Source organism: Chaetodon auriga, chromosome 16, assembly GCF_051107435.1.
Source record: "Chaetodon auriga isolate fChaAug3 chromosome 16, fChaAug3.hap1, whole genome shotgun sequence".
Taxonomy (NCBI): domain Eukaryota; kingdom Metazoa; phylum Chordata; class Actinopteri; order Chaetodontiformes; family Chaetodontidae; genus Chaetodon; species Chaetodon auriga.
Window position 1 is genome coordinate 22,073,740 of NC_135089.1, and position 288,358 is coordinate 22,362,097.

At 40.8% G+C, this 288,358-nt stretch overlaps 8 protein-coding genes and 2 long non-coding RNA genes across 15 annotated transcripts; 2 read left to right on the top strand and 8 right to left on the bottom strand.

Moving 5' to 3' along the window:
- Nucleotides 1-273: 273 nt before the first annotated feature.
- LOC143334054 (syntaxin-binding protein 4) lies at nt 274-75,202 on the top strand. 5 transcript variants are annotated; one of them, XM_076752563.1, is made up of 21 exons: nt 274-424; nt 30,823-30,896; nt 35,875-35,970; nt 41,244-41,313; nt 41,425-41,499; nt 46,233-46,312; nt 47,991-48,114; nt 48,928-49,069; nt 56,940-57,046; nt 57,224-57,365; nt 58,108-58,180; nt 62,337-62,425; nt 65,381-65,477; nt 66,737-66,864; nt 67,007-67,099; nt 67,959-68,024; nt 68,161-68,373; nt 71,928-72,044; nt 73,178-73,227; nt 73,345-73,475; nt 74,051-75,202. In XM_076752563.1, exons 1-21 carry the CDS (start codon nt 360-362, stop codon nt 74,107-74,109), a joined length of 2,091 nt encoding a protein of 696 aa, XP_076608678.1. In that variant the 5' UTR covers nt 274-359; the 3' UTR covers nt 74,110-75,202. The 5 variants fall into 5 exon arrangements, with proteins under 5 accessions (XP_076608678.1, XP_076608681.1, XP_076608676.1 ...); XM_076752566.1 differs by lacking the exon at nt 274-424 and adding an exon at nt 1,594-1,703; XM_076752561.1 differs by lacking the exon at nt 274-424 and adding an exon at nt 22,913-23,014.
- Nucleotide 75,203: 1 nt separating this feature from the next.
- On the bottom strand, nt 75,204-85,981 carry rrn3 (RRN3 homolog, RNA polymerase I transcription factor). The gene is made up of 17 exons (XM_076752567.1): nt 85,646-85,981; nt 85,502-85,558; nt 85,334-85,423; nt 84,679-84,808; nt 84,362-84,421; nt 84,028-84,091; nt 82,366-82,435; nt 81,933-82,031; nt 81,407-81,502; nt 79,415-79,538; nt 79,097-79,227; nt 78,824-78,954; nt 78,520-78,707; nt 78,279-78,387; nt 77,582-77,734; nt 77,247-77,331; nt 75,204-76,985 (listed from the first exon to the last, which is right to left on the bottom strand). The coding sequence occupies exons 1-17, from the start codon at nt 85,739-85,741 to the stop codon at nt 76,836-76,838; spliced, it is 1,833 nt and encodes a 610-aa protein (XP_076608682.1). The 5' UTR covers nt 85,742-85,981; the 3' UTR covers nt 75,204-76,835.
- Nucleotides 85,982-96,127: 10,146 nt separating this feature from the next.
- Nucleotides 96,128-98,867, bottom strand: LOC143334161 (transmembrane protein 238). The gene is made up of 2 exons (XM_076752723.1): nt 97,133-98,867; nt 96,128-96,190 (listed from the first exon to the last, which is right to left on the bottom strand). Exon 1 carries the CDS (start codon nt 97,656-97,658, stop codon nt 97,146-97,148), a length of 513 nt encoding a protein of 170 aa, XP_076608838.1. The 5' UTR covers nt 97,659-98,867; the 3' UTR covers nt 96,128-96,190; nt 97,133-97,145.
- A 55-nt stretch (nt 98,868-98,922) lies between these two features.
- LOC143333568 (uncharacterized) lies at nt 98,923-102,691 on the bottom strand. Its single transcript, XR_013078283.1, has 3 exons — nt 102,640-102,691; nt 102,030-102,258; nt 98,923-99,058 (listed from the first exon to the last, which is right to left on the bottom strand). It is a non-coding gene; the product is annotated as an uncharacterized LOC143333568 (long non-coding RNA).
- A 1,084-nt stretch (nt 102,692-103,775) lies between these two features.
- Nucleotides 103,776-121,389, bottom strand: gspt1l (G1 to S phase transition 1, like). Its single transcript, XM_076752579.1, has 14 exons — nt 120,964-121,389; nt 119,908-119,952; nt 114,953-115,195; nt 114,648-114,681; nt 114,456-114,533; nt 114,033-114,213; nt 111,276-111,430; nt 110,211-110,351; nt 110,018-110,111; nt 109,193-109,273; nt 108,497-108,670; nt 106,140-106,229; nt 105,616-105,784; nt 103,776-104,457 (listed from the first exon to the last, which is right to left on the bottom strand). Exons 1-14 carry the CDS (start codon nt 121,154-121,156, stop codon nt 104,405-104,407), a joined length of 1,731 nt encoding a protein of 576 aa, XP_076608694.1. The 5' UTR covers nt 121,157-121,389; the 3' UTR covers nt 103,776-104,404.
- A 3,690-nt stretch (nt 121,390-125,079) lies between these two features.
- pdxdc1 (pyridoxal-dependent decarboxylase domain containing 1) lies at nt 125,080-154,380 on the bottom strand. 2 transcript variants are annotated; one of them, XM_076752848.1, is made up of 23 exons: nt 154,205-154,380; nt 153,101-153,213; nt 152,707-152,775; nt 151,558-151,641; nt 150,898-151,047; nt 150,335-150,524; nt 149,840-149,908; nt 149,668-149,746; nt 149,461-149,545; nt 149,296-149,344; nt 148,408-148,509; nt 147,806-147,931; nt 147,587-147,637; nt 140,357-140,417; nt 139,398-139,468; nt 137,517-137,622; nt 137,214-137,388; nt 135,129-135,247; nt 134,892-135,013; nt 132,256-132,348; nt 131,155-131,251; nt 128,481-128,579; nt 125,080-127,356 (listed from the first exon to the last, which is right to left on the bottom strand). In XM_076752848.1, the coding sequence occupies exons 2-23, from the start codon at nt 153,175-153,177 to the stop codon at nt 127,070-127,072; spliced, it is 2,361 nt and encodes a 786-aa protein (XP_076608963.1). In that variant the 5' UTR covers nt 153,178-153,213; nt 154,205-154,380; the 3' UTR covers nt 125,080-127,069. The 2 variants fall into 2 exon arrangements, with proteins under 2 accessions (XP_076608963.1, XP_076608962.1); XM_076752847.1 differs by having other exon boundaries at nt 150,898-151,044; nt 154,205-154,260.
- A 3,444-nt stretch (nt 154,381-157,824) lies between these two features.
- Nucleotides 157,825-180,709, bottom strand: LOC143333966 (mitochondrial adenyl nucleotide antiporter SLC25A23-like). Its single transcript, XM_076752396.1, has 10 exons — nt 180,005-180,709; nt 171,507-171,630; nt 171,266-171,353; nt 170,027-170,138; nt 169,549-169,707; nt 168,421-168,573; nt 168,040-168,153; nt 167,133-167,300; nt 164,225-164,375; nt 157,825-164,107 (listed from the first exon to the last, which is right to left on the bottom strand). The coding sequence occupies exons 1-10, from the start codon at nt 180,194-180,196 to the stop codon at nt 163,923-163,925; spliced, it is 1,446 nt and encodes a 481-aa protein (XP_076608511.1). The 5' UTR covers nt 180,197-180,709; the 3' UTR covers nt 157,825-163,922.
- Nucleotides 180,710-182,987: 2,278 nt separating this feature from the next.
- Nucleotides 182,988-194,678, top strand: gps1 (G protein pathway suppressor 1). Its single transcript, XM_076753262.1, has 14 exons — nt 182,988-183,146; nt 186,483-186,575; nt 187,896-188,077; nt 189,279-189,443; nt 189,847-189,982; nt 190,172-190,249; nt 190,535-190,595; nt 190,882-190,967; nt 191,170-191,264; nt 191,367-191,472; nt 191,600-191,680; nt 193,624-193,761; nt 193,889-194,023; nt 194,237-194,678. The coding sequence occupies exons 1-14, from the start codon at nt 183,114-183,116 to the stop codon at nt 194,309-194,311; spliced, it is 1,464 nt and encodes a 487-aa protein (XP_076609377.1). The 5' UTR covers nt 182,988-183,113; the 3' UTR covers nt 194,312-194,678.
- Nucleotides 194,679-197,413: 2,735 nt separating this feature from the next.
- On the bottom strand, nt 197,414-206,191 carry LOC143334421 (fructose-bisphosphate aldolase A-like). Its single transcript, XM_076753218.1, has 8 exons — nt 206,093-206,191; nt 204,291-204,407; nt 203,095-203,361; nt 201,543-201,703; nt 201,177-201,260; nt 200,064-200,238; nt 199,785-199,984; nt 197,414-198,857 (listed from the first exon to the last, which is right to left on the bottom strand). Exons 2-8 carry the CDS (start codon nt 204,400-204,402, stop codon nt 198,759-198,761), a joined length of 1,098 nt encoding a protein of 365 aa, XP_076609333.1. The 5' UTR covers nt 204,403-204,407; nt 206,093-206,191; the 3' UTR covers nt 197,414-198,758.
- Nucleotides 206,192-280,908: 74,717 nt separating this feature from the next.
- LOC143334525 (uncharacterized) lies at nt 280,909-285,352 on the bottom strand. The gene is made up of 4 exons (XR_013078338.1): nt 285,254-285,352; nt 284,700-284,738; nt 284,455-284,547; nt 280,909-282,762 (listed from the first exon to the last, which is right to left on the bottom strand). It is a non-coding gene; the product is annotated as an uncharacterized LOC143334525 (long non-coding RNA).
- Nucleotides 285,353-288,358: the final 3,006 nt, after the last annotated feature.

Below are 288,358 nucleotides of genomic sequence, written 5' to 3' on the forward strand. Positions count from 1 at the left end.
GGGGCTTCGTCTGCTGCACGGACAGTAGCGTCTGTCAGGACTGCGGTGCGGCATTGAAATTTTGTCAAACAGATGGCTTAAGGTCAGTCAGCAGGAAAGAGCCCACGTGTCGGTCAGATTAGAATTGGGCCGACAGAGCCTCCCGTTACCGGCGAGCAGTGTCCGTCTCATTGATCTGCAGGGGAATGAATGCTGACACATCCACGCAGTCAGCGAAGGCACCAGACTCAGCCTCACAGCGCGAGGCCAGCAGAAGAGCGGGCAGAGTTATGTGTTTGTGGGACGACGGCACTTTGTTTCTACTGTGACACCTGACAGCAGCAGCGTGGGGCTGAACACCTGGACCACATTTGGATAATATGTCTCTGCTGAAGCAGCGGGGGAGAGAACTTGAGCGTTTCGACGGACTGTCGCTCATTTACTGGTACGTGAACAGAGACCAAGTTCGTATCAACACCGGCGCGCGCGTCCGCTCTGGAGAGGGAATGAATTAGACAACGCCATTTGTTGTTGTTTTTGTTTCCTTAAACTTTACTGAAAACGCCCCAAATCAATACCCCCGCCCCCTGATAAATTCGGCACATAGAATGAAAAAGACGCGGGTATTTTCATTAAACCTGGCTCCTAACACCTGCCTCAGAGCGGCGAGCACGTGGAATCATCACTCTTTTGCTTGGCTTTCATTTAAAATTAAGTTTCCTTCTATCAGACAGTGTGTGTCGTATTCACCAGATGACCTCTATGATTGATGATATACAGCAACATCAGCCTCACGCTGTGTCGCCTGTAGTCTAACTTTTCTTTTTTTGAAAATGGTCATATTTTTAGATGCAATTCATTTACATCAGATAAAGAATGTGCACACTTTGTGCATGTGCGCGACTGTGTAGTCTGTGTGTGTGTGTGTGTGTGTCGGGTGACATAAGGTTTATAGTTGAGGTGATTTTGCCTTTTTTATTTCAGCCACTGGGCACATGGAGTTAGTGTTATGATGTTACCTCTGTGCTAATGTTGGCAAAACCTTTACTGCTACAGTGATTGTAGCACCTTTTCCCCATTTCAGTAAATACTCAGGGAATAATAGGACAATTAAAGTTAAATTCAATTCAGTCATACTGACCTTGACAAAATTAAGCAACATAATGCTCTGACACTGGCTGGTTTATTATTGTTATTCATTTGCTGATATGCCATATAGGATTACATGACACAATATTTATAGCCCACCAGGACATACAGTCAGTAACGCTACAGCTAGACCAGTCACTTCTCTCCCAGAAACACAATGGTTTCCAATTAAATAAAGATGAAATGTGAGTGATCCCATGGGAAAGTAGGGCAGTTTGGGAGGGCGAATTCATTTTGTTCTTGTTTCCTGTCCTGAGGGGAGGAGTCAGTCAGCTAAATGTAGGTGCTGAGTGGACTGTTGGTGCTGGCTCAGCAGGGAGCGCTTAAAGGCAAGCTGAAGGGAGGTGTTCTAATACAGCTGGGTGCCCCCCTCTCTGGATGACAGCTGTCTGTTCCTCTCCCACAAGCAGAACCACCCTTAAAGTTTCCCTCATGATTCTCTCCTCCCAGAAGTTACCCGAGCTCTGGGACTACTTTCTGATTTACGTCTCAGGAGCCCTAGAGTTTAATCCTGACAGCCAAGACGTAGACCTGGGACTGTTTCCACTCAGGATGAACCCCACCATTAAGACCAGGTAGGTGTGACACAGGCAGAGCCGGTGGTGTGGAGGGATGCTTGATAATCTGCTAAGAAAGTCAGGTCAGTGAGGTCAGTTTGTCTGGGTTGCTTGAAGTAAATTTAAATGGAGACTAATACAGAACAGGAGAATGAGAATGTGGAATGAACATTTGACTTGTAGATCAAATTCTAAATTTGAGAGAATGCACTGAATCAGCTTTGTTAAGTTTGTACCACTCACTAGATGTAAGTGTTTGTTTTTTGTAGCTTGTATTCTAGTGGTAAATAAAAAGATTGATAAATAATCATAATAATAATCACAATCTTTATACTCTTTACACAAATTGTGTACTGTGCGTCACTTTGATGATACTTCAAATGATGTGAATGAATGTCTGAAATGCCTGCCTTAAAGGATTGTGTAAATGTTGCCAAAGGGTGTGTAAGGAAGGAAGTGACAGGCTGGGAAATTATTCATGGTAATTTTGTTTAATTTCAGATTTTTTATCGATCTTTAGTTTTATTCTTATAGATTTATACATCATGCACGGTTGTGACGCTATTCCATTGACAAAATCTGTGCACAGGCAGGCAGACAGTCACCTGGCAAAGTACTCAAAACCGCTTCTTTGGTAGTTCCTGCTGCAATGGGTGTCTGTAGGATCACATTTTGCCATCATGAGACACACATACACGCACACACAAGACGGAAACAATAGCCAGCCACGCTGTTGCGGCTGGCAAAAATACAATACCTGCCTGTAGTTGCGTATCTGTCATAAGAGTCATAGTAGAATAGTTCTTGAGTTGTGTGGCTGCAGTAATGCTTTGTGTCTGTTAAAAGAACTGAAGAGTTGGAGCTTTTTTAAATGATCATTGCAGCAAGGGTTCTGTATGTGTGGTCTGTGATCCACCAGGTGATCCACCTGCAAAGTGAAAAATCTTTTTTGGGATCGAAGCCATAGAGAATGTGTAGCAGTGATCACTGTGGTGTGTGTGTGTGTGTGTGCTCAGATGTTTGTGGTCTTATTTTAGGACGGTATTCATTCAAAAACTCACTGAATACACTTTCACACCTCTTGTTTGGTCCGCTGTTGCCTTTTAGTTCTTGTCTATTTCTATACTTCTTATTACAAATGAACTAAGAGGAGTGACCATGAAGTCTTATGGGCTGACAGATAACTCATTCATTGGACAGTTTTGGTGATGTCGTCCTACATCATCAGCGCTACATACAGGCCATGCTGCACTTTACTGAACCTGGTGTGTGTTTATCTTCTCTGGTGTCACAAAGACTTCATGGAGAAATGGAGGATGACAGGCATTATTAGAGACTGGAACTGGACCTCATCTGTCATTACGATGAAGAGGTAGAAACAGTCCTCTCCACTGTAATATCATGTTGTTGTAACTCTGTAACTCTCTTTTCAAAATCTGCACTGACACACACGTGTTACCATGGTTAACAAATGATCTTGCATAGTTGTATAGATCACTGATTTAGGGATTGCTTAGGAGCTCGCATTTGGGAAAGCTGATGATCAGCAGATTTGTTCAATCATAGCTTTGCTTTTGAATTCATGCTAAATCATATACTATCATGCAGTCTTGTGGTTGGTCCGCTTTGCAAAGTTGACTTTGAACGAAATTCACTCAGCTTGATTGAATTGTCTGAAAGTACCGTAAGTATCAAAGTGGTTTAAAGGACTGTATATACAGTAAGTACTAAATGTTATTATGGTATAAGAAGAAAATCATTTATTATATTGATGGTTATCTGAAATATTAGAAAACAAATATCAGAGTCTGCCCATGATGTCACTGGGCAACTTTCTGGTACTATGTTGAACTCTTTATCAATATAATGGCAGAAAGGCTGCAGTTCATACTATGGACAGTCAGCAGGTTAATATCATTCCTGGTAGTGTCGATGTTTTCATTTCATTCCAGTTGTCCTCATTTATGGTTCTTAAGTTTAATTCCAAAACATTTGAACAGAGATGCATGGAGTATGAATCACACACTGCTGCTGCCAACTCAGATCAAACAGGATGTTAAGGCAGTGAGACAGATGGTGCTCTGCTGAATGCAAGCACTGGTCTTTTCTTTTTCTGTCTCTGTCTCTTCCACTTCAATTTCGTATTTTGCTTTTGGCTTGAGATGCAGGGGTTAGACAGAACCATCAGACCAGTATTGGCCTTTTGTTCAAGTTGAAATATCAGGCTGTCAGTCTCACTAACCTCTGATATGATGGAAGGAGGTTTCTGCTGTGACTACAGCATGTTTGTATTATTTTTTGATCAGGTGACTGATTTAATGTCATATGTGTGCTGTGTACTTTTACTCAGCAGTTTGTAACCTGAAATTTAGCTCAATGTGTCTCCGATTGAAAAGGGTTTTCTGGAACGGACCCAGAGGCAGAGGCTGGGCAAGTTGAGGCTGGCTTTATTGTTAACTGGCAGGGAGACAGATAGTGGGGATGGAGAATTGTAGAATAGCAGGTGTGTGAGGATGGACTGAATAGTCCTGCACTGGCAGGGGAGGACTGACAGGGAGCAGATGGTTTTTGGCTGGTGACTGGCTAAAGCTGGGCATGTGGGAAAGGAAGAGGTGGTGGATAAGAAGGTAGAACTGTGGCAGGAATTTGGAGACAACATTTAGAAGCAGGTCACAAGCTGGCTATTAGAAACTGAGCAGAAAAGGCAGGAAAACCCTGCTGGACAACTCACAGTGATGATTCACTGAATGACCTGACATGGAATTCCATAGGGGGTGTATTCAGGCCAAAGTCCAGGTGCAGTATGAAGCAGAGGGCCTAAACAGTGTAATGTTCAATACATCTCAGATATAACTCTGTGATGATGTCTTTTAATGGACCCTGTTGTCTCACCGTTTGCTTAATATCTGCCTAATCATCATTTACTATAGTGAGCTACAAAGTTGCTGTTGCTCAGAAAGTAGAGCAGGTAGTCCAATACTGTAGGGTTCATGGTTCTCTGTTGAAGGCTATTTACTTTCGCTTATGGTTTCATGTACAGAAACAAATGAAAACTAATGGCTACATGCAGGCAGTGACACTTTTACACGTCAAAAACTCTATAACATTCTTTGCAGATGTCAGCAGTAATGTAATGAACTGAACTGATGGACTGAATAAAATAAGAAGTAAAAGGACTAAAACATACAGACATACAAGTAGAATAAAAAGTGAGGGATGACTCAAAAGGCTTTATACTATCAAAACTACTAGTATTTCATTCCTCCTAATTTTTTTCTGAAACACTGTTTTTGGCAGTTACTCATTGGAAAATGAAAAATATATTATTAACAATAAAATAGACAAGACGTAGTAGGAAAGGTTAAAAGCATTACCACTTTGAACTGAGTGAAGGGTATTCAGTGAGGTCTTTTCTACTGAATGAGTTTCCCACCCACATAAAAAAATATCATTTGTGTGATTTCATTAGAGAGGATTCATATTCTTCATTAAATATTTTGGAATGAAAATATTCTACCTTACACACAGATCTAGAACAGTGACAGTCTCTCTCTAAAGCGTTGGTCTAAACTTCACAGATAGCACATTGTTTGTTTGGCTTGGTGTCCTTGACTTGATTTTTATTGTGAAAGTGACCACAGGCTGTGACAGCAGTGGCAGGTGTGACTGGATGAAATCTGACAGGTTATTTAGTCGACTCCTGTCCTGTGGAATTCAGGCCTCTGGTGGCAGCAAACATCACTTTATTTCTGCTGTGACAGAGGAAAACAACATGCTCTCATTAAGTCACCTGGCCTTAGCATCTTTCACCTCCTCATGTGGGACACATTTGCATGATGTACATATGTCCTTTGTTCCTTTCCTGTTAATTCATGGTCAGTGAATTGCATAATACAGTCTGACAGTCCAGTTGAGAACAAAATGTCCTATTTTATTTACCTTACTTTTATTCACTGTACTTATCACTGCCGCTTTTAATTCCTGTCTCTGAAAGTGAACAGATAAATTCTCGAGAGGCTGCTGAAAGGCATTCTGAGACACATAGGAAATCACAGAAGCAGTAGATAAGACAGGTCAGTTACAACTCTTACTCAAGGTTGAGTGAGAGATGAGGGATCGACTGACAGAAACTCTCCATGGTTAAACAACAGCAGTGTTAATGGGAAGAAGAGAATCTGTCGAGCAGCTGAAAGAAAACAGAAGAAAACTTGGCTCCCAGTTCACTGTAATACATTCAAAGAGGCCATGTCTGTCTATGACAAAGCTACACGTCTGACAAGAAAGGATTACTTTTCCAAGATTATTACAGAGAATTCTGGGAACTGGGAAAAATTATTCTCTAGTATTGACCAGCTGCTCAGCACCACCCCCACCCATCCACAGCTCTCTACATCAAACTGTGAGGAACTTGTCCACCTCCTGTGTTGACCCTGTACTTGCAGCATTTCTAATATGAGTGTTTAACAGTGTTTCAAGTCATTGTGCTAACAGGCAGTCACAAGTGCCTTCAAATAGCTGTTGTAAAACCTTTACCAAAGAAACCCAGCCTAGATGGTAATGCACTCACCAACTACAGGCTGATATCCAAGGGTTAGGTTATTTACTCCTTTCTTCATGAAAATAATATCCTGGAGGATATGATGCACCCCCTGGATTTAATCTATCCCAGATTTAAGCTCCAAGTTCAACATGAACAAGACCTTTTTCTGAGAGACCAGGGGTTGTATTCACAGAACAACCTAAGGCTAAAAGTAGCTCCTACACCTTCCTGTCCTCGCAGTTACGCTTCTACCAATTCAGAGCCTCCTATCCTCAGTCAGACTGGATTAGGATCATTGACAAACTGTTATCTTCAAGTCTGTCCAGGTTCTCAGTGGGGTACAAGTCTGGGCTTTGGCCGGGCCACTTTGGGACATTAAAGCCACTTGGCTGGGTACTTTGGGTATTCATGCTGAAAGGTGAGTCTTTGTCCTGGTTTTAAGTAGTGTGCTTGCAAGTGCTTTATTTCTTTAGGGATGTCTCTGTATTTAGCTTCATTCATTGTTTGTTCAAGCCTGATAATCCTCCTTGTTGTGGTGGCATGATCCAAGTGATCAGCAGTGTCTGGTTTTCTAAGTATGCTTTGCAATCAGGCCAAAAAGCGGCTGTGGCGCAGGAGGTAGAGCGGGTTGTCCACTAATCACAGGGTAGGTGGTTCCATCCCAAGGTCCTCCTGTCTATGTGTTGAAGTGTCCTTGAAAGACATTGCACCCCAAGACCTGCACCTTACATCAGACTGTGAGAATGGTTGACTGGGAGGAAACTTGTAAAGCGGTTATGATAAAAGCACTATATGAAAGCAGCTGGTTTGATAAACCTTTTCCCGGTTCTCTCATTTGAATGCTCCATGAAGGTCTACTGGTTCTCCCATCTCTGTAGAGAAACTCTGTTTCTGTTTGAATGATCGCACCACTTAATTGAAAATAATATGAAGTTTATGTTAATGGAAGAAGCTGATCATTTATTGTATTTATTCTAACAATGGTTCACTTTGTATGATGTGTAAGGTTCGTCAGACAAGCCACTGTGGTCTTGATCATCATCTTCATTCACTCAGCTTCATACTGTGTTCATGTTAGCAGATTTGTGGTTGGGGATGAGAGTTACTGTGTTTTGGTTTTAAGGTAGGGTGACTTACATAAAACAATATATATAGCAGCATCCAACTCATCTACACTTGTCTTAATCCTGCCTACAAAGCTCTGATTGATTGATTTGGGGAAATTCAGCTGTCAATGAGCACAGCAACAGACTTAAATGACATCTTACGGATTTCTCCAGAACTTTGAATATTCTCACTCACCCTCACAGGTGTTAGGAAGCACTGTTGAAATTGTCAAAATAAAAAAAGTATACAGGGTACAGAAAAGGAAAGAGATAATAAAATAATAATAAATAATCGAGTATTTACTTTGCCTCCTGTCGTCTGAGGTCGTGATCACTTCATGGATTCTAAACATGTTTTGTTTCTACAATACAAAACCTTGACAGCGACTTTTCTGGAAGCGGGGCTGTAATTTGAATATTGATCTTAAGAAAATCTGAAATACTCTGTGAGTTGAAATGCCTTCCATGTAAATAAAGCAGCGTGGCAGTTTAGAAAGAAACTCTCAAATTATACTCTCCACGATGACAGAGCCAGATCCATGTAATGGAAACTTTGTCATCTGGCCTTTCTTGCGAGGATTCCTGCAGACATATGTGGGTGGCCCTAAATTTATGGAAATGCTTACATGGACTGCATGTGAGTGGACATCGCTGAATTCGCTGACTACTTTTTGGCATTTTACTGTATCCCTCTAAACTCCTTCTGGAGTTGTCTCTTACATTTTGCAGACTCTTAATAGACACTGTGAGAATGAGCTACATTCTTCGTTGTCAGGTAAAATCAATGTGCAGTAATGGGATACCAATTCACCCCATTCCCTCTGGTGATGATCGATTTGCTGGGAATGACTTCTTGGGTTTGATTTTCTCTCCACAGAAGATGTGGATCCCGAAGCAGACTGCTGACTTGATTTGCCTCCAGGGAAGTTTGATTGTTGCTGAATTTTTCTTCTTCCCCTCAACCTATCGGTGTTTGCTTACCAAGCTGAGTGGTCTGTTGTGTCTATATAGGAGTGTCAAAGGTGTCAGACACCTGTCCTGTTCTCTTTCTTCTTTTCAAATGAGAGAATGTAAGTGGGCTGCTGCTATGGGCCCTAACAGTTGTAATTAGCTGAGATGAGCTCCATGCCTTTCCTTCAATTGAAGGCTAATTAAGTAATTAAGAAAGCTCTCACTCATGGATTTCAATGTCCATTTTTCCCTGTTTCAGCTTAGAATTGAGTCAGTTTGTATTTAGTTTTATGTATCCTCTTTTCAAAAGCTTTGAAGCTGACAGTATTGGAATGATACAGTGCTTGCAGGGTAAAATATTTTAGAATTTTACCCTTTAAGTGTCACTTTTCTTTAAGAAAAAATCCTATCCAGATTAGTTTAGAAGCAGATGTTGCTTATATGATTTTTTCACAGTGAGTTCTTGTTGATGTTGATGTTCTTTGGGAAAATAAGATGTGCAGATGAGATGATGTCACCCAGAGATAATTTTTACAGATGTGTTCACAAAGTGGTGAACCTCGCTCCATCGTTGCCTGTGAACGACTGAGCATTTCCAGGATGCTCCTTTCATACCCAATCATGATACTATCACCTTCTACCGATGAACCAGTTTACCTGTGGAATGTTCCAAACAGGTGTTTTTGGAGCATTCCACAACTTTCCCAGTCTTTAGTTGAAATGTGTTGCATTGCATTACCACCTTTTACTTTGGTGACAGCTTCGGCATTTCTGGCATTGTGTCAATCAGCTTCATCACCTGTAATGGTTTTCAATTTTCAGATGTTGCTCATCAAAAGGTAATTAATGAAATTCCTTGCCTTCTTAATGTGTTTGATAACAGTCGTGTTGTGCAGCGGTTACAGAGAGTATTATGGCAAAAGTCACCTAAGTAAGGAAAGAGACAGTTTATCAGTACTTTAAGACATGAAAGTCAGACAGTCCAAGAAACACAAGGTATGGACATTAGAACGGAGAAGACGAACAGATGGTATCTGCATGTATGTTTCCCACTTTGAAACATTGAGGAGGAGGTGTGTTGGTGATGGTGGTGATGGGGTACTTTGCTAATGACACTCTTGGCGATTTATTCATAATTCAAGGCACGTTTAACCGGTATGGCTACCACAGCCATACCACAACAGGGACATGTCATCTCATCTGGTTTGTGTGTAACGGGACCATCATTTGTTCTTCAACAATGACCAAAAACACACCTCCAGGCTATGCAAGACCTAATTGACCAAAGGACAGTGATGGAGTGCTGTACCATCAACCAATGTTGACCCAACTGAGACGGTTTGGAAGACCATTCCAGTTGCTTCGTTTACCCTTTTTTCCCATGTGTTCTTTCATTGTTCTGATGTCTTCAACAGTAATCTACAATGTTGTACATTGTCAAAATATAGAAAAAGTAGCTTGGACTGGCAACATACGAAACATACTTCTGATGAAAGAACATTCAGAATCAGTGTTGCACGTTGTGTTTCCATTCTCTTTTATTTCTTCTTCTTCATCTTATGGATTTATGGTTAATCTGGATTAGGCTGCACTTCGGCGTATGTCTATTTCCAAAAGTGTCATCTGGTTACAGGGTTGAATTTGCATATTGTTGTATGCACTGAAATGCATTTCAATGGGGATGAGTTCACTCACTGACAGTGGTAGACAAAGTATTCTGCTCCTTTTCTTAAATAGAATATCACACTGAAAATACTCCACTACAAGTAAAAGTCCTGCATTCAAAACCTCACTTAGGTAAATGTATATATTGTGAGCAAAATGTGAAGTTTTTCTATAATATTTGATGTTTCTGAATGAATGCTTTTGCTGCATTCATGCGCATGTTGCATTTTGCCACTGTTGATGTTTAAGGCTGAGCTAATTTAATCTAATTTCTGCACTGATGGGTAGTTTAATCTACATCAATGCATCATATTCCATAAGATCTTCATGTATTTGTAATGTCCTGTGGGAACCACCTATCTCTAAAAAGTCAACTTTCATGATCGTAGAAAAACGTACCTCAAATTTGTACTTAATTATTGTACTTGAGTAAATGTACTTAGTTACATTCCACCACAGCTCATTGATGACATGCTGAAGTGCATATGAATGTTGATGCGCTTAATGCATTTGAACTACAGTGCGACCACTAAAACTAGAAGAAAAAAGTGAACAAACTACGTAGTTGTAGACTATGAGTCTGTGAACTGAACTACTGTGAATACAGTACTGGCATATCATGAGGTTTTTTGTTGACATGATGTATTTACAGATCCAGCAGTTACAAAGAAACATTACAGTTCATTTGGAGTCCATTGCTGTGAGCCCAGTGTTCACACTTTGTTTCGCTCCATTTTGGTCTCCACCAGCTGCCTGCTGTGGCTGAAGAAAACACTATGAGAGCAGTGAAAGTGGATCAGTGTGGATGATATCTAGCAGTGTGAAAGGACTTGATGGACGACTTATACACCATCTGATTCTGGTTACATTGCCTTGTGCAAACATACATATGTGTTTAGTATGTCTGTCTGTATCTGTTGCCATTAAATCTCAATTTCCTTGTTTATCACATTGCTCCTACTTTACCTCTGATCCGCTTACATGGCAGTAAAAAAAAAATGTGCAGGTACTCACAGGAAATTAAATGGAGCAAGCACAATCTCTAATGCATGTTGTCTCTTCTCAACCTGCATCTGTCTAGCTTGTTTATACATTTTCATCATCAAAATAGTTATTCCTCTAAACATCTGTTTGGAGGAAAATGTCTTGTTTTAATTCAAAATAACAAGATAACATAGGTAATAATCATTTTTGTAGGAGAAAAGCAGAAATAAGTTGGTCCTCAGTCAGTGCTAGAAAGGTCAAGAGTACATGATATTTAAAATGGTTAATGTGAATACAATGATTTTGTCCTTCCTGACTGTACTTTAGAGGTTTCTACTTCAAAAGCCAACATGTACCCAACTTAAAACAAAATAAATCCACTTAGAAAATGAAGAGAGGCAGGGAAAACACTGCAAAAATAATCCCAGACGAACCTCTCGTTATCAGCTGTACAGGCACGCAGCAATGGAGCTTTTTTATCCTTGAAATATGCAAACGCAAAAAGAGACTTGGTAATACTTTTAATTAGTATTTCAGAGCACGGAGAAGCCTTTGATACTCTTTTCTTGTTTTTCCACGCTTCCCTACTGAAGGCCGAAGAGGCCACTGGTTTGATTATGTTTGTTTCTCAAGATCGCAGAATAATTATTTCATGATGCTGATGATTTTGTTGCCTAAACTTAACTGAAATCATGATCTTTCAATAACCTTCACCAAAATAAAAAGTGAAAGTGGTAGAAAGAAAAGAGCTTCAGTAAGAGAGCACAACTGTTAATGCACTAATTAGTAAAGGCACCCATATGAATGAAACGTGCTTGACACTAGACTTGATTTTGTGTATTACTTTATGTTGCTTTATATAGAGAGCCAGCGTTGGCTCCACAGGAGGCAGTGCCCTCACCCCACCCCACTGTTTGCTCCATCATCAGTGTAAGTTTAGCAATGACTTGGTGAATGGAAATCTATTGGAAAACTTCTAGAACATACAGGATACAGTGAGATTATTTGGATATCTTGTCAGTTTGCTGTGACCTTGTCACGTGTCACCTGATGTGTGTTTTTGAGTAAAACTTTTGTTTTTAGTTAGATTATTTGGAAAGAGATGAGGATGCACAATTTTAGATTTTTTTTTTTTTTTTTTAATTGGCTGTGGGGAGCATACCACCGAATGCTTTGACTTTCATTGTGTATGACTACTTTATCACTTGCCAGTGATTTGCTACCTCCCTTCTATAAGCCTCATGCACCTTTGGATATATTTGTTCTAGCGCTGATGCCATAGAGAGCCAAAGTGAAGCTTGCAGGCTGTGTTCCAGAAATAAGTAAACCTCATTCAGAAATTGATATTTGGAGTCATGCTAATTACTAAAATTCCACTTTAGAACACAAACATGAGGATGATACATGTTTTCACTAGCTAATATTGTGGTTTACTTAATATCTCTGTTTTCAGTTGCATTTAACATACACCATTTCACACAAGCCTCCTCATGGGAGGAGGACAGTGGAGTGGCAACAGCTAATTCAGACATGGCTGTAACAACAGCAGGACAGAGATACCTGAAAAGCAGAGACCTTGTTTAGACAGTAGAGATCATAGCGACAGATTCTGCACGACTCTTCTATTATTGGAAGAGTAAAGGCCACACTTTTGAAGAGGTGTTCAGAACCGCAATCCCTTTTAGATTGAGTGTTCTATACCAATGCAATATCTCAAAAGTTCTAAACTGTTAAGGTAGAGCCTTATGGCAAGTTCATGAAACACATGAAACAGCATTAAATGTTTTGGAATGTTTTTTCAGTAGCTATCTTAATTGAGTATATAAAACAGGAAATGTGTACAGTATTTGAAAGTCTCCTTCTGTAAATCCCATGGCCTAGAAAATTAAAGAGTGCAGATGGATCTGGATGAAGGAGAGACCAAGAGTTAAGATGGTGTAGTTTGTGCACAGGCACTCTGCTGAAATGGTAGCTGTAGTTTTCTGTTGTTTAACTTTGTTAAAATCACAGGGTTTAAATATATTTTTAGGTTTGGACACAAAATCACAACTCAAAAATCAAGAAAGGGACAAGAGACCAAGTAGACAGACATAGAAGGTGGTATATACTCAGTAAAAAGGCAGACAGGAGTCAGGACACCAGGCAGACAAAGGCAGAAGTCCGAGTACAGGCAGAAGATTACGCATGCGGGCAACAGGCAGAGGGGTGAAGTGGCTGGAGTAAAGTGAGGATGATAAGACGATCTGACAGGGACCAGGTGGAAATGGGAAATGGCAGAAACAGCAGTTATAGCAGGTCAGGAGGGAGTGGCAGGGTGTGTGTGATGAATGACTTTTTAAATGGTTCAGAGAATCACCTATTGCTCCTCAGTGCATTCTGCATTGTATATCACATGGCCTCAAGTCTTGTCAAGGCTTCTACCATCATGAATCAGAGGTGGAATAATGTTCCTTTCTTGGGATATTTACATCACAGACCTCAAATAGTCCCTTAAGACCCTCACATTGATATTTAATCACATTTACTTGCTCTTTTGATTGATCCAGCTTCTAACTAAATCTTTGTGGTTTGGAGTTTACTTTTACATCTACATTCCCATTCATTCACATAACAGCCGTATTTTTAATGTCAGCTGATCGTTACAGCCATGTCACAGCTGTTAAGTTACTGCTGATGCCAACGCAACTTGCTGTCATTGCCTCACATTAAATGTTTTCCACTGGCAAACCAATGGGAAGCTTTCATAGTGAAGAAGAAAACCACAGTGTATTTGACACTAAATAGAACTGCATTAGTGGTGCTATCCAGGTCTACACAACCAGACATAGATATGTTCTGCAAACCAGCACACTCCAACACTTCCTCACCCTTGTTCCAGACTGGCAAACGTTTTGCTGAGCTGTGAGCAACTCTTTCTCCCACAGCACATCAAAAAAAATAAAGAAGTACATTCAGCACATTTTAATGAGAAACATTAAATATTAACATAGCTGTGTTTGTTAAAGCAACTCCAAAAGGTACCTTAACATACTTGTCCAGCTGAGGTTCTCCTAGGAACCCAGATGTCTGGGTCTTTCTGGACCTGTTGAGATGTCTGCTGTTCACTGAGCCTGCAGCTTCTTTTCCTGTCTATAGAGGGCAGCCTTGTAACTGGAAACACTTGACAGTGATCTCTGTAGTTTTAGTGTGTCCTTTGTAATGCTCTCAGTTACACACACACACAATCACGCACGCATGCACACACACAGCCATGCTCACACAAGAGTTATAAGTTTGCGTACGTGTGTGAGCATGTGTCTCTCTGTGATTGGGTCTGGGCCTGTTTGATTTCTCAGTGTGGATTGGATAATCCCATAATCTGATAACGACCCACTGTGCAGATTTAGTGATTAAAGTTCTGAGGCAAATGGTTGTTGCCATGGCTGCCAAATAGAAGAAGAAAATTATTCTGTGTGTGACAAGCACTTGTGTGTTTCTGTGTGTGTGTCTTGGGGAGGAAGACATATATGCTGTTAATACACAGCAGAGTGCTGTAATGTGCATATGCAATCTGAACGTATATCATTGAAATGTGTTTATTGGTTGAAGAGAGAGACTCGTTGTGGGCATGTTTGATCCTATCAATCATTTAAAGGATAATACAGTGATTTCCTTTCTTTCAGTTCACTGTTCATTCATTTCATCACATGATGAAAATCGTGTAGCAGAGACTTGGAAGGTGCTTAAAATAGGCCAGTCATAGCTGAGTTACCAGTATTTTGGATTGTCAAAGTTATTTATTCTTCATGATAATAGGCTATGCTTGGGAGTAGATTGTTAGTTTGTTCAAGGATACTGCAACATGCCAGCTTTAAGGGCCATTTCATACAGAAAAACAATCAAATTCACAGTGTGCCGTTCATGATACCCATGTTAGCTAAGTGAATCTTCTGAGTTTAAAGTATTAATCAGTAAGAATGTCATTATATGAATCCCCTTTTTACTGACATTTATGGTCAGTATTTCCTCCCATTAGCCGTTCAGTTCATTTGCACTCCGCGTTTGCTTTCCCTGCATGCCATTCAAATGAATGCACAGCGGATTCACAGAGTAGCTGCTCATGGCATGATGCTGCCACCACATATGTCATTTCCAACAGATCTCTGGAGCCTGAATCACTGTTGGCATATTGCTGTAGGCAGTTAATTCAAATGCATTTGGACCATTTTTATCCTTTGTTTTTTCAGGGAAGTTTTGTTGATATCCAAGCTCTCTTTTGCACGAACACTGAGTCCCGACGTCCTGTGCTTGGGCACCTTCTGACTTTACAAAGTAGGCAGCAGAAAAATCTACCAAATAAATGAAACAGATCAAAATGTATTAGGTGATTCACTACATTTTAAAAGCAGTGATGCATCCCCTGGGAGAACCGAGAACACTTCCAGGCTCTGTAAATGTCCTGTTTTGTCTCAGTAAATCTGTAAGGAACATTTAGGGAAAAGACACATATCTCTGAATGACAATTAACAGCCTGCTGAAACCAACAATATTCTGGATTACATGTTTGAAAAAGGAAACAGACTCAGATTTAAAATTACTGTATATTCACATGCTGTGTGTTTTCAGTCAGAATTGTCATTATCATTTCTCACTGGTGTATACATCTATTAAAGCATAATCATATCATATCAATCATAGCAGCCCTTGACAGTATGCAATCAAATAGTTTTTTTTCCACTATACGAATACAATACTAAATATGTCATACATTGCATTCCATACATTATATATACAAACCCACAGAGACTTATCACCATCTCTGCAGAGCTTTTAGCGTCTTTTAGCCCGTTGTTTCATTTTTTTGGCAGCAAACTGCTCTCATCTGCCTCAGCAGCAACAGGCAGTTGTTTCCAGTGAGAAGCTCTGGTGAAACCACTGCATATACCTGCTCAGCACCAAACAGCACAAGGACAAGGTAGAGACTAGCTAGTGAACACAGCTGAGCATTTAGCAGCTAAAGAGCCATATTATTTCTCAGGCAAAGGGAGGACTTGGAAGGATAGTGAATATTGGACAAACACCATTCTGAGTGAATCCTAATGTTGTTGTGCATGCTGTGTGCGACAGTCTCACAGTCGACACACTCACCATAACAGCGGGTGATAAATATGAATGTTATGTTTTTATCTGACCAAAAAGTGACCAAAAAAAAAAAAAAAAGAATTCAATGAATACAGCTTTAAATAATTACTTTTTATTGGATTGTAACACAAAACAAAGGTGACGCTTAATCAACAAGAATGTGATTGAAGAATAATCACTTGTTATGCACATCTGCCTCAAAATTCAAGAATTCAAGAAGAATACAAGTATTTTAAGACCCTGGCAGCCCAAAGCACATTACCAAAAACCAAAATTCTCAACCTCAACAGTGTGTGGATATGTGACAACACCCAGCGGCCTTCAGCTTTTTGGTTCAGGTCTAAAGCACCCTTCAGTTCTTCAAAGCATCTTTGTGAGACGCTTTGAAGGACTGCTAAGCTTCTCTAGGTATTAGATTTTTTAAAATGCAGGATTTCATATGTTATGTAATGCAGCGACTGATCAAAGTAAACACAAGTCACCCAAATCAAATGCTTATTGAAAGAATTTAGGTGGCTTACCCCAAACATTGGATTGCCATTTGAAAAACACACAAACACACCACACCACCGAATATATAATATGAAATATGGATAGCAGACAAAACATGCTGCTGATGAATGTAAGGCTTAAGGTCATGTCCCTCTGAAAAGCTGAAAGATGATCAGCGGAAAAAAAACTGCCTTATATGCAACAGCAAATCTTCCATGATTTTCTCACAGTTTTGCTTTTGTTGCATTGAGGAAACAGAAAGTGTAATAATTCTATTTACATCTATGATGAATACTAATAATGTCATACAAGTGTTCCCCTTATCACAGCTGCAGACAACTGTTCCATCATTTTCTTTGTTTCTTCATTGCAAGCAAGACTTCTGTAAAATCTTTCTGACTTTAAAAGGCCGTAATGTATGTCAGGCAGCGTGTTCCTTGCTACAGAACGGTCACCGCCTGCCAGAGCTGGTAGAGTTACCCTGGAGACTGTCACAGTGACGAGCTTTAAACCTGTGTTAAACTGGGTCAGCGTGTGTTGACCAACCTTCTGTCGACATAGAGCCAGATGTATGAATGATGCATATTCATAAAAACATGCATGTGACACTTACCACACATAAACTGGCATCTCTAAAGGAGAATGCAACGAGACGCTGTGCCCTTCTTGCATACATCAGGGCATGACACACACACACACACATCAGTCTACAGTCATCTGTAAAATGTCAAACAGCTACATTTGTGAACTTAATTTTACATAATCACTTATAGAAGTGATGAATTTGATCGGTCATATTCAGAGCTTTCCTCTGTCTTAATGATCTTTTCATTCTATCCTTTGCTGTGAAGCACTTTGTAATGTCTTTTTCACTAAAACAAAATGAATAATTGATTGTCTTTCTCATGTTTAAAAGGAATGATGGAGATATCACCACTGGTCATAGTTTATAAGTAGACCTACTTAGCCATAACTGTGTGTTATACTCAACATAATGACAGCTTTCCTGTCTCTGTTGGAAAACCTCAGATTAAAACTGTAAAACTGCACTTCCTCTTTTTCTTTCATTTTTTTTTGTCATTGACAGATCTAATGAGTGAGCATTTGGCATCTCAGCATCCATTTGTGGATTCATAGGCTTGTGCTCATGCACATACATCCACAATGATTGAGATTTTTGAAACAGAACTAAGCATATGTATGACTATAAATCTGAAGACAGTATTATATATACTATTTCAGTTTCCGTGCATACACATAGTTTGTTGTTTTCTGCTTCTGTAGAGATTTATGCCAGTGGCCTCTGGGTTTTGAATGATGTCTTTAGGCTTGACTTGACAAAATGATAAAAGACGTCCAACTCAACTTTGACTTTAACACTAATGACTTATGACTTTGCTTGGTCTTTGAGACTTTTGGCCTGGAATGACTTGATATCCTCCCCAAAAATGATATAAGAACTTGATGAAAAATGACACAGATGAAAAATAGCCTTTTGCCTAACACCGGCACATGTACAGCATTGTCTACATTATCCCCTTTAAATTAACCAATGCATAAATGAAAAGTGTGCAACAAATCAAGTCCTTAGTTTCCTGATAGTGGATACTGATTCATGGATACTAAACATTGAGTGTAAAGACACAACAGCAACATCTTTTGGCACAGAAATGACAAATGATTGAGTTAGTTGAGCTGTAGTGATTTACAGCAAGTCAACAGCATGTCAGGCTCTCTGTGTGTCAATGAGCTGCTGTGCGAGTGATGGTCTTCTATCATTCATTCTGTCCTGCTGCTGTTATTTCACAGAAGGATTGGCATGTTAGTGTGGAAGTATTACAATATGATGAAATTTTGTTGGAAAATCTGTCATTACACACACACACACACACACACACACACACACACACACACACACATGCAAAACCAGTCCATCATGTTAAATTACTTTGCACCCTTGATGTGTGTGGGCAGTAATCACTAGTGGTGCTGCACAAAACCTGAGGATATGGAATTCAACCAAATATGCTGAACGGACATGATTCATTCATGATTCATTCGTTATTCTCAAACTTCCATCCCATATTCTCAAGTGGCCATCCGGTTCTGCTAATAATTTTCTTGCTGGGGTACATGTAGGGACATTTTTGTCATGTACAGTACGTGGCCAGCATTACCAAATGAGATGACAGCAGTGACAACTAGTTGGCCACCATAGAAGTCATGTGTCAGCCAGGCTTACATCTGTGCTCCCAAAGCCTGTGTCTGGAGTCAGGACAAGACGGCTGGGTTAGGTAAGAGGCTGGACAGCCTCCAGCTTCTTCCAATCTTAACAACTGGGTAAACATCAGAAACCTTGGCTGCAGAGGGTGTGTAGGTTGCAGATTGGTGTGTAGATGGAAACAGTGCTAAAATAAGTTCAGTGGCACTATTGTGATTGTAAGTAATGGTTCATCTCACTGGAGAACATAGAGATCTTAGAGACAGAGATCCATGTAGGTTTTATCTAAAACACAAGTTATAGACTCATACAAATGTCATCCCTCTCAGTCTTCCCTTATGACCCACCAGCAGTGTGTAGTGGTGTCTTTATCTGCAGAGACCCCATCCTCTGTATTTTCTTATCCTCTTCTTCTTTTGTGGTCAGGACGTTTCTCAGCTGCAGTCTTTGGACAGTTGTTGTGTAGACCCCAGCCAATAAGAGCACAGAGGTGAGGTCAGGACTTTGTACAATGGCAGCGACCAGGTGCCAGACCATAAACAGCATGCAACCTAGAGGAAGCTACAAAAGTGGCTGACAGTGGCAAACAAATGCAAATCTAGTGAGGTGAAAGACCACACTTCATCCGGAAAAGAGTGGATCTGTGGCTTTCATCAGCTTGAAGGAGAGCATGTGGATGAGGATGGGTCTGTGTTATGTTGGACAAGAGGTGCTAGCATTTAGCTTAGCTAGCTTGCTAAAATATTGGCTTTTCCTTTGCAACAAATATACCATTCCTACAATAATAGCTTGCAGTGTTCGTGCCGGCAGTGATGCTGTTGAGCCAGAGAGGAGGGGACAATTTTGAATGCTGTCTTTACAGACAGTAATCAACGATTCCTGTATAGTACACCTTAAAAAAGGAGTTAAAAATCATGCTGAAAAGCAGTGTGGAAGTGATTTACTGAACCAGATTCAACAACTGACTGAAGAAAACAATCACATGAGTCCATGTCATGATTCTGCAGCATGACACTGGGATTTGAAAGTGAGGCGTGTCCCACCCTGGTCTGTCCTACCACCCCTACCACTGTCCTAAAATCAGCACCAGGTAACCACTTGCTTTAATATATCAGCGCAACAAGGATTAAGTTAACTAGTTCCTACATTAACTGACTCCTGTTAGGCAGTCAGAATCAGATACCTGGTTGAAACACTGTGAACATCCCTGCATTATATCAGTGAAAACACTAAAGGCTGTGATTCTGAGAGATGCTACTGACAAGAGATACAACTGGAAGACGAGGGTGATTATGAAAATGGATGCAGAGATGGTATAAATATAGTTAGATTTAGGGGAAAATATTTACATAAGATGACAGTGGGAGAGACGGATAAAAAAAAATGGGAGAATCCCAGAAAAAACAGGAGGTTTGACAGGTCTTCATATGTGTATATCCTCTATTTTCCCAATAGCAAACCATGTTTAAAATGTATTGGTTATTGTATTAGTTAATACATTTAAACCAGCTTCTTCTTCTTTTTAATGAAAGAAGTAAAGATCTGGAAATAAGGACCTCAAACTGCGTGTCCGTCTTTGTTCATCATGGTGTGTCCTTTCATTGATGAGATGGAGGATGACGGGGCTTTGTTGTGCAGGGTCTTCAGAGAGGGGATTGCATTTATTTGTAGATTACTAAGGGAACACATTGTCAATAGCGCATGCCGCAACAAAGCAGTCAGTCCCACAGACTGTGTGCACTGCACTTCGCTTTTTTGCCGATAGCACATTTCTGTGCACAGTTAAGAGATGCAGAGAATATTGACAAAGCATTGATTTCCTGCTCCGTATGACTGGTGTTCCTGTCTTTAAACAGACCACTCGATGTGATCATCACCTTTTCTGGCCACAGAGGAATTCTTACCATTAAAGAGGTCTTTAATGGAATCACAGCTAACATAAGGCATTAATTGTAGGAAATATTTTTGAGTGTTAGTGTTGGAGGTGATAATTGAAATTTCCCCTCGCGGGACAAATAAAGGAATATTGATTGATTGAACCCCTTTTACTTAACTTTTGTACCTTTTCTAAACCTTATCGGGGCTCTGGACTGCACCCATGTGCGTATAAAGCGTCTGTTTGATCCGCACGAGACAGACTTAGTCAATAGTAAATCAGAATCTGAATCAGCTTTATTGGCAAAGTATGTGTGGACATACAAGGATTTTGACTCTGGTTTAAACATTGCATTCAATCAGTGTACTAGCTGGGGAAAAAACATACAGCTCAATGAGTATGGAGTATGGAGGGACGGTCCCACTGAGATAATGCTCTTGACGGCCACTACTGTAGAATAGATTGCGCTATACAATAAGCTGGGGACCTGGGTTCTGTTCCAACCATTCAGTAGATTTGACAGTGATTTAAACATCTTTTCACAGACTAGGCCTAATTCCACAGTTTTCTTCAGTTTGAAATGTAGTTACCCACATCCCTCTTTTTAAATGACGTTTTCTTATGCAGATTTTATTCCAACCTGGCATGCTCCATTTTCCTTTCTTTCAGATGAGTGTGGCACTTCCACTTGCATCTCTCTCCAGTTGTTGGATTTCCAGTTCCAGTTTTCTCATCCTAAGTTTTTTTGTATTTGGATGATGATACATCCAGTGCATCCAGTGTCTGAGGAGGTAGTGCTTGTTCATCGTCTACATTTTCTGCATTCCATAGCAACAGAAAGTTTCATTATTGTTTGGAGTGGCCTTGGCCTTGTGTTGTATTCATTCGTTAATATTCACTTTTATCAACTGTGGTCCCAGTCTGAGATGGTCCTAGAAGGTCTCAGGGTCCTGCAGTCAGTAACTGTAGGAAAAGAACACATTATGAGCACTTCACCACACAAGTGGCTTAGTGTATCATTTTTTCATTGCTTACCTCTGGCATCATTGAACATATAGACATCCTTCTCATCCTCCTCCCTTGTAGGTAGCCCTTCACCCTAAAACAATAAATCGAACTCTGTGGACCGCTTAACATTGACAGTAAAACAGTGCTTTAAACTTTCTCATACTCCCAGGGACCTGCACGTTGTCTGGTGGCTCCAACAGACACAGAATTTGCCATCACTATGAAACAAAACATGTTAGAATGAAGGCTTTGGTCAAGAATATGCAAATAGATATAACAGCATTTCCTGTAGTCACTCCTTGTATCAGGTGGCAGGAATTCAGATGCTGTTCCCCCAGTGTTTAATAAATATTTTTTTGGAGTCTTGTAGTACTTTGTGTTTGTCAGTTTTGTGTTTTTCACGCATATTTTTTCAGTCAGCTAAATTACAAACACACATACACATAACGAAAATTGTTCAGAAGGCACCCGTCTGCCATCATAGTTGACTGGCCCACTGGAGTGACCTGGAGAAGAAACACCACATTTGAAGGTGTCTTACCCTCTGAACAGTTGACCTTAACTACGTCCATCTCCGCATCTTCAACATCTGAAGTCCAGTGGATTGATTTGTTCTGTCTTTAAAGTTGCGCTAATCAGTAATTCATAATAACAACGGATCAAATGACTGTGTTCTCATAGTGATGAACACCCAGAGAATTCTCACCAGCTCTGTGGAGCTTTTTAGCCTCTTTTAGCTCATTGTTTTGGTTTCCAGCTAACAAATTAATTGTTCTATGGCCAGAAACACGATGAATGCTAACATCACATCATTTTCACCTGATCATTAAAAACTGTCGGCTTCACAGGGTGATTTTAATGTTGATTTTAAATGTTGTTCTGCTGCCCCCAAGTGGCTATAAAAAGACAGAAAATCTTCAGTTAATGCAGCTTTAAAGGCGTGACTTGAATATGGTGCCACACACAGGTGTCACTTAAACAGCTGTAAGTTCCTGTAACCAAAGCAAACAAGTAAGAATATAGTGTCAAATATGAACTAGTAGGCTCTAATGTGTGTGTATAGTTTTGAAATGTTAGAAATGTTGTGTAATGCGTGCTGGCTCTGTGCAGTAATTGAGTAGCCCTATTATAAAGGCCTATATTTAGCACATTGTTGTGCCATATGGATTTGTGTGTATTATCCCTTTGCCATAAGCTTATCATCTCCTCATCAATTGGCACCCTTCATGCAGTGTGTGCGTGGCGGCTGCAGTGCATCATGACGGAATAAGCAGAGCCAATGTTAACAACAAGAATCAGATATCCAGGCCTTTCCACTAAAACAGACATGTTCCAAAGGTTCAGAGTGCCTCTAGGTTTTGCAAGGTATGTTTTCAACTGTTTCACAGTCCGATAAACCATCAGATATTTCTTGTGCCTGCATGCCAGGGATTATGAGGTGAAGCTGAGGTGATGTGGTATTCTAGGAACTTTTCACATATATTTAGCTTTGGTAGTACAAATGTTGGTAACTCGTGTTTGTACCAAATGAATCTTTAGTCTGCATGGACCCACACATGCATCCAGAGGAGATGTATGTGTGCTCAGGCTGATATTGTTTTTGCATTAAAGTTGCCAGTACGTGCTATTTCATATGAATATTCAATCATTTTAAAAATTCTTTTTTTTCAGTGCTTTTTACTTTTACTAAAACATTTTGCTGACTTTATTGTATTAGATTGATGAATAAGAATATGTGTGTGTTTATCTTGTCAGGGCTGCTAATGTTTGACTTCATCTTGGGGTGACTTTTGTTCCCAATCTGCACCAATCAGAGAGTAATGTTAGAAGCTATATTCATAGAATCTGGGATTATGGTATGTAACCAGTGTTACTTGGTTTGGCTGTTGCTGTAGCAGAAAGGCTTTGACCTTTCCGTGCTCACCTGTTCATCTCTGTTGCTGTTACAGTGTTTTGGTGTGAGAATTGTTTGGGCAGTGGGAGACTGAAGGTGAAAGTGTGTGTCACAGCAGAAGTATGGAAGCTGGCAACACCGTTTTACTGGAAAAACTTTTTGACCATCATGCACAGTAACACTAAATTCTTCTGAATCCCAGCCTGATTAAATTCCTGACATTTTAGTCACACTTTTCTACCTTAACAGACAAAGCACTTTACAACTTCCATCTTAATCCACAGATTTGAAGGAACCACCACGAATCAAGAGAGGAACATAATTGCAAGACTGAGCCAAATTTAGCTTAATAAAACCATCTTCATCACCTACCACTGTGGTAGTTCTTCAGTTATTTTTTATTTCATACGGGAACAACTTGCTCATGTAGTTCTGAAAAATGATCAGTAGATTGATTGACAATGACACTTAATCGTTAGTTGCAGCCTGGACAAGCAGCAATAAAACACAGATGCTCTGAAGCTTGAATGAAAAATGACAATGCTAAGTAATGGATGTCCACTGAGGATTAAACTGTTGTTTCTAAATGGAGAGCCGGGTATTTATGCATTAATGTGTTTGAAGGCATCCAAGCCCCTCCTGCTCTGTTACAATCTTCTTTGGCGGCACAGTTGTTAGTGCACTGGGTGGCAGAGGAAATATTTGATTATATTTAAACATTTTATATATTCTATAATGTCATCTATATCCAGAATTGTGTGTTATTTTTTTTAATAAGCTCTAGATGGTAAGTGTTCCAAAGGAATTCCAACAATGTCACCTAGATAAATCTTTCCAAATTGGTGAAATATTCCTCATACTTACTGTAACTGGTGAAAACAGGACTAGTCTAATAATCAATAATCAATAGCAGTAATTTCCGGGAATAGTCAGGCTTTGCTGAGACTATCTCTTCCCGTTCAACTTCCTGTTTCTAGCAACAAATAAAGCCTCGCTGAGGTGGAACAGGCAGAGGAAGATGACAGAAAATGTGACAAACCTCTCCAGATTCATCCCCAGCCTCCCTGCTGTCTGTGGCCCTTTTCACTTTTTGGCGACTTTGGTTATGTAAGAGATTAAATCAGTGGGTGAAGGTGGAGATGTTTGGAGCGGACAGTCTGCTGAACTGGAATTAGAGGCAGCCTGTGTAGACGCTCCAGCATGTGGCTGAAGGCTGAGGGCTGAAGGCTGGGGAAGCTCCGTCCGTTCGTCCTACCTGAGAAGCGGCTCCATGTCAACATGCCAACCTTTTCAGTCATGTATAAAGGAGCAGTGATCATCAGCAGGTAAGGCGGAGAAACGGGGTGTGTGTGTGTGTGGAACGTGTGTGTGATCGGGACCCCGCTGGACGCTGCTGCCTGCTTACTCTTGACAGGTGTTGAGTGGATGTTGTAGCGGCGGTGTTTACTGCTTCTATTCAGAACAAGTGAAATGTAAAGGTTTGTGTATGTAAGGAAAAAACAGCGTCTAATGAAAGGATGTGTCGGTAAAGCCGTAAACGTGGTGCTGCTGTAAGGGTCTTTGCGGTGGTCCGCGGAGTGTGCATGCGCTCCTGTGGATGTTGACAGGGACACGCAGGTAGACGACCCGGGCTCAAGCTTTTCCGCGTGTCTGTGAGCGTGTTTTGTTCCTGCTGTTATTTTGGGGATCATCCACAGAACAGTACAGACCTGTCTCCATCTGTCGTCTGTCTTCGCTCGTGCGCCGCGCGCGCACAGTCGCGGTTGTGTTTGGGAGGCTGCGTTTGACAGTGTTCTTTGAAAAAGTTCGTCTAACGGTGCACAGGTGAAGGAGTGTCAGGTGGAAGAAAACGGATGGACTCCGTATGAATCCACATGAGACGTCAGGGCAACAGCAAGCTCCCCGCGCACCCCCACATTCACTGATCTGTTGACCAAAAACAACATAAGCTGAGGACTTCTTGGCTCGTCGCCTTTCTTCTCTTCTCTCCTCCTGTTGTGGCTTAAACGTGTTTAATCAAGCTGCATTATTCAAGTTTGAGGGTTCATCTGTAAAACTGTGTTAAAATGTCTGTCAACACCAAATATTTGTCTGACATTGTGGTCAGGATTTGTAATTATCAGAGCAACAACTAATGATTCTTTTCATCATTGATTAACCTGCTGTTGATTTTTTCGATGAGTCCTTTGGTCTGCAGGTCTAAAACAGTAGATATTAGACCAACAATCCAATGCTTAATAGCAGGGAGAAGTACAGCCAATGCTCACCTTTGAGATGCTCGAACATTCAAATGTTAATGTCAAATGTCAAAAATAATTAATGATGAGCCAGAGTCACCAGAGTCACCACAGCATTCAGTCATTTAAAGTGTACTGTTTGTGTGCCAGAAATGTCCTGTTGTAGTTTTGGAGGCATTTGGAATCTTGAGCCCATGACAATATTCTCGGCCCTCATGTCACAGTAAGTGGTGGCCAGGTATTATGTGATGATAGCCCATCATCATCACAACTTGTAGCTGGAACTTGAAGGAAATTCAGAGTGTTAGCCAGCCAGAACAACAACTTTTAAAAAGGAATTAAGGAGGAAATCTTGGCTCATCTTTGTGTTTACAACTCGAGTGCCAAATGATCCTGATTAAATGGAATGACTATAGTGGATGATCTCCTTAGACAGGACTAGAACCACAGGATGAGGGCATAAAGCCTCTCATTTGGCTAAAGCAAATATATTTTTTTTTGTAGTTCATAATAGTGTAGTACATTTTTTCGCTTTGTTACAAAAGTTCCGACAATCAAACAGTGAGACTCATGTTCAGTGCAATAGAAGATGGCTCAGTGCATTTTGCTACCTGCTTTGTATAAAATAGTAAAATACATAACAAAGTAAATAAAAAAATGAGCTACTTGGAAATTTAGACTGTGGTGCTGTAGATCAGTGTGAGGATGAGGATCGCTTGATTGTTTTCATCTTGTGCTCTGCCTCACAAGAATGCACATTCATGTCAACAGATGTGATGTATACAGTCCGTTTCTACTGGCTGGCAGTAGTTGTGCGGTTGATGGTGGTGTTAATGACCTATTTAAGGCAATTCTGCTGCTGGCTGTGGTTTCATTTGAAGTTCAGTTAGCCTCATTGTTTCCTTGACAGCAGTGGGAGTGTCAGGTTGCCACTGATGAACTCCCTGCAGATGAAATATTAATAATGGTCCTAGTTGTTCAGGTGGCAACCAGACAGGGAACTCTAAGTTGCACGACTGAGGAGATATCGGTCCATATTTCCAAAATATGACCACGATAATCTCTTAAATTTACCAACTAAGTGTTGCTCATAATGTTGACAGATTAACAACAGACCTCAATGTGCACTGGTTTATCTTGTTAATCTCCAGTGTTTTACACCACCTTTTGTAGTGGTGTTCAGTGTGAGCAAATGGGTGTTCTTAAATTGCTGCTGGAGCTGGTGTTGAATGGATTAGAAGAGGGAAAATTGGGCAAAACCAGAGTGGGCAGTTCTTGTGCTGCACTGTTGTGTAATACTACAATAATTTCTGCCAACCTCATCTCCAAGAGATTACCCACAGCACACTGTGTGCGGGCTGACCAAGACACTTACTTTTAATGACTGAACTTTGTTGTTTTATTCCAATTTAGCTGTGGCTCATTCCCTGAGGCTTAGTTTATACACCAGTGTCCAGAAAAATAAAGCAGAAATGACTTTTGCAATTCATCGTATCAGACTATGTATCAATATTAAGTTCACATCTAAACGTCTTAAAATGTGCAAATCTGTAAACTATCCCTAAAATGAACTTTTTAATTAGAATGGTGTCCCTATCAGCAGGGTGACATTGTTTGTCAGTGCCTGCCAAACTTGTTACAAACTAGCCTTAGAAAATAAGATTCCTAGAGTTTTTAGTTCTGTTTTCTGAAGGTAAATTTGCACTGGTTAATATTCTAAATGAACTCTGGATCAAATGTCTAAGTGTTATGTTAAAAGTGTCACTCATAGTGACAAGCTGACAGAGTCTCTGTGGTCCATTTAGCTCTGCACAGCTCTTTTCCTATTGTAGCTAATTTTTTGTTTTCCATCATGCACCCATCTCTCACCATCATCATCATCCCCACCATCCATCAGCTGTTTTCAGAGAAGAAGCTCTGATAAACCCTCTGTGCACTACCTGCACAGCATCAAACAACACATAGACAAAGTGAGTGACTAGCTGGTGAACAGTAGAGCGTTTAGCAGCTAAAGAGGTAGATGTAGACAGACACAAACACTTCCAGTGAGCGAGAATGTTGGCAACTCAAGGTTTAGCAGCTAGAAGTACTTTGTTAATGTTAGGGAAAGACTTTAGCTGTGGTTAAAAGAAACCAACACTGACTGTCGGTAGGAGACATGATATGAATCACACTGTCCTCCTCCTCCTGGAGTATCTGGAGATCGGGTCTCTTAGGACCTACAGCTCAGGTCAATATGGACATTTTTGTCACCTATGTTTGTCCTCTGAGCTCCCTCTTTTCAACGACTCCTCGTACCTGAATCACAAAATAGGTTATTTGTCAATTTTGATTATCTAGTAACTTTAGTTTAAAGGGGAACTGTGATGTTCCACATCTAAGTGTGTTTCCAGGTGTTGGGCAGTACTACTGTGAAAAAGTAGGCCAAAGCCTTCAGTGTCTCCAGAAGGAGCTGTGTCAAGTCAGATAAATGTCCTCATGTGATGTCACTTGAGTCAGCGTCAGTTGGGGCTGAAGAATGAAAACAATCTGAGGGTGTGGAGTTAGAAAGAAATGAGCTTACCAGACCTAAATCTCTGACTTAACTGTCAGGTGTCAAGTTGCATTATGGACAATGTAGACAACATGTTTTCACAAGGAGGAAGAAAACATATGCTACATCAATTCTTTTAAACTGTCCATTGTGAGTCTGACAATGTTATAGGAGTTCAATGCTTAATCTGTGGAGTACTGTTGTAAGACATGATTTACACTGAAGGCAGTTTAAACTACTTAGCACTGTTTAGGGCAAGATTACTGGTCCCTCGCCTGTTGCTCAACGCACTTTGTATGCCCACCCATCCATGCTGGTAATACATGCAAACATTTAATACTATATGAACAAATGAACAAGGTTGTCTTATTTTGCTTCTTTTTAAACAGAGGACAGCATCTTCATTAGCTTTTTGCAGAGAATTAGATTTTAGCTCTCCAGGTTATTGTTTTGTAACAAGGTTCTGTTATCTTAAATTGTAGCTGCTGGTCTTTTCATCTTTTCTCTCTCTGGGGTAAATGCAGACATAGCAGTAGTAGTGTTCTTGCTGTTGTACATTCGTTACAGTATAGTATGTATATGCAAGGCAGTGTTATATACCAGCTTTGTTTATATACATCAATATTATTATTATAGCCAGTATGCTCACAGACAAGATGAAGTCATATTCAGACATTGTGTACTGTCATAATCAAACTATTAGCTCGATATAGGAAATAGCAGTTTGAACACCATGTATATTAATACAACTTTTTGCACTGCTGATTTGCACCATGCATCAATGAATATGAGTAAACCACCAAAGTCAATATTATTAATTTCTGAAATATTGCGCCCAAATGTAACATATCACACAATACAAGGTCATGTACAGATATTATAGTCGATGTGTGTGAAACATGACTCATTGAAAATATTTCGCATACGTTCTATTTTACTAAGAGGTAAATGCTAGCTCAATGCTCGCACAGACAAACTCCATATGATCCAGATTCTTTCAAGAATAAAAAAATAAAAAAAGGCTGCTCTATGCTCTATCTCTGGATTCTGTTCAGTCAGTGAAAGATTTGAACACGAGCATATTCAGATGTGCTAAATGAACGTATGTAGAGGTGACATCTGTCAAAAAGAAGTCATTGCATCTGCTGCTCCCTCACAGTTTTAAAGATAGATGTCTCATTCTTGGATGGATTGGTGTCTGAGGCAGTAGCAGCAGACACACACCAACACAACCTGTTCAACTCAGCTACAAACGGAATATTTTTTCCGGCAAGGTTTCTGCGTTTGGATGCTATAAAAATGTTAAAAAGGTACATGGAGGAGTCACATACTTTGAATATTTCTTGTCTTGCATCCGGAGGTGTCTACTTGCACCTCTCAGGAATTGGTGGCAGTGTCAGTAAAACAGTAGTCTCACCAGAAAGATTTACTGTATTTGTACACAAATTACAGGGACTGTTTCACATTTTATTGCACACTAGCATGCCAGAAAGAGTCATGAGAGCTGAAACTGCTGTCACTCAGCTGCAGTATGCTGGTTTCACATGTTGGACTGGTCTGAGTTGCACAAGTCTGATAACAGCTGTGCCCCAGTTTCATCTCACATGCTAATGGTATCCACTGTATCCTATACGCTAATCTTTGTAGTCTACTGCTTGCAATTAGTCTACAAAAAAATGAATGCACTAAACTGGTTTATAGCAACTGGAAATGATTCAGTACTTGATACAATAGTTTTTTCTTTGTTTTCTGAGTTCTTCCTGCAGCTGTCTGTCCTACATCTGTAATTACTTTTCATTTTTGGCACCTGTATGCATTTCCTCTGTTTCATTTAGGGAAAATAGCTTCCATTAACACCCAGAAATCAGGTTTTGTTAATGTGCGCACTGACTGTTTTGTGTTTACTTTTGCAGTGCAAACACACTGCAGATTCAAAACGTAGTCAGAATTCAGAATGTAGCCTTGATTTGGTAGACAGCCTTTGTTTTGCTCTTGAACTAGTCCAACATACAGTAGATGAGGCAGCTGAACAAACATAAAACACAAAACCAGACAAAAGAGCCAAATCTGGCTTTTTGGGAAAACACAGGTTTGTGGAACTTCACAGGCTCCTGCGTTACAAATTACAAATGAAAATAATATGACTAACATCAGCTTATTATATTCTTTGTTCATATAACGGTCACTTGTATTTATCAGTGCATGGCAGACACTGTTGATTAAAAATGAATGTCTGCAGCGCTTGTCAAGGTGCACTCTTTGTTTTTGTCTGGTCTGTGAGCGTGATCTGTCAAGTGTCTCCAGTGTGAAGCGCTCTGAGAGGCTGTTTGTTCTTCACAAAGTCAGACTCCACTCAAACACTCCTTCACATTGAGTAGTCATAGTCTGACCGTGTGCCTTTGCAAGTGAAGGGTTTATCTCTCAAAGTTTGTGAGGTACTTATGTTCCCCTCTCTCCTGTCACCCTCTCCCTCTTTTCTTCATCCTCCTCACCCCTCTTTCTCTAACAGGACACTAATGGGTCCATACGGAGTAGACCGAGCTGTTCATTCCATGGAGTTTACAGACTGTGAGAATGGACTGGGTAAGTTTGGATACATACTTCTGTCCTGGCATGTCTTCTCAAAGCAAACACGCACTAATGTCCACTCACCTCTCTCACTGTTTGTGATACACAATTTCTTTCAAAAAGGTTTACTGAAACACTGGACCATTAGAAAGAACAGTCAGCAAGACGTGTTGGTGTTCATCTACACACTCATCAGATGTACAATGTCACATGAACACAAATGTACATTCACTAACACACATCTTAAACCATGGAAATCCATGAATCATCCACAAACAGCTAAAACTCTTGATTTTAGCACAAAAACTGAAGATGTGATGTGATAATGTACTCCTGTCGGTCCGCATGTCATCCTCACACTAAAAATATTCTGGAATGGTTTCAGATAGGAGTAGTCATACTGTATGTGTGCACCAACAAATCTAATAAACAACTTAGATACAGGTCTTAAAATCTACTTTAAAAAGCTGGACATGTCAAGTCAGACAATGTGACAGGATCTAGAGGAATGAGGTCATAAGCGCATGATTAGAGTTGCAGCTTTTGATAAGGTGCAGCAAGTATTTCAGTAAACACAGAAGGGGATGAAGACGTGCTTTTTGTTAACATGTTCATTGCTGGAATTTTAAAAGCTTTGAAGCATTGTTAATATATTGGCCACCTGGGGGCAGCAGAACAAGATGTTAACAAAGCTGTTATATCGAACACTTAGCAAGCAGTTTGCCTATTTACACCTTTAGCAGACACAGAGAAACATAGCATTTGTAATGTTTATGTCCACCTGATGAATGTAGGTTCAATAGAGTCACTATTGGACCTACATTCATGTCCTCTTATCTCTGGTTTGGTCACCACCAACTCTGACAAACATATCTGACTCTTGAGCTCCCGAAGGCTTCAGGATGTTCACCGGCTTGTCTTTGCCTGTGTCTGTGTGTTCTTTGGGGCTGAGCAGGTTGTGTAGAGGTATCAGAGGTTTTTTCTCTGAAAACAGCTGCCTGCTGCTGCTGGAAAGTAGGTTGATGTGAGCACTGAGGACAAGAAACTTGTCTGCAATAAATGCAAAAAAAATGAGCTGAAAGAGGCTAAAAGATCTTTTTTACTATTATTATTTGCTGGCATTGCAGCTCTGACAGTTAATTTTGTTTGTTTTTAAGTTTGTTAAAGCACTTGTTAGGGATGAGGGGTGTGGCATCTCATGAAAAAATGAATCCACACCTCTAGTCTAGTATTTTAAATCAATAATTGAAATTAATTTCAAGTCCAAACCACATGCTCAGTTTAATTAAAAACATAATATTTGCAGCCGTACTCCATCAGCCTCCACTCTCTTGCAACGGAGCCTGATTTTGAATAGTTGAAATAATTTAAATCCTACTTTTAAAGGGCTTTTCTATGCAGAGTAGGTTTCCTCGTGTGTTTGCCTGGGAGGGGAAGTAGGTCATGTGGCAAAGCCCTAACCCACTTAACTCAGCTTGGTTAAGAATGCAGGGAGCTGCTGTTGTTTTTATCCTTACCTCACTTCCACACCAGCATGCTGGTGGAGCTTGTGCCTACGCAAGGACAAACAGCCCATATGCATGAATACAATTACAGTCAAACTGTACTGCTTTATATACATAGAAGCACATTTATAGTCAGAAATATTTAAACTATTGTAAAAGTATCCATGATGTTACAAAGTGTAACTCATCGGTTGTACGTTAGCTGAATTATTTCAGGGATGTGCCATTTTTTTGCCCCTAATTCAACTCCTTTAAATATATATTTATGTTAATCCCTACGTAATGCTGCTGCACATGTTGCACTTCTCCTACACACTCATTTTACAGAATTTACATTCCAATAAGCATTTGAAATATGTTTGACAGCGGAACAGCTCCACATTAAGAAAATATACCCCATCACAGCTTTCTTTTCTCGCTTTCCCTTTAAGATGTATCGTGTCATAACATCAAATTGCTCTCGATGGTTAGAGCAGTGCCTTGCATGGAGCTCACTGTCATCGGGGTGATTGTGAGGCACACTGTAAAGCGCTTTGGGTGAAAGCAATGTATAAGTGCAGTCTGTTTACCATGAAAAGAGGCATGTCAGTGTCAGTGAGGATCTGTGGTGGCTGGAAGGTTTGGACAGGATTGAAACATTTTATTTTCACCACTTTCCTCCAGCTCTGAGTCATTTTGAGGCAGAGGCAAAACTTGCAAGTATTCTACAGAATACAGTATTTGTACTGCATACACTTGCTGAGATATAAATGTCACTGATGTCAATAGAATTGGCATTAAAACTTAAGCATGACAGTTATCAAGAAAAGACAAAACACCAATCAACAAACAATTAAACATGACTAACATGAAAATGATGATTAGAAGGAGAAATTCATCCCACAACACAAGGGTTTTTAAAAACACATTGATCTGCATCAACTGCATGAACTCCTGAATATAGTGTACTAAAACAGCAAAATAGCCATGAAAGGCAAAGCATGTGGGGAAAGAGGTGGAGGAAAGGCTGAAGGTGTGTGTGTGGGGGTGTGTGTGTGGAGCCACACTACTAAAAGCAGCACACAGGTGAGAGGCAAAGCAGCTTATAGTCATCCAACTTGATCACGTGCCAGTGTACATACTGTTCTAATACATAAAGCTTAAAGACCCCCTCACTGTACATCTGAAGCCTCCATAGCTGCAGACGGAGTGTCTGTTGAGCACACTGTAGCAAACGCTCGTGCTGTCCTCCGCTGAGCACAGCACATGCTAATCTCTGCGTTAATGCAGCTGAAAGCTGCAGCACCTCAGCGTGTGGACGGGGCACAGTGTTCATAGTGAACATCATGTCCGTCACAGTCCATGTTGTCTGATTGGACTTTAAAGAAGCATTTTTTCCATCCTCTCGTGTCCGCAGACAGCACTCTGTCATTCAATGATCATGTTCGTTCTTATCCCCATGTGATCTGCAGTATTAGAAACCATTTTTAGAAGCAACTGTGTGTTTTCATCACATTGAATTTTATGATCTTTACAAGATCTTAAAGTGTTTAATCCTTGGGAAGCAAACATGCCCTTGATGCATCATGAACAGAAAATAACGATTTAGAAAACAAAATGTGACGCTGAACAGGAGGAATAGAGACATGTCTTTTGTATTTGCTCCAGCTGCTTATGCATAAGAATGATGTTTTTCTTATCTGATGATAGGCGGGGGGAGGAGAGTGCTTTGAGGCTGAACAAAAGAACAAGAGACTATTTTCCTCAGAGAAGCGTATGAAGGGAGAGAGGACTGAGTCAGGGAACTTTAAAACCCCATTCTTCCAACAGGCGGTAATTAACATTCACCACTTCGCTCCAGACCCAATTAGTGGCACCATTTTGTCTCTGTGGTAACAGGCCAACAGCAGCCTTAAGCTGAAGCAGCCCTGATCTAATGTTTAGATGAAGGAGACTTCACCAGCAGGGCTTCAGTCACTTTAGTGCAGTCGCTTCAAGTACAGTGATGGAACACGTGGGGCGGGGGGATCTGAAGTACTGTCAGAAATATAGAGGCAATCTGATTAAAGTGTGTTGTGTTCAGTGCGAGCAGGAACCAACCGTTGCCAGTTCCTGCCACTCATTTACTCTCAGCTAAATAGCACAGTGGCCACTGTAGCCACAGGAACGTATTTTAGTACGAGGTGCGACATTCTCAATCGACTGACTGCAGCTGCATGAGTGGGTTAAAAACTGGCAATTCAGTCCATTTTCCTTCATGCTGTTAAACATATCTAAATGCTCCACCAACTGTCTGGAGGGCTGGGTTTTTTTACGTGACACAAAGGGCCAGCAGGAATAGATTCTGATTTAAAGTTCAGATAGCACCACAGCTTTTTATTTAAATAATGAATGCTTCTATTCCCCACAGTGGCTGTGGTTACATTCTTTCATTTGCTCTGTGACACACAGCAGCAGTGTGCTACACACACACAAGCTGGAGGTGCTCAGTGGAATTCTCAGTTCAGTTCAGTTCAGGACTTGTTGTCACTGATTTGTTTAGTTTGCTCACTTTTTAAATGATTGCATCACTGTTTAACTGCACTTCAGTATGTACCTCAGAAAAAGAATGCATCGCTGTTACACCCCATCTGTTTAGTCGTGGTGTACTGTACATCTTATGAAGATACTCCAGTACAATCGCTGTGTTCACATCCTGTCGTTCACTGTGACAGAGAGCGATGATCATGCCTAATGTTGTCTACACCATCAACAAACTCCAAGAGCATCAGAAACTTTCACATCAACCACAAAGCCAATGCATGATGCCACTGTACCCCTTAAAGCACAGCTACAAATCCACATTAACAGTGTCCTGTAAGCATTATTACAAACTGACCAATGAAGCTAAAAATAAGTGTTGGATCAGGGAATGGATCCCTCAGTGAAAGTCTGATGCCAGTAATGCCCCTTGAAATCAAAGAATGACTGGAGAGCTGACTTATGTGACCCTCCCATTCCTCATCTGTCAGCAATATACCAATAAAAAGGCATCTGCTGACAAATGACCTTCCCCTCACTCCCCTGAGATCACAACATTTAGAATCCCATCTGTACCCAGTTATTATTATTCATTTATGTGCTGCAATTAGCATTTAGTCCATTTGGAGTTTACCCGATTTTCACTGTGGAACCTGGAAGGGTGATATGAATGAATCGAACTGAGCTCTCAGTTAATGTTACATGGTCTGTGGAATCTAAAGATTTCATTCTGTACTTGGTGGTTTTAGTGATGTAATACAAAACTCTATGGTGTGGTATTAGTGAGAAGGCACCTGGGTAGTAAGTTGAGCATTATATTATACCTTTTGTGAGGTCAGGAGCATGGAATATGAAAATCTTGAACACTTACTGTAAATTCAAATGTTGTCTTAAACATTGTTAAATCATTGGTCTGTATGATTGATTGCTGAACCACTGAAGGAAAAGAAAACTGAAAACCTTGAAAAAAATTAATCTTCTCCCAACAGGAATTAAAGTGATTGGTGGTGTGAAGGAGTTAACTGGAGAGGAGTTTGGAGTCTACGTCAAACGGATTTTACCAGGTGGCCTTGCTTCAAGTGATGGTAAGGACTGTATCCTCCCAGGGCCCTTGATGTCCTAGGCTTTCTTCTGTTACTTCAATTCAATTATCCAGACAAGTCAGAGGAGCAGAAATTACACAGAGGCATTATGCAGTGAAAATCCAAAAAGTAACACAAGAGAGACAAGAGAGACAATCCACAAAAGGAACGACATGGGAACAAACGGTGTGGATCATTAGCTCAGGCTGCTGTGTCCTGTATCACCTCCTGTCTACTCCCTCTGATCCTCAACTCAAGCTTCTGGTTAAAGTTTGGTTTGATACTTGACTCTGGTTCACCTTTTTTAAATTTTGAATTTGATCTAGGTTCAGAGTGAAAACTAAACTGAAGTTTAAAGAGATGTTTAAATTTAGTCTTTCTTAAATTTTGGCTAGGTAAAACGTTTGCCAACATAATTTAAAGTACAGAATGATTTAAGAATGAATCCTTGTTGGTGCAGCCTATGTCACTTTGATTATCTTTACACCATCATCACCATCTTTTTACCTAAAGGCATTGCAGACATCAGACAAAAAAACAAAACAGCAATGTTGTGTTGTTTGCATATTTAAAAATCTGATTTGGCTGAGAGTTCTGGCTTTCGTTTGTGTACAAAATGTAGAAACCGGGTGATAAGACGCAGCTTTGCAGTGCTCCTGTGCTAATTGTTCTGATATGTATAGAGAGATCACAAATAACCGTTATTGAACAAACTGATCAAGTGATGTGCAGAAGCCATCATGCTGCAGGGAAAGTAGATGATGTGTGATTTTCTCTCTCCCACTGTTAGAAAGTCAGACAGCAGACTGTTGAAAACATGGCCGCAGTGTGTGTGATATCAGCCAGATGATTTTGATGCCAGGATTTGGGTTCATTGTCAGTTACTGGAACCAGAAAATACAGATTTACAACGTGACAATGGACTGTTATGTTTTGTCATGGTTCATTGGTCTGCACATACATTCAGAATAGAACTTCTGCACCGTACATGTGATTGTCCTCATCCCATCCAGCAAAGGGAGTGAATATGTTGTTGAGGTCTCCTGTCCCTGTGTGAACTCACTGAGGATTTTACTTGTACTAATTTGCAAATCAGATGAAGTGTGATTCATGAATGGATTCTTGTAGGAGACATTTTTGGGAGTCTATGCAGGTTTCCTGAATCGGACATCAGACACCTGATGTGCATTGTCCTTGACCTGAAAGCCACAGAGCCTCTGTCTCCTCTTTTTCTTCTTCTGGTTCTTTGTATTTCTGCCTCATACTGTTGTGGGGCAGATGGTGAAGAAGGTGTCATCGGAAATGAAAACTTACCATGCTGTAACTGAACAGGGGCTTTAATGGTTAGTGGTGACTATCATTCACTCCTTATGACTTGAAGATATTTTTGGGTGCCACTGGAAAACTTTGGTGGTCACTGTTGAGTTGGAATATATATAAAAGATAACTATATAAGACATCTGCAGTTACTGTCTCTGGCTACATTTTTTGGTGAAATTTCTTAACATAAAGTCCTACTTAATAACTATCACTGGCTGCTTCAATTATATCCAGTCCTGGTGCCAGAGGAAGTAACTGTGTGTGCATTTGGTTTTTATGGGCAGGTCCTGACAATAAAAGTTTCTTTTTTTGACATTTTAATGCAACCATGCTATGGCAAAGTACACTAAAATCATGTATGTCACCCCACTATTAAACCTTAATTCATACACAAACAGCCAGAGGTCTGAGTCAGTAATTAGTGCTAAACAAAGTCACTGAAACAGACATAGTTTGTTATAGACAGTTGCATCAGCACCATGGACAGCACTACACTTCAACCAGGCAGGACTACGACAGCATGCAGCTCAGGGAACGTTTTATTTTACTCTCTCACATATCTATTACTCAATATTGGCGAACATACATTACTCACAAAAAGTTAATGATAATAGTAAGACTAATATGACTAATATGACTACACTTCGGTGGCTCGGGCTGGTCCTAACAAAGCTGCAGCTGGCGTTTCCCAGATGAATGGAATCTCCTCAGTAAACTGTCTTTCCACTCTTTCTTGGTCAGGTCTGTCTCAAAAGAAAGTCAAATTAAATGAGCTTTCCAGGGGTGTGACATGCTTCATTGGTGCTCAATGAACAGCTTTTAACTGCAAACGTTAAATTTGATGATGCATGAGCCCTAAGCTGTCTCCAGGGGAAACAGTACGCAGCATCACCTTTCACATAGAACTCAAGCCAGGCCTTGTTTTGGTACCATGCACTTGCAAAAGTGTGTTTCTTCCCTAAGAAGAGCTGAACTGGAAAACTATCCAGGAGTACCTGAGATGATCTAGAATTACACTGCTTAATTCTCCAAGACACACAACTGCCATCTGGTTCTGCGGTAGCTGCTGGTGGCAAAAACGGCAGTGGTGGAGGAGAGAGGAGAGGAGATGGCAGGACAGATGGCACGGTGGTACCTGCACTTGTCCCTGCTGTGATTGCTAGCTTGATGTTAATGTCAATGCTAGTTCCCGCTTGTGGTTCCAGATTCTTGTAGCGTGGCTGGAGCTGCTGAGTGACCATCCTCATTAGGTGAGGTGTTCTTGTTGCTCAACCACTTTTTTATGTCCATTTCCACACAGAAATACTATTGCTAACATTTAAACAAAGTTACATTTATGCTGGCTGAAGATGCTACGAGCACATTAGCTGTGGAACGTGATAAAGCCAAATTCAACAAGTTAACCAACAAAACAGTAAAGCAATTTAAAGATGGCAAAGCTTGCTGTTTTGAAGATATCAATCATTATTTTTATTAAATTAAAACATTTACCACAGTAATGGCGGTCTTGCATTCATGTCATTTTCTTGTCATGGCAGAATGTGACATTGATGACATAACTGGCACAGATAATGATAATAACAATAATAATGCTGATTTCTCCTCGGAGGGCTTAATTCCTGTGTGGGAGGGCCCGAGCTTTTAGGGGCCGCTCATAGTGCCAGGTCTGATTATATCACAGACTTGAAGCTGCTGTGAAACATTTAATGAAATGAAAGTTTTTAACCTTGTTAACGTGTCCATAAATAGTAAATATGAATGAATGATTAGTAAATATCCTGCTGTTCCACCTGAGAATGTCTTGAGTGATATAATAATGACTAGAACTGAAGTGAGTGTTAGACACAGTGGAAATCCTGACAGACTGATGACCTCTGGAGTGACAAAGCAAGTATTTTTGGAGTGTTGCTCATGTGAGAATGAAAACATGAATAAAACAAACCACCACAGTGTCATGACCTACTTTTTCTGTGCCATAAATGATGGATACAGGGCACAGATGAGAGGATGAAACAAAGAACTGCTTTATTTGTGACACTCTTACATTCATACAGTGTACATTCTAATTAGTGTTGAGGTTGTTCATTCAGTGTACACAAACATCAGCTCACTACTTCCACTACACCAGACCTGTTTGATTCACTTAAAACATCTGAGATGTTGGCAGCAGTCTAGATGTCTGAAAGAAGGCTGTTTTCCAGTATCACACATGCGTACAGAAGTTAAAAAGAACAACTTTAAAGAACAGGTTTTTTTTATCAGAGGCACTGTCATTTGGGCTTTGCCCTGCAGCATGTAGACAATAGATCAATGACGCGTAATCACTGATACATATCACATTCTGCCTTTAGTGGATCTGATTTTATTCTTTTTTTACACTTAGTTATTCTACTTATTCTGCGCCCTTTAAAGTCTCACCAGATAAGATCACCAGCTAAATGTTTGAAAATGCAAATGAAAAATGTAATGCGTAAAGCTGCAGAGACTAGAAGTCGGTCACACAGAGGTTTAATCCTTATCTCCAAAGTCTGATACTGCTTTCCAGAAAAGTAGAGGAGTGAGACAGGAGCTAGGAGGACGTGGAGTGTTTTTTAAAGACATTTAAGGATATTTTAAGTGACTGTAGGCCAGACTGAGAAGGAAAGTTCATCCCACCATCACAGATCCAGGAGGGGGAAAGGTCGGGACTGGGTGGAGTGATGAGCAGGTTGCTGGAGGGAACAAAGAGCTGAGGGTCGGGTCGTAGCACATGTTAGCCTTGAGGTTTTGGCTGTGTAGCAGATCTTAGAGTTGAATATATTATTGTGAAGAATTCCATCACACGACTGCATTTTATATTTTCAGCATGTGCGTAAAGTTCACAGAAATAAAGCAGCATCATCAGCAAGAATAACCAACAAACCTTATGTAAAGTAACTATAGCCTCTACACTTACACCCAACTACTGACATATCAGCACAGTATATTCAAAGATAATCATAACCTCTTGTTCACACACACACACACACACACACACACACACACACACACACACACACACACACACACACACACACACACACACACACTCGGTGCTTCTTCTATCTGCCTGGCTAAATAAATGTCCACACATTTTTACAAAACTAAACGTAAAAATGAACATTTTAGAGCATGTAGCAACAGCATTCGCGAGAATGAATATATGTAAAGTGACATTAATAGAAAAATAAGTGTATTTGAAAAAAATGGAAACCTGAGAGCTCTCATGCTCGCCTCGAGCCATGCAGGTGTGGAAAAGAATATCCCTGAACCAAGGCCGTGATATTCAGTATGCCTCTTGTGAATTTCCAGTGCCACATACTGACAAGTCTTCTTATAAAAAAAAACAAAGACAGACAGAAATCAACCAGAAAAACATAAACAAATAACCTAAAAAACCAACTACAAATGAGAAACATCTAGCTTAAGAGTCGCAATAAAGACTGTCTCCTATCCAGTCTCTTCGTACCTTCAACAATCTTCCCATAATTTTAGAGCTGAGGAACACTGCATGTTGTGGATAAAGTGTCCAGGTTCTAGAATCTAACCATCCACCACAGTGGATGTCATAGAAAAAGAGCTGGGCTGTACATATGAATGTTGCTTTGGAGACTTGACAGACCGTCTGAGCCATGTTATGTTCATCGCTCCTGTTCAGTTTTATCTACTGCTGTCAAATATCTTCCGGTGCTGATGTGTTCTGGAAGGACTCTCGACATCTCTGGCTTTGGTCCATTTGTCATGACTTATCTGACTGCTTTCTCTCTCAAAGCCACACACAAGGAATCCTCTGGTCCTGTTACCTTTGTCCATCCTTGCTGAAAAATAGAAATGTATTCCCACCATTTCTTGATTCTGTATTACAAGTTCTTGGAGCTGATACCTCCTCTGTGTGCTAAAGGACAAAAATCACTTGATATTTCTCTGACTTCTGACAGGAAACCTGATGCCAGGAGACCAGATCTTGGAGGTGAACGGGGACAGTCTAGTGGGAGTCACAAGTGAAAGGTAGTCCAGTCCAAGTCTCACTGCTGTTTCATTGTTTTAACAACATGATTGATTGCGATGATGCTCTAACGATATTATAAATGTGCTTTGGTGCCTCTGTTTATTTTACAGAGCTGTGGACGTCTTGAGAGCAGCTTCGGCCACCAATCACATGCGCCTTCTCATAGCCAGAGATGAGGAAGCAAAGTGAGTAAATGTCAGTGTATACAGTGTGAGTCAGGGAGTCCATAATGTTGAGTTTACTTTTCTCCAAACTTGAGATTGTTAACCCTCTAACCTACTGTACCACATCTGAACTGTAGGAAGTGATCTGTAAATGCAGCATCATGTGGTAACCATGGTAACATGCAGTCATATCAGGAAGGGAGAAGCAGTTCAAACAGAGGTGTGTTGTGTATTGTGTGTTGTTGGTGCATGGAGATGAACAGTAGGTGCCACTAATTCTCCAGCTGGGGGCCATTAAACCATTGCAGAAGAAGAGGAGACAACAAGATGTTGTTAAAAGAACTCTAGTCAAAGCTGAAATGATGAAGACGTGTAGAAAACAAGTCGGAAACATTTCTGTGAGTTTCATGTATTAATGTGAAGAAGGTGACAGTCTCCTCATCGCTGCTGGTTTTTTCATCTCTTCACTGGAAGCCTGAGTTTAACTCACAGCTTCCAGTATGTCATCATTTACTCACAAAGTCTTTTTCCACTGAACTTTGTCACATTTGGCTTTCATTAATACAATTTTTCCAACTCAACCAAGATTAAAAGCCTCTTTGCGATAGCTCAGCTTCTGGCTCCCCTGCAATGTTATGTTCCAAGCTGCTTCGTTTTCGTCGTGTTTCTACCTGCCCTTAAATAATCATGACATATGAAGTCCGGGTGCAGCCATGGATGAATATGCTCATAATCAATTATTTGTTTTTGAGCTCAGAAGATAAATAAACTCATCAGTGCAGCATGTCCTGCTGTCTGTCACCAGAATAAGACTCTCTTCTGATGATGCGGGATGACATCATCAAAGCTCTCCACTGGATGAGATTCCCGTCAGTCAACGCTGTTGTTTACTCAAGAAGCCAGTGTGACCACGAAGAAGACCAGAAGCAGAAACAACCATGGATCATTTTTCTTTAGCTATAATGTCTTAAGATGCTGCTGCTCTTATCTTCGTATCTTATGGATCTTATTTTATGGATATACATGTAACACATGGCAACGTTTTCATTGTGATGACAGAGGCTTGTAGTCTTAGTGTTCAACCAGCTTTCTAAATCTGACCACAACCAGTTTGGTGGGAACAAGGTCAGTGCCAGCTGTCGGCATAGCAGGCCTCATCTTCCCCTCAAATCCACTTCAGACAACATCATCCTGAATTTAAAGTTGACAAAGGTAGTCGTGGATTTGCATATTTAAACGAGCAAGACTGTTGCACACGTACGTGTCAGCCCTGATATTTCCTAAAAAATGTGGTATTTTCTGGCTGTAAACGTAATCCTCAGTGAAAAAGACTCTGACATAGGCAGGATTTACACCTCGGCTGTTAGAGAGGATATGTGTCAGAAATTAGAAGTTAATAGTGTTAATAGCTCTGTGACACAGCGAGTAGCAGCGTGTGGGTTTATTGGGTGGATCCTTGTGTGAATATGTAGAACTGCATGAATGTGAACCACTGCTGACGAGTGGCATGTTTTGATGATGAAGGTTAAAATATGAAAGTCATCTGTAGTGTAGTGTCGAGGTGATTACTACTCTTATGGAGTCAGCGGTGCGGTAGCCTTAGCCCACCCTACCCCCCCCCACCACCCCATCTGAGGAACGACAGCAGACTACAGGAAGGGAGAGAGCTTAACCAAGGGCAGCACTCCTGATGAGATGAGCCTTGTGTGTTAATCTGTGCTCTGTGCTTTAACTACCCTGCAGGCCAGAGCAAAGGAGCTGGAGGGGAGGAGAGTGGACGGCAGGGAGCAGGGGGGATTATGACTGTGAGCCCCCCCCCTCCGCCGCCCAAACAGATTTCCTCTACTTCTTTAAAAAACAAATCAAAACTAGCTTAGCACAAGCAGCATGCTTAGCAGCTGTGAGAGTCGTGGTAAATAATATAGGAAAATCAAATCGTGTTACTATTATCATAACTGCAATAAAGCCGACTCTGACATAAGGTTGACCCGCTTCAACCACATCAAAATTCATGACCACAAACAACAAAATGAAATTAGAAGGTATGAGGGAAAACTGACCCTTGATCTTCACAAATGTCCCATTGACATTTATGACACTGCTTGTTGATGCTGTTGAGCAACAGAAACACAGGAACAAGTGTTCAAGGGAGTAAAAGTTTTTGTTGTGCACTTATGTGGATAATTGAAAACATGCTAATACATATTGAACATATGTAGATTTATTTTTGCTCAAATCAAAATTGTCCTTGTGTCATAATAACTTCTCCACAAAAATGGATTTATGTGTTTGCAAAAAATCTTTCCTGGAATCAAAATGTGCTATGAAGTGCTTAGAAATGAGACTTCCACAGTTTCGAGTCACAAAGAGTTTGTACTGTATGAGGATGAATAGTGAGGATGCACAGTGAACGTCTCATGATCTCTCTGTATGTATGTGCATGCAAAAAATCTTTTCTTAAAATGTCCCATCCTACACTCAGTATTGAGACACAAAATTAAAGCCATGCACAACTTTCACATGCTAATGTTTAAGTGACAAACTGTTTCTCTTGCTGTAGTTTATAGAAGAAATATCCTTTACATATTTGCTTCCATGGCAGAATGCATAGTGCACCCTGTTGTATAACGAAGGCTGTGGTCAGATCTCATTGATGCCAGTTTGGTAAACCCATGTGTTCTGGGTATCCTGTATCACAGATTTGAAGACAGAATAGTTTGAACTGAAATGCTGGACTCTTGATATGATTCTTTGTTATTAAGTACCTCTTGGAGATAAATGGTTGGTCATGCCTGTTTAATGAGATACAGTGGAAAAAGCATTTGACATGTTTGTGAGGCCTTTAGGTCCATGGAAAACAGTCTTCCTTATTCCTGAGTGAAATGGAACTAGAGCTAGTGAAGTAGACTAGACTATACTAGAAGGTTTGGATCAAATCGCTCAGGGGTTTGATTTAATCTGCACTGTTATCAGGAGGCGGGAGAAGTGAGTGAATTAGACCTCAACCATATTTTCTTTGGAAATGTATGTAAGCTTTATCAGCTCATATCCTGACACCCACCTCGGAACAATGATAGTAGTCTACTAGCTAACAGGTCAGAGGCTGTTCTATATGATAGCCGGTGTTAGCTACTGGCCCCAAATCACATTTGATCGGACAGAATGATGTGTGAGTGTAAGATAACTCATCAAAATCTGAATATACTGCAGAAAGAAAATATCAATAATGTCTGATTGATAGCAAGAGATAGAGAGAGAAGAGAGTAGAATAGAAGAGAATAATGAAAGAGAACAGGAATTTCACATTGAGGAGAAATGTTCAATGTAAACACCACTTAGGTACCTTTAAAGTTGGAGGTGCTAATACATGTGTTACAGACACATAGAACTGTGTCATGGAATTCACAAAATGCACAAAAATGCAGGGGTGGTGGAGGGAGAATTGAATCCACCCAAGGAGCACGCACAGAATGAGTGTGACAGTTTGTCAGAACGTAACGACTGCTTCATTGTTCTGATTATTTGCCGTCATTTCATGAGTGAGGCGGCCCCTGCTGGAGGCATCTTTCACCCATTCATCTGTTGCTGCTGGTTATGAAAGACGTGCAGCCTGAGGTCATCTTTTTTTGCTGTCCAAGAACAATTTTTGTCCTTATTTACCACAGAGCCAATGTGACCGCTTATCATAATCTGCTTAGAAACACCACATTCAAGCCATCATCCACAGGGAATATCATATTGTGTTGTAGATGATAATCTACAACACAGCAACATGGTGGCAGAAACAGGACTCAGACAAACCGTTTTCTGTCAGTATATATTGTTTTCCTATGAAACTGAGTTTTATTGAAATACGCCAATATGACTATCAACTATATTTGTCTGAGTGACACCACATGCCAAGTGGCTCATATTCATACTGAATGAACCCATATTTATCTTTAAGGTACTCTTCATTTGCCTGGATTTTCTGTGCATAACCAGAAAAAGTGGTATCCAATCAACAGCAGTCTATGATATAAAAGCAGTTAACAAGAAGACAACTTGGAAGAAAGGGACATGCAAAACTTAATTTTTATATATATATATATAAGTAGAAATAGCATGTACCATAAACAAGGTGTTACAGCTGAAGTGTGACAATGATAATAACGTTTCCGTAACTTTCATGATAACAACAAAGTCTGCTGTTCATCCATATTACACACTTAAATGTGACACACATATTTACTTATTGCAGATATTATGCAAAAAAAAACCAAAACAAAAACTAGTGCTTTTTCTTAACATTAAATAAATTCACTGATTTCTACTTATTCCATTTCTTGTACTTAAAAAGTTTTCAGTACTGTACTACTGTACTACTGTCATGTGGTCAGCTGTTCCAAACTTTGTTCCCCAACATACTGAAAGGTTTTAGAAGAATGTAGATGTCTGAATTAAAAAATGAACTACTGTAAATAGAGTGATGTTTGGCCACACACAACTTGCTGCTAAATAGCTAAGCATATTAGAAATGTAACCTCAGTCATGATTTCAAATATTTTATCTCACTGTAATCAATCATGTAGCTTTTTCTTCTGTGTAGTAACCCAAACAACTATTATTCCATGAATAAACAGAATTTATTGTTCTGGTCAACTCCAGCTTCGTCTGTTCAGACATTGTCTTGATCAGTGAAACTGCTTATCACTCCATCTTTCTATCTCGTCCATGACAAACTGTTTTGTTTCTCTTTTGGTTTCCCTGAATAGGAAAGAATTTGCAGAGTTGCTGGAGAAGTATGGATCTAATGGCAGCACAGGATCAACACGCAACTCTCCCATCCAGCAGGGTAAGCATGTCCTACATAGTCCTTTGTATGCCACCATCATTTTGTTTCAACAAGCGGTAACTGTAATGTAATGTGGGCAGAGCTCCTGCTCATTTAAATGTATGTGAAATTTTATTTTTTTTGTTCACACACAAATTGTCTGCATTATGTCTGTGTACTGTTTTATGTAAAAGAAAAAAAAAAAAAAAAAAAGACGAACAAGACCTTTCAACAGAGTAGTGAGCCTAAGGGGTAGATGGAGTAAGTCTGCCTTTAAAAATGCCTTATGACAAGTGCATTTGTCCATTACACAATTGCCAACATCTGTTTCGGTCGAGAAGGAGGCAGCCAGCTGGTACAGATTTGTTAAAACATGGCTTCAGCATGTGTGCAGTCTTGTGTGCTCTGTGGGGATTGTGTTGATACATCCGAGTACATCAGCTCCAGAATGAGGAGGCATGGACGTATGGTCGTCCTGTTGATATACAGCAAAATCTGTTTTCTTTGCGGTATGGTAAAACACTAAAACTGGTAAAGTTATTGTGCTTGGCAGACACTTGAAGATGTGGAGAAACTGAAGTCCCATACACTTGGACTTGTATCTGATGACTTCAGCCTTGACTTGACAAAGTTTTGAACTCAATCTTAATTTTAACACCAATGACTCAACGCTTTACCTCCCAGCAATTAGATTTACCTTTGAAAGCGAGAACAGCAAAGAAGTAGATGTTTACCCAAGGCAGCAGCTGAGAAAAGCAGAAAAAAGCAAAAGATGGATATTTGGGCTGTTTTGATCGAATATCGGGGTTACTCAGTGCTAAAAGTCACTCAGGCTTAAGCAATGTCTAACAGGACAATACAGACTTCTATTTCAGTAGAGTATATCTGGAATGTGTGAAAAATGTATTCCCCGCCCTATTCTTCATATAGAACACGTATGAAGACACAATGAAATTTGCCTCCTAACCCTCATCTGAACAATTACATAATCTGGAAGTGTCTATCTCTCTTTTTGCCATTTTAGAAATTCTTGATTTTACACCTCCAGAGTCATAGGTGGTCCGCCTGCCTGTCTATTGATATAAACGTTTATGGAATCATGGCAACTCATCTATGAAGTCTCCTAGTAATCCAGTGATCATACCAATCCAGTTACATTGGCAAAGGTCCAGGTGATCCAATCCAGTAACATGTCATCCAAAACATTAGCTCGCTAAGCCAGGAACGTGATAATCTTCTACGTTTTCTCTGTTCTAAGATGCTGAAGTTGTTTTGGTCTCAAGATGGCTGCTGCACTCAGACATTTCAATTGACACTACACTTTAGCAGTTAGGATCTTCCATGTCATGTGCACATCCTACAGTAGCCAATGAGAGTCCACATTGAAAGGAACCTGTGGAATGTTCCAAACAGGTGTTTTTTGAGCATTCCACAACTTTTCCAGTCTTTCGTTGCCCCAGTCCCAATTTCTTTTTAAACATGTTGCTGTCATCATATTCAGAATAAGCATATATTTACAACAATCATTACATGAAATAAGTTTTCTTTGTACTGTTTTCTAGTGAGGATAAGTCAAGGATTAACAAATATTCAATATTTCTGATTTATACAGCATCTCAACTTTTTGGGAATTGGACTTGTAATTCCTCTCTTTTTGTTTTGTGTTATTATTCTGTTCTTTATTCTTGTCTTTCTGAAGGAGGCCGCTACTTGGATAGTACATCATCAGGTTCCTCATCTCGCTCCCAGAGTCCTTTGTTGTTGAGCCCAGCAGGCTCTCAGAACATGTACAACAGCAGTGGGCCTATGCTGCGCTCGCTCAGGTAAGATTTGTTTCTACAGGATTCACATCAACCATGACACTGCCCTCCTGTTTTTAAGAGACTGAGTTGGAAAAATTTGGCCTGCAAATACTTGCGCTAAACCCAGATGCACAAACTAATTATTTTGTAGATTTGCATCCTGCCTGCTCAGAGAGGGTCAACAGTGCAGATCAAATGGGGCAGCGCTGACCCATTTTCTAAAGTCTGACAAATAATGGATTTTATAGGCCTCAAACATCTTTGGTAAATTTGTACTGCAATCTCTTACTTAGTACCCAACATATACACCTCCAGTTGAGGGGTTGCCACAGTAGATCATTTTCTCATCTCACCGGAATATCAGGCCCTGCCCAACCTGGCATGGAAATCTGGTTTGTTAATGATCTGCATATCAGGCATATTTGGGCAATTAAGATTGCACTGGCTTGTACTTTCCATTGGTAGGGGAACAACCCAGGGTTCCCAGGATGTGGAGATCAAACTGCCAACTTTGTCATCAGTCATCAGTAGATGACCTGCTCTACCTCCTGAGCAACAGCCGCCCCAATACAGATATATCTGTGCTAAGTTAATATCAGCTGGTTCGTCAAACTGTGCCACAATAATGCCATGGAGGCATAAGAGAGGTTAATGTGCTCCCCAAGCCTGCAGTACACCCTGACTCCAAAAGTAACAAAAGTGGCCTGCACTCCGTTGACACACCAGGCACTGTGTACTTGACTGTACTTCGTGCCCATCTCCTTCATTCACAAATATAGAGCCCTCTGTCTTTACCTCAAAGAGCGATTTGTTTATGTGTCTGCATGTTCTCAGCCATCCAGGTGAAGGGGTGATTCAGCTCATTTCAGTGGCACGATCCAGCAGTTTGGGCATCACCATCGGAGGAGGTTCCAACAGACCCGACGGCCCTGCGGTCTTCATCCAGGAGGTGCTGTCTGGAGGAGACTGTCACCGGGTAAGAGATGAGGTTGACACACTCCCATGCACTATGGTTGATGGGGCTGATTGTGTCTGGCTTTACCTCGCTGTGTTTTGGTAGTGTTTCTGTGATTGGATGAATTTTCATGAGAACTGTAGTTTTAGCAGTAATTCTGGAATAAAACATACATTTTTAAAACTAATTTAAAAATGACTGATGGTGTCTGCTGCATCACTTAAAGCTAACAAATTATCTACAGTATGGTAACAACAGAATGAATCATATTGGTCCTTGAGGAACCTGACACATTCAGTTCAGTATGCTCACTGTGTACCATGAGCACTATGGAGGGGCCACAAGGATACCTGGATAAATGACATGATGGATGCAGTGCAGCATTGAGGGACTTCTTGTAGGGAAATTTAGTGAGCATGATGGAGGAAGGTAGAGGAGAGACAGAGGGAGGAAGAAGGCAGGTCCAGAGTGCATGAGCAGACCTCTGCAGCTTTGGCCTCAGATTAGTGTAAAATACTGCTGAGCCATGCTCAGGTCACAGCCTGCTGATCCTGTTTCTGTGGCTAGCTGTCTCAAATGGACATACAGTAAGTCTGTCACCTCCACCCACATAGTGGTATGTGTGACCGTTCGGACACGTGCTTCTTGAGTTCAAACATGCTGATGCTGATTAAGTTTAAGTCTTCGTCTTGTGTAAAATGTGTAAAAGTAGCTGAAAGTAACATTAACTGAAAGTAACTGAACGCAATAAAATAACTTGGCTAACATCACTAGCCGAGACAAGATTGAACCGCGAGATGCTTCTTATTGGTTGCAGCAGGTAAACCAACAAAGTGATCTTATAAGACACAGTATTTTGGGAAAGGATAATGCATTTTTATTCATCAATTGATTCATATGTATAATAATTCATCTTTCACATTATCCCTGAGTTTTTGTTCCTGGACAGGGACAGTTGTCATACATGTCATCATACTGTTATTTTTCTGTTTTCTTTTTTAGTTTTTATATTGTTTCCAAAGCAGAAAAGATTTGACAACAAAGACTTTTCTTAGTTTACTGTGATGAAATTAAGTGAGGTAACTGGAAATTACATATTTGTCATAATAAGGGAAATGACATATTAACTGTAGAGATTGAACCACCTGCCAAAAACATAATGTAATGCAATACCAAATATTTCCTTAACATTCATATTGACATTTTTAAACATGTTTAATTCTACAGCGCTCCAAAGGAATGAGTGGTGATTTTGGATTCACTCAATCTTTAGCTGAGAGTAACTCAGCTGTCCTGCCTCAACAATTGGACTTTTGCATTGGAGACATTACCTGACTGACAGTTGATTAAAGGATGTGGTTACTGCAGCTAATCTTGCTGTTCGTCTTGCATCACAAGGATCTGGTACTACTGCTGAAATAGTGTTAATGGGGAATTAAGTTGGCTGAGTGCTGTCAGGAGCCAACACTGCTTATTAGGCTAATAATATTAGGTTAAGAAGCACAGATGTAGTAGTAGTAGTAGTGTAGAGCTATTTTAGCTTCTCTCTACTCAGTAAAGGTGCTTTACATGGTTAAATCCGAGTCTAAAGACTTCAAATGTAACCGTTTTGAGTTGAGTTTTCAAGTGATTTAAAGGATGCTTATAATTTGTCGCGATGTAACAGTCAGTTGTGATAAAGTCCTGTCCAGTGAGAACATTTTAAGGCAGGAGATTCATCATCTAGGTCTTCTCTGCGCAGGTTTTTTTAATTGGTATCAAAGCAAATGCACCAGTGGAAAATTGCAAACTCTCAAAAATAACAAGCAAGGAGCATACTTCAAAAACTGTTGTGCATTCAGCTTAAGCAACACAAGGCATGAACACTATCAAGTGATGCCCACAGCTGCTGGATTTAAATTGCGTAATCATCATCTGAGACTGTGAATTCATAAGGAATCCTCTCAACAATAAGATGGCTAATTAGTGTAGAAGTCCTTGAGCAGTCACTCACACCAGGATCATGAGGGGTTTTGGAGTGATTACGGAGGCCCAGATTGACTGAGTTTGCAGCAGTTTTTCTGAAAATGTGATGTAATTTGAAATAAATTGTTTCCATGTATAAAAATTGCAAATCAGAGCTCAAGGTGAAGAAAGTTGGATTTTGATGAATAGGTGTTATTTCAAGAGGTTGAACAGGCTGTGTCCCAATTCCGAGGCTGGATCATACAAAGGGTGCAACTTCTAATAATACTATCAGTAATAAACAAATCAATCAATAGTGCTCAATGAAAGTACACTATGCCAATTTTCCATCCTTGCTTCCTCTAAGGCACAGAATGTAGGCAGTGTTCCTCTGTTACCCGAAGTGTCACATTGACTCACCGAAGAGATTACCATAAGGTGGCAAAAACAATACTGTCAGTTCATTAAATCCTGTTGAATATTTAGGAATTCATGCTGGATTAAAGAATGTTGAACACTGCTTGAATTTTTCTTGGCATTTGCGTTGTTTTGGTGTCAGCGCTGCTCTGTTAAAGGAGTCCCAGAGTCCCAGAGCAGACACACTACACCAAGTACGAAGGTCAGCCATCAAGCAAGGACTCTGCATAGGGCATCACCCTGCTGCTGCTGCTCCCCCATCACGCACACACATATTACAATGCAGAGGATTTTGTCTTGCATACTGGTAGATGTGCAGATGCTACAGCACCTGCAGTCCCTACTTGGTGTGGAGCACTTTGAGTTTTTTTTTTAAAGATTTATGTTTTCGGTGGAACAAATATATTTTTTTAAAGGCTCAGTAATTTTCTAAAACACCTGCTCGTTGCGCTGTGCACTGTTCTTACTCAAACAGGAGGAAATACTACATCTGTTGGTGGCTATTTTCAGTGGTGTATTAATCCACATTTACTGCTTTAGTGAGTGTTTCCATTAGCAGTACAGTGTATATTTAATAGTTTTTAGACAGCAATGGAACTTTATGGCTTAGAAGAATAAAATATATCAGCCACTGGATACACACATACACACACACACATTCGCTCATACACACACATGCTCACACAGACCACTTGTTAGCAGGATGATGTTATTTATTGATCATTAATTTTTTTTTCTGGATTGTTTTTCACTAAGACTGGCTACTGGCTAGCTTGGGGCTGAAGGATCTTGCTCAGGAGTGCACTAGTGGAAGCATATAAGGATTGAAGTGTGATAGAAAAAAGTAAAGGTTCTGTTTTTCCTGATGGCAAGTTGCTGTTAAACGTGATGGATGAGCTCTGCACACTGGCCTCTGCCTCAGGGAGTATAGGGAACACATTTGTTGACCATAAAGAGTTTGGTCTGGACCAGCTCTATATGGAAAGTGTCCTGAGACAACTTGTGATTTGGCGCTATATAAATAAGATTGAATTGAATTGAACTCGATGGAAACAAGACACCAAGAGGTCTTTGAGATGCAACAGCAAATGAATGTTTTGTTAACATGAAGGCTTTGTCAATACAATTCTCCAGTTTGTCAAATTAGGATAACATGTATCAACTAACTGATTAGATAAGAGCAAGGCGCGGTTTACTGCCCTGCTATTCAAGGATAATTCTAGTTTATTGCAACTTGGACTTTGTTTTTGTTGTTGTTTTGGCTATCAGTCGTGGAGCATAGCCCTAGTTCTTGAGGAGCATTGAAGCAGCTCTTGCAACAGTTGAATGGCATCATTACATACATGCTGCACCATCACTGGCTACTTCATATTTAATCACCACCTAGCTTTATGGCTGTAGTAACTGCTAATGACCCACAACATGCACTAAATACTTTTGTTAGCTGCTGGGCTACCAGTACTCTAGTAGTACCCTCCAATCATATTTCTACACGTGTAAATGAGTGCTTTTATAACTGAATAAATAGATAATTATGTCATACAGACACTTTGTATAAGGACAATGCTTTTATGGTTCATTTGCACAGGGGGAGTATCAAAGAAACATCTTTATTCAATATTATCACCCGTAAAGTAGAGTCAAACAGGCCAGCAGCCACTCAGGTTGTCTCCTATCTGTTAGGAAGTCGATGTCCTCACACAGAGTGAGAGGCAATCTGTATCACGATGTTGTATAATGGCTGACAATCACAACCCTACAATGATGACATTTACATTCACAAAATATTCCCTTTTTGTCCTTATTCCTTATTTAGAAAAAGCATTCCTGCTAAGCTGTTTATGTGGCTAATGAAAATGAATATTCCACTAATATTACATGCATAGTCTGATAGCATAATGACATTAATAATGACATGATTTTCATTCATTCAGCTCCTTCTTGGAAAGGTTGGCAGTGCGATATTTGCACAAATCCAAACAGCTGTTGATATTCGAGTCTTTCATCATGTTTAAAAGTCACTGTGTTTCTTCTTCCAAGTGGGCTTTTCTTTTGTTGTTGCATCTCTACCTCAACCTTGCAAATTCTTGGCTAGTTGGTTTGTTTACAGTGCATAGAGCTGACCGTAGACAGGCAAGATGCCATGTGTCACACACAGTGGTAAAAAGCTGAGATGTATTTTCCAAATACTCTGTATGTACTTCAAAGAATTCCCCTAAAACCTGATAAACATAAATGCATAGGCTGCATGGGATTATTGTCACATTTGGAATTGTAGAATATTAGTGTGCATGTGAATGTGGTCAATGATCCAGTTGACACGTTTACTGAAACAATCCTATACACCCCTCCTGTTGGCACTGACTGTAATGTTGCCTTTTTCCTTTTCTCCAGCTTTTCTGCTTCTCTCTCCCCAATCCTATCCTCCTTGCCTCTCTGTCCACCCACTCACTGTCAAGTGTGGGCAATACAACAAGGAAAGACAGAAGGAGAATGAAGGGGAGAGACAGAATATACAGGAATGTGCACTTGTATTTTTATGCTTGGAGAAAGCTGTTTCTAAGCAGATTTTTCTTGTTGCATATGTCCTGCAAGGTTTTACATCATTTGAATTCAAGATGCCAGTGAATCAGAGGACCTCAGGGCTGAGAAAATATCCACTGATCCCTGTAGAAAGTTGTTTGAGCAATGGGTTGTGCATTTTGGTACAAGATGTACAAATGTCTTGTATGATTATTGTGACTTTCTGCTCATAATAAAAGTTGGATTTTGGTAACAATTCATATGCTGGCTTGGCTTGACTCAGTTTGATTTGGTATGTCAGCCCGGCAGCAGAGATTTGCATCTCCATCACAACGGGGTTCCCTTTTGAATGTGTGTCTGTGACTGATTGTATTGAGTCAACAACATTTAAAAGCAGCACGCTCTACGGTGCTGTTTACAATTGCGCTGTGCGATGGTTGTTGGTAGTATGGATCATCCTGCTTTTTTAGGTTGTTGGTACAATTTTTTCTTGGCATCTGCTGCTTGTTGCTTTAAAAATGGAGACAGGATGATTGAGGCTACTTAAACATGTTTCTGAATCCTGCATGAATGTTGAGAAAGCCCACCTGCTGTCACTGCAGCCCACTGAGAAGCTTTCAGGCACATGTTCAGCTGACTCAGGACAAGTTGCCACATTTAAACTGGTATTGGAAACACAAAAGTGCCCAGGCAAAAGCCCTAAAAAACAAGGGCATGCCTTAATCAGAGGAACCAAGCCATGTTCCTACCAAAGACGAAGCATCAGCTTGATGCGTGTGGTGGGTCCACAGAATACAGAGGATGGAGTTGGAGAATAACTGATTCTATAGAGTGGGTGAACTATGAATTAAAGACTTTTTGGCTCGTTGCCAGGGGTTGGCAAGCTAATCACTCTCAGGATGGACTAGGCCTCTTCCACTCATGAGTAATGTTAGCTGGACAAGCTTTGATGGGCCAGATGTGGCCAGCGGGCCTCCAGTTGACTGTCACTGATTTATAAGGTCAGATGTTGTGTGTGTGACCTCATACAAAATGGTGCAATATTCACGTTTTTGTATTAGGATGACTTAAGTTATTAAGAACAATCTACATCCCGACTTCCCACATCCACATCGCTGGTTTCTCCTTGAGTTTTTAATCATTAGGAATGCAGCAAAAACACAAAATGTTTGTGTTTTTTTTCTATTTTTTCTAGTGCTCACACAGCCAATAACTAGTATAAAATGTATACCTGAGCTCTTGTATGCATGCACTTCTAAGCTTCTAAATAAACAAATCATTTTAAACTTCATAGCCATCTCTATCCACCATCAGTACTGAAAGATGCTCTCAGGGATGAGGCTGCAGTGCAGCAGGCGTGTTTGCACGAGATTTCATTTGGCCCATTTGTTTTTCACTGACCTACACACTCAAAATCCCCCATAGCAGATGGAAAATGGTACAGGGTAGTAAGATTACATGCAGCTGTGTTAGAGACAGGGCATGGTAAAGCAAACCTGTATGTCCACTCTCTGTCATTAAGTCCCTTTAACTCACTCAACACTGTACATTAATACCTGGCTCTATTACAACATATACTGACACGGACTTTCTCACCTCATGCTTTCTGCTTATGGAAGCAGGTTGTCCATTTTCTCCAAATCCCAACTCTTAATCCCCTGTGTGGCATAGGTAGCAAGGCAGCATTTCATGCACTGTGATTTCCTGTATGGGATGAGTCAGCTGGGGAATTATGCAGCCATGCATTCATCAAAACTGTCGATAGATAGATAGATAGATAGATAGATAGATAGATAGATAGATAGATAGATAGATAGATAGATCCTTTTTGACATATACTCAATTGAAAAAAGCATAAAATACAATATATTTAATGTTTGACCACAACTTCATTGAGTGCAATGTGCAATTGAGTGCTTCATTCTGTGCGTGTGTGTGTACATACATACACACAAACACACAGCGTGTTGTGGAATGGGTGGGAGAAACTCAGGATGCTAACCTGTATCTGTAAACTGTAGTATCTTGTTTTATGTCACTGCCTCCAAAGAGTCCAGCTTGATTCTTCCAATGAACCAGCCTTTGTATTTCACTTCTTGAGCTTGTTAGGGTCCCTCATTTTCCATCTAGAACATGGCAGAATAAAAGTACTGGCCACCAAAGAGTGACAGAACATCTGCCGCATGTTGCAGATGTTGAAGCCTCTGAACTTCCGCAGGAAGTATACCTGGCTCTGGCCCTTCTTGCAGAGGGCCCCTGTGTTCCCAGCCCACTCTAGCCTGTTGTATGTTCAGGAGTGACTCATCTAAATATCCTGCAGAGGATGGATACAACAGTCAGAGAAGGCTTAGCCCTGTGGAAGTCCACAGTCATCCCCTTAAAAGTTCTGCAGGTGGCATGACTCTGAATTCTGAAGTCAGAGGTGTGTAGAGTAAACAGGAAGGGCGAGAGGATGGTCCCTGTGTTGCTCATCAGACAGACCTGTCAACCCTCCCATTTTTTGTGAGATCCTCTCTTTTACCCTTCTCTCCTACTGTCCTGCAGTCTCACATAACCTTTCTAAACAAAAAATGTAAAAAAATAAATAAAATAAAGAAAAAAAATGGAAATGGATGTAACATTGATGGCATGCTTCACTGACTGTTTGATGTGTTTGCTACACTCCCATCTGGTACAGCAGGTGGCAGAATTTAGAACATTAGCTGTAACATCTATTCAGTCATTCACTCAAATGGCACCTGGCAATAAAAAAAGAAGAAGAAAGTTTCTACAAGTATCTCACCAAATGGGAGGTGGTTTATGCGTATTTAATGAAGAGCAATGTTGGTCAAAGTCACTCTTTTTGTAAAATATGCAAATATGCCACAATTTTCATATGCAAATAGATATTCACAAGGTTTGAGAGTCACTTTAACATCCCAGCACTTTACCATTAAAGGAAAACACAGCACCTGTGGGGTTATTCAGCTCAGTGTGACTAAAGATTCCTTGTCTCCTTGTTGTGCAGGATGGACGTCTGAGACCTGGAGATCAGCTCATTGCCATTAACAAGGAGTCCTTGATAGGTGTGACCCATGAGGAGGCCAAAAGCATGCTGAACAAGGTCAAATTCAGGTGAGGGCTGCATCCAGTTGCTCATTACTCACAGTGAGTGAAGTCTGTGACTCTGTGGACAGATTGTGATCAGAGTAGAAATGAGTCAGCTGTAGACACATTCAGTCCTCTTTCCTCTGCTTGTATGTCCATCACTGTGTGTACATGCTAATGTCTTCGTATTCATTGTGTCCCCAGCCAAGACAGCACAGTGGAGATAGCCTTCATCCCAGGGAAAGGACTTTTTCCAAGCAGCACATCTCTCCACAACGGGATCCAGCGAGCTGCAGGCAACAACTACAACTCTGGACGTTTAAAAGTCCACATCAGGTCACCTGAGGTCAGCTACTCTTTATATGAGACAGCAAAAACATACCACTGTACGTCAAGGCTGTGAACAATCTGTCAGGGGATTCCCAGGTCGTGTAATGTTTTTGTAATATCTTCTAGCAATAGAAACAAATAGAATAACAGCAACAGCAGTATTTCACAGTGAGCCAAAAATAATTGGGTTTGTGAAACACAACTTAGGCTCTCATATCAGCTTGGGATGGAAGACAAAAGATGATTCTGGTGAACAGAGCTGAAAGTTTAGAGGTTTTTCTCAGCCAGCAAACTGCACTGGATTAAAAAAACAAGTGTTATTCTTGCACTGTTCCATATTCAATGAATTTTGAAATGGAATTGAAAAACTAATTTAGAAGTAGCTTTAATCTTGCGATTCCATTTTACATTTTACTAAAAAATGAATAATCAAACGGAAATATCATTGTTAATTTGCCATTGAGATGATAAGTTTACGTGACGTTCATTAATGCACAGGAGGTTTGTTCTGATTTCACGATGTAAAAGTCTAAAATGATTCCTGTGACAAACTCCAGCCTCCACAGTGATCTCTGTTCTATAATGTGCTGTAGTTGATGAATGAGTATTTCCAGTAGGACACAATCACTTCAAAGGTCTCTTTGACAAATCAGACCTGTCCCGCCAAAGCAGCTTCAAAGCTTTAACTTTGGAAAACGTAAAAACTTGAGTGTTAATATAATTGTCTTCAGGGGTTTTTTGTGGTTTGTTCTTTGCAGATCTGTACAGAGGAGCCAGCCCCAGTGTCCTCATCCTCTCCTGACATCTGCCCACCAGATATTCATATTTCAGGTAGAACATCTCACCTCTCTCTTTGTCTCTCTTGTATTTATTCCTCCTTCTTATATTGTGCCTCTGCCTCTGTTTGCTGAAAATAGTCCCCAACAAATGTACTACTTTCTCTGTTTGGGGAACATTTGTCAAAAACTCCAGTGAGCAGCTGTTTTCTAGAAATTACTGGGCTATGTTTTCATGAGATTTGATAAGAGAACATACATAATAATGCAGTAGTTAGTTTCTGTATGTTTTGGTGGTTGTTCACTGCTCTTGGTTATAACACATCTCATTCCCTTCACCATCATTGTCCACCTCTCTCTCTATTAGACTGCCTGTTTGTATAATATAGTTCAACAAGCAGCTATGCCATAAAATAACCCTCCAAGTACTATTAAACACCTGCTAAAACAGAGTTTAGATTAATGTCCCTGAAGTCAGACTCATCCCAGACTGAAAAACATGTGCTCCCTTTCAGAGATTAAGGTTTAGGTTGAGAGGAGACAGTGGGATTTAATCAAAACACTGCTGTGGTGCAGCAGGGGGTCTTAGAGTTCACAGGAATACGAGGGATCATAAAAAAGTCCCATATTAATAATAGTGGGTGTAGTTTATTATTGACCTTCAGTTTTCAACACTGCTGTTTCTGTATTGGTGAGTGAATAAAGGACACAATTAACAAGCCAAAAAACCCAAAGAGTCGAGGAGAAGACGACAGCCAGAAAAGACATGACAGCTGAGTGTTGTGATGGATCAGATCAGTTCATCCTTCATCTCATCCTCAGTGTTTCTGCAAAGCGGCTGCTGTTCAACACAAATGAAACAGTCTCTACCCCAAGCCAACACAGCTCATGGATGATTAATCAGAATTAAAAGAGATTTTTCTAAATAATTAATTGATTTAGTGGAATGGAAGTATTATATCATTATTATTGAGATCATCGATCCTTTAAAGCTTTGTAGGAGGTTATCTTCATCTGCAGTGATCTGATAGAATCTAAAATATAAAACTCTTTGGTCTTTCATAGTTTTAATGTCTTCTGTGTCGGTGCACAATGTAGAAAATAATGAAAAAGAAAGTATCAGATGAGAAAGTGTGTTCAGAGGTTTGACTGGTGCTATATGTTTAGCATTAAATCCTGAGCACTTTAGCCACATATAAATGATTTACACAATGTGAGAAATGAACATTTCTCCCAACTCCTGCATCCCTCCACAGCTTTTCCAACATTTTCTCTTTCTTACTTTTTATTCTCTGAAACTGATTACAGTTTAACATCAGCATAGTCAAACGAGAACTTTTCAATATTTAGGACAAACAATGGAAGGAGGATATCTGTAATGAGCCAAAGAAATCACATTCTAATTAAAGCCACAAAGTCAATGTGCTTCTGTGATCACGAGGATGAATTTTGTTCTGTATTTCATTGCCCCGTGTTCAGTGAACACAGGAGTCTGCTATATAAAAAATTTAGAATCATGGTTTGTTTTGGTTGTCTCAAGGCAATATGTTGAGTTGAATGATGAGACTGTTGCTTTAGCAAAGACTTAACAAAAGCAATACAGAGTATTCTGTAACCTTCATAATAGACTGTTTCAGTTATGTCATTTGGCTCTTTTGAAATATAAATTTTATTTTCTGATTTGATCATCCTGGTGTGGTTGCTGTCTACTGTCTTGTGCACCCAAACAGGCTGGGCACCACGTGGTTTAGCAGAGGTGGGCAACCTTTGACCTCTGGGCTGTATAGGGCCCGTGAGACCATTTGATTCGGACTGCAGGGCAATTTGTAAATACAAGAAAGCAACTCAGATATACAAAAAAGTTAATTAAAAAAAAACCTTCCTTCAGCACAAAGGAAATCAAGAAAACAACATAAGACTAGACTAACATGTCCCTCCTAGTGGTGCCTGAACATAACGTAATAATCATATCAATGCATCATGGCGACTGTCAGGAAAACAAAGTTGATGCGGAGCTTCGTGCTTCAAGCTTCGCCAACAGAAATGGATAAAGGATTATTTTTTTTGTTGAAGTAAAAAGCAAGACAGTGTGTCTAAGTTTAAATATGTGTTACTTGAAGGATATGCACACATCACTGATTCTGAGAGGCTACTGGCAAGAGAGACAATTGGTGGGAGAGTTATGGGTGATTATGAAAATGGATCGTCTCCCCTTAGAGAGGTTAAAGAAGGGTGACAGCACTCCATTTTTCATCACAGCAGCCTTTGGTTTTTTATGTAATACTTTACCCATGTAATGAAATTAGAGTTCAAGCCAAAGTAAGATACGGTGGAGATCAAGAATGGCCATTCCACCTTATCAAAGGCTTTCTCAGTAGCAGGGGAGATAGCAGATATTGGAGAATTTTTAGACTGACTCCAGCACATTAAGTGTAACAATTGTCTAACAGTTGAGGATCTATTTTTCTGCTTGGTCGGGATGAATGATGCTTGTTAACAGTCACTGTGGAGGCATGGCTACGATGGTGTTTGGACTGTTTTAGTTCTTCATCAATAATTTCCTTTTCTAGTTAAAGTTTGAATTTTAATGACTGTGTAACAAGTGTTTTTACTGGGATCCAATCAACGCACATATAAACATCTTTCTGCTAAAGGCCGGCAGCTCTAATGTTAAGGGTCACCCATGGGTCCCAGCTGAAAGCCACCTGGCAGCCTGTCCCAATCCTATTGGTCTGGATTACCACAGTCAAGGTTATTTCCTAGGTGCTAGGTGACCACTTAGCTCCCTTCCGGGCTCTTATTGGTTAAGCCAGTTGCTAGCCATGACAGATGTCAGCAGTCTGTGGTGAGGTGAGCAGATACAAATACCGGCTTTATATGATTTTATACAAAAGAGTTACATCATTCCATGACAATAAATCATTTCTCTGTAGTTTCCAGGATTATGAGAAGACACATTAAATTTGTTTTTCCTGCTGCCGGCTCTCACCTTCAACTTCAGCCTCCTCTCTCCTTTTTACATTAGGTCATACACACTTATAGACATGGGCGCACTCATCGCCCTGACCTCTCTGACGGCCTGATCTCTCTCTTACACCACCTCTCACGCATTGCTTGACCTGTTCTATACAGCAGGGGAACTGGTCATCAGGGGTCTTCAATCCTGTTAGGGGGATAAACATAGCTGTGTCAATGTGTGAAACCCCATTTGCACACAACTATTATCACCTGGGGTCCTACTGTTGCCCCTGTCCCACACATGTTGCTGGCATCAAATTCACTTTAGCACTGTTTACAAAAATTGATAAAATAGATGAGGTTAAACGTTAAATATTTGGCTTTCTACTGTTTCCAATTGAGTCAAAAAGGATTAGCACATTGTGACATGGAAAAGCCTAATTGGTATATTTTTTTATCCTAGGATGACAAGAAATTGTATGATGTGGAGTGGTATCTGGGTGTAACCAGTGTTTAAAGTATGGCTGTTGTCACGACAGCAGGTCTGTCAATCATCACCACCCGTCAAGGGGGGGGGTTAGTGCAAATCCTTTGGGTGGTATGAGGAGGTGGTGCAGGGTAGTCTGTGAAATCAGCTCATCTAGTACAGGGGGTGTGCAGACACACACACAGACGAAAGGCTCCTGTTGCCACGGCGAACAGACTCACAAATCCGGGACAGACAAACTCATCAAATTAATATTAGGCATTGGCTGTCTGCCCTCCCCTCGCTCACTGTTTCCCCTCACTCTCATCTATATAATCATCCATCGTTCCTCCACTCCTCTCTTTTTAATCATCTGCTTTTCATCCTCCCACCCAAACACTCTCTCTCTCTCTCTCACACACACACACACACACACACACACACACACACACACACACACACACACACACCTCCCTTATCACCACAACCACTCACTTCCACCAAATCCACTGAGAATAACTGTCCATCCAGTCTGATATTAGAGATTATCCAATGATATTTCTCCTCCTGTTGTTTACTAGGCGCCTGTTGCATCACATTCTCTCTTCGTTCTGTTTAGAGGCCTGTTGTCCCTGCTTCGACATCTCATACAAAAATGTGTTTTCTACATGTATTTTTTCTATATCAGATAGTTTTCCAGTCAGTGCAAAAATCAACAATATTTTCTCCTTCCTCTTCATCATCTTCTCCTTCTCTCCACCCTCCTCCCTCCTCCTCCTTTTTTTAGGTTCAACCAGCCAGAGGTCGCCAACGGGGGCCAAACCTAAAATAACACTGGACCCCTACATACGCCTCAAATCAGACAAGTTAGACTTGGTGAGTCAAGTCCTTTGCTCAGAGAAGTAGTTTTCCAGCCAGGCTGCTACATGTATTTGTGTGAAGCGTGTGTGGACTGGGTTAAAATACATCAGACTGTGTTTACATGAAAATAGAGGATGATGGACCGAATCTGCCTCCTCCCGGAGAAATGTTTAACCCCCTGACAAAACCTGACTTGATCCCTGCCATAGATTGTGTCAAAACTTTTACATGTATTGTAGATGAAAATATAAATATAACACTTATTCAGTCCAGTGATCAGACAAACCATATTGGCATTGATTTAACACAGGTATAATGTGGGGATTTGTGTCCTCAACTAATACAACCGTAACTGAAGCTGCCACTCTTTATCATGCGTGGATATTAGCTATTAATTATATCTCTGCTCTCATAGTGCAACACAGAACATACATTTTGCATTTCCGTGTATTTTTTTGCCTAATGGCTGTAACACAAGCTGCTGTAAGTATGTTAGTCCTCTTTATTAAAGGAAAAAATGACAATGGCCTGAAATGATAAATGGAACAAACAACATACTGATGATTTAGTTATTATCAGGAGGGTAAACATGGAAGGATCACGGCGTCATTAGATGTAAAAAAGAATATGCTCAGTAAATTTAATAGCAACCTGCCATTTTGATAAAGGATTCATCCTCTGGGGACCATGAAAATCCATCCCAATACTTCATGCCAGCCTGGCAGGTGTGTGTAACTCTGCTGGATCATCCCTGGTTGAGTGTTTTGAATGATACTGGTGGAGAGCGCTGTCTAACATGCGTGAGATGTGGTGAATCCAAAGATTCACATTATTTTCCTGATAATCAAACGTTCAGAGCTCTCTTGGCCTATATGGAAAACTCCCCTTTCAGTATGTTTCTGCATTCACTTCTTTAGGTTTGTAAAGAAACTTCATGAAGCAGATTTACATTGATGATTCTTCTCATTCTGATTAACACGCTTGCAACTTTTTCCACAGTGTAGCATTTTTCCCTGTCACCCCCCGAGCTCTCTCCTCATCTAATTATTGATCTCTCTCTCGCAGCCTCTTGCTGCTTGCTCTATCACACTCGGGCTCTTCATTTGTACATTATTTTTACCCTATCAGCACATTCTCTCCCTGCTCTCCCTCTCACCCCTGCCCTCCAGCTTCACATGTCCCTGCTGATGGTCTCTGTTTCCCTCTGCCTTGTTCATTGCCTTTCCATCTCTGCCCTCTGTACAGTTTTGTTACCGTTATTCAGCTTTGATTTTAATTTTGCCCACATCCCACTCAGCCATAGGTTGACCCTAATCTACCAATTCATTAATGGGATTTAAATGTTGAATACAGGGACAATTCTCTGTTGATCTGTTGGCTCATTTGCAAAAGAGACAGAGTGAGATGGATTATGGATATTTTTAGCTTTGAGAGCTACTGTAATAGGCGAGGAAATGTCACAAAGGACAAAAAGCCATAGAAAGAAGACTGGAAAGAGAAATGAACACTTCAAAAGTTGATACGTTCTCATTAAATCAGAGTATAATATGTATAATCGTACCAAATCTTACCATTGGATCAAAGACAAAAACGCACCAAGGTGTCTGTAGTTCCCATATTGTTGGTTTATTTTGGTGGTTTAGTTAATCCTAAATCCAGATTCTGGATACCGCGACCCTCTTTTACACCTAAAAAAAAAAAAAAAGAAAAACAAACATACTTAACGAAAATTGCTTGTGAATCTGATTTTGAATGATGCTTTAAAAGTCCGCTACAGAAAATGACACATTACTACTGTTTGGGCTCTCTGAGACCAGCACTGTAAAACCTGGTTAATACAATGGATTTCCATCTGCTCTGTTTCTCTGATTGACTGACAGGACTGTGTACACAGCATTACTGTCGCTAATCCCCAGAAATTCCACTGGGACCTCTGTTATTGGAGTTTTATATGAACTCTAACTTGAGTTCTCACGCGGGATTAGAAAGAAAACATTTGAAGAAAAAAGGTCGATTTTGCAATTGTTATTCCTTTTTTTACACATTCAGCAGTAGAGGGCCAAATAATAAAGCTGTTAAAACTATTCCAACAAAACACAAGGGTGAAGGGATGAGGCTACAAACAAATCCTATGAAATGATCCAATCCAACAGTTTGTTAGTCCCACTTCCCCAACCTGTCTGTGGCTCTCAGGGTCCATTTAGGAGCTGTTCTGGGGCCTTCGATCATGTCACATGATCTTCATCAGCAATGGATGAAGTCAATTTCATTTTTTCCGAGGACTTTAGCCTCAAAGTATAATTGTATAGTTATGTTAAAAGCATTTGATGCAGTATGTTTTTGTTATAATTCATATATGTTTCATAGATATAGAACATGAAAAGGATTCTAAGGATGGTTGGGGTTGTGCTCAGTGAATTTGGATGTTTTCTTAGGATTTGTTGACTCTATCAAAATGTAGAATGTCTGTAGACTTCTCAGTTTTACACTAAAACTAAAAGAAACACACTCAGCTGCCATTTTCTAAGGTACACCTAGCTGAGGCTGATGCAGTAAATCCTCCCTTTGTGAACGTTCTCTGTTCAGTTTTGCTGTTTCACAGAGGTATGGATTCAACTGTATGACTGCATGACATTTTGGAGGCTGCTGTGTGGGCTGCTGTTGAACTGTATTGTGTTTAACTGAGAGATGTTTTGAATATTTTATCCAACCCATTTATGTCAACAACTTTTAATAGACAACCCAAACCTTGCAAATGCAATTATTTTAATGCCAAACAATTTGTGACCGAGATATTTAAAAGAGTGGTGATTTGCAAAATAACACAAACGACACAATCTGCAGAGTGCTGCAGTTTGATGACATGTGCATGCTCCTTCTGCTTAATTGATGCACCATGCTAAAAAAAAAATATGTCCCAGTGTCATCTTTATTTCTATCTCTGTCCATCTCTCTGTCTCTATCTCACAGGCTTTGTCCTTCCTTGGGTTGGATGTCACAGAAGAGAAGAGGAAGAAGTTGAGACAGAGTCTGACCACAGACCCACAAGGCACTGTGGCCTATGGAGGTAAAACACAGCTACAGAAACACACACGCTTCCACTTCTGTCAACAGCAAGGTGAAATATCTGTGTTGAAATCCTGTCAAATCACAGGCTCCGTGTGACGGCGGCATGTCAGTTATGGGTTGTGTCACTTGTGTGTGATGTCACACTGTGTAACCACAAGGGAGCCCTCTGTCTGTTTGTAGCCAGGCGGACAGTCAAATAGACAGTGCAACATGTCTATGACTGTATTCAATACTCACACCTGTAACACACTAGTATATCTATCTATCTATATATCTTTATCTATATTTCTATATCTATAGATATAGAAATATATATAAAGCATTTGAAGTTACATAAAATATCAACTAACAGCTAAAAATCAATTTATTCTGACTTTTCTCATGGTCTCAAGTCCAGACACCAGAATGATATGAAGCTTTCAATTATATGTAAATAAAATCTGGAACAGCAAAGTCATGTGTAAGTTTCTGTGGTAACAAACATGGCACCCAGTGTAAAGGTAACAGGCATGTCAGAGCCTTGAACTGTATGTTTGAGGCAGGTCAGCCTCTACTGACTAGAAGTGAAGAAACAAAACAGCTTCACAACATTCTGCCCAACAAGAAATCACATGGAAAGTATGTTTGTGCTGAGCATGGTGGAGTATCTGTACGACTGATGCCTCACGTCCACAGAATCAAAACAACAACTCCACAACTGACAAAACATCTCTGTATTTCTCTGTGTGTATCTGTGGTGGAGAGACAGACAATTAATGTAACATTGTTGATAATAGTCTCTGATAATTACTTTTTCGAAATGTCATGTTTGAACCAATTAGACCATAATGTGTTTCAATTTATTTCAACACAGCCCACAAAGCCTAATCCTGTTCGACTGTGTGTTAGAAGTGGGGTTGGGTTCGGTCACAGTGCCTCCACTCACTTGACTGACAAGCGAACACGACTTTGACACAGTTACATTTAACGATCAGCAAACAGCGTCTCTTTGATCTCTCATTTTTCCATCTGTGATGTCAAATCCAAAATCCCTCCATGCATTGTTTCTCAGATGGTTTGCTGTCACGATCACTAGTTTTCTTCATTTTGCATTAATAAAGATAACAGCAGTAGCCTTGTTTACTGACAGGCAGACAGGGCATGCAGATGGACAGGGCATTTTAGGAACACTCCCCAAATGATGTAAATGTCAAATGAGCCTGGCCTTCGTGTTATCAGTAGGAACATTTCGATCTGTGCTTGTCTGTCGACTCTCAGACTTCGTGGAGGCCACCCGGAGCATCTTCCAGGAGAACCTGGAGGAGCTGGGTTTAGGGGCGGGTCCCTTCATGTTTTCCTATCACGAAGCAGCCAGTTTGATGGACACATCGGCCTTCCACTCCCCCGTAAGCAGTTCTTACAGGTTCTCACATCCAGCACTCATTTACAGATTAAATGAAATGAAATTAGGTGTGTGACTGTGTGTGTGTGTGTGTGTGTGTGTGTGTGTGTGTGTGTGTGTATGTATGTGTGTGTGTGTCTGTGCAGACATATGAATCAGAATGCAGCTACAGCAGTGAGGAGATGGAGCAGTTTCAAACAGAGGTGAAGCAGCTGCAAACCCAGATGAAGCAGCTCAAGGTGAACACACACACTCACTCACTCACATACACACAAGCTCACACACTCACACACACACACACACACACACACACACACACACACACACACACACACACAAAGTGGTCATTGATAAAGTTTATGTGACCTGTAAACAGCTAAAATTATATCAAACAATTGGAATTTACTCAACTATTTGTTGAGCAGGATTTCCTGAGGCGTCTTAGCCTTCAGCTGAGAAACAGACTGAAAGGAGTTTGGAACATTGGAGAAACTTTGCAGATCTGAGCCAGCAGAGTGTGAAGTTTTACTTTAGCCTTCTGCACAATCAGCAAAAATGAGCTGTATGTTTGTAATATTTTCACTGTAATCCTTGACAGTTTACTCCTCGTTAATTCCATTACTCCCTACAATATTTAAGAAAGCCTTCACTGACTAAAGCCACTGAAACTGTCCTTCAGCAGTTTTCAATGATCAGCAGCAGTCATCACTAATCTCAGTGACAAATACGTTGCATTTCATAAGAAAAGCCACGCAATTTAAATTCCAAGTGGGAAAGTTGGACTCTGCCACTAACAATGAAAACTACTCTGTAGTGAAGCCATTACAGAATGCACATACGACATGTGGCATGAACAGCATCAAAATCTGAGTTTTATAAAATGATCATATTCAGCGTTAAACTCTCAACTTCTTGTCAGTCAAAAAAGCCAAATGCTTAGCATACTGACACATGTCTATGCTAACCAAATGAAAGGAAGGAAGAGTTTCCTCTGTTATTCAGTCTGGTTTCACTGAGCTACAGAAGGCTCAGACCCACTGACCTGATGACTACAGCTGTAAAAACCTCCTGGGCTTCATCTGCTGCCTCTCTTGGCAGGTGATGTTGAAGGACATGGAGCACAGCAAGAAAAACCTGGAGGAGGAGCTGCAGAAGACCTCAGAGGTGAGAGACGTGGAGACATATTGCATGCAGAAATGTAAAATGAAAGAGTCAGCTACAGGCGCCTGAATTATTATGCATCCAACTCATAGCTGTACAGGAATGTATTCACCACGGAACATTCTGTTGCACTTCACAGAAAGCATGTTTGACTGTGGAGGAAAACATGCGTCTGAAGAGCCGTCTGCAGGCAGCTGAGGCTGAGGTGGGTCAGCGGCAGGCCAGCAGTGCAGAGCAGGACTATGAGGAGGTCATCCAGCTGCTGGAGGCTGAGATCAAAGACCTGAAGAACCAGCTGGCCAGTAAGAGGCAAGCACGAGGAGGGGAGGCCACCAAAGCCAGTCTCAAGCAGGTATCTAACTATTTCTGTCTTCTGTGCGATCTCTGTCTTAGCAATCTGTTTCCATTTACACCTGATACTAGGAAACACTCTCGTTATCTTCGTTCTGCTCGTATTTTGATCAACTCTCAGTATGCAAATTAAGTAGAAGGGTTGGTGGATGGAATGTTTGCTTGACATGTAACAAGTGGAAGATCACTAAGAAGAGCTTGAACTGTCACTGTTGTGCTCCTCTATTGTGTGTTGCACATACTTTTCACCGCACAGTTGAGTTTCTTTAGGCCTACACAGCATCAGAGCTCTTTTCTGTTCAGCTTTAGCACTGGGACCATAGCGGCACATCACTCTGTGGACTGTGTCACCTTCACAGTGATGCCCTCTTCTTCCAGCAGTGCCGCTCCTGGCAGTGGTATGAGTCTAGCAGAGTGCACTATACATGGCTGAGCATCCTCCCTGAGAATGATTTTAACAGGTTCAGTCTTTAGCAGGCCACTGGTTCTGAACACAGTTCGGACATGCTCCACTCTCCTTTTTTAACTGCTTCTGGGTGACTGAGCAAACAGCTGCTGTTTCCTTGAATCACATACATGGGAAATGCATATTCTTTGCCTCTGTAGACAGTGTTCTCTCTGAACCAGCCTATACATCTGAGCTTGACATCTGCTCCTGCCATCTAAAAGGTTAAAGGTGCATTTACCATGTCAAGAGTAACAATCCATTTGTCCGGCCTTGCTGCCTCACTGACTTCCCCCAGAACCTGAAACTGTCCCATATTCTCTGTCAACTTGTCCAGTATTTTGGAACGATGTGTCTCATTGTTGCACATTTACTCTTTAGAGCAGAGCATTTCTTTTTCATCATAGTTCTGGGAGCTTTGGGACTCTTGTTGTGTCTCACGCTGTGTTTCCTTTCCTGTGTTTCTCCCTTCATCATCTCTGCCATTAACGTTCTGCACCTGTAGCTCTGGTGGGTTTGACTGGAGGTTTATTTGTTTAGCAACCTCCTCAGACTGGCGCATTTACTGGATGACTTCTGAGACATCTCCCCGTCCCTTTTGCCGTCAAACTCAGTTCTCAGCTAGCTGGTACAGAGCTCTTGTGTATGTCTCTGCTTTCTCACCAGGTTCTGTCTCCTTTCATAAAAGTATGCCCTTTCAAATATTAGATTTCATCCTGGTAAACGGCATGATAGTCTTTCTTCAGTTCCTCATAAACATGTTTTCATCTTCACCGCCCATCGCATAAATGAGCGAGCAGCCCTGGACTCCCCTGTCCTCTCTGTTTCACTTGGAGCTGTCCTGAAGCACAAAAATCTTTGCGTCCACTTCACCCATTCTTCCAGGTTGGCAAACTTAAACTTCAACATGTTAATCCATGCTGGTTCTCTTTGCCACATCTGACACCACGTAATGTATGCCTCACGTATAACAACTGAAAGAAGCTGCATTTTATGCTGAACTGCTCTACACATAGAAAACACACATAGTCCTTCCCGACTGTTCTGTGACCTCATGTACTTCAAGCTCTTGCAACGTGTGTGCCCTTGCCTTCGATGTATCATCATCATCATCACGGAAACATTAGACAGATGTATACATGATCAGACTGTGCTCTACTTGAATTATATTCCAATGCCCGCAGTGACTGTGGTTACATTTCATTTAGTTTACAATAGTGGGAGTTGGACACTTGGAATCCATCAGATAATCCTGTTTATTCCTCATGGTGAGTGGGAGGTTTGCGGTGAAAGATGTCTTTGTTAGATGTGTGTGAGTGAAAATCAGCAGATGATGTTGTCTTCATGCCTGAAACTTGTGACAGGAAACGCAAGCTGGCCAGTCACAGTTCTTGTTGTCCCCATGTGGTATCTCTGGAGGCACCGCAGCAAGGACATGTAGCCACATGTTGTGTATGAGCACAGGCTGCGTGTTATTAGCCTCTCTATTACATCATTATTACATATTACATCTATACATATATAGAGCTCCCCCTTTACCTTCTATGTCATTGCATGATTCCTAAGACAGACTTGTTAAAAATCGGTTGTGTTTGGAGGATGGCATCACTTTGAGCACCGTATCACCTGCAGCAAAAGTAGCTGTGTATGAGAACAACCTCTCTGGACTGAATGGAGTCAAGACCAGAGCCAACAGCTGTGCAGGCATGAATCCTCTGTCTGCACATGACATCGTGTGGAATTTAAAAAACATCGAGCCGAGCTTTTCCTTTCTTCTTTCTTCCCTCCATCCTCCGTCACAAGCTGGAGGCCCTGCAGCACCATCAGTGTGCCGCCTCCTTTTGGAGCCACATCTCTGTGAAACACATCAAGCTGCATTTCCAACAGCCTGCCGACTGAGCCACGGAGCTGTGCCTCTGTTCTCACCAGCAGGCTGCTTTGATGAAAGGAAGGCTTTATGTTTATTTCCTCTGGCTCTCAGGCTTACTGACTCACTACCTGTGGCTTTTCATCTCAGGTGGTAAATCCTCTGCCTGTACTCTGGCACACAGCCTCGCAGGAAACAGCTGTGAGATCAAGCAATATCCAGTGACAACGATGATGAGAGAATAACAGAAATGAGGACAGCAAGTGTTTGAAACCTCTTCACCATAGTCCTCTGAGGTCCAAAAAACAATGTGACAGCTGCTGAGTACATGATCACATGGTTAGATGAGTTTAAATACACAGTCTGATCAACCATGAACTTCTTTCAACCCCTTCTTCCTTCTTCCTTTCATTCCTTTCTTCCCTCCTTACTACATTGTTTCTCTCCTGTTAATCCTTCCTTGTCTCTGCAGACACAACATTTCTAGAGACCTTTGATTAAGACCAGATTGAAAGTTGCTCTTATAAATCTGCATATAAGTGCATTCCCATTCACCTGTTTTTATGAGAAAAGAGGGGGGGATTTTGGCATATCAATAAAAGTAGAATGTGACAAATTGCAATGGAAACAAAATGGAATAACTGATGACATTCATGAAGCATGCAACTTAAATATCACTCATCATTTCCAGTGAAGAGCTGAAGACGTCAGACTGTGCGGGGTGATGACGAGACTGTGACCTTCCTCACATTAATACATGAAACCAACAGAAACAAGCATATATCCATCATGTTTTCCACATGGATTTCAGTCGTTTGAGCTCATTGTGTCATCATCTTCTGCAGAAGTTTAATAGCACCTGACTGGAGAATTAGTCCCATCAACTGTTTATCTCCATGAACCTAATATTCACATAACAGACGTGGAGATGTAGATTTCCTTTGGTTAAAGTTTACACTACATTTGGATGGAATCCTGACTTTGATAAAGAACAGAGTGAAAGTTGCTGTTTGTAATCTGCATTCATGTAGAGGACAATACGTGAGTTTCCACCCACTGTTAAAATGCATGTTTTCAATTTGGACCTGGCTAAGGATGCTGCAAATGACAAAAAAAACAAAAAAAACATACTGATTCTTTTCCATTTCAGAAAGTGATGCCGCGTATGTCAAATGTTCCAGCGGTTATTGAGCACTCACTGACACAAATGATTGATTGGATGTGTGTGATGTGTGCTTGTCAGGAGGACGTTCAGGAGCTGAACAGGAGGCTGACAACCATCGACTGCCAGCTGAAGAAGTCAGAGCTGAGCCGGAAACAGCTTGAGATCTCCAACAAGAAACTGCTGGGCTTTGCACAGGTACAACTTTAATACACACTCACACCTCTGTCCATCTCAGGTGATATTCTATATTTTTCTTATTGTCAACAGATTGCATGCATGGAGACAGTGAGTAATGAACTTATCCTATACAGTATTGTGTGTGTATCCAAAGGCTGATATGCACTATTGCTACTAGTGGATTAATCTGCCACTGCAAATAGTCCCCAACAAATGTACTATTTGCTCCTGTTAGTTATGAGAAGGAGCAGCTCAGCAGAGAGAGACCCCCTCCTCAGCTGCAGATCTCTGAAGGCGTGTTTCAAATTCAGGATTGACAGGCCCACAGCAACGTCTGTGCCAGCAGCCTGTTTGGGAGATTCTATAATTAGAATGATTCCTTATGGTTTCCAGTGGTGTTTTATCAAAGTAATTAATTACTTAATCAGCCAGTAATACTGTTAGTAGATGGGAAATGTCTCTTTGACAATCAGCATGTGTTCTGTCACATCTCATAATCCATGTGGACTGGGACACTCATACACTGGATTCAACAGATAGCCAATGAAAATATGTGCTACCAGTCTGCCCCCCAGTGGCTGAAAGATACACTGCAGCTCTCTGTCACATTTAATGAACCAGCCAGATGTGTGGAGTTCCTTCCCTGACTCCTACAAAGTGGTGGGACTGGTTCATGTGTATGACTCATACATATGGGTTCTATTTTCCTACTCTTGCTTTGTTACCAAACAATAAGAAGTCCTGCTGTCATGAACCAGTGGACTACATGGAACAAATCTGACAGTATTAAATGAGACATTTTTACTACAGCTGCCAACAGCTTGTAATTAGAGCAGTGACACACAGAGAAATAAAGAGCTAATAGTGTGACATAAAGGTAGCAGCTAAGAACTGTGGTCTGTGATTTGTTGTAAGTCGTAAGTGAGAGCAGGCAGCATTATGCACATCACACTAATATGGTGAACACAAGATTAATCTGACATGAAGTCAGTGTTTTTGTCCTGTGAAGAAAGGCAGACTGTCTGTACATCACGCACCTCGACCTCCAGAATTTTGCTGTGTCTATTTTTACTTTCACATGAGACCTGACATCTGTATTGGTTCAGTGGTAATATGAAAACTGTTTTCTCTTGTCTTGTCTCTGTCCTCAGAACGTCCACAAAGTGCTGACAACACCCAGTCTGCTTGGAGGAGAAGGCTGGTACGAGACTCTGATCATCAACTGCTCAACATCGCATTATTAGTTACCCACAGCTTTGCAGTAAGAATCCTGCTGTAACCACTCTTCCTGTGTGTGTGTGTGTGTTATGTATATCAGGAGCAACAGGTCATCTCCAGCCACCGACAGCCCTGACACCCCGTCACCGCTTCCTGATCCTGCCTTCCAACTGGCTGTGGAGGCCAAAGAGCTGGTGGCAGGAGTCTGCACCCTCACTGCTGATGACAAAGGTGCAGCTGGCAGACTGAAATTCTCTGGAACACACACACAATTTCTCTGATAAAATATGTTTGATATTTTGTGGGGAAAAGGGAAGGATTTGGCCTGATTGGCTATTAGCCACTAACTGTCAGTACCAAATCTGCAGCTAATTTTCATGGATCACAGTGCTGGACTGAGACCAGCTGATTTTACTATCCAGAAAAAAGTCAGAATCAGGCACGTAGGTGACCTTGATATAAGAAGCATGGTGTGAAGGACACTCAGTAGCTCAATAGAATAAAATCACCATGATCAGCATACCTGAGGTTAATATCTAAATGAATGGAATTGGTGGGATGTTGTCCAGTGCATCAGTTTAGGTCACATCAGACTGTCCTTATGACACTTCAGCAGGGTGTGGATTATGATATTGACAATAAAAAGGTACATTTTTGATTTAAATATGACATTTTTACAGAGATTCTGCCCAAAGAAGCTCTTCTCCTTTTTATATGATGCAAAGTTCAGCGATGATGACAAATGATTGTTACTGTTACTATATGCGCTGAAACCTGTCTTCTGTCCTCCTATAATTGACCTGCAGCATTAGAGGGTGCACTGGAGGCAGCATCAGTCCCAGATGTCAGCCCTCATGATATGTGAGCGACAAAGAGCCAGACAGGACCGTGAGAGGACCTGGGAAGGCAGAAGAGGCTGAATGAGCAGCTGAACCCACGATGGACTACACCCCAGTCAACAGAAAGGGCAGCATCCAAACACCTTCTCAAAATAAGAACAACATTTCAATGAATTCAAATCCGTAGTTCACAGCGACAGATTGAACACAACAAAGCCAGTTTTAATGCCAAAGCTAGCTGCACACATCTAAGTAGTGTCTTCCTTTGAAATATTCCCCAGTCTTTCTGGAGGGTTCAGAGTGGGATGATGGACTCAGCCGTGACCCGAGGACTGTCATCATTCGACCATAATATATGTACAGAAGTCTCTATGAGAAGTGCTCTGCCAAATAAAACGTTTCAGTCACTCTGACGGCAGGTGGTGTTGAAGGAGCTGCATGATCGAGTCCACAACACACACATGCTGCTGTAAACCATGTTAATACTCCTCCCTGACCTCTTTTCTACCCCTCCCACCACCACCACCACCACCACCACACACACACACACACACACAATTCACTCCATGGACTGCATGTAAAGGGGGACTTGTTTGCCTATAAAGGACAATCCAGAGCTGGGTGTTCTTCCTGTGTCATAATAACTCACTGCCATCTGCCTCCGTCACACACCATCATTTGTTTGCTCTGTCACAGAAGAACTGTTGAGCAAAAAAGTAGGAAAAAAAAGCACCATTGTCCCTTTTTCCATCTTGCTAACTCTCCTTGTGCCACTATTCATGTATAAAAGGCGAAGAGTGAAGTATTCAGAGATGTTGGACTTGAGCAGTGTTTGTCATCTGTGGCTTTGTATCACTGCATGGTTCATGTTGATGTGTCTCCTGCCTCCGGGAGTGGCTTTAATGTTACTGTAGCTCCTGCTGTGTAAACTTGTGTTTGGTAGTCACAGAGTCTAGGCAGACATCAGTCATAGGCCACGAGGAACATTCATTTTATTTCTAGGGACAGCTGCAGATGCTTCCACAAACACTGACGCGCCCTGTACTTCAACCAGATTGCATCTTTGGTGTGGCCTCATATCTTTCTGTTACTGTTTTATATTAAAGGAATAACTGATGACTGGATTCAATGTGGTTTTATTGCAATTTCCTTACATTTTATTTCCACTGCTAACAGTAGCAAAACACTGTGCTACAGAGCTGATCTCAGATAAGGTGTGCTGATGACAAAATCGCTCCAGTTTGAGAGATCCACAACTGTAGTGATGTCACAGAGGAGCACAGCACACAAACAGAAAAAAACAGAGTAAACATAAATAAACTAATTACAATAGGCAGCCTAACTAAAACCAGTTGTTAGAAGGAACCGGAGAACAGTAAGAGCCAATGTTTGAAAGGATAATCTGTCTTAAAACAATACTAACTTGCACACTGAAAGCACTTTTGGTCACTTTACTGTCCATACAGGTAGCAATGTAGCTGTTCTTAAAGAAATTCCAATGAAAGTGAGTGCAAACAAAATCCATCTTTTGTTCTGTCAAAACATCTACTGAGTTTCTTCCCAAGGAGGTCTGCTTGGGAGAAACTCTTGAAGAAACAGTTTGTTAGTGTTCCTCGATTTCAACACAGCAAATAAACACAAGACAGAAAATTGGCTTTTCTAAAACAAGCTTTCATTTTTTTTAAGGTATCAATTTGATCCATCTAACTCAGACTGATGAGGTCTCATATGGAGTAAAGTGCTCTTTCGAAGTACATGTGGGCATGTGAGTATTGTTGAAGGACAGACTACATTAAATCCATTCAAGCAGCTGGTTGTGCTTTGTGTTGACAAACTTGAATTTTGAGCTGTAAAATCATAACAGGCTGCATCTTTTTTGAGACCATCACCAGCCTCCACCCTCCACATCCTCCGTGCTGAGCTGCTCGACCTGCTGCTCCTGCTTTCTGCTGGTTGTGGTGGCTTATTTTGCATATTTATGATGCATCTTGGGAAGTCATCTCATCTCTTGTATGTTTCCCACAAAGCTTGCTTCATGACTCTTACTGCAGTAGTGGTATCACTCGTGGCTGTGTGTGTCTGCTGCCTGCAGGTTCCTGCAGCACTTTCATTGGTTGCAGTCGTCCTGTCTCACACTCATCTCCAAGGTGCTTCAGCTAGAAGTGTATTCTGTGAAAATGAAGCATGTCAAGCATCTGAGACGGCTCACTGTGAGATGAAGACATGTCTCAGACCTGCTTGAGCTCATCGTGACGGATCAAACGTGCGTTCAAAGCATACGATTGTCTCAGATCTCCCAGATGTTTCTTTGAAAGTTTTTTAGTCTACAGAGTTCAGACTCTCTCGCTCACACTGTTGCTTTTGTCTCAGTTGCTATGCAGTGTTTACATGTGTCGACATGGCCCGAACTGTTATTAATGATGAAAAAGTCCGAATCAGACCGTGTAGTCCAATGCCTGCCTTAAACAAACTTTTGTATTCATGTATTCTTATATGAATAAATGCTGCCACATCAACATTGCTAACCTGAATCCTGACACGTGACAGGCTGATGTGTTCTTCAGTCTGTGTCTGAGTCCACAGATATGAAATGAAATGTGGATTATCAGGAACAGTCTGTCTGCTGAGGGAGGGAGAGGTCCCACCCTGTTTCCAGAGGGACATCTGCTCCTCAAAAGCTTCTGGCCTCAGAGCAGAGAGTGTGTATCAAAACCAGGGTGGGGTCCATGAGAACAGGACAGACCATGAGGGGCTAGAATGGTCTCTGGAAGGTGATGGGGGGTGAACCCACACTGTTCGGGCTGCGGAGGTTTGAGTCATAGGAGCTGGGTGTCATTCCCACAATGCACTCGGTCTGGGTCGTCTCCCCACACAGGAAGTCATCTTCGTCCTCCCTCGAGCCCTGACAGAACCACCACAACCACAGTTTAAGTGCAATCAGTCATTCGGTTCTGTGTTTTTTCTGATATGATCATATACGCTAACTGTACAGCACATTCTGTATGTCATATATACTGCACAGGACGTCTGAGTGTGTGTGAACAGTGAACGGTAGCCTCTGTCACCAGTGTGTGAGTGGACAGGTGAGTGCTGACTTGTGTTGCAAAGCGCTTTAAGTCAGACGAGACAAGCCATGTATTAATATAGTCCATCTACCATTTACCTGTCGGCCTGCTTTGGTGGGAAGCAGCTCTGCGTCCGCTATTTCCTCCCAGACCTGGTACAGAGGCTCAATCAGCGGACTGGACCTGTACACAAACACACAATCTTTGAGATCCTGTTGCTTGAATCCCTGCCTATTCTCCACCCCACTGAAACATGTAGCACCACCTTTACAGAATCCCCTCACAGCTTCTAAAAATATATCCATATAATTTCAGCAAAAATTTCCACTCAGCCATTGCTGAGGGGAAAATGGAGTCAAAGGACATTAGAGAGTAAAAAGGTCACCGTCTTGCCCAAAGACATTTCACTGCAGAGAATAAAGAGCCAGCGTACCTCTTGAGCAGGTAGGGATCGAAGGGGAAGAAGCTGTCCAGAGGGTTGGTGTTGGTGGTCACGCAGTCTCCCCCTGCAGAGCTGCGAACCACCGGCAGCACGTGGCGGTTGTTCCTCTCTATGATGGTGTAGCAGAACACCACCTGATACTTCCTGCAACAAAAAGCCAGCAGATGATCAGGGTGGGGAACGCTCGTAATAAGTGAGTGTGGGGGCATGTTGGTGCAGAGCTGTGGTTTCCTTCACACTGGGTTTATTCAATGATTCCATTAACTCCCTCATGCTGTCAAACTGTCCACCACTGAACTGATGGCCTAATGTAGGATTTCAACACTGGTTCCAGACTGGTCATGACTTGGATGTGTTTGTGTCATCTGGCAATTCCAAAATGACACTTCATCTGGATTCAGGTACTGAGGCGTCTATGTTAGCTTTTCAAACACTTGTACTATTTAAAATCAAGTTGGCAGTGGTGGAAAGTAACTAAGCACATTTACTCAAGTACCATACGTATTTACAGTTTTTGAGGTACCTGTGCTTTATTTGGGCCTTACACATGGACACAGATAACATGGATAACGCAGCAGCTGGTGAGAACATGGTCAGAAACCAGGAGTCACAATTACAATGACAGCCAATCAGCACAGTTCATGCCAAACGCTTGGCGCTGATGACGGAGCAGAGACAGGCCACGTACCTGGTGATGGCAGCAAACATGTTGCTGACTGAAGGCAGGCACACTTTGAGGGGGTTCAGCTGACACATCACCACCCGCTCCAGGTTCAGACTCTGCAGGTACTCCAGACCTGACCGACACATACACACAAGGACAGGGGGACTCAACTGTTACTACCTGTTACAAATCTACATTTCATTTAGGATACTGAAAAAAACAATGATTTGATAATCATCATGGATAATCAGTCAGTGATGTCTACCTTTCTTCATGTTGCCCTCCAGCATGCCTTTGTGTCTGAAGATGAGTGTGTAGAAGACGGCCTGGCAGGCGGTGTAGAAGGGCCCGTGCAGGTTGATGTCACAGCAGGCCTGCCTGTCGCTTCTGTCCTGGCTGTCAATGTAGCGATGGATCCAGGAAAGCAGCAGGTCCAGACAGGCCCGCACAGTGCTGGAGGAGGGGGGACGAGAGGGGGGGACAGTGGATTAGAACAACAACAGGTTAAACATGGTTACTGAGGAATGAAGTGCTCACTTCGGCTTTAAGCTGCCTTCGTGTGGACTCACAGCACAGGGATGAACTTGGCTCGGGCCAAGAAGCTTCCCAGGTATCCGGCAGCAGCCTGGCGGAGGACAGCAGGCTGAGAGGGGCTCTGCAGGATCTTCCACAGGTGATCCAGGAAGGCCTCAGCCAAGGCCTGGGACACAGAAAATACAATACAACACAAACAGGACTGTGGACAGACCTCATCTCAGGAGTGTATGCATCAAAGCAGACGAAATATCTAAACCTCAACTTCAAGAAAAAGAATGTATTTTGTGAGTGAGGGAAATACTGACCAGTCTGAAGCTGCAGAGGTAAAAGAGTGTGTACTGGACATGACAGGAAGCATGCGTTGGCAGAATGAGCTTGTCAAAAACAGTCAACAGATCGCGGTATAGCTCCTTAGTCCTTTCCACATGAAGAGAGCCTGACAGAGAAAACAAAGAGTGCAGAGGGTGACACACTGCAGAGCCAGAAGCACTGACTGCACAAGGAAAGGATTCTAAACACAGACAACACACTGATATGTTCTTGGATTCAAACACGTGTTGTGTGAAATTCTTTCAAGCATATGTTTACTCATTCCAAGCCTCCATAAAGAGTTATTCAGCTACCGTTCACATGGCAGACATCCTTGACATAAGCCATCAGAACAGCCATGAGAGTGTCCAGCCTCTCAGCCACTGGGTGGGCCGTCACAGCCATCATGGGGGGGTGATCTGCCGACAAGTCCTCATCCTGACACACACAAACACACACACACACACACACACACACACACACACACACACACAGAGTACTTACTTTCTTGCAGACTTTTCTGCAGACATTTCAGTCTTAACCACAGGTGTTGTGGTGCTGTGTAAAACATAAATGACCATTTTCACCTATATTCAACTGAAGACAGGACAAAGGAGATATTTAATTCTCAAACTGATCAGTTTAGTTAGTTTAGTTGGGTTTTTTTTTGTTGATAGTGGATTATATATTGGGAAATGTCTAAATTCCTTGCAACTCTGTGTTGAGAGTAGTTCTTAAACTGTAGTTTTTCATGCAGTGGTGAACATCACTGCATCCTTTCCTGTGAAAAACTGAGCATTTTTGGCATTTTGAGCATTCCATAACTTTCCCAGTCCTTTGCCTCTGGCTTTAACTTGTTTGGAACATGTTGCAGGCCTCAAATTCAGAATTTGTGCATATATTTTCTAAAAAAGTTTACCAGTATGATTACGTTTCTTGTCTTTGTACTGTACTGTCCCATCGGATATCGTTCAAAAGGGATTTGCAAATCATCGCATTGTGTTTTGATTGAAGTTTTACACAGCAGCCCAACATTTTTGGAATCAGGGTCAATTCTTCGTCTATCCCACGTCCACTGAGACGACACTTCTGCTGTCACTTCAATTGACATATTTTGAAGTTCTTACACTTGCACGGATTAGTCTTTCAGCTCATCTGTCAATTCCAGCTCATTTCCCTTCAACTGACATTTCTACTCCTTTTACAACTTTAACTTCATGTTCAACTCTTTCTGTATTTCACTCCAGAATTACACTCAACCTTTTTTCCACAAAGACACTGGTCTGTGTTGGGAAACCTATTTTGTGCATTTTATATTGAGTGGTGTGCATTCCATGTGGAATTACATACAGATTACTTCTAGGCGTATGTTGTCATCTGTATCAGAAATCAATTTCTACAAGTTACACAGAATTCATGTAGTTGTACATTGTAGTTATCTCATGATATGTTCTCTAGTCAATGAACAGCTCTCCAAAGCACCATTTTTGTAGGACACTAAAAAGAAGTTTACTGCATCAAAAGCTTCAAATAAGTCCAGAGAAACTGTGGCTGTCGTTCTTGGGTTACACTGTGGGATGTGTTGCCAGTCACACTGTTAGTGGACTGCTGTCTCCTGATAAAGCTGGTTTGGTCACTGCGGATGAAATTATGGTTTCAAACCAGGATGCCAATACTTGGAGATGACTTTTACATCAGTGCTGACAAATGATATGGAGTAACTAGACGGTTATCATTCAAAGGAAAAGCAGGTTCAGTGTCTCCAAGAAGGATCCAACAAAGGGATCCATTTGGTCCACACACTTTATCGTGAGGCCTTTGTGTAAGAGAAGAGTGAAGTTCAGAGAGTCCTAATGGAGCATTGATCTGTGGATAAATGTGGTGGCTGCAGGTTATTTTGGGGGAAATATACATTAGGTTACTATACAAGGTGTGGAAAGTCTCATTTATGGCTTGAGGTGATTGTGAATTCCTAACTGTTGTTATGAGTGGTTTCTCTACATTGCATTGAAGTTGATTTGCTAAATATGTACCAAATGTATTATTTTCTTGCATCCTTGAATCTCAGCCATTGAAGGAGTAAACGTGGGTCTTTCTGTAGTAATGTAATTGAGGGTTTGTATTATAGTATTATAGTCATCTGTCAGTGCTGAACTCTGCTGTGGTGCTCGATGCATAATGCCTGATGCCTGTCATTTTTTTATTCTTTATTTAGAAAGTACTACATCTGTGATAAGCTTTAGTGTCACGTGCTGCTGTTAAAAGACCGTAGTCCTAACCATCAGTAAACCAGCGCTGGCTGTTACCATGTCAAAGAGTCCCTCCTCAGTCCGCTCCTCTGCCCTCTGGTTTTGCATTGCATTCTCCTCTGCCTCCTCAATGTCTGACCGGGATGCACTCACCTGAAACATAACACACACACTGTTACAGACAGGAGGAGACACACAAACTGCACTATTTTCAAGTGGAAGACATCACGTATGTGTACCAATGTAACTCTGGGACAGTAGAGACTTTTCTTATGATGAAATAACATAAAACATCAAAATAGTTACTGAAATAGACCATAGAAAATACCAGAAGCACAAGAGTAAACATTTTAATCCTGAGAATGCTTCTTACACTCTCTGCTTCAAATACGAAGAACATGACGCTGTGATAACCTCACTGCAGAAAAACAGACTCTGTTTCAACGTCTTCAGAGAGAGCAGATCCACCGTCTGCAGAGTTCCTGTTATGTAAAGTTAAATATGAAACTGTGCCTTTTTCCTCACTTCTATACAGGAAAGCACTTCAGCTGTGTTGACAGTTATTTAAAGTTTAATCACTTACATCCAGTTTGAGCATCTTTCCGATGATCAACTCCAGCACGTCTCGTCGAATTGACGGAATGTACATGGTCACCCTCAGGAGGTTGTGGACATAACACTCCTGTACACAACAACAAAATATCAATCAACAGAACATTACTGTGTAAATACTGCAGAACAAAATTCACTGATCAGAACAAGTGACGTGTTCAGATCAGATTTCTCCATACTTCACTGCCTGTCTGACTGCTCTGATTAGCGGAGCACTGATTTTTGTCTGTTTCCTGATGTCACTGAAGTAATCCTGTTTTCTGGGTCGTCACATTCTTCGACTTGATGCTGTTCGAGGCTCCTGACAGTATAAACCCAGGTCACCTTCAAGTGTGACGGGGTTCAATAATCAAAACTGTCCCGTGTCTGTTTGTGATGTGAAGCCACGCTCAGCAGCATCTCACCAGCGTTCTGGAGGATTTCTGGACGAAGGGGAAGTTCTCTTGCAGAATGGGCATCAGAAAGTGACTCGTGCTGAAAGAAAAGAGCAAACCTTTACAGAACAATACAAAACACAAGGGCAGGACGTGACCATCTGATGAAAACCATACTGTCCATGCACAGTAATACATGCTGACACTGTCTTTTCAAAAATGCAAAGGCAGACAGCGTTCTCACAAAAAATGATCCATACAATACTTTCTGACAGTGATGAGTTAAAATAAATATGCAAAGTGTGTACTGGTTTTCATTAATACTCTTGTATGCAGCAGTCTACATGTCAAAGTATCTTTGGGCAAGACACTGAACGCCAAAATTGCTCCAGATGCTGCGTGTGTGTGAGCGTGTGTGTTTGGATAACGCTCATAATGAGCAGGCGGCTTAGCTGCCGTACAAATGTGTGTGTGGATGGGTGAATACAGACTTGTGTTGTAAAAGTGTGCTGTGTGGTCGTCTGACTACAAAAGCTATATAAATACAGACCATTTACTTTACGGATATGAGTGAAATGACATATTTGTTCATTTACGTGGATTTCTGTTAGCAATCACAAGCATAGCTGCTACTTTCAAATGAACTAAAGCAAATCAGTCTTAACAAGGGTGAAAACAATAATACATACGTCCATTCATTTGTACATAAGCAAACATGTGTATGCATCATCTGAAATGAAGTTCTTCTTCCTCTCCTGCCACTGTGGCAGGTCACTAAACGTTTATACTGACCATGCAATGTTTCTGTCTGCCGCTTCTGAAATCAATGTAGAACACTTCAGAATTGTGAGCAGTGAGTCAGCGGTACCAGATGGAAGAAATACGGAATCTATCATGCAAACTATTTCTAAATATATTCTAAATAATATTAATAAGAAAAACTTCTCTGTCATGCTAATTTCATTCCCTGTGTAGATAAAGTCACATGTATGTATTAATGGATTTTCTGACAAAGGATGGTATATTATTCTACCGTATGCCTCCTCCTACACAAATGGTGTTAGTTCTAGGGTGTAGAGGAGTTTCTGTCTCACCTGTCTCTTACACATATATTATACTTTGCTTAAGAGCTTTTTCCTAATAAAGATAAAACATGAGAAAAGACAATTTGCTGTTTTAGAACACATAGGGGGATATTTACTAAGCATGTGGCCAATTACCATTGGTCTCCACATTCTAGTTGATACGATTATATCAACTAAGATTGCAGATGTAAATGAGCACAGCTGCAATTCATCTCATTTCCACACAATGTTAGACAGCTCCTCATTTTATCACACAGGACTGGAGATGAAAGATAATCGGAGTTTAAATCTTAACATTAAAAGTCAGGAAAAATAAGCAGGAGAGAAACATGAAGGTGAAGTGATGTTAAAAACAATGGCGCTCTTTTGTCTTGTGGTATTGGCCCATTTTTCTGTTAAATATTATACTTGAACAAATAAATGTGCTGAAGTAAACAAACCAGATTACTGATCAGTGTATTTAAGAGAAACACATTCAAAATTCATAGCTGGTTTGTTTCAGCTTCTGCACGGAGCAAAGTATGAAGCCAAATCTTTACTTTTGGTGACTAAAAACATTAAAACCAAGACAAGAAGACAAAAACTGGCAGAATAAGAGGTGACTTACGATGGGACGTATCTGGCGATGAGCTGCAACGCCTGGTGACACTGATCAAAGTTTCTGGGAAGGTCTGAACAAATCAAAGGGGCAGTTGAGTCAATCCATTTGTATTGAACAAGAAAATTTAAGGACAAGGATGTTAATATTCACTAACACGCCCTTTGTTCTTACTGCTCTTCCCTCCCAACCTCCCCAAACCTCAGCAAGCAGCAAAGCACCACTTCCACACCGTGATCGGACAGAAAACACACTGACAGTCCTGAGCCACAGAGAATATCTAATGTTTGAAGAAATCACTTAAAACATGCAAATGCTATCTGAAATTAGAGATGAAACTTACTCTCATCTTCATCATCTGAATCTGAGATATCGACTCCTCCTTCACAGATGATCACTCTCTCTGGAAACAAACACATGTCTTTGAGTCACTGATGGCGGCATAGAGTAACTACATTATATAATCAATGTCCAGACTTTTCCTTCACATGCACACGCCCAACTGAAAACATAAAATGATGACAGTCAGGAAACAGATTAGTAACATTTCCATAACTAATATTACTTTCCTACTTTGACATCCTACTTTGGGGGAGTTTGAATTCCTTATCACTTTATTGTACTTTCTAAACTTCATATTTCAGGGCCAGGGGAACCTACTGGGAGTGAAGTGGGAGACCACCATCTTGAGGCAGGCACACAGGTAGACAGTCTGTGCTGAGACCAGGTTACTGAGGAAGGCCATGTACTCCTCCACCACAGCCTGGCTTCGGCCGACCCATGGCAGCCTCTGAAAAACACACAGCCACAGCAGAGCTTCAGTATGCCCACGGGCAGAGTCATAGTTTGTCCAGTGTTTTTGACAGAAATTGGATGTCTCATAACGAGGAAGATGTGGGCGAGTGCTTCAGAAGATGTAGCCATTGTTGCAGTTTGTCTTGAAATAGTGAATCATCCTCTCTCATGGTGAATGTGATTTCATGCTGTGATATGAATGTTCCTCGTCATATCAATCCAAAAGTGATATAAACATGTATTATTTCCATGAATGAGTCAGTAATTAATTTCCCTGAGCTCAAGGTAACATCTTCAAATGTCTGTCAGTAGCTAAATCTCACATCTCGAGAAGCTGGAATAGGCAAATGTTTGGCTTCTCCCTTTGAAATAACTTAAGAAATTCATCAATAACTAACTAACTGATCAATCCACCAAACATATTAGCTGTGAACATGGTACAGGTGTTGGTTTGTCACCCTGCTGGTGTATATGATGAGCTACAACAAGCACTCTTCAAGCTTTGGATCTCCGTACTCACCAAGACAGTATAGATGAGCTGCTCATGGTCCTTGGTCAGCTGGGTCACACAGCTCCGAAATTCTTGCAGCCAGTTGATGATCTGAGCATCCTGTCAGAGGAGAGAGCTAACTGAATAACAAAAACACAGATCTCAGGTCACCACAAACACACAGACGCTTCAATGTACCTTTATCTCAGGATCAGCCAGCTGATGCTTCAGCAGTTCATAGTCACCGGAGTCTCCCTTCAAACAGGAAGAGCAGCACTTCAATAGGCGCAACTTATTAAAGGGGCAACAGGTAAATAACTGCGACAGAACGTTCCCACTCACCTGTTTGTGTTTAGCTAACGTTTCCGCAACATTTCCTCCAAACCTGACAGTCTTAACAGGAGGAGTGTTCAAAAAGTCCCGACCGTCTATCTCCATGTTTCACTGGGAAAAGCTCGTTAACGCTTGTTCTTCGAATGTCAGCTGTCCACACGCTAAAAGACCAAGCTGTCGAGGACAAGACACGATGTTTTCATTGTTATTCGGCGAGGACATTAACAGGCGAACATTGAAGAACAATGTTAATGCTTTTTGCAAAGTTATTGCAATGTTTTGAAAATAAATGCCCGACTACGCAACACATAGGCAAGCGCATGTGTGAGTTCCATTTTCACAGAGGAAGAGAACCGCGTGTTTACGGAAGTGAATACAGATACCCGGTGTCGCATTTAAAATCTTCCCACAAACGCGATCTATACGATAACAGGTTCCGGTTGGCCTTTTGAGCATATTCGTGGTTCTGTCTGTCTGTCTAGTCTTGCCTAGTTATTGGTGATATTTAACCAGAGAGTCGTAGTATTATGACGCCAGCTCATGGCTAGTTATCATAAGCTGTTAGCATACAGTCGTTAGCAAACCAACAGTGCTAACATTCTAGCTTGTACATATATTTGCTGTTGCTTCAAGAAAAAGTCACGTAAGCTAGGGTGGTGTCACTGTAGGGCATTCGTGCATTGTACCTCATTCTCATGGCAGAAGACACTTACTTTATTAGAAACAAGACAACTACATCTGTTCACGTTAACTTTAATGTTGAGTTGGATGTTCTTTTGTTCTTTTACACTAATGTTGATGAGGCTGTTTTACAACTTTGTCGTTTGTGTTTGCACTTCGTGTTTTATATTTTGAACCACTCTCTACTTGTTTATATACTGAGTTATATTGTATTATATTGTATTATATAATATATAATATTATATATATTATATAACTATATATTGAGTTATACTTTGTTATATTTAAACAAACTGCTGTTATTCTTGTTTATATATTTTGTTACATTTTTAAACAATTGTTGTATATATTTTGTGTTTGTCTGTATGTTTAAATTGCTACTACAACAGAATAATTTCCCAAATTGGGATCAATAAAGACACAGTCTAAGTCTCTCTGCCTGCCTGATTCCAGTGCTGGAAACTTTACTAAACTATATTTAAGTACAACTTCAGATACTTTACCTCCCTTGTATGCTTCTTTCTGCTTGTACCCTGCATTTCAGGGAGGAATATAGTTTTCACTCTGCATTTGTTTAAAACTTGATACTGTGCATAATATCGACATTTTAGAATGAACATATTAACATATTATTGGTTTATAAACTATGACATATTGCTACAGATTAAACCAACTAACGGTATACGAAGAAGTTCAGACCTGCTACAACATGAAGGCATCAATAATAGTAAAGCCATAATGTCACAGCATGAAAGGGACATTCTCCATAACAAGGAATTTTACTCTTGTTTCTGGAAGTTATTTTTGCTGATGATACGTTTATTTTCAGCAGGGTTGATTTACATTGTTGTATTTATACTTTGATTGAAGTACTTACTGCACCACTGCCTGATTCAGTCAAAGTGAGAGTTACACAGTGAAATATGAAGACAAGCACATTGTCCCTGCAGGGCTGTATGAGAGGTGTCAGTTAAAGGCTGAGCATGATGAGCACGGAGTCTGCCAGCCTGGAGAGCCTGCGTGTGCTGTACCAGAGTCATGACTATATCGTGGTGAACAAGCACTGGGACATCCGTATTGACAGCAAGATGTGGTATGAGAAACACGCCGTGCGGGCACAACTTCAGCAACGCTTACCTCAGCTAGACCCTCGCACCTACTATGGATCCAGGTCAGAATCACACCAGATTGCCTCACATACATCATGCTCACCAAGAGTCATAGCCTCAAATCATTGTCTCTCTCCCTAACAGGTTCTGTCATCAGCTGGATTTCTCCACAAGTGGCGCTCTTTGCTCTTTGTGTTGCCCTCAGTAAGGCCGCTGCTGGCCGAGCATACCGCTGCTTCAAGGACCGCACTGTCACCAAGGCCTACCTCACCCTGGTCGTAACACAAGCACAGTTACACATATGTGCGCAATAGAGCTCTCATGTGTCTCAATATGGGGTGATTAAGAAGATCTGCAAGGAAATGAAATTCAGAATTTCTTCCCTAGGTATGTGGCTGGGTGGAAGAGGAGACTCAAACTTTGGAGTTGCACAACTTGCACATAGAGTTAAAAAAAAAACAAATAAATATACACATAGAGTTTGAGATGATTGATAGTGATAGAAATGAAGTGTTGACTATTTGATGATGCAGGCTTGGTATGAGTGAAATATTTACACTGCCTGCCTTCTCATTCATTCAAAAGGCAAAGTCAAAAATCTTGTTCATGCAATTTAGTCACAGAAAACAGAAAGATGTGACTTCATATCAAAAAAAGAAAAGTTTGGAATAAGTTTCTATTAATATGCAAAGTATTTTGTTTTTCTAAAACTAACCGTGGACTACAAAGCTTTCTGATCACAAACTCATGTCCATGATACATTTAATAGTACTTCATTGGATCTTTGTTTAAGTTATTAACTCAGAATGATGTTTTAGGTTTTTTTAAGTTTCAATAAATTTTGTGACTTCCTCCACTGCTACTCCTCATGATGAAAATGAGCAAAAACCAGCTCTAAACATAATAAAGGTTGATCTCTTGATTCTGCAACCTGTGACCAGAGGGTGTCTCTAGACTGAAGTGTAGAGGAAATGTTCAGTTATCTTGTTTTAAAGCAAACCAGCTCTGCTTTGTAGCACACCACATGATTCATGGCCTGAAAGTGTTGTGCCTCCACACAGAGGAGCTGCTTCTTCATGCTGCAGATTACATGACTCCAGTTTACTTCTGAAATGTATTTCTTCATCTTTAAACTGTTTAATGCCTCTGTTATATGTGAAATATTGGATTCATCAGGTGTTACATGTGCTTGTGTCCACAGATGTGTTATAAAAACAAATGTTTCATTTTTATGGAGGTAAATAAATGCAGATTGTTGAGAACTGTGTTAATGTGTCATCTCAACATGTGCTAAAGGCTTATAATTAAATGATGTGCTCACTTTCCCATTAAAACTCACTGAAATGTTTTATCTTCTGCTCTGTTTTATTCTGTTTGAAATTGTTTCATAATCTGTTTCAGTGTTTTTAACATTTTGGGGGGCTTTTTATGAAATTTTATGTTCAGCACATTGAGCTGCAGCTCAGGTATGAAGTGTTGAATATAATGAAGATTTAGTGTGAACATTTGCCCCTGTTGGTCAGAGTGGGCAACTTTTACAGTGCATATGGGCTGAAATCAAGAGTTTTCCATTGGAGAGAGAAGGACATGGGGACATTGATAATGATCGCCATATTTACCTATGAACTCTGGCTGTCAGGTGATGCTTTAGAATGGACTCAGAGAATCAGAATCAGAATCAGAATCAGAACACATGACATCATAATGTCCATTCTAAAGCAAGTGTATATATAGAGAGAGCAGCTTCATTTTACCAGAAGATTTCACAGTCTTCACATCGACAACACAGAAATCATTGAATCGAGACAAGTTCAGAGAACCAAACTGAGCGATCCTTGAGCATCAGACCTTTTCAGTAAGTACTTCAACAGCACTAACTGTCATACTTTCACATGCAGGAACACATCCAGTTAAATCTCTAACAATGCTTTAAATTTTATAAATTTATCATTACTTTTTCATGTTAAATCTTAACCTGCCAAGTAACTTGTAACTACAGCTGTTACAAAAATGTAGTATAGAAAGTAGAATTTATGCCTGTGGTGGAATAAAACTATCAAGCAGAAGAAAATGGAACAGTACCTCAAAACTGTACTGACTGTAAAAACATCACTGATATTCAGATCTCCTACTGAAGTAAAATTGCTAATACTATAATGAGAAAATACTTCATTATACAAGTAAATGTTCCAGCTGCCTTCAAGTCTTACTGAGTTAAAGTAGAGAAATGTCAAAGTAGTGTTAAAAGTAAAAGTTCTCATCATGCAGACTGGGTCCTTTCAAAGACTCACATTATGACAAAATTATAATTTTGGAGTATTATTACTGATGCATGAACATGTAAGCAGCATTTTAATGTTGGCGCTGGTCCACTTGAAGCTAAATTTAACAACTTTATATGTTGCTGAGGAGTTCAATTCATGTAAAATCCATATCTGCAAAAGTATCTGCTGCATTACTGTTTGGAACTAAATGAGTATTAAATACTCTATAATATATGATGTTACTCCCCATAAAAGTGCCAAGTGTCTAAAAATTTTTATTCAATGCTGCATGAATGCTTTAATAACTGATTTAGCTTTTGGCACTGTGGTCACCTGACCTTCGCATGAAAACACGCTCCTGACCTGTGACCTCTGTGACCCTCAGCAGAGACATTCAGACATATTATGGTTGTATACCTGTGTGTGGCATATTCAACGCGTGTGTTTTCACTCCACAGATTTCACAGCAGCTCATTCAAACACTGCTTAGAGTTTATAGGGAGGGAAAATCCTGACACCTGGTGGACAGGTGACACCATTGCAGCTTGTCGAATCATCTGTTCTGTGTGTGTTTGTGTCTCCAGAATAACGATGTACCAGTGGTGAGGCTCCCTAACGGATTCACCCAAAATCTGCGCTGTGTTGAACAACCATAAGTAACACACACATCAATGCAAAGACACACACGAGTTAACACACAGATATTGAGCTTCAGTTTGCATCGTCACACACACTCTTTGAACTGTCTGATGCGTCTGTCTGTCTCTCTTTATCTGTGTAGGAATGGAGAGCTGCTGTATGAGCTCCCACAGGTTTTCCCTCCACCTGCCTTTGCTGCTGCTCCACCCAACACCTCCAACTCAAAGTAAGTTTGCTTTGGACAGTTTGGATCAAAATGGATGTTTCTCTTTTTTTCTGACTGGCTCTTGATCTGTGGCTGTGGTCACCATCAATAAGCCAGACTCATCATCAAATCACAGTCTTCTTATATTTCATTTCCATCAGCTGCTGTTTGATTTCAGGTGTCTGTTCTTTGTCTACCAAACATGTCTGCATGAATATTATTAGAATCAGTGTCTGTTAATGGCTTTAATGCACAGCACAGACAAGGTTACATTTACACATGTCTTGTATTATTGTGCTTCTCTTAATATTTTTACAGCGGTACCATGAGCTCTCACTCTGTTCTTGTCCCATAGAAAGAGAAAGAGTGAAAACCAGCAGCAGGACGATTGGCCGTAAGTGAAAAAGCCGCCAAATGCCGTCATGCTCTTCATGAAGGAGCAGAGGCCAAACGTTGAGGCCGACGTCAGCAGAAGAGGGAGTGCAGCTGTGAATGCAGTCCTGGGTCAGAGAGTAAGTGTGCTGCTTCTGTATATTTGACTCACTCACTGTAACAAACTTGATCATAGTTTGGTAACAAACAAAAAAAAAAAAAAAAAAAAAAGTTTGTGTGCATATTTCTATGTCTGTGAGTGTTTTTATGTTGGTGTTTGTGTGTGTGTTGACACTGCGCTGTCAACATTTGTCCACAGTGGAAGTCTCTGTCAGAGGAGGAGCAGGCCAGATACTACTCACCAAACTGAGCGATCCTTGAGCATCAGACCTTTTCAGTAAGTACTTCAACAGCACTGACTGTCATACTTTCACATGCAGGAACACATCCAGTTAAATCTCTAACAGTGCTTTATATTTTAGAAATTAATCATTACTTTTTCATGTTAAATCTTAATCTGCCAAGTAACTTGTAACTACAGCTGTTACATAAATGTAGTATAGAAAGTAGAATTTATGCCTGTGGTGGAATAAAACCATCAAGTAGAAGAAAATGGAACAGTACCTCAAAACTGTACTGACTGTAAAAACATCACTGAAATTCAGATCTTCTACTGAAGTAAAATTGCTAATACTATAATGTGAAAATACTTCATTATACAAGTAAATGTTCCAGCTGCCTTCAAGTCTTACTGAGCATAAATGTAGAGAAATGTAAAAGTAGTGTTAAAAGTAAAAGTTCTCATCATGCAGACTGGGTCCTTTCAAAGACTCACATTATGACATAATTATAATTTTGGAGTATTATTATTGATGCATGAACATGTAAGCAGCATTTTAATGTTGGCGCTGGTCCACTTGAAGCTAAATTTAACAACTTTATATGTTGCTGAGGAGTTCAATTCATGTAAAATCCATATCTGCAAAAGTATCTGCTGCATTACTGTTTGGAACTAAATGAGTATTACTCTATAATATATGATGTTACTCCCCACAAAAGTGTCAAGTGTCTAAAAGAAGTTTTCTATCAATATGTGTGACAGGAGTCCAGTAACCAGACAACCAGACAGTTTCTTCTGGAATAGATCAGGGACAGCTAACAGCGGGACAATCGTCTCTGCTCCTGAAATGGATTTCAGAGCAGAGGTCAACCGTGCTGTGGAGGAGATGGAGTGGGGAGAGGTGGTTTCCACTCTCGAGGCAGCCATCTACGACCTGTTGGCCAACTCTCCACCTGCTCCATCGACACCTGCAGCCATGAGGTGGTAAATTCAGGAGTGGAGAAGCAGAACTGCAAGTCCTGAAGATAGGCTTTAACCAGGGTTGTGATGGTGTCTGGGATATTAAAGAAGCTGAAGGCAGTCCAGAGGAGCTCATGGGGCACAGAGCCAAAGGCGTTAGCAAGATCCAAAAAGATCACATGGAGGTAAAACACATTTAAATCTAAAACCTACAGTTCACAGGTGGATGTTACTTCACCTTAAAGATCAGCTCATCTTTCATTCACAGTTGGAACTCAGTTTTAATCAAGTCAGGACTCATTCAGCGCTGCATGAATGCTTTAATAACTGGTTTAGCTTTTGGCGCTGTGGTCACCTGACCTTCGCATGAAAACACACTCCTGACCTCTGACCTCTGTGACCCTCAGCAGAGACATTCAGACATATTATGGTTGTATACCTGTGTGTGGCATATTCAACACGTGTGTTTTCACTCCACAGATTTCACAGCAGCTCATTCAAACGCTGCTTAGAGTTTATTGGGAGGGAAAATCCTGACACCTGGTGGACAGGTGACACCATTGCAGCTTGTCTAATCACCTGTTCTGTGTGTGTTTGTGTCTTCAGAATAACAATGTACCAGTGGTGCGGCTCCCTAACGGATTCACCCAAAATCTGCGCTGTGTTGAACAACTATAAGTAACACACACATCAATGCAAAGACACACACGAGTCTGTCTGTTCTTTGTCTACCAAACATTTCTGCATGAATATTATTAGAATCAGTGTCTGTTAATGGCTTTAATGCACAGCACAGGTTTGGTTAATTCAGTTCAGTCTGCTTAAGTTAAAATAGCCTGAGTTAAGTTCTGTGTAGTTGACCTCTTTTATGGGCCCAGAACTTTTATGTATCGATTACATTTTTTTGTCTAAATGAATCTCTTTTTGTTCAAATCCACCTGGCTCCTCATGCCTGTCTGCTTGGTCCCTCACAGCCGCCAAATGTCTTCATGCTCTTCATGAAGGAGCAGAGGCCAAACATGGAGGCCGATGTCAGCAGAAGAGGGAGTGCAGCTGTGAATGCAGTCCTGGGTCAGAGAGTAAGTGTGCTGCTTCTGTATATTTGACTCACTCACTGTAACAAACTTGATCAAAGTTTGGCAAAAAAAAAAAAAAAAAAGTTTGTGTGCATGTTCATTTGTCTGTGAATGTTTTTATGTTGGTGTTTGCATGTGTGTTGACACTGTGCTGTCGTCTGTCCAGGAGGAGCATGCCAAATACTACAAGCAGGCCGAGAGAGAATGACTCCTCCACGCCTAGCAACACCCAGAGTGGACCAGCGGGGAAAACTATGTAAGTACACTGAGCTCACACATCAGTGCACTCGAGTGAATGAAACACAGTCACTGCAAAGACTCTTCATCAGCTGACACCAGATGGTCTGTTTGTTTTTGTTTACAGGACAAAAAGAGGAAAAGAGACAGGAGAAAGGCACCCAGGATATGTGTGACGGAGGCTCGACACACTCAGACCGGTGGGATGGAGCCACGTCACCTGTAGACGGTCCAGGTGCAGCTGCAACACACACAGGCTCCGGTGACCACGCCTGTGTAGTCAGCCCTGACACCTGGTTGGATGCTTCAAGAACATCATCCACCTAACTGGCCTCCCCTGCTGGCTGCCCTCAAATCAATTAATTAATTATTATATAAATACTTGATGTAAAAGTAAAAGTGTTCAGTGTGCTTCATCCTGTAAAACTCCCACTCTGTACCAGGAAAATCCACTTCCATTTCCAGCTCACTTATTTTTTCCTTTGCATGACACTGTTGCATGGTGATGTCACTGATGTGCATTTGTCACATTTAATGTGATTTTTCTTGATATGTGAACTTAAAGAAGATACTTGCGTACCTTTTCCACCTTTGAAACCGATAATATAAGTTGTTGTAAATGTATTATTCCCCCTCAAACTTGAAAGTGTCGAATGGACTTTGCTGTACTTGGTTGTAGATTCGATAACGCGGGCTAAAAGTATTGCAGTAGAGTGCAGCCACGGTCAGATGAAACAGCAGCGTAATAAAGCCAACAGGTTCCAAAGGTTAAACACTGATGCTTGTTATCAACTGAACTGGGGTGGGAACAAGGAAGCCTGCTGCCATCCACACCTCTTTTGCCACAGCAGTTTTCTTTTCATCAAAGCCCATTCAGTCTTCAGATCACATTCATTTGATGACTTTAGCATTTATATTTTGTTTTCCCTGCTGTAACATGTTAGCTGCTGCAACAATAAGTCCCAACTAACCAGTACATACATCATTCTTATCCTAATCAGTCTTTAGTAAGATAAGGTTCACAGCATAAACTTGATCCACAGCTAGTCTGATCCAAACTGCTGCTCCCACAGCAGAAGCTGCTCCTGCTTTATGAGCTACCTGAAGGGTGTGTCTACCTGTGACCTTTGGTTTCTATTTTCCTACACTCAAATAAAACTTAAGAATGCTTGAATTGTTAGATTTTCATTTGAGGCCTCAAAACAGGAACCTAAATGGTTTATAAAGTGGTGTAGACTTTTGGAATCCATGGTGCTTCAGATGCACAGACACCACTGTGGAACTACAAGCTATGACTGATATTGAATGGAGAGCTGACACAAATGGTCTCATATAACCACCAGTGCATCAATGATATACTTAATTTAACATATTTATATCAACAGTTAGGTTGTAGCTATAGTAGTAGTTAAATGAAAATCAGAGTCAAAGTCAGGGCCAATGCCAATTCATTAACTGTATTGGTATGGAATGAGTTGCCTTTCAGTAACAGTATTCTATAATTCATGTTATAGTAAACTTCGCCCTGATCCAGTCGGGGATGTCCACCTTCCACCTTCCACATCCCAGTCATTTCAGTTATTCAGCAGCTACAATGAATGTTGAATATATGAACACAACAGATGGTGGACAATATTCTCAGCAAATTACCCTTGGGAGGGAAAGACAAAAGCACAGGTTTGCCCAGATTTGAGTAATTTGTGGGATCCATGAGTTAAGTCACTTACTTGCTTACTGTGATTGAGTCATTTGCTTAAACCTGCAATTACTGACTTTTTTGGCAAAAAATGTTGTGAACAAAGCATTGACATATTGTTAACTTTTAAAGGGACAGTTCACCCCAAAATCAAAAACATTTTTTCTCTACAACATAATGGAACTAGATGGCACTAAAAGAAAAATGGCAAAAAGAAAAAAAAAAAAGAAAAAAAAAAGTATCACTTAGCTATAAACTAATTCCGACAAGCTACTGATGTCAGAGTAGAGTTAGGGGAGTAGATGCACACTTTCTTCTGTTCTTCTGCTCAATGATATGATTGGTGGGTAGTCTGTTTGAGAGAAAATAGTTCCCACGTGAAACTGCTCACGAAAAGGTCTGTGGATTATTTTGAGTAACCGGGATATAATTCCTAGAACGAGACATCCAGCAATTACACAACACATTTTTACAGTCTGTTCAGTTATCCTACAAAAGTTTAATCCAACACAACAAACTTTGGTTATCGTAAGAAATGCCATCGCACCTTTTTGGTTAGGTTTTGGTTCAGCCTATTGTTGTTTGGTGTAGGTTTAATGTTGTGGTGAAGTAAAGGTTGAGTCCCTGTGGTTATCAGCTTAATTTCATACATTGTACAAACCTATGAATTTCCCATGAGATTGCCCTCATATGTGCGGCTCGTCATCATGAATTGATACAAATCTGTTCCAAAATTTGAACTATCAAATGATCTCAAAAAGACTGATTCAAAGCCATCAGCCATACTGATTAAAACACAACATTTATTATGAAAATATACATTTGACTAAAGCATTTCATAAACTCTCAACAACTGCAAACACTATCATCATCAATTATTAATAATTCCTTGTTAAACACACAAACAGTAAAAAAAAATGTGGGCATCAAGGGGAGCCAGCTGAAGACACTGTGGAGCGGGCTCTCATCAAGTCTCTGTGGGGCAGAAAATGGATGAAACATCATTATTAAAGCTGTTTGGCTTTTGTGGTGAGCAGAAAGTCCTTTCTATGGTTTATCCGGGATGTTTACATTAATCTGTGGATGATGAGGTTTTCAAGGAAGTTTCAGGTAGGCCTGCTATTGTTTAAACTATGGCCTCGTCTTTTAGTGTGGTTAATCATTCATCCACTGATAAGGTTTTGTTCTGCCTTTGCACAGTTACTCCTTTTAGTTCCACATTTAAACTTGATCAAACTGAAAGAAAAAGAAGTTATACTGAGCCAGGAGGAGATTTTCCTCAGCTCCTGTATTTTTGAAATATACAGTTATATCGCCAGCTATATCATAGCGCCAGTAAATTTTAGACATGTTTCATAATGATCAAACACCAAGCACACAAACACAATGCAAAAACTTCACTTTGTTGATGTTTGGATCTTCACTTTCACTGATATGTAATAATAATAATAATAATAACAATAAAGCAAAAAACAGTTTTAGTTTTGATACTGTCTTCTGACAGACTTTAATTCTAGTCAAAGGCTTAACGTTGAGTGTAGTGAACGAATGGATTGATTATAGTGAGGAGGATTTTACAGTCGACAAATGGCTGCTGGTTTTCAGCCTGCCTCTCACAGTTTACGATTTTTTTTATCTCTAGATTTGACAGTGTTTAGGGTGAAAAGAAAATGAAAAATGCATGAAAGTAAAAAGTTTTGTGTTTTTTCTCTAGACTTCAGATTCTATTCCTGGCAGCTTGCTGAGGCCTTTGAATCAGCCTCTCGATCATCACTAAGAGACGTTAAAATACAGGAAAAATGCAGAAAAAGTAAAAAGCAATGATTTGATAAAATTCTAGTTAGTTACACTGTATTATAAAGTTATATTCGACTATAACATTATGAAGGCAGTAACACTGTGTGAGTGAGGCCTCACCTGTGGGCCTGTTCTATATGGGAGAAGTGTGTGCGGTGTGCTGCATCCCTGTGTCACCCCCCGCCACAGTGGAGACAGCTGTGTGTGGAATATCCTCCTGCGGGGTCATCGTTGCCATGGCAACGGCCACCTGCTCGGCGTGCGGGACCACCGGCGGCCCGCGGCCCGTGCGGTTACTGGACGGTCCTCCGTTCCTGCGGAACGAGCTCCGGATGCCGCTGGACATGCGGCCGGAGAGGCGCCGCACCGCACCGCTGATCCCGCTCAACACGCCCTTGTCTTTCTTCAGCAAACCCACATCATCTTCCAGCTCCGACGGAGGCACCTCGATGTTCCCGGAGTACCAGAACACCCACCAGATGAGGCTGAGGAAGATGATGATGGCGCCTGCGTAGATGAGCAGGTCAAAGAAAAACACGTTCACAAACACCCCGATGAGAAGGATGGCCAGCCCCAGGATGTCAAAGGCTACTGCGAGCCAGAAACAGCACACACAGCGACCCAGACCCTGGTAGACCGGCTCCATGTCAGCGTACAGCACGCGCCTCCGGAGAGACGCTGGGGTCTCTAACAGTGGCTGCTTATTTCCCGGAGCCTTTGTGCCGTGGCATTGACTCTGAGAGCGGCTGTAAGGTGAGCCAGGTGAGGCGCCTGGCCCACTCTCAGGAGGAGGGGCGTGGTGCTCGCTGGAGGAGGGGCTGAAAGCTCTACCTGACCGGCAAAGTCCTTCTTTTCCTCTTGGATTATATTATATTGACTATGATGCATTGTTATGCGCACGAGTGTTACCCAGAATGCAGTGACGTGCGGTGAGGTTCATTACTGGTGAGGCACTAAATATATGAACCCAAAACCGAAGTTTATATTTCAATTTTGACCTTATGTGAAACATTTAGTTGTTTTAAAAGCTTTTAATTATACTTTAATCAATTCCACACTGTTCAACAACACGATAGCAAGAAAAGCAAAAGAACATTTAATATAAGGTCAAATTCGAATTAATAAATTTTGTTTTGGCTGATCTCTCTTATTTAATTAAAATTGAACACTCACTATCACTATGCGTAAGAGAGCATGCAGCCATTGCGCCGATGGAGCGCAGAACTGCCACCTATCAGTGCGGCACGGTACTTTCTGCCTCACCTGGAGCATTTTCACTGCGCGCTCATGGCCGATATAAAGAGTGACAGCAATGGGCATGCGCCAACTGCCTGCGTCAGTCAGTGTGTGTGGCACAGTGCCGTCAGCAGTGAGGCACAGCTCATTGAACAGGAAATGCGTAAATTTAGCGCTTTTGAATATAGAAATGTTGAAATCATACAGAAAACAAATTTATAGAACATCCATGAGCTTAAGTCCGAATTTCCTCCTCTTAATGAATTTATAAACCACAGCAAGTTTTTTTTTTTTTTTTAAATTATATTTTAACCGCACGTCACTGCCAGACTGTCTGCCACACTTGCTCTGGCACTGTCCTTATTCTGAGTTACTGGCTTGAGAGCGAGGCAGACATACCTGAAGGAGAAACAAGGAGCGTTTCACTTCCAGTAAGCCTGGTAAATAAGTATGAGTCAAGCCAGTGACAGTGTTAAATGTGTGGACTGGGTTTCCCAAGTAATGGATCAAATAACAAGAGCAGCTGCTATTCTCTGAGATCGCAGCAAGTAAGAGAAGCTCACATGAGGCATTCATTAGATGAGATAAGATGTTTTATTTCACAGAGATAGAAGAAATAAAGATTAGAAATAAAGATAATTTGTTTGAACAAATGTGACAACAAATAGCACTGTGAGGAAACATACTACCAGGAAAAATGAGATGATACAATATAAACTATGCAGGAAATCTGAAACTCCGATGTAACACATGATGGTGTCAGGGTCAGTGTGGCCTCCAGGCTGCGAGGATCAGGGCAGGTCTGCAGTGCTGAGGGTCAACACACACACACAGCAACAACACAACACACGCGCACAGTTATTACAGGGGCTCTGGGACGGTCACAGTGTGTCACCTGTAATAAAGAGCTCATTGGCTTTGTGAAGTTGACTCAACTCCAGGCTCCTCTTTGAGGCTGTGATTAATGGTGTTGTTGAATTGATTTGCATGTCAGCCCTCACTTCACAGCTCGTCAGGCAGGTACTCGATGTGCTGTAATAGTCTGATGCTTAAACGTTATTCATCATTTGCACTCATACATTATGCATGTGTCAAAGCATTCTGAAACACGGTCCCTGTCACAGCGTTCCGACTGCACATATTTAAACATTAATTACATGTTAAATATTAATCATTATGAGAGGCGAAACGTCTTCAAGAACCACAAACACGTCCAGTTGCCTTTGGAAGCACTAAGAAGTACCATGACCTGATGAATGAGAATCTTCACAGACCCATTAATTATGTGGTTATTTATGCAATGATAGATTTTCTTCAGGCCTTTAAAACCCTCCACAATTGTTGGTCGAGGTGGAAAAAATTTGAATCACTTCATATCCTGTTTACCTTTATGCACTTTTGCTAATGTTCTGTTTAAATGCTTAACTGCATTTCATTGTACTGCTATGGTTGAATCTGGTCCAATGTAATAGAAATCCTCTTTTATTATGGAATAAAGTATTACATGCCTTCACTGTCATATTGTTTATGGTTCAGGTTGATGATGGGCTGCTGTGGTTGAAAGCAGACCACCAACACCCAGCCTTAAAAAAAACACAGAAAAACAGGCTACACATCGAGACGTGTGAACTGTCCATGTTTGCATGAGTGCGTTGTATTGACAAGCAAAGCTTTTATCAGACAGGATATTTTCTGTTGTATTTGCATAGTGCACACAGACAGATGGACATGCTGCAGGTTGGATTAGGTCAGATCTGTTCATTCGCTGGTCTTTGGCCTGGAGCCACGGCACAAAGCTGAAGTGAGTGCGTATGTGTGTTTGTAGGGGTGGAGTTTGGGAGCTCTGCAACCAGTGACCATGTTGATCTCGGAATAATCAGAGATAGATGTGTGTCGTGGCATTTCTCTGCCTCAGTAATCCTGTTCTAAATCATTTACCCACCAGTAGCCACAATGAGCAGAAAGGCTTATGGAGAAGATAACAAATAAATAAATAACAGAGAAACAACCAACGAGGACACAATGGGACAGATGGGCGTCATGGCAGCCTGTCAGAGAAAATCACTAATTCCAACTACAAAATTTGACATATTCACCAAATAAAAGAAATGAACACAGGAGATATGAGACTCCCCCCAGAATGTCTACAACACACATTTTCTTTTAAACCAGCACGCATGGTTTTCATATGTAGAGGGATTTAGAGCCTCATTCTCACAGTGAAGCACTGCCCTGCCTTCCACTAATTAGTGTTTAACACATCAAAACTTAATGAGTTTTTTATTTCATGAAGGTTACTCCACTGAGGTAAGACTGCACTTCCGTAAAGTTGGGGACCCAAAAAAGCCTGGCTGCAGCCCTCTGGATCACTTGCTTACTTGCTTTTTTTTTTTTTTTTTTTTTTTTTGCTTTTTTTTTTTTTTTGTTTTAAGCAATTAAAGATAGGTCTAGTTTTGTGCTCACTGGTGGCTGTTGCCAATCAGAGCTTTCTTAGTGGTATTAAGAAGGGGGGCGCCATCTCCTTGAGTTGGAGCTGGAAAAATGGCCACAAAAACCTGTGACAAGCTTGAATAAGAGGGACATAGCTGCATTGTTGTAAGTTGATTTACAGGAATAACAAGTCTTAAATTGACGTAACAAACAATTAACTGGCTGGGCAATTACATCACAATTTCAGTTGTGGTGGCAATTTACATTTTACATTATCTGATAGTTTTAAAGGGTTATTCTGCTATTCCTTTAGTAATACATTCAATGTTGATTAGCTCAGTTCAGACCGATAAATAAAGAAAGGATTCATTATTTCCCAAACAGAATTGGATTCCTGGCACTGAGCAGATATGTAGTGATGACAGACTGAAAGATGAAGTGGTCATTACTGAGATGAATAAATTCTTTCTTAATGATAAATGAGAATAAATGAAGCATTTAAAAACCCATTGGACTGGGGTACCCCGGTAGCTCACCTCATAGAGCACATACCATGTATTAAGTGTTTATCATATTTTATCCTTACCACAGCCTTACCTTCCCAAACCCTTTGCTGCATATCACCTGCTCTCTCTCCCCTGTATTTCTCTAGCTGTCACTACCAAACAGAGCGGAAATACCAGAAAATAATAATAATAATAGTAAACAAATTGAAGAGGGCTTCATGTTGGGAGATAAAATATTCACACGATAAAGCAGAGCAGCCAGCTAGATACATAATAGACTTTTTTTTCTGGTGGAAGGGAGATTTGATGACCTCAGTATCCCGAAAATCCTGGCTGCAGTGAAAATGGCATCAACTGATTAACCCATCAAACAGAAAAGGGCTTGACATGAACATGATGTCAGACTGCATTCAGTCAGTCTGATTATCAGGCGAGACAAATTAAAATTAAGAATACTTAAAATGAAGCTGCAGCAGAGGCTGAGAAATCCTGATTTTAAATTCCTGGTGTGGGTCAAGCTGCAAAAACACTGGATCCTACACACCCATGATGCAAGTCGATGCCATTAAGTTTATCAGGAGTCTGTCCCAAACCATGATTGTCACACAATTCTGTACTGCTGCTCTGTGCTTTCAAAACAGATGATTCATCAGTCCCAGTGTTTCCAGTATTCCTCATCAGTGGTGTCTGTGCTCCACTTGGAGCCCCTTGCCATGATTGACCTTGGTGAGTGCATGCTGCTCTAAGCTCTGTTTGAGCATGGGGATCCAGACCAAGCCAGTGACCAGGAACAACAGCCCCACAGAGAGGAGCAGAGGCCCCAGCAGGTAGGGTACATTGCCCACCTGGGTGAAGTAGAGCAGGGACCAGGTTGTACCCGATCCAAACAGCAGTGTGCCAACACCAATGGCCGCGATGGGCTTAAAGAAGAGGAGCCAGCAGGATGGAGCCCTGACGGCGGTGGGACACCCATCCTGAAGGGGGTTAAGCGGTGTGGAGGCTTCAGTGTCCTCCACCTCCTGGGAGGAAGGATCCATGGTTGATATGGTGACTGCGGTGGAGAGCATGATCACACTGGAGGACAGATTAGATGCACCACACCACAGATAACACCACAGGTCAGGATACAATTTGGACGTTAGTCTGTATTTTTCTTATTGTCCACAAATCCATGAAATCCCATGAAAAGACCCAAACCAGTAATCAATTAGTCTGTCTCTAGATACTTTGACTAAAAAAAAAACTTCTGTTAAAGCTGTAAACTAAACTAGAAAATGTGCCTGAATTCCACTTAAATTCCATTTAAACTATCACCACACACAACAGCAAATTCACCGTGAAATACAACATCTGGACTTACGATGGTCTGTGGAATAGTGTGACGTCAGTTCTGAGCTGAGAGTCACTCATTCAAGTATCAACTTATAAAACATTAAATAGTCATCTCCAACTTACCTAAAGCCTCTCTGTGTGTCTCCCTGTTGGACGGGCAGTGAAGACAGACCGACTCCTGCTGGACAACTGCTCCCATGAAAGCCACACCCACTGCACTGAGCTCACCAACCACCCAGCATCCAGCACCCAGACCCACAGCATCACACTAATCCATCTGCATGAGGATTAGTGATATTCTAATATGATACACAGTATATAGAGCAAAAGAAAATGACACTAATTTAAGGAAGTCTTAAATCTACAGATCAAAAAGAAGCAGCACAACAATCCAAAAATACTCTTATTAAAAGTCCTGTATTTACAATCCTACATGAAGTAGCAAAAGATCTGCAGGAAATGCAGCCCTGAACAGATCCATCCAGCTGTGATAATCAGCTGTGATCACCTGTATGAGCTGTAAATTGATCCCCTTTAATAAAATCTCAATTAAATCTTTGGCATGTATGAAACACACCATGATTCTTTAAATAAGGCCTCTTTAAATTCAATTATACACCAGCTGCCTTCCAACCCTTAAAGTAATCATCACTTACTGTGGCAGCAAGCCGTGTGGACGCACCACCTGCTGGTGTATTTGCTCTTCATCAATGGAACTGATCAGGCCCACATGAGTGATATGTCTAGTGATAGCAGTCTTCAGAGGCTGCACCTCTACTGTCAGCTCAGTCACTCCACACGTCCTGAACGTTGATCAGCTGAATGCACAACAGCAGGTGCTCCAAGCACAGAGCACAGAACGCAGAAAAGACATGGCCAGACCTTAGATGTGGTTATTACAGAACTCTGAGTGACCCAGATACGCAGTCATAAGGACATTTTACAGTCACAATAACCTTGTCAGCACCCTCTGGTGGACAAACCATGTTATGGTGACACTGTTTCAGAGTGATCTCAAACATATTTGGCATTTCTGAATTGACATTTGTTACCCATCAGCTTGCACATGTACAGACTGATACATATAATATAGTCTCTGTCTATTTACTGGAACAGTCCAGCTGTATTTTAGGAGTACAATTGATCACCGAGATATCTCTAAACAATGTTTAAAGGTGAAAACTGCATTTGAAAGCAACCGTTTGTCAGGAGTTTCATGTAACTGGCACAACGAGACATTGAAATGTGCTCTGCGAATGAACACACTCTGTTTTCCCAATTTATTATTTTATTGTCATAGTTGTTTGCTTTAATAACATTTGAACACGCTCAAGCACACTGCCAGAACGCAACATGAGAAACCAAAAGGTGGGTAAAAGCAAAGGGAGACATGTACACCCAAGATAAACGTTTTGGTTTCAACTGGATAAGTTCTTTCAAACAATTTCTTTTGCAATTTACTTCTGAAAATCATTTTATATATTCCAAGCAAAACCCTGGTCCACATCTGTTTACAGATATAACTTCTGCCATTTGTCATTGTCATTTATGAAAGCAAGAAAAAAAAAAAATATCTGGAAGAAAAAAAATCATGTAATGATGAGTAGACCAGAGTCGGGAGGTGGGGGAGGTGGAGGGAGGGCTAACCCTGAAATGGCATAGCTGAGCTCTCAATATGAGAAAGCTGACTCGTGTGGACTTCATCTTGGTTTGTCATTTGCTTAAAAACAGGTTTTCTTTTTCACATGAGTTTTTTTTCTGACGCTGTTCTTCGGCACGCAGAGGGGGCGTGACAGGGAGGTGCCGTCGCCGCTGACAACAGTTTGGGCGGGTTATGACCGAGCTCCGCCCGCTCCTTCTCACCAGGACTCTCAGGCAGCAGTCGTCTTCAGTCCCGCTCAGCAACCAGCTTCAGCACCTTACCGATGGCGATGGTCTTACCTGAAACACGCAAACAAAAAGAGAGCATCATATTTCTGTTCAGCTTCACTAAAACGGATGCTGAATGACGGATTCAAATCAGAATCAACTACTAATCTTTTCAAGTCCCTTATCAAATCTTATGTCCACCCTTCAACATTTCTAAGCAGCTAAAGGCTAAAACAATTCTACCAGAGAAAGTAGAAACAGGACAGTTTCTTCTGAAGCTCCGACGCTAATGCTAATTAAATGTATCCAACACATTCAATGCTAACACCTGTAGCTTCCTGTACTTCAGCTACTGACAGCAGAACACTGAAGCTCCTGGCTCATAACTATGAAGTTCATCAGATTCAAATGTTGCTCTCATATGAAGCAGCAGTCGACTGGGAAATTCTTAACGTGATCTGATGTGATCAGCTGATCATTTCTCTATAGAAGAGTCACTGCTCTGGTGGATAACAGAAACAGAGGCTACTGGCAGTCACACAGTGGTGTTACAGAATGATGCGTCTTGTCACGACATGCTTGTCTGGATAAAGACAGCAGCTGCAGAGAGCCCATTAACCAAAGAACAAACTCGTCATTGACTGTGTTTCCATGCACAAAACATAACTGTTTTTGCCCTCCTTTCGAAAAGGACAACTCCTACTCCAAGCCATTTACTTAAATAATGAAAATGAATAATCCACTAATATTCAATGCAAGACCCGATGGGCACGAGGCTGTGTGTTGTAAACTTGGGTAAAACCCCAACTGAGATGCATATTCCTAATGTGCTGTACACATGTCCAAAGAACGCTCCTCAAACTCAGTTAATACGGGCGTATCCCACGTCTTCATTGGAAAATGCTGCATTCAGAATGAGGCTTAATTTGAAAAGTCAAACCCTGATATGCTGTTTAGATGATCCGTATAAAATGAACATTTTTGAAATGCTTGGAATGAGAGTGGAAAATGAGTGTTTATGCAAACTTAATTGTAGCTGATCCTGACTTCACCTTCATTATCTAAAGTTGATTATCCGCTGCTATTTTCACCAGTGACAGCTAAAAATAAGCTGCACCCTGAATATTCATAAGAATCACTCTTTGCTAATAAGAACGAGGAACCTGAAAAGGATGATCAGAGGTTTGTTAGCGTGGGGGATTAATGAATCAGCGTCTGCAGAAGCTCTACCTTCGTCCCGTAAGGTAAACCGTCCCATCTGAGGAAAGTCTTTAAAAGTCTCGAGGCAAATGGTTCCTGCCGTGCGCAGACGGGCGATGCAGACCTGGTCCTGTTTGACGAATCGTGGTCGTGTCTTACTCTTCTCTCCTGTCTTCTTGTCTACCAGACAAATTAAGGCCTGCAGACAGGGCAAAGAGTAGCAGAATGTCAGCGCATACACAGGTATTCATCGGAAACATTCACCTGTTTCTCCATCCGTTAAACCAAAAATGTTTGTTCACGTCTTCTAACCTTTCAACAGGTCATTCCTGAACAGTTTCTATTTTTTTTTCAATATATGTTTTTGGACAGCTGGAGAGAGACAGGGGATGACATGCAGCAAAGGGCCTCGGCCCCATTTGAACCCAGGCCGCTGTGGTAAGGGCTCAGCCTCCATATGTGATGCGCTCTGCCAGGGGAGCCATCAGGGCAGCCATTTCTGAACAGCTTCAATCTGTGACTGTGTTATGTTGACAGTTAAGTTGAAATCTTACCGTAATTTGCACTTCTTCAATGCAGGTGTGAATGTGAAGGACTGCGTTGTAACCTGGACAGATGATGGATTTGTGTTCAATGATGACAATCTGTGAAGAACAGAGTCGGAGTGATGAGAACATTTAAAATAAATAACCACATGTGACGGCTGAACCAGACGCACTGCTGCTAGAAGTGACCCCAGGTGTTCATACTGTTTGTTTGTACTGCAGCCTGAACACAGTGTCAGTCTCACATCAACCTGATTCCTTTTCGATGCCAACTACAAATTCAAAAAGATTACACGATTACTACTATACCAGGAATAATCAGGCCATAATTAAAAGGAAAAAGGACACAGAGAAAGCCCATTTGAAATGTCAACGGTCATTTGAAAATGTGACCATGAAAAAAGCTGAAATGGAAACGTTCAGACTGAGAGCCTAAATTGTAAAGTTGAAACTGAAAATAGAAATAAGCAAAGGGAAACATCCAATACGCAACTCAAAATGGGTCATGGAAAGGCTAAAAGAGATACTTAAATCTGCACTTTACTATTTGGCATTTTAAATGTCCATTTGGATTTTCAAGCTGTATGTCATTGAGAAGGTGTGGTCCAAAGGCTGGAGGGAGGCTGCACAGCCGGAACAGCTGACTGCATACGAACACACTGCAGTGAAAACTGTGAAGAGGGAGCACGTACAGTGTGCAGGGGCAGAGGGAGGACCACTACTTATCAGGCAATGGCTTCAAAAATCATCTTCTTGCACTACTGTCATGTGTGTCTGCCAGAAGAAGCTGGCTAACAGTGACCAGCTAATTTAACGGTCTTAAACAGATTTACTGATGGATTAACACTCACTATTGTTTCAGCACACAAAAACACTAAACCTTTCTCACCTAGTTCAGTATTATAGTCCAGTAACTGATCTTACTTACAACAGGTTTCAGTTGACTATTCCTGGTTAGCCAACTTTTTCATATTCGACCTGCTGGTTTTCACACCCTGTGGTCAGATTTGAAGATGACAGTATGGACAACTGTAGCTTTTTCTTTAGCCAGACGATATGAAGGAGGATGATGAATCAGTTTTCTACATCACTGAACTGACCATTAACATGTGCATGTGTGATGTGAGCTTCAGCGGCTGTGGTGACGTTAGCTGTTAGCTTATCTTTTGCTCGTCCCATGTGGCCTGTGACACTAACTTAACACTACACTGCAGTGCCCTGTAGTGTGTGAGGTTCAGCTCCACGCTTTTGCTGTTGCACTGACGTGTCGTGCTCCCTGCAGACAGACATGTTTCGCCTGGTGTCACAGCTTTGGATCAGCAGTTTGCCTTCATGTTTCCGCAAGTGCTCACTGGGTCACAGCACAAGCTGGACATTACACAGCTGATTCTGTAAGCACTGGATTAATGGACACTACCAGACTCAGGACTTTTCCCTCTCACTTTATTAAAGTCTTCTATTTGATTTCACTGCGTACACTTTTTATATGATCTATAATAATCTTGTTTAATTTTGCTTATTGTATTTTGCTTGTTATTCACTCTTGTGCATTTCTGTACTCCCTGTAATTGCTGCCTGCAGCACCTGAGTTTTCCCTCAGGAATCAAAGTATTATCTTATCTTAACCACAAAAGATAAACAGACTCTACGTGACAACACAGTAACAACACACACTGGTTCTGTTTTACAGTGTGTGCTTCTACTTTGGCAGATTTGCTGCTGAAATTAGAACGTGTTAAATGCAAGAGCTTAAATAGAAATGATGAAAACTTAAATTGTAGAGATGAAACTGGAATTGGAAAAAAGAAAAGGGAATCATCTGAACTGGGCTGCTGCCAGTGGCAAAGCTCGAGCTAGGCTCGTTGCTTAGCCATGCTGAGGCATGGTTGACTGGTTTTATTATCCTTAAATTAGAAGCACAATGAAAATACAGGACTGTTAAGCCTATTTCCACTTTTAATTGAATAAAAATACAAATAATTCTACTGCCTCAACAAATTCACAGATTTTTCCAAAGACAGCAGAACAAATGAGAAACTCTACAGGCGTGTAACAGTAATAAAACCTGCAGCTGTGAGGTGGTAGCCAAATGACCCAATGTAACTTTACATTATCTCATCATCATTTTAATTGTGGCCTGACTATTCCTGGTAGCATAGCAAAATGATCTTTAATTCTTCTAATATTCTATTTGGACTTTTAATAGTAGTTATGACTAAAAATGTCCTCCACACAGTGAGACTGTATCTGAGCTAAAGAGAATCCTGACTGCTGGTGGTGGAGGTGTGTAGAATGGTTGCTGGTTAGGACGGCAGGGAAATCCAGCACACAAAACAGTCAACATCAAGCTGCTGTGTGACACTGACCTGGGCGTCGAAGGTGCGCCCTGAGTGGCAGAGGTTCTCAGCATTACACAGGATAAAGCCAGGCAGGATCTCCTCCTCCTCAATGCCCTTCAGCCGCAGCTTGAGGTTTTCACCTGGGCCAGCATCGTCCGTCTCCACATCATCTGACAGGAGACTCAACACCTCCACCACATGCTGCACGATGAGACCACAAGTAGAGAAACATGGAATAAGAAGGGGGGCGGGAATTATAAAGATGTATATACCACCGATTCCCCCCCAAAAAATTGGACACTATGTGAAATGTGAAGAAAAAAGGAACGCAATCATTTACACACAAACTGTTTACTGACAATGCTTTCAGGTGTGTTCCTGAGTCCATGTAGTAACATCCTTTAAACAATCATGTGTTCACAAAGTGGTGAACCTCTCTCCATCTTTGCTTGTGAAGGACTGAGCCTTTCCGGGATGCCCCTTTCATACCCAGTCATGATGCTATCACCTGTTCCCAATGAACCTGTTTACCTGTGGAATGTTCCAAACAGGTGTTTCTGGAGCATTCCACAACTTTCCCAGTCTTTTGATGCTCCTGTCGCAACTTGATTGAAATGTGTTTGATTTTTGCAGTTAGACTATTTATAACCAAATAGTTTCATCATTAAATTTCACTTTCTTGGTCCCAGCTGATGAAAAAAAAGGTTTTGTGGGATGTCTTACCCTGTTTGGCATCATGACCAGCTGCTGTGCTTTACTGATGGAGCCTGATTCCAGTTTGCCCAAAATCACAGTGCCCATGTCCTGATGAGACAGACAGACAGAGAGCAGAACAGAGCAGGTGAGAATGTGTTCACATCAGTTAACCAAAGACCAGATTCATCTTTTTCCTGTCGAGTGCAGCCACTCGGGAAATTCAACTCATGCTTTCAGAGTGTACAAAATGATTCAGCTTTCATGTCTGAGTCTGACAAGTGCAAGAGATGACTCCTGTCAGTCACACATAAACCAAGCTGTTCACAATGTGAATGCAAAATAAGAGTCGGGCCAGAGAGAAGACAGTTTTTGTACAAACAGATATATGACAAAATGTTTGATAATAGCAGTTACCTGTCTATCTGCATATTAAACATACACTTCTTCAGCTCTGATCACAGTTTACAGTCTAGTATGAAAACAGCAGCAGTGAGCCTGCTCAGGGAGTCAATCTTTAACAAACAGGCAGTCACTGCACTCATTTTAGAAGCTAAACCTGTGTACTGATAACGGTAATATATGTTTATCTGCAGATTCCAACACTGAGCGACACACCTGTGGGTGTATCTAGTCCCTGACACCATTACCCAGGCATTCTTAAATCCTTTCTAACTGCAGCAGTTATGTCATGTCTTCAGCTCTGTGCTTTCTGAATGCACATTTGCATTTAGACAATTCTGCAAAGTCAAAATGTGTTTGGAAATGCTTGATGGCAGGCGACTGAAATTAAATATCCTCCTAGACTTCAACGTGAACGTATAAAAGAAGCAGGGGGGAAAAACACACACTTACCTTGTATTTGTCTACGATGGGCAATCTGACAGGGCCATCGCTTGATCTGTTGAAGTTTGGCAGACTGTCCAAGTGTGGAATGAAAGGTAAACCTCTGAAATGACAAACAGATGTTTGTAAAGATGGACGAACAAGAACAATCATTTCAATCTATACAGTAACCAAACGGACAGGGAAAAGCTGAGAGACTTACGTATACCAGGAGCACATGTCAGTGGGCTCCTTCAGGTTGGCCCCTGTCAGTCCGGAGCACGGCATGAAGTGAATGTCTTTCTTCGGATTAAAGCCCACCTTCTTCAAAAATGGCACTAGTTTCTCCTTACACTCTTCATACCTAAGTGTTCAACAGCAGGAGGGACGTCAACGTCTTGAAAGAAGAATGAAAACAAATATGGCAGCAGACATTTCATGTGTATATGGAGGACATGTCCTGGTGATAAATATCATAGCTCCTCAGTCACTGTGTTGGCAATCTTCATGTCAAGATTGAGCTACATACATATGAGGGACAGAGTGGGATACCTCTCATTATACAGTCCAATAATCCTACAACCACTAACAGCTGCCTCAAACATGTCTAGAGAGTGGATCAGTACTGTATGAACAGCATCAGTCACAACATGCAGCATCATATGCAGTTTGTTCCAGTGTAGAATGGATTTCGACTGTTGTGTAACAAAGTGTACGTTGACCAGTCTGTTTGCGCTGGCTGTTAAGTTATTCTGTGAAGTCTTCTTGTTATGTTTCAGTGTTACTTGCACACTTACACACTGTGTGTATCTTTGGGCTCTAACAAATATATTGAGTGTATTTCCTTCCTTATTTCCTTCTCCCCTGCCTTTGCTGTCACATTGGGTCTAACTATACTCCCACATGCTGATCAGTGAAATTGTTTGGTGGCATCAGCAGCAATGTACAGCGAGTCCTTGTGCACACACTTGAGTTTAACAACATGGAGACCCACTCTTAGACAGGCAGCTCCATCGTGCTAAGAGGTCTAAAACTGGACGGACTGGCACTTGTTTGGGCAATGCTATTTGTTTTGGGATTTTATCAAGATATAATATTATTAATTCACTCATATCCTTGTATCTATGTCTGTGTGTTTATCATTCCAGTTGTAAAGCATTATGGTCAATGTTTGTTGTTTTAGAATGTGCTTGATAAAGAAACTTGACTTCGCAGATGTTTTTGAGATGAGCCATGAAGTTTGCGTGCTGTTACACTCCTGTTTGATCATTCCTATCCATCCACCCACCTCTCCAGGCTCCAGTTGACTGTAGGATCGTCCATTTTATTCACCAGAACTATCAGGTGCTTGACACCAGCTGTTTTGGCCAACATGGCGTGCTCCCGGGTCTGTCCACCCTTCTCAAAACCAGTTTCAAATTCGCCTTTCCTGGCAGAGATCACCTGAGGGTCAACACATTCATTTCGTAAGTCTCCAAGTGCTATGAAAACATAAAGGGTATAAAAAGGTGATTCCTTGCTTTAGCTGACTAACACGTCACAAAAAGGATCATATCTGAATAAAAGATAAAATGCTTTTAATGCTATAAAGACGTTACAAGTTACAGTTGTTTTGTGGCCCTTTGATTTTATAGCAACAGAAACAAACAGTGACAGATAGAAAAACAAAATGTACTTTTCATTCTTTTTACCACAGGAACTGAGGTAACTTTATCAACAAGGGTCCAACTGCAGACTCCCAGGCAATGGGAAGAGAGTGGTGTCTTGAGAGAAGAAACTACAAGCATTTATTTTATAGCAGGATTTCCAACACACCTGCATCTGAGATGGCTGAATGTGTGAATATCTCCTTAAGAAAAAAAGGGTGAGGTACACATATGTGAGGTGCAACCTGATAATTATATCAAGTGCAAATGTTAACCTGCTGGAGAAGTTGACTTCTTTAATTCTGAGCCAAAAAGAGTTTAAGCACAGCAGTAGTAGTCCATTCACTTTTTGACTTATTTGAAGAGGTGCACACTAGGGATTGACCAATTATCGGACTGGCCGATAATATCGGCCGATATTCGGCATTTTTTCAATAATCGGCACCGGCTGTTTTTTCCACCGATAACCGATAAAATTAATTAATGTTTTTTCAAATGCGCTCCTTTGGTTCTGATGCAGCTGTCTCTCCGCCTAAAGTCACCACTCTTGGTTGTGTAACAATGTCCCTCCTACAGCCCTCACTGATTGGCTACATGGCACAATTGAGTCAGTGACAGCCAATCAACACTGAAGCCTCTACATGCAGCGCCACAGACAAGGAAAAGCAGACGACTGCGATGACCGAAACTGTTCACAACTTCAACAAGACGTATTTCATGATGACCCACCGCTACACTGTGATTTCCGTAACCGCTTTCTAGCTGGGGCCAGACGCACAATAATAATATAGGCCCTTTCGGTTACCATTACTTTGTGGGAATAATAAATCTCCTAACGTGTCTCAGCCCGTGGGCCGGCTCCTGGTTTATCAATAAACAGCACCGGAGGTGATTATAGCCTTTAAGTTTAACAGTTCTACACGCTAACGTGTCCTTGTTTGTTTACAATCGCCTCTCACTCAGCGCTCATGCTCTCACTATACTACGGTGCAGCAACTTAACTACTGGTGTTAAATGATCATCTTTTTGCCTGTCACTCGTAAAGTCCATGGATATGAATAAGGCAGAGAGCACACGTCCAGGAGATTATTCTCAGAGTGTTTTATTTTCAATCAATAAATTTACCGCCGCGTCTACAACTCGTGTATGTAATGAAGCCTTTATTGTTTGCGTTTACAGTTGCTAAGTGCCTTATTCTTATTTATGTAATACGACATACAGTTCTAAGCACGAGTTAACATCTAGCCTACTGTTCTGAGATTCAGAATATGCCTTTATTTCTCTAAATATATATAAATAAATATAAGTGAGCAAGCCTTCAGCAAAGTCTTTGCACTTTATGAGAAGACGAGAAGCTGCCTAACAGGAGAGCACGCTGAGCAACTCTGCTTTCTGCACCACTATCTGGTGCTACTGAATTGGGAGTACTAACTCACACACAAATTTCAGAACAGTTCAGTTCAGTTTGTTTTGTTGATGTTTAAAAAATTCAGGGAGCAATGTTATTTATTTATTTATTCATTTGAGTGAGTTTTAAGAAATGCTGCAGGAAGGCCCCTGCACTTTTTGTTTTAAAAATAATTAGACTTAAAGGCATTTCAATTAAGATTTTGTGTTTGTGCTATTTTACAAACAGTTAAGGTATTTTTTTCAGTGTACACAAAACAAACAAACAGTATACTGTATTCATTCTAATCCCAGGTGTGTTACTCTGAATTTTGACACCAAAATTTTCATTTTTGCTGCAAACAAATATCGGTTCTAAATATCGGCTATCGGTTTCGCTTGATTATTAATAATCCGTACACCCCCACTTATGTAACACACCTCAAGTCTGGGGACCCTACTCTCTTCCCATTGGCTTGCTGACCCAAGGTCCCCAAGACATGACATCTGCAGTTGGACCCTCTTGACTTTATCTGCATTTTGATTGGCTATTGCCGTTTTCCTGCACCAAACTAGTTATTATATCAGCCTTTAAAAATCCACAATCCGTCAGCCTCTCATATTGATCAAACTACGTCCATTTTTGTCTCTTGGGCTGTAGAGAGAGGGTCATGCACAAGCCTGACAATGTGCAGCACCTGGAAGTGACAACTAGTTGTTGCTATCAATATCAATATTAGGGGATTTATTTTTAGGTTGTTGGTGTTAATCAGTAATGTAGCTGATCTCCTGACAAGTAAACTGAAGTCTCTGTTTCGATGTTCAAAGATGACTAATATTGCATTTTAATTTGCCTCTCTTTTCATGGTTCTTGAGATGCTATGTATGCAAACAGGATTGCACCAAGGGACACTTCTTGCGGCTACCCGAGACTACTGGGTAGACAAAGGCCTACTAGTCAAGTTTTGACCTAATATTCCACATTAAGGTAACTGGTAATTTTCTGGACTCACCAGAACAGCCAAGTCTGCCTGAGATGCACCACCGATCATGTTGGGCACAAAGCTTTTGTGGCCTGGAGCGTCAAGGATGGTAAAGTGCTTTTTGTCTGTCTCGAAGTATGCTCGGCCCACCTCCACTGTCTTGCCTTTGTCCCTCTCCTCTTGGTTGGTGTCTAAAGCCCAAGACAGATACCTAGCAGACAGAAAAGTGAAATTCAATTGTTGAATTGGCCAGTAGTTCAAATCTGTGACATACACATCAATATTAATTTCTCTGTAACATCTATGCTAATGATCTAAGCAGCTGAACATACATACAGAGATGGTTCCTGACCATATTAACAAGGTAAATAAAACTAAAAATCCAAGTATGTTTCCATGCTCTGGATTTAATAAAGTCCCAGTCAGTTGAGACACACTGGGGTGAACACTCACCAGGTTTCCCGGTTCTTTTCCTTGGCTTCTCTTTCATACTTCTCTAAGGTTCTCTTGTCTACCATGCCTGTTAGATACCTGTTGGAGAGGAAGGGAACAGCAAAGGCACAACATGTTAACAGCTGGATGTGGTGAAGGTAATTTCACTCATTAGGAAATGCAGTGAACCAAAAAGGGAAGACTGGAACTCACATGATTTGCCCGCCAATAGTCGACTTGCCAGCATCTGGACAATAAGCACACAGAGGATGTTTAGATTAGACAATGCTGTGACAGTTTTTGAGTTGCCAGACAAATGAATACAAATAATGAGCAGACTCTATTTCCTGAGGAGGCTCAGATCATTCAACGTGTACAAGACGTTGGAGATCTACCAGTCTGTTGTTGCTGCAGTGTGATGGGGGAGCAGCATCGAACCGGTGACACCAACAGACTGAACAATCATTTCATTAAAGCATCATCCTCCTGACCTACAATAGACAGATGTAAACACTGACCTACGTGTCCAATGAACACAACATTGATGTGTTCCTTCCTGGGGGCATCTGGCTGTGTAGGTGGAACCTTGGGCACTGGCGCTTCCTCTTCCTCCTCCATCATCTCCGGAGCTGTCTCCTCTGTTGTTGCTTGCACCACCGGGCCCCGATCCCTGCCTCCTGGCTCCTCCTCATTTGGTTCTGCCTCTTTCTGGTCCCACGGTTCCTCTGCGCTCATCTCTGTGTCGCCGTTCTCCATTGGAGCTGCACAGCAACGAACATAGTTGACATCATTCAGGCCCTTTTTGTTTTGACAAGCTACTTAAAACAACTCAAAGGGAGAAAAATAGACGGAGCTTAGCATTAAACATGCGAACAAAGCATAACTAGAATTACCGGCTCAGGGTTGCATGCCTCTGCCAACCACTCAAAGTTACAGTTTACATCATGTCTGCCCAGACTCATACAATATATGTAATGAAGACTTTGAGGAAGTTAATGAAAAGCTTTTAAGTTCTTTTTTCTTTTTTTTTCTTTTTTAGCAAAATGAAAGGTATCGCTACATTGACATGCATGATTTTAGTGAATCATTTCCAGTGAGAGACATACTGTCTTCACTTAGGGACTATTTTTCCAGAGGAGTCCAGAAAACTGACAGAGAGCTTCATCACATGGAGCAAAAACAATCACCTGAAGCTCAGTATCAGCAGAACCAATGAGCTTGAGGTGAACTACAATGCTTCAAATATGGATGTGGAAAGTAGCTACAAACTCTAAACAGGGATCCTTCACACACATCTTCAACTTGGCAGCACAGATTATCTCTACAATCAGCACAGTTTCAAAGTGGACCTCCAAGATTAGTGTCACCAATTCAGGATCTGACCAAATGTGAAATATGGTCACAGTCTCCCTTCAGAACTTTATGTCACAGTGAAGCTGACCTTTCACTTTTGATACATAAAATGTCATCACAAAATTATATCCTATGAGACATTAGTGCAATATTCTGACACAATTAGCATGATAATTCCTGAGTTATTTGTGAGTGTGTTTTGTGAGGTCACAGTGACCTTTGACCACCAAAATCTAATTAATTAATCCTAATGTTTAAGTGAACATTTGTGCCGAATTTTCAATAGTAAGCCATACGTTTCCAAGAAGTGGTTTCTGCAGAGTATAATGTCTCCACAGATCTGATCTGACCTTCCTCACATTAACACATCAAACAAACAAAAATGTCATATCTGTTTTTTCCCCTCCGCGCTCTTAGTTATGTCAGCTTGCTGCACACTCTTCTTCTGTAATGGTATTATGGTTTTCCAACTGGAGAATTGTTGTCACCTACTGCTTATCTTGATGAAACAATGCCTAATCATCATGGAATCAAGGAGTCATTTGCATTTTCTATTGCAGATTTTCTCAAAATTCAGTTAAAATACAGCTTGATACATCTGCTGTGATCAGCGCTTGGTTTCAAAAGGAAAGAGAAGACGCAATGGCACTCTTAATAAAGGTTGGGGTAACAGATAACCCTGAGTAAAGTTTAGGGATAAAGGAAATTCACGTCAGAAAAACTCTTCGTGTGCACTGTAAGATGTCAGTAATGTAACTCCTAAAAAGCAAAGATTACATGTTTTATCTGTGAGCACTTGACTTTAAAACACAAAACTTTAAGAATGGGTTTACACATTCTTATACATTTTTTATTCTGCTACACTGTCCTGTGATTCAAGTGACAGACATTTTCTACCATTGTCAGCTGGCAGCAACAGAACCAGCAGGCCTGCCACAATATTCAAGCTGGTCTGCTGGTTTGTCATGGAAAGTGTCCTTCACTCTTGATTGTCTAAATAAAGCAGTACAGACAACAGTGGTGTTGGACTACATTTCACAGTTCACATAAACATTCATTAGCACAAAAACGTCTGCTAAAGAACTCATGTTGTATTGTGGTTGCAACCTGTTCCAGTGAGGCTTTTCCTAATTCTGCATATGCCATGTTTATTCAATCAGGCTCCATGCTTCTGTTTGACAACAGCCTGATACACAGTACAAGTCTTCACAGGCCCCACAGTTTGTGCCCTATCCCAAAATGACCCACAATAATTGCTCATTCAGTGCCACAGCTGCTGAGGTTAGCTTTGCCTCTGTGCTGTCTGAGGCGAATCTGTTGAGGTTCTTGTTGTTTTTTCACCTTATTTTCCATCCCACACTTTCTCATCCTAATGTTACAAAGCTGCAAGTTATAAGACACATGCACACACAGCACTTCCATCATGGTCAGCGACATCTGATCATGGCAGAATCTTCTCAGATCCCCCCAGGTATTACACATACTGTTAAACAGACCCAGGACCCGTGGTAAACCTGTGAAGACCTCTAGCATACATTAAACCTTCACATAGCCATCACATGATATACCAGACAAACACAAACACCAGCAGTGTGTCATGAGAAAAGCCTCCACAGTGTAGGGAAAAGTGTTTGATCTTTCCCTCCATGAGGTGTAGGGCTACAACGGCACAGCAACGAACACTTAGCACCAAAGACGGAGACAAAATAGGAAACAATAACAGTGCTGACATAAAGCCTCCTACACAGTTCAGCCGTACTGCAGTGAATAGATCCTGGTTTGGTGTGTTTTACCAGTTCTAGTTCCCTATAAAGCTGTTTAAACCTTTTTTTTTTTATTATACACAGGCAGACACACCATCAGTGACGGTTAGCTTTTTTTTTTCCTACTGGAATTATATTATATTTATATATATATACTGGAACAGTTTGATCAGAATATAGTCCTGCCTTCTGTTTATCTCTAAGTCCAGTCAGTCTTGAATCCTGGGGAACACACACCACTTGAGAAATTGGTGCACTTGTGATTTAAAAACAATAGAAGAAAATGCAGCACATCTTCTTTGAGACAAATGTTCATGCTTTGATCAGACTGTTAGAGTAACATCTGTCCTACAACAGTTGCTTTTTTTGTGCATTTTCAAATTGTCTGAAACTTTACTAAGACTTGAGAAAAGGGAAAAAGCTGCAGTTCAGTTAGTAAGAAGGCACTGCTTCACATTAAGATCTGATGCTGGCTTGTTGAAGATGTGTATGAGATGTAGGCTGGACACTTATCACAATTTCCTCTAACGAAGCAAAAAGGGAAACATGATGTAAAAACACTTCAAAACATCCACCACATTAACCGTGTGTTCAGTCACAGATATTATGCCTCTGCTAGAGCTTTCTATGACTGCTTGTGTCAGGTCATTATTCAGATTATGTTTGGAGGGACAGCTGGAGCTCAAATTGACACACAAAAAAAAGAATGTTTATTTGAGAATTATCAATTTATTGTAGAAACAAATTGATATGTCCTTTTTAAGAATGTTTCACTTGAATGCTTTCGAGACTTGAAGAGGTGAAACGTGCAATATTTCTCAGCAAAAACATCTTGAGATTAGAGAAAGTTACCTCACAACTCCCTCAGATATATTTTGTGCCCCCTGTCGGGGTCCAGACCCCCAGGTGGGAAACTATTGCCTTCAAATTGTATTGAATTGATGTGGTAATGTTGTATATTAGTTTAGATTGTTTTAACCAAATATTTTACAGTCCCACATTTTTGTGCACTCCCTACCTTACATTACATTTATGTCTTACAACCACCATTAATCTTCAGTAAAGCAACTGGAAGTTTCCTTATTCTATCAATAAACACAGGAGCTCAGAGGCTTTTGAAAAACCTCCCACATTCACTATGATAGTAGACTTCACCATTTGAAACATTTTCTGGATTGAGCACATATGAGAATGACCAAGGCATAATTAAAGCAGGGGATAGTGATAAGACATATGAGGCTTAGAGAGGAATGCCTGCATTGGATACCAGCTGCCCATTTCAAACAGTGGTTTAGAAAAAGTATAAACTATTCATTTGCAATGTCTACTACATAAAACTAACTGATGTTTGCACACTCAACCTAAGCAAAGTGGCCATGCTTCCACTGTCTCCATCTAACCATATTTCTGTGCTTCCTTCTTCAATGTGATATTGTAGTCACTTAAGTGTAAAACAAGTACTACAGCCACTTAAAGTGTCCTGACACTTATTTGAATGCCTGCACAACTGAATGACCCAAAAGCGATGCTAGCACAGCTGTTGTATGTTTCATTAAACTTTCTGCTAAACCTTTCATCTATTAACCTTTATGAAAGGGAAAAAATACCCAGTGTACCTGCACACTGCTACTTTCTAGATCTCCCATTGCAAGAAGCACAAACATTTCATAATCACATTTCACCAGTTCACAACAACTGAATTCGAAAGGTGGGCTCACAGCAAGTCTCTGAAATGTTCCTGAAAACTTTGCAACATTGCCCCCACTAAAACAAGGCCATGTCTGTTAAGGGTGATAATGAAACAGAGTCCCAGTCAATGTGACAGAGCAAGATGCAGACAGCCTGAGACATAACAAAAGATAAACTGATGCTACACACACTATTCAGTTAGTTTGTGGTCAAACACAGAAAAGGGCACCCTGTGGCAGATGAAGATACATAAAGTCAACACTGCTAAAAGAAACACTGCTCCACAAAGGTGGATGGGAGCAGGCTGATAGCTGACGCCACATGGCCACCGTAACATCACTGGTTCACTTCTAGCTGCCAATCTTTGTTGTAGGTCATACTCTCTCTCTCTCTCCCTCATTTCCTGTCTGTCTCTGCTGTGAATGAACGAACGTGAAAATGAAAAAGAATAAAAAGTTTTAAAGACACAGAAAGGGGGAATGGAGCTTTCACGCAAACTGAAGTTTTGTAACTGGGTCTCAGTTAGTCATGATGTACGAGTTACTATAGGCTTTGTTAATCCGTTCAGTGTGGGCTTCACATGTCAGCACAATGAGGCGAGCAGTAACAGCATGTATGTGACATTCGGCACAGAGGCAATCCCGCTTATACACACACTCCATACATACCAGCACTTTCTGACACATCCATGGTGGTTATCTTTTCAACAGCAACTGCAAAAGAAATAGTGGATGAGTTAATGTTTAAGTTATTTGAAAAGAGCCTGGCTTGTTCCTCAAGCGACAGGCTGACTTCACATAGAGGAACAGTGTGGCTTTTTTCTAAACTGTGTGTGTGTGTAAAACAGAAAACGTGCATTTCCTTTATGTTCCACAGACAGAGGCCACCTTAAGTCAACGCCAGAGAAAGACAGTTTTAAACACTTTTTCATGTCCAACACCCACATATGTTGGAGCACAAATTTCCATTTGATGATATCGTTCTGGCATGGTTTACAAGGGGACAGTAGGAGAAGGTTTTGAAACCACTTATCCTATGAGGATTGCCATGCTACTACAGCTTCAGTCTCGTCCAGGTCTCTGATGTCCCTTCACGCGGTTTCCAGTGACACATTTTGCTCCAGTTTTGACCAGCTGTGCGTCAGAACATCCACGTCACACTAAACACTAACGTTCCAACTACCGTTATTTTATTTCCAATGACGAGCTTAGCTTTCATCATGAGTTACAGTTCAGCTGATACTAAATCACGCCGATGACTGCCAGCACTACTTCTTACCTGGTGTCATTTACTATTTAAAATATGCGGTTTCTCTGCTAAAACGCATTAACTAAACACTGAGCAACACAGGCGATCAATTGTGAAACCACACTAGCTACCCAAAATGCTAGCTAGCTACCGCCGGTGAGTTGTAACAAGCTAATGCCGGCTGGGTTTATGACTTTGAAGACGGCTATGACAGTGCTCACCAAGATATAGCACCACTTTGTAGCCGAACGCCTAAGTTAAAAAGGATATTTGGGTTGTAGTCAAAGTTACAAGGCGTCAGCTAACACAACTGCTAAAGCTACACCAAACAGCACAGCAGCTAGCTAGTTTGTCGCGCTTCATGGAACGCGTGTCTTTACAGTGGCTAGTAAGCTAGCAACTACCCAGCCCAGGATCCTGTTAGCAGCTACCTGAATGCTAGCTAAAGTAGCTCCCCAACGTGACTGTGAACTTACCAGCAGGATCAAGATTTTCCGACTGTGCTTTCATGGCAAAAGTCGGAACAAATTCGGCGGCGTTTACATTGGGCACAAACGGTTTAGCATTCACATTTAGGGTTGTGAATGCTGATTCAAGTTGTCCGTCGATTGTGGCCTCCACATCGTCCTCTTGTTCCCAGGAATCAGGGGCAGTGTCTCTCGGGTCCATCGTGGGTCTTGGATTTTCACTACTGTGAGATTTGAGCTACGCAGTTCTTGTTGTCCGTAAGTGTCCACCCAAATCCCGATGTTAAGGTCACCCCGTGGAGTATTTAACAGCGTCCCAACTCGAAGTGTAATCTTTCGTCCCCGATTCAGGTGGACTAAAACAGCCGGTTACTATCGTTGAGACGCCAGAGAGGATATTCGACTCAGCACTCCCAGAGACAGTCCGCGTGAGATAATGCGTCCCGTCAGTCGACGTGCTACCCGCGGTGACCTCTGGGATGTGAAGTCTGATACAAAAGTGGAAAACATTTGCCTTTTTAGACTCACAAGGGCAAGAAAACTACATTCCCCAAGGAGTAGTAACAGACAGTTTACGTCAGTAGTTTCTGACCTTTTCAGGAACCGCAGATTCGATTCAGGTTTTTGTCATAGCAAATGGAGAACGGTTTTTATTTATTATACAACTTGATTCACTCACTAATATAATATGAATTGATTTTTCGCTCGTAAAGCTCCTTGCACTCAGGCACAACATTTTAAGTCTCACATTGAATCTCTTAACATATTGTGGGATCTGCACAATTCCTCATGGGCATTTGTTAAGAAAGTTTTTTCACTAATTGTAACAACCATAATGATGTTATTAAAATATTTGCCCTATTACCCAAACCAATAAGGAACATTACCACAGTACAACAGCAACTTAGTGGGTTCATAATTTAATGAAAATGTTTGCTTTTGCAACACAAATTTTAATCACTGTTACTCATCTGCGGTCAATCCGTTTCAATTCTTTTTTCCATTTGATGGATGTGGGCATCAACTACCTCCGGGCACAAGATCTTTTCCACAGATTTGTAATAAGTCATATGAATCACTAAAGGAAATGACTCAACAATCAATCAACTCAGTGTAACACAAATATGATGGGCACCTTTTCCTATAAAGGTCCTCTGGGATAATCATGTCTGATGAAATGAATTAAACACATTCATGTACACAAAACACAAATCACATCAGAATATTTTGGAGGTTTGGAATGTGCCCTCAGCATTAAATTGCTCCAACCATTCAATTACTGGCCCAACCAGAGGAAGTGGCATATTCATAAGAACTAGTGCCTGAAGGTGTAAAACTTCCAATTCAAAAGAACACATGAAGCCAACTCTGCTTTTAGATGAGCAGTCTATCAAGAGATGATAGAGATTATTATATCATGATCAGTCTGTGTCAGATGCAAGCAACTCAATAAAAGCAACACTTCTACAATATAATGCAATCCAGGATTTACATACTTCCTGTGCATAAAAGATGTAGACAATAACAGGAACTCCTTGCAACATAATCCAATCCAATTAAAAAAGCACCCCGTCACACACTCCACAAACTAGAGTTCCCAAAATGACCAGAGATGAGCTTGTGAGCTTTGCTTCCCAAAGGTAGGATTTGTTGCATTTGAATGCACATGTGTTGCAATTACTGTGCCCAACAATCTACAGTATATATGTTATTATTATGCATATGAAAATGTAATAATTACTGCCAGTACAGAATTGAGAGTCCAGTCCCGTTCCTTGGGTTTCAAGTCCCCAACAAGTCAATATACACCCTTCAATAAACTGAACACTAATTCAAAATTTTTTAATAGATTTAATGGTAAATTTGGACATAATTAATGCTTTTTGGAAATTGTATCTATTGCTTTGAAATAAACATGAAAAAAATTGAAAGCAAACTGATCGTGATGTTTTGTACGTTGCACTGGCAGACAGAGCTTTCCCTCCTGCTCGTCTAACGTGATTGGCTGCAGTGAAGTTGATTCAGTACATTTTGTACATCTTGTACATGTTGTCAGGAAAATGAGCAGTTCATTTCAAGTCATTCCAAGTTAAAAGGCTAAGGTCCAAGTAAAAGTGTGAGTCACAGTTTTGTCGCAGATCTGTTTTGAATTAAGTCATGAGATTCAGGACTCAGTTCTGCCTCGAGTCCAAGTCATGTGACTTAAGTCCTCATTCTGGTAATCACTATTAATCCAATCATTTTTATTTGTATTGCTATGGCAGCTATTTTATCTTATTTTGGACTCTTATTAAGTTGTTGAGGCCTCAGATTGCACAAAATGTTGAATATGGCTCACCTAGAAGTACTTTTTGTTCATCAATAGCTGCTTCAAACTGGTTATATTTTAGTTTCAGGACAGTTCAGATTTTCACAGATTACTCTTTTGGGTCTGTTAGCTACATTACAAATATACTGTAGTATGACCCTTTTCCCTTCACTTGGAAAACTCTCTTACAAGGTCTTACAACACATTTTTACACACAGCATTTTTCCATACTGTGATTTTCTTTCTATAAATGTGCTTTTAGTTATTACTGCCTGACATTGTGTTTTTCTTCTTGACTTTCATTTACTGCTGTTTGTCAGATGTAGTGCATTTAAGACTGTATACTGACTAAGTGAATCACAAACATGCCAGTTGCATTGAATGACCAACTCCCAGCAGTACAGAGGAAGACTAAAAATTGGATGAAGAGGTACTTTTAGAACTATAACTGAACCACAGAAAGCAGCGGCCTGAAATTAAGACTAGAAAACTTTGAATTTAATCTGTTGAGAGACAGAATTTACACAAAACATGCCAAAGTGTTTCTGTGCTGTAAACTAATGGTAGAAAAGTTTCAAGAGAAAAGATTCTGGTTATTAAATACAATCAATAATTCAGACAGTGAAAGAGGCAAGATGGTCCAGGACATTTCATTGTATCAAATCAAAAGTTCTCATCAAACATTTTCTTGGAAGGTTATAAAGTTATTGATTTAGCTTTACATTATAATCACATAACAGAAACAATCATAAGAATTCTACTTCATTTACACCATAGAAGAAATTAAATAAAGTACAGTAGTATAATATTATCTACAGAACAAGTGCAATAAAGCTGAAATAGAGTCTTTCATAATCTTCATTTTTACTGGTTTAATTCCTCATCAAACCACTGTACTTAATCCACATTTGACAACTCTTAACAGTAAATGTTCCACCAGTACAGGGCTCAATATACTAAAGGACATCTTCGGCCAAATTTCTGTTCTGGGCTTTCATTCTTAGATATTTTCTGTTGCTTTAATGTTAAGTTTTTGCAATCAGGCACCTCCATGGGAGCAAATTCTAAACCATTCAGCCAGATTTACTGAGACTCATTCACTCCCATTCACTTCCAGAAGGCATATAAAGCAATGACAATCCCTCACTGCTGAGGAGCAATCCATCATGTTGTGTAAAGTTGCAAAAGACTAAATATCAGGTGGCAGATGTTAGCAAGTTTCTGATTAAATGTGCATTCAAGACGCACTTGAATTTCCTGCTATTCTCATGCTTTCTTTGCCAAATACAGTTTCAACACTTTCAGTGATACATTAAGGCCCCTAGACAAGGAGTGATGACAGAGAACTTCCAGGTTTGTTACATGTCACACTGTGTGAGAGTCTAATACTTGGTCTTGGTCACTTGGTCAACCCATGTCAGGCTGTACGATATCAGTGTTGAGGGCCTGTCTACGGCAGTTACAATGTCATGTTGGACTGTGTTTTCTGTGTCATTTCATGTTGTGTTCTAATTGGTTGCTTTGTAGATTTGGGTGGTGCCAGCAGTGACATGGGTTACTGTACATGGGTCTCTGGGATCTACCCTGAAATAGCAGTCGATATTGTCCCGGTGTGGTACAGACACTGAACGTTGTGAACTTCTACACAGAAATCCCTTAATAAGGTGCATATGACATAACCGTTACCTGTGCTGTCAGGGATTATTTAGACCAAAACAAATCAATGGGAAGGTAGCACATTTGGGTGGGTGGGGGAATTTCCAAGACTAGCAGAATCAACTAAATTGCCCCCCCTCCCTGAAAAAAACAAACACACATCCATTTGGCCCTTTAATATGGCACTTGGATTATGGCAGGTCTGGCAGGATGTTTTTGTCAAAGAAAAGAAATATTCCTCATAGAATAAACGCCTGTAAATCAACACTCCTCTGTGACAGAAGGCCACTTTTTGATCCAGTTGCATTATTGACAAAAATAAAAATCAACTAACATTGAAATTAAAAAGTGGACATTGCTCTGTCCCTAACTGCATGTGCAATTATAAAGGGAATTTGATTGTGATTCACAAATGTGGAATTGACATTGTACAATAGGGCCACTGTTATAAAAGAACTTAACAATTTGAGAATGAAGTCAGAAGAGTGGGAATTAATTAAAAAACAAAAAAAAAGTCAGAACATTATGAAAATAAAGTCAGAATTTTCATGAGAAAATGTAAATTTGTGATGGAATGACATAAATGGACATTTCCACTGTAGTGAAAGTGTACAGTCAGGCAGGGGTAGAAGATGGACATGTGATCAACTCGACCCAATCCAATAATCCAGCATTTTGCTGGTCTGAAATATAACAATTCATCATCACAACTTAATTCTTGACTTTTCTTGTGAAATTACAACTTCATGTCATAATAACACTTTCTCTTGTACAATTACCATTCTATTTTGCAATAGCATGGCTCTTCTCATAAAACCCAAACTTGATATATCTTTTTCCTCAGAGAACTTTATCTCAAATTAGCAGACTTTTTTCATGTAGAATTCTGACTACATTTTTGTATTAATGACAGCTTTACTGTGATATTGTGTCTTTTTCTCATGAAAACACTTGAAGATACTTTATTTTCACATCATTGTGACTTTTTTCTCAAAATGTTGACTTCATTGAAGATTTTTTTTCCCTCCAGCAGTGATTGTGGAGGAGTGCACACGTGAAGGGAGTGTTTGAAGCTCAGAAGCAGGTGACTATTATCAGTAGGTGTTTTCTTATTTAAATAGATTATGATACTCTACTCCTTCTGTACATATTCATTTTGTTATAAATAATTAGAGTTAGCAATTGGGTCATTAGATATATTTCATCTGTGGAGACTATTTACAGTGAGGAATCTAAACTTTTTCATTGCAGTGACTCTCCTTGCTTTAATATTAAGATAATATTATATAAGCTGCTTTATTTCCAGTTGAGTGAATGGAGTATTAAATGGAGACTCTGGTCCTGAACCAATCATATTTCTCTTTAAAGCTAAAGAAATTCTGTGTGCAATATGGCTACTCCTCTGCTCTCTAATCTCAAAGTCCTTAACTGGCAGAGAGATCAGTGTAAAAAGCAACATACAGCTGGGCTGGATGTCAGCACTGTTCCAGCCGACCTTCAGAGGAACAATCCTCCCCCAAAAACACTTATTCTGCTGTTCAGTGCATTCTTGTTATCCCTGTGAATACATGGCCAATCAGAGATGACATAACAGCAAAAAACCAAAAAAAAAGACTGATACACAGGCAACATACAGTGGCACATTCAGCACAGAAGAGGCAGGTGTCTCCCTTTACAGTAGGCTTAACAGACTGTAATGCCATTTCCCCCTCAACTGCTCATTTCACTAACATATATACAATAATAAAATTGTATGTATGTCAATACACCTTTCAAGGGAAGCAGCTCTTTCATGTCCTTTTTGTGAATGGATAAAAGGCATTATGAAAATTGTGGGAAAGCACATTTCTCAGAATGATCTAGCAATCTGGAGTATCATTAAAAAACACTTTATCACTAAATAACTAGAATGCACTGAACTGAGCATCACAGTGTTAGAGTATCCAGGTGTGGATTTTTACATTAACTTTGCCATCCTTCCTGTCCTGAAAAACAGACAGAGACAAACAAACCAATCTAACTCCATCGATTTTCCCTTCAAAAGTGGAAGAGTTAGATTCACAATGTTATAACGCCTTTCCTTTTAACATCTGTTAGTTAGGCTGGTACCATTTAGAGGACAGCTGGAGGACAGGTGCACAGAGTGCCATCCTATCTCTCGCTCTGCTCCACCTCATGGCCTTCAGGTTGCCTCTCCTTGGAGGCCACTTCAGCCTCCACCTGTGTGTGCACCTGCACGGAAGACTCCGGGATTTTCTCTGGTACGACATCATTTGAAGAGTGTGAGTCCTCCTCAGGTGCAGGTGGAGAGGTGGGTGGATGGATGCTACTGCTCGGAGTGGTACTCCCCTCCTTGGTTATCTCCTCAGCTTGTCCAATGGAACTGGTTTCGCTAAAGGAGTCTGAGCCCGGCCCTGAGCGCCGAAATAACCTCTGACCTGTGAGGAAAATTTAAAGACAGAAAATGCACAAGGTGTGTGAAGGTATTTCCTACTGATATGCAGAATCCTGTGAGTGTTATTGGTACAAAGAAAGTGCTGAGAAATAACTATCCACTATTTTCATGCTCTCTAAAATGAACTAACCTGAAAGAACAGAAGGGAAGCATTCTGTCATGAAGACAGAAATGGACAAGAAGAGTATGTTATTGCTCTGCCTGAAAATGAGGTTCTTTTCTTCCTTCCATTTGCTGAGGCACATGCTACATTTTGAGACTCTTAAGATGCACAAGAACACATGGTCTGTTCAAAACACCAGTTTTTTCACAAAGCAAAATTGGCAAAATCAACTAATTCCAATGGAATGGCTATAAGTAGTGCATTCAGTCTCAAGGGTGAAGTAAATCTGTGCTCAGGTTTTGCATCAAGTTTAACAGTAGAGCTGTAACACGCAAATTTGCGTTGTTGACAATAACTAACAGTCAAAACAGCAGGAAGCTAACGTTGCTTATTAGCTATGCTGCACCATTATGAACCACAGAAGAGGAATATTTTGCACTTTTATCAAATAGGAATAAATTTACAAACATCTCTTAAACTGTGTGAGCTTATTGCCCTGTTATTGACCACGCTAACGAGCTTACTGACAGTTAGCTTGCCTGGTAAATTACACTCCACAAGCAACTTTTTTCCTCCATTTCAAGTCCACTGTATAGTCATGACAAGAAAACATAGAGGGGTGTAAACTGCCAGCAGACTACAGAGAAAACAGAACCTATTAGGGACCTATTATAACTATAGGGAGCTTTTATAACTAAGGCTAGCATGTTCCAGGCTGGCTAGCGTGTTAGTCGTTAGCTTGCTAGCTATAGCACCTTGCCATACAATTAGTCACAATGCCACCAATCTTATAGACCATCTTTTGCATGAAGGCATGGCTGAATTTCTCTGATGCCACTGCCTGGTGTGAGCAGGCTATGCAGTTTTTTGATCACTGTGAAGCTGCTGTCAATGAAAGCCAACACTTCCTGCACAGAGGATGAGTCACATGAAAAGCCTTCCAGTGGCTTTAACAGAGAATAATCCCTTCCTTCTTTGATAGGCTGTTCATTTGACAATCCTACCTGGCAGTCTCTTTGACGAGGAGGTGGGAGTGTCTTGCAGGGACGGCCTGTCTGCCTGGGCCTTTGTGGAGTATGTCACCTCTGTAGAGTCCAGGGAACCTATGGACACACACACACTATTGACATATGCATTCGGGCTGTCAACAAATATTCTAAATCTGAATTTCTATATGAAATCCATACATCTGCAGGAGCTGCACTGACTGCACTGCATGACAGACAGGAGTCATAAAACCAGAGTTTCTGCTAACCAGTAATTAACTTTTTGTTTGTTTGTTTTACTGAGAAAATCTGTTGACAGTCTGACATATTTAAGTTTCTCCAGTCATAATGTCCTGTGAAACTATTTCCTGAGTCAGATGTGAAAATATTCTGGCTCTACATGCCGTTTTCACCACTTCTCTGATGTCTCGCTCCTCTCCTGACTCAGTGAATAAAGACTTTATTTCAACCAAAACAGAGGTGGTGGTAATTGTTAGAAAAGTTAAGGATGAACCAAGGAGGTTTTGGTGAGTCTTGTTTTATGATGATAAAATTACTGTTTTTGAAAAAGTGAGTCGGGTGGCTTTGACATGAGTGATTTAATGGCTGGTTCTGGTTGAACAAAAAAGATCTTACTCTTTAACAAAAACGTCTGTCTCTGTGGGGATCCTTTCTATAATGTTGTCAGATGCTTAATATAACGATCTGAGCCTGTCAGTGGCAAAAACACACAGAGGACGTACAGTGATGGTGCACAAATGCCACAGGGATTACATTACAGCCCTTTTCATGGCTGCCAGCTGCAGCGCTCTCATTCAACACTGAAAAAAATTCAAAAATTGTTGACTCCATTAGTCACTTGGACTCAGGGGAAAAAAGGGTCCATAATCAGATAATATGTGACTGGAATTCCCTCCATTTTTCTGGGACACTGAAATCTTCCAGGAGACGTGGACCAGCACCAAGACAAAACAAGAACAGTATTTCTGTCATTGTATTGGTTTTCCCTCTTCTGGAAATAATGGGCAAAAATTCAGAAAATTTGAAAGGTTCAAATGTGTGGTTTCTTAAAAGGCCATTTTGGCCAGTTTTGATGGATCTAGATTTTCATGATCCACTGTCTTTTTAGTTGCTGATCAATCAGGAAGCCGTGAAAGGATAGCAATTTGTCAGATTCCCTTTCTCGCTGGAACATTTTCTCGCTGGACAGCAGTATGACATTATCCTTTTGATAACAGCATTTGAGCTTCCCATCCTACTGAATATTGGCAATAATGATCAGTGGCTAATTATTCTGGGCATCCCTATGAGGACAACGAGACAACATTACACATACCAGGTGTAAACACAAAAAAAGGTAAAAATGTAATATAAAACACAACACAATGAGAGACAAGACAGACCAGACAAAAGACAAACAAAGCCCAACATGGACATCTTAAAAAAACAAAAACAAAGACGAGTTTTTAGCAGCTGCTTGAAACAGTCCAAAGATTCATCAAATCTGATAGATGGGGGAAGATGATGATGCAGTTGGAGTGGGGGATGGATAAAAGACAGATTAGAGGATCAGAGGGTGGAGAAGAGGAATATGCAACAAGGAAATCAGAAAATGTAACTTGGGGCAAGGTCATGCAGAGCCAAAACTTAAAGAAATACAAGCAAGATGATTCTTAAAAACAGCTTCAACACCCCCAACACAGCCAGATAACCAAGGTGCAATCAGGAAATTGTACCCAGGAGGACAGAGCTCCACTAGAGGGGACCACTCCCCAGGTTTAAGACAAGCCTCAGTAAGCAAAGGAAGTCTAGGTTAAGGGATGTAATTAGATCACTGAGGATGAAAGATTTATTGGACATAGACTGAGAAAACAGACCAATAATCACTTTATCTGACCTAGCAGTTGTAAACACAGAATGAATGGACTAGTGGTTATTAGATCTACACACAATCATAACTGGAAAAGTTTATGAGGCCAGGGAGTCAGGTGGACTCCATGCAGGTCAGGCACTAAAAGCATGACAGTGCAAAGTCAATTCAGTGTTGGTTGACTAAAGGTGTGAACTTTTATGGGAGGGATGAAGGCCATCTGGTTTAAAAAGCTGACTCCTGTTTGAAAAGGCAGCAAAACTGTCAACAAAGGGGAAACTATAACTCGCAGTAACCCTTTAGTCAGGTGTGGACTTGGTGTAGGAGACTGAACTTCAAGTCACCAAAACAAGGGATGAGGAGAGGACCAGAAATAATTATCTGCATTCTGGTGTCCAGCAAAGGCAAGATGGCATAGTTTATTATCTAGAAAACAGATCCCATTTTAATGGGGGTGTGAGTGGGGTAAAAATGACAATGAGCATTCATGTGCATTCAGTGTGTTTTAAAAGGTGGTATCTTTTATATTACATGCATATTTTAGACATGTATTTAAACATAAGCTCTTCACACTGTCCACTCATAATGTTGGGACGCTTCCAAAAAAAGACAATCACAAAGCAGTCACGTTGGATGCAATTAGAAAAACTAAAATGGTACTAATGTGACATTGGACCTTGCATTTTGGACTACCATAAAGCACCATTTGGATTCTACTGTGTTTCAAGCTCATCGGTGGGTTGAAAAGTTACACCTGATGCGACGTCAGTGCCATCTATACCCGTCCCAAAAGATAAATATACATACAGTGACACACAGTACCTGCAGCCAGGTTGAAGGTCCTGCCCTTTATGGAACTTTGAACTGGAGAGAACCAGTTTAAAACAGAGCCAACCAGAGGAAGCTGTCTCATCAGCCCCTACAACAAACAGCAACAAAGGAAGCCAAACATTTGAATGGATTTGTATAATCAGAAGTAGACCCTCACACAGATGCAACACCACACACAATCAATGAAGCAAGAGAGCAAACAAACATGTTCGTCTTACTTTACTGAGGACCATGCATTCTCTACACCTGTTCTCTAACGTCTTATATACCCAAAACTTAACCCTATCCTTATCCAATTCCAAATCCTTAACCCAAAGCACCTTTAATCCTGGAATCTAATCTCAACCCTGATCCTGATTCTAAGATCCAGTGTGTAGGATTTAGGGGATCTATTGGCAGATATGGCAGAAATAGAATATGATATTCCAAAGTATGTTTTCATTAGTGTATAATCACTGGAAAATAACAACTGCTGTTGTTTGTGGTTTTGTTACATTAGAATGAGCTCTTTATATTTACAGAGGGAGTGAGTCCTCTTCCATGGAGTCCCCCATGCTGCACTGTCATGTTTCTACAGCAGCCCAGAGATGACAAATCAAAACAGTGGCTCAGTGGCATTTTTCTCATGTTTCACAGCCAATGTCGGCTCCCTTACATGCTTGGTAAGGGAAGGGTGAGGTGAGGGCATTTCAGTTGGTTGCAATCTGCAACCTCACAGCTAGGCGTCACTAAATCCTACACACCAGTCCTTTAAGGAGTGAGGATCAGCTTCATCATTAAGAACATGACTTCAAAATTAATTCTAACAAAACAGAAGTGCAACAAATGCACACATACACACACACACAGCTGTGTTCCCATCCCTTCTGGGAACATTAAACAGACTTTCATTCATTTCCTTGAGACTCACCCTAACTTTATCTGCACCTTAATCTTACTCTAACTTTAACCCAAGTCTTCACCCTAAAATGTAACGATTTACCTTAGGGGGACTTGTCTGGTGTCCCCACAAGGAAGGCGAGTCTACACAGTCAATGAGACTGTGTAAACAGATTTATGTACCCACAACATAAGTAATGCATGCAAACACACCTCTTCGATGAGTTTCTCCTCATTGGCCTTTTGCAGCTGCAGCTCTGCCTCCAGGATGCCTTTCCTCACCACCTCTGTCATGTTCTCCAAAAGCTACGACAAGACAGAATCACTACGATTTAGAGACATAATTTACAAGACAACACAGCTGACATACCGTATATTAGAATTTGCATTCTCATATACATATACTAGAACAGATATAGTTGTGTAACAACCAAAGTTGGGTGGTAAATCCACTTAAACAAGTTGGTACAGTATGTGTGTACATTCAAGTAATTTTAATTCGGTTTTTATTTTAGTTTGTCACAATGTTACACATAGTTCAAAAGAGATGGAAATACAGATGAACAAGGACAACAAAAGTGAAGAAAGGTAAGGTAAAAAAAATAAAATAAAATAAAAATAAACTTTAAGATGTATGCCATTAGAAACGTGTTGAGGTTTGCACAACAAGTGGATTGGTGTGTGAGTCAGTCACGCTATGGTGAGAGCAAATGAAATGCTGGAGCTGGAGGACCCGCCTGCATCCTTTCAATCAGTTGTCTGGGAACAATTCAGGCTCCTGGTCAGCTACAACAGGAATGTAGAGGGAGTTGTGGATAAAGACAAGGACAGTGTGTCAGTGTTGCTCTACTGTTGAAGGGTATGTGAATCAAACAGGGGCATCACCCAGATGAAAAGAAACGTATCCTTCTGCATTTGTTTTTTTTTTCTGCTGTTCTGAACTCGCTGGATGATTCTCCAGAGTGGAGGGATGGTTTCCTGTAGCTAGTGATGTCCAGCAGTCCTCTCCAGGATTCTGTCCTCAATTCTTTACGCCTCCTCCTTGGCTTGGCAAAGCTGCCTGAGTCTAGCTGTAAACCAGGGTTTGTTGTTGTATGTGCAGAAAGTTTCAGTCGGCACAAACATGTCCTCACAAAAAGTGACATAAGATACCACAATGCCAGTGACTTCATCCAGGTCTGTAGCTGCAGCCTCAAAAACACCCCAATCAGTGCAGGCAGAGCAGGCCTGTGATTCCAGCCTCGCCTCATTGGTCCATCTCCTCACAGTCTTGACCACAGGCTTAGCAGATTTTAGTATGCGGAGAAGATGAACCAGAGAGTGATTGGAGAGCCCCAAAGCTGTGCAGGGGACAGACCGATTGGGGTCCTTTAACATGGTGTATAATAACACTCTGGACTTTGGTGCTGTCTATACTTTGGTAGTTCATGTCTGAAGTTTGTTCTGTTAAAAATGTAACTCGAGAACAATGAGCAGAGAGTCTGGGTGTTTAGACTCCAAGTTAGTTATCTGGTCAGCCAGATGTTGTAAAGCCTCAGGCCTGAGGTGGAATGTTAAGACTGTCTCAAAATAAGAAGTGTGACATCTGCACACCAACCTTTGTTTATATGGAAAGAGATTCCACCTCGCCTTGTTTCCCTTGTAGCTCTCTTACTCTGTCCACTTGATGGAGTTGGAAGCCTGTCAGATGTAGTGTGGTATCAAGGATGTGCTCACCAAGCCAGGTTTTGGTGAAGCCCAGGGCAGCAGACCCGGAGAAGTCTGTCTGCTCTGTTGAAAAGCAGCAGTTCATCCATTTTGTTGGCTAGGAAGTGGGCACTGCAAGACGTATGTACAGTTTGAAATCCCCACTGCTTAACCAGTGCCCCAGCTGGCTTCCCCTGCCAGCGTCTCCTGCAGATCCAACAAAGGACTGCTGCTGGTCGAGTGAAAAGTGGTGAAAAAGTTATGGAACGTTGAAAAGCTCTTCCCTGGTGAATGTAATTGGACAGGGAGAGCTGAAAACTGAACAAATAAAGAAAAACAGAAAAAGTAGCAGAGACTGAAAGCCGAGGCTGCCATCCGCAAGGTTTACAATTTTATAAATAACAGTTTTATTGTTAAGAAGTTATAGGATGTGCAGTGTGTTTGTCACCGTTAGCGCAGCTTCATTTGCAGATCTTCAATAAAAATGGGTCTAATCAACAAGCTATGGACATATTTTGTGCTATTTGGTCAGTGGATCAGTTTTGAATCTTGCAGTGGGAGCAAGCAGAAACAGACTCAGTGAGCTGTTAGATGAAGAGCTGTGACTGTGGTTTCTGACTGCATAGCTCCAACATGTCATCAAGGTAAACAACTGTGCAGTGCAGGGGAAAAACTGTCAAACTGTGTCTGCATGGCTTAAATACAAGCTACATCTAGAGATGACTGATTGCTCAAATGATATATTCTTTTTTTTTTTTTTAGGTTAAGCTCACAAACACCTAATCTCACAACCAAATATTTGCAATAATTGTTTGGAGGCTAGTAAAATATAATGAGGTCTAGGAAAAACGTTACACTTGTGGTGTTTTCCAAAGATTTTAGTGGCTATTTAATTACACATGAGAGCAAATAATCTAGTTTCTCTTAGGCAAAATATTCTTAACCAATGATTTTGTTCAGATGTTTTCATTATTTAAAGACGGGCTATAACTACAATGACTTACAATGACCAAGATCACTCCAATCATTCCACACAAACCACTTTGTTAGAATCAGGTGAAAAGCTGCTGACTGAATGTAAACTACCAATTTCATCTTTGATAACTCTTTTTACAACTCTCTAACAACCTTCAAGTATCCTATAAAAGAAATATAGCAGTTACCCTTCCGCTCTCCTCGATGTCCCTCCCAAGGGCAGCTATAGTATCCACCAGCTCTGAAATGTCGACATCCTCAGTGACCATGCCAACAAAGATACAGTCCTCCTCTGTCCCAAACTCAGGGCCTGGAGAGAGTGGAGGAAATGGAAAAGGTGAGAGTAACAACAAAACAGTCTTCAGAGATAAATACTGTGAATTTTTTTTTTTTCCCAGGCCTTTTACATGTGAAGAGGTACTAACCAGTGGAGAAGATGATGTCAGTGTCAAGGTCTTGCAGTTTCTTTAGCAGCTCAGTGTTAATTTTCTCCAACTCCTGCTTCCTCCTGCTCTCATCCATCCTTTCAGCCTGAGGCTCGTACCTGAACATCAAAACATCTGTCACAGTCGCATGTTTGACTTCTACTGAGCACAGAGCAAATGTTGACACTGTTGAGAGGACAGCAAATAATTGAGATGTGTAACACCTCTGGTTTCATCCATCTGTTAAAGAGATGGCCTTCTGCCATTCAGACAGCTGTTTTGCGAGTTAAATGCTTCTTATTGCTTTATTCAGTGTTCTCAGTTCTCTCACTGGCTCAATCAGTGATGAGGTTTAAAGACTGATTTTGCTGTTGAAGCCTTAATTATTAATGGCCATTGTGAAAGCATGGGAGGCTCACCACTTCACACAGTAAATCCACTGATAGATTTTCTCATCAGTTTCATTTATTTGATAAATACTTCTAAATAATTAAGCATGTTTCAGATTGTCCTACAGTACTACAATACACAAAGACAACCATTCTAACGACATCCCTTTCTGACTCACACTATGTTGAAAATTAAACTGTCACGAGGACTGTCTAGTTGTTCGTTTGTGTTGCCTGGCCTAGCTCTCTGTCCCAGCTCTCGTGCCTTTCTCCAGCCCCTGCTCACTCACCCCAGGCAATGGACTCTCCTCTGACTCTGCAGACCTTCCATCTTCGAGCTATCTTCTAGATCCCCGGATAGTCTCTGGCCAGTCATTCCCTCCCACTTCCTTGCAAGTTCCCACTTTCCTCATCAGCCCTGCATACATATACAATCACCCTCTTTCCCCCAGTCAGTTGCCGTTCCGAGAATGTTGCTTTGTTGCTCATGTTTTGCTTTCAAACCGCTGTTACCCTGTATCCTGGAATCTGTACCTGCCTGACTGCACCTCTCCCCTGCCTAACTCCAGTTTGTCTGTGGATTCTAAGTTACTCATTTTTGGACTTGCTACCCTCACCAGTAAGCCTATGGGCCTTCCCTTCACTAAGCACATCTGAAATAATCCTCTTCAGACCCCCAAAGTCCATCCTATTTTAAAGAAACATCATGGTTACTTGTCTTCAAATATCAAACCTGCAGCCAGTAATCTGGGTGTGATATTTGACAGAAACCTTTCTTTTGAAAAACTAATTACAAATGTTGTCTAGTGATGCTTCTGTCAATTTAAGAGCATTGCAAAGATCAGGTCTTTTTCTCTTGGTCTGATCTCAAGAAATCTCAATTAGCTTATTGTAATTCGGTGCTGAGCCTACAGGCTGTCTTACACCTTCAGCTGCTACAAAACACAGCTGCTGAGCTTTTAACAAATACTAGATGATGAGATGATATCAGCCTTATTTTAGCCTCTTTTTACTGGTTACCAGTCAGCATTAGAATTGATCATTGTTTAGCTCCCGCTTATATTGCTAAGTTGCTGCTCCCCTGTGAGCAAGGGAGCAGCCTCAGATCCCCGGCCAGGGTTCTGCTGGCTGTTCCTGAGTCCTGGCTCAAGACTAAAGGTGACCAGGCCTTTACAGTCAAGACCCCTCAGCTCAGGAACTCCCTGTCTGAGGATCTGAGGCTGACCAATCAGTGACATCTTTTCAATCACTTCTCAAAACTTATCCTTTAAAAAAGCCTTTTATCAATTCTAGCACACTGTCTTATTGCCAACATGTCTTCTATTTTATTAGTATTTGTCTGTATTGTTGTTTATTAGCCTCAGTCCTCATATGTCTTAATCCTATTTTATAATTTTGTAAAGCACTTTCTGAATCTGTTTTGAGCGCTGGACCAAATATGGACCAAACAATCATATTCCTTTACATCTGGAGAATGATTTGTAGGCGAGGGCATCTTTAAAGCATCACAGTGCTTCATTTATAATGGTATGTCTTTTCTGTCTTTGTTAAGCATATTATTAGAAAACATATTGTAGCTGTTGCATTGAGAAAATTAAAGAACATGTAAAAAAAATACAAGGTATAAATAGAGTCAGAGAAATCAGTCCCACCCCTCTATACAACAGCATTTCTTTTAAAGCCTATCCATTCTTACCGGACAGCACCCAGGCCAGGCCAGCTGAAATCCTCTATGTATACGAGTGAGGGTGAGTGTCGGTGGGTTTCCTCTCTAAAGTCCTGTCGGAGGCACATTGTGGAGCTCATCACAGGCATCAGCTCTGACAGCTTCTCCGCCAGGTCCTCAACGTCCTCCTGTCGGGTCCCCAGAACTGTACAGGAGGGAGAGAGTCATGGCCATGACTGTTCCTGGTGATGTTTTAACCCTCGCTGGCCATTTTTAACATATATTAAAAATATATTGAGCTGAATGCTGTGTTTGTGTGTTTGTGTGTGTTACCTGCAGCAGTCAGGAGGGGACTGAAGCGAACACATGTACCCTCATCTTCAAGATCCACCACATCTACCCCGCTGGGGGGAACAAGCTGGACAAGCTGTTCACCCAGCTGTATACAGGAAAAATGTTCAAAGTAATACCTAAGCCGTGGTCGGACCAGTGTTGAGAACACTTGAGCAAAGCTGTTTGTTTTATTGATTTGTGGAAAAAGGTTGAATTCTAACTCATTCATTGTATGTGAGAGCTTAAACTTTTATTATGGCTAAAACTGGTATTCAGATTATAATATAATCCAAATCAAATGTCAACATTTAAGCACCTGAACACCATATGAGCTACAATGTGCCTCAGTTGTTCATCTGTCACAGCTACCTGAGTAACCTCAGTGTATCTTAAGATTACAGTTAGCTTGTTGGCTGCCACATACATAAGTTAGTATCATGGATCATGATAGCTGGTAAAATCATTTGGCAACATAGCCAACTAACATATCCACAAATATTTTTCTCATGATAACGTTAGTGAGTAAGCAAGTCAAGTCCCCAAAGCTAGCTGTGACTTAGCTGCACTGCATGGATCTGGTGTTGGTTAGCAAATTTACCAGTCAGATGAATTAGCTGACGTTATCCCCTACAAAGTGACAATGATTGCATCCTGATTGTATTTTGCCAAGGAGGGTGGAATTTCTCTCAGCTGGACTTGGTTGTAGAAACTTAAAAACAATCCCTTCTCATCCAAGGGGCTTCTTCAGTTTAACTGACTGGTGGTCAGGCCAGATATTTAACCTCTGTGGGGTCATTATTAAGCTCAATGATACCACTTTGCTCGGTAATGCTCCTGGCTGTGTAATGGCAGTCATTAGAGCGGCTTTATTTAAAGTTTCAATAGTGAAATGGACCTGTCTCATCGTTTCATTCAGTATCTGGTTCTGTGTGTTCTCTATGATCATTCTAGCTATGTTTCACAGTAGAAACTGTGCAGTATGAGTCTGTGTAGTAAGCATCTCAGCTTAAACCAAAGGTGGTTACTGTAGTCTGCAATTTTCCTGGCTGTTCTTTAATACTCCTGTACCATTCTGAGGGTGTTCATCCCAAAATGCTTGGTTAGATGACTTGTATATCAGGAAAAATAACATAGGATTGCGACCTCCTCATGTCAAGATGGCAGTTTACCTACACCTGCAAGATAAGGGGTCTTTCAAGGACAACAACAAACATATTTTGGATGGGGAGGACAGACGGTTTGAAGGAGGAGTGAAGGAAGGTATTTACATAAGAATAGATTCATCCCCCAACTATACTTAATAACTCAATTGAATTAATTTACTCAAGCAATCTAGTGTATGCAGTCCAATGCAGTGAGAAAAGCACAGACTTGTAAGTCGGGGAAATTTAACAACTTAACATTTGACTTATGGCTCAACACAGGAGGACCAACTTCTTAGGTCAAAACCCCTTTATTCCCCATCTACAATGATGCTGTTTCATCACTTAGCAGGAGATTTAATAACCATTCACATGTGGCCACATGACAACTCCACTGACTGTCATTGACACTTGGCCTCAGGTGACTCCACCAAAGTGCCTTTACACAGCAAGGTGCACTAATAATCCACGTGGTATCAATGACCTTGATAATGACCCCACAGAGATTAAACAGCTGGGACACATCCACCAGTCAGAAACCTTTTGGATGACAGTAGAAACGTTTTCAAGTCAAATTGACTGACAGTAAACCCTCCTTGGCAACATAAAGACAGAATGCAATTATTTGCAAACGAATTGTGTTTCAATCTTTGTTTGTAGTGTTAGTAATAAATGTTTGCAATGAAATAGGCTCAAAAGCAGAAGGTCCAGTGCCTGTTAAAGGAGGGAAAACACTCACCCATCTGTTGAAGGCATCAAGCACCTCTTTCTCCCCAGCACAGTAACCTTCCACTGAACCACCACTGGATGCTAACAACACAGGAAAAAGGAATGGCAACTAAAGTAAAAATACAACAATACACTATGATTATTTTGTGTGTATAGTGAGATCATCTTCAAAGTATTATCTCAATAATTCCTGAACTTAATCAAAAAACATTCTTGAGATTTAGATTTGAAAATTCTGCTAATGTGAACATTTGACATAAAAAAAGATGCCGAATTTTTTGGTAGTGTCAGATTATTTATAGTATGAAGGTGATGAATGGTGGTTGGAGCTCCCCTGGGAATTTTTGCCTAGGGCCCTAGTTGACTCTAGACTTGACAATGGTCAGCACTCACCACTAACTAATCAACACTTTAAGATCTCTGCTGGTACACCCTAAAGACAGGAACCAGACCGGAAGAGATCAAGAAGGACAATCACATCTGACACCAGAGATCATCTTTAAACAGAGACAGAGGTTGCTATCTCAACTACCTGCTACCACATGACTGAAGTTCCATATTTACTGTAGGTCATGTGATGACAACTAAGCAAGTTCCAATCGCTGATGAAAACCATTAGATTTGGTTGAAAGCTTCTCATAAGTAGACCTTAGGATATCTTACTACACACATCCTTTTCCACCTTAAAACAAGTTTTGAACAGCTAGCATGAAAATAATTAAGTTCACCACTCGGGCTGTCAAAATTGGCTCAAAATGACGTTCAAATACTCTCTTTAAGAAAATGGTTCAAACCATTCACCCTCTGTTGTTGCACATTATGTCTACGAGAGGGAAAACTAATACTAATAAGGAGAGACATGCTCCTTGTATATTATTTCAACATAAACGTTTTCATAAAAGATTTACATACCCACATCTTACAGAATACATAAATAAATTTTTAGGGTCCTGGGAGTGTGACCCTTACCAGCACTCATTTCCTGGGAAAACTTGAATAGCACCACAGGAGAGCTGACTTCATCCTCCACCTGTTGGACACACAAAGATACAGATCAGGCATCTGAGACTCAGAATCATTATTAACTTACTTAAGCGATTTGCTGTATGACATGTAAAACAATTATCATCAGATGAAAGGGTGTGAAGTAAACATGGATTTAAAATTCTGATTTGTTTCCATGCTTTCTGAAGTTACTGTATGTTATGTCCATAATAACTGTAACTGAACGTCACATACAGTTACTATTTGATTTGTCAAACTGCTCTATATGGAAGTGGTGTCCTGAGTCCTTGCATCTCAGTGGTATGGAGCAGCCCAAACCAAAGCACTCTTGTTTAGATGATTTGGCTGGACAGAAGATCTGGCTACTTGACAGTGGCCAATCTGAGACTAGAATAAACACATTCTTTAAACATACTTTTTAGTGTAAACTGATCAACATGAGGCATTGGACATTTTTACTACTCCATTGCCAATGTAAAAATTTCAAAAGCAAGTCAATGAACCATGCCACCAGGTTATTGATGCATGCAGTACCTGGACATATCTGTGTTTTTGAGTGTGTCACTCAGGGTTGGTGCCTCCTGTTTAGCATTGCCTTAATATTTCTGTCAAATTGTGCTATGCCATTTAACCAGAATCAAAAACAGCAAAGAGCTGATCTCTGTGAAGTTGTGTGAAATGTGGTACATTTCTTCAGATTCTGAACCACTAAGACAGGAAATAAACCCCAAAGTGAAGCCCACCATTGATAACATCCAGGTGAAAGGTTAAGGCAAGCATCATGCCTGGGGGAGGGGGCTGAGATGATGGCTAGTGTTTCTGGGGTGTTGATGTGAGGGTCATGAATAATTCACAAGCATGTGTGGTGTTGTCAAGTTAACTGTGACATAGTTTAGCCATAATAAGTCTCAGTGCCTCAGTATGCTCCACACTAAGTGCTTGGTCACTGTCTGAAACCCCCTTCCAATGGTGGAATCATGTCCACACATCAATTTGCCAGGTGTGGGGAGGTTTGACAACAGGCAGAATTTGAACTTTTCTCAAGCTTTCTTTTTCATTCTTCACACAACTACTTTTGACACTTTTTGTGTCATGGCCAACACTCCTTCAATGCCTTTCAAGACAGACTGTATGAAAAATATGCTGTTATGCCCCTTTGAACAATTTATCGTGCTTTTTGCCCTGTCTTTGAGCGTGGCCATCTTGAACAGGTTTAAACACTGGACATGGACAGACTACACATTGTGTAACCTAGTTTGCAAGCTGAGACCTTAAAGGTATACTATGCAGGAATTACGGGTTACTGTTACTGTAACACATTCAGACTTGGCAACTTGTGTGGATCAAGATGGTGCCGCACAAGTGGCAGCTTATTACAATAGCTCTGGATGTTTTTCTTTGTCTTAGTATGTTTCTGTGTTTTTCTTGTTTTCCTTCTGTCACTAGTCTCGGTCGATCGTGCGTACATATGGATGTACAACTTGTGAGACTGGTTATTTACTTTCTTCTCATTCTTGGATTACATAAAGGAGAGCAGCAAGAGGAAAGGTGGGGGCATAGCGATGTTTGTGAACAACAGATGGTGTAACCCAGGGCACATCACTACAAAACATTGCACTGTTAGCCGTTAGCATTCAGCCATATTATCTTCCAAGGGAGTTCACGCATGTCATTGTGATAACGGTGTACATCCCCCCATCGGCCGATGCAACAGCAGCATGTGAGCTCCTGCACACTGTGGTCTCACAGCTTCAGACATCACACCCCCAGGCCCTTCTCCTCATCTCTGGTGACTTAAATCACACTTCCTGTCCTCCACTCTCCCCACCTTCACCTAGTATGTTAAATGACACACCAGATACAACACTGGACTTAGTGTATACAAATGCAAGGGATGTTTACACTTCATCACCTCTCCCCCTGCTCGGCCATTCCAATCACAACCTGGTTCATCTGCTCGCTGCATACATACCTTTGGTAAATTAACAATCACCAACCATGAGGTATGTTATAAGATGGTCAGAGGAGTCCAGTATGGTACTGAGGGACTGCTTTGACACCACTGACTGGGAAGTGTTGTGCAGTCCACATGGGAAGGACATTGAAATTTTAACAATCTGCATCACGGACTACATCAACTTCTGTACGGAAAACACTGTGCCTACCAGGCAGGTACGGTGTTTCCCAAACAGCAAACCCTGGGTGTCCCCGGGACTGAAAGCCCTACTGAATGAAAAGAAGAGGGTCTTCATATCAGGGGAAAAAGATAAGCTGAGGAGGGTGCAGAGGGAGCTGAAACAGGAGAAGGCAAAGACAGCTACAGGAGGAAGCTGGAGGAGCACCTTCAGGGGAACAATGCCAGACCGATTTGGAGGGGCCTCAAGGCCTCTCAGGCCACAGCAGTGACAGTGGGAGGGGCCCAAAATCTGGAGACTGGGAATGGGCAAATGAACTGAATCGGTTTTTCAACAGATTCGACTCTAACACAGATGTCCTGTACAGGAGGGGCCAAAGTCATCTACACCTGCTAAGAAGACTGAGGCCCTTTGAAGTATGTAGGACACTGTTAAAAACATATTATGACTCTGTGGTGGCATCTGCAGTTTTCTATGCAGTGGTCTGCTGGGGCTGTGGAGGCTCTGAGAGGGACAGGAAAAGACTTAACAATCTGGTCAGGAGAGCTGGCTCTGTCCTGGACTGCCCTCTGAACAACATCAAGGAGGTGGGTGAGAGGAAGATGTTAGCCAAGCTGACATCGATCATGGACAACCCATCCCACCCCATCCCTGCATGAAACATTGGGGGGCTTAAGCAGCTCCTTTAATAACAGAATGCTGCATCCAGTGTGTAAGAAAGAATGCTAACGCAGGTCCTTCATCCCAACAGCTGTCAGACAGTATTTCTCAAGTACAGTTTCAACATATGGCACTGGTAGGTTTTCCTCATAAGAAAATGGGCAATTTTATTTTCATGGACAGTAGCACTTTTTATGAAAATTAGTACTTTTATAATCTGTACATAATGTTCATATACACAGTATGTGTATATGTGTTCATGTACACATATACACACATCCTTTATACTATACTAGTTTTACTGTTTTAAGTCCTTTGTTTGAGTGTTATCTAATGTGAGGCAGTTGTTTTGGTTTTTATGGAAGTTTCTAATAAAAGAACAAAACAATCACATGTGATTAAGTATGGTACAGTATGGTTATTTAAAAAATGTCTTAATTGAAAAATGATTACTATATTGTGATATATACTGTTACCTTGATATAAAATTGCATAAACCATGACTGCAGATTTTAACTAATTCAGATAGTTTTCAACTAAGCAGGAAGAAGAGACAGCAATTCAGAAAAACAAGTGCCAAACAAAAACAGGGCAAACAAATGACTACTGGATAACTTGTTGCTAATCATGCTATGAGAGTCATAGCAAATGCTATTACAATTTGTTGTTCAGTAGAAAAGCAGAGCAGATGGTAAACAAAAACTGATAAAAAAACTAAAAGGAGAGTACCACTTTTTAAAAACTAATAACCACACCAGATTCAAGACTCTCTCAACACAACTGAGGTTACTCTAAGACTAAATACTGCTAAACATTAAACAGTTATTATCTTCCAACTATTCTAAGGAAGACTGTCATCTACTAGATTCCAAACAAATTCACACGTCATTTACTACACTGACAACATGAGTGACAGTCATCACAGCTGCATTTAACATCATTGGAAGTCATGGAAAACCCAGGATGAGTTGCTTTGGACTAAAAATGTGGAGAGTAATTCCAAACACCTTGGAACACCTTCATTTGTTAATGCATCAGGCTCTGTCTATCTTCCAATGGAGGGTACAGCCAACAATGAGCACAACAGATCTATTTAAATCAGTGAACAAATCAAGAGATATCGGCAGTGATTCAGAAGACTAGAACCAGGCTTTAAAGATCCAAACTTCCACTAGGTCCTAATCCCCACCAGACTGGCTACTAAGCCGATGGACCAGGGACCTAACACCTCCCTCTGTGCCTGGATCCTGGACTTTATGACTACCAGAACTCAGGTGGTTAGTTGCACTTCCAACCCTCTCATCCTCAACACAGGTGCTCTCCAAGGTTGTGTAATTAACCCCCTGCTGTATTCTCTGCACTCTGTGTGATCAGAAACAGATCCATCATTAACTCCATCATGATGACACAGTTGTGACACAAACAATGAGAAGGTCTACCAAGAAGAAGTGGGGGAGCTGTCACTATGGTGGATGGTCAACAACCTCTCACTGACTGTCAGCAAAACCAAGGAGTTGGTTGCGGATTTTGGGAGGAAGCACTAGAGGGTGAGCATATTCAGGTCCCTGGTAGACCACATCACAAAGAATCTCACATGTCCACACGTAAAGACATTTTGGCAAGAAAGACAACGCAACGCCTTTACCACCTCAGACAGCTTAAGAAATTCAATGTCTCTCTGGGAAAGACCTTCTTCTTTTCTACTGGGACTTTCTACTCTGCTGCCATGGAAAGCATCTCAACAGGGGATATCGCCAACTGGTATTTGGATTTTAAACAAAAAGAAGTAATGAGATGCAACATCACATGACACATTCATTAATTATTCATGACCCTTGTATTTCTTCCAAAAGCAACAAAACGTGAGTGTGGAGAGGCATTCCCTGAAGTACCTCAAAGAACATGCCTGAGAGGTCCACATCCTAAACAATTAGGAAGAAGTGAACAGTCCATCAGCCAATGGAGACCCAAATACTGCTGAGCTGATGTGAGTGAAGGAAAATGGTCTGGAGTGACAGGAAGAAAGAAAAGGAAGAGAAGGAAGGACAGAGGGGAAGGGGAAGGGGTGGAGTGAGGGAGACAGGCAGAGACTTGGTCCCACCTACAATAGAGAGCATGAGAGAGCCCAGAACGTCCCGCAGTGAGGCCCCGGAGATGGGGGGAATCGGCGACACCTCGCCCTGAAACCAAGGCAACCCACGCTGACTATAACTACAGCTATACACACACATACAGAAAGCACTCACACATGGACCTGCAAACTCATACATATTCATATCTGACAAGCACAGTGGTATTAAAACTCAAACTGCTGCATTTTCACAGTGAATGTGGGTGAATGAGACAAAACTGAAATTCATCCTTCTTTCACCAAGCTCCTGTGAGTTTGAGTACCACTGTGTGATGGTTTTGATCCCGTCACCCGACTGATTGTTCACTGAATCTGGATCACAGTAGTGTTAACATATAACCACAAATTCGAGCCACTTCGTTGGGATGAATTCACATCACTTTACATCTCAGTGCCTTTAATAGATGTCAGTGAACAAGCCTTTAAGCCAAGTCTGTACCCCTGAGACCGTTTCAGTATCAACACAACTGGTTTTACCATGTTCAAAGCCTCGACAAGTGAGATCTCTGTCTCTAGCACATCCTATGAACACAAATAGGTTCTGTCTTTAAACAGCTGAAGGTCATTTCTTCATACGTTCACATATACTGCCCTTAATGTCATTAGCAAAGGTCTAAACAGAGACAAAGGCATCTAGTCTCGTGGTGGTAATTAAAAATGAGCTGTGTGGGTTGTCTCCACCAGCCGTCTCAGCTACTCATATCAGGACCCTCGTCACAGTTTAATAGAAGATTATCTGTTCAATTTCAATTAACCGCTGAGATCCATGAGCCTTCAGACAAACTAATATTTACCTCCTGTAGCTGGAGTCAACTGCTGAAAAATAAGGAAATGTATCTAATCTGTGTATCTCATCGTCTGGTGATATTCTATATTTTTCTGCTTGTCAACAAATCTCATGTGCTTAGCCAAGCCAACACTAAATGTATCTACTAACAAGTCCTACGTGTGTGTGAGAGGGTCAAAGGCTGATATATCTTCTTCCTCTGTTCTATAGAGCTCCATTGCTGTTCGAAAGCTATTAAAACACATCAGTGAGCCCCACTGTTGCACAGGATGACATGTTCCTTCATTATCATAAACACTCACGCTGTAGTTTACATTGACTCAGTCCCACATACACAATACTGCTGCCCCAAATACTCACTAGAGTCCCAAATGTGGATTAATCCTGAAACTAGTCCCCAATAAATGATTGAGTAGCTTGTTAAAAACTATAGTGCTCAGCTGTTTGAAAATGAAATTATAGATTTGTGAGGTGTTTGTAAAGATTTAAATGTTTAAATCAATGGGCTTGTGGCTAAGAGCAGACAGGGTACTAAAGTCAGAAAGTATCATAACACAAACATCGTATAACACCAGAGTTATTCTTGAACTCATTCAAATTCAAGGCCTGCATAACATTCCTGTCATATTCCTGTGATTCCTTTGGAATGTGAAATAAATCTGTTAGGTTCAATAACCTTACTGTGAGCTGAGAGTTAATATAGTATTTAAAAATATTTCTTAAACAACTAATGTTTATCTGTACGGTATCAGTATTGTATTTCATGGCTTTATCCAATTTTACCTTAGTTTTAATTTATCATATCACATATTATTATATGTTCTGTTGTACCTAACCAATGGTGAGTTTTCTCATATGATATCAGTATAATATTAGAGTGGCTGTCAGTGTGTATCACAGGTGCTACTGCAGTACTCACTGATATATCCAACACTACAGGTTATTACCACCAGTTTACCACAATGAAACTAGAGGCCAAAGTCACATATCAGCATAAATCTGAGAATGATTCGTTGTGATGGCTGTTATTTCATAACATATTTTGTTACAAAGCTATACTTTGATCATCACACCTAAAAAATACATAAACTGTTTCATGAAGGTTGATCTTTTTTTAAATCCCAGATATGCAATCAATCTCTTAAAACCAGGCAGGACAGCATGTGGGCAGTGCTGTGAAAAGCTCTCTGCAACACTATCACATAGACAAAAGGGCTCCATTTTTACTGAGGCATAACCCAAAGTCAAAGGTGCACAGCGTAAGAGCACAAGGCATGATATTTTGGGATATTTTGTGGTGAGTTACAAAATGGTAACAGCACATACAATAACTGGGGTATCTCTGAGTCGGTACCGTCTTCCTGCTTCTTGTTTCCCAAAAACTCACAAAATATCTGAAGCCTAACCAGACAGCCTATTCACCTTTTGTAAAGGTAGACGATATGTTATCACTTATGGCAGGACATTAAGAGAACACGTACCGATGTTTTGATGGAAGCCAGAGTTTTTAGCTTCTGCAGGAGTTGCTGGCTCTAGAGGGGAGAGAGATGAAGGTAAAATGATGGATTTTCCATATCCAACAAAGCAAAGAATACTTTTTAACTGCCTCCATAATATGAGTTTTGTACCAAACAAACAAATAATAACATGTTGTATCTCATAGAAATTTAAACCTTTAGAGAAAGTTAAGTGATGTTTACCAGAGCAGTGGCATGTCTGATCTTTTGGACAATTCCATTGTGGCCAAGGTACTGCAGGGAGAGCCAGAGAGGCAGTGCTCGCAGCTTCGCCACCGGCTGGCTGGAGGTCAAACCTGCTGCAAGAGACTGAGACACAAAACACAGACACAGAGCAGTGAGTCGTTCAGAGAAAGACTCTCGAAGCCTTTACCATCCAAACTTATTTTTCCTTTATATCCTTATCAATCAGTGTGTATTATTTATTCTACCTGTGGTTTTTATTAACTGTGACTGTTCAATGTGTCAACAAACAAATACAATGACAGGATGGTTTCCTTTCAAACATTAAAAAGATTTTTTTTTTTTTACAATTTTACAAGAGTGATTGTGAAGATGAAACACCAGATCATGTTGAAAAACAAGGAGTATATTAAAATTTTAATATATTACTAACTTTGAAAACCAAACCATTTTCCAAACTTTTAAGACTATGTACAAACCCTGAATTAATCTTAGTGAAATTAAGAACAAATCTTAATTTGGGTAGATCAACCGGTGGCTACTGAGGAAAAGTTTAAATCAGTCCGAGTTTAACTGTAAGCAGAAAATGATATTGAGCCTACCAGTGCTGGGTCTTCATGTCTGTAGAGGGTGACGGCAGTTACAGCAGGAAGTCCCAACCACTGACCTGGTGTCAGTGTCATACTGTCACTTCTGTTGGCTGCCTGCAGGGGAAAGAACATTGTACACAGATATGCACACGTCACAAAAGAAAGTGAACATAAGATGGCATTTCCTGGGTGTCTGGCTTCTCCAAACAAAGGTGAGACGATAACAGTGGGAGGGGTGGCTCAAAAGTTGGCAGGTGTGGAGAGTGGAGGCTCACAAGCTTGCCTGTTTTTCGTTTCTAACACTTCCATCTCTCTGTTCAAGGTTTTTACACTGTGCACATGTGATAACAAATTTCTCAGACATGAAACTCAATGTATCTGTAAAAGTGGTGACTTCTGGGTTCTCTGCTACTCTCTTATAGTTTCATTCAGACATGACAGGGCCGTGACAGAAAGAGCCACAAGCTCATGTGATTTTTGGCATCTGGTAGATAGAGTGAGAGCTGTCACTGCTGAATAATGACAGGAAGGAAGATGAGTTCTGTCATCGACTGCTTCAGTGGTAAATTTTAAAACTTAATGTGAACTTTCCTCCTGGCTGGCTGTTGAGTGATCCCTTCCTGAAGCAGTTTCGATGTAAGTAATGGAGAACAAAATCCACAGTTCTTTTTTCATGTGTAAAAAACAAAACAAAACTACCAATTATAACCAACAACCCATTCAGTGTACATAGAGACATGTCATATTATTAGAAGATAGACTTGAAAACCTTTACTTTAATTATGGCCATGGTCAAGAGCAGGCCGTACATTTAATCTCACTCTGTGTATTTAACTTTCTGCTGCAGCACCCTTCAGGTTGCAGCCTTAAGTGGATGAGAATAGTTTAACATTAGATTACCATGATGGCAGAGGTGACCTGACCCAGTGCCAAGGTTGCCAGGTTGACCCTAAAGAAGACAAGACAACATAATAAATGTTAACATTACAGCAGTGAGAACAGGAACGTGAAGGACTATACTGGAGTCCTTCTAGAACACATGAGAGAGTAACAGAATTGACCCACCCCTCCACATGGAACCACATGCTGTACTGATCACACAGGTCCTTCAAACGACCCAACTTGTCTGTATGTCCTGCCCCAGGGGTACCTGGGAAAAATAAAACACAGAAAACTATTTCCTTTACAATTTTCCTTTATTACAATTTTCCAGTCGTGTAATGTACCAAATGATACATGCTCATGACTGTTTGAACTGTGAATTCCCTTCACCTGCGTTGGCGATCAATAGCAAAGGAAGTTTCCCAGCTTCTATGTCCTCTTTGATTAGTTTGTCCAACAGTGCAACGTCCTAACAATGATAAACAGGAAATGAGACAAAATGAATTCCTTTTAACTATCTTGAAGTGGGTTTGGAAAGTGTATTTCATTTGGATTCTCCTACCATTTGGTGTTGGGATCCAAAGATGGTATTGCATGGGACCGTGCACAGGCTAGAGAGTGGCAGGCCAAGCTAATGAGACAGAAACAGATATTAAAATCACTTTATATTATGTACGCAGTTGAATAAAACACAACAAAATCTGTGTGACTATGTAATGCCGAATACTGATATCAGTCAGACACTTCATCTGGCCATATACAGCACGTACACTAATTAAAGTCATAGATTTACCATTTCTGCCCATGTCTGTACACATGACTAGCGGTGCTAGTGTAAAGATATTTTCAAAATATTTAACTTAAGGACCTTCGTGTAGGATTTGAATATCTGTAAAATTCCAGTGGTAATATAGGATTGGATGTGTGATTACCTAATTTTCCTACGAACAAAAACTCATTGCCACTTGAGGAATATTTAGATGAAACAGTGCCCCCCAGGCCCTTTAATTCTCATCATTCATGTGACATGTCAGTTTGTGTTTTCCACCCTTCCTACCTGGCTGCATAGATGCTGTCCCAGGCCAGGCCTCCCGGAGGCGCTCTGGTAGATGACTGGCTGTTTGGAGCTGAGGACTGTATAGCCCTCAGAGGCATATTCTTCATAACGGGCGTTAATGACCAGCCGGCACACTTTGACGAGGCCATCCCTGTCATCCTCGTGGAAGTAGGCTGAACCGTTCTCATACCTGAGGGACAGGTTATATTGGTGTTGAGTACGGAAAGCAGAGGGTAACATTAATCACACTCAACTGATGCATTCAGTCGCTCAGAGTTAAACTATGAACACTGAAACTATGTGCAAATTAGTGCTGTGATCACTGACATCACAACTTTTTAAAGTTTGTTCAGTAGTTTCACTTGAACCAAAAGACCTTTCAAACTGTAATCACAATAATGCAACCTGGCATCCTGTCCCACACTGCCACGTCTGCAATGCCTGCAATAACAAGCTACTGTGCTGGTTTTTACTGTGTAATCATCATGTCACCAACACAAACAAAACAGATGTGATTTGCTTGGATCCAAAGCTGTGCTGCATGGTTGAAGCTACAGGCCTACCTGAATAGTCTGCAGAGCCACAGTGTGGTGTCAGACAGGATCCGAGTGGTCAGCTTCCGCAGTCGTTCTCTGTCCAACACCGAGATGTAGGCTGCCAGGCTGTGACCCAGCAAGGCCATGTGACCCTGTTCACCTACATTCTGCATCCTACTGGAGATATCAAACAGCAGCTTTATCACATGCTTCATACTGAGGGCTGTCTATTTCCTCCAATCCCTGCTTTTTTCCATGGAGGAGTATCAGCTCTGTGATTTCAGTAAAACTAGATTTGCTTCAGTTGTACTGTAACAGACTTCTTGCCAGTGATCCCCACCCTTCTAGCAATCAGGCCATGTTGGGTGTTGTTTCATATCCAGCTTCAGCTACACCAACCTAAAAGTACTCAAGCACCATGCATGTACTGTAAAAGAATGTGGTTTCCAGAATGGGTAAATGACACGCCTGACATGACTCAGCTTTTTCACTGACATGACTTCACAACTTAACATACTAAAATCTCCACAAACATTGCATCATCTTACTCATAATTCTTTGCGTTGTGGATTTGGAAAAGGAAACACAAACAGTCTAGACACCAGTTGGTTCACTTGTAACAGTCATGGTACAAAATGCAGACAGTAGTATGATTATGTAATTTTTTCACTGATTTCTTCTACTTACTGTTGGCTGGGCTTGTCCTCTTCCTCCTCCTCTTCATTTATGAGGTTGTGAACAAGGTGCAGTATAGTGGCAACATCTTGACCACTGCACAGGACATGAAAAGAAACACATCATTAGCTTCAGCTCTTCAAACTCTGCCCAAGCCCACAATGTGCACACTTTGTACAAAATGTAAGCTTCAAAGCACTGACAAACTGATCCTCTGTCACTAAATGTACCTGTGCACATAACCAGACTTACACAAACTAATTGCTCAACGTGTTTCCCCAACGCTAATGCCCGACTGACTCCGGTGTTCAGCGGTTTAAAGGCACAGTCAGTTTAGTGTACTTCTGACCCACTGAAATTGAGATATAGTGAATTAAATTGTGGTAAGAAAATGAGATGCAGTTGAAAGTTTAGGAGCAGCTAATAGGCGGGCCATATTTTACTTTAAATTGATCAATTAAATTGAGAGCGGCCTCACTGGTCTCTACACAGCACTTTTCTATACATGTACTTGAATGACACATTTTATTGGCTGACTATGAAAAGACTTTAAAGGTACTCAGTGGAGTTCTATGCACACATAGACAGTTTTCTGCTATCCTGCTGATCAATAGTGAAGAAGTCGACTAAAAGATGACATTGTGTTGATTGTGGAAATTGAAGGATCTAGTGTTTTTGGAGGTAAAAGTTCAGGTAATTGCTCCAGTGTGGCCCATAATTCATCGAAGTGCAATACTGAATTGCTGGAATGCCCTTTATAATGTCAGAAAAATCTAAATTTAAAGGCAAAGATACCAAATGTTACAGAGATTGGTAGAGAAATGAAAGAGTACAACATTTCCACCATACAGTATAGAGGCCATTATGTGACTTGAACAAATGACAACAGTAACTTAGCTTAACAAATTAATGACTTGGGGAGGGTCCTTTGTGATACTTCAGATTTAAGTCCAAATGTAAACATATTCAGAACACATGTATCTTGACTATTTAAATCAGGCGTCAGTTAGTTTGAAAATACTAGCTCTTTGAGGAACAGACGACTCTTCGATCAGTGGACCAGATATAGGAGAAAATCACTTGAGACTTACACAACTGCAAAACAAGAAACTTTAAACTCCAGCCTGAACTGACGTGTGTGTGTGTGTGTGTGTCTCTTACTCTCCCTGCAAAGGTCCAGGGATGCTGGCTCTGTTGAGAGGCCGCCTCTCTGTTCCTGCCTCCAGCTCTCTAAACAAACACACAGCACAAACAAACAGAGATGTCAAGATGCTCTACTTTGGTATGTAATACAACAATGTATCCATGCGCCAGACATACAGATTCTTTATAGGTTTTGCTTGTTTAGTAGTTTACTTTAGTTATAGTTTGCTGGCTCAGTGATACGAGTCGTACCAATTGAGAAGGAGATGTTTGACTACCTTCGTCCCACCTTCACTGACATCATGGGATCATCAAAAAGTCATTGTTGCAGCTTGCGGTCATTTCTCCAGCCATCAGATTTAAACCTTGTTTTCAAAATTAAAAGAATAACTGCAAGAATCTATAATCTTACCCCTGTCCATCTCCCAGTATTCTCATGGCTTCACTCAGATTCCTGCCCACTTGAACCAACGTGGAGTCCACCATCATCTTAAGAGAGAGAGTGTGTGTGTGTGTGTGTGTGTGCTGGGAGAGAGTTAAAGAGAAAGTTAGCATCAAAATTTTAAAGTCAGTCACAAATGCTACAACATTTTTAAGTGTGTGTGTCTGTGTGTGTCTGTGTGTATCTGTGTGTGTGTGTTTGCAATACAGAATTTACACAGTGTACAAGCATAGAGACATTTTCACACAGAGATGTTGTTTTCACAGCATACATACACATTTGAAATATATAAAATGTGTGTTTATTGTGGTAAAATAATTCTTCATGGTTTGCTACGTGGTATCTACACATATACATGGTATTTTTTCAAGTATTAAAACATAGACAAAATGTAGGCAATATGTATGCCTATCAACATATACAACGTGTGTATGTATAATGTGTCTATATAAGCACATACATTCACTTCATCACTGCTTTCTTACAGTTTTATTTTTACTGTGGTCTTTTTAGTCTGATTGTTTGATCTCTGTTTTGGCTATACACATTCAGATTATCATCATCATCATCATCATCATCATTAATATTAGAATTATTATCATTACTGTCATTGTTATGACAACAGATATTGCAGTGTCTGTACTACCTTCTACTACTACGAGAAAATCCATAAGTTATCATGTCTTTTGTTATATTAATCACACTGAAAATTTCCGATTTTCTAAAAGCTTCTTCTGTGCATGTCGGCTACGTGGCTTTGACAGGTGCACTGCTGCTGTCGTGTGAACAGAGGAGGCTCCTCTGACTGTGAAATGACCAGCAGTCCTGAGGGCAGCTGACTCCTCGCCTCTTAGGACCGCAATGTCAGCAGCTGTCTTTCAGCGGACACAGAAGGCGAGAGCAGCGACAGTGTTACACTCAAAATACACAATTCATGGAAGCTCCTCACAAGCCAGCAGGTCACAGAGCACCGTAGAACAGCAAGGAAGTCGTGTGTTAGCTGCCTGTCACAGAGGTGACACGGAGGGCTAGCTAGCAACAGACAAACACCTCTACACAGCTGGCCGAGCTTACCGTCACTGGCCGCAACGGACAGCCTGAGCGAGTCGGCTGTGGAAGAACTGCACAAAGTCTGAGGCAGTGAAACGTCGCGGTGCGCCTTCTCCGGTAAACGTCTGGAGATAATGAGTCTGACACGTATTTACTGCCCTCACTTCCTTCTGCACTCTGCAGACTGACTGAACCGGACAGTTTACTTCCTGGATTGGTGCGCGACGTGCGTTCCACGCTGGCAGCGCTGACGTCACGCTCTGTCATGTAACTGGCCAGTCAGGTGTTACGTTACGACGAGGACGATTTTTTTTTTTTTTTTTTTTAATCATGTTTATTTTATTTTATACCAGTGAATAAGCGTATCTGACAGCAGTGGTACACTGTTCTACTGTGAGAATGATCAATTGCATTTGTATTCATTTCATCGAATTTCATGTGTGTGAATTTACAGGTAGCTGTGCAGGACTCCCCCCCCCCCCCCAAAAAAAAGTGTGTTGACAAACAAACGTAATTGCTCTCAATTATCACTTATGACCCACTAGAGGTGTGTAGCAGTGTATTTATCCTCCCTTTTACTTCTTATTTTGTTGTGCTCTTCATAGAAAAGTATGAACCCAGTACCAGACCATAAGCAGCACAAGAGGAAGCTCCAAAAATGGCAGACACAGCACCCAAAACTGTTTACCAACAGTAGCCAGCAATTCCCACTTGTGCCTTTAATCAAAACGTTGGGACATTTTTTATTTATGCCAGGCATTCTTTGCCTGTAGAATAAAGAGATTAACTGAAAAATAAAAGAGAGTAAGATATCTGTCAGAAGTCATCTTACTTTTGTTTGGGCTCTTTGTTTGAGTCACTTGCTGTAAAACCTAGTTAAATACAGTGGATTTTCATCTGCATTATCTGCTGTTAAAAGTAGTTTATATGCAGTGTTACCCACCCAAATCCCAAATAAGTCTGTTAGGATTTCTGTTATTGAAGAGTTACGCTTCTCTGGGGACTAACTGAGCCAAATGTTGTTGAAAGTAAGAAATGTCACTGTGTGACAATGTGATTTCTTTGGCAAATAGAAAAAGGAATATATATTTGTTCATGCTAATAAATAAAGCATAAAGTATAGAATTTGTCAGATACTTTACTAAATGTACTCATGCTCGTACTCATACTTATTATTATTTGCACACACAGGACAGTGGGGTTTGTTAGCCTCCAAACAACAATGAAGTGATATCATAGTTAAAATATAAATGTTTCTTTATGCCGGTAATTTGATAAATTAGAATTTTGTTATGAATGTGGCTCTGAATGTACACCACTTAATATCATATCAAACGATGAGAGTAGGTTCTGAATTATTAGCTGTCTTTTCATAGCTGATAATAATAATCTGGGAGAGGCCTCTTATCAAGATTTTCATGGTGCATATTTCTAAGTAAGACAGCTTAAGACGGAACATTTTTGTAATGAGGGAAAAACATTTAATTAGCATATATAGCAAAGGCTGAAATAGAACAAAAGTAAAAAAAAAAAAAATGAAATAAAGGGAGGTGCAAAGTAAAAATGAAAGAGCAACGCATTAATCAAAGTGTGTTAGTGTGCAAGTTACAATGTATCAGATTACAAGCAATGAATGTGTTCTAAATGTCAAACATAAACATACAGTTTGAACTGAAACTGAAAAAGAGAACACTGAATGAAGTGTGTGAAAGGGTGATCACACTGCAAATAGAAAAGAGGATAAAACAGGTGAAATAAAGTTGAATCAATGAGTGAATTGAGTTTGACCTGTTTGCTCATTGCACATAAAAACCATCTCTGTTAGTGTCAGTGTCCAGCACTGAGAGAGGAGCTCTGCTGATGGAGGAAGGATCTCCTGTGGTGTTCAGTCAGTCTGTAGCTGAAACTGCTCCTGTATTCATTGGTGTCCACCATGCTCCCTTTTCTTAGACACCTCCGCCACAGAATCTAGTTCCACCCCAGGACGAGCTCATCAGGAAGCTGTCCTCAATGAAAGAACACATGTAGCATGATCCTGCAGACTCTAATGACTGTAAGCTAAATTTGTATTTTACCAGTTAGATTTGACATACAAAACACATGTCGACTTTTTCCAATTACGATGCGTTGTTACAGATTCAACAGCTTATAAAAAATTGAATTTAGTTCCACCTCAACCAACTATTACACTAGACTTAAACGTTAAAGCATCTGGTGAACAATAGCAGTCATATTTTTTTGTATTATGTGCAGGCTAGGCTATTAGTTCTGAAACTTTACTTTGGGGTGGAAAAAAGAGTATTATATTTTTAGACTGCAGTATTGTTTCTTTTGTTTGAGAAAAGGATGTGAATACTTGCCCCACCGCTGCCCTTTGATGGACTGCAGACCTGTCCAGGGTACGCTGGAGTAGTCTCACCCCAAATTAGCAGTCTGAGAAAATGCGATCAGTGACATCTGTTCTCATTTCCTCTTAATAGACACACTGTGACACAAATAGATTTCAGAAATAACATATCAAAGTATTTTTTGGAACAACAAATGCACTGGAATGTATCACCAGTTAAATTTAAACCCTTCAAACTTGTGAATACAGTGAGCGACCGAGAGCACATGAAGGCAGCATGACTGCATTCATCTCTATGTGGTCTCCATTTAAAAGTATACTGGCTTACTTATGGATGACTTGTTCTTTTTAAATGAGTTTTCAAGGAGACTTCACAGATTAACTTGCCTGACTTCACTAGAGCAACTACATCCAAATTTCAGAGACAGACCACTACAAAAACATGAATCTGCCTGCCTGAGAGCTGGTCTTAACCCGAACACAAACTCATAAATGTGTTCATTGTTAAGCATGCAAAGTGTCCCAGCCCAGCGCGTGACTCTGAATAAACAAGATACAGCTGCTGTGTCAGATAGTGTGGTGAGGTGATCATTCTGTGAGGTTACAGGATATCAGGTTGTGTAATCATGCAACAACCTCCCTTAGACGTTAAAAGTTGTAATTCTTCAAAAATGTTGCATGTTCATTTTAGTTTTTAGGTTAGTTACGATCAGGATGAAAAGAAAATGCAGGAGGCAGCACAGTTGGATGAAGTTCACTTGTTGATCAGTCAGAAGGTTCTCTGCAGAGCTTTTGCCATTAATGTCTGTCAGCTGGACAGTGTGAAATCAAAAGAAAGAAAGAAAGAAAGAGAGAAAGGAAAGAAGTGGCTGCATAATTGCTGTGAATACTCTCCTCATTAACATTGGAACATTGGGGACAGAGTAGTTGGCCCAGCCTGCCATGAGTGGCTATGTTTCCATTTCAACAAGCCAAATGCTCTGGCGGTTCCTCTGGGGGGCATTATTAATTACAGCAAATGCTACTGGTGTTGTCTCTGACAGGGCAAAAGTATACCCATGTCAGCCAAAATCCCTGACAAAGCCACCAGTATACAGCATTGAAATCATGCCAATAAGGTGCTAACACCTTCAGAGGGAGCACAAACTTGTTGACAAGCAGATGGTACAGTATGTATGCACACACTGGTTCAGTGAGCATCTCCAGTGGCTGACTGACCTCTGATAAGTGTTTAATGCAGTGTAATCCCAAATGTAACTTTTATTAAAAGTAGAGAAAAATGCAATATGGGAAAAGAAAGACTTAAACGTGTTCTTTATTTCCATCCATTATTTAAAGCGCATTTAAAACCCTGCAGGTACAGTGTCACCTCAGTCATACAGCTTTAGCAAACCAAATTCATTATTTGGTATCAAAATTCACCTTGTTTAATATTTTGGAAATTACATTCTAATATTGTAGCACTATTATATCAGTCTGTTTTTCCACACTCCAATGTCCAGTTTCAAGTGTGAATTGTGAATTGTAGGAGCTGAACACTAATATGTTTGAGATACAAATATCACTTTTTGTGCATGACTTCCGAGTAATAAAGTTCTCCAATGAGTTGAATGGTTAACCCTTACTGTGAAACATAATTTTTGGTTCTTATCTTTACAAATTCACTACATACTTGAATCGAATTTATCCTGCAAACTTTGTGTGGTTACCATTTATTTCTACCATATACCTTTGTCTGAACTCTCCTTTTAACAAATGTAGGCTGCTAACTGTACTGAACTTCTCCAGCAGCAGGAAACGCAACAACCTTTAGATACACAGGGACACAATCTGAGTAAAAATTTGTTACACATCTGCTCCTTTACAAAAAAAGTGGGTATTTTTTAGAGAGATTTTGAGCAAAGTATGGCTTTAAGATCACTAGTTTCAGAGCAGGAATAAAAGCGTCTCAGTTAATAGTGTAGTCAGCATGAGCTAAGAAATCAAATATGAAAATAATTTTTATGTACAGTCTGCAAACAGCCTGTCGATAAAACTCTAATACTTATTTCTAAGTTGAAATAACTGAAACAAATATTTATTCAGCTTAAACCCCATTATGTGAAAGAACTTGTCAGCTATCTTATATACACACATTTAAACACATTTAAAGCTGCACCAATCAATATTAGTTATTTTCACAATAATTAATGTGCAAGGCGTCACTTGCAGTGATGAACCCACAGAGAATTCTCACCAAACCTGCAGATCCCCTCAACTCTACAGAGCTTTCAAGCCTCTTTTAGCTCATTGTTTTGGTTTTTGGACCCAAAAACTCACATCAAACTTGTTGCTGCAGCAGCAGGCAGCTTTTTATCAGTGAAAAAGCTCTAATCGATCCACTGTACATTATCTGCTCAGCACCACACAGCAGACAGGCATAGTTGGAGACTAGATCATAAACATAGTGGAGCATAAATGGGCTGTTAGGAAATCCCTGGAGCAGGGATGTTGAGGTTAACAGCAACACCTTCCCTCAACAGACCAAAATAACGAAGAAGCATTAACATAATTTCATTGGAACACCTTGTTTTGCCACAATAACTAAAAGAGACAAAGCAAAAAGAACTGGAAATGGAGATGTGGAATTAGCACTTGCCAAATTTCTGCTAAAGCGTAACAAAATGATGAATGTAGTAGTGATTCTGGGTTCAAGCGTTTGTGCACTCAATGGAAGGAAACAGCTCAATCGACCACAATTGAAGCCACAAGCATGATGTGAGTGACTTTCACATGCTTCACAAAGGTGAGCAAAATCATTTCAGCCAGTTCAATTTTGTTTAAACAAATAGTGAGACTTATCACAGACTTAATTGATCATCACAAAGCCTGCAGCATTTCAGTGATTACACACTCAGAGCGCTGCCATTATCCCACCTTCATCAGATTTGAACGAAACACTGTGTGTAGGTTCAGGCGATATCACAGAATGTCTCCGGTGAGTGTAATCAGGATTGCACAAAGGCTTCTTGGGTCATGATCAAATATGCGACAGACCATGCCCACTTATGCCAATCCGTATGACACTTCAGATTCTGGCTCATACTTGGCCCCAGAGCATGCACAGCTAAATTAGTGAAATCCTGTCTATCGAGTTTTCAGGTACACATTTTTGGCATTTATGGCGCCCCCTATGAGTTGAGCTCAAAATGCTTCAATTCGCAAATTCTCAAACACAACCTGAAGGTATATACTGAGATTTATGATGATTGGGCAAATGAATAATGAGTTATGGCCATAGCTAAGCGCTCCCCTTGCAAACATTTTGGTTGATGTGTTTGGACTGATCTCACTCATTTGTAGAAATGTGTATCTCAGTCCCACGATGCTGAATATCCATTTTGGTGTTGATACAGTCAAAATCAAACCAGTTCTATTTATGTTATTGTTTTTCAAAAACTTCAAGCTGTCTGTGGGACCCCTTCAGGGCATGAACACTCATTATAATAAACCAGCACAAACACAACAGGTTTTAGCCCTTTGGGGCTTGAATCCTCAATATTTATGACCCACTGTTTCTTTCTTTCTTTCTTTCTTTTGTTCTTTCCTTTTTTACAACACATATTGCAAGGGAAGGCTAAAACTAAATATAAATCTGAGGTTAAAAAAAACCTCCAAGTAACACGATCCCTCTTCAAGCAAAAAGAAATAATCCCCTCTTGTCCTAATAATTTTCCTCCAGTCCTTGAGCAGCTACAGAGCCAGGTGTTTTTCTCAAACCAGAGCTAAATGGAGAGTGAATTCAAATGAAGGCTAATGTTGCTCAATGTCTGCTGAAGGTGTAAATTGGCTATCACTCTATTTGCTAATACATGCACCGGGACAACGTCATTGGGTGACAATATGTCAATGTTGTATTTACAGCTTGCTCCTCTGCCTCCAGCTGGCCAGAAATTAATTAGTGCAGCTTTAAAGGTGACCATATACAAATAAATGTTAAATAAGGAAACAGTTGTACAATGCTGACACATCATTTACTACTGAAGAGTTAGAGCCCTCCTCTTTGCACAATGTTGCTGATTTGATTCCATCACTGAGGCATGTAAAGTGCACTACACATTCAACTCATATAGATTATTTATCAAAACTAGAAAGCTCTTTTTGTGGCATTTGATATCAAACACTTCAACAGCTCTGTCTTTTGGGTTGAAAATAGAAGAAAGGCAATACAGTCCCCACACACTGAAGCTAGCTGGCTACACTTTGACAAAAGGCTTGGAAACATGCACTCATGCTTTACAAATACTGTATGTTATGCTTGCAAGGCCCCAGTGGAAACAAGCATTCATCATTTCAAGTACTCTTGCAAGGGAAAAACTAAACAAAAAAAAACTCTTTAGGGAATTAGGCATTCATAAGCATAATAATATAGATGATGCATGTCTTTGCCTACTATGCAAATAATGACATTAAATTTTTTTGGGAGTGTGTCACCACTCCCTTGACATACAGTTGCTTCAGAACTGAACCAACAAACTACTACAGAATGTTTTTGTGCAGTTCATATTCAAGTTATACCTAAATATGATAAAAATCATGCACAGATATACAACCATTTATTTCCCTCCTTTGTCTTGAAGTAATTCCATATTCCATATTCTGACACTTGCAGGTAAATTGTAGATTTTTGGCTGAAGCTCCAGTGCAGGGAACAAGGAATAGAATAGTTGAAAATAGCTTGATTTGCTTTAAGTTTATAAAATATATTACAAGTCAGAAAATCGGATGGTTTGTTATATTTGGGATGACTAATTGTCTGCCTCCAAATGTGCCACAATGCTCACAGAACACACTGGCCTCTAGTTTCAGGGCAGATAGACACAGCAGCAAACGCAGCAGCAACGTGTGTTCACTCTTTAGTCTCCTCTTTTCACTGGTTCACACTGCCTCCAAGTCCTGATGTGGGTGTTCCACCTACTCTCAGCATCTTTTTCTACTACATCAACTCTGGCGGACGGATCTTTTCTGGAGAGACTCTGGACAGAACACACAAACTGTCCCTATCGCGTTATTCTGATATCACATGTTCCACTGATGAATATCTATGTGGTACCACATAACTAATGTTACTATATAATGTGATAAATTACAGTTCATTCTTGACGTTAGACATACAAAACAATCCCAACTCAAGGTTTATTTAGGGACTGTACAAACGTAGCTGGGGTAGGTAGGGGTCATGTTTAGTTTTATGAAAAGGGAAAAAAGAGGCTGAGACGCCATGCTTTAAAGCTTCAGGCACCAGCCGTGATCTGCACTGTCCCTCAATCAGAAAAAATATGGAACCCCCCTCTTTACTGACCCCCATACTCCTAATAATTTTCATACAGTCCCTTTTTAGTTTTTCCAAAGCTCCAGAAAAAGGTAGTAATGGAGCTTGATTTGGATTTTTTTGCTCAAACTACTCTTTCCACGGTCAAAACCACACATGCACACATGCATATGCAGGCCATACACAGTCGAGCCAGGGGTGTCACACTATTCCACTGATCAATAGGTGGCTGTAACAAGCCAAGATGTGTTGCTATGCGCCAGTAAGGGCAGGGGAGAATGGAGTTGTATGGGGCAGCATGGTGAGAGAGGGCCTAATCGCCCCTAAGTCCTCTTGTAAGTAGAAAGTTGCTCCTCAGACCCAAATGAACAGGCCCCCTCCCATCAATGTCAGGACTGTTCTATAGAGGGGATCTAACCCACATCAGGCCAAAAACCTCCTACGGGTCGGGGGCAGCCTAAAGCAGAAGAAAGCAAAGAAAGCAAGGACCAAGGAGGAGGGGAGAAGGAAAAACAAACGAAATGAAACCATAACATAAATATATGGATAAAAAGGGAGACGAAAGCTGAATTACTTAAGCTTATTTATATCTTGTTGTTTCCCTCTCTTGCCTTGTCATGTCTCATATGTGTCTACCTATTAGTCACTTGTCTTACACTATTAAAAAACAAAGGAAGGGGAGAAGATTTCAGGCTAGTAAAACACGAGTTAAGGAAATACACTCTTCATGCTTGTTTGAACTCAATGACTGAAAGCATGCTTCATGAACAGCACGGAATGTAAACAGAACTTTTGTTTGTTCCAATTAAATAAAGTTAAATACACCACTGGAAGATATCAGTTACTTCTGCCAGCAGCTGGAGGTCAATATTAGTTTATCTGGAGGTTGATGGATCTCAGAGGTGAACTGAAAACAAGTAAACCTCTGTTAACCTCTGATGAGGTTCATGATATGTGGAGCTCAGATGGCTGGCACAGACAACACACAGCTCATTATTTGTAATTAGCTCCAACTTCTTTGTCCAACTTTGTCCATATTGCCTCACTAAACTGCCATGAAACTAGAGTCCACCTGCTTGCATGTCATATCCCGGGTAATAGTTATCATGCTATATCCTGAGCCCTTTAAGTTTTTGGACAGCAAATCATAAATTCAAGGGTTGTCCCTTACACCTCACACCTGTGTAACATTTCAAAGTCACACGATTAGGGCACAGAAACAAAACACCAGTGCATCGCTGTTCAAATACTTAACTGCTGCCAGATTACTTGTACCACTTCACAGTCCTTGTTTTACCGCGGGTTGCACTGAGATGCTGAGGGTTAGACATGGGTAGCCACGAGCAGCACTGACAGATCAAACAAACACTTAAGATGTATTCAGCATATTAAAAGTTTGTCTAGAAAAGTCCACTGAGTAGAGAGCGTAGATGCACCTGCATTAAGGGATACCGCTGTCATGTCTTTCTGTCACTGTGTCAATGCACTCTGATGAATGGAAATGTTCTGTCCTTTCTGATTAGGTAACACTGCCTTTCTACAGGGTAAACAGTCAGAGTTTTACTGCTGTTGAGCATTAAACTACAGTCGACTGTCATGAAAGCATAAGGAAGTTAGAGAATGCATTGTGCAATATACCTGAGGCCACATTCAGGAAGTATTCTATTTTACCACAAGTTCTCTAAAGAAGCAATAAACTCGTTCTTGGTTTGGACCACGTCAAAATGTTAAACTCCAAATAGACTGGGAATAAATGCATTTCCTGTAGGTATGTGGCAGAGTGGTGACAGAGAGGACAAACATTTACCTCATTCTCTTCTCCAAATTCCACATGATCTACCTGCAAACTACTCGCAAGTTACACAAGCTTAGACCCGACTGAGTCAACAGGAAGTGCAACATTCAGCAGTATGATCACCATCAGATTAATGGCTCTGTTCTCCTCCCTCCTCATCCTAGACTTCCTTTCTTTTTCTTCAGAGGTCTGAGGTGCTGCATCATCGCCTCCCCTCTGCTTCTTCTCACAAGCATAATAAAGTCTTTGCCTTCTCTGTCCTTCTTGTCATCAGTCCCTCTTCTTTGTCTCAGTAGTAACCTACCCCGAGGACTTTCTTCATGTGCTCGTACACTACATAGGAGATGCTGACAGCTGGAATGACTTTGAGGAAGTTGGGGGTGATGCCACGATACAGGCCAGGTACACCTTCATGAGATATGATGTATTTGAACTGGCCCACCATGGTCAGCTTGGGTTTACCCTCAGTGATGGCTGAAAGATGAGGAATGATGGAGGTTACAGAGGCTCGTATGAGAAGCAGATTCATTGCTGGATCATTGTTCATGCTCATTATGTTTAGAATATGTCTGAATCTACAGTATATCTCACCTTGTGCCTGCATACGTGTCCGAATGAGAGCAAGGGGATAGGATGCAAGCTGGCCGCAGGTGCTGGAGATGGTACCACAGCCCAGCAGGACCAAAACTCCTGGATCTGCTGAATCTACACAGTACCTCTGGAGCCAAGCGTTCTTCAGAGTCTTAAAGCATGAGCAGTTGGAAAGAGATGGAGTGGAGGAAAGTGGTTTTCGAAGAGGAATGACAAAAAAATGACAGACAGACAGTGAGTCGCTTATTTTATTTCAAAATAAAGTGGTGTAAAAGGCATTTCAGCACGGCCTGGAACCCTTGGAACGATTTTAACAGCTTATCTGTGAATTCCTCAGTTTTCTGATGTTTGTGCTGGAATGTTACTGCACTGACATCCCAGAGATTATTCATCAGTCACACAGCGCAGTTGTGACTGAGATGTTTTTCACTGTGTTGAATGAAAGAAATAACTCTCTTCTCCCTTGAAGGGAAGATCAATTCCAAGGCTGCTGATATTCTATCATTTTCTCGTTGTTGATCAAACATATCAGTTATTAGGTAGAGTAAATGCTACAGCAACTCAGTGCACCTTCTATATAAATCTGTCTTGAAATCACTGGAGCTACTATTTGTCATCGTGCCAAGTGACAGGGAGAACAACAAATTACAGTGTAACTTCACCTTCCTCTTGAGGCGCTTGAGACTGGATGACAATCTGATCTGGCCGAGATGCATGAACTACATGATCCTTCCAAGTGTAACTATGACAGAAAGTCTTCAGGGTCTGTCCCCTGTGATAATGGCAGCTTAAGTAATACTGAAGTTAGTCATTGTTCTCTCTGTCTTATTAAAACAACAGGAAGAAAATGGATTCCACCAATTTAAACACATATGGTGATAGTGAAGACGTCATGTGCTGGAAACTTTTAGGGTTAGGCATTAGGACCTGACCTACCATGTTTGCCGTACCAATCAGGCAGGATGTACGCATTGGGTACAGAGAACTGGATACCACATTCAAAGATGGCATCCCATTTATTGCTATGAAAGTAGCTGACTGAGTGCATACACTGGAAAAGCCACGGCAAGCTTCTATGTGCTTCTGCACTTTTGGGCCCAGAGCATGTGCACTAGAGCCTGTCTCCAGCTGAGCTGGTTGAGAGACTGTGTGTCAGAGACTTCTGCTGGCTGAGCCAGCTGACTTCCTGTTGGCTCCCCACATACATGAATGAGATAAAATATCTTAATCAAGCTCCTCTAGACTTCCAAATGTTATTGGATTGAATGAGTCAAATTCTGTGAGTCATTAGTCATTGACTCATTTTGGGTGATTTGTGATGCAATTAAATTAATAAACTGCAAGTTATCTTTTGGGTCTTTTATCAAATAGCTTCATGGATATTACACCTCCCACTGGACTGGAGCAGAGCCGACTCTGATAGCCCAGGAAAACTGAAACAGACTGAAATCGGATTTGTAATCTGGCTAACACAGAGGCTAAGTTATGATGACCAGTCTGGAATTAAGAGCAGTTGTCCTGACTCCTGAATCGAGTCCAGATCTGAAAATAGGTCTGAACCCAAGCTTTAAAAAGCCCATAAACGTGACATACTAATCGTTGTGAAACAGTCCTTTGGTGTTGCCCATAGACAGCCACTGTTCCCGCTGCTACAGCAGGGCCTGCAGGGTGGCCTTTAGAAATGTGAATGTCTGTACCTTACATGAACTATTCTTATATTTTTTGACCAAGTACATTAGTGCTGTGAATTGATCAACTACTCTTGATGGAGAGGCTCAGCTATGATGTTATTGAGTGAAAACATTTACTGAGGGAAATGAAACCATCCATTGCAATTCCCGGGACTTGACAAACATCAAGCCAAAAACCAAAAACATTACTGCAGGTACCGGGCAGAGTGGGGAGGGAAATATTCAAGGAGCATTGCTGCTGTGTTAGAGCCAAAAAACAAAGTTTTTTGCAAAATCTGCAAGAATTTGGTATTGCGTTTCTTCTTTTTATAATGACAGACAGTTTTAGATTAGATTAGATTCAGCTTTATTTGACTTCATGAAGAGAATGAATTCATTTTAAATTTTATTCAATGTAATGTATGGGAGGCGCCACTGTGGTCATGTGACCACACACATCATCAGCTCTCCTCTCCTGAATTCCACTCATTCTCATTTGGTCACCCGAGGCTTAGTGTGTGAAATGTATTGAAAATATCTTAAATCCTGTCTGGATTATTCTGATATGGGACACTTGAACTGACAAATATGCAAACGTGGTCATAGAGCTCCATTACTGTGGAATAAACTACTAAAAATACATCAATGCTCCTTCTTTACCAACATACACACACACACACACACACACACACACACACACACACACACACCACTTTGTAGTTTAATTTGACTAAATCCCAAACATATACACCATACTGGATCCCCAAATACTGTGGATTAATCCATCACTGAAAATAGTCCCCAACAAACGCACTTTGCCCTCCTCTTTGAATCTACAGTCACCAGCTGTTTTCAGAAAGTCATTCAGCCTTTTTAAAAATGAAACTATATATTTACGTGCGCTATTTTTTGAGATCTAATTTAAGGTTTGAGAATGATATTAGGGGTCATTGGGGGCTTGGGGCTTAGAGCCACAGACAGGCTGAGGGGGTTGGACAGTATACATTGTTGGTTTGGGTCTTGTCAAGGGATTCACTGATAATAAGAAAAAAGTAGAATTATGGTTGCTATGTTATCCTCAAACGAGCAATCACCTAAAAATTAGTATTTTTTTCCTCGTTCACTTCACTGACTTCCTATGTATAAAGTTGTGCCAGTGGTTTCCACTACAGTTTACTTGTTGTTGAAGAGTGGTTAAATGACATAAAGTTACTTAAAACAGACACATGGAAACACACCTCATACACAGCCAAGTCAATGCCAGCATAGGGGATGATGCCCAGTGTATTTGGCAGGTACCCCCTGTAGAATGCCCGGAGTCCCTCTGTCTTCAGGATCTGTCTGGCACAATCAGCCATACCTGAGTACTGTCCTGTCTTCCTCAGTGTAAGACGAGTCTTCAGCACCTAAACAACAGAGGGAGAGATGAAGGTTCAACAAACTAAAACAATGCAGGGAACGCTGACAGTGAGGACAGAAATGAAGGCCTGGGCTGGATGTGCTTGTAATGCCTGGCTTGTATGCTTTGTCATTATACTGCTACTTGCTTCAATTCAAAGAAGTCCACTCAGAAATCAGGACTCTCTGCTACCAAAGCTACACCATTGTAAGTCACTTTATAAATAAAATAACCACATCAGAAAGCTCTGCTATTCACACCTGCACAATATGTGAGGAGCTGATTGGCACCAATGCTGGACTTAAAGCGGCTCAGCACATCTTTAATCCAACGACACGTGGTGCTTGGATGCAACCTTGGTTCATGAGTCTTACAAATGAAGTATTAAAATGATGCTTGTATTGTCTCAGAAAACAGGCACTAATGTTTTTATACAGCTCTGTGAGAGCACCATGTCCGCAGCAGAACACTAGCTACACACAGAATACTGTATTTATTCTATTTGTCATATGCAACGCAGAACAAAACAGCTCAGACAGGACATGACAAAATGTTGTAGAACAGGAAAAGTAAAAAATAACCTTATATCAAATAACAATAATAAATGACACTTACAGTAGAGTGAAGACACATTGGCAACCATTTGTCTTTGAAAGCAGGTGTTGTATGTGTGATGTACAGCCCTTTCTGCATGTGAAAGCCCTGTCTTAATATGAACCTTGCGATTCCGCTCATTTTAAACTGACCTCCATGGGGTAGATGATGGTCTGGGCAGTAGCTCCTGCCAGAGAGCCAGCAATGAACCTCTCTTGTACCCTTAAACTGCCACCCTCTTTACTGCCTCGGATCAGCCACTTGATCTGGAGTAAGAGAAGAAACAGGTGGAGGAGAAGGCATATGGCATGAGTGATAGTGAAATGATGCAGCATGAGAGGAAGAATCTGATTATCCTGACAAGGATGAAAATACTGCAGGATTCATTCACCTTATGTGAGACAGGGGAATTGTTAGGTTTTACGCTGAATTAGCAATTACTTCTAATGACGTTCCAAGATGAGCTAAGCAAACACTCAGCAGGCTAGCAGATAGATTTTCTCTCCGTTATTGATAGATTGGAGTGCACTGACCTGTTCATAGGCCATAAATTTAATGGCAGACTCAGGGGCAATCTTGAGGACATTAATGCCATTTCCCCTCCAGAGTGAGGAGATACCTCCTTCCTGGACCATCCCCCTCAGTCCAGACCACAGATTAATCCCACGGGAAGTAGAGCCATGCACCTGGAGACACAAACAGTGCCAGGTCAGTCATCTTACCACAATCTGTGCTGAATTTGAAATGTTACTGTAGGCCAATGTCCACAAGGAGCAGGTACAAAAAACAATACAAAGGAAGATAATTTCGCTGAAATTTTGCCCAAATCTTAACTGACCCAGTGGTGTTAGTCAGGTTTGTCTTGACACACTGGATATTTATCTGGGTTCAAACCGTTAATCAGTAATCAATTAGTAATATGCCAATAATTCTTTGTAGAAAATGACCATAATAAAGCAGCAGGAGGTTTATGGGTGCTGATGATCAGTGCCAGTCATTCTTGTGTTACATAAATGGCTGTTGACATTTCAAGCTTTAAACACAAGCAGAACCACTTTTTTTTTTTTTTTTTTCACTTTATCTGGAATGCTCCAACCACCCACCTGAACAACCCACCATGTGTTTTGCTCATGTTTGTAATTGAGTGTAAGTGCTGCAGCATTTGAGTGAAGACAGAACATTGTCAGTTTTCCACAGGAATCAAAAACAATGATGAGTCTGTGAATACTAAACAGTATTTCCTGCTATCCTCACTGGTGGGTTATGGATTTAACTCATCAGGCTGTTTGTGGAGATACAGTATGGACAACTCACCATTTCAGAATACCCTAAATAAACACATATTCCCATTGTAATGATATGCAGCTGAAGCTTTTATCTTTGGAGTCAGTTGCCTGACAGATGGTCATCTTGAAACTTGGGATTCAAATCTCATGGAATTAGCTAAGCAAAATAATGGGGGTTGTGGACAATATGCAATTATCTAATGTTGTAGTTTCACAGTGTGTCAGTGAGGACATAGTCTTAAGATTTCCGATTACTATTTTCTGATACATTTATCGAGACACTGTGATACACAATCTATAGTTTACATTGCAATGCTTAAAAAGTTCCTCCATTTAACTCTGTGCATCAGTGAGAGTGGCAGTGAAATGATCCACCTGCAGGAAGACTTTCAGTCGGTCCAGAGGAGCAGTTCCTGTCCGGGACACAGCACCTGCCATCGCTCCGGCAACCAGCTGCCTCCACACCAGACCTGACCGCCGCTCCTGCTCGGAGAACTCATCTGGCACCGTCAGATGTTCCCCAATGTCAAACATCTGTGACAACATTAGAAATTAAATCTGTTTTAATTTATTATTTATTTATTAACCATATATACCACATCACAAAGACTACACAATCTACATATATTCTCTAATCAAGTCATGGATGGACACACCAATTAGCTACCACTGTGTGCTGTTTAACAACTCTTGTGTTCAATTGCATCTGCCTTCCCCTCTCCTGCTTTGTTCTGTTAGGCGACACATGTCCTGTCCTGTTCTCAAAGGGTGAAGAAACTAATTATTGTCAGGAAGTCATCACTGTTGTTGTCATTAATTGGAACATCACTATCACTGGAAGCTGGTGACTCACATGAGAGTGTTTCCAGTGGTGGACAATCTCCTCCATGTTGTGAAAAGGGTTGAACAGGAAGTGATCACGCCATTCAGTCCAGTCAATGGTCATCGTGCCATCCCTGTCTATGCTGGAGCCAGAGTTACATCAGAAAATTAGAAAACATGCAATTCACTTCCATCAGCAGATCATTTACGGCTTCTAGCATCCCTCTTTAAACAACTTTAAATACTTCATTTCTCCCACAAGCTGCTAAGCTGTCAGTGTAACTTTAATACAAGGTACCTGAAGGTTAGACAGCATTATTATGGACGGCGATGACAAAGTGGGGTTGGTTGCTTGGTCAATCGCCTGTCAATAGTCATCAAAAGCATGAGAGTTTTCAAAACTGTTGGGCAGATTGTCATGCCATTTGGTCTGAACTAGAGAGCAGCCTCCTCCAGATGCAGGGCTTGTGGACAGGCAAGCCAGGCAGCTGCTTGGAGTCCCCGGCCACTAGGGGGGCCCCGGCCACTTATTTACAACGATTATTGATAGGCTTGGGCTTTCACGGATCTCTGTTGGTCCCTGGACCTCACTTTGAGAACCACTAACCTACTTTTTCAGTATTCATCTCAAATGTCCCAAAATTTGTGCATTTATGTGTGCCAAAAACAAATTTTTGAGGCATGCATGGGTGGGGTGGGGGGCCCAGGGATTTCTTGCTTGGAGCCCCAAGAGACCCCAGCAACGCCACTGGCCTCCTCCCTCAGGCTTTGCAACCACTAACTGCTTGAGATGCCTAACTGTGGCAGCCTACTCGCTCTGACATCTGTCCATGCATTAATACATGCGTATATATGTGTGTATTTCAGGCCTGAGTGTGTAAAATAACACCAGGGGGGAAAAAATGAATTGCATTGAAAAAGCTGAGGTCACATATTTGATGAGGGTGACCATCAATCATACAGTATGTTATATGGGCTATGCATCAAAAGTCTTTTACAGACATTTACAGTCTGTTATCCTGCAGAGAAACATGACTTGTGTGGGGTGTCACTCACTCAAACATCCTGTTAGATCTCTTCTGATGAAACTCACACAGGAATAGAAATAATAATAACGTATTCAAAAGAATTTGGTATGTAGGAAGAATGGGGAAGTGCTGTGTAAAAAGTCGTCTCAACACCATTTACAGAGATAGCACACACGCCCACGCACACGCACACACACACACACACACACACACACACACACACACACACGCACGCGCTGTACCTCTGCAGTATTCTGGAGGCCTGCTCCATGGTGACCTCCACTCCAAGCTTGTGCATTAAATGCTGGATCTCTCCCACATCAATTCGACCTGCATGTCAGAACAGAAGGTGTTAACACCTCTGTAAACAGCAGCCTGTTTCCTCTGTCAGTATGAAGCTAATATTCAGTGTATTCCTGTGCATCACTTGAAATAAGCACTGTAGCAGAAAGTGTGTGTGTCAAGTGTCAAGCTTGCCCACACCATCATTGTTGCGGTCAAGACTGTGGAACATGAGCCACAGCCTCTTCTCATGAGCCTGCAGGTACTGGGAGAACTCCTGGAAGTCCAGCAAACCATCGTGGTTGATGTCACTCTCGAGGACGATCTGTGGGGACAGAGGCAGACTGTCAGTCATTCAGCAGAGAGTACAGGCGAGTTCAGATGGGATGGAGCAGGTAGACATAATGGAGGGAGGGATGCACAGATGATGGTGTGTTGGTCATGTGGACAGCATGGATGAAACAGAGGTCAGGGTGTGTATACAGAGTGCAACCGATACACAAGTGAGGACAGGATGGAAGGCACTGTGCTCCCTTGAAAGTCAAGAAGTAAACCACATCTTACCTGTCTGCAAACATAATCTCTCCTCTCTTGATTAGGACAGAGAGAGAAAGAGAAACAAAGAATACAAGACTAGTTCCTGTGTACAGAAGCGTGGAAAAAACACTCATACTGTTCATTTTCTACACCTACACTGAAGCACAAGTGGAGTTACTTGCATAGTAAGATTTAAAGGAAAAACAAAAAGTTCACTTTTTTGCCTTTGGCAGTAACAACGGTTTAAAGATGTTGATCACTCACAAAACATGCAGCATGACATCAGCACACACAGCAGTGCAATCCTTGTGTTTCTGTGTTATATTTGACATTGGTTTTATCTTCTATCTTTGTAGTTGTCTTTCTTCTTTTTTGCAAAGCGTATCGAGTGATTTTAGACTTAAAATAAGCTTACTTAGCTCTTTTTCTAACACAGGATTACACAAGATGGATCATGCTCTCTAGGTTACACTCGCACTTAATTTGAATTAATTAGCTGGAAATACAGCAACTGAACACTGTCTCCAGTTTCTCATTTAGCACCAACTGACATGGTTATTTGAGTGAATTAAAAATTATGAGCATTATATTTGGAAACTACAAGGGCACGATATGCAAATCTGTAAGTGCAACTAGGATATATGTCTGAATATATGTCCACAACATTAGAATTTCACATCTGGATGTGAGTAAGAGTAGAATTAGTTGCATGATTTGTGTGCATTTATGTTTTACAATTTATTACTAGTTCTCCAATGAAACCACCAACCAGAGTGTTCCATGATGACTGCTTTTTGGTCAGTTTGAGGAACTACATGCGTTACTACACCTGAGGATTACTGGCACCTGTGAATGTGGATTATGATATGAAGTCATTGTATTTCTATAAATTCTACAAAAACAAAATGTTTTATCACGACTGAACTTTACCACCATCTACTGGCTTTTATGGCATTTATTCCATCAAGGCCAAATGTCCCATCTCTCCCGTCTTCCTTGGCCCATGCTGCACTCTTTCATGAAAGTTTCATGAAAATACTATAAACTTATAACTTAACTTATATAAACTTATTAATAGGATCCTTGGCAGAGGTATTAATTATAGACCTGTAAAAAAAGTATTACCAAAAACCAAAACTGGATTGGATTTTACTCAGGAACAAAGTCACTGCATCTCTACTTTCCATGAGCTCTGTGACTTTACAACCAGAGACGTTAACGGTCACTTGAAACAAAGCTCTGCCCCCTCAGGACTCTCGGCCTGTGCCATGCAGTAATCCAGCATGGAATGCACATGTCAACAACAGTGTGGTGTGATTCACCTATTACGGGCTCTGCATCAGTGACATGAAGAGTTATGTGACAGTCACACTTACAAAAAAAGAAATATAGAAATCAGTGTGCAGGTGCTTCAAAATCACTACAGCATCCCCTCTCTCTTCATTTCCTGTCTGCATCCTTACACTAATGTGTCCAATGATAGATAAAAGAGGAGTTGCCTGCACAACTTAGCGAACTATAATAATACTCAAAGCGAAATATACATACAAAAATCATTTACATTCATCCTCTTCTGCTCTAAACTGATGGCTAGAGTCTGTCAACAACTGATAAATGTGGTTCTGGATTTAAGTCTGTTGTGTTTTCAGTCACATTTGTTTGTCCATTTGTCACTAGGAGACCTAAAAACTTGTCAACAGACTTCAGTGAAATCTGGTGGAGGGGTGGGCCACAGAGCAACGAATAATTGATTAGGTTTTGGTGCAGATCCTGAATTGTTTCAAAGAATTTCTTTGTACGATTTCCCCATTTCACCCCTGTTGTGGCTGCTCAGTAACTGACAACGTGTAGCAAACTGTCAAAGGTGCCTCAGTTTTATAGAAAAATTCTACATGGCCTCTTGAAACTTTCAACACCCCTGGGTAAACAAATGTCCTGCTCAGGTTCACTTCAGGTAATTTTACTAGTTTGCTGGGAACGCTTGTCAACCACAAAGCACTGTTGAAAATAAGAGCCCTTAAAAGTCAGAAAGGGCTTCCAGCTTATGAGCCCATGCCAGTGGTATGCATTTCTGTACTTCCAAACTCGTGAGAAGCATTTTGATTTTTAGACATTGGGAATGAGGACACTTACGTGAAGTGAGTTAAGGTTGGCTGGCCCTCATTTTTTAAGGGTTTCATGTATAATTAGCCCTTTATGACACTGAACAGCACAGTTTCAGATTTTCAGTTAGTGTCTCTCCAAAGATTTGTATGTTGCCTGTGAGGAGGAGCAAAGAGGGTGTGCTTGTGTTCAAAGTGGCAGTGGCTGATCAGTGCAAATGCTCACGGTATATGGATCTTATTGGATGCCAGTGACAACAAAATACTTTTTTGTTTAGTTTGGAGGGTTTGTTGAATATAGCCTGTATTTATCAAACTTCTGTTCAGTTTAAGAATATAGTGATGATTTACTTAAAAAAAAAAAAAAAAAAAAAGTTTTTACTGGGAGTGAGGAATAAGACAAAGTGGCTTACTCTTACTCCTTTAAGAGCAGCTCCCATGTGATCATGATTGTATGCTCAGATTCATAGTCAATCAGAGACAAGGATAATTTTATTTATCTTCTAAGACCCTTGATTTTTCTTTCATGTGTGGAATCCTTCAGATACAGTGGCTGACAAGCCACTTGTCTCATATATAGTCTAATCATTGCTGTGTTTGCAGCCTTTTGCCGTTTGCAGCACGTTTGCCCTTGTCAGCCAGCGTATTCATACCTATAGTAGCACTGAACAAGTGAAATATAATCCATACTGTACAGATATCAACAGGGATGAAATAATATTAAATTGCCTGAAATGCAAACAAAAAAAACCCCAAAATGAAGCAGGAAGGCTGGAAGACGAAATACATCAGAGAAATCATATAATGGGGAGAATTCCGTACTCGTGACGAGTACAGGCCGTGAGGATGTGTGGAAAGTGATTGCAAACAAAATCAGAGTAAACTTTGTTGTTTGCCCCATTGATAACTGCAAAAAAGGGGGTGCAGCATCTTGTCAATTATTTGACTGAAATGCAAATAATAGGCTACAACTATCCTATCAGTGTTATTCACATTACTTCAGCTAAAGTATTACTTATCATGAACATCATAAAACATACAACCACTCCAGACAAGGGGAAAAGACTGCAGTCATTTAAAATATACTCTCAACCAACTTATCTGCATCTGAAAGCTCACTTTAAATTTGAATCTGCTCAGCTGTTTGAGTAGAGGAGTAAAAGTGAAGGATTTTTAGTTATATCTTTCATTTAAGTCCAACGTTTCACTTTAAGAACTTTGATAAATATGGGCCCTGGTGCTGTTCTGATTTACAGCTGTTTCCTCAGTTGGACAAACGACCAATCAGAGCTTTGTCGGTAGGATATATTGATTGATTCCACGTCTAACATGAACTTGGTTATTTTGCTTCACAAGCTGCTTTTGTTTCATGGTATGAAGCAAAACTTTGTGAGAAACATTTTAACCTGGTAATTCTTGCTTATATATACATGAAGAAGATATTTTAAAATGTGTTTGTTCTTCTTCATACGCACATGATCTTATACTCATGGTCAAACTCAGTCATTTAACCTTGTAATCCTGTGAGTGTTAGAATACAATGGTGTCTGTAACCAAGTGCATGGTGCAGGAATGTGTTTGATGTCCACTGCCATGAAGATATCAGTCATTTAGGAGTGGAAGCACAATTAATTTAATTAAAACAGAAAGCACCAAAAAGTACCAAGAGAGATGAAATAACAGTGTCTTTATACACTAAGCCAGGCCTGAGGAACAGTGATGGGAGTGTTCTGTGTTTGAGCTCCACACTGGGAAGAGTTAGAGTTAGTATAACTGTGTGTACAACTCTAGTTTGCTCTGTGTGAACAGGACAGCTCTGCAGAAAATGTCCTAATTACCTCAATCCCTGAGCACATACAAGGGCCAACTACAGCAGTGCATGACCAAGGCGAGGAGGAACAGCCAGTGCCAGTTAGGAAAGAGAGAGAGAGAGAGAGAGAGAGAGAGAGAGAGAGAGAGAGAGAGAGAGGATGAGCTTCCTCAGTTCATAAAGGAAGATATGAGGTCGCAGAGGAGAGGTGAGCACAGGAGAGCAGGGAGAGATAAGTCAAAAAATAAATATTTAATGAATTAATTCAAATAAATGTTCAATGGATGAAAATAAAAGATTTTTTTTAAAATACATTGGTTATTTCATCACAGTGGTCTTCACAAATGTTTACAACATAAAATACATAAGAAGTGGAACAACAGGGTGTCTGCAGGTCCTTGAAAAGTCTAATATATACTGTATGTAATTTCATTATTTATAAAATATTTTAATGCTGTGGATGGAAGTCCATGGGGGCTAGATTAAAATGACAATGTAAAAGCTCTTTGACATTTCATTTTCAAAGACTTATCTGAGTCTTAAATGGACAATATTCAAATAAAACAAGTGAAACAGCGCCCCCAGTCTACTGCATTTCACATGTAACTGTAAATGCAGTAGACTGGGGCCGCTGTGTATGTTGCATTTCATTTTAAAATTTGAATTTATGTCTGAATATTGTCCACTTTACAGCGTGTTAGACATTGAAAAGGATATGTCAACTGCTGTTTTCAAATCGTTAGAAAGTTGCATTTTCATTTTCATTTTGTCACCAAAAGAGCAATGTTTACATGTTCATCGAAATGCAACAGACTGAGGCTGCTGTTTTTGCTAATTGCATTTGAATACTGGCTACTTTAAAGCAGGTTAAGGCTTCGAAAATGAAATGTCAAACACCTTTTCCATTTGCATTTTAATATGGTCAGCGTACACCCATTGAAGTACGAGAAAGTGAAAACGCAAATTGGATTATAGAATTTTAGTTTTCATTTTAATAACATACACATAAGAATCATTTTAAAGTTATATTAACATTTAATATAGCCTGCTATGGGCTTCCACAGGATGGCATGTTCATTTGTTGTTTTGCATTGGTTTTAGTGAGGGAGATGTCGACTGTAGTGGGTAATTGGCTGACAAGTCAAGGGGGTTATGTGTGTAAATTGCTAGATTCCATGCTAGAATGACAGAGACTGAAGAAAGAAGATAAATTCATATCATAATTTATTCATATATGTGTGTTTGTTTAAAAAATATGATCGGGCCACAGCTAGTAGCTGGTCGTAAACTGCAGCTGTCAAGGCTGCTAGGCGACATACGACTCATTTTCACCTTTTTAAAGACTTCCATGTGAAATGTCTTGCTTTGTAAAACACAGTGGAATCACAAGAAGAGGGCTTAAAGGTTTAAGGTAATGCTGGGTAATGGTGAGTACTTAAAGTTGTGAAGTTTCTGCAGTAGAACATGTCTATGTGTCTTGGTTGTATCTGTACTGGACTGTGTGGACGGCCTCAAGGATGTTTCTCAGAGTTTGTGCTAAGAAGAGTCATGCAGCCATTTCCATACCCAATAAGATGACTGACTGACTTTGAAGTCAAAGACGGAGATAAGTGAGAGCCAGACCGACAAATCAGTTGTCAGCCAAGGTCAGCAGTGTAGCAGGTTTGTTTTACAGACAGACTGCTAGAATATTCATTCACAAAGCATTAGGTTCCTCTGCAAAGTGGGACAGGCTGTCCTTTTATGGTGTTGTAACCAGGGCACACAAATTAGTAACTGACTGGCAAGAGGTTAATTAACGATATGCTATGACAGTCTCACCCAAGGGACTTTACTATGCTGTGTTATGGTGCTATCACTATTACAGTCAGAAAAATGGTTCGTACCACAATTACCCTCTGTAGTCCGTGGCAGGGTTCTCATGATTCTAACACCAGACCGTACACTGTTGATATAAAACACTGCTGCATGCACCAGTGCTGAGGGTGCATTTTGTCTGTTAATAAATATCTGAGGTTGAAGTAAACTAAGAATATTGTAAATTAATTTTCTTTGCATCTTTAAACAGGAAATGAACTTTGCATATTGTGAATGTCAGTCACCTGAACACCTGAACACAACTGAGCCATGGCTCATTAGTAAGTAACTTTCTTAACTTTCCATGACTGATCCAAGTCAGAGCCTTGACCTAAAAATTTGCATTTATTTGCTTATTGTTACTTCTTGTGAAACAGCAATCAAATGGACAACACTATGAAGCAGCAAATTCCTCCACGTCCAGTGACTCTGCCTCATGGACTCACATCAGTGCTAGGTCAAAATTATGAGAAGGTTATTTGTTTACTACATATTTATTGTTATTTATTGATTTGAAAAGCTTTGCATGCAATTTTACTTACAAGATCAAAATTGTGAGCATTACAAGGCCAAAACTGTGGGATGGGACATCTAATTTTAGGGATATGAGTCATTTTTTAAATTACAGATACAAAGCCACAGTTTCACTTTGAATCTGAATTGTGACTTACCATGTGCATTCTCATTTTTTATCATTCAGAGTTTCTGTCCAGATAGACACAATCTAAGAATTTAGCCACGTTTTAAAGATAATTCAACTTGGTTTGTAAGCTTGAAGCAAGAGCTGAAAGACTGGAATGGAGCAATTTTGTTTTAGTTGAGCTGCTGTGCAAAAAGACCTGGCTTTGACAGTGTGGTGGCTGCCCTGGTTGTAATAGAGAAAACAGGAGTGTAACCCCACACACTGCCCTCAGTGCTCTCATGCTTTATTGAACAGTGTTTCAACTCAAGTAGTGTATTGGAAAGATCTCTTAATATAATTAGGAGGGTTACTGAGTGAGTGAATTGACTCAAAATGGTCCTGCTGGGATAAGAGCTAGTTAAAGCCAGTCGGGGAGATGCTCCTGTGCTTCCCTTCCTACATCCTTTAGCCTTGAAACACAGGAGAATTATTAATTAATTCCAGAATTCCTTGATCACAGTTCCTGCATCCCCAACTGACTGACTTCTGTCCATCCAGAAACTCCTGACAAAAAGATTTGGCTGATAATTATACATGTACTTTATGTAGTAATGATATTGAGGCTGCTCTGTTCATTCAGTGTTGGAGGGCTGAATTTAAGTGTTACTGCTAGATTTGGCAGAAAAGATTGATCAATCATTTATTTTAATATTAGCATAAAATATGTATTCATACACAAAGCTGACATGTAAAAAATAGATGATGATAAAAGAAAATAAAATCTAATAGAAATGACCTCTAAATGTTTTTTCATAATGGCTAAACTCATATTATAATACCATAAAAAGACAACGATCGTTCCTGTCTCTTTATGATTCCAATATGAACTGGATATTGCCTAACTTTTCTCATTTCTTAAATGGTTGTGATCAATGTGAAATTTAAATTGAGTTGTGAACACTATAAATGGACAAAGGGCGCAAAGCTGCCAGACTGAACTTGTGTTTTTAGGAAGTGCGAGTCTGCGATACACTTTGGCATTCAGGTGGTTAAACTTGTGAGAATATTGTTGCTAAGCATCTGACAACAAAGTGGATTGCTCTATTTTTTAGAACTGTTTCTGACTTGTACCTCAGGAACCTTGTTGTCGCTGGACCTTCCAGGCGGCACACATCTTCCTTACATGACGGGAAAAGTTCACAGCAGTAGATGTATATTCAGATTTTTTTACCCATGAAACTTCAAACTCACTTGCAAAAGTTTAGATCTCAGGGTCAGACTGAAACCTCAAAGTTAAAGTCAAAGTTAGTTTCAGCTCTAAACTGACCTTGAGTGCTGACATAATGTCGTCACACACAACCAAAAGACAGACACCAGCTGTTCATTTTAGTGCAGTCTTCTGATTCACTGATGAACTGCCACTGGGGACACACAATACAGAAAGAGCTGAAAACCACACACAAGTGAACCCCCCCCCCCCCCAACCATTCCTCATACGTAAAGACAGGCTGGATTGAAGTGAACAGGTTCCAGATGTAAATGTAAGTTATGTTGTAGCTTTGTTCTCTGCTACCTTTCTGTCTTGCATTTCTAAGTAGACCTGGTGTGTTGTGCAATAGGCTAATCAAATAGCACCTCATCACTCCATCACTGCATGTTTCCTCCCTCATGCCAGTGAAGCAGATGCAAATGAGCCCGAGCAGGCCAGCTGGAGTTTTCTCCTGCGCTGGAGCTAAATGTGTGTGAGCGCCTGTCCCAGCGTCAGCCTCACCTCCTCCGCCTCTCCCTGGTGTAAACCACGAGCAGCCAGTGCGGTCCTCAGTTCATTGATGTCAACCCTGCCATCTTTATTCAAGTCCAGCTGCTTGAACAGCTCCGCATATCTCCTCTCTCTGTCCGGGTCCACAGACGCTCCGCTGGCTCCGTCAGTCTGGGCGCAGAACAGCTCCTCGTCTTCGCCCATGTGAAAGAGAGGAAGCCGAGCATAACACTGTCAGAACCGAAGCGAATGCGAGGTTTATCCTTGTTTCCAGAGAGACCGGAGCGCTGCCTCACACCATAGCGGCAACAGAGATGGCTAAATGGAGACCTAAACGTGACTGCGCTGTTCGTCCGCCTCCTCTGCAGAGGAACTTTCCTCCCGGACAGAAGGATGGATGGATGTGGCTTGTACACGCTCTCGTGAGATTAATCCCCCTGTCAATTACATACTCTGTCACACCGGCACGCGCAAATCCATAGTCATCCTGAGGAGCTCGCGAATGAGCCGCAAGTTTTACCGCAGTCTGTCAAGCCGGTGCTGACACACGCGCGCGAACAGCCTGATGGCGTCAGGTTGTATTACTTGCATTCCACAATGAACAGGGTCAAATATGCCACACTAACGTTCGGGAAAATTAGTAAAATGCATTTGCCTCCACACTTCAACCCACCCACTGTCTCTGACGCCGATGCATCACGCGATACGCATGGCATGTTCAGCGCGCGCGCTCACAGCACTTCGCACGCTGCACACTCCAGAGAAGCACGAGAGAGAAGGTGTGTGCAGCTGTGTGAAGAACAGGTGTTATTCTGTTCGACCCGCTGCCGCGTGAAGGCAGTAGCTCAGGAGGAGCAACGCTCAGTCAGATGAGTTATTAAACTACAATCTGAAGTCATCCTTTGTGCTCCCTATTTTTCCACATCCAGCCGCATTGTAATGGCATTTTTGTGAATTTGCGGTTTGTTTACATCATAAAACTAAATAATACTGAATAGCCCATTTCTGCATCATGAGTAGCCTGCTTTTTCTTTTGCTTTTACTTTTGATACTTTAAATACATTTTGTTGCTACTAGTGTACTTTAACTAAAGTAAGATTTTGAATTCAGTATTTTACTTGAAATGGAGTATTTTTAAAGTGTGGCATTGCTACTTAAAAAAAGTTAGTTAAAATAGTGAAATATTTCTTCCACAGTGGTATACAAATGAACCAGAAAAAACAATCGACTATTATAACTATTATACTGTAGTCTATATGTTAATCTGGCAGGATACCAATAGCTTTCCTTAAATGAAAAATCTGAAAGCTTCATCCACTATTGATGTTGTGTTAGTTGGTAGTCCTGTGTGAGTAAAATGAGCCATTGATAGCTTATTGGCTATTAATAGCATTTATAATGGGGATTATGAGTTGTGACGTGCAACGAAGGCTAGTGAAGTGCCTGATCAGCATTCACAGGATAGAACTGAGAGACAGAGAGATTAATGGTCTCAGTGTTTTACACAGATCTTTATAGCCAAATACTTGTTTTTACATTTTAGAATTTCACTGACATCCTTGATCCAGAGATAACATACTTGAGCTGCTGTAACTGGCTGCCACTCGTGCGGTGCCGCCTTTCAAAAATTCCAATTTAATGTTACTCATCTCGTTTCCTACCCTCAATATGAGGGCAAACCAACCAGATCTTTGAGAACATTTAATTACTTATCATTTTATTGACATCAGAAGACAAGATGTGAAATCTTAGGATAAGGTGTGGACAAGCACCAACTACAGATTGAGTGTAGAAGAATTTTATTATGGTGATAAATACACTTTGAATATAAAAATTGAGTGAGAAGCAAAAAGCGGAAAGAAGGGTGTGAATGAAAAGCACTGTTTCACTGACCTCTTGTGGCTGAAAGCTTCAGTCTCAGAAGTGTGTTCTCTTGAGAACTTCAACCACCTGAGGTAAGCAAATATGACTTAAAGATGCTGTTTAGTTATTTTTGAAAATATGGAGGAGGGGACTTACACTCTTCCTAGTGACTGAGGTGCAGCTCATTTGAAGTGAGTATGATTCTAATCACACATATGTATTGTTTACACACTTCATTTTCAGTTCAATTCTCTGTTTTAGTGGCTGCATGTTTGATGAATCCTGGGTGGATTTCCAATTATCTACAGTAAGCATTCACAACCACATGATCAGTGGCACCAGGAAAAGTAACTGAATGAATGAATAAATAAATAAATAAATAATGGGTGAAAAGTTAGGAATTATATATATAAAAAACACTCATAATTAATCTAAATTGAGAAAATGATGGAATATGATACCGAGCATCTGCTGGTGGACAAGTTTGCTGTGTTCATGTGTGAAGTGGCTTACACATGGCTATAACTGACTGACAAGAATAAAGAAATTGGAACAACTGTGGCAGCTTCAAAACACTATCTTGGTGATTCAAGCTTACAATCTAAAATTAAATAATAATAGCAGCAGCAGCAACAACAACAACAACAACAACAACAACAACATAATAATAATAATAATAATAATAATAATAATGAAGCCCATATGAAATGATGATGATGATAATGTATTCAGTAAACATGACTAAAGATTGTTTTGGCAGTTCAGTCAGATATGACACAGCCAACAGTCAAGAGGGTGAATTCATCACGTTTATCAAAGATAGGGTGTCATATGGGAAAATAATTCTCCATACTGGTGTTTTTGCATTGTTGTTGAATTATATGCTGTGTTTGTAGACAGAACACAAAAGTCTGTCAGGGTTAGAGACGAGAGAGGTGAGAAGGAAGATATAATGTTTTCTAGACTAAGGTTTGGATACAGCCTAGGATACAATGCAACACTTTATGTCCTGATCAAAATAAAATCCCAGATTGTTTTAGCTCCTCGTGGTGATGATGCTGCACACTCCAGCACAGTAGGTGGAGGTATGCATCCTTCACGCCTGCTTCTGTCGTAGCGAGCTTCCTTTCCTGAGACCTGAGCTAACAGCTAGCTAGATCCAAACCACTCAGGCTTGTCCGCTGGACGCCGCACGTAAACATATTTATGATTTATTTTCCCCCTGACGATAACGAAACCGAAGTCAAATATAAATAAGATGCCTTTGCCTGTGCAAGTCTTTAACTTTCAGGTAAGTCGTAACCATTCCAGTGTTGTTATTTCCAAACAGCAAAGATTGCTGGAAACTGAACATGTTGTATCCTCGGTACCAGCTGTGTAACCTTAGCTAGCTGTCAGCTAGCAGTCAGCTAGCTAGGTTAGCGGCAGAAACTTAGCTACCGTTGAGTTCATGGTTAAACATCTCAATATAAGACAACGCAGGCACAACTTGGTCCTTACGTTGTGTTTGTCTTATGAATAATTTACGGAACAATATGTTGTTTTAAAGCAAAATTCAGTTTTAAAATTGCTTGGTTTGCTGAAGGCACGGCCCTTCCCCAACGTTTGTAGAGCATCTTAGTGAAGTAACGTTCAGCAAAGGAATAGTTAAAGAATTTCACATTTATTGAAATAATTACTGCTTGGTGCATGTGCCGAATTGATTAATTACCCTCAAAATATCACAACATCTTAAGTGTATACATGTTTAACAGTAAGCCGAGCAATTTGAAATTGTTTAATGGAGTTCGGAACTGAAGACTTACAAGTGACTGAGGTCTCCATTGGCTAACAACATTAACAGTGACGGTAGCAGCATTATCGTAATGGTGCATTGTAAAACAACAAATGACGCTGGAAGTTAGCGTTTACTGTAGTACGTAGCTATTAATTTTGATTCTTCATTAAAGCAGAACATAAGAGGCACTGAAGAAGTATTTGTGTTTATCATTGTAGCATGTAGCTAACGAAAGCTAGCACAGCGAAGCCAACTTCCTGTTACTAGCAGTTTGTCACATTAGCTCTAAATAGCAGCTATCCGTGCCATATGTATAACCGTATATATATATATATGGCTTTACATATGGAAACGCACACAGTGCTAACGCATACGAGCATACTATGCAACTTTTATATAGTAGTAGTACAAGTTTATCTTCCTCTAAAGGTACAACGTCTGTAAACAATAGCATCCGCTTGTTGGCGTGTTAAAATACTACGAAAGCTAATGTTAGCGTAACGTTCGTTGTGTCTGTGGAACGCCAGATTAACTTAAAGAATCATTTCAAGGTTCAAGGTTATCTTTGTTGTCCCACTTATGAAAATCTGTCATGCAGCAAGGGTTCATTTAATGACAGAATGCAAAAGGACAACATCAATTGTGATTCACATAACCAATGCAGGGAAATAGAAATTCATAACAAATACAAATATGCAAATTTGCAAGTGTGCAAGGCTAGTGCAAGGAATGCAGCCAGAGGGCTAGTGCTGTGAAGCATATCAATTCTACTTGGCATGAAAGAGACATGAGTGGTGTACTCCACTGAACGCCAGTTTTCACTGTCAGTGAAGGTGAATTTGGCATTAAAAAACTAAACCTTGTCATTGCAACACTTGGATTGAATGAAGTTGGATTGGCACTGGAACAAGTACTGGCATTGAAAAATGTTCCACTGACAAGTAAAACAGAAACATTCCAAATTATTTAATTTTATTTTGGTGTGTTTTTCAATGACAATCTTTAGTTTTTTTTCTTTGTGTAAGTCTATTTTCAATTACAGTGCCATTTACATATCTGCATATTAATGGAAACACATCACTCCTCTGAACCTTTGGTATGATCACACATCTAGTATACAGTGTTGGCTTCAGTGAGTTCACCTGGAACTGCCAAGCCATAACATATTAAGTCTGTTTCTCTGTGCCTTTGTTTTTTCACATGTAACCCTGCTGGATTAAAGTTAACTTTTTACTGACATCATGCTGGCAGAGGTCTGCTGGAACACCTTAGCTAATGTTCAAGCATCATACGGCAGCAACAGACCCACATACCGACAAGGCACGCAGCAGAGGGGGCTTTCCTGTAACAACAAAACAAGCTGAGCTCGTGTTGCAGTATGTTTGTGAAGCATCCACATTCTACATTTAGGAGCTTCATTGCTGCAACATCCATATTTAAAGCATTGTAGTCCACCACAAGGTCATTGGTTTTGCTGATACAGATCTTCAGGTGATTATTGTTGCACCATGGCTAGTTGCAACAATGCAGTCCACTGCTCTTCTGCCAGTACCACTGGCAGTCACTGTGTGAATCTGTGGCAAGTGAACCAGGCAGAAAGACGCTGCTTGCTACAGAAGTGGTATTAGCAAAACAGAGTACTTTCAACTTAGTAAAACACATGTGGGAAAGCTGAGCAGTCAGTGATTTACCAGTTGCTGATTACCTGATTTACAAGTTTTGGATAAAAAAATTCCCTGTACTTTTAAATGAATATATTTGTGGATTTCAACTACATTTATTTAAAACAAGAAATATTTTTGTGTGCATCAGAAATATATTTGTGAAAGTTATTTTTGCGAATGTGGATTTGTTTTACATTTATATGCAATGATAACTTTTGCGTGCATTGAAAAATATTCATATTAACAGAGTTATTTATATGCATACCTGTCAAAATTGGGATTTGGAAATAAGGGAAATTTTCCAGTGCCCCGATCTGGGCTGTCCAACCACCCTTACCACTGTCCAAACACTACTTTTAGACAAGGGTACACCCAGTGAATCCTGAAATCACCACAAGGCAACCACTAGCTTTAAAATATCAAGACAACAAGGAGATGAGTTAACTAGTTCCTACATTAAGTGACTCCAGTTAGGTGGTCAGAATCAGTTACCTGGTTGAAAGTGAAACACTGTGCATAATCCCTGCATTATATCCATTTATTTGTGGGTGCTGTTTGAGTTAATGATTCCTTGTCAATAGATGTTACAGCTAATGGTCTACAATCTGCCACCTGCTGTACTGGAGGAAATGTAACAAACACATCAAAAAGGAGGTTTTGCCTCCAAATTTTTGGCCAACCTTAAACCCAAGTGAAAATTATGAATGAACCATCTAATGATCAAAACTCTTTTGTGGAGAACAAACTGTTAATGTTCCAGCTCCTGGTCCTGAAATGAGTGTGGTGGTTTGAGGTTAACACGCCAGCGTTACCAAGTTCAGCCTAATTATGTTTATGTTGCTCTGCTGCAGCACACATTTTGTTGTGGTTATTGTTTACTGGTTGACTGTGAAGGAGACTTCAGACAACAAAAAATATAGGGAGTAAATGCTATTGAGCTGCTGATTATGTACCAGGATAGTAAGAAAAACTGTAAATGGCACAAAACAAAGTCCTCGATCTTACACCATCATAGTAGCCAGGATGGATTTGCTCATTAGAAAACTGGCACCAGTCATTCTGTCAATGCGTACAAAATATGACACATTTTTCTCACAGTTCTAGTCTTATTTTTATGTAATTCTGCTGTAATGTTGATCACGTGTTGATTTCTCCTAACCCTCAATGCCTGAATTGTTTGTCTCAGGGGTCAGTGGAGCCCATGCAGATTGATGCAGACCCACAGGAGGACCAGCAAAATGCTCCAGACTCCAACTACATAGTGGAGAACCCAACACTGGTATTCACAGATACATGCTTAACCCTAACACTAATCCTCAATGGTGGCGCACAATCTCTCCTATGACAATACTTGTCTGCATGATGGCTTTGTAACAGTGATGTAAATGCTTTTAAAGGTTTCAGGAGTCATCGGTGTCTAGTTCAGTTTTAGTGGAGCTGGTTTTAGCCTGACATCTCTTCCAAGTAAACATGCAGAGAGTGAGGCGGGAAATTTTTTATTTATTTATCTTTTTTTGGCTGCTTGTGATATCTCCCTCTGATAAAGAGAAATGTTAAAGGTACAATGCCTAAGATATTTCATTCAAACTTGACAGAAACAAAATAAAATTCAGAGACACTGTCTTGTCTAACCACTGTTACAACAATCACAAACTGTGGTTTGGCTCTCAGAGATAGATGCGATAATAGTCTGCATCTAGAAGCTGCTTTTCCTTGCTGGTGATGACTGACCTTCCTCTAGCAACTCTCTTGAGTTACAGCTCCCCTGTCCCAGTCTTGTCTTCATCATCCCCATAGTCAGAATCCTGGCCGCAGTCACCAGAAGTAACCTTTTCCCTGTTGTCAAACTAGTCTCTGTTATTGGTCGGTGCAGATCTGGTCGTGCTCATTGGGGGCTTCTGAGTGCTGTTGGCTGCATTGTTAACACCAGCAAACCCTGGTGCTCCAAGGTCTTAGTTGGGGCAGACTCCAGTCTGCTATTGTGGCTGCTAGCTAACTAGTGACAGTAGCTACAGACATAACATAGCTGTTAGTGCAGTGACCAACAGTTCACGGTTACTCTGGGGATATGCTGCCGTCTATTTGTGTGGAGCGGCCTTTGAAATGTGGCCTATTCCTATACATTGTACCTTCAAGCTAACATTTACTGTAGTAAGTTACCTTTTATCAGCCTTGTTTCTATATCATTGGAGGACAGTTTACTTTGTTGTAACTCCCAAAAGCTCCCAACTGAGCACTTCATAGAATGCTTTCCTGCCCATCATACAGCCAGTTTTAAATCTCTGGCCTTGTCCCACAATTGAGATGTAATGAATTATGGTTGTGATTATTCTTTAACTTGATTTTAATGCTTGAGGTTATTGAATGTTTGTTTCTGTGCAATACATGAAACAGATTGAATATGAGTGTAGTACATGAAAACAATCAAAACTTCACTTAGAACACAGAACCATAATTTTATCAAATACAGGGGAAAGTACTGGGGCTGTGTACTCCAATCAAACAGACCTGTCAAATTCTAATTTCACCTGAACATTTCAGTGAAGCAGCTTTGACATGGTTTTTATGAGATCTCTCACCTTTCCGTCTCTGTGTGTAGGACCTGGAGCAGTATGCGACCAGCTACAGTGGATTAATGCGCATTGAGAGGCTTCAGTTCATTGCTGAGCATTGCCCTCAGCTCCGAGTGGAAGCCCTGAAGATGGCCCTCACCTTCGTCCAGAGGACCTTCAATGTCGACACTTATGAAGAGATCCACCGCAAACTCACAGAGGCCACACGGTATTGCTATTAATGACATGGCGTAATAATAATAATAATAATAATAATAATAATAATAATAATAATGAACAACCAAATTTGTTTAGCACCTTTCATACAAGAAATGTATCTGCAAGTGCTTTACAACCAAGAAAAGACATGCTTCACATGAAACCGACAGAATGAACACAAAAACAGGGATAGAAAATGAATGTAAAATAAAATGGAGAATAAAAACCACAGGTAATAATAGTAATAATAAGAATAAAGAGAATGATTAATATAAGATGGAAAATAAAATTGAATAATAATAAATAATAAAGTTAAATGTAGAGTACATAGAATACATCAAATCAAGTAAAATACAACATTTTAAAAGAAGAGCAGGAGTGCATAAGGGCAAAGGACAAAAGTTTCACACCTGTATCTGGAAGTCATGGCTAATTAAAAGCTGAAGAGAAGAGATAAGTTTTTAATTTAAACATTAAATATTCAGCGAGCTGCTTCCCTGACATCTGTAGGTAGTGTGTTCCAGAGCTTTGCTGCATAATGGACAAAGGCTGCATCCCTGATTTTCTTTTGGTTGTTGCTGGAAACCTCTGAACAAGGGAGTTAGGGGCTTTGTGTACAAGGAGGAGGACTTAAAATCATTTCTGAATGTTACAGGAAGCCAGTGCAGAGCAGCTAAAACTGGACTAATGTGCTCTATCCTCTTGCTTCCGGTTAATAGCTGAGTTGCTGAGCTCCGAGTGTTTTTTTTTTTTTTCAGGAGACCAGAAAATAGTGCTTTACAGTAATTGAGTCATCTTGAAATAAAGGCATTAAATCATTTTTTCAGCATCTTTTTGATTTATAAATGGTTGTACTTTAACTGTGTTTCTAAGGTGAAAAATGAAGTATTTGTCACTTTTTTTTATGTTGAACTTGAAGCTTAGATCTAAATCTAAAATAGCACCAAGACGTGTAACTTATGTTGTAAGAGCTTCATTTATGTAGTGATATATCAGTACTGACTGACATGAACAATAATGGTCAAGGCTTTAATCGTAAGTGTTCACCACTACGGAAATGGTTAAACCATGAAAACAGTTGAACTGTAAGCTGAAGTAACCACAGTGTATTGAACCACAGTCTGATGGCAAGTACTTTTCAATCTGTCAACATCAAATGTAAATCGATTTGTGTGTATTCTTTTCATTCTTTTTTTTTTTTTTACCTGTAGGGAAGTGCAGGGTGTGCCGGACACAGTACCTGAAGGCGGGGTTGTTCCTCCTCCTCTGGACTCAGCCTGGGCCGAGTCTACCAGGAAAAAGGCTCTGCTCAAACTGGAGAAACTGGACACTGATCTCAAGAACTACAAAGGAAACTCGATTAAAGAGAGCATCAGGTGTGATGGCACAGGGCATGGTTTATCATGGAGTTTATCAGCATCATTCTTCTTACGTAAAACCCAAAAAACCCAAAATGTCCACTTTTCATGATTTTTTTTTTTTTTTGTTTAACAAGAGGATGAAAATGTAATTAGATTAGTAAATGGTAATGCAATACAGCCAAGAATTAAACAGTTATGTTGAAATTAGGTTAGATTTACAACAACCATTTTAACACCACACATTCACCGTGTGTATGCAGCAGCTTCAAAGTAGTACAGTAGGATTATTTAGACAAAGATAAAAGAATAGAAGTTGCAGCTCCCAAAAACAGTAAGTGGGACTTACACACAAGCCATCAGAGACACTCTCAATGACAGATGGTGTATTAACCATCTCCCTCTCACTCTCCCTCCGCAGGAGAGGCCATGATGACCTGGGGGACCATTACCTGGACTGTGGTGACCTCAGTAATGCCCTCAAGTGTTACTCCCGAGCCAGAGACTACTGCACCAGTGCTAAGCATGTCATTAACATGTGTCTGAATGTCATCAAGGTACAGCATGATGGAAACACAATGGTCTTTTGCTGCCTTCATGTCATATGGCACTAACCTTTAGCCATGATTCCACTAAGCAGTCCAGTCCAGTCCAGTCCAGTCCAGTTCACTTAGTTACACATTAGAATGGTTATTTTCAGCAAACAAAGTATGTGAAGGAGTACATCGCCTCCTCTGTGCCCACAGGTCAGCGTTTACCTTCAGAACTGGTCCCATGTTTTGAGCTACGTCAACAAAGCAGAATCCACGCCAGAGATCGCAGAGGTAAGCACCACCATCACACAGCAGAGGTCAGAGTTCTCAATCTCAGCTCATGGTCCGGTGTCTGGGCTGGGCTAAGTGTCGAGTTTTAATAGACTAAATCGCAGAAACAAGAGACAAAAGAATCTTTTTGAGGGATGGATACCATTAACATTAACAATCAGGCTGTTCAGTGTTTCACAGTGAGGTGGAAAACTATTCATGCAGCCACTGACTTTGTTTTTCAAAGCTTGTTATGCAGACCCCAAATGCCTTCAGCTGATGCCACTTCTGTTTCTTTTTGTTCAGCAAAGAGGAGAGCGAGATAGCCAAAACCAAGCAGTCCTCACCAAATTAAAGTGTGCTGCAGGTAAGACACTATTATACTCTTGATGTTAATGTCACCCAGTACAGCCTGAAGTTGGGTTTGGAAGATGAGCTTGGAAGCAGGTGTCTGGTAACCATGCCTTCTGTAAGTATGGATAAATATGAACTGATTCCTCACACTGTTACATGAAAAAAACACTGATCTGAGAGCAGCCAGTAACAACCACCATGGTGAAACAATATAACACATAATTACTTGGTCTATAGAGAGAAATTCTGTATCATGTTTGGAAGATGTAGTTGTTGATATTATGCCTTGTTTGTTTCAGGCCTGGCAGAGTTGGCCTCACGAAAATATAAACCAGCTGCCAAGTGCTTCTTGCAGGCATCGTTTGACCACTGTGACTGTCCAGAGGTGAGTGATATCAGCCACTGGTACCATGCTGTGACATCTAACATAGTGTTTTTATGCTCATTTGAAAAACACTATTTTATATGTTTTCCCACTTCAGCAAAACCTGAAACCCTGTTTTGCAAGCCAGGAAAGTAATCTTGGTACTATGTACTGTCAGAAACCTGATTAGTAATGTGCATTTGTGGGTGTGTGGTCCCTGCAGCTCCTGTCACCCAGTAATGTAGCTGTGTATGGAGGTTTGTGCGCTTTGGCCACATTTGACAGACAGGAGCTCCAACGTAACGTCATCTCCAGCAGGTAGGTGCTCGTAGGTTAGGAAATCGGCACTGAAAAACATCTTGGTACAGTTAATGAAAAAAAAGTCTCGTCTATAATGTGTAATCATTTTTCTGTCTTCAGCTCCTTTAAGTTATTTCTGGAGTTGGAACCTCAGATCCGTGACATCATCTTCAAATTCTACGAGTCCAAATATGCATCTTGTCTGAAGCTGCTGGATGAAATGAAGGTTCGAACAAAGGCTACACACAGTATAGTTAAGATAGAATAACTATCATTTAAAACTCAGCTGTTTGAGATATTATGACAATTTTGAGTGTATGTATTGGGTTGAGTGACTGTGGTGTTTCGTCCAGGATAACCTCCTATTGGACATGTACCTGGCCCCACATGTGAAGACACTGTACAGCCAGATCAGGAACAGAGCCCTCATTCAGGTGAGACAGACACACACCCAGTGTGCTCCCATCCTCCTGTCTGTGTACACATTTTGAATTTGTGCATAATAGCCTGAGCTGAAACATTGGAACTAAATGAATGTTATTTTTATTAGCCTATATCAGTGTGAACAGACTCCAGAATGATAACTAGATACTTACCCAGTAAATGCCGTCAGACCTCCACTAAGGAGGCAGTCAGTCCAATACTCAATACAAAACCCACAGTTCAGCTACCAATGAATGAGTCCTTATCTCTACAAAGCTCACTTTCTGGATCCCAGGAAGAAAAAAAACAACTCTGTTTGAGACTCAGTATTCCAGTTGGCCAACTGAAATAAACCCCTGTGAGCCCTCTTGCATCTAATAGACAAGCTAAGTGAGTCTCCGTGAGCATCCCTTTCTGTAGAGAGGGTGAACTATAAATGACATGTTGACTTTTGACTTATTGCCATGAGTCTCAGGATGGACTACTGTCTTCCACTCATGAGTCAGATACAGGCACTTTGAGAATTCATTAATAATCTGCAGGCTGGGCGGGAGGATTTGGCAGGCTGGATATGACCCACCATTTGACGATATAGGCTGGGTCCACATTGATTTGCCATTTGGTACAGATGCAGACTGAGGTCCGGGCTTTGAGAAGCCCTGGTATAGACCTTCTGTGCTGCCAGGTTGAAGATGTGAAGTATTCATGTTTTAGAATTTGTAGCTACTTTGCAGCAACGTCCACATTTGTAGTCCACCACAAGCTCATTGGTTCTGCTGATACTGAGCTTCAGGCGATTGTTGTTGCTCCATGTGATGAAGCTCTCTGTCAGTCCTCTGGACTCCTCTGGAAAAATAGTCTCTCAGTGAAGACAGCATGTTTCTCTCTGGAAATGATTCACAGGAATCATACATGTCAATATAGTGATCACCAAAAAATTCACCTAATACCTTTTACTAAATTCTTTCAAAGTCTTCACTACATATATTATCACACTCAGGACTAGTGTTGCTTTCATCAACAAAAATTCTGACTAAATATCATCGTCAACGAACCTTGATCAAACGACGAAAACTAGATGAGATGCAACGTAAGTGCTGGTCATGTGACGATAACTATAATTAAATATATAATGCAATATTGTTGACGAATAAAAACACGACTAAATGTGGTTTACAAAATAAAAACTCTGTTAAAATGTCTCTTCATTTTCGTTGACTAAAACGAGACGAGACGAAATGTTATAAAGTTATTTCGTCTCATTTAGTCGCGTTGTTTTTATTATTTTGCAGTATTTCTGTTTCCTGCGTCTCACTTCAGAGGCTGCTTCAGGTCGCACTGCGCAGTCGCACTGCAACTATACTACTCCTACTCTACCTATACTACTAGGTACTTATACTGTATTGACTGAGTTAAATAGAAATGCATTACTAAAAAGAGACTAAAATACAATTTTCATTGACTAAAACTAGACGAAAATAGTCACATATAATTCTGACTAAAATAAGAAATGCTCAGACTTTTAGTCGACTGAAACTTGACTGGACCAGAAAGAGAGTGAACGTGACTAAAACTAATAAAACCTAAAATGACAGCTTGACACAAAGACTGGACTAAGACTAAAATTAAAACAGGCCGCCAAAAACAACACTACTCAGGGCGACATGGATGTAAACTGGAACTCGACTGGTTGGCGGAGGCAGACAACTGCCAGGTGGTAATTCTAGTATTAACATGCTTTTAGGTTTTCTGTTGGTACAAAAGATGGCTTTACATCTGAGAAGTTGGGATTTTTGTTCATTGTATTTTTTTGTTGATTTGTGCCTCAGTGTGCTTTGCTTGTTGAGGCACCCAGGTGATTGTCGTACGCATTTCTACATATGTATGTATAAGACAATTATGTTTATGAACATAGTGTTTAAAAAGAATCATGTGCATGTGTGTGTGTTTTCAGTATTTCAGCCCCTACGTGTCAGCAGACATGACTAAGATGGCTCAGGCCTTCAACACCACAGTAGCAGCTCTGGAAGATGAGCTTACTCAACTCATACTGGAGGGACTTATCAATGCACGAATCGACTCTCATAGCAAGGTGACCCCCCCACCCCCACCCCACACACACACACACACACACACACACACACACACACAAGGAAATGTTGAAATAAGTCGTTTCTCTTTTCCCGTCATCACAAACTATTACTCTGACATGTTGATAGATTCTGTATGCGAGGGATGTGGACCAGAGGAGCACCACGTTTGAGAAGTCACTCCATATGGGCAAAGAGTTCCAGAGACGAGCCAAAGCAATGATCCTCCGAGCTGCTGTGCTGCGCAACCAGATCCACGTCAAGGTACACAAAATCTCTTTCACTTTTCATCATATTACACTGAATTTATTCATCTTAACAGCAGTTAGAAAACCGCCTGCACATGAACTTTCATGTTAAGACTAAATGTTACAACTGTAAAATCAGGGGTGAACATTGTGCACACACACACATGTGTCTGAAGGTCCTGACAAACACAGGTGGCAGTGCCTCACTCATGTTGTGTCCACTCCTCAGTCTCCACCCAGAGAAGGCAGCCAAGGTGAACTGACACCGGCCAACAGCCAGACCAGGATGAGCACCAACATGTGAGGAGGAGGTCCTCTTCAAAGTCTGCATGCTGGCTCTGCCAACAACAGCCACAGACTGGGAAAGGATCACCCAATCAACACCAACCCCCCAACCACCCCACCCCTCGTTTCTCTGCTGAAGACAGAAACAACACACAGTATAAAGACTTTAATGTTCTGAACTGATCTCCGTTGTCCCCATCAGAAGATATGGGAAAGAATCCTTTGTTAGTGTGATGATCTGGAGATTTGAACAAGAAGAAAATATGTTTTGGTGAAAGCTCAGCACTTAAGCTGTATATTACTTGTAGGATTTGCTTTGCTTACACGATGGAGGCCTTGCTAACCGAAACAAGGTTTTAAAATAAAAATACCTACCAAAACATGCACTCACTGGTTATTTTTATGCATCAGCTGTGTTGTCAGTGGAATGTTCACTCTATAGCTGGAACGTATGTATATGGATGGATGTGATGGAACTCCAGTATGTACAATGCTGATTCCCAAAAACGTTGGATGCTGTGTAAAACGGCAAAAAACTCAGAATGTAATCATTTGCAAACTGTTTACAGACAAAAGTTTTCCAAAATGTTCCTGAGCCCATGTAGTAATCTCCTTTATCCAATCATGTGTTCACAAAGTGGTGAACCTCTCTCCATCCTCGCTTGTGAACCACTGAGCCTTTCCAGGATGCCTCTTTCATACCCAGTCAAGATGATATCACCTGTTACCACTGAACCTGTTTACCTGTGGAATGATCCAAACAGGTGTTTTTGGAGCATTCCACAGCTTTCCCAGTCTTTAGTTGCCCCTGTCCAAGCTTGTTTGAAACATGTTGCTGTATCAAATTCAGAATAATCATATACAAAAATCAATGAAGTTGTTGAGATAAAACATTAAATATGTTGTATTTGTGCTGTTATCAGCTGAGTATAAGTCAAAACAAATTATCAAATGATCACATTCTGTTCCATGTTTTGCAGTGTCACAGCTTTTTTGGAGTGTGCTTCAACTCAAGGGGCTGCAGCTCTGCCCCACACATCTGCACCCGTGGTAGGAGGCATCACCTCGTCATTATACCTGAGGTTTAATAGAAACCTGCTTCACACCTGCTTTAACTGAGGTTCAAGATCATAAAGTTCTATTAGTTCAACTCTTTCACCCTTGTATGATGATACAAAAGTAACACTATGGTATGTGTCAAACTGCAGAAAACAATTCTGTGATTATATTTAAAATGTGGCTAATATAGGGGACCATCATTGAAACTGCTGTAGATTGAAAGGAGAGAAATTTTTCTATGGTGCTCAGATCACAAATAATCAGGGGTGATGATCAAAAGTCTGTAAGTGACAATTCATGACCATTGCTTTAAAAATTCACATTTGGACGTCTAGATGACGATCTGCTGCCATCTGTTCAATTCAGTTTTATTGCAATGACAGTACCAGTGACAGCAAATAATAATAGACATTTGAATAATAATAAACTAGTATCTGATATATAGTAAAGTATATAAGTATGTGGTATGTTTATTTGCATCATGTATAAATAAGTGTATAACATGTAATGATAATGGAAACAGCAGGCTCCTGTTCTCAGTGTCCCCTCAGTGCTCTTACCTCAGAGACTGAATTGTCAATATGGGAAAGGATTATTCATAAATGGATGAGTCATTTATTTTCCATACTCATGCAACAGAACATATGAAACATGCCAACCACAATTAAAATAGCCTACACAAGAACTGACACTTAAATCCTTGCATTACTTTTAATATATTTTATGAGATTTGCATATTATTCCTACTAAGTCTGCAGTTTGACAATGTGACAATAGATCCAACCCTACAGGTGAGTACTGTATGTGTGTGTGTGTGTGTAAGCTTTTTTTCTGTTTTTCCTGTCTGTCTCAATATAATACAGCTATAAGCAGTATATAATCATGTAAAGCTTGGTCATCATTCCAGCTGTTGTAAATTCCAGATGAAAATCAAAGTTGCCAAACACAAACGTGTACATTTTGTCTGGAAATACTCCTCATAACAGCTGCAAGGCCTAAACACTGTCCTCTTGCACTGTGGAGCTGATGTACCTATAGATGGTGCTGCAGGTTAGTGTTGTGCTGATCAGGGTAAGAAAAAAAATTATTGATTTGAGAAAAAAAGCAGTAATCTATATATTAATATATGTAATATATCTATATCTGTTACATGTATATAATATATAATGTGATCAGCATTTCAAAGACAACTCACCACAGTAGTATTACAGTGCATTCTAAGAAAAAGCACATCAACCGACATTAATGCCATTTATGTGTTTCCTCAACATTGAAACAGACGATAGGAATCAAATGGTGGTCAGAACCCACCTAATTTGACTGACTTTGACTTGACTGAATTTGACACACACAGATTCATTATCTTCACATTTGAAAACCAGCATTGAGAATAATTGCAGTCTAACTGTACAGTAATAAATGTGTTTTTTGTACAGGTGTGGCAGGAAAGCTCTGCCACTAAGTCAGAACCGTTGAATAACCACAGGATGCAGATACAGCCTACAAAATACAATAATCTACGTTAGTGTAAAAATAGCAACCATTCAACAATGCACAAAAAGGGATGAGGGTCACAAGAGATCACAGCAACAAGGTGCTCCCAACCAGACTGCTGCATCTCCGCTGCCCTGAATGCAGCATCAGAAAAATTTTCTCTTGTCACTCGTAGATGCCTCCTCCGCAGTGATGGCAGCCGCCTTTAACAGCGGCATCTGCTGTGGCAGGACAGTGGCAGCTGAGCAAGCCACCGCTAGCTGCCTCTGCCACTGTTTGACACGATCTGAAATGCTGTTGTGTCATGAAATGTTGTGATTGGACCCTCAGGGCAACCATAGTAAATTGCATTGTGAGAAAAAAGAATAATATACCGTGAATATACTCATACCCTGTGATCCTCTGATACAGGTCATAAGGTCATACCACTTCTTCTGCCTGGGAGCTGGCCTGGTAATTGGACAGCACATGAAATCCTGTTATGCACATCAGGGAGGCATTAGCAAACCCCCGCACCTGGTACATGTGAACCAGTCTTCCATACCAGTTTTTTTCTTCTCTATCTTTTCATCTCCCGTCAAACCATGTCTTGTGCTCCTGCACACTGTACAAAAACACAAGTAATAGTTTTGTCGCACACTGTGCCTGCTCACAGTGACAAATAGGCCAAGAAATCCTGGCTTTGTCTGCCTGAAGCAGGCTCTGCAGGAGGATGTTACCTATCAAAGATGAGCCCGTCTTCCATACTTCACCCTGTGTTATGTGTTATTTGAACCTATTTGGTTTTGTCTGAACAACTGGTAACGCACTGACACCAGCACAGGTTTAAGCCGAATCTGAACGAGCCTGACCTGAAGTGTGCAAAATCAGTACTCAGGGGACTCAGCCTCCTTCACAGTCACCTCATCCACTTTCTTCAGCCCTCTGCTACCAGAGCTGCAGCTGCTCTTAAACACTGACAAACTGTATGTTAGAGACCTGGGCTGATAAACAAGATGAAAGAACTGAAATGCCAACAATAGACTTACATGCAATTGACATATAATAACATAATAACTGTGTGCTGAACGATGTATTTTACTCTTATGTTGCATATTCTTCCCCTTCCTGACACTCCACTTATACTTTCCTGAAGCAGGTTTTAAAGGCAGCAACACTTCGCACATGATCGGGGAATATTTCTAGTATTGTAATATCATAGTTAGTAAGAATTATAACAGCGACAGAGCTGTATGTGTCTGAATTTTCTCTGAAAATCAGGAAACCGTATCCACTTTCTAACACAGAAGGGTGAAGTTAAAGCTGCACCTTCTCCTCACTGCGATGCACTGAAAAGTCCCCACTGCCCCTCAGTATGAAATAAATAATTTTGATCAAACATGATCAAAACAACACAGGACATCATTTGTTGTGGAACATTTTAATTTGAATCTCTTTCCAGTGTACACACTCTAATACTGTGTATTCATTATTAACATCCTCTACAAAGTGTCCCTCCAGCAGTTGGTTCAGTTGAATAATGAAGGCACGTGTGCTTAAGAATCATTCAGACTGTTAAAAAGCACAGAAGGAACTACATACAGAGGACACCTCTGGAGAAGAACTGTCTTTCTCTCTGTGGGGTTTTAGTGCACAAACAAAATAAAGTGACACAACACAGCAGCTGTAGGGTAACACTGACTTCACAGGTTCAAAGGCAAACTTAAAGAAGACCGGGCTTATGGGTATTATAGTCATCTCTTTCAAGCAATCATGTTTTTCCGTCCAGAAACTCATTAGGCTCTCATCAGTAAAGGAATGATGTTGACTGGTTGGTTAGTCTGTGCGTGTCAGCCTGTTCCAGCTGCTTGTGGAAGGAAGGAGTGCGGTGACGGGTGGAAAGGGGGGTGAAGTGCATTGAGGAGAAGCCGACCTCAGTAGGCGTGGCCAGCTACAAACAGGGACTCCTGAGCTGCTGCTCCTCCACTCTGTCCAGAGGATGCATACTTCCCCACAGCTGCCTGGCTGTTACTCTGGAAAAACACGACACAGACAAGGATACGTTAAAACATAGGCTTCATTCTCTTCATCATTTGTAAAACTTGCACGCCCACTTTCATGACTTTATATTAATAGGTTAGAATTAAATTATATATTTTTGACGTGATTTTAAAGATTTCTGTCCTCAGCAGGAACCACTGGGCTTCAGGCTGAGTGCCACAGACAGGGTAGGGAGGTCAGAAAGCACTACTTGTTGGTTTTAGTCTTAGTCAAAAATATTGAGTAATAGAATCAGAATGAAAAACCACCAGCCTTGTCTTTTCATATTTTGTAGTTTGAGCAGTATCACAGGGCTGGGAACCCGTGAGGCCATTCATAAATACAAACATCCAATTGGTTTTTTCAGCAATAAATGGAATAGACATAAAACAGTAGATTGACTCCTTCTGAGTGGTCCCTGAACGACATGATGACCATGTAATAAAGAGTATAAAAAAGATGGCCATGAGTCTCTCATGTCTTTGGAATAGCTTATTACTGATCAATAAAGCGTTAATGCATTATCTACTAACCATTCTTTAAGCCACTAGTTAGTGCTTCTAAACCTCATATACGAATGCTACATATTAGAAAGCAGCATAACACATTACATGTTACACATTACTTCATGTTGAGGCATGAATACTAATAATCCATCAATATAACATAAAATGTAATAACACTTCATGAAAATGCCATAAGAACAAATGTGAATGTAGTTACTTGTAATGGAGTACTTCTACATTGTGTTAGTGTTACTTTTACTTGAGGATGTGAATTGTTCTTCCACCTCTGGAGATTAGACACAAACTGTGCTGTATTGAACAGGAGCCATGGTCTTCTACATCTGATTTTTCCTGTGTGAATTAAACACTTGCAGTCTCCATCCCTCTCCTCCTCCTCCTCCTCCTCCTCCTCACCAAAGCTCTCCTGATGTACTCATCCTGGCAGGCCTTGCCGTTCTCCTTCTTGCCTCCCCAGGCCTTCAGTGCTGAGGCCTGCAGGGCCCGACCGAAAGAGAAGGTGAGGGCCCAGGGCCGGTGCAGGGGACACTGGTTGATGGCGTTCAAGTTGATGGTGGCCTCCTCCTCACTCTGGCCGCCCGACAGGAAGGTCACACCTGGGGGATGAGAATGTGAAGGAGCAAGGTGCAAATAAAGCATACTTGTAATAAATAACTATCTGTATGTCCATCTCACCTGGCACAGCTGGGGGAACAGTGCGGCGCAAGGCAGAGACAGTTGCCATGGCGATCTCTTGAGGGCTGTTCTTTTTGGGGCAGGAGTGTCCGGCGGTCACCATGTTGGGTTTGAGCAGCGTGCCCTCCAGATAGACGTGGTGGTCAGACAGTGACTTGTAGACAGCTGCCAACACCTGAGAGAGAGAAGCACTGCTGTCACTCCTTTGGTTCAGGTAAAACCTTCCTATTTCATTATTATTACACTGAACAGTTTGTAAAATAGGTTGTTCAGTCTGATCTTTTATTGGCAATGGAGCAGACACTGCTCAGCGTTGTGAGTATGGAGTCTCATCTCTACTCATGCTGCTTCCTCTGCATTGTGTTTGAAAATACCACTATTACCACGTTGGCATGCTCCTTTCATCCGAGGCTTTATCAGCTGTGTCCTCTCAAATCATTTACATTGTGGATATAGTCTTTTCACGTGATTTCTTTTCAAGAAACGTGGTGTGTAAAAGCTAATCTCATAATGCTAAGGTCAAAAAATTACGCCATAAAAATGATTTGAAAGCTGTTAAAACCACAAAGACTTTTTCACACAGCGGTTTTTAAAAGCTGATATATTTTATTGCTGATACTAGCAGTTGTAGATGTAGCTGAATGGCTGATGAAGAAAGCAGATCATCTAGGGGAAAAAAGATTATTTTCCTAAGAGAGTGCTCCAGTTCTGTCTCACAAATGTTTGTTCTTTTCATCTGGAAACCCTCTGAAACAGCTTTGTGGTACTGGCAGTGTGTGAAAAGGTTGCTGTAAAACGCTAATCACCAGTAAATTCACCAACAACTAACTTAGCAGATAAGATGTTACTGGATGAGACTGTCAGAAGAACTTGAATCAAAGGGAAAATATGCACCACAGGTTACTGGACTGCTGGCCAGCAGGCACACACTCCTTTGCTGAAAGCATGCCAAATTCAGAGCGATGATGACATTTTCCCACGTTAGTAAGAGCCGCACTTCCATCCTTTCCATAATATCAGAGGTGAACCACAATGATGACTCTAATATCTGCAGTTTTTTTCTGAAGACAATCTCAGCCAATTCATCCATCTGTTCCAGCCTCCATCACTCACCTTCTCCGTCACATACTGGCAGCGCTGCAGGTCGTGGTCACCATCTGGAAGAATCTCAGGCTCCACGATGGGTACGATGCCATGCTGGCGGGGGGGAGCAGCAGGGAGGAAGTTAAGTAGTGGAAGAGAACATAGCGTCCAGCGTCATGACAACAGACAATAGTACTTCCTCTACTGTGATTGTGACTTGTGTATCAACTGTTGTACAGTTAGTTGAGGTAACCTCATTGACCAGCTGTACTGAGCTGTTTGTATTACATCACTGTATTGAGAAAACACACTTCTGTAACTGTCATGTGAATGTGTGTGGCATTTGAGAGTGTGTGTGTGTGTGTGTGTGTGTGTGTGTGTGTGTGTGCGTTTCACCATCTGGCAGATGCTGGCATAGCGGGCCAGCACGTTGGCGTTCTCCATGATGGCCAGCTTGGATGGGGTGGTGGGGGTGATCTTTAACACACATCGCCACTTGGCAAAGTCAGCACCGTCCTTCTTATACTGGGCGCAGCGCTCGTAGAGCCCATCCAGACCTGACAGAGACACAGCACAGACGGGGGGTGTGAGTGGTGAAGGAAGGGGTAGACCCTTCTTAATGAGGCAAGGAAAGGAGGCTGACTTAAGCTCAGAAATACACCTCCAACACGTAGCGTTTATCAGTTTCTATTTACAGTGTTAGTACTGATCAAAAGTGTTTTCTGCTGCTGTGCCTCCAGGTGCATGTCAACAGGACGTGAACAGGATGTTTGATAGCTCATTTCTGTCTTAAATTCTAAATGTTTATACACGGCCACTGTTGCAGAAAGTGTAGATAAGGTCAGACGTACTGAGACTTAGCTAAAGCAGAAAAAAGAATGGAAAGCAACCAGCCTCTCCCTCTACGTAAGTCTCAGCACCAGCTCTGCCTTTTGTTTAGTCTGCATTTGGGTTCCATCCCATGTTGTCCCGTGACACTTATGACAGGTCAATATACTGTCTAAACTGCATGCACAGGTATATATAACAGGCATCCATGACTCAGACTCATTTTGGGAAGTTTTGCATGCAGTGGAGAAATCAGCTAAGAGCTCAAGTATCGAGGTACATCTGTCCTGTAGTCCAAAGCTGTAGCTAAGGAATAGTTAAAGAAATGTAGCTTTAGAATATTTGCTTGTGTATAAACACAAACAGCTAACATGTTAACTAGGGCAGTTCATTAGATGTGTTGGTAGGTGTGTTTTGTTTCACTTTGGACAGAGAGAGCCAGGCCTGAGGCTTGGCTGCCAGTCCCATTCTCAGTCTCGCTGCTCCACACCCGCTTGATTGATTCTGTCCTGAATCAGAAGACGGGCAGGTGCAGAGGGTGCGCAGGTGATATAGCAACATTTAAATCATCCTTTTAAACTCCAGAAGAAATAAAAATGTAGTAGCATAGCATTTGGTCACTCTGCCATGCTACTTGGTGGAAAAACTACACAACTCTTAAAATAGCTATGCTACCCAGCCACTACTGGTCAGTGTAATTAAGTGTAATTTAACTTGGAGCACTACTCCCCAAACTGCCTGTACTTATATATTCATAATAAACATTCAGATTGCTTCGCCGTTTTCTTTAATTCTATGGACGGTTGTGTGTTTGATGTAGCTGTGTTGTTGGAATTATGAGCTGTCATTTGTCTGTGCTTGTTTGGCACACTGTTTGCCTTTAGTTCATTTATTTTATATGTGGTAATTTAATCCACTTTTACATTACTTCATTGGCAACTGGCTTTAAGGATTGTTTTAATGTGTGGAAAACTGATATCATACATCATACATACACAAATCATACACCCTGATGATAGTAAAGGCCATCGGTAATCAGTCGCCTTGCTTAGGGCACACAATCTATCTCCTGACACCAGTAGTTTTCCTGCCTTCACTGTAGTAAACAGTGCCTCTGTACCTTGAGTGGTGGTTTCTGCATTGGTGCCAGCGAGGGGAACCACGCCCTTGTCCACCTTGATGCCCACCACCATGCCCTTTTCTTTGATCAGCTGGGGGAAAGGCTTGCCATCGTCCGTCTTCTGGTAGAGCGTTTCGTGAAAGAAGATGACGCCGCCGATGCAGGGGTTGACCTGGTCGTCAGCGGTGAAGAGGAGCTGGCGGTACAGCCTCCTGTTCTCCTCAGTGTTCTCAGTGTTGATGGCCTGGAAGCGCTTGGCCATGCTGCCTAGAAGTGCCAGTAGACAGGGAAGGTGGGTGGAGTGAGAGACACTTCAGATTACAAACTGGAGCTTAAACGTCATTTACTAGTCAGGAAGGGCCTAACGAAAAGACAATTAAATAGCATTTTAGGAAGTGAAGAATCCAGTGAAGACAGGAAGTGATGTGTTGTATTGAAATTTTAAAGTAACCATGATCTTGAGAGTAACTGGAGTCCAGAGCGATACCACCATGGTCAAGTGTGAGACATCTGTCAATCAAGCAAGCACATTTTGCAAGCCATGGTGCTATGTTTAGAGTTCAGGATTTCTTTCATATTTCACACATTAAACAGTCATCCAGACTCTTCACCTTCACAAAAAGTATATATGATGAGTAGTTCCAGTAGTTCTGACTGCCAAGATCATTTTAAAGGCAAAAAGCATCATGAGTCTTAAGACATAAATTAGAGAAGGTGTTTTGAGAGAAGCTGATGTGCAACTAAATAAAATTGAAAGGGGGCCCAAAACTTCTCATCGCCGTCTAATCGTACGAGTGGTGACAGCCAATCATCTTTTAAAGCTCACTGTAATTATGTGTGTTGTGTAGCTGGAAAGGACATGTCAGTTAAACATGACACAGCTACTGCACAAAGTGTGCTGTCTATATCACATTTGTGTGGTGTCTCTGTTATTTTGTCCACAACCTTTATAGTACGTGCATCAAACATTTTAGGCCATGAGTAAGACTGGAAATGCCACCAGGTAACAGTGACTGAAGTCCCTGATTTGAAAAAAAAAAACAGCCTATACATATTCTAAGTGTTTTTACTGTGATTACTGCATGACTGAATTGGACTCGACTGTCGTTGGTCATCGTGGTTAACGGGATGCGTGTGACCCTGCTACGTCCTTACCTGCAGGTCACACAGTCAGTGTGTGCCTGCTGCGGTCGTACCTGTGGATTCATCAGCTGCCAGGATGCCTTTCCCAGCCGCTACGATCCTCTGAGCGATATCGCTGAGTTCCTTCTTCTGCTCAGCACTCAGGAAGGGGTACGCGTGAGTCATGTTGACTGGGATGAAGATAAGAAGAGAACGAGAGAGACTTACTTCTTAGTAATGGAATCAGGAGAGTGTGCAGTCTCACAAAATCAAACCAGAAGATGACACAATTCTATTAATATATTATAAAATAGTTGAACAGCTCTTTTTATTTGTTCCTACAGAATATTTCTTTAGTTTTCTTGGCCTGAAAACTGCAGGGTTTTTTTTTTTTTTTTTAGTTTCCACTTATTTATTCATGGAAAGGTTAAATTTCATCCTCCATATGTAAAAACAGACGAAATAAAAACAGAAGAGCAGCTCAAGTACACATTCTACATCAGCTCCTACACCCTCACCCTCCAAAAATACACACAAAGTATTTCAATACTGTAATAATAAAATACAATGATGAAAATTAGTTTTAAAAACAAAGCAAGAGAACAGCACAAGTAATACACTTAAGTACAGTTTCTAGGTATTTGCACTTTATGTCAGTGTTTCCATTCTACGCAATTCTATATTTCTTTTCTGTTATTTCAGAGAAAGATTCTGTTTTCTTTTTTCTCCACTACATCATTTATGTGACGGCTAAGGCTACTTTAAGATTTGTTTATTTATTTAAGATTAATTCTGGGGCATTTTCACCTTTATGGGATGGAACAGTATAGAGCCAGACAGGAGGCACAGGAGCACAGAACATAACATGAAAACAGTGATTTTTGGCTGGAACTGAAGTGGGGATGTTGGACTTTTGTTGCATAGCCTTTTACAGAAGTACGAACACTCTAGATTCATCACTGAACCACCTTGTAAAATACAATGTGCTGTAAACGATGACCAACCTTTTTGATTTGTGACCCTTTACAAAAAGCCAATGTCTGATTGTATCATGATCTGTGTTTCAGGTGTCTATACAGTCTTTATAGTTGGATGGAAGTCCTGAAATCGTCACATATTTCAGATGAAAAAAAAAAAAGAGATTAAACAAAAATGAAAACAGATTTGATGATCAGAACTTCTGGTTTTTCTTCTTTTCTCTCTTATTCATGATCTCGTGACCCCACACTAAACTACCTTGAAGTTAGGTTTAAGTAGTAACTATTTTTGCTAAATAATACGTCAGTACTTCAAGTTAAGTGGGATTGTTCTCTCACTTGAAGTTGAGTATTTTGCTGGATTGCCATTTTTACTGAGAGTAGGATCCGGATAATAACAGTAATAACATCTGGATAGGGTATTTTTCCTCCACTGACAGCTGAATGCGGATAATAAATCACCTGTACAGTCTGTGCCCACACACTGGCTGCAGGCTGACAGGAACTACTAACTTTTTCCTGCTTGCCCTCCACAGCAGTAGGCGTATTAATGCTGTAATAAGCAGCTTCTCATGACGGCACTTCCGCGTCCGTGACATCTGAATGACTTTTCGAGATTCCAAGAGCAAACAGGCCTCCAGAGAAACTTATGGAACACCGACTTTCACTTTATTAAGCTACTTGACTGTGGCAAAGTAACGTTATGTGGCTTTAGAAAAACGGTAACATTCGAAATAACGTTAGTATAACCATAACATCATTGTTCCAAAGTGCTTTAAAAACATGCAATAAAAACACGTGAGAAGTTAGACTAATAAACTCAATATGAAATGAGCACGAGCAAAACGTGCCTTCTTCCCAAACGTCTGAAATTCTTGGATGGTGAAAATAAAACTCACCAGACTGTTGCTACGAGCAATGACAGAGGGACGCGAATAGATGCAGGAAGCTGCCGTCGTAAAACCGGAGCGATGGAGGGCGCACGAGACGGAGAGTATATGAGCAGAGCAGAAGGGCGAGGCCTCATCGAGAACTGTCCAATCAGAGTTCAGCTTTCAACGGGACAGAGCAAAGCCTCATCCAGTAGGAGGATGTTGTAACTGTGTCGTCGGGCTCTGACAGTTTGAGCAATGATGCTGGTTATGCGGGTATTTGTAACCCTTGTCGTCGTCTTGCAGGCAATTAGTTAGCGAATTGATCGAAACTCCTGCTGGACAGCTCTGTAGAAGTCTTCTAGATTCGCTCAAATATTCGAAAGATTATCAAATTAAAATATTCAAATGTAATCTACAAAGTAGTGTGAGGAAAGTGGTAAACCAAGTCCATGTTTCAGTTTGTAAGATGCGGGTGTGTGAGAAGGAATAAATCAGTCCTACAGGTTCAGGGTTTTCCTCATAACTTTAAAAAGTTCTGCACCCAGCTTAGTCAACTCATCCCACACCTACTCCATCCCTCCATCCCTGCCTCAACAATGCCAACTTGCTGAAAAAACCCATACTATAATATTGATTTAACATTACTGTAACCACTCAACATGTGTAAACAAGATGATAGATGGCAATTCCATAAGATATTACTATAATAATATAATAATAAACTTTATTACAGACTCAATGGTCCAGATAAGAGCAAGACAACACATATAAAAGATATAAAAAACACAATAAGAACTAATAAACTTATATCGCACAATTCTGTCTCAACTTGTGTTTACATAAATATGTTGACATATCACAGTTTCAGTCATACAAGATCATCCCATCAAAAACAATGGGAAAGATTACCAACACTCCGAGTAAAGGCCAGCTCACCTCACTACATAAATTGTAGGTTTTCTGTCTGTGTTCAGGACATTTATGGCCGAAGAGGCTTGTTTTTGTAGAGCACATTCAGGACTTCTGTGTCCAATTTCAAGATAATTGGACTTGTGTTGGGCGGCACGGTGGCGCAGCAGGTAGTGGAATAAGTGCACGTGCCTCACAGCAAGAAGGTTGCTGCTTCGAACCCTGGGTCGGGCAGGGCCTTTCTGTGTGAAGTTTGCATGTTCTTCCCGTGCATGCGTGGGTTCTCTCCGGGCACTCCGGCTTCCTCCCACAGACCAAAAACATGCTCATTAGGTTAATTGGTCTCTAAATTGTCCGTAGGTGTGAGTGTGAGTGTGTGAGTTGTCTGTCTGTGTGTTTGTGTATGTAGCCCTGTGATCGGCTGGCGACTGGTTCAGGGTGTACCCCGCCTCTCGCCCATTGCTAGCTGGGATAGGCTCCAGCCCCCCGCAACCCCGAAATGGGATGCGCGGGTATAGAAGATGAATGATTGAATGAATGGACTTGTGTTGTGAAGGGTGTGGCCTTTAGAAAACTGAAGTTTTGTGCCTTAAGTGCAGTGTCACCATTTGGCCACTTGGGCTCATGTTTCATGGGAGGCAAATGCACATCATTTCCATTTATTGGGTCAGGTTTTATTTTATTCTAGCGCTTTCATTTCAGCTCACAGCAATTTGAGCTGCTGCGACCAAAAAAAATGTACAAAATAAAAACAATGATAATAATAAACTACAACAAACACAGTAGGGTTTTGCTCCTTTGGGGAACTCATAGTTCAGTCTTGCCAATCACTAGCAGAGGGTGACCATAGACTATATCATCAAAAACCGAGCCAGTTTTTCCAGATTTTCATCCCATGTTTAAAACATGATATTTCATGTAATGTTGCAAGATAGTGGAATACAAGAGAAATATTTTGATGAAGTACATATAGATCCAATAACAACAATAATGATAATAAAAAAAATCACAACCAAAAAATCTTCATATGATAATAACAATGATTTATTGATTGCTGTCGAGATGTAAAGAAAATTCCAACAGCACCCACTACCCACCCACCAACACCACCAACCACCACCTCAAAAAAACAAAAAGTGGAACTGCTTGTTGCCTGTAAAACACAGATGAGGGCTTACATAACTGTGGCTACGCAGTTCTGGGCATACGTGACGATCCTCACATGCAGGATGTGTGGGTGAGCGTCATCACTCTGAGGAAGCCTGGCTGGCATACAGCCAGCCATCCAGAGTACGATGTCAGTGTTCAGTCATGTGTTTCCAACTGTTACATTTACTCAGCTACGACTGCAAAATGTATAGGTGAAGCTGATGGTCCCATAAATATGTGATGCAGTAAAATTTGACAAAATCACTTTGCAGCCATCACATGATTAAGAATAATTGGCTGAATAAGGAATCAGTTACAGTCTGTGGCCCTCAGTCATTCAGACAGTATTATGTAATGCAACCTTTGTGCAATTCCACAACACAACTGATGCCTTTTCCTTTGAGGGTATAGAGACCAGATTAAAGCTCACTTTATCAGCTCAGTGATACACTGTGTTCTAACTAGGCTCTTTCATTAAAAACAGAGGTTCTTTTATTTTCCTAATTTCAACAGGTGGCATTTAAATGCTGGTTCAGAGGCTTTAAAGGCCGTACTGCAGTGGTATGAATGGTTTGTATTTCCGGATGTGCTTTGTTATGGATCAGGAACCTGTACTATGCCTCACATCCACATATGTGCTGAGATGGGCTCAGCTCCTTGCAAAGGATATAGTATAGATAAATAAAAAGGACTGGCAATGACATAATCACACCTAGTCAAGGTTAGAAATATATGAGAATTACAGCAAAACTTTTAAATGGGAGGAGAGAAGGGTAAAATAAGGGAGAATCCTGGGAAAATGGGAGTTGACAGGTCTGGAGAGTATAATGGGCAAAATTAAAAAAAACATTAAAGGATGTGCCAACATGCTGAGGCAAGTGTGTTGTCTCATTTCTGGTTCCTATGTTAGTGGTGGTATATGTCTGGTGCTGTAATATGAGGTAAAATTGCTTTTCCATAATTATTATTTGCACTTAAACCTTCATTAGTACTGCTCAAGCACTCCTCATTTAGCAACCCCCCTCACTCATGTTATGCCAATGACGCATTGCCCTCAGATGGAGGGCAGGAAGTAAAAACCACAATGGACGAAATGGAGGAAAGTTCTTACTGTGCTAGTTTAGATGAAATCATGAGAGAAAGGTATAAACAGAAAATCAGAACATATGCTGGATGTGGATGCCCCTACATTATGAACTGAAACGTTTGCCTGCTATTAAGGCAATAGATATAACAACTACATGGTCATTCAGATGTTGTTCTCCTCTAGAAACCAAATGAAAGCATACAAAAGTATGGAGGCATGCAACTTTTTTGATAACGGTTGACCACTGTAGCCAGGTGCTTCGGAATGACTGCCGTCTTGTTTTTGCAAGGGTGATTAGCTTTCATTTTCCTGTGGATAAAGCTCACAGCAAACATTCAGCACTGTGGTGCTGAATGTTGATGTTTATATTATGTATGCTAGGCTAGGATAACCACTTGCAAAGGTCCGGTGAAACACCACTAAAGACGCGGATCATAGTGAAACAAAATGGAAAAGTCATTGCAGTCGCAAGGCAGGATAAGTCATTTGCATTCACCTGTCTTTAATGAAACTGTTAACCCCAATTTAACAAGTCTTAGTCAAGTCGCTTGTAGCTATTACTTTAATCACCGTAGATAGGTAATGTTATACTACTTGCACCATCTGACTTAGCTCCCCTCGACCGTAGACAAAGGTTCATAAGCCATTTATGTCTTCTATTTTTCACCCTTCCGAACAACAACTTTTGGTACTCGATAAAAGCTCCTCCTGGCTTCTCAGTTTGGTTGATTTGAGCAACCGTAAATGACACAAAACATAGGCATTTTGAGTGTGTTATAGTGCTTCTGCAGAAGATCAACTTCCTGGCCTCCATCTGCAATTCTCGCCTCAACAAAAGAGTGATGTGACATCATATGCAAACAACCTAAATCCATGGTTGCTACACTTGTACGCTTGTCTGTTTTGCTAGCTACCTGCAAGAACAGGTAGCTACCCCCCCCCCCCCCCAAGTACAAAAGTACAAATAAAGAAAACGTTGCGTTCCAGTATTTTCCAAGATTTAAACATACAGGAAGGCCCTCCGCAATGCCAGAGCAGCAGCCCACTGTTAATAGAGGAAATAAGAACAACCCCAGGTTTTTTCAGCACTCTCTGTCAGCCAGGCTGTCAGAGAACTATTCAGCCATGTACTCATAAAGCTCCCAGTGGTAGTGAATTGATGAGCTTCTTTAATGATAAAATTCTAATTATTATTGACAAAATTCATCACCTCCTGCTTTCAAATGGTGACATTTTATCAAAACACAGGGACCTTATAGCAGCTGTTAACCCTGATATATATTTAAACTGCTTTTCTCCCATCATTCTTCACCAACTAACTTCAATGATTTCTTTATCTAAACCATCAACCTGTCTCTTAGATCCCATCCCAAATAGGCTGCTATAAGAAGTTTTTCCCTTAATTGGCACTTTTTTTTACTAAATGTGATCAATCTGTATTTCAACAGGCCATGTTCCACAGTCCATTTAAGAAGCTGGAATTCAACCTCTTCTTAAAAAGTCGACTCTTGATCCTCTCTCTAAAATTATTTTCGGATTTTCAGTCAGGATTTAAAGTGCATCATAGCACAGACAGAACTGCTCAAAGTTAGAAATGTTCTTCGAATGCATCAGACAGAGGACTTGTCTCTGTACTTTTCTTGGTAGATCTTAGTGCTGCATTCAATACTATTGACCATCACTTCCTTTTACAGAGATAATTTTTCACATTACATGGATGACTTTCACCATTCTTCAAGTAATTCAGACAAAACTGAGACTACTTGGCCCTAAACACCTTAGAAACTCACTATCAAATTATGTAGCCACTCTGGATGGCATTGACTTGGCCTCTGGCACCACAAAAAGAATCTGATCAGGATACATCATTTGAGTCTTATATCAACAGTTGAATCAGTATGTTGCGGCAGGTGTTCTGACAACACAACATAATTTGATTTCCTTCTCTTGACCTACAAAGCGCTACATGGCCAACTACCATCATATCCTAAATAATACCCTAGTACCCCACTTGAACACTGTGTTTCCAGAATGCAGGCTTACTTGTGGTTCTTAACATCTCTGAGAGCAGAATGGGATCCAGAGCTTTCATCTATGAAGCTCCTCTACTGTGGAACATCTTCAAATCTCACTTCAGGGGGTAGACACCTTCACTGTGTTTAAGAGTAGTGTAGCGATGGGAGGACAGGCTGGTGTTTGTTAGCCAGCTTGCGCACTAGTTAATGCAAAGACTCATGGGAGTGTTTATGTTATGTTATGAGTTCATGGGACTGACATTGTAAAATGTTCATGTGTTGTAAATGTTGTTTTCTGGTTACTGTTGTCATGTTATGTGTTGGAGAGCGCCATGGTGATTATTTTACACTGTGCCACCATGGCTGTGACTGGTATGTAGAGTGAAGGCTTCAGTAAGTGTTCATGTTTACTGTGAGTGTTGAATGATAGTAAACAGCATACTGTTGGAGTCATGTGGTATATGTGGCACAGGACTTGCCATTAGACTGAGATCTCTGTCCTATGAGACTTTCTACTACATAGTTTGCCACAGTAGGCTTGTACCCTTCCTTTTAGGTAAAGCTTACAGTTAGGCCTGGCTCAGATTTGCCTTGGACCAGCCCCTAGTTATGCTGCTATAGGAGTAGACTGTCAGAGGTCTTCCCATGATACACTGAATTCCTTTCTTCTCTTTCCCCTCTCAAGTTGTACGATTTAATGTCCCAGTAATGTATGTCACTAACTTGGCTTCTTCCCCAGAGACTTGTGCTTTACCATTTTGCAGGCTTTCATCTTGCAGGATCCAAATGGATCATGGCTGCGCCTGGATTGTGGATTATGGTTGTGCCTACTGCTGTGGCCCTGCTTGGCACCCACTGTCATATTCCCATTATTATGTACATATATTGGCATGCAAATTTTGGACAATTTTCCAAATGAATTGTCCTAGTCAAAATTATCAAATTGTTAATGTGAACAGTTAAGTAAGTAGAAGATGAGCTTATCTTCAAAAGCCACAAAGTTAAAGAAGAAACATCCTCTTCAACATTTTAAACAGGATTAGTGCATCATTTCCTACTCTTGAGTAGTGCACTGCTACTGTGCAGTGACACAAATATCATCTTCATGGAAGAGTCATCAGAGGAAAATTCTTTCTGTGTCCTCACCACAAATTTCAGCACCAGAAGTTTGCAAAGGAACATCTAGGCCTGTGATCTAATGATGTTAAAATATAACTTTTTGGTTGCAATCAGCAAAGGTATGTTTGGAGAAAAAAGGGTGCATAATTTAATGAAAAGAAAACCTCTCCATCTGTTAAGCATGAGGGTGGATCAGTCATGCTTTGGGCTTGTGTTGCAGTCAATGGCATGGGGAACATTTCATTGTTAGAGAGAAGAAATGATTTAACTGAATGCCAGCAAATTCTAGAAACAAACATCATGTAGTCTGTAAAAATGCTGAAGATTAAAAGGATGGCTTCTACAACAGGATAATGATCCTAAACACGTCTCAAAATCCACAATGGACTACCTCAAGAGGACCAAGCTGAAGGTTTGCCATGGCCCTCACAGTCTCCCGACCTAAACCTTATTCACAATCTATGGATGAACTTCAACAGAACAGTATGTGCAAGATGGCCCAAGACTGCCCAAGACTTACTGACTTTCTTGCAAGGAAGAATGGGTGAAAATCCCCCAAAGAAGAAGTGAAAGACTCTTAGCTGACAATAAAACACCTTTACAAGCTGTGATACCTGTCACACCTTGTAAAGTACTGACCATGCAGGGTGCCCAAGCCTTTGATTCTGGCTACTAGCGTAATTATTCACAGTAATAAATATTTCACCAAGTGTAACTCAATTTTGCATACCACTGTCATATTGTTATTATGTACATACAGCATGTAATGGGGTATGTTATTAATATATGTGTACAAAATATACAGTACTTATACTATCATTATTATTCATGAATGTTGTTATAGCTATTATTATTAATGTCATTGCTGTGACTGTGCACATGCTCTGCCTGTTAAAAGGAAGTTTTTCCTTGCCACCATCACGGCTTGCTTGATAATGGGGTAATCGTGTGGTATCTGTACAGTACGGTCTAGTCTTTCAAACTCCACACCTCTGTAAGTTTGTAGACACCAAACCCATGTTGACATAACCCTGATGTCATCAGACTGATATCACCTGTAATGTTTTCCACAGAGGAGATTATACAACTCTTCACAGGATGAGCAGTGCTCCCCATGTCAAATAAACTTATCTTGAACTGTAAAATTGTCTTGTTGGATAAGCCACTGCATAGTGTCTTTTTATGTGACTATGTGGTCAAATTAAATATATTGAAAATTGTGACAAAGAGCTACATTTGGTGCTTGCCTTTAAAAAGATATCCATTAGTTCATTTATTCACCATTACTGGGTGAGTTTTAATTAAATGTAAGTTTCCTAGCTCTCGTTTGTTTGAACATTCTGTTTACATGGGACACTATAAGCATAAACAGAGAGAAAACAAACATTGTTATCAATGAAAAATAAAGACATCAAGACATCAATTCAACTCATTGAATGTGAAAGTAAGGATTAAAAGTGTGACACAGATCAACTGCATCATGTCATTTGATGCCTGTAGCACACTCAAGATTTGGGGAGGAAATTGAATCAAATGTTTAATTTTCTGGAGAGATGTTTGTCCTCCATAGCTGTAAACCAATATGAATTCAAGCTGAGCACAGCTGTTATTTTTCATGGAACAACCTGCCATGTCATACTAAGTACCTCTCAGAGCTGAAAGTCAAACTCCAAGGTCCTAGCCAGTTTCTCAGCTCTCTGCTCTCGAATCATCTGAAGTGAAATTAAAGCTGTGGCAAGTGCAAGTGGAATGGGCTAACACTGTGCATTTTCCTACCCTGCAAGAACAAAAGCCTGCTATGACATCTGAATACTGAATAGTGTGAAAACTCCTTCAGGCATGTGGTGAGAGTTTTTGGGACAAAAATGTAAAAGTAAACAAAAGCAACTGAACATATTTGCTACACCGTTTAATGTGGAACCTAGTGATGCCTGACAACCTATAATATGCCAAGCAATCAGGACCTCAACAACTACTAGCTACAACAACTTCCCTCTGCTTCTCCATATTCTCTAATTCTATAACCTGTATGTTCTGAGGATTTTCCCATTCTGAGGAGTCATGCACTGACATTTGCACTGCGTTGCATTTACAGTGCATTGCATTGAAACCTAGTGCCATTAGCAGTTCATTTCAAAACCGACCTAAGCCTGGAAAACCAGCTGCAAGTACTACTATTATCACCACCATGTGACATCAGATACATCACCGATGAGAGGGTTGGTATTATATATATGGTCAGTAATTGATTACTGCCCTCAAAAGATGGCCCTTGATGTGACAAAGGTCACCCAACCCTGGTGTAAGGGTTTCAATAGATAGGTTTATCACTCAAGTCTTTAATCCTTAAAGCAACTTTTTTAGTTTGAATAAACACACAGAGAGTAAGAAAGGAAAGAGAGTTCATCATTACAGGTGCAGTACATGCAGATATATAGAGGAGATGGATGTGACAGGATTATTGTACTGGTTCTGCCACATGATCCAGCAGTTCTCTGCTGCACCTTCATATCGTCATTGTGTCCCTCTCATAATGTGAATCTTCAAATGTAGACAGTACTGGATAATTAAAAAAAAAAGCTGTCACTACCCTTTGCCTATGTACAAACCTCTCATACACAGGCAGGCGGCTGTCACTCACACAGTGAAAAAATGATCCAACAAGGCTGATGAGGCTTTGAAGGAATGCTTTGATGAAGCTGAGTGGGAAGTACTTTGTGATGCTCATGGATAGAAGATTGACAGTCTCACACACTCTGTAACAATAATAATAATATAATCATATGATAATAATATAATATGTTGTTTTTCCAACAAGAAACTCTGGATTACTCTGGACATAGAGACTCTCCTCAAGGAAAGAGGAGGGTCTTTATGTCAGGAAACAAAGAGGAAGAGGGGAAAAAACAATTATGGGAGGAAGATAGAGAATCAGTTATAGCAGAACAACATTACTGGAGTTTGAAGGGGCCTCAAAACCCATAGATCAAAAGTGGCCGAATGATCTGAACTATTTATTCAGTAGATTTTCCATCAGTCATCTGCCCCTCTTCCTGCCCAGATGATGATGATGATGATGATGATGATGATGATGATGATGATGATGATGATGGCAGAGCTATCATTCCTGATGGAGAACATGTCCCACCCCTTACAGGACACAGAAACAGAAAAATTCACACATGTGCAATATCAGTTCATAATAAACTGGGCGATATCTGCATTTCCATTGTCTTTCTACAGACCACCGTCCACTGTCTGTTTTACTTATTATATTGTGCATTTGTTTATCATGTCTTTTTTGTTTTGTTTTGTTTTTTTGACTGATGCTATTGCTGCAACAACTGCAAATTTCGCAGTTGTGGCATTAATAAAAGATTATCTTATTACCTATTACCAATTAACCCCTTTACCCGTGGAATGCAAAAAAAAAAAAAAAATAAATAAATAAATAAATAAATGTAAATTTGGAATATTTATATATTTGCAAAAATCAATAAAGTTGATGAGGTAAAGCCATAAATATATTGTCTTTGTGCTACCTACAAAGGGGACTCAATCCGAATCCCAGAAGAAGAAAATACTTTTTTCTGAGCAGTGGCTCCAAGATGTAGTAACAAGTCATATGTAATATAATACATTTTGAAGGTAACTTGCCTAACACTGTCCGCCACCTACAAAGAAAAGTCAAACCAAGACAGATTGTTACTCCAACAGCACCAGTGTGGTTAAATGGCCGCTAGGCTGTCTTTTAACAGTGCAGCATATGAGAGGGGATTCTCACATCTCAACATAAAAGAAAAGGTGGTTAGGGTACAGATCTCATCTGTCACTGACTCATCACATGTCAAAGAGGAAACTTGTCAAAGATGAGACATTTGACCCAAAGCCAGATGTTGGCCTATGGATGGAGACAGCTAATCAGAAGCTCAAACTGGGAGGTGCATCTTTAACCTTTACCATGCAGGAAACTGAAGTGGAGGATAGTGAGGGAGATGCCGAGGACAGAGAGGAAGATTGTGTTTATTGAGACCATGTTATGTATGGGATGAGTACCAAAAAGAGTACATGACTTCAAAAATTATGTGTACCCTTATGTGTACATTACACATAGCCATTTGATCCATTGTTAATATATACTGCACATAAACTATTGTTTGGTGCAACTTTTAGTTCTTGTGCTTTTATTAACTTGTAGGTGTCATTTACACTTGTTGGATAAGACACCCAACACTCTGATCCACAGTAATTTACTGTAAGCCTCAAGCCCCTGAACAGGATAATGTAGTATGTAGGTGTGTACGTATGGATAGATACTCTATATGATACTACAGAGGTCTACCACTTGGTGGCAGTGCTGAAGAAGTTTTGGCCTGACTGTTCTCTGGGAAGTTCTCGCTGAGTAACCAATACCAACAGCACTGCCTCCTAGACTGACACCATGGGGAATAAGTTAGAGATGGATGGGACATTATTAGCTGTTTTGTATTGTTCATGACCTGATGTAGATGAGGTTAATTGCCACTTTTCTTTGTACTTTTCAATATTAAACCAGGAAACAAAAATGAAAAGTGATCAGGTCTCACCACATCAGACTGATCAGGCTGCTGAACATCTGTCAGCAATAGAAATGCTCACCTGGTAGAAGGAGCCCCCCATGTACTTGGCTGTGCTCTTTCTGTTGCAGCATGTGATCGATTCCAACCTGGAGCCCTTTGTTGCTATCACTTAAAATTTAAGAAATCAAAATCATAACAGACTTCCCAGAGAACATCTATTTTCATGGTAATGTACTGCATAGAAAATAAATATGGAAGAAAACATTTCTAGGCTTATTGTCATGCCCCTTTTAGCACAATAGGCAGTCTGACAAACCGCCAGCTGTCCGGTTGTCTGCTGGTGGTTTTATTTGTTTGTAGCTCTGTTTGCTTTTTAACTTTGAACTACCTCTAACAGCTGCTTGTGGCCATCAGATTACTGAATTGATTTTATGATCTGCCTGTACTATTTTATGGACTATCTATGATTTTTTACTGAGGCTTCCAACTGCTCTCTGCTGGGAAGCTACAATCGTGTGGTGGAGGCACAGACACTTTCAGTTACCGTGCACTGACATTTTTTACATTTCTGACACCTCTTTTTATAACAGGTCAATGATTATATTCAGACTTGTGAACTTGTTGTGCAATGTAGCCATGATTCCAGTCCGTGTAACTAAAAGACCTCACAGACCATTTTTAAAATCAATTGTTAGACTCTCAGTTTACTACAAGGTCTATAGTCCTTAATCTCAGTGGAGTAACTCTTAACAACCTTGTGTACATCCCTGCATTCAGTGATTGTTGTGAACCCCAAAGCAAGACAGTAAATGTTTAAGTGACACTTAAATATCAGGTCCCTCAACAATAAGACTAATTAAAGATCTTAATGATGATTTCTGAACATCAGTTTGACTGCCTATATATAACTGACACCTGACTAACACGGAGGCACCTGCTGCTGTTATTGCAACTGCCCCACAAAATTTTAATTCTCCTATTCTTCTCTCTCAACACAAAGTTGTGAATGACCTCAGAATGAAAATAATAAAATAGTATCCCACAGGGCTCTATTTTAGGCCCAGTTCTTTTTAGTCTATATATGTTAACATTTACTGCGTATTCACACGTGCCTTGTTTGGTTCAAACCAAACCAAAAAAAAAATCGCTGGTGCGGACCTTTTGGGTGGGTGTGAATCGATCTCTGGTGCAGACCAAACAGCCAGACTGAGACCCAGAGAGGTGATCTCGGTTTGCTTCCAAACGAACCCTGGTACGGTTCGCTTGATATGTGAAAGTTCTTAAAATTCTATGCCTTTTTGGACGCAACAGGCTCCCGTTGTTGTGGGCATTATGGGAAATATTGTTTTGATTAACTCCAAAAGTTCTGCATACGTTTGTAACTGTATGAAACAAATCAATATAAGCACAACAAGTACAACACGCTGAATCTCCATAATCTCGATAGTTTGTTTTCACTGCCCGCCCCCCCCCCCCCCCAAATTCTGGGGCTCTTGCGAAAATTGTAATGTGAAAAAGAACCACATCAAACCAAAAAAGAAACATTGTTTTTTGGTCTGAACCAAAGACAGCAGACCAAAGACTCTCCTGGTCTGAATACGCCCTTAGTAATATTAGTAGAAATTGTAACATCAATTTCTATGATTATGCAGACGATACCCTGTAATATATTTAAGCCCAAATGATTACAGTATCAGCAGCATAACTGAATATATCTCAGACATCAGCTTGTGGACTTAGAACTTCTTACAGCTAAATCGAGACCAAACTGAAATCCTTGTTATTGGTACACAAGCTAAGAGAGAGAAACTGTCTGAACGCCTAAATCTGCTTACACTAAACACCAAGGAACAGACCAAAAACCTTGGTGTTCTAGTCTCTGACCTAAATTTGGAACATCACATTAGAAACGTGACTGAAGGGTCATTCTGTCATTTAAGGAATATTGTGAGTCAGACCACTTCCCTCCCAGGCAGACGCAGAAAAGTTAATACATGCTTTTGTCTTCAGCAAATCTTAAGACACATCTTTTTTGTCAAAGCTCTTCAGTGACTTCTCAAGGGAGACAAGGGTGGTGAGCATGGTATCTCGGTGTGAAGGTGGAGAATTGATAAGGGGCCCAAATACTACAATAGTTTTAGACTTGTCAGTGGTCTGAGATTTTTTGTCTTCACTTGCATTATAGTCTGTCCAGTCAACTGGTTTTAAATGAGACAATAGCTGGGACAACCACACAGCATCTCTTTCCTTTGCTCATATCAAGCTGGCAGCAACCTGGTGTGCTTCTTCTGGAGAAAGAACCTTCATAGGAAGTGTTGGTGGTTTACGCTTGGGGTACCACTGTAGTGCTCTGTTGTAAAGACTAGTAAGTGAGTTGAAATGAGCTTGCCTCACGTTTCTTCAGTCATTACCCCAATGTTCCTGGCCTTGATGATACTGACTGGATGTTGTGCAAACTCAGACATGATGGCAAGTGTGCGGTTCCATTTGGACTTGTGAGGACATAATTGTCTGCCCAACTGAATATATACCAAGCTTTTTGTTCTAATCAGCAGCATTCTTCAGCACAAACTGAGCTGCACAATTGCGGGAGGGTAGAACTATATATCATAGTTAGTTACAGGTATATGATCATCAAGGGTCTTGATCAGCTCATAGATACTGTTCTTGTGGTGGAGCTTTATGGCCAGTCTAGGTGTGGTCTGCATGGCATGTGCCTCTGATATGCTGCTGGATGCATTGCTTCACGGTGAGCTCAGCCCCAGAAATAAGCTTAGACACAAAGCAGAGCAAGGTAGCACACGTGTCTTCTAAGATCTATTTAAAGCAGAAACTCATAACTCACTCGCACACCAAACTCAGACAGTAGTCTCATGGATTTGCTATGCTGGCCACTTCTGATTTGAGCCTGCTCATGAGCTTCTAAACTTCATCTTCATCATCCAACTTTGACCACTTGACAATTTTCAGTGTTTTAGATATGTACTTCATGAAACCCACCACAGTGTCACAACCCTCAATATGCAGAACTTCATTTCTTCACCAAAATATTGACATAAACTTCTGAGCCAAAACGCCAATGTTTGTATTGTTTCATGCACCTCACATACAGTTCACATCTCATCCATGTTTCCCATCATTTTCTCTCCCACAGATTTTAAACATTCTTCAGTTACTGGCTTACATGACTCAGAACTGGCTGAGTTCTGTGGAAATTTATGGAACTGGGAAGCTCTGGCATGAAAATATCCATCTCTTGCCAGCACATAACAGCACAACCTCAACAGAGGTACTACATCTCCCAGTATGCTCTTAGAAACAGCATAAAAAACGCAGTAATGGAGAAAGTCAGGTAACCCTGCTGGTCCTCACTTCAGCATGACTCTGAGCTGGAGAGCTGCAGCACCATTACAGATCAGTGTTCTCATTCAAACATCAAACTCTGCAGTCTTCATTGTCACATCGATCAACATCACTTGGAGTCCTTTCAAGATGAGTTCCTCCTCCTCCTCCACAATGATTGATAACAAAATTGATACATACTGTGTTTCATTTTCAAGGACAGCAAGTGACTTAAGTCAGAGTCTGAGACAATGGCAACACTTTCTCACAAGCTTTTGTGATTTTTTGAGACACTAAATGATGAACTGTGAATTTGCCCTGCCTCAAATGGATGTGTGACCTTTTTATTTTAATGCATCTCAGAGGAGGGTGGGGGTGGAGGGCGTTGCTGCTGCTTGAATTTAAACACTGGGAAAGATGAGATAAGACGGCCTTTTTAAATTGTCTTTCTGAGGCCAAGGAGCTCATTGCTGATTTTTAATTTATCTGCTACCCAGCTTTGTTTCTGAAAATATTTCTGGTGATGAATTCGGTCCGAGCCTGCTGATGCGAGAATGTAATAACAGCTATTTAAATGAGAGGATTCATTCTCATATTATTCAGAGATTCACTTGGACAAATTGGTAACTGCTTCTCACATTATATGGGGCACACTCTGAGAGACAGACAGATTGATATCTGTCGACATCATTTTCAAAGCATGGCTGTAGAAAATGGTCTCTGAAAAATGAGAAAGCAAGAGACAAGAGAGACAAAACCAAGGAGAGACAAAGGTAGTTCCTCTGATTTTCCACTATTAAAAAAAGAGACACAATAACACTGAAAGAAAGAGACAAAAAAAGAAATAAATAGATGAGAAAGGAAATGCTAAGAAAGCACAGGACAAATCTCAAAGGACCACCTTCACAAATAAATGGAAAAAACACCCTGCAGGATTAATTTTCCATTGCCCATTAATTGCAATGCATCATGATGCTGTCAATGTCGGTGTTCAATCCATATTTGCTTATGATTAGGTCAACTCTATTTCGGATTGGGTGCTATCCCCAGGTCTGTTTCTGCCAAGTTCTGACTGTCTTTGGTTTGCTTACAGAATGGGTCTCATTTGTTGAAATTGTGAATGTATAGTATGTTGAATCAGGTCCTTTAGATTTCAGGGCCACACAGCCAACACAAGGGCAAACACTGTTTTAAATATTTCACTTAACATCTGTGACAGTTACCATCATTCATTTTTATATTTTGGTTTTAGTCACTTCCAGGGAATCATGTTTTTTTTTCTTTGCTTTCAGTATTGAGATTATGTATGCTAAGTTAATGGTCTTTCTATGGCTTTTGGGGGAAACCATTTTTGGCAGCTCACCTAGCCTTATAAAGACTTAAAAATGTATCAAGATGAGAATAATTATTAATATGTAAACTTGGTCTAAGCTGGTGCATTCAAATCCATGTTACTGATAATAGATGAGTCTATTAAAATGATACCACCCTGAAATTAACTATTATCACTGTCAGAGATTCCAGAGAAACAGGAGATAAGAAGGACAAAGAGAGGAACTGTAAAGACAAAATAGACTGATAGAGCATGACTGTGAAAAGACAGGAAGACAGACAAGCAGTGGGAAATAGGAGGGAATAATGTCATGCCAGCTTCTGTCAAATGCTTTCAGTGTCACAGATTGTAAAAAGAAGACTGACTGACAACAGATAAGGGGAAAAATGAAAAGAGAAAGAAAAGGACTGAAAGAGGAGGACAGAGAAAGAGAGAAGCAAGAATGACTACGATAATGATGAACAATAGGCTGGAGTGTCTAACAATGTCAGTCAAAATGAGTCAGGCATCTCACGTGCTGTCTTTAGCAGAGCAACAGTGACTCACGTCTTTTTTTTTTTTTTTAAAGCAATAAAGCAATGTCAGTCAGCGCTTTGCTGGGGTGTGGGGCAGTCTGATTCTGAGACCTTGGCCTGACTCAAGGAATAGCAGAACAAAATGTTAGATTTGGAATGTGAAATGTGAAATGAAATGTCAACCATGTTGAGTTCAACCATGAGATTTACTGAGAACTGTTCTGTTCCCCGGAGGATGAACCCTTTCATTTTGAGTTTTCCTCAAGACACCACAGGACAAAATGACAATCCTATTACATGCTGTTTACAATACACAAGGTTATGTATAGTCAGATTGACATGAAATGTACTCAATGTGACTTATCCTGTTGTTGGATGTGATTGGTGATATCAGAGCCATTTTTTGTGTTGCAAATTATATTTTTCCCATTTTGCCAAATAACTGGAAGAATGTACTTTTTATTTTAGACGAAATAATTAACACTTCATTTTGGAGCAATCATCTTTGGATGTAACACTGTTAATTAAGTAATGATGATCACTTGTGGTAGAGGGAGGGATGGTACAGAGTTTACTTGAGCAGGAAATGTGTGGAATGGAGCATCAGTACAGTCTTTGACCTCACAGTCACGCTAGAGTCAGAAATGTGTTTCATGCTTATTGTTAGTTTATAGTGAAAATAAATGAGCCAAAATGAGCGACACCATTTGTAACTGTGGTGTTTGGATTTGCACTGTTTCACTTGTGAGTTGACAAGCAGAACTCCATAAATGTTTAAAAATTTTAAAAAGAAATGTTAAGGAACAGGCCACAACAATGGCTAACGTGCATTGTACTTGTACCGTAAGCACTGCAGTATGGTGAGCTAAATACTAACATTAGCATGGCAATTAGCATGGTCATAATGACAACAGCAATATGCAGATGTTTTGCAGTTAATGTTACCATGGTCACCATGCATCATTTTGACCAGATGATGGTGCTAGAGGAAAAATTAAGATCATTAAGTTAATTACTAAGTTACTGTGATGCTTGAATCTTGTCTGTACAGGTGATCTAGATGGTGAACGTTTCAGTCTGAGCTGAAATTCTATAGTTTTCTCTTTTTTTAATGCAGTGAGCAAGCAGGAAATCATTGCCTTGTTTTATTTTAATAAATGTTCTTTAAAAACACACTAATTGCTTCAAACAACTCAGCCTGAGGTCACACAATCATCAGAACTATGGTTAATAAGTTGTCATGTGAGTGAGTCATGTGGTTTGTGACGTGTGTGTGTGTGTGTGTGTGTGTGTGTGTGTGTGTGTGTGTGTGTGTGTGTGTGTGTGTGTGTGTGTTCATCTTGGTTCTCTCTCTCCTCCCCTTCAGTGAATGTGTGTTGCAGGTGGAGTCTTGGGATTGGAGGGTTCGAATCTGACTGAAGCCCGCAGATTGGACGGCCAATCAGCAGAAGCTACTTAAACTCCAGCTGACAGCAATCGGCCCTTCTCTCCTTTCCCACTCCAAAGAAAATGTACCAGCAATCCTGCCTGTGTGAACTCGTAGTGTGGTGAAATTTGACAGTCTCTAGCATTGTAAATAGTTCTTGTAAATATGTTGTGACTTAATGGTATGGTAGCAAGTAGGAGTGAGAAGCCCTTTTTGTTTTATTCCCTTTTTTCATCATGTTTATGAGTTAGGAGCCTAGGTTTGTTTTCTTGTTGTTTATTTGTTTTATTTGATTAGGGAAGTTCAAGGCTCAACAGAGAGGTTTTGTTTGTTTTTTTTGCATAGCTCAGCTCTGAAGACAATTAAAGTTACCTTTACCTTTCAAAATGCTCATGTTACCTTTGACCTAAGATCCATTATTTCAAATGACGGTGATGTGATCCTGATCCTGATCACAAACCGGCTGTAAACTCATGCCTTTGTTTCAGGTTTCTGCCCTAACTGATATATCACTAACATTTCTTAGGGACATCCTTTTCAAGAAACAGTTTTCCTGAGAAGGTGAGATATGCAATAAAACATTCTCACCTAAGGACAGAGGAGCTTGTAGGCAGACAGTTCAGCCACAGACATAATTATAATTTTTTTTTTTTAAACTAAACAATGAACATGATAAAAATATTTACTTGGAGATTACTCAATGAAACACATGATAAACATGTTTGTTTAAGCTGTACTACATTTTTAAAGTGACTTTGCTTTTAGTTGCATTATCGCATTAACTTTTTTATTTGTCAGTCAGTTAATATCCAACAATATTACTATCATCACAGCAGTCAGTATCAATCAGGACTACTCTGAACCAGCTCTGCTCTGAGCACCCTTTGAATGTCTAAGCTTCTAATCCTACCTTTAAGGCTGTGGCTAAGCAGTCTGTGAAGGAAACTTTTTTCAGTGCCCTGTATCTGTGATTTTATTCTTTTGCTTTCTATGCAAAGCTCATGACAATAGGTCAGGGCTGGAATATAAATCGACTTGTAAATCGAGATTTTGCCTACAGGCTCCACTCCCTCTTCACCACAGCAGTCTGCTGGTACTGCTAATGATAGACTAACTCCTAGAACTAGTTTTCTCAGCCAGGGTTCAGCATGCCAAGTTTACACTTTTGCCTGCTGTCTGGTTGGCATTTGTCACATGACCTTAATTCTCCTTGTGGGTGGTGGGCCCACATGATGTTAGTTCCATGTGTTATCTTCAGGCTGGCTTCGGGAGGTGGCACCAAAACACTTTTAAGTAGAAAACAAGTCCAGCACCCTGTCATGAATTGATAACTACGCTAATATGGCATCTGGTTTATGCAATATGCACAGCACTGAAACCCCCTCAGGATCCTGGTTGGACTTCTATTCTTAACTCAGTCATATGGTCTCCCACCTGGCCTACTGCAGCTAACTTGTGCATGAAACATTGTGAACAGTAGCCCTGAGAATGGTTTCCAGTACATCTGGGACCTGGTACCTGTACATGAATGATATTTTCATCAAACTACACTGCTCCAGCAGCTTCCTCCAGCACATGAGTAACATCTCAAAAGAACACAACGGTAATGGTAAGCTGCCATTCTTAGACACCAGTGTTCATGTGATAGCTGATGAGAGCACAGCATACAAGACACCCACCAACTCACACAGACCAATATCTCAATTTAAATTCATCTAACTTCAACATCTAAGTTCAGTGGTAAGAACTCTCTTAAACAGACCATATCTTATTGGTGAGGAGGAGGATAGAGAGAGGCAGTACGTCCAGCGGGCACTCTTCACCAATGGGTAAACTTAAGATCAGGACTGACACTGTTAAATCAATAGGGTTCACTAGAGGCATCCCAGTGGAACTCCCTTATGTGGCTGGACTGCCAGAACATCTAATCAGAGACTTTCAGTTAGTGCTTACCCCAAGCAAAAGACATGCAAAGACAGCCACCCCTTCAGAGGAAAATGATTTAGGTGAATGACATCACATGAGAAAGGGTCATATGTCATCAAGCAATGGAGGACAATCGCATCTGCTTTCAAATACCATTCTTAAACAAAAACAGATCTCTCTCCCACATACATGACCAACTCACTGATGTTCCACACTTAAGACACATGGAAACACCTGAGCCACTTCCATTTCTTAAAGACCATGCAATATATTTGCACAGCTTGGAACAAAAAGACATTCTTCCTCCAATGAAACTGCATCATCACAACTACTTAAACTGCTTTCCTGGACCCTGCATCATGTTGAGGTACATGTTTTTAGGTTTGTTTAAACTCACTCAGCCTTAATTTATCAATCACTGTCACTGTCAATCACTGTCCATCAGTGCAAGGATTAATAGAAATTCTTGTTGGTTCAGATGGTTCATCACAGCTCATTTAATCATAAAATTTGATTTCAGATGTGTAAATCAAGAATTATTTTTCATTGTTTAAACATCTGTAACCTAAATCAACCAATCCTAGTGTAGTATGGTGGGACCAATGCTCAGACATAATCATGTGGTTTGTAGTGCCTTGGGAAGCCTCGCTTCGTGAGGACATGGCTTGTTCGATGAAGAACGCCCATGGTTAGAAAGGCAGGGCACCAGACTGCTGGTGCACAAATAATTAGCTTCCCATTAACTGGCTTTATCTTGTTGTTGTTGCCTGTGGTGTGTGTGGGGTGGAAGATTCACTGCATGTAATGTGGGTATGGATTTGCTTTGAGGATGTATTTTTGTGTGCACGCAATTTGTCAGTGGGTTAGTGGTTGGATATGTGCTTATTCAAAGTGTATATGTGTGCATGTGTGTGCCTATGTATTACTCATGTGGGGACATAAATCTGTTTATACAGTCACATTGTGGGGACTTGCATTACATGTTGAGGCAAAATGCAGGTCCCCATAATGTAAATCATTAAATTTTAGGGTGAAGACTTTCACCCTAAAGGGTGGTTATGTTAGGTCTAGGCTGAGGTTAGGGTAAGGGTTAGGGTTACAAGTAGTGGTTATGGTTGTGGTTAAGGTAAGTCTCCAGGAAATGAATGTAAGTCTATGTAACGTCCCCAGAAATGATGAAAACCTAATGTGTGTGTGTGTGTGTGTGTGTGTGTGTGTGTGTGTGTGTGTGTGTACGTGCGTGTGCGCATACATGCGTGTGTGCATGTCCAGAGGTTGTATAATTTTGCATGCCTATATTTCACTTTCCTTTAATTCCAGACTACAGAGAGCCCAGATAAGAAAGCCATTACCCCGAAAGCGAGAAAATCAGAACTGGTGGTATTTTTATACCCAGAGAAAATAGATTTATTTTTATGGCATTTCTGCTTCAGTGGAGGTGGAGGACTTGAGATTGGGTGGTTAGAGGGGGAAACCTTTCCTTCCTTCCTTTCCTCCCTCTTACCTACCCTCTCTTTCCTGCCTTTCATACATGTAAGTGTTACTCTACACATGAACGTCTTACTAATAGGCAGACTTTACACAATGTCATGCGACTTAACAATGACAAGACCGAAATTCTAATTTATTTGTGTAAGGCCTCTGTGGTAGGATTTAGCTTTTATGCTCAAGAAAAAAAAAGATTGAATTTTATGTTTGTTTTTGTTTGAAGCCAATTTGATGACTGTAAAACAGTATTTATTGGCTTCCCATACAAAACTCTGCAGCTTGGCTATTAAGCAGAACCGAGAGGAGGGAGGATGTGACTTCAATTTTAGCTGCTTTGCACTGGCTTCCTGTGACATTTTGAATTGATTTGAATTGATTTTAAGATTCTCTTCCATGCACACAAAGTCCTAAATGGGCTAGGACCAAGCCACATTGCCAATTCCTTTGTTCATTAGTTGCCTTCAAGAACATTGCGATAATCTGCTGCTGGGTTGCTGGAGGTGCCCATAAAAACCTTTGTCAATTACGGCCCAAAGCTATGTAACACACTACCTATAGATATCAGGGAAGCCAGGTCACTAAACATTTTGAAAAGAATGCGAAAAACTTACAGGGGTGGCTGTGGCTCGGGGGTAGAGTGGTTGTCCACTTATCAGAAGGTTGGTGGCTTGATGCCTGTTTTGTTAGGATCTGCTAACTTGTCTGTTCCTAGTGTTTTCTTTTTCCCTATTCCCTTAGTGTTATGTGTCTGTCTGTCTTTTCCCCTGTCTGTCTCAGCTGGGTGTTTCCCTGCACCCAGCGGGCTCCACCCCTCCAGCAGCGCACCTGGAGCACATGAGCCTGATTAGGGCTCAGTATTTAAGGAAGACTCTCAGCATGGCTTCGCTGAATTATCCTGATCTCTCCCATGAGTTTCCAGAGTCCATGCCTATGCTTACCAGCCACATCCAGCGTTTGTTCTGCCTCAACCTCCCTCGTGGTGTTTTGTTTGATTAGTTCCACACCTTGTGACCTTATGAGTGCGCCTTTTGTTCCTCACCTTGTTAATTGTTAACTTGTTTTCTTTTTTACTCTTGTCTTCGGTCTGTATATTGAGTCCAGCCACTTCTAAATTAAGGCTAAGCCTATGAAAAATAATATGGGAGGAACACTTTGCTCGCCATGGGTCTATCAGATATGATATTCCATATTATAGTAATAAAAGCATCTCAGCTCAATAAAAGCTGCTCCTCCAAAGCTCTGTCAAGCACTGCAGGGTGGATGATTCGGCTGGAAAAAAAAAAAAAAAAAAAAAAAAAAGAAGCCAGGTCTCTATGCAGGCCAGTCAAATTCTTCCACACCAATCTGGGAAAAACATTTCTTTATGGAGCTAGCTCTGTGCATGTGACATTGTCTAAAATATCATTCTATGCAGCAGAATTAGAATTCCCTCATTTGAACTCAGGGACCCAACCAGGTCCCTTAGAATCAGACCCACACCAAAAGTACGTATGTATGTATTTAGGTTTTTCTTTTGTTAATCATATAGTACCTCCCATAGAATAAAATGTATTTGAACCAAATTTTGCTTGTTACCTTGGATAAAAGAGTCTTTACAGGGGTGGAACTAACAAATTACATTTAGCCTTGTCACTGGAGCAAACATTTTTTTTGTGTGCTAGTACTTGTTTTTACTGCTTTTTATTACAAGTGTTACAGGCCGAGAATTAAGGTCTGTATTTTATTTTGAAAGTGGCTCAGTCCCTTTGTTGTGCTGATTGCCTGTGTTCATCAGGTCCAGTTCAGAGCCTGACAGGCTGCAGCTGAGATCCACGCTTAGCTCTTTCAGTTTGGTCATTTTATGAAATAAACCTCTTAAAAAGCTGTGCCTTGTGGCCGTGTGACTCGTTGTGCTGCTTCCCTGTGAGCCAGGGTCGTAACACAAGTAATGTGCTAACCCACATTTTGAGTTGCAGCCATTACAGAATAAACACAAAAGTCTGTCAGTGAAAATGGAAAAAAAGAAAATTAGTTAAATCAGCAGGTGCACCCACCAGAATAGAAGCTAGCATTGCAGAAAGTGCAGGAGGATGGAGCTCCAAGTAGGTGACATGCTGCTGTCACCTGACACTCTGGAAAAGATACACGTTGAATGCATATGTTCACTGGTTAAGTGTCAGCAGTGGTGTGAAGAGCAATCGCTCTTGGGTGGCGGCTAGCAGTTACTAAACAGTATAAAAATCTACAGCAACACAATATAATTAAAGATAGTAGATAGTAGTGAGAGTCTTTTATTTGATTTATATCATAGCCGAGAGCTTGTTTTCTTCCTACCCGCTCGCGACGATGTAGTGATTGTTTTGTTTTCTTGGGCTGATTTTGTGTTCCTTATAATCCGAGGTTTTGGTAGTGTAGTCTGTTTTATATATTCCTGAGTCTTTTGTTTATATCATAGCCTAGGTTTTTCTTCCTACTCGCTTGCCACGAGTAGTGAATGATTTTGTTTCTTGGGCTGATTTTATGTTCTTGGTTTTTTACTCCGTAAATAAACCGTTTGTTTAACGGCTCCCTGTGTCTCCTGCTGATTATCCACTCTTTGGTTTCTGCAGTAGTTTACTGATTCTACAGAATCGTAACACCATTTTTGCAAGAGTAAAGGCAATTGGCCACCTGCGACAACCACAGAGGTATCTCCAATACCAATTACTTGTAAAATCTTGACACGAATCCTTCTGAAATGTTGAATTGTCCACCTAGATGATTGTCTGCTGCCTGAGAGTTAATGTGATTTCAGAAAAGACTGCAGAACCACTGACATGGTACTGGGATGGCAAGAACAAATACTGGTCTATATATGACATTCATTGATCACAGTCAGCCTGGAGGGTCTATTGAAGATGATGACAAAGTATGGGTGTCCAGACAAGTTTGCCATAGTGCACACAGTCCATGATGGTATGGTGGCCAGTGTCAGCAACCAGCAACAACTCTCAGATCAATTCCCAAGGGATGAAACAAGGCTGTGTCCTAGCACCTATGCTCCTCAGCATGGTGTTTTCAGATATACTGCAAGTCTCATTTCAGGACAACAAAACTGAGATCCATTTTGATAGTAGGCTATTCAACCTGCAGATGATGCAAGCCAAAACCAAAACTGTTGTAGAACTTTTGTTTGTTGTCGACTGTGGTCTAGCTGCTTGCTCAAATGAAGAACTATAGACCGGTATGGCGCACTTCTCAGCTGGCAACAACTTTGGCCTGAAAAGAAAACTGAAGTCCTGTACCAACCTACTCCTGGGAAGACCTACACTGAGCCCATAATCTCTGTAAATGACTCAAAGTTTTCATTGACAAGTTTATTTTGCTTGGAAATACTGTGTCACATGCTGTGGAAACAGATGATGAATTTAACAGGATTGTTAAAGCCATTTCAGCCTTTGGACATGTATGTGTTATGGGACTGAATGAAAAGCTGGACAAAATGCAGCACACAGATTCAGGTGGACATTATTAAAAAATATTTTGTTGTAACAAAAGGTCAATTATTCACTGGGGAGATGATATATACTGATCTAGGAAGGAGTGCGCAGACAGGTGAGTTGAGTCAACAGGAGGTCAGGAGGTGAACTTGAGCTGGGCAGACTTGGCAGGCAGACACAAGGGAGATGATCTTGAGACACAAAGAGGACAGTAGTAATCACAAAGAAAAACAATTCCATACTGGAGTAAAGAACAAAACACTAGGAGATCCAAATGGCACACATGCACAAACAGGGATAACCACAACAAGAGGACTCACAAGACACAAAGGGAAAGGCAAAAAATACAGTGACACAAGGGAGGGGGAGGCAGAGGCAGAGGTATGTGACTCGATAAGGGAAAGGACTGATATCAAGCAGGAGACAAATCTGAAAGTCAACCAGGCTGCCATATTACCAACTCCTCTATATGTGTGCAAAGCCTTGACAGTCTACAAGCAGCATGCCAGGAAATTGAACCACCTGGGCTGTCAGAGGAAACAGAATCCCTGACATTTAAGTCCTCAACAAGGCCAACATTCTTAGAATCCCCACTCTGCTTGTGAAGGCACAGCTCAGATGGACTCACCTTTTGATCAGAATGCCCAGCATGAGACTGCCAAAATAAGTCTTTGGTGAGTTGAAAACAGCAATTAAGGGCAAAGGGGACAAAAAAGTACTACAGGGATACCCTGAAAGTCTACTTGAAGATATTTGGATTGACCTGAAAAGCTGGGAATATCTAGCTCAGGACCAACCTGCCTGGAGGAGAAAAGTCCAGGAAGGTGCACTCCTGAAGCTGAAGTTTAACCTAAAAGAGATTGTAGAGGACTTTATGGTGCACAAAACAGTGCACTAGCAACATAGCATCGTGTGTAGGTGAGCTATGTGGTGTGAAAAACTAGAGTTTTCTATTGTTTATATATATAAAAAATGGCTTTGGTGATGTTTTCTTCTCCTGTTAAATCTATGTGAAGTGTGGCATAATAATGCTTGTTGCACCTCAGTGGTGTCCATTGACTTTTTATTTATTGTCATTCATTTTTATTTAATTGTGAGCTTTGTCCACTTTTCTGGTTAATTCTGGTTTTCTAGTTAGCTATACAGACAAAGGTGATTTTATATTTATAACTGATAATCTGTTGTATGCACAGAATGCAAAATGCCATCTATTGAAATGGAATTTATTATTGATTCGGACATCAGGGCTCATGTTGCTGATATTTTTCCACTAGCGTGTGTGATGACATTTATAGCAATATAATTTGTAGCATAAAGGTGTTCTTTGACACATATTGGGGACATCATTAAAAGAAAACCTTAACATCAGAATTGACGGTGAGGAAAATGAAGTGGTGGATCCTTGGTTCTCCAATAGGACTGATGCTCATTGTTTTAGAGCGTACATGCATGTGTCTTATAACGTTACCGTCAGATCACTATTGGAGTGAATGGATGGAGCAGTTGCTCTGTGCATCTAATTCCATGGATATCCCTTGTTGGTCTGTATTAGATGCCTGGGGGCATGACAAAGCATGAGTGTTTGATGACCTGGCAATGAGAATGGGTTAGACAGAAAGAGAGAGAGATTAAAAGAGATCCAAATGAAAAGATCCATATAATCCACCTGTTATACTTGACAGGACTTTACTTCTCTGTTTTCTGCGGATTCCGGTCCGGTGTGGTATGATTGAAGCAGCCAGTAATTAAGTTGGCTGATATTTTTTTTTCCGTTTATAGAAATGACCTTATCAAAGGAGTTTTCAAGTTTTATGAAAGGTATTTCAGACAGTGATAGTTTTGTTGAGCTGATGAAATTAGGCTTTGTGATTGATATTTCCTCACATAAGGTCTTCTTCTTGCAGGATGAATGCACACTTGCAGTCCCAAAAGTGTCTTCTCCTCAACCAATTTTCCAAGTTCAGCAGGAGAAAACACTTTTTTTTACAGTCAATTGTTCTCCAGACAGACGCAACACATGTCAAACAGCCCAAAATCAGATGTTATTAAGCAGCACTTTATGCAAATCAGATAAAATGCAGCTGGGCTCACTTATATCATTAATCTCAGTTAACCGTGAAAAAAATTTAAAAATTCTGTGTTGCAAAATGTTGTGCCCTTGATGGTAATTTGCAATTTAGGCTCTGTAAATACCCCACATGAGAGTTTTCCTGAGATTTCAGGCCATAATCGTTCTTTTTGCAACAATAGGCATGATGTCAAAGCAACAACTGGCTTCTTACTCCAAGGAACTTACATCCTGCAGACCTAACCTCTGGGAGCTATTCTTGTTATTGTGCATGCATGTTGCTAATGGACGTTTGGATCATTAGTACCCTGTAATTAGACAAACAAAACAATGAAAGAGGTGATGTTGTTGTTGCCTTCTGAATTGACCCATACCAGCAGGAGGACATTATTTGTTAGTGTCAAATCAACAAAAAAATTTGAGTATGAATATTTTCTGATGTTTCACACATTGTTATGGTTTAGTTTAGGCACAAAATACTTGGTTAGGATTAGGAAACAATTGTGGTTTGGGTTAAAACAAGACTAAGAGTCTACATCATGCTAGTAGCTCTGTGTGTACTGCATAGGACATTCAACTCTATTGTCTCTCAACAAAAATAATAAAACAAAGCAGGTTAGCTCCATGGTATACCCCAAAAAACATGCAAATTAAAGCAAACATTCTGAAAATTTGAAAGGAAATGGCATTCCATGAATATGGAAGAATTTCATTTAATCTGGCAAGATAGTTTTAAAACATATAGAAAGGCCTTCCGCAATGCCAGGGCAGCATATTACTTGCTGTTACTTGCTCGTTAATAGAGGACAATAAGGACAACCCCAGGTATCATTCCAGCACTGTAGACAAGCTGACAGAGAGTCATAATTCCATTGAACCATGTATTCCCTAAGCTCTATTCAGTATCCCTCTGGATGGCATTAGTCTGGCCTCCAGCACTACCGTAATGAATCTGGTAATCTTTGATCAGGATGTGTCCTTTAAGTTCCACACAAAACAAATGTCAAGGACAGGTTTTTTCACCTACATAACATTGCAAAAATCAGACACATCTTATCTCAAAATGATGCACAAAAACTAGTCCACACATTGGTTAGTTCTAGTCTGGAATAGTGCAACTCCATACCATCAGAAAAGAGATCATATTTCTCCAATGTTAGCCTCTCTGTACTCTGTTCTCACTGTACTGTCTGAGCACCTCTGAAACTAGCTGAGGTCTGTTGTCACTTCTGGAATATCATACTCAATTCAACTGAACTCAACTTTATTTATATAGCACTTGAAAAACAACCACAGCTGAAACAAAGTGCTGTACATAAATAGACAAAACACTATAAAAACAATAAAATAAAGCAGGAATAAACACTGAAATAATTGTTTTGTTTTTAAAAACAATTAAAAACAATAAAACAATAAGTAAAAGCAAGCCATAAAACACTTAAACAAGAGCAGAGTCTCATGTGGAGTTGAAAGCCAAGGAATAAAAGTGGGTTTTAAGACGAGTTTTAAAAATGGACAGTGACGGGGCTTGTCTAATGTGCAGTGGCAGCTCGTTCCATAATTTAGGAGCTGCCACAGAGAAAGCTCTGCCCCCTCTGAGCTTCTGTTTTGATCTTGGTACCTCCAGGTGCAGCAGATCAGCTGACCTGAGGCACCGAGCAGGAGCGTAGGGGTGAAGGAGCTCAGAGAGGTAAGGTGGGGCGAGACCATTTAAAGATTTAAAAACAAATAAAAAACTATTAAATTGGACCCCAAAGTGTACAGGCAGCCAGTGGAGGGAGGCCAGGATGGGAGTTATGTGCTCCTGCTTACGCACTCCTGATTTAAGAAAAGCTGTACTTAATGGTAATCTATAGCTGTAGTAGTGAACATGAAGCTGTAGTAAACATGTTAGGGGTCATAGACAGATCGACCCCGGAAAGTGTTATGGTCAACACACCTGCCAAGGGCCTTCAGTGACATTCAGAGACATTCAGAGACATGGCTCAAGCATGGGCATCTTTGTGGCTGGCTCTTTGGCTCAAAAACCATATTATAACATGTTATGATCTTATAACGTTATATTATGCATGTACCATTAAAGATTGTGTTTACTAATCTTTTTTAAAAAGAAACAAACAATTAATTAAGAAATAATGGTGTAATTTAGAACAAATCTTGAGATAAAGAAAAAAGTGTGCCCTGAGGCTGCACTGTCAACACCAGCTAAAAATAGGAGGAGACTGTTAAGGCAAGTCAACTGCCCAATGATAACCTACTGGTGCAAAAGATGCAGACTTTAGAAGGAAATTAGAGGAGGCCCCAGAGGCAGGAACAGACCCTTACCAAACTGGATATAAGGCAGAACATTGACCAGTGTAAATCACAATCCTTCGGGTTTGTATTTTGTGCATATCTGAACTATTCTCCTTATTGCCAGCAATAAAGCCTTTTTTGCTCTTCAGAATCCTCTCTCCAGCTGATCATTTTTGGACTCTCTCAAGAAGATTTTTCCTTGATCAATTGGTCACTGTTGAATTGATTTTTGGTCCTTTGTGGCTTGAAACCTCAGTTTCTTTATACCACAACTCCAGCCGAGATGTGTTAAAGGCATGGATTACTGTTTCGAAGTGCTGTTGTGCAAGGTAAGGCTTCACCTTTGCCAGCTGCCTAATCTGGAAAAAGCTGGACTTCACTACAGCACTAATTTGCCAATCCAATTTAAAATCCCTGTCCACCTTAAACCCAAGTTTGAGACTGTTGGCTTTACATAGCCTGCCAAAGGGCCCAAGTCAACAGGAGGGGATTCACAAGGGCCACTGGGGCCGAACACCATCACTTCCTTTTTTTCTCATTGAAATTTAAAAAGTTCAAGGCCATCCAGGCTTCGATGTCTTCAAGACATGACAGAAGTGGTGTGAGGGAGAAGACACTTTTCTTTTTCAGTGGCACATATATCTGTCAGCATAACAATGAAAAGAGATGCCATGCTTTCTCAGGATGGAGCCCAGAGGCAGTAAATACAGAGAGAAAAGCAGGGGCCCTAAAATCGACCCCTGTGGAACCCCATACAGCAGTGGAGCAAGCTGGACTCCAAATTTCCAAGGCTTACACTCAAAGTCCTGTCGGCCAGATAAGATATGTCTGTGCAACGGTAGCTGTCAGTGTTTCTAATATATATACATATATATGGGTCACCGGTTGTTAGAAGTAGGTGTAGTATCTCTAGGTATCTGGAGTGGTAGTCTGAAACTACCAGATAAGATTGCCGTTTTTTCTCACACAGATTTAAGAAGACTTTTTGCCATGGTCTGGTAGGTAATAAGCATAGGCATTAGTGGCACTGTCCTTTCTGTGCTTCTGTTCTCTCTGCACAACTTGCACCAAGTTACTTTTGTTATTATGTCCTGTGAAATTCTTGGCCACCACACATACTGGTTGGCTCTTTCTCTGCATTACACTCACCCTTGGTGACCATCATGAATTTTCTCTCTCCTATCTCTGTTCTTGTAAAGGTGGGAATCACTATCCAGTTACCCCTGACCTCTAAACCATCTACCTTTGTCAACTTTCCTCTCACCTTGAAACGGTTCAGTTCAATTTCTCAATTTTTTAGATACATAGATAGATAGATACTTTATTCATCCCCCAGGGAAATTCACAAGTTCAAGCATATTCCACAAATTTTAAGTATAAGGCATACAGTAAATAATCTAAAAGCACAGCAAGCAAGGAGTTAAAGGTAAAAAATGTAAAAATGTCCACATGTCCAGTGCAATAGGCCTAAAAGTACAGATGTCCAGGGCAAACAGAATTAAAATTAAGGATGTCCAGTGCAACCATAATTGAAGGTAAAAATGTCCAAACAGAAGTAAAAGTAAAAATGTCCAATGCAACAGAAAGCAAGTTTAAATGTCAAGTGTTTAAATGAGTTTACATGAGATGTCCACAGTTTAAGTGTCCAGTGCAAACAGAAAGCAAGTTAAGGTGCATGTTGAACATGGTGTTGTACAGATTCCATTGAGAACACTGAGGAATGTTGACATTAATGTTTAACATTTCCTCCCCTGAGTGGAGTTAAAGAGCTGCATGGCGTGGGGGAGGAACGACTTCCTCAGTCTGTCAGTGGAGCAGGACAGTGACAGCAGCCTGTCACTGAAGCTGCTCCTCTGCCTGGAGATGACACTGTGCAGCGGATACAGTGGATTGTCCATGATTGACAGAAGCCTGCTCAGCACCCGTCGCTCTGCCACAGATGCTGTCCTGCTCTGTGCCCACAACAGAGCCCGCCTTCCTCACCAGTTTGTCCAGACGTGTAGCGTCCCTCTTTTTGATGCTGCCTCCCCAGCACACTGCTGCGTAGAAGAGGGCACTTGCTACCACAGTCTGGTAGAACATCTGCAGCACCTTTTTGAAGATGTTGAAGGACACCGGCCTTTTGAGGAAGTACAGTCGGCTCTGTCCTCTCCTGCACAGAACATCTGTGTTGGCAGTCCAGTCCATTTTATCATCCAGCTGCACTCCCAGGTATTTGTAAGTCCATACAATCTCCACACAGTCTCCTTTGATGGTCACAGGCTCCGGATGAGGCCTGGGCCTCCTGAAGTCCACCACCATCTCCCTGGTCTTGGTGGTGTTGAGGTGCAGGTGGTTGGAGTCGCATCATGTGACAAAGTTCTGGATCAGTGTCCTGTACTCTTCCTCCTGTCCGTTCCTGATACAGCGCACGATAGCAGTGTCGTCTGCGAACTTTTGCACGTGGCAGGACTCTGAGTTGTATTGGAAGTCCGATGTGTACAGGGTGAACAGGAGTGGAGAGAGCACGGTCCCCTGCGGTGCTCCTGTGCTCCAAACCACGTTGTCGGACCTGCAGTCCCCCAGTCTCACATACTGAGGTCTGCCTGTCAGTCTGTAATCCAGACCACCAGGTGTGAGCCTACTCCCATCTCTGTCAGTTTATCTCTGAGGAACAGACGCCGGATGGTGTTGAAGGCGCTGGAGAAGTCCAAAAATGTATGTGAGCCTACTCGCATCTCTGTCAGTTTATCTCTGAGGAACAGACGCCGGATGGTGTTGAAGGCGCTGGAGAAGTCCAAAAATGTAATCCTCACTGCGCCGCTGCCCCTGTCCAGTTGGGAGAGGGATTGGTGTGGCAAGTAGACGATGGCATCCTCCACTCCCACCTTCTCCTGGTAAGCAAACTGCAAAGGATCAAGGGCGTGGCGCACCTGTGGCCTCAGGTGGTGTAGCAGCAGCCTCTCCATGGTCTTCATCACATGTGATGTCAAGGCGACTGGCCTGAAGTCATTCAACTCCTCAGGCTTTGGTATCTTTGGGACTGGGATGATGCAGGATGTTTTCCACAGCTGAGGGACCCTCCTTTGCTCCAGGCTCAGGTTGAAGATGTGCTGTAGGGGGTCTCCCAGCTCCAATGCGCAGGCCTTCAGCAGGTGTTTGTAGTGATGGCAAACTGAGGCTTCCTGAACCACTGAAGCTTGGCAGCCCATTGGTTTGCCAGAAGGTTCACTACACGAAGCTTCATTCAGTTCTCACTGGTAACACCTGCTGTGCAAAGAAATAAAAAAACTAATTTTGCCCATCACCTGAGTGGACACTTTTTCTGTGGTTGTTCATAATAAAACATTAATCTTTGTCACAGTTCTCTCACTCACACATGTTTATGCTCATTTGCAAAATATTTTTTTGATTACAGATGCCTGTATGAACACCATAAATAAAACGTTGTTTTTGTGCTTAGTGCAGGGATGTGGGACACAGGAAACACTGTTTCATCGGGGTAGTGGATGAGAATGCTCATTGGTTTTTATTTAAAAACAAAAGTTTTTTCACAGTGTTGGGACTCAGACGGTTCTTCTTCTTGGAAATGATCTCTCGTTTCACATGGTACAGAAGATGCGGGACAACATAAAAACATGAGAGCCAGCTGGTAAAGGTGGGGATGTTGTTGTTTTTGTCTACTCCAGTAGGCAAAGGGATCTTCAGTTCTTGTCAGGTTCATCTCTGCTAAGTAACGATCCACTTCCACCTTGGCATCTGCTGTGGAACTTGAGCTTCTTCAGCTTTGATTCACTGTTGTGTCCAGCAGATGCCAAAGGTCATCTAATAAATGTTAAAAGGAAAAAAAACATTAACAATGGCATTAACAAATCACATTACTACCAATTAATGTTAATTTTGACAAAACAAAGAAACAGACTACTTACTGTTGGTTATGGATGTTGATGGTGTTGCTGTTGCTGAAGAGGCTGCTACCTGAGCTGGGGTTGTGCCACTAGCAGAATTTGCTGCAGAGTTCCTGATTATATTTGCACATTCATATTTCAGCCCTGTAACAGCCTATTGAAGTCTTCCTTGACTTAAGAAGCCCAGGTTTTTGAACCTTGGGTCCAATAAGGTGGGTAATGTCATCACACTTTGTGATTCAGCGTGTGAGGAATGTGCACTGACCCGTTGGAGGAGGTTCTCACTCAGCTGTCTTGCACTGTCTGAAGTGAGGCCTTCTGATTTGCTGATTATGGTGTGGTTCAGCATTTTCAGCAGTGGAATCATTTTTGAAGCAGACACCCTCTTTTCACCTGAAAGCAGAACCGTGGCCTGGTGGAATGGGGCAAGAACATGAAGTGCGTCTTTTATTGTGTCATACTCCAACGCGGTTGGTGCAGTGACATCAGTGCTCAAGGAGGCAAGGGCCACCCCCACTGGCTCTCTCAGCTGGAAAAGCCTCTCAAGCATCAGAAAAGTGCTGTTCCAGTGGGTGTCAACTTCCATTAGCAACTTCAGTGTTGGTCTCCCCATCTGCTGCTGTACTTGCACCAGCCTTTCTCTTGCTGTGGTGCTTGTCCTAAAATATATTATATCTTTCAATGTTTGCTCTGAGGAGTGTGATACGGCTGGCCACCTGGATGATTTTAACAAAAAATGAATGGTCAAACACACTATCAAATTATTTAAGAAATTCCAGGAGGCTAAAATATTATATTAGGGACCCTAAACGATTTCCTCAGATAATTAATGTTATACGTTCATGCAATATTTTTGAGGCCCCCTGTCAGACAGCCACCCCCCACCCCCCCATTCCTTCTTTGATCAAAAAGTTTTTAAATTAAAAGGATCCTTCCACTGCTCAGTTTGAACTCCTTTATTAAATTGTATAAGGACCATTTAAATCACCTGTTTCATGAGAGTCCTTGGTAATCAAAGTTCAATGCATCTATACTCTAAGTCAATCCAAAATGAACAGAACAACCCTAGCATGACGACTATTTTTGACTGTTTGAACTAACCTACATTTTTTAAATTTCTTCCTCCCTCCACCTTCCCTTTTAACGTCTATCTCCTGATTTCCCTGCTTTTATTGTTCCAGACTCTTTCCTTCCTCTCTGCCTCATTCTTTCCTTCCTGCTGATGTTATTCAGCTGAACACTTTTATTTCCTTTGGCTGTTAAGGCTTAGCCTTAAGTAGTAAATATTTCAGGACTCAAAGTAGCAGACCAAAATGAAGACAATTGCCAGAATTAAACAATACAGTTACATACAATACAAGGAAAACCAAAAGTGCACTCAAACTGAGTGAAAATAAAGAAACTATATTGGAGAACAGAGGCTAAGAGACACATCGAGCGGGACTGAAGACAACGGAAGGGAGGATGATCACACAGATGAGATCAGGACGAACTGGCAGCCACGAGTCCGCAAAGTCTCTCCTTACTAGTGCCAGCATCAAGGCTCTAACACACCTCAGGTGTGCAGGTAATTAGCAGGGCCAGCAGTGCACAAGGAAGACACACCCATTCTCAGACAGACAGAGGAATAAGGGAAGGAGAAAACACTAGGAGAAGACAAAAGGCAAATCCTAACATGGGTTTAATTTGTGTGTGTCTGAATACATGTGTGTATTGAGGGAAGCTGTGGTTTCTGAATCCATTGTCCTCATCAAACAAGTACATTCCTGACACAAGTAAAGGTTTATTTGAACCTCAAGGTCATGGTGGGGTAAAAGGCTGGACCAAAGGTCATTGTAAGTCAAAGGAGAGAATATAATAATGTCTGCTCATCCTAAAACTTCAGATGGTTTTCCATGTAGCTTGGATCGTATTAGCAAATATATTGTTTCCCTGCTTTGCCTTTTTTTAGTCATATTGTAAACTAAATATTCTGAATGAAGAAAGCAGCAATTTAAGCTAAGCATGTTGTGTAGGTACATAATGATGTGTACAAGTAATCCTTACATGTTGAGTTTTACGCAAGTATTTAAAACTTATGACAGCAAGATATTTGATGGAAGAACTTACTGATAAAAAATTTACGGTGTCAAGTCATACAAGACACAACTCAGTTTTTACCAAACTAGATCAGAAGCTTAAGAACTGCTTTGACACCACTGATTGACAAGTGCTCTGATCCATATGACAGATACATTCACAAGCTCACAAGTGTTCAGCAATGACAAACCCTGGCTCTCAAAAGACCTTGAAGTGTGTACAAAAGCAAGCATGAAAATGGCTCAATATGATTGGCAGAGAAGAGGAAAAGCAAAGTGTAAATCCTGCCGACTGTGACGAATTTGTTAATGACCTAAATATCGACTATGGAGGATATGATGTAAGAGACTCAAGAATAAGGTGCAGCACAATCTGCAAGCAGATAGTACTGCAAACTCCACAATAAGGCCCATTCTTAAAGTCACTGAAGCAACATCCTTATACACTTTAGACCAGTTGCTCTGACTCCACTTTTAACTAGTGTTTAGATATGGAGAGAATAGTAAGCATCCATCTTAAGTCCTCTGTGGGCAATTGATCGACCCTCTACGGTTGGCTTATACATTGTCCAGGGGGACAGGGGTTGCTCCTCTCACTATAGTGGATGAAAAGCGAGATAATTTGCTCTTGTTCTTTTAGCTCTGCAAATTGACATTTTCCAAATGACTTTATAAGATGAATTTGATGAATGGTGGTCTCAGTCATTGAATTAGAATCTTTCTGACTGAGTACCCTGAGAGTTTGTGTGATTTGGTCTGCTCAGACAAGCTTATTTTTAACACTGGGGCACCACAAGACTGTCCTGTCACTGCTGCTGTTTTCCTTTCCGACAAATGGAAAGACTGTCCACAGCAGTAATGTCAAGCTGTTCAAATGTGCTGATGATATGGTCTCAAAGGGTCTTCTCCTAAAAGACAATGCCAAACATGGAGGTTGAGGTAGCATTATTATTAGTATTAGCTTCTATTAGTTAGGGTACATACAATTACACCAAACCTAGCTGGAGGGTTACAGTGTTGTACACTGTGATATTTCATCCTCTCTTTCTATGGAGCCTCCAAGAAAGAGGAAGTCCTCTCCTGTCTGGGAGTATTTTGACATGGTTGCTCACAATAAGGTATATGTGAGTGATTATATTTTATTTGCACATCATCACAATATGGCCATATAATCTTCATTATTGTGTATTATTTTATCTCAAAGGTGAAATGCCTGCTGTGTCAAAAGGATCTCACTTACAGCAACAATACATCCTCAATGCTGAGGCATTATCAAGCACTGCATGAGCATGCTCGACCTGCCAGCAGACCAGACAACAGCCAAAGTCATGTCATTGTCATGTATTTGGCACTTATAATTCACCAGTATTTCATTGTTCTTTTTAGATGCGAGTAAGCAAGTGGTAGATGAGGCCCTGGTGAACATGGTCATTAAAGATACTCAACCCTTTTCCATCTATGTTCTCCCAACTAGAAAAGTAAGTGAATTAAGTGTTTTGTTGTTGCTCATCTACACTGAACAAAAATATAAATGCAACCCTTTTGTTTTTGCTCCCATTTTTCATGAACTGAACTCAAAGATCTAAAACAATTTCTATACACACACAAAAAAAACATTTCTCTCAAATATGGTTCACAAATCTGTCTAAATCTGTGTTAGTGAGCTCCTGGGTGAGCAGTTTGCTGATGTCAACATTACAGATGGAGTGGCCCATGGTGGCGGTGGGGTTATGGTATGGACAGGCATATCTTATGGACAACGAACACAGGTGCATTTTATTGATGGCATTTTGAATGCACAGAGATATCGTAATGAGATCCTGGGGCCCATTGTTGTGCCATTCATCCACGACCATCACCTCATGTTGCAGCATGATAATGCACGGCTCCATGTTGCAAGGATCTGTACACAATTCCTGGAAGCTGAAAACATCCCAGTTCTTGTGTGGCCAGAATACTCACCGGACATGTCACTCATTGAGCATGTTTGGGATGCTCTGGATCAACGTATACGACAGCGTGTTCCATTTCCTGCCAATATCCAGCAACTTCGCACAGCCATTGAAGAGGAGTGGACCAACATTCCACAGGCCACAATCAACAATCTGATCAACTCTATGCGAAGGAGATGTGTTGCACTGCGTGAGACTAATGGTGATACTGACTGGTTTTCTGACACCCCAGATCTGCATCTTGATATGCCACACCTGTGAGGTAGGATGGATTATCTCAGCAAGGGAGAAATGCTCACTAACACATATTTAGACAGATTTATGAACAATGTTTGAGAGAAATGTTTTTTTTTGTGTATACAGAAAATGTTTTAGATGTTTGAGTTCAGCTCATGGCAAATGGGAGCAAAAACAAAAGTCTTGCATTTATATTTTTGTTCAGTGTAGTTTGGAATGGATAGTAACTACATTTAATTCCATCAGGCTTTGAAGCAAATGGTTGAGCAAAGATATCAAGAGGCTAAGGAGAAGGCGAAGGAACAGCTGCAAAATGTTGTAGCTGTAAGCCTCACATCAGATGTCAATTAATATGGAGGCATATTTGGCAGTGACCTGTCATTACATTGATAAAAATGACGAGCTCCACACAATTTTAGATAAATTGATAGGTTCAACTTTATTGTCATCGTCAAAGTGCAACACAGAGACAACGAAATGCAGTTTAGCATCTAATCAGAAGTGCAAATAGTCATAATATCGAAAAAAAAAAAAAATATAAGTGGCAGTGCAGTAAAAGGGGGAGCAGCTGGTGGACAGAGTTCAGCAGGGTAACAGCTCTGGGGAGTACCTGTTCCTGTGCCTGCTGGTGCGGCAACGGAGGCTCCTGTGGGAGCTGTCACTGCAGATGCCACGTGCCCTTCTTAGACACCACTTGCGCTGGAGGTCCTCAATGGCAGTTAGCTGGTCACCGGTGAGGTACTGGGCAGTTTTCACCACCAGTTGCAGGGTCTTCCGCTTGGAGACTCTGCAGCTGCCGTACCATACCGAGATGCAGTTGGTTAGGATGCTCTCAATGGTGCAGCAGTAGAAGTTGACTAGGATCTGACAAGCCAGGTCCTCAGAGATGTGGATGTCCAGGAACTTGAAGCTGGGGACACGTCAAACCTCAACCCTGTCGTTGTGACGCTGGTGTTCAGGGTCAGGGTGGCAGAGGTGTTGTTGTCTAACCTAAAAGACTGGGGTCTGAAGGTCCAGGGTCCAGTTGCAGAAGGAGGTGTTGATGCCGAGTTCACTGAGTTTGTTGTCCAGCTTGGAGGAGATGACTGTGTTGAATGCTGAGCTGAAGTCAATGAACAGCATTCTTGCATAATTTTTGTTGACCTGTGTGTCGACCTGTGTGGTCAGTAGGCAAACTGATGGAGGTCCAGTGTGGGGGGAAGACAGCATTTGAGGTGGGCGAAGACCAGCCTCTCGAAGCACTTGGTGATGATGGGGGGCGGAAGTCATTAAGTCCCACCGCAGCTGATTGCTTCAGTACCAGCATGATGGTGGTGGTCTTGAGGTACGTGGGGACTGCTGCCTCGGCCAGTGACAGGTTGAAGATATCAGTGAAGGTGCCAGCCAGCTGCTCTGCACAGGCCTTAAGCATGCGGCCAGGTATACCGTCAGGGCCAGCAGCCTTACAAACCTTCACCCTGCTGAATGCAGAGTGCACGTCATAGGTGGAGAGCGTGAGGGGCTGTTCGTCTGGGTGGAGAGCAGTTTTGATGGCTGGTTGTTTGTTGTCCCTGTTGAAGCAAGCATAGAAATTGTTGAGCTCATCAGGGAGGGAGGCATTGCTGGTTGGTGGGGCTGTTTTTTTTGCTGATAGTCTGTGATGGCCTGGATGCCTTGCCACATGCGGCGGGGTCGGCGTTGTTGTGGAAGTGCTCCTCAATCCGTAGCTTGTGAGTGTGTTTAGCTTCCCTGATGCCTCTCTTCAGGTTAGCTCTGGATGAGCTGTAGGCCGCTGCATCGCCAGATCTGAAGGCAGCGTCATGTTCCTTTACTAGAAGGAATGTTTGTACAGACATGATTCAGGGCTTTTTCTCCTCTGGTGGGGCAGGAGACATTCTGGTGAAATTTGGAGAGAACTGTCCTCAGGTTGGAGTGGTTGAAGTCTCCAGCAACAATAGAGGCTTCATCAGGGTGTGCAGTTTTTTGTTTGAGGATAGCAGCATACAGTTCTTCCATTGCTAGGGGGGATATAAAATGCAGTTGTTACAGTGGATGTGAACTCTCTAGGCAGTATAAAACAGCCTGCACTTGATCATCAGATATTCCAGATTGGCAGAACAGTGGCTCCTAGTGGTAAGAGAGTCTGTAAACCAAGTTTTGTTCATGTAGATACAGTTCTCCGCCCCTGATCTTATCGGAGTGCTCTGTTGTTCTGTGCGCTCTGAAGAAGCTGCATCCCAGCAGCTCTATCACATTGTCTGGGATGCTGTTGTTAAGCCATGTTTCACTGAAAATCGTGACATTGCAGTCCGTAAACATCCTCTGTGATGTGATCCGAAGTGGTAGCTCATCCATTAGGTTTGCCAATAACCAACATTGCGAGCACTTAATATTAGGCATGCAATTTGCGTAGCACATGTAATTAAATTAATGGTTAAAAAAATCATTTGATGCTCTTAGTGAAATGAGAAACAAGTGCAGGAAGCTTGTAGTATACTTTAGGACAAGCACTGCAGAGAAAGGCTGTACAGCAGCAGATGGGGAGACCAACACATAAGTTGTTCATAGAGGTTGACACTCACTGGAACAGCAGTTTTCTGATGATGGAGAGGCTTTTCCAGCTGAGAGAGCCAGTGGGGCGGCCCTTGCCTCCTTGAGGACAGATGTTACTGGACCAACTGCTTTGGAGTACAAAACAATTAAAGATGGACTACATGTTCTTGCCCCATTCCACCAGGCCACAGTTAAGCTTTCTGCTGAAAAGAGGGTGTCTGCTTCAAAGATTATTCCACAACTGAAGATGCTGAACCACGCGGATCATTATTTAACAGAGGTGAACCTGGCCAAAACAGAAGATCCCCTTGTCTACTGGAGTAGACAGAAACACTAACATCACCACCTTTACCAGCTGGCTCTCATGTTTTATGTTCTGCATCTTCTGCTCCATGTGAAAGAGTATTTTCTAAGGCTGGAGAGATTTTTTCTAAGAAGATGAACCATCTGAGCCCCAACACTGTTAAAAAACTTCTGTTTCTAAATAAAAACCAATGAGCATTCTTATCCACCACCCCAATGAAACAGTGTTTCCTATGTAACATTTCCCAGTCGAACATCCCTGCACTAAGCACAAAAACAAAGATTTGTTTGAGGTGTTCATACATGCATCTGTAATCAAAAAAAAAAAAAAAAATTCAAAGTGAGCATAAACGTGTGTGTGTGAGAGAGAGCTGTGATAAAGATTAATGTTTTATTATATACAACCACAGAAAAAGTGTCCACTCAGGTGATGAGCAAAATTAGTTTTATTTCTTTGCACACCAGGTGTCACTAGTGAGAACTGAATGAAGCTTCAGGTAGTGAACCTTCTGGCAAACCAATGGACTGCAAAACTTCAGGTTGGTTTAGGAATTCTCAGTATACCATCACATCATCACATGGCAATGGCAGGCAGGTTTGGCAATGAGAAATCAGTCCAATGGTTAATGCTTGAAAGTCTTGCATGGAAACAAAGAACAGCATGGATCTGGGTGAGTGTGGGAGAGCAGCTTAAATACTAGACTGATTGGAAATGAATCTCAGGTGTGTGATCAGGTGAGTGGGCAGGTGGGCGTGGCTGGCGGGGGAGCGAGAGTGGAAGTACTGACTGAGCATGTGAACAGATAAAGGAAAATGGCAGCAGGTGAGAGACTCAATATACTGTGACATGTTAAAAGCATTTTATCATTTAACATACAACTTGACACAACAACTTGAGTGGAAAGAGCAAAAATAAGCTCTCCAAAATTGTTAGTGCAGGAGAGGTGAATGCCATGTCATGAAAACAACTTAACAATATATTGGACAGTGCTGTACACAGAAGGGATAAACACATTATTTCTGTTGCCTCATACCCACAACACTCCCACCTGGTTGTCAAATCAGGGTCCCAAAGGCCAGCCGGGACAAGAAGTCTTTTCTTTCCTATGCCATACAGACATTGAACACATAATGACTGCATCAGGGAACATTTGTTATTTTAGATCATTTGCTCTCTTTTGTCCCTTACTGTACATAATTTACAAGTGGCATTTTACTAACACAGGCACAGTTTACATACATGAACTCATTAATGTTAACTCATTGGTCTTACTAATGAGTTACTAAATGGAGAATATGTGGGCCTGATTGTAAGTGTGATATACATGACCATCTATTGATGAGTTCCAAACATTTCTAACTGCTCAAAGGGTGCCTTTTTGTAAAGTATAGTATACATTATAATACACAATAATGAGAAAAAAGACAAATGATGATGCTGATGATAACCATAGTGCAAGTGTGATGTTCTTCCATTTAATGACATGATGATTGTTTAGGTGATTATCACATACCACATTGGTCTTTCCTCACCGCAGATAACATTTTCATTGTGTGTTCACTCACAGTAGACTCTCCAGCCTCTTTGTGTCGATCTCCTAGACTTGTTTTTTTTTTTATTTTTCAACATATCCCTGCCTCCGAGTATGAGTTTCAGCGTTTCTGTCTGTTTACTCTGGTACCAAACATTAACAACTACTACTACTAAATAGACATCGCAAGACACCACAACAGAATCCAGAGAAACCATACATAACAACCTAAATCATTAAATGTGTGAAATGTGAAATGAGTGTTAATTGTCAAAGGTAAGTGAATTCATTTGGAATGATTATTTCCATGATCGTGTAATATATATAGTCTGTTATGTTCTGTTACTGCACATTATGTCCCATAATGTTCCATAAATCAGAGAGTTGTAATAATTAGAATCCATGGAGAGACATTAATCCAGGGAGAATGAGACTAAATGAACAGAGCAGAACAGAACTAAAATGGAGGCTGGAGCCAGCTCAGCACCCCATGCATTTGCTGTCCATCTCTTGACATGAAGAAGATGAGTTATAAAATTTGATTGCCACAGGAGGAAAGCATTTCCTGTGGTGTTCTGTGGTGAATCATGGTGGTAATAGCACACTGCTGAAAGTGCTCCTGTGGATGAACATGTCATGGAGAGGGTGAGGGTCACTGTCCATGATGGTCCGGAATTTGTGCAACATCCCCCTCTCTTAAGCAGCAGGTGGTTCAGCCCAAAGTTCACTATGCACCTGTACTGGGCTTGTTTCCCCTTACATATGATGTTATCCAAGAACATCTGCTGGTGGTAGGACTTCGACTTATAAGGCCACACTTTAATGAATATTGTTTTCACCATGTTTATAAGCAGCTTTGTTTTGATCTTCTTCCATTCTTCTCAGGAAAAGTGAGACACAAGGCAAGCTAGCGCAAAGATGACATTTTATAAAATGGTATCACAATAAAAAACATACAGTACATCAATAACATCAAAGAGAGAGAGAAAAACAAGACAAAGAAGGCCAGGACTAGGTTTTGAGTGTCAGCAGCTATAACAATAATAGTCATAGGGCAAATGATAAAATAGTATGATAGTATAAGTATATGGTATGTGTATGATAGTACATGTATGTACTAATAAATGGTAGTATATTTATATAAATGCATATTCCTCTCAATAACTGTGTTTACATTCTTAACTTGTGATATAGAGCAATGGTAGGCTAGACACATGTTTATGTGACATGCAGATAACATAGCGTTACCTGCCAGACCCCCCCGGTGTTAGGCTTTCTTCCTTTCCCTTGTGTTTCCCTGTGTGTCCTTGCCTCCTTGTGGTCTTGTCTGTCTTTCCCTGTCTGTTCAGGTCTGTGCTGTGGGCTGCACCTGCCTGCCCAGCTCCTCCAGCCCTGCCTCCTCTCACACCTGCAAGTCATCACCTCATCTACGACCTAATCAGCAGTTGTATTTAACCCAGGCTCAGTCTACCAGTATTCTTCGGATTGTCTGCTTGTCTCAGTGGTACACCTGTTTGTTCCTCTACCCGTTGTTTGATCTCCTGTGTTTTTTGTCCGTGCTTACTTGGACTTTTATTTTTCCAGGCGCTTCCACCTGTCAGTAAGCCCTCAGCCCAGCCCAGCCCTGTGAGAGGAGTTTGTTTGCGACCTGATAAGAGCATTTTATGCTCTCTCTTTTGGTCACCAGTTTTTGGACACTCTTTGTTAAATTATCTTTTGTTCGCAACCTGCCTAGAACGTTTTTTGCTCTCACCTTTTGTTTCCAGTTTTTTGGACACCTTTTGTTAATAAATCTTTTGATTCTCGCGACCTGCCTGTTCTCCTGTGTTCTCTCTGAGTCCATCACTGTGAGTTACCTCCTTCGGGTCTGAGTGTGTTCCACACACTTAACACCCGGACTGTTCGATGGCCACATCTGGCCCATGTACCTGAAACATAAGAACAATATAACGTTACCTTCATGTAACCCCATTACTGAAAAGTATTATGCAGTCATTGCAACAGAGCAGCAATCATGGCCATTGCAGTGAAATTTGGCTTTGTCGGATCTGTGTAACTGAAAAGAAGAAGACGACTGAGGCTCAGGCTGTCCAGACTGACCAACCACAGTTTCTTCAGTCCCTATATGATATCTCTGTACCCTCTAGCCATATTCGATGCGTGGTTACATTTCTTAGGAGGTATGCATTAGCTTCAGCATAGTTACTTTAATAATTTGGGTTTTATAAGGGAATGATATCAGTTCATGGACTCCATATTAAACATTTTTTTTAAATTTATATTGCAGACATATCACTATTGACAAATATTAAAACAAAAATAAAATACATTAAAAAAATGTTAACTACTGTAATAATGTAAATACATATATTTCATAGGAGACATACACAGCGTAGAAAAGCATAGATATAAATGATATAAATAAGTAAAAGTGTAAAAGCAAGTCAGTAATCTCCCTTTTTCCCATCATGTCATGAGAAATCAGGATTTCTTGCTACACATGGTGCCAGTGATTTCCCACACAATAGTTGTATGTGTTAATGTTGGTTATGGAGTTGATTAATTTAATTTAATTGATACATGAGTGCACATACCAATCATAGGTCAAAACATTGCTAAATTTGACTGATTTATGAAAGCCAGAAGTGGTACTAAATTAAGGTGTGTTTGGGAGCTGAAACAGTGGCTCTTATTGCTGAGCTAAGCCAAATGATCTGACTCACTGACAAAAGCAATTCCCATCACTACAAAAAATGCTAAAAAAAGACCATGAAATGGTCATGTTGGTATGGTTATGGATGCATTTTTCAAAAACAATTGTGGTCAAGGCATCACATTACATTCCAAAGCCTTCACATGATTTGCCAGTTGAATGCTTTTATTGTCACAACAGCAGTAGAAATGGACCTTGTAATACCTCAAGGAACATTTCACATTATTGCACATAGGAAATGTTGATATTGGCCTGTTTAGCATAAATTTTTGTGTGGGATCTACTGGAAGCAGTGTTGACTGTTAAGTCCGACAGCAGCAGGAAGGAAGGACCTGCAATATCCCTCCTTCACACACTGCAGGTGAAGCAGCCAGTCACTGAAGGAACTGTCAGTGCTGTGAGAGTGTCCTGCATGTTATCCATCAGGGATGATAGCTTATCCATCATCCTCCTTTCTGCCACCACCTCCACTGGGTGGGGGCATCCCAGGACAGAACTGGCCTTCTTAACCAGTCTGTTCAATCTCCTCCTGTCAGCAGTCGAGATGCCACTGCCCCAGCAGACCACTCAGAGAAGTTGGCTGTTGCCACCAGTCAACAACGGTCCCCAGGAGTGCCCCCTGCCCTCCAAAAGATCAGAGTTTCTTCAGCAGATACAGTCTGCTCTGGATTCTGGATTTTCTTATATGGTGAATTTGTATTGTCAGTCCAATCTTGTTAATTATTTAGGTGAACACCAATGCATTTGTGGTATTTCACTATCACAATGTCCATCCCCTGGATGTTCACTGGTGTAGGAGGAGAGTGTTTACAACTGTGGAAGTCCATCACCAGGGCTTTAGTTTTCCAGCTGCATTGATCTGGAAGCTGTTCCACTGGCACCAATCCACAATTTCCTGGGTCAGCTCTCTGTCCTTTGTGTCATCCCCACGGCCAACAATTACAGAGTTGTCTGAGAAGTTGTGCAGGGGGTGATTTGTGCGTGAAGCCTGCAATATAGAGGGTGAAGAGAAAGGAAGCCAGGACTGTTCCTGGTGTGGGGCCCTGGTGCTGCAGACAACCATGTCAGACACAGTATCACACTGGTTCACCACCACCTCACAGCGTGGATCATGGACTACCTCACTGTATTGTCAGATACTATGGTCGATTGGTGAGGTAGTCCATGATCCATGCTATGAGGTGGTGGTGAAGCAATGTGTGCTCCAACTTGTCCCTCAGAGGCGTGGGCTGTATGGTACTGAGGGCACTGGAGAAATAAAAGAACAGGCTTCTTACAGAGCTTTCAGCCTTTTCCAGGTGAGAGAGGTATCTATGTAGGAGGTAGATGACAGTGTCATCCACCCCTGTGCCACGTTGTTTGGTGAACTTGAGCAGGTTCATTGATAGTCTTACCTGCTGGCGAGGTGGGCAAGGTCGTTGTGGAGTTTTTTGGCACTGGTACAAAGCAGGATGTTAAAAAAAAAAAAAAAAAAAGAGAGAGAGAGAAAGAAAGAAAAAAGAAAAGAAAAACTCAATGATTCAGAGCAAAACAGTACTTTGAAGTATTTAAAGCAAAAGTACTCAAGCAAGATAACACCAGTCACTGTGACATTGTATCGTTGGACTATAGATCTGTTACTGTTTATCCAGCATTTTATGTTGTAGCTCGTTAAAGTAAGCCTAATACTTTAATTATTGTACAGAATATACTGTTGGGTAGTTTCATGTATAAAAATGGATTATATTGTATAAATTGATAACCGGTGATAGTTTGTATGTTTAAAGTAACAACCAACAAGAGCTGACAAATAAATGTATGGACACTTGGAAGCAAGATCAGGTTACACTTCTATTTAAAGCCAATCTAAGCCAAAAGTTTTTATTTTGGCGAAGCAGTCATAATGTTGGTTTGCACAACAGGCTTCAATTTAAAGTGCATTCTGCCAGATCAGAGGCTGGCAAAGCAAGTGCTTTCTATTTCGGTCTTTCGTCCTGCAACAATGTAGGGACCAACATCAAACTTGAGACTCTTTCCCCTTGAAATGATTTTGAATGCAGAATAAAGAAAGTGGTCATTACAAGCTGCAGTTGTGTCAACAAGAAACAAACATAAGCCCAATTAATGCTGCATTTTTTTTACTGCATTGCTGTATTATGCACTTTCATCTTTCTTTGCACTTATTTGTATTATTGTGATCTGCTGTTGCTTGATGCTGCTATCTGTTCCTGTCTTCACCAGATCTTACTTGCAAAAGAGATTTATTAAACATCAGTGTGACTTTTCCCCATTAAATATAAATAATTTTTCCCTCTAGGAGACTATGGTGCAGTTCATTGTTTGTCTTGTGCATGTGTATACTGATGATGCAATACACAATCCTGCCAACGGCTTCACACTATCCCACTGATCAACAGGTGGCTGTAATATGCCAAAAAAAAGGCAGAAGAAAGGGAAAAAGAAGACTGAAGGCTAGTAAACATGGATGTGAATATGAGAAAATAGTTTAAAATACTAAGGATCCAGCATGGGCAATGTACCTAGATTAGTGTGTATTTGATGTATTTGTTTGTGTGTATTCCCAGCACTGTGCAGTGGGCGGTGCTATTTTGTGAATATGACTGAATATGAGTTTCCTTATCAAGCCTCCAGCCTCCTCTCTGTCATTATTCCTCCTTCCCTCTCCTTTCTCCTCCTTCCTGCTTCCAACACACACACACACACACACACACACACACACACACACACACACCTCTGTCTGGTTTCCTCCCTTATCGTTGCCTTCCACCCGGCCAGAAAACAACCAGGGGGCTCCATGAAACTCGTTCCCTCCTGCATTTGTTTGCTCTTTCGTCCCCACAGAGGCATCTACCGGCAGCTTGTTTCCTCTCTCGCCTCGCTTCATTCCATTCTGCCATCACTCTTTTTTCTGTCTCTGTTCCAGGCTGCTCTCTCTTTGCTTCTGTCTTTAATTTGCCCCCACCATATTCCCTTTAACTCTTTTTTCCCCTCTTTTTCCTACAAAATCACCTTCTCTTTCCTTCCCCCTTCTTCGCTCCCTCATCTTATTATTCCTCCATACATTCATCTGCACCCTTCTTCCCTGAGGTTGGAGCTGAATGGACAGCCATTTTTCAGACAGAACCCACAATTTTGGCAAAACTGATTCATTGGAATGGTTTTCAGCATCTTTGCTATGACTGTTCAGGAGAGACATGAAGAAACATGATGACAAAAAGAGGGGTAAAATAAAAAATACATGAGGACAAAAGCTCTTAGTCATTGTCTGACTGTTGAGTCTCACATTAAACCATAGCAACATGGCACATGACACATGTGTCTGTGGTTTCTCTTTTCTCTCTTTTCCTTACTGAGATGGAAACTAATCCTTCCAGATTTGTTTTTTTCTCCATAGATACAAGAATATACCACATAGTGGTGGGCTGTATTAGAAAACAGAATTTTTTTTTTCAAAATGTAACATATGTTTAGCATGTATTTAGTTCATTCTATTTTTCAGTCATGTCATCTGTACATTGACTTCTGAATAAGCTCAACATTCCATCCTGTCATTTGATTTAAATAGCCTGGACACAGAGCATGACATTCAAATATCTTGGTACCACTACTGTCAGAAACTTGACTTCAGAACCAAAAATCTGTATTTTCAAAATGTCAATATGTCAACAATATGTCTTTCTACTCTTGAAACCCGTTTCCCAACAATTGTCACTTCTCAAGTTTAGCATATTGTCTAAGAGTGCATGTATAGTGGAAAGTGTATGTACAGTGGAAAAAAGTGCAAGTGCACGCGTAAAGAGTTCTTCCTTACATGTGAGCTGTCTGTGGTGCTGAAGGGATAGGTTTAAAAATTATTTTGAACTTGAACTTTGACTGTTTAACTTTATCATCCTAAAGACAAATAAGTTCAAATAAGCCTGGAGGACACAATGTCCATGATTTCCAAAATCAATTTGAAATATGACCTTGTGAGACCACAGCACACATTTTCACTTTGTATCACTCTATCTTAGATGAGCTCAGGCCCAGAGAAGTTGGCAGCTTTTCTGGATGCTGTTGCTGTGGCTCAGGAGGTAGAGCACTCGTCCACTGATGAGGAGGTCAGTCATTTGATCCCTGGCCTCGGCTCTCCACATGTCAAAGTATCCTAGGGCAAGATACTGAACCCCAAAACTGTCCCTGATGCTGCGCGATTGGTGTGTGAATGCATATGTATGTCGCTGTGGATAAAAGCGTCTGCCAAATGACTAATTGTAATTGTAATATTTGGCTTTCACTTGCAGGGGTCTTAACTTACATTTGTAGATGCAGCAATTAACTGTTAACCAACAGTGTTCCACAGCCCATGTATTAATATCCTTTATATAATGTCCATTTTTAATGCAGTGCCACCTGAGGGATTGAAGGTATGCTTCTTTGCTGGTTTTCAGCCTTGCCCCTTACCTGCAGAAATTTTTCTGGATTATCTGAATCTTTTAACGATAATATGGAGTGTAGATGGTGAAATCCCTAAACGCCTTGCAATTATGTCAGAAGTTCCATCTGGTTTTGTTTTCATGCCATATCACAAACCTTCCTGTTGTTCCAGATCCTGCCTTACTCTCCTGCCATGCATTCAACTAAGTCCACTCACTTGGTTTTCCCTGCCCATCCCCTCACCTGCCACTCATTAGCTCATTAGTCCCTTAGTATACCTGTCCACTGACACTTGGCCCTTATCAGATTGTGCTGTGTGTTTTTGTCTGATCTGTTCTGACCCTGCTTGCCTGTTTCATGGTTATTTGCCTGAGTGACTGATCTTGATCTCGATTTTGACCTTGCCCTCTTGATAAGCAAACAGAACTTTGCTTACAACTATGTCTACATCATTGTCATGCTTTTGGATTCTTTGCTGCCAGTACCAGTGAACATTACACAACTGTAACCATAATTGGTCTGGCATTTATTATATTCTTACAACTACATTTATACTAGTTGCAGAAACTGTGTCCTTGAGAAAACAAGACATATTCTGTGATTTAGGAGCTGACAGCAAATTCTCCAGTGTAATGTTAATGTCTGAACTCAGCAGCAACAGCATACAACGCTCTCTCCATGACATTGCCATGACAACAATGTCAACAATAGGGAAATCAACCACATTCAAACAACATTCATTTTGGGACAGGATAACAGGGAATGTTTTCCAGCTACACTATACATTCACCATCACTAACAGTTTATTCATCAATGGTAAATTTATTTAAAAATAGAAAACATTACACTTTATAAGATATTGCAGCCTATTCATAACATGAGGTATGGCAGGTATGTCCAAGGGCCAGAATTTTTCTGTGTGGACCCGACTTTCTCGGCCTATTAAAATTTTTATGATTTCACTTTTTTACAAAATGTTTGATATTGTTATGAGTCTATACCATTGCAACTCTTAAAAAACACGGAAAATCAATCACGATGACCAGATTCTTAATTAAAAAATGCTCTCAGAACAAGTACAACATCCATAGTTCAACTGCCAATGAATGAGTCTTTATCTTGTGACGACCCCAAGTGGGGTGGGGTTGTTTGGATCTGTTTGTGTGTGTATATGGCGTCTGGCTCGCCCTCTCCTCTTTCTGTTTCAGAGCGCGATTGATCATCGGCCTCCGGTGTGCGTCTTAGTGGGCGGGGCTGCGGCTTTAAATGCCTGTGGAATCCGCCCACTCATTCTCTTGGCTTCTCATTCCCGGCCTGACCCTGCAGCTCACCTGTTGCCTTTGTTCATTTTAGTTTGCATCCAACACGCACAACACACACACACAGCCATGCACCCGCATTCACCGCTGATATTCTACATTACAGATACAAATTGTTGTATTTAGTTATCCTTAGTTTCTGTTGCCTATGTTTGTTCAATAAATATAATTTGCAGTTGCGTTCCCTCTTGCGTTTGTTTGTCAGAGAAGTGAGCCAGCTCTGACAAATGGGGGCTCGTCTTGGTTAGGTTATGTTGTTTGGATTTATTTTGTAGTGTAGGAAGAGTTTTACTCGCCAGTCGGGGGGTTAGGTGATACACTGTAGGTGCGCAGTTTCTGGAGGTTCCCGTTAGGCTTTAGGGCACTCTCTCCTTTGGGATTGTGTCGGTTTGTTTTTTTTGTAGTGCTGTGGGGAGCAGTTAGTGTTGGTTGTGCAAGCAGCCTTCTCGGGGGCACTCCATGGGCTCGCCTGTGGTGATCCCGCTGGTTTCGTGCTTAATCCACCCGCTGCAGAACCACATGAAGACCAGGGTTGAGGTTAGTCAGATTCTGGGTTAGGCAGTTAGGGGAACGCTCTGGGGGGGCATTGCTTGCTCATTGTGCACCTAATAGTGTGGATCCGGCTCCGGGTGAATATGGATTTGTCAGCTTTTTACGAAGTGCCTTGTGCAGTGTTTTTGGACTCCTGTAAGAAGGATCAGTTGGTCGAAATTGCTGAGCACTATGGTATTGTGTTGCAAGAGGGAATGTTAAAGGATGAGTTAAAAATGTTTGTGTTGTTAACTTTGTTTGAGAAGGGTGTGTTGCAGAAAGAGCCTGCTGCTGAGCTGGCGGCCGCGGCTGCGGTGAGGTCGGAGTCAGCATTGGTGTCTGTGGGGCAGGCTGGGCTGCTCTCGTTTGAGCAGCAGAGAGAGTTGTTGCAGCTGCAGTTGGAGCTTGAGCGGGCAAAGCTGAGGGTTTTGGACTGCGATAGTAGGGTGTCTGGTGCGTCACATGAGTCGGGGTCTGTGGCTGGGCGTGAGGGCAGAGACCTCAGTGCGTGACTGAGGTCAAGCCAGCCCTCAGTTTGAAACGTTTGGTCAAGCCAGCCCTCACTTGGAAAAACGGTGCGCGCATATACTAAACAACGCAGCAAGAGCGAAATTTCAGGATAAAAGCCCCCTGAATTGTCATATATCTCTGTACTACATGTACATTAACATTCATATTTCTTCAAAACTGCCCGTTATTATTCAGCCATTCCACTTCAGACTGATAGTACTTGTAGTCCATGGGCCAGACCAGATATCGGTACCACTCAGGGTGACGAAGGTTACTTATATTTTTTTAAAAGATCTATGTCTGTAGATGATATTTTGGTATGATAGACCTTCCAGAGTGGTAGCTAAATCATAGTTATCAGCTCATGAAGTATACCCGCCCCTTCAAGAAATTGCATTTCAGATAACGGTACATATCCTGCTTTAGACTTGTGTACAGGACATCTGTCAATGCTTCACAACATTGTCTCTGGTATCATTTTAAAGGGGACGATGCAATCTTTCATTCAAGATAAAATGTGAACCTTTCTGACCAATATAGAGGTTACTAGAACTCCTTGAACTGTCAAAACTTAGGCGAAAAATACAATTTTCGCCTAAATGATATACTATCTTTTAGCCCTGTGTCATCTAGGAGCAACAGGGACACAAAATTCAAAGTCTACAACACACTCAGGACCATAAGGATTCAGAAAATGTATAATATGCCTATACTATTTCTTGCCATGGGTGATTGTGAGCCTTAAATTGGAAGAGCAGTACACGAGTACTACACGATTTTCGCCTAAGTAGCATAGAATTTCGAATTACTGTCTCATCTAGGACAGGGACACTGTGGAAGCCAAACTGCAAATATAGGCCTTTCATATAGGCTACATTTCATTTCTTATATTAATATTTTGATATTTCATTATATTTCGCATTCTACTGTAAAATGCTAAAAGTCACACAAGAATGTTAAAATACTACTATTTTTTGTTTAAGCGCAAAGTGCATGGCTTAGGCCTATTTCGTTGTATTCTATTGCCTACTCTACTGAGTCAGGACTGGAGAGTACTCTTCCTGGAAGAGGAAGAGTTTTCCCTTTGCATCGGAGATGATGTGTAAGGCTCCGGCAAATTCACTCCGGCAAATTCACTCTCCAGCTTCCGTCTTATGTGTTTTGTGGTTGATTCCTTGATTTTGTCTATTCCTATTGAGTTCATCGAAGACACCAGTCTAGAAGTGAGACTAGGCATTGTTATCACACACGGATTGCCAAAGACCTCTGTCCTGATGAAGAAGAACAGCTCATTGTATGACTGTTTCACAGCAGCTTCATACTGGGCATCAGCAGAATCACCATCATCTTCAGTATTGACAACCTCTTCTTTGGAGACCTCTTTGGTGTATATTTTATAGCATGACGTGTGGTAATGCCCCTCAGCTGCAACAAGATCTCTGCTCACTATGGCAAGGATTCTGTTGTCCATTTTCTTTTGGGCTGCACTCCTGATTTTTGCATCAGCACGCAATTGGCTACATTGTATCAGTGCTTCTCGCCTCCTCTGTCCTTTTAGGTATTTGGAAGTCTTCTGGCAAAATATACACTCTGCGGGATACGTCCTGGAGGTACTTGCGGCACATCGAGCAGTTCTTTTTTTTTCCTCTTCAGCAGCACTATAAATTGGCTTTTCTTTTTCAAGGATACAGTCAAGATCTTTCTTCATGGTGAAGACACTACGACAGTTTCTGTGGTAGTAGACTGCAGCTGGCATTTGTCCTTCAGGAATGTCCTTTGCCAGATCCAGAACTGGTGCATATTTTCTTATCTGAGCTGCCCTGAGCAGTGCTTTCCAAGAGTCAGCATTGTTTGGAGAAACCAGTTTCCCTTGGTCATCAGAACAATGGATGATGCACTCCATCTTTGGTGGTGGGATACTACTTGTTTTTTCCTTGGTGGCCATAGTCAGGCAGTTTCAACTGCAATATCCAAGATCATAGCCTTGTGAAATTATTGACCTCAAGAAGACACTCAGCAAAAATCCGCTCAGTCTGATGTGGCATTTCAGAATAAAAGCCCACTGAACTTCCATATTCCAATGTAATAGATGTACAATATTAACATTCATATTTCTTAAAAACTGTCCGTTATTATTCAACCGTTCCACTTCAGACTGATAGTACTCCACCTCAAGAAGACACTCAGCAAAAATCAGCTCAGTCTGATGTAGCATTTCAGAATAAAAGCCCTCAAAACTGTCATATTCCAATGTAATACATGCACATTAATATTCATATTTCTTAAAAATTACCTGTTATTATTCAACTGTTCCACTTCACACTAATAGTACTCCACCTCAAGAAGACACCCAGCAAAAACCAGCTCAGTCTGATGTGGCATTTCAGAATAAAAGCCCTCTGAACTTCCACATTCCAATGTAATATATGTACATTAGCATTCATATTTCTTAAAAATTACCTGTTATTATTCATTCGTTCCACTTCACAGTGATAGTACTCCACCTCAAGAAGACACCCAGCAAAAACCAGCTGAGTCTGATGTGGCATTTCAGAATAAAAGCCCTCTGAACTTCCATATTCCAATGTAATACATGTACATTAACATTCATATTTCTTAAAAATTACCTGTTATTATTCAACTGTTCCACTTCACACTGATAGTACTCCACCTCAAGAAGACACCTAGCAAAAATCAGCTCAGTCTGATGTGGCATTTCAGAATAAAAGCCCCTTGAACTTCCATATTCCAATGTATTATATGTACATTAACATTCATATTTCTTAAAAACTGCCCGTTATTATTCAACCGTTCCACTTCAGACTGATAGTACTCCACCTCAAGAAGACACTCAGCAAAAATCAGCTCAGTCTGATATGGCATTTCAAAATAAAAGCCCTCAAAACTGTCATGTTCCAATGTAATACATGCACATTAACATTCATATTTCTTAAAAATTACCCATTATCATTCAACCGTTCCACTTCACACTGATTGTACTCCACCTCAAGAAGACACCCAGCAAAAACCAGCTCAGTCTGATGTGGCATTTCAGAATAAAAGCCCTCTAAACTTCCATATTCCAATGTACTATATGTACATTAACATTCATATTTCTTAAACACTGCCCGTTATTATTCAGCCGTTCCACTTCACACTGATAGTACTTGACCTCAAGAAAACAACCAGAAAAAAATCAGGTCAGTCTGATGTGGCATTTCAGAATAAAAGGCCTCTGAACAATGTAATACATGTACATTAACATTTAAAATGCAAAATAGGTGTTTTTTTTTTTGTTTTTTTTTTTACCACATTAATTGAAGTTTAATTGTAATTGTATTTCTGATGGTAGTCCGCTTGCCCTACTGTGTATAATAATTTTTTTTGCAAAACAAGGTATCTACAATTGCACTACTGTGCATTAATACCGCATTCTGTATGCTGTAAATCATTTCCATTGCATTATCGCACATACTATATAATTCCTCAAATAATCACAATTTCATGTGCATCCAGTTAAATATCATTCCATACCCTACTTCTATATATTATCACATCATGTTATTTAGATAATGCTTGTGTACCGTTTAGATGCAATCTGCATTTTGTTGCCCTGTAAATGGGACATGTGCAATGACAATAAGGTTGAATCTAATCTAATATAAATTTGAAATATATTTGAATTTGTTGCTGGCATATACAAGTCGGGCTTAAGTCTATAAAAAAAACTCCAGTTACCCAGGAGTTTAGTCAACAGTCTTTAATAATATCACCAGGAGCAATACAGAGGTGCACAGTGAATCCAATCATAAATGAACAGTTGTACAAACAGACATTCGTAAATAAACTCTTTTACAAACAGACATTCGTTAATAAACTGTCATACCAACAGACATTCGTAAATAAACCGTCATACATACAGACATTCGTAAATAAACTCTCTTACAAACAGACATTTGTAAATAAACTCTCTTACAAACAGACATTCGTAAATAAACTCGGTGGCACAAGAGGCAATCCCAGCTCTCGTTCTTGGCCTTTTCCAGGTCTTTCGTGTCCATGCCCAGGCACTGCTCATGGAACCATCTCTGACAAGAATCACATTTGATCTATAAAATGAAAAAGTGTAAATCGCAAAGATAGCTGTTAATGTACTAATTAACAACACTCACCCCAAATCCAAAATTAAATATAGAATCACATTCTTCCAAAAAAAAAAAAAAAAAACCTCACCCAATTAGTAACATCGGGTCCAGTTCCAGGAGGCTTCGCCATGGAGCACAAGGCACAGTTACTTGCAACATCAAACACTAAAATAAAAACAAAAACAAAACAAGAATATCCAGTTAATATGATGTTTTTTAGTTTGTGTTGAAGTTATTGAAGTCCTACCTTCTAATAATTTCAAGTAAAACTACTGATTTCTTAAGCATACTTTAAAATGATTTGAATAATTTATACAAAATTAATGGCAAGAGTTTGTGTTTTAATTTCTAGTGTTTTTCCTCTCTGTGGGCAGTGTGGTTTCTCTTCAGCTGTAACTCTCACCAATACTTCCCATTGTATTATCCATTAGCCCTCACTTTTCAAATTCTAACTTGACACGCTTGCCTCATATGTCACTTATTACGTACATATACATGTATTATATTTATTTTTTCTGTATATCTGGGAGTTCGTCCTGCCTTTATAGAAAAGTATTACCTCTAATCAGTTGTTCTTGCCCTCTATGAGAATTTTTTTTTTTCATTTGCCTGGGATGCCTATTTATTTGGTTTTCAACTAGCATCTGCTCTTTTTTAGTTCTTATCGCAATTCATTTTTTTCTCTTTCTGTTAAAAATATTTAATTATGACATTTCTATTTCTGTCAGAACAGACAATTGTTCTACATTGACAGATCCCTAACAGATCCTTTTGTGTACACTATTTGAGTTACTCAACCTTAAAGATAGCCTTGGAGGCTTTCTTCAAGTTAAAAGAAAATGTAACTGACTGCAAAATGTGCCGAGAGAGAAGTAAAATATAGAATGTGTAAATAGCCATTTTTGCCTCTGAGTCTCATTAGATTGTCTTCTATATTAATTATAACCAGGGCACATTACTCGGTCAGTTGATGCACAATTTTATAAGTACCTGCTTTGCTATATCTGACTCTATCAACATTCACTGAATTTTGCTTTAGTCAGACTCTAAATATGCTTGTAGTCTCAGGTCTTGATTTGAGACAAAAGCATTAATTAATTAATGCTTTTGTCATGTGTTGTTCGTGGGTTGGGTGCATTTTCTAGTTGGAAGAATAAAAGGAAGGTTATCTTTGTTAACACTTTTCTAAAGTTAAGGATAATTTTCTGTCAATAATAGAGATTTTCTAAAACATTTATTATTGACCTATTTTCCTTTTAATTTACTTAACAGGTATTAAGTTGGTATTCATAAACACCAAAAACAAACATCTTCCATACAAACCTGAGGATTTCAGTATCTGGAGACCCATTTCTTCCCTTTCACTTGTGATTGCTTTTTTGGAGGTTCCAAAGCTGAAAACAGGGAGAGCTGGAAATCTCTCCATCACTGCCCTTGCCATCTACACCAAGAAACACATAATTATTCAGATTATTTACATCTGTGTTTGTATGTGATTTATAAATACCACGATGAAATAAAACTAATAAAACTTAGTTTTACAAATAAATTGAGTTATTTTGAATATTTATATTGATTATATAAAAATCTTGAGAGTGTCATAAAAACTGCTGTTTAAAAATTCCAACTGAAAGCACTTACCATGACAACAATCACCCCGCAGCTTCTGCTGTCTCTCTGTGTGGGATGGGTCATCACTCCACCTTTCCATTTCAGGTCCACCCAGTCAGTTTTTCCATATCTTATTCTCCTCATTTTCAGGTACTGACTGTAGGTAATTCATGATGACATTTACCAGAAATCAGTAGTTGTAACAGCTGTGATTTAGCAGTTACTTTTTCATTTGAAGACTTTAGAAAACATACTCTATAGTTACATTATTGTTGGTATATAAATGAAGCTAGGCTTGCAAACAAGTTCACACGGAAAACTTGAGCTGCATAGCTCTACTCATGTGCCGAGCCTCACCCAATCATACGCAAAAGCTCAATTTAGTGCACTATTTGAACAGCAGAATTTAGCCATCTTCCTTTTTGCTGCCATTGATACTGCTGCCAAACCTAAAAATTGACTAATGCCTATTGTTTGCAGCAGAAATCAAACTGCCAACCCTCTTGCATATATAATGACTTCTATTAGGTGTAAGACCGCAGTGTACATAATTCAAATATAACTTTTCTTCTTTCTTTCTGCAGAGGGTCCCACTTACATCGGCATCATGCACAAAGAGTGAGTGGAGTGCCGACATAGTTACCAGGTGCAAGGCCCTTTATTCAACACAATGAGAAGCAGATGTTGTCCCCACATTATTATGTGTTGGCCAAAAAAAGAAGAGTTATTAATAGTTATTAATGAATTTCTTTGCTGCAAGGTTGGAATCTGCTTCCTCTCTTGAACTTGCTGAAGGATCCACCAGATAGATTGTTTGCGTGACTGCGTTTATGTACTGAAAAGAATATTTAATTACACAGAAATTAATTCAATAAAAATATGCAAGTTTACATCTTATGAAAATAGTAATATGTATGTCTAATATTTCAATTAAAATTGATCAAACTAACCACAAACTTCCAGTGTGTGTTGTCAATGTTAACAAAGGAAATAATGCCCTGATAACTGCCAAAATTCACCTGTGAAAAAAATATTCATTGTATTAGTCATTACTTATTGAAAATGTTGAAACTTTTCCAGTGAAATTCTCTGCCGGACATAATTCCATATGTGGCGTGTAATGCTGAGACAACTACTGATTCAACTATTTTTTAATCTGAAAACACATGAATCATTACACTACAATGTGGCGAATGAGATTACCTTGGACAAGCCATGCCGGGCAACCTACTCTCGATCCCCAAACAGGATTACACCTGTTAAGTAGTGATTGAGACTGTATACAGTTTTTCCCATTTGCAGGCGGCTCCCAGAAGGGTGAAACAGGGCTTCGATTATCTATGTCATTGAATCAAAAGAGAGAAAAATATTATTGTTTTTTACATTAAAATGAATATTTACATGCTTTTGAAATATAAAAAAGGGAAAAATGTACCTCGCCTGTTAACCACTGGTGAGGTCTCAGCGAACAGAGTTCACTGTGTCGGATGATGAGATGTCCTTTGGTCAAGCAGGGGACCACTGAAACCACAATCTCTGTGGGGTTTTTTTTCCACAAGTCAGTGAGCTTCAGATATGTAACACAAAGATGAACAATATAGAATTTGCATTATTATATCAGACAGGTTAAACAAGAAGTCTTTTCCTTGTTTTTTGGATCCCATCTACCTTTGTTACAACCTTTTAAATTCAAATGAAAGTACTTTAATTAAATTAATGATTATAAAGTGAAGGGAAAGTATTCAAGTCATACAGCCTAAATTAACAGTATATTTCAGAAATTACTGATTTATATGCAAAGAAATCAGTAATTTATGAACATACACAGTTTCAAATTCATTTTGAAATCTGATTTTATTTTATTTCAATGGGCTTACCTTTTGCTCTTGTGGTGGAGAACTGCTTGGAGAGGAACTCCTTTTGACCTGCTTATGGGGGGGACTTGAGGTGTCATCACTGTCGAGACTCAGACCTTGACCTCTTCTTTTCAAACTTCCCTTGATTTTCTTCAGTGTCATCATGGGACAGAATTTTAACACATGCCCTTTCCATTTCTGTGACGGTGGATGTGTCATTATTGACCAGGTTGACTGTGAGAAGTCGATGTACTTTTCGCTGGCAATGAAATTGTTTTATTGTTTCCACAATGACTTCAGCACAGTGTTTCACAGGGAAGTTAAAAATGCCAGAACTTACAGCAGGTATGGCAACGGAGGTGAATTTTTGGTTTTCCACAGCATTCAAAATGTTCCAGACTGTTTTTTTCAGCTTCTTCTTAGCTGAAAGAACAGTTGATGCTGATGGGTTAGGACGAAGACGTGGGCCCACTGCATGTATGATTTTTTGGCATGGTAGGTTGCCAGCATCCGTTACAACTACATTACTTGTCTTCAAGGTTCCAAACTGAGCAATGTAGTTGTCACATTCTGTTTGAATGACAGGCCCTCCAGCTTCACTCAGGGAATGTGCAAGGCCACCTAAATGCTGCAGCCTGGTGTTGGCTGCATTTACTACAGCATCAACTGTGAAGGTGGTGAGATCAGCCTTCCAGACAGACACCTTAAAGCTTTGTGACAGCTCGATGCTTAGCCTCTTTCCCTCATGTGGTGGGATTTTTTCAGAAGGTTTTTCGGAGATGGATCCACTTCCTATGTCTTCATGGGGCCCCGGCACAGATGACGTTGGCTGTTGGGACGATGGATCACTCTGTGCTCCAAGCGGACTCTGAATCACAGAGGAATCCACATATAGACAATTTTAGTACAAAGATAATATGTTGTTTAGGTCCTTTATTGTTAAGTAAATTATTTATTTTTCTTTCTTTTTGTAATCCAATTTACTTTCTTACAGTAATGCATTAGTCAAAATTTTTATACAATTGACCTAAAATATTTGTTTCACATAAAAATGTGGTAGGGAAATACGAATCATAGCTTCTACAGTTAGGGTTGAAGATGTGCTTCCTCAGTGTGTATTTTAGTGTATTTAATCATGCCTGTTTGTTCATGTGAGCTCCAGTTTCTATGCTTGATATTTGATTATATCTACTAAGGAAAGAACTGCATGACTATTATGAGCAGTGTGTTAAGATTAACTTTTTTCATAACGCATTGATAAGAATAGGCATTAAATGCATGTGTTGTAGTAAATGGAAATAGTCTCATAAACATTTTTTGGAGATACAGAAAAGAACTGCATATATGAAAATTTAGAAAAAGATGTTTTGCTAATATTGACAGTCCATTGAGTCTGGCTGTTTGTTCTGCCCTACTATTTTAAAATAAGATTCACCTCCAGAAACACAACTTCCTCTCTCAATGTAATTTTCTCATGAAACGAATGCTACACAAAGCATTATTGGTGATTGAAAAAGACAACATGGACCTAGCTGGCTCGTCTACACTGCCTCCATGCTTTACAATTTCTTTTCTGATTTTAATGATCAAAGCTCCTCACGGTCTGGCCACAAGTCCCTTGGGGACCACATTGTTACAGCCAAAGAGTGTGTGGTACATTTACATAAAAGAAATAAGTGCAGAATAAAAACTAAATGAACGCTAACATTTTTCACGTCACAGCATTGTGTTTAAAAAACTGGCCTTGTTTGGTGTGTGGCTATTCTATTTCGTTTCTGCTTTTGACCTCATTATTACAACCAGGGTTCTAAATTAACACCCGCCAACCCGCCAAATGCGGGTTAAAATTCATATTGGCGGGTGTAAATAAAAACTTACTAGACAATTTGGCCGGTAATGCATTAGGCAATCATGTCAGAGCCGCTCTACAGTTCTCGGTCATTTGTCCCCCTGACAGTCCGTCCTACATTTCCCATGAACACTGTCGTAATGCTACGTGATGACGTCCAAGACGCCCATTGGCTGTGCGCAGGCACACTACAGTCTGTAGTGCAACCGGCGCGAGAAACCACGGAAACGCAAACACAAAGAAAAAGAAGAAGAATGAACGGCAGCGTATAAACTGTAAAAAAGGAGACTGAGCTAGCTAAAAGTAAAAAGTAAAGTTAAACTAAATGCTGCGGTGGTTGGGACAGACGTCTGGGGGCGAGAAGAGGAAGGAGGCAGGGGATGAGAATGTCGACAAAGCGTGCGAAACGAAGAAAAGAAAGTTTAACGCTAAATGGCTGACAGGTCGTGAATGGCTTGTGTTTGATCACGAAAATGCCGTCATGTTTTGTAAGGATTGCCGCATGTACACGAAAGAAAAAAACAAGACGAATAATTTTGTGGTGGGGACTAATAATTTTAAAGTCGAGGCAGTAAAGGACCATGAGAGTGCCCGAAGTCATCAGGAGAGCCTAAGGAGTCTGCAGTACTGACTGCTGCACTATTTGTGTTTTCCAGTTGTACATACATAATTCAATTTATTACCAATGCAATTTTTGCAAGTGTTTAAGTCATGGCTGTTACTTATATATATTTCTTATTAAAGAAGGAAAGCAGAAACACTTTAAGTTGAAAGGAAAAATACATTTTATTAGGAATGTAATGATACTAAATACTTACTGGAAAAATGTCTTCTATAAAATAATTAATCTGACAGCATTTTTTGTTTGTATAAATTAAATGTTTGCACTTTCTGAGTATATTTTGTTTCATGTGTTGTACTTTCTGTGCATTTTTCATGCCAACAATGTAAATAAAATGATCAAATGTATTCAGTGGCACTCATAATCTCTTATTTTCACCGGAAAAAAATTTGGCTAGTGGAAATTCTGATTGGCTGGTAACTTTAGAAGGTCACCAGCCACATTGGCTGGTGATCAAAAAAGTTAATTTAGAACCCTGATTACAACAGTACTGAAAGGAAAAAATGAATGAAAACAATTCTTTTTCTTCTTGGACCTTTCCAAAGGAAAACCCAGCATTGAAATTACTGCATACCTTCTAAGCTGGGTATTCTGAATGGGAATGGCTTCTTCAGGGCTGTCACATATTTCCCCCTCTTTTTTTGTTTTCGCTCCTTCCACCTCTCCCTTTCAACTCGGAATCTCTGCAGAAAGAATAAATATTTTTTAATTGAAGCAGTTAGCAAGAACATTTTTTGCTTTCACAGTGTGTGTACACAAAGTATGATTAATACTTCCATAATTTAAAAAAAATATATTTTCATACCTTCCTGCCCAACAACCTCTTGGAGTCTTGAAAGTCCCTCAGCAAAGCGGTGTGGCTGCTTTGGTACTGCGACACAAAGTCAACCAGTCTTGTGAGCCGTTTAGAATGGAACCTAATGTGTTTTAAGTCCCACTGGCTCTTCTCCGTAATGCCCTGTGTTTTGTTATCCGCTGATATGAAAGGAATCACACATCCATATATATGTTGATGACATTAGCAGCCAAATAGAATATAACCTGAAAAACATTACATTTCATGTGACATTCCAGTTACCTGTCTTTGGATTCTTTGCAAGGCAGCATAATGCTGGGAATAATCCTCGTATGCCTTGGTATGTCCATGTCGTCCAAGGTCACCTTTGGAATGAAATAAATGACGAAAAGTTTTTTGTTATTAGCTCAAAAAGTATATATGTATATGTATACATCAACAACTTGAAAATTGTTAAATATGACTGACCAAGCATTATCCCAGTCCACAGTCCAGCATATGAGAGGATGTATTTGGTGAGGTGAATCATCAGGCCTTTGCAGTAATACAGGTTGGCCTCACCTTCCGTGTCCAGTGGTGCTTTGGACACCACTTGCCTGTAGCGTTTTGCAAAGCTGTTGCTGCCTGGTATGTCCTGCAGTTAACTGTAACAGTGGCATTACTGGTGTGTTTGCAGACAGTCTTTACATGCAATGACAGAACACACTGTCTCAACTACTCTCTCCTACATATTTAAAAATTATTTCATTTATGGGCCATAAGAGGCTTATTATTATGAATACAACGATTATTCCACAATGACCATGTCCGACAGTTCTTTTTATAATTCTTTAGCCAATGTCACGATAAACTTGAATTTATTGTCATTCCTTATTTTCTGCTTTAAATACAACTTAATTGTTTGTGTTTTAGGTCAGGTAAATATCAATGTTATTGTACAAACATAAATATACACTTACCCTCAAGTCATCCTTGATAAGACTGGACTCGGAAGTGTCATCCAGCTGTACCTGAGACCTCTGAAGCCATGTCTGGAGGTTTTGAAAGTGCTTCTCCACATTAGCAGCACTAGAAGGACTACTGAAAACAACAGCAGCACTTTGCACCATGTCATCCAGTTCCTCCAAAGTGCTGGCTGTTGTAAACAGCCCAAAAATGTGCATGGCCAAGTGGTAGTGTTTGGGTGCACTGCGGGGTATAGACAGAGAGACAGAGGGTTAACCTTTGATTAATAATTTAAGAATGTATTTAAATGCAATTAATGTAATGTGATTTGTACAGTATATCTAACCTTGAACTTTGGATATTGAAAAAGAGATCGTCACTACTTTTAGAATCATTGAATATGCAACCTTTGGTTACCACTCTTTTCTTAGCAAAACATTAATAATAGAATACATTAATGTTACAGTTTCTGCTCTTTTTCCTATGCAGATTGTAAAGTCTCAATCATTATATCTTAACTGTGACATTTTGCTGACATTATGACACTCTAGTTATGCTTACTACTTTCTGCACATCTCCTTTGCATTCTTCATTACATGGCTCAGGCACCGATGAAGGATGGGCACAGCAAAGTCTGCCTTGGTTCCTCGACCATTTGCTATTCTGTAGTAGTGGTTGATGGCGTCATTTAGGCTCTTCCTTCCAAAAGACATAGATATTGCCTGCATCAGCACCATTGACCCATCACACATAAGTAGGATGGGTGACTTCCTGCCCTGGCGTCCATACAACCGTGACACATCCGTTAGGAATGCCTCAAGGAAGTAGGTCACTGAGGCTGTGGTGTGGTCGCAGGTTAAATATGTTGCAACTGGAAAAGGAGACTCATTTTTTGTTGGATTCCGAACCACTATTTCATAAACATAAAAAGGGGGAGACCCCTTTTCTTTGGTCTTGATGCTCCCCGTAGCATCAAGATAAATGATGTCCTCTTGGCATCTTTCTTGATATATTGCGATGCTTTTTGATGACCACAGCATCACACCTTTGGGTTCGAGGAACACCTTCTGCAACGCTTGGTCCGCCGAACTTCCTCTTCTCTCCAGCATAAATTGCAAACTAATGTTCTCATTGCTGTGTAGCCGACGCCTCTGCTTGAACTCCCTCGAGATATTCTTCAGTACCTGTGGGGTTGGCACTTCATCGTGACAGCCAGATTCCAGAACATCCTCATCAAGTTTACTAATTCGGTCCAGGTACAGTTCTTTTGGCAGCTGCCTTTGTAGGTCTTGGCCGACTTTAACTCTTTCTTCATCCCTGACAGGTCTTCTTCTAAGCTCACAATAATTGTGAAGGCTCTGCCCACCCTGGAATTCCACTTTGGCTTTAAGATCTATGTTGCTTTCAATAGCAACTGTAACTGTAACTGGACAGTCTTCAAAACTGCAATAACCCAGACAGTAGAAGTGGGGGCCTGATCTTGTTGAGCCCAAAGCCTTAATTTGGTGTCTTTTGAAGGCAAAAGAACAAAAAGGATGTATGCTCCTCAAGCCTTTTGAAATAATTTTTGTCCAATTCAGTCCTCTGAAGGTTCTTTTGTTCCTTTTTTTTTGGGAGAATCTGCCAATCTTTTTTTTCAACAAAGAAGTAGGAAGGATTGGGGGGCAGTGCGATTCTTATAAGACCATTGCTGTCGGAGCTGCTTGTGGTCACCTGAAAATGAAATGCACTATATTAAAGCTTTTGAACAACATACTTCTATGAATTTGGTAGGTATCTTTTTAAGGAAGTTACTAACAAATCTAATGTCTTTTAGAAACCTTTTTTATAAAAGCTGTAGCATGTTTTCCAAATCATTTTCTGAATTTCTTAATTACGTTGCATTTGGATTTCTCTGTGCTTTTATCATTTTCTATATCTTTGAGAATACTTGACCTGCATTTATATATTTCATAATTAAACCAATGTAGGTCAGCCATGCCTTACGTTGCTTGGTGGGAAAACACAAATTTAACATTACTTGGTACAAAAAACACAAAGATGTATTAACTTCATCATATAAAAAACATGATAACTAGACACAAAGATGTACTGACTTGTTGTGGAGCTGTAGCCTCATCTTCATCAGTTCCTGGACTGCTGGCCTGGGACTGGAGAGGGGCTGTGGTCAGTTCTGGCTGCTGCTTCAGTGGAGGGGCAAACAGAAAGTTTAATATATAGAAGTCTTAAGGGAATCTTTGAATGTTGGAAGAAGAAATGTACACATACTTACCTCCTGTAATTTGTGACTTTTGAGAAGTCTCAGGCAGTTTGTGGTAGTGTTTGGAAGACCAAATGCTTTACACATTTGTCCCCAAAAACCCTCACTTTGTGAGACAATCTTCTCAAACTTTACCCCGTTTTTTTTTTTAGATATTGTGCTTTTCTGACAATATCCTGCGTTTTAATGATTTGAGTTTTGTTCTATAGGGAAAAGCAACACAAATCATAATAAATAACATATTAGGACTATTCTTACGAACACGTGTGCCATATAAAGTGGAATAATAAATGTACTTACCCCAAACAACCTGAAAGTGCACACTCTGTAGAAAAACAACACACATTTGTTGTTAGGATGACATTACATGTGTCTATTTAGTCAAAAGTCAAGATCTAACCAAACCTAAATTAACAACATAAACACATACATAATTGACTCAGGAATATTAAATAATACATAAATGAATTGTTGTTCATAATGGACAATATGAACACTTTAACAATTTGAATTAAGTCTTCCCTAAATGTGTAGAATTTTTTTTCCCCCAAGGATGGAGCCAACAATGATCCTCGATGTTATTACATGCTGTGGTCACACTGGGGAAGAGTCATTAAATCTCTATCAAACAAAAGAATCAACATAAAAATGTAGCCTATGCAGTATTATCAGGAAGATCAAATTATTTGTAATAAAGAGTAACTGCTTGAAAAAAAAAAACAAAAAACAAAAAAAAAACATTACAAGATCTCAGTATAATTAGCCTGAAACACATTTTCTCTCTTTGGAAGAATATCCACTTCAAACGGTTCAAATGCGACCCCAGCAGGCAGAGGAGAAAGAGCTGTCTGTTAGTCTTCAGTCATGGCTACTTGTCAAAGGCAAAGCCAGAAGTGTAAATAACTAAACCATTTTTTGAAAACTGTAGCCTACTCACCCTTGCTCTTTTTTCGGCATCTTCTCTCGTCCTTCTCTGTCTCTCCACGATGCAGATCAAATGTTTTTTTTTTTTGGATCGATGTCTGACGTCACTCAAAGACGCAAAGTGCACGACCGCAACTAGTAGCAAATAGAGAGATTTTAAAATAGAATGTCCTCTAGAATGTTTTAAGGACTAATTAGATTGGTCAATGTTGAACTAGAGACACAACATAACGCTCCGTGAGCTACAAGTGATTTTGGGTTGTTTTTTTTTTTGTTTCTTAAAGGTGCAGTACCTATGGAAGCGCGTTGCATTCACTGGATAAAAAAAAAATTAGACACCTTATCTCATAATTACGAGATCCTGATCTCGTAATTACGAGAAAAGATCTGGTAATTACGAGATCTTTTCTCCTTTCATTTGTGTCACTGTCCGTTTGACAGTTAGTTAGGCTAGTTAGGGCTGGTTCAGGTAGCCCTAACTAGCCTAACTAACCAATTTATAGCTAGGCCTATGCTCTCTTAAAACCCTCGGCTACAAGGGGAACTGCAGATGTTTTTATCCCTTCTTTAATCATTTTTCATTTTAATTCTTTTTATAAGCCTAGGACACTTAATGGTGCAAATAATTATTAAAATCCAAATAAATTGTGTTGTCATTTTTTAATAGGGACTTAATTACGCCCCCAAGGCCTGCGTGACCCACAGAAAACTGCCTAATTAGTTGTTTATGTATTTTACGCTTCTTGTCAGGGCTCACTCTCCCTTGATGACAATAGTGCCTGTTTTATGTTGGGATAAATCTCTTCCTCCTCCTAATGATGGCAATTGTATGTTAAAATCATTATCCAACTTTTTTTTGTCACAAAAAATGCAATGTCTTTCAGCACCCACTGCTCAAAATCACTTAAAGTAGTGATTTAGAAGGATTAAATCGGCCAAACTAATTACTAATTACTAATTTTTAAGAAATATGAATGTTAATGTGCATGTATTACATTGGAACATGACAGTTTAGAGGGCTTTCATTCTGAAATGCCACATCAGACTGAGCTGATTTTTCCTGAGTGTCTTCTTGAGGTGGAGTACAATCAGTGTGAAGTGGAACGGTTGAATAATAACGGGCAGTTTTTAAGAAATATGAATGTTAATGTACATATAATACATTGGAATATGGAAGTTCAAGGGGCTTTTATTCTGAAATGCCACATCAGACTGAGCTGGTTTTTGCTGAGTGTCTTCTTGAGGTGGAGTACTATCAGTGTGAAGTGGAACGGTTGAATAATAACGGGTAATTTTTAAGAAATATGAATGTTAATGTGCATGTATTACATTGGAATATGACAGTTTTGAGGGCTTTTATTCTGAAATGCTACATCAGACTGAGCTGATTTTTGCTGAGTGTCTTCTTGAGGTGGAGTACTATCAGTGTGATTTGGAACAGTTGAATATTAACGGGCAGTTTTTAAAAAAATACGAATGTTAATGTACATGTATTACATTGGAATATGACAGTTTAGAGTGCTTTTATTCTGAAATGCTACATCAGACTGAGCTGGTTTTTGCTGGGTGTCTTCTTGAGGTCAAGTACTATCAGTCTGAAGTGGAATGGCTGAATAATAACGGGCAGTTTTGAAGCAATATGAATGTTAATGTACATGTAGTACAGAGATATATGACAATTCAGGGGGCTTTTATTCTGAAATTTCACTCTTGCCGCGTTGTTTAGTATATGCGCGCACCGTTTTTCCAAGTGAGGGCTGGCTCGACCAAACGTTTCAAAGTGAGGGCTGGCTTGACCACAGTGTCACCTTTTACGCACCCATCACCACCCCCAGAGCGCTGATAATATGGTTTCCACAGGTTCACATGGTACAACTGAGACGGCTTCCTACGACCCGGAGTAGCAACACGGTAGTTCAAATCAGACAACTTTTCAGACACAGTGTACGGACCAGTAAACTTAGCCTGAAATGGGGAAGTGACCAGCGGTGTCAACGCGAGGACCTGGTCCCCAGGACTAAACTCATGGCGCACCGTACCACGGTCATACTGGGCCTTCATTTTCATCTGAGCCTGCCCCAGTTTCTCTTGCGCCAACAAACCTGCCCGAAACAACCTGTGCCGAAAGCCGTTAACAAAATCAATCAGGTTTCAGGGCGCCTCGGTAGGAACTAACCCACCTTTCAGCGCTGCCAACGGCCCGCGCACCGAGTGCCCAAAGACCAACTCGTTTGGACTGAAGCCCGTGCTCTCCTGCACGGCTTCTCGCGCCGCCAACATCAACCACGGGAGACCATCCTCCCAGTCTCGGTCCAGCTCTGTACAGTATGCGCGCAGCAGGGACTTAAGCGTCTGATGGAAGCGCTCTAACGCGCCCTGACTTTGCGCATGATACGGAGTGGACTGGTTGTGGTTCACCCCCAGCATTTTCAACACTTGAGCAAATATATGTGAACAGAAATTAGACCCCCGATCACTCTGTATGACCTTGGGTATCCCGAACACTGAAATAAACTGTGAAAGCGCTTTAACCACAGCTCTAGTCGTGATGGAACGAAGCGGATAAGCCGCCGGGTATCAAGGTGACGTGGGTCCTGCGCTCGCAGTGGACATCTGTAGTGTGGCGCAGGAGTCTGACGGCGTTCCTGAACCTGATGACAGTTTGTTGAGTGCTAGGTTGAAAAATTCTGAGTCGTTGTGTAATCTGGATTCCTTGTTGTCGCACCTCCCGGTAGAGCAGCGTGTTGAGCTGGTGGAGCTGATCGGGGAGTTCCCGCAGCTTTTTGGTGATGTTCCATCTCATACTACCTGGATTGAACATGATATTGATGTGGGTGAGGCGCAGCCGATCAGACAGCGGTTTTACCGCATGGGTCCTGAAAAGCTTAAGCATTTGAACTCTGAGATTGATTACATGCTTAAAAATAACATTGCGGTTCCGTCTGCGTCTAGCTGGGCGTCACCTTGTGTGTTGGTGCCAAAATCAGATAATACTCTGCGGTTTTGTACAGACATGAGGAAGGTTAACTCTGTCACAAAGTCCGATTCATTTCCCTTGCCACGCATGGATGATTGTGTTGATAGAGTGGGTTCTGCTAAATTTGTGTCCAAATTCGATCTTTTGAAGGGCTATTGGCAGGTGCCCTTGTCAGAGCGAGCAAGGGAAATTGCAGCTTTTGTGACCCTGTCAGGCCTCTACTCGTACACTGTTATGCCCTTTGGTTTAAAGAACGCCCCGGCCACTTTTCAGCAGCTTATGAACCGGGTTGTGTATGGGTTGGAGGGTTGTTCAGTGTATTTAGATTACTTGGTGGTATACAGTGACACATGGCGTTCACATTTGCAGATGATAAGAGCTTTGTTTGTGAGGCTGGCTGAGGCACAGTTGACAGTTAACCTGGCCAAGTGTGCCTTTGCTAGAGCAACTGTTACTTACTTGGGCCGTGCGGTGGGCCAGGGTAAAGTTTCTCCTGTGCAGGCCAAGGTGCTAGCTGTGTCGGAATTTCCGCAGTGGACTACAAAAAAAGAGCTCCAGCAGTTTTTGGGTTTGGTTGGTTTCTATAGAAGTTTCTGTCAATTTCTCTACTGTTGTCTTTCCTCTGACTGAGTTGTTGAAGGCTGGTAATAAGTTTGTGTGGTCTAGTGAGTACCAGCAGGCCTTTGAGAATGTGACGTCCTTGCTGTGTTCATGTCCTGTGTTGGCTGCCCCACGGTTTGACAGGCCGTTTGTGTTGCAGGTGGATGACAGCCAGGTTGGGGCCGGTGCCGTCCTGCACCAACGAGGGGACGAGGGGGTTTTGAGACCGGTCTGCTTCTTTTCTCGGAAGTTTAACCGTCATCAGGCTAACTATTCAGTTATCGAAAAAGAAGCATTGGCACTCATTCTGGCCTTACAACACTTTGAGGTGTACGTGGGGGGGACGGCACCCCTCTTGGTTTACACAGACCACAACCCTTTGACGTTCCTGGGCACCCTTAAGTCCCCAAACCAGAGGCTGGTCAGGTGGTCTCTCTTTTTGCAGGGTTACGATTTGGAGATACGTCATATTAAAGGGCAAGATAATGTGTTGGCAGATGCTTTGTCAAGGGTGCCTCTGCCGTAGTGTATAGGTCGTTGTATTGGGTTAAGTGTTGAGCGTCATTTATTGTATGTTTGACATGTAATTTGTTCCCTACCTCTGCTCTCCTGCTCTTCCCCTGTCTTCCACTCTCTTAAATAGGCTTCCCCGGTACCAGGTTGCTGAGTATTGGTGGGGATAAAAGCGCAACATCCCATTGGATGTTGCGGCGGGCACTGGCACAGGGGAGAAACGAAACAAAATTATGATTAAAAGAGCTGTTTAAAATGATTAGTGAGGGGTCCTCCCCAAGAAAAACCTTTTCAGGAGGGTTTTATCCCCCTCTTTTTTTTTTTTTTTTTTTTTTTAAAAAAAAGAATGGTGAAAATAAAATGGATAAAATCGGATGGCCGATTTAACACAGGGTGGGACCGTTTTAAGAGTGGTCCCCGATGCAGGTAGGGCAGCAAGACTGTAGCGTAACTGAATTAAAATCATTTTCTTCTGTTTTAGTTTTATTAAGTTTTCCTTCATTCCCAAGAGTTTTTTTATTTTTTTTATTTTTTATTTGAAGGGGAGAGAGGACATTAACATGACTGTTTCTTGTTAAAAAAAATATAAAATAAATATAAATAATTTAATAGATTAATAAATTATAAATGGAATCATAAGATACTGGATTGATTGGAGGGATAGGTGCAATAATAACACACACAAACACACACATATAAAATTGTACATATGCACACATATACGTATATCGATAAAAACGGCATGCCTTCTCATGATATTAAAATATATGATATAATCAATAAAAAATAAAATATAAAAAATGAAAAATAAAAACTGTTAGTAGTTTAAAAAGAGGGGGGTAAGTGCTTAAGATAAGTGCAAAATAAAAAACACACCTGTATAAATAATAAGAGCGCTCTAAAGTTCAAACAATCCAGTAATAAATAAAACATTAAGATTATAATAAATACTTTTAAATAATAAATTAGTTAAATTCATCAGAATAAACAGTCATAAAAATATCTCTATCTCCTTTTTTAAGAAATATTGTAAAAAATAAGAGAAGAAAAATAAAAGAGGGGGAGAAAAATAAGATAAAACGAGAGGTTAGTATTCAGTTAAAATTCAGTAGTGGATGGATCATTTTTAGAACTTTTCATTTAGCCCTGTAGGGTGAATAGTGTTCAGTTGGTGGATCCATCTGTGGTTGCTCTCCAGGCCCATGCTTTGGAGGCCTTGCATCTGATCGCATAAATGACATTTTTGGTTGTGGGTTTCAAGGCCTGCCACAGGTTAAAACCAGTTTTTGAATAGGGGTTAAAAATGTGGGGGAGACAGACAAATGCAATTTCTGAGCCTTGAAGCGTCTCCTCCTTCCCGGTGCGTCTATTCAAATTTGTGTGCACCAGGATGTCTTTTAGGTTTTTGTTTTTTTGATAGGCGGAGATCATGCGGCAATCTCTCAACGATTCACAAGCATCCCTCGTCCCCTGGAAATTTCCCTGGAGAGCACCCATCGATTTTAGTGTGCTCTCCGAGTAAGTCATCACCAGGGGAACGAGGGAGTCGGAAGGCTGGGTTGCAATGTTGTTTTTTTGCTTACAGTTAAAGGTGCCGCTGACCTCCGCCTTGATGCTACGGAGGAAGCGCTTCGAGTAGCCCCGAGGCCTCAATGCACCTCCACATGCTCCGGGAAGGTGCATATCCTATGAAAGCGGATCAGCTGAGATTTTATCAGACCTCTGTACGTGTGTTTGGGGTGGTAGCTAGACTTGTGAAGGAGAGCGTGACGGTCTGTGTCCTTGAAGAAAACTTTAGTGGCCAGTAACTTTTTCTGGTCGCTGGAGCTACGGAAGAAGACCTCTGTATCTAAAAATTGTACTGTGTTGGGCTGTAGATTTTGTTTGAATTTTATTTTGGGATGGTGTGTGTTGAGCGTGTTCGAAAAGAGAAGAAAATCTTGTTCTGTGCCCCCCCAGAGGCCGAAGAGGGGGTGAGTCATGGTTGGGCTTTGGGGGGGGGGATTATTCATGTTATTTATTGTGTGGGTGATATGGTGAGATGTTGGGGGCGTAACTGGCCCACCCGCTCCTAGGTTTTAGGGGCGGTTTTGTCGTAACGGTTCGCCTTTGGGGTCCCGTCTTAAGGGGGGGGCAGTTCAACTGCCAATGAATGAGTCTTTATCTTGTGACAACCCCAAGTGGGGTGGGGTTGTTTGGATCTGTTTGTGTGTGTATATGGCGTCTGGCTCGCCCTCTCCTCTTTCTGTTTCAGAGCGCGATTGATCATCGGCCTCCGGTGTGCGTCTTAGTGGGCGGGGCTGCGGCTTTAAATGCCTGTGGAATCCGCCCATTCCTTCTCTTGGCTTCTCATTCCCGGCCTGACCCTGCAGCTCACCTGTTGCCTTTGTTCATTTTAGTTTGCATCCAACATGCACAACACACACACACAGCCATGCGCCCACATTCACCGCTGATATTCTACATTACAGATACAAATTGTTGTATTTAGTTAGCCTTAGTTTCTGTTGCCTATGTTTGTTCAATAAATATAATTTGCAGTTGCGTTCCCTCTTGCGTTTGTTTGTCAGAGAATTGAGCCAGCTCTGACAATCTCAACAAAAAACTCCCCTAGAGGATCCCACGAAAAAAAAAAAGAAGAGTACTCAGTTTGAGACTCAATATAACAGTTGGCTAATGAAAATATACCCAAGTGATGCCTCTTGCATCTAACAGACACGCTTTGTGATTCATTTGGATGTTATCTGGGGATTCTGAACTGTCTTTGTTACCAAATATGCTACTGCTGACTGTCTCAGCAGAATTAAGGGTTTGAGCTGACCTGCATACAACAGCAAAATATCCTTTCTTGTGGCATTTTCTGCACACAGCATCCTTCGTGCATTCACTGCATGAGTGCTTAGAAGTCTTACCACACTTTCCACAGAGTTTGGCTTTGGTTGAGGAAGACTGATGTGGAGCCTGAACATAGCACAACACATTGAGTTGTTCTGTGCCTGCATTTTTCTTAGATTTATGATACGCTACCACATCCGGCTGAGCATAAAACACCTAGATGTTTTTTCCTCTTACAATTCTTGCCTGATTTGCACAGTAGGCATGTATAGATCCAATATAATCTCTCTAATATGGTGACATCATGTATTATGACTACAGTTCTATCTCAGATTATTTCCCCATAATTGCAATGTTTCACCTTTTTTGTGCACATCAGTAATAAAGTGCTCTGCACTCTCCCTGGCTTCCTGGCATCTTTTGTTAAACTTAGCGCATTCATAAATGACATTATGCACTCCAACAAAGTGTCCACCAAAAGCCCTTTTAAGTGCAACAAAGTTCTGCAGCTGCACTATTGTCTGAGGCAAAAAACTCAGTATGTAGTTGCTAAGTTAAATTTACCTGGTTCCCCATCTTTTTCTGTCAGGCCTGAAACTGTCCTGAAGCGTTCAGATCTGATCCTAGTGGACCATGAATTTGGTTCAAACTGAAATGATCCAAGGGGCATAATTGTAAATATATGATCCATATTGACTGTGCTGAGTGGATGTAGCTTGTTAGTTGCTGTGATGTGGTTGGGAATTAACCTCTTGTCTTTTGCCTCACGACAAGGACCCTTGTTTATCAAACCTCAGTAACATGGTCGAACTGACTTGCCAGACTCTTATCTGTCGGTGTAGCACTTCTGACACCATATACTTGTAACCCCGGGATAAATCCCAGAGTTGACATTTATTAAATTCTGGAGTTAATAAATTGAGTGAAAAAAAGAAACCTTACAGTTTTATCAAAAATAGGCTATGCCACTTTAAGAATACAGTTTGTCTGAAACGTACATCCCTGCGTGACACACTGCTATCACGTTTTTTAGTACGCTCTTTTGTTACCTGCCTCCAATGAGACAGTGAAGACAGACGTCCTTTTCCTTTTATTATGATTGGCCAGGAGGTGGGACAACGTGAGAGGAGAGAGTGTAGCGTGGTGAAGACGGTCTGCCATCCCTGTAGCAGCGTGTGTGATTTTTATTTTCTAGCGTGGCGACTTGCCACTAGCTATTCAAGTTAAAACTGAGAAAAAGTAAACTAAGTAGTAGCCTAACCCTTTTTGTGAAAAGGTGTTACACCGCTACTGGCTGTGTTTATTCACTGTGTGTCGATAGCTAACTGTAACCCAGTAGGCTAATCTCGGTTAGCATGCTTGCTAAGGTTGTACCAGTGCTTAAAGTACGATCTGTTGCGCTAGCACGGAGCACCCGACAATGCGCCGCAGGAGACGACTAGCATAGCCGCCCCACGGTTTAGAGGGGGACCCGCCGTTTCCCTCCTCCATCGCCCTTGGCCTTTCCACATCGTCGCCGCTGAGCCGAGGTGTGGACTTTCTTCTTGCCCTGCCCAGACGGAGTGTGTGGGTTCCTTTAGTGCTGCGGAGCCAGGTTGCAGGCCTTCGTTCTTCATCATCTGCAGTTACAGTACGGAGACAGTTGAGCTGCTTGTTTGCTACGGGTGAGTGAGTGCGGCATTTTTCCCCGTGCTGCCGACGTTCCTTCGCTCAGCGCACCCGATTTTTGTTTAGGCTTGGAAATGGGTTTTGTTTATTTTTATTGCCAACTTTTGTGTTATTTTTCTGTTGGCCCACATAGAGTGTAAATAGTGAATATTTGATTTATTGAGGAAGTGAGCATAAGGAAAGTGTTTTATATCTTTTCAGATTGGATAGGTGAAGGTATTTTTGTTGCCTATATAAAGAAGCGTGTTTTTCAGTTTCATAATTTTACCCTCTCTCGGGTTTAAAGGGTTACTGTTTCATTTCCTTTTGCGACTAAATTTCCTTTAATTAATACCTTAAAAGAGTGCAACACTTATGTTTTTCATCTTGTTTCACTTCACGTGTTATAAATAGGATTATTTTTGTTAAATGATTTACAAAATTCAGTTTTTCTCTTCACAATTTAAAGTTAAAGAACCCAGGGCACTCTGTCTCACAATAACAGATACAAAGAAAGCGCTACATATTGTTGCTCTCTTGTCCTCATAATTCAAGACAACAGACATCTCAAAACAACTTTATTATTTTTCTTCCATCACTTGTTTCCTCACATATCCCATACCCCTCGGTCCACAGCACCACTCCGTGGCATACTTATCACTACAATAGTTAACAATATCTTCAAATCAAACTTAGGTCGCTTTCACACCAGAGCTGTTCGTTCCGCTTTAAACGGACCAGAGTTCATTTCCTTGGATAGTCCGCTTCGTTTGGGCAGGTGTGAAAGCTCATCCGAACTCTGGTGTGGACCAAACAAGCGAACTCTGGTCCGCCTGAAAACGTGGGTCTTGGTTCGCTTGCAAGTGAACCCTGGTTTGGTTCGTATGCAGTGTGAAAACTCACCAGACCAAACACAGGACCAAATGTACAAAGTGACGCTATACGCAGTGCATACGCAGTGCATCTAGGATAGAGGAAGTACAGTGCGCACTCCAAACCAAAACAATCATGGCGAGAGGACAGACGTGGACAGATGAAGAGCTCAGAGCTCTCCTTGAAATATGGTCAGATGACCACATAAACCTACTTCTGACATCCACTCAAAAACAATGACATTTTTAAACAGTTTAGTGAGAAAATGGTGGGAATGGATTTTAAATGAACGAACTTCACATGATGCTCCATGTTTACTGTTGTTTTTCTGGGCCGGGAGGGAGGGATTTCCCCTCCTACTTTGTCCAATCGACGAGTGCCCCTTTCAACCACGTGATGCTGCTCAGAATGTTCAGTGCGCTTTAGAAATCACAGCGTGAAAGCAGAACCGAAACAAGTGATAAATGCAACAGTGCTGCGACTTTCAACTCCCCAATCGGGCCGAGTCTGCTTGGTCAGGTGTGAAAATGACCTTACACACTAAAAACTGTTGGGTTAAAAATAACCCAATTTGGGCTGTTTTATAACTCAACCACTGGGTCAATATAGCACCAGCCCAGCAGTAGTTAATTTGACCCAGCCAGATGGGTTGGTCCATTTTAACCCAACAGATGAGTTAAATATTGTACCCAAATTCTGGGTCAAATTAACTGCAAATCTGGGTAAATTTAACCACACATATTTGTTATTTACTCTACCCAAACGCTTGGTCAAATTAACTACAATGCTGGGTTGTTTCAACTACATACAACTACTACTCTGTTCAGTAATCTATCCAATGCTTGGTCAAATTACCATGCCAGATTAATTCTGACACATTACAGTACAGTCTATAAGAAAATAAATTGCAATAGACTACCCATATCTATAAAACTGATCAACTACAAACCTAGAACAAAATACATGCAAGATTTGGTCATGCAAAGCCTATATTATGCCATAAACACTTAAACAATACTGGAATCTTTACAAGGCGCCGCCTTGAAATTTTTTATTACAAAATATCTACAATATAAAATGTTCTACCATTCAGGTAGAACTGGAACAGTTCAAATCAGTGTCAGTAAAACATTCCGTGCAAAACAACTGACAACAGTTAACAGGCCTAGTGTCCATTTTTCAAATGCCTGTTTGCCTGGTAGTAACAAGCTGTCCTTGAGGCCATTAGCCCTGCTTGAAAGTGAGTATTCTAGTTTGAAGAAACTTTACCAGTTTGGACTCCCCTCCTGGCATTTCATAGATTGCACTCTGCAGGAATTCCCACACATGTTCACACTGCCTTGGGTATTTAATGTCTAAAATAAAGAATGCCTTGAAGCAGACATCGATGGCCTGAAGCAGTGTGTCGTGTTCCACAGCCAGTCCAGCAACGATGAGAAAGGCCTGAGATGCATGCTGATCATCATTTCCCAGTGTCAGGACGTAGGGGTATGGTCTGGATGCCTTGGCCTCATGGAGGTACTCCACCATGTTTGTTCCAGGCTAAAAAAAGAAAGAAAGACAGAATGCAAGAGAGCAAGTGAGTGAGTAAGGACTAAATGTCTACCAACTAGTATAGTAGAATTTAAAAATAAACATTGTGAGGACCATTTTCCTGGCCCTCACAAGAGAAATGATTGTTTTAAAATTAAGTCTAGTTAGGCTTACAATTTGGAAAAGATTCAGTGCATCTCTAATTCAAAAAGCTGAACTTTAACTTTCATTGCACATAACGAAATATTCCAAACCTTTATTTGTTTTTGTCTTGATGGTTATGGCATATAGCTCATGTTACAGAAAACAATTTAAAAAAGGATTCAGACCTGAACTGCCCTAAGAAGCCACAAATCGATTCATTCCTTACAGAAAAACCACATGAATTTAACATGTGCAAATCACATGTGGTCACATGTGATTATATGTACATGTGATTTTTGCACATGTGAAATTTAACATGTGAAAACATGTTAAATCCACATTTAAACCAACAAAACACAAATCCAAACTAGGAATGCAAGCATTCTTTGATGTGCCTGGCAGATGTCGTCTAACGGCGTGTTCCCACCAAACGCGATGTCGCAAGATTGCGCGACAAGATTACATACAAAGTCAATGCAAAGACGCGATTTGAAGCGTCAATGCGCTGGGCGATGCGATGGACGCGATCGCGCGGCGTGATGGACGCATTGGCTGCGAAAATCGCTCCCATCGTGTTGCCCCATCACCTCATCGCTTCATCGCTCGTGTGAAATAATTGAACTTTTGCGGCGAATTCGCGTGAAGACGTGCCGCGACAGCCTATCAGCGTTGAGATCGTCATCGACGTGCTGACGTCCTGGTGTTCCCTCGCCGCGCAAACCAAACCGCCAGAAACAATGGAGGACCCTCTACAGGGACAGGAACAAGAAAGACCAGGCCTGGGTGAGCGTGAGCGAAGTGTGTGGACTATCTGGTAAGTTCTCTATCTGTCTGTTGCTTGATTGCAGCTATTGGTTGACGTGTGCACTAGCATAGCCCCAGTTAGCATAGCTTGCTTTACCGGCATACTTGTCTGGTTCATTCAACAATTGGCTTTATGCACAGCTGCACTACTTCGTGAACTTCAGCCAGCTCCTTTGTTCCAGGTGTGTCTGACCTCACAGCAATGATCAGACACACCTGGATTAATCAGTTTGTCCAATAATGGCAGACAGGGAACAAAGGAGCTGGCTGAAGTTCACAAAGTAGTGCAGTGAGTGCACCTGTGCACAGTGGCAGAGCCAGAAATTTTTCATTGGGGTGGCCAAGGTGAGACCATTACTCACATAGGGGTGGCAATAAGTTGATACCTGAAATGTCTAGATGACTGTTTTCATTATTATGATTGTTACTGTAGTTGTTTTTATTTATTAATTGTTTTAGTGTGACCTTATAGCAGTAGGCCTGTCACCATTCCTATGAATTAGATTGTTAATGGGAAATCTTCACGAATGTAAATGTTAATAAACTTATATCAGCTTGTTCCTACTGTCCTAGATTGATACATTAAATTTCTTCTTTTAGTGTCTTGTTTCCCCAAGAACAAAATCCATGTCAATCATGAAGTCATAAATAAATGTATACATTTATTTATCTGTAAAAGATAGTATACATTAATCAACAAAAACAAAGAAATTTTCATGGAGTTCAGAACAAAAGCTATGAAATCCACTTTACTTTGGGCAGAGGTAAAATGGCAACACAAAGGAGGCCCAGTCACCCCAGGGTTGTTCACCGCCTCCTGCTGTGAAGGGTCCAGTCTGTTGACTCCTGTCAGTTGAAAAACACGAGATAAAATATTAATAGTAGTACTTTGTCATGTCAGGTTTAGATTATACTATACTTACCTAGCATTGTTACTTGGAATGCAATGACTAATTACAATACAAAAAGTAAATGATGGCGGTGGGCATACTACCCACCTTGTGATGAGCCCTGAGTGGGTTCTGTGGTGACATTTTCTGAAACACAAATGTTGAAACTGTCAGAAAGTACACACAGGTACATTAAGCATCATAACATATAACACATAGGTGATTGTCTGCAGAAGGCAGAAACCTACACACATAAGCAGGCAGTCACAGTGCGCGGTACCTGTGGATCTTCTCTCTTCTCTGACTTCTCCTCTCTCATCCTGGCTGACCTCACTGTCCCTCCTTTCATCCTTCTCAACTTTTTTACTACACTAGCTTCCACTATTAACAGACTTATGTGCTGAATGTGGGAATAAAACATTGCTGCTGGTGGTCAATCAATGATAAATGATGTTTAATTTTGTAACTGTACAGGAGGACTCATTTTAAAAATCACGGAACACACACAATGTAATGTAAGTGAGGGCGGAGGCTCTCCGCTATTTTGCTACCACCGAGAGACTACCAGATGTCTGCGTCTGAAACGCTTCGGAACTTAAGTCAAAGTCAACAAAGTGAGAAAACTTGACCGGAACTGACCAAAGTAATCATGGAAAACTTACCACTTGCAGTTCATGCGAGACGCGGTTTGAATGACAGCTCCTCCACACAACAGGCAGCGCTCTTCTGCTCTCATCCCACGGAAAGTTGTGTGCAGCAGTGAAATGCGTCCGAGCGGGAACAGCAGTTAGGCGGAACCAATGTTCTGCACCACAGAGCTGCATTTGTCAAAATTATCCCCCAGCCGTGGGGGTGGCCAGTGGGGTGGCCGGAGAGTGACCAATGGTGGCCACGGCCACCACTGGCCACCACGTAGCTCTGCCACTGCCTGTGCATAAAGCCAATTCTAGTTCAACAGTTAAGTTAGGTTAATTAATTAACGTTTTATTAATTTACATGTGTTTTTTTCAGTTGAAAAGTGTTGAAAAAGGTGGAAGAGCCTCATGGACACTTATATTAGGGAAAGGAGAAAGGCGCCAAAGAGTGGGGCAGCAGCAGGGACAGCCAAGAGGTGGAAGTATCTTGGGGTCCTGTCTTTCCTCTACCCCTTCATCACCCCAAGACCGACAAGTGGGAACATGGGGCAGGGGGTCGAGGAAGATGGGACCCCAGAGCAGAGTAGGGAGTCGGTGGAGGACGAGGGAGAGACAGCAGGCCAGAGAGGTTTGTTGAAAAATGAAGATACACACATAATGTAAAATATATATATTTTTGATAAGAGGATTACTGAGTTGCATAGATGTCTCTGCAAATATATTTCTTTTTCACAGCCTCAACTAATCATCATTTTCAAAAGTGTTGTGGAGATAAGGTATTACTATGCCTGAACTGTATGATTTATGAGTGTATTTGTACAATGCCTTTTGACACGGAAAATGACAGTGAATACACCGTATGTACGGACATAAAACTAATACATTCTTGTCAATAATACAGAAGAAGAATATCAGGATGAGGATGAGGCTGAGGCTGAGGAGGAACCTGCTGTCTCTCCCCTGGCTCCTGGTTCTCCACCTGCTGCTGCTGCCCCTGCTGCTTTGGCGAGACCACAGATTAGTATGTATATGACAAATGTTATTGTGATCGCCTTTAATGTTTGACTTGACTTTTTATCTGTTGCCTGATCATTGCCTGACACATGTACGCACGCACGCACACACACACACACACACACACACACACACACACACACACACACATATATATATTTGTTGGATGCAGTATAATATAATATGGTGTTTCTATGATACACAGTAAGAAAGAAGACCCAGAAGAGGGCGAGGGAGGACGAGGAAAGAAGGCACCAGGAGATACAGGCGCTGCTCCTGGAGGCCCTGTGGGCCCAGCCACCACAGCCTGCTCCCCTGGCACCCCAACCTCCCCGCTCCGAGGATCAATTATTCCTCGATAGCCTGGCTCCTTCCCTGGAGAGATTGGAGCCCCAAGTTAAGGCCTATGTAAAATTTCAAATTAGCTTATTAGCTAATGGGGCAACAATGTCTGCAGGGAACGACCAGGCTATCGAGGAATATTGACCTCAAGTGTCCCTGAGGCTCTTCCCTGTATGTTTTTTTGTTTGTCTTGTATTGTTAATTATATTTTTTTTAAAGAAAATTATATTTTTAGATTATTTTTGATTATATTTATTTTCAATATTTTTGTTTTAAAATAAATGTTTTCAAAAAGTGAATTACCTGTGCTGTGCTTTCATCTTCTCTCACCAGACAATTATCATCAGACTTAAGATATGTATGTGTATATATTTGTTGCACACCTTCAACATTTTACACTGTAAATTTAGCTTCCAGCTCTGCAGAGCTTATTAAGATAAAGTAAACAAAAGAATGTAATTTGAAACGAATTTTCATATTAACATTGAATATTTAAATATACAGTTAAGACAGCAAAAAAATGATGATTTGATGAGGAATCCACTGCCCCACAATCAACAATCTGTAGTGTTTTCCAAACTCTAGACAAGACCATCATGACCCAGTTCACAATTTGAAGGGTGAATTTGTGTACATGAAAATTCCTGACCAGTTAAACTAAAGTAAAACTGCAGGCGGTCAGCTGTTCAACCTGGATCTGTCTTTGGTAAGATGTTGGAAAGTTAAAAAGCAAAGAAAGTATTTTTAAATCTCTGCACTTTAATGTGAGTTTTCGGTCTACATGGAGGTCTCTAATTAATAATCAGGCAGATGCAGAAGCTGCAGGACAATTTTTTTATTGATACATGTGCAAAGGATTCCTAGATGAAGAGTGGAGTGCCGGAGATGGCGAGTGGATCTGGAAGATAGAGATGAGTGGGTGTGGATGATTGTGGGACAAACTTCAGAGGCATCCTGTCCACTGCTGCTGTGCAGGAGACTCAGGTGAGGAGGGTTGCGATGTTTCTGCAATGACAGTGGACATCAGAGAATGAAGCAAAATTAAGTTTTGACAGCCACGATGTAACTGGTTGAAAGATAACTTGTCGCGAATTAATAATCTCTCATCTCAATGTTTTTATTCAACTCATCAGTAAAATAATACACACATTTAAATACTTCTATAGCTATTATAACAATCTATAATACATCTACTATTTATGCACTGGATATAGTGCATGAAGTATAGTGTGCTTATATACATGCATTCATTTCATTTTATTTCTGTCAGTATAGTGATACTGAAGGCAGTATGCTCTTTAGTATGTGTGTATGGCTCTTAAAAGAGCCGTTGGAGGAGTGCTCGTGCACTAAATGTCGGCCTGCCACTGGACTGCTCCCTCTGTAGAGAAGTAGGCCGCAAAGAAGAGGAAGAAGAAGAAGAATTAGAAGAAGAATTGGGGGGAGACATTCCCCTTTATTCGTCGCACACATGCACACTGCACTGCACACGAGGTGAAATTTATCCTCCGCTTTTCACCCATCCTGGTCGTCCCTCCTCTGCGGCAGACCAGGAGCGGTGGGCAGCCAGACCGGCGCCCGGGGACCCATCTCGTCATCACCATTGGTCAGGTGGTGATCTTCTTGGTATATTTTATGGAGGATACCCCAGGTGAACACGGGGAGAACATGCAAACTCCACACAGAAAGGCCTTTTTCCTCAAGCAGCAGGCACCGAAGGCATGGTGGAGGACACACGCCCGGTGCCCGCTGCGAGAATCGAACCCGGGACCTTCT

What these genes read in the sequence shown, in the direction of transcription:
- LOC143333966 (XM_076752396.1), bottom strand. Translation starts at nt 180,196, where the DNA reads ATGGGCGAAGACGAGGAGCTGTTCTGCGCCCAGACTGACGGAGCCAGC. An exon ending in GACTGAAAGTCTTCCTGCAG is followed by an intron (nt 168,574 to 169,548) that starts GTGGATCATTTC and finishes TTGTGTCTCCAG; the next exon opens with GTGCATGGCTCTACTTCCCG. An exon ending in TTGACTTGGCTGTGTATGAG is followed by an intron (nt 164,376 to 167,132) that starts GTGTGTTTCCAT and finishes TCATGCTTTAAG; the next exon opens with ACTCTGAAGAACGCTTGGCT.
- rrn3 (XM_076752567.1), bottom strand. Translation starts at nt 85,741, where the DNA reads ATGGAGATAGACGGTCGGGACTTTTTGAACACTCCTCCTGTTAAGACT. An exon ending in TGGCTGATCCTGAGATAAAG is followed by an intron (nt 85,424 to 85,501) that starts GTACATTGAAGC and finishes CTCCTCTGACAG; the next exon opens with GATGCTCAGATCATCAACTG. An exon ending in GGTCTCCCACTTCACTCCCA is followed by an intron (nt 84,422 to 84,678) that starts GTAGGTTCCCCT and finishes GTTTGTTTCCAG; the next exon opens with AGAGAGTGATCATCTGTGAA.
- LOC143334054 (XM_076752561.1), top strand. Translation starts at nt 22,929, where the DNA reads ATGTTAACAACAAGAATCAGATATCCAGGCCTTTCCACTAAAACAGAC. An exon ending in AGGCACTGTGGCCTATGGAG is followed by an intron (nt 65,478 to 66,736) that starts GTAAAACACAGC and finishes GTCGACTCTCAG; the next exon opens with ACTTCGTGGAGGCCACCCGG. An exon ending in CCTCACTGCTGATGACAAAG is followed by an intron (nt 73,476 to 74,050) that starts GTGCAGCTGGCA and finishes ATTGACCTGCAG; the next exon opens with CATTAGAGGGTGCACTGGAG.
- LOC143334421 (XM_076753218.1), bottom strand. Translation starts at nt 204,402, where the DNA reads ATGACTCACGCGTACCCCTTCCTGAGTGCTGAGCAGAAGAAGGAACTC. An exon ending in TGCAGAAACCACCACTCAAG is followed by an intron (nt 201,704 to 203,094) that starts GTACAGAGGCAC and finishes TGTCTCTGTCAG; the next exon opens with GTCTGGATGGGCTCTACGAG. An exon ending in GCCAGTATGTGACGGAGAAG is followed by an intron (nt 200,239 to 201,176) that starts GTGAGTGATGGA and finishes TCTCTCTCTCAG; the next exon opens with GTGTTGGCAGCTGTCTACAA.
- LOC143334161 (XM_076752723.1), bottom strand. Translation starts at nt 97,658, where the DNA reads ATGGAGCCGGTCTACCAGGGTCTGGGTCGCTGTGTGTGCTGTTTCTGG.
- gspt1l (XM_076752579.1), bottom strand. Translation starts at nt 121,156, where the DNA reads ATGGACCCGAGAGACACTGCCCCTGATTCCTGGGAACAAGAGGACGAT. An exon ending in GGAAAATCTTGATCCTGCTG is followed by an intron (nt 119,953 to 120,963) that starts GTAAGTTCACAG and finishes TTTCTTTTGCAG; the next exon opens with TTGCTGTTGAAAAGATAACC. An exon ending in GTCAACTGGAGCCTGGAGAG is followed by an intron (nt 110,352 to 111,275) that starts GTGGGTGGATGG and finishes TTGAACACTTAG; the next exon opens with GTATGAAGAGTGTAAGGAGA.
- gps1 (XM_076753262.1), top strand. Translation starts at nt 183,114, where the DNA reads ATGCCTTTGCCTGTGCAAGTCTTTAACTTTCAG. An exon ending in AAACTCACAGAGGCCACACG is followed by an intron (nt 188,078 to 189,278) that starts GTATTGCTATTA and finishes TTTTACCTGTAG; the next exon opens with GGAAGTGCAGGGTGTGCCGG. An exon ending in GCAACCAGATCCACGTCAAG is followed by an intron (nt 194,024 to 194,236) that starts GTACACAAAATC and finishes TCCACTCCTCAG; the next exon opens with TCTCCACCCAGAGAAGGCAG.
- pdxdc1 (XM_076752848.1), bottom strand. Translation starts at nt 153,177, where the DNA reads ATGATGGTGGACTCCACGTTGGTTCAAGTGGGCAGGAATCTGAGTGAA. An exon ending in TGGCTCTGCAGACTATTCAG is followed by an intron (nt 150,525 to 150,897) that starts GTAGGCCTGTAG and finishes CCTGTCCCTCAG; the next exon opens with GTATGAGAACGGTTCAGCCT. An exon ending in TTGGATCCCAACACCAAATG is followed by an intron (nt 149,747 to 149,839) that starts GTAGGAGAATCC and finishes TATCATTGTTAG; the next exon opens with GACGTTGCACTGTTGGACAA.